The 288,358-nt window shown below is 40.2% G+C and overlaps 1 protein-coding gene and 1 pseudogene across 2 annotated transcripts; one reads left to right on the top strand and one right to left on the bottom strand.

Annotated features, from left to right (window-relative positions):
* Window positions 1-31,204: 31,204 nt before the first annotated feature.
* LOC118714587 lies at window positions 31,205-221,831 on the top strand (annotated as a pseudogene).
* Window positions 221,832-268,769: 46,938 nt separating this feature from the next.
* Window positions 268,770-271,498, bottom strand: FZD1 (frizzled class receptor 1). 2 transcript variants are annotated; one of them, XM_036429492.2, is made up of 2 exons: window positions 270,608-271,497; window positions 268,770-270,577 (listed from the first exon to the last, which is right to left on the bottom strand). In XM_036429492.2, exons 1-2 carry the CDS (start codon window positions 270,886-270,888, stop codon window positions 268,891-268,893), a joined length of 1,968 nt encoding a protein of 655 aa, XP_036285385.1. In that variant the 5' UTR covers window positions 270,889-271,497; the 3' UTR covers window positions 268,770-268,890. The 2 variants fall into 2 exon arrangements, with proteins under 2 accessions (XP_036285385.1, XP_036285384.1); XM_036429491.2 differs by having other exon boundaries at window positions 268,770-271,498.
* Between the last annotated feature and the right edge of the window lie 16,860 nt (window positions 271,499-288,358).

The raw sequence follows: 288,358 nt of genomic DNA on the forward strand, positions 1-288,358 counted from the left end.
ACGACATTATTTTTAAATTTTTATTCCTTATTTGGAAGCTATACTGGTCAGCATAAGAAAATACTTAAAAGATCTTCAAAGGAATGCTGTGGAGGTTTGGAAAGCATTTGGTTTGGCTTGAAGCAAGTTTGGCTAGTGAAGTGACAGGCACACAAGAAAGAACAACAGGTGAAAAAATGTAGATTTTCTTTCATCTTTCAAAGGATTTTTTTTTTTTTTTTTTTAATGAATTGAAACAGCCATGAAAATAAGCACTGGCCTTCGTGCCCAGTGGCCTATGAGTACTCAGAGTGGGCCAAATCAGAATCAGGCAGGCGCCTAATGAAAATCAGGCAGCAAGCCTAGGTCTAATTAAATATGTGCTGCCTCCTCCCTACTTAAAAAAACAAAACAAAAACAAAAACTCCCTTTGGCTCATTTTTTAACAAAAAAATCTGGTTTTGTGGTAGAGAGCTATTTGCCTTCTATGACTCAGATAAAGATTCGATAATGACTAGCAAAGGCAAACAGTGGCATTAGTTATTGAGTAGAACCAATGAAAATTTTGGTTGGCTAAATAGATTTTCTTGCTAGCCTATTTCTTTTCAATACTGCATATGAAAATTATACTATTTTTTATAATTATGTTTCCAGACTAAATATCTCTTGAAGTGGTTGAATGTAAGTCAGGGACAAAAATGTTCATTTTGTCAGGGGCAAATTTTGCATTTGATTATAACGATGTTTTAGAATAGCTTTTAAAGATGTTGAATGAGCTTCAGCAGTTTCCCAGACTGGTTTAAAGGAGTCTTTGGGATCTGAGTCATGAGCAGTCTCCTGATTAAGATCACAAGATAGATGTCTCCATAGAGTTCTGCAAAACTTTCAAACATACTTGAGTAATGTGAAACGGACATAGGACTAGAACGTTTTCTCCAGTGTCCTGGTTTATCGAGTGGGTACAGAGGTCCTGGGACTGGATCACAGACTCTTGGTCCCTTAATTGGGGGACTTCTTTCTTGCCAGTACCTCCCATGAAGAAGTGACTGCTTAGTTATCATTTGAATACAAATAAAAGTTTCATGTAACGCAGGGAGATAACATAATTTACGACGGCACATTTATGAAGTCCTAGGAGATGTCTGCATTATAATAATCGGGGAGCCTGTTTTGTGTCTTTCTCCAAAGCCTCAGCTTAGGGAGCAACTTCTGAAGTCCACGGCCATGCCAGATTTGGAACAATTCTAGAGGCATGTGTTTGGGGAGCCGCGTGGGTGAGAATCAGAGCTGCAGATGGTAGAACATTACATATATGTATGTAAAACGACAGCAAGGCAGTTGAATCCCGTGACGGTTCACTTGTTCTCAAGAGAAATACAAATGGCAGGTTTGTGCTCGTGGGTCAGCCACCATCAAAAGGATAGTCATCAACAACAATAACAACAAACCCTACAGATCCGAAGAAGGCTGGTACCCTGTTTTCCCTTTGAAATGCTTGATGCAAAGCTGCACAAACCATTTCCGTGGATTTGAGGATTTTGGAATAAGCAAGAGGCAGGAACAGAAGCCCATGTGCTCTGCCTTTACTGGCTTTAATTGTTTTGGTTTCAAGCTTAGCAGCAAAATGTTCCTGCCAAATGAACGTCCCAGTGCATGAGATGTTTTCTGCTTTGCTTCACTCAGGCGTTTGAAGAAAGGCCCTGGTTTGTATCAGTCAGGCATCATTTTAGGGTAAGAGAAAACATGCCCCTTGAAACAATTAAGGGATTGCAACGTGTCATCAGAGTGAAGAATAGGTTGCAAAGTGTATTTAGAAATCTTTTTTTTTTTTAAATTAATTACCGGGATTGGTTACGAAATGCTTCACAGTTTTCTGATGATTAGAAACTACAATTGAACAATTAGACGGTGAAAAATGTGCCAGTGCAATATGTTTATCATTTTAGGAAGGGGTTGGCAAACTTTTTTGTAAAGAACCAGATAGTGGATATTTTAGACATTGTGCCTTTGTAGTGTGAAATCGGCCACAGGCAATAAGTAAATGAATGAACATGGCTGTGTCCCAATAAAACTTGTGTATTATGTATTATATTTGGTAATTTGATTTTTTTGTAACCATTGAAAAATGAAAGAAAAATTTTTTTTTAAAGCTCTGGATTGTATAAGAAACAGGCAACAAGTCCAATTTGGTCTAGGAGCTGTAGTTTGTAGTTTGAGGACAAGACCCTGTTGTGATTCACACTCAGATGTCGGAGCATTATTTTAAAGAGTAATGCATTTTTTTTCAACCCATTTTATTTTATAATTTTGTTCCAATGATTATTATTTGTAAAACACACTGAGCTGTTTGGGGACTGAAGTATAAGGGCTAGCTGAGTGGCACCAGGCTTGATAAATTAAATTCTGACTGTGTTCTTCTTGCTACTTTCCAGTCCCATTCACCAGGCAAAGGCACTGTGTCATTGCCTCGCTGCAGCAGTGAATAAATCTGTATAATTTTACAAAAAGACCAACTGCGTGGATGCTTTTGCTGTCCAAAGACTCGAGTGTTGAGCTCCTCTTTATAAAAGTTTCCATGACAATCTGGCCCGAGAGAATGACAGGTTTGCCCTCATGGGGAATTTCTCATTAAGGAAGCTTTTCTTTTACCAGGAAGCTTTATGGGGGCTTAATAGTGGGTCAAACAGAAAGGACCCAATAGGACCCTTTCATAAACCATACCTTACGTCCACCCTGGCCTGAAAGAGAGCTTGTTTCCTCCTGTGTGTGGTGATGGGGTGATGTTCAGATGTTGGGAGGTTAGGGAGGACCACCGTGCTACCCTGGGGTGCTTGCTTCCTAGTAGTAACCAAGAGACCCAGACACAAGCATGTGCTATTAGTATACAGGCCAGGCCCCTTGCTTTCTCTATTGAAATGCAGGGTGTGGAGTGGAGAAGCAAGTGGGTTCTGAGCCTGACTATCTGAGTCTTCATCCTGGCGCTGCCACTTGCTAGCTGTGTGACTTTCTCTGTGTCTCAGTTTCCTCCAGTGAAGAAGGGGCATGATAATAGCCTTTAACCTCTTACATTCCTCTCTCCTCCCCCCCATTCATTACCTCTCCTTCATTCTACTGATCTACACCTTTCAGCCACCTTCCCCTAATGCCCATTTTGGATCTTGGCCTTTATTCTCTTCCCACCCACTGCATTTGGCTATGCGCTCAGTGATCTTCTGGGCCTAAAGTGAGAAGTACTTGGCTCATATATAAGAGGGAAGCACAGTTCAGCAGTTGTAACCTAGTATATTGGATTTGGTTGGACATCTACAGGTTTTTAGAGCAGGTTTATAGTAAGCTGCTCACTGTGTGCCTCCAGGTGAGAAGTTGAAGGGGTAGAGCCAAACTGGGGGAAACTGGAAGCCTTCTGAACATGGGCATTCTGTCTCATCATTCTTTAATAGGATACCCAGAGACCTAGTTGACAGTCTGTGTTCTAAAGACCTTCAGTAAATACTTTGTGCTTTACTGCATATAGGGTGTCTCCCCAAAAATGTATATACACATTTTGAGTAATTATAAAGTCAGTGCTTATTAAAATGCATTTCCTTTTCAAAATTGAACTATGTGTGTGCATTTTTTTTGAGACATCCTGAATACTGGGCTTGGGTTTCCTTTTCTGCCAATTGCTTTCTGGGTTGGAGAGAGAAGAAGCCTTAACTGTAGCAGTGACCTACTTATTATTATATTTAAATTTTCACTTGAGGAAATATATATATATATATATGTGTGTGTGTGTGTGTGTGTGTGTGTGTGTGTGTATTATATATATCTCCCCCATTGATTTTTAGAAAGTGGAAGAGGAGGGGGAGAGAGAGAAACATCAATGTGAGAGAGCCAAAACTGGTTGCTTTCTGCGCGAGCCCTGAGCTGGAATCAAACCTGCAATTCTGATACATGCCCTTGACTGGAAATCAAACCCATGACCCTTTGGTCCATGGGCTGATGCTGTAATCTCACTGAGAAAAATTGGCTGGGGTGCAGTGCTCTATTTTAAGTATGGCTTAAGCTCTGTTATCTTTCTTCCTGGGCCTGCTGTGCCTGTGCTCTGGAGCAGGGTGAGTATGGACAGTTGTTGAAAGAAGCTCTTATTTTGGTTAATTACTATCCTGAATTTTCTCCTGTTTTCTCGAAATAAAAGTGACATGTCAATTTTTTGGACTACTCAATATGCAGAAGGTATAATTTCTTTTTCTAAAGATGATGCATTATATAAATTATGGACAAAAGCAATTCTGAAACGTTTTGATGTGTTTGCATAGGAAAGGCCATGTTGCATATGGGTTACATGGGCTTGTTTGCTCTTTTGGTTGACTCTGAGAAAGTATTTCTTAGTTCTATAAGAAAAACTATCCACATTAAAATACCTGCTTATTCCTTAAAAACATACAACATAGGCCTAGTCTCCTCCCCGCCCCCCATATTTCTTTCCTCCCTAGGTATCTAGCTCATCCACATGAGACACTCTCCTTGACTTCAAAAGGAACCTTATATATTCAAGATATACCCAGAGAGTAGTAGGGAATGAGACTGTGCCCTAAATATAGTTTTATTTGATTGAAGCCATTCATTCATCTGAATGACATTTGCTATTGTGTTCATCGCATATGCTTTAGGATCACGTAGCATTTACGTTCATTTATTGATGCATCTTTCTCTAGCATACCAGGTTCCTACTGTGTGCAAAAGGTGAAATCAGACCACATATTTGGACAACAAGGCACGCAAATGCCTGTTTCTGTTGTTTATTTCAAAGGTGAAATATTCCCTGCAACATTTTTAGTGTAGATTTTCTGGAGTACCATAGTGGTGTCTTCATGATTTTTTTTTTTTAAAGGAGAAAGAAGAAAGAGTAGCATTTTTAGTGCTTACTACATGGTAGGCATTGTACATACATGAATTCACTGAATCTTTGCACAAACCCTTCAGCATAAGTACTCTTATTCCCTTATTATTATTGAGAAAACAGGTTTGGGGATTAAGTCACTTGCCTAAAGCCACAATAGCCATTAGGTTGCAGGAAACTCAGATTCATAACCAGGCCTGTCTCTGTTCACTGGCCCAGACTGCCTCCCTTTAAGTAAAGATGGTTTTTGTTAACTGCCTAGTAAAAAACGCTCACTTGGGATGTAGAAAAATGTCCTCCAAATATATTTAACTTCAAAATGTTTCAAAAGTAGGTGGAAAAGTATGCTGCCTTCCCAGAAAAAAAAAAGTAAATGACATAATTAAAGTATAATCACATGACTAAAATAAACTGCATATACGGTAGGTCCATACTCAGAGAATGACATTTAAAATGATAATTCCACAAAATGAATCAAATCCACAATCTTTGTCAGTGTATGATATAATTTAAAAGTACAATGCAGACTGAAAAAATGAATAGCTGCCTGTTTGGTTTTCAGTATATTTTAGAATATTTTTTTAATTATAGAAAAATTGCCAACAAAGGAATAAGAAGTCAGTGGTTCTTGCAAATGCTTAAGAGCAACCATAAGTTCTTGCTGCAAAGCAGATACAAAACAGTCCTCATATTTGTGCCAGAATTTCCTTTTGGCTCAGATGACCAGATTGGCAAAAGAGAAAACAGGGAGATTTGCTATTCTAAAAAGGTTTCCTGATATACTTAGGGAAAAAGTTGTAAAAGACATATGGATTCTTCTAAAACAGGTTATCTGTGGGTTATCTATCTTATTACTGCACAAAATTCTTTCACTTTTCTTAGTCTTGGTTTCTATTTTTGTCTGCAAGTGGTAACAACTTCTCTAGGTTTTTGAGAAGGTCAAATGATATGTAAAAGCACTTGGAATGGTTCAAGTGTTATTCATATGGAATAAAAAATGCATGCAGACAATATTTCCCCCCCCCAAAATTCTCCAATATATTTTCTCTGCTGAAGTAATACTGCATTGCCTTCTCTCCATTACCACCCCAGGGAGGAACAGGAGCATGCCACTTGGGGGACAGAGAGAATAAGAAAGCAATCTTGTTGCATCCTGTCAGGAAAAAGGACATTGAAAATAGTTCACATCTAGGAGGCAGAGAGAGATGAGAAGAAGGAAGGAACAAAGAAAGGAAAGACAGAGAAATAGGGAGAAGGGGAAGAACTCAGTGCTGTGAATGGACTTCATGCATGGAAACTCCCGTAGGGTGAGTAGAAATATCCAGAAAGGTTTTAAGAGAACCTGGGATTCCCCTCTCGCTTGAGACAATGAAAGCCTATGAGAGAGCTTTTGAGATATGCATGACCCTCCATGATATACAAAGAGTAGAGCAGGATTGTGAGGAGAGAGTCTAAAAAATGGTCCTGAGATGGTAGTTCTAGTTTTCCAGGGCCTGTGAAAGGTAAATACAGGATCCAGAAGTCCTCATGAACCAAAGGGAGAAGTTTCAAACATTTGAGAGCACTGGCATAGGCCAAAAATACTTGGCCACTCATTAGATAGGTGACCATAGAAAGCTAGATAACACCAACTATTGGTGAGGGAGTTGGAAAACCCTCTTGGATTGTTAGTGGAAGGCTAACCTGATACACCTATTCTGGGGAGTTATCGGGCGGTGCTTACAGAAATCTAGTCACATACACTAAGACTCCTGCTCCTGCAAATATCCTATAGAGCCACCCTGACACAGGACTGTAAGGGAACATGTATCAGTATGTTTTTTGATGCTCTATTTGGAAGGCAGAAAGTTGGAAGCAATTGAGATGTGCATTGCTAGGAGGATAAATTAGTCAATTGTGGAATATCCATACATAGCAGAATTCTATGCACCACGTAGAATTAATTATCTAGATATACATAAAGCAACATGGATAGAACTTAAAAACATATGTTGAAAGAAAAGAAAAAAATGTTTTATAGCACAATTACATGCAAATAAATTAAACACATACAACAACATACTTCTCAAAGATACAAACATACCTAAATACATTTATGTTTGATAAACATTAGTGTGGATGCCTTTAGCAAAGAGGGGAATGAAAGTTAGGATGAGAAGATAATGGGAAACAATAAAATTAATAAAATATGATATAGGCCTTGTGAGGTTGGATGGTTGTGTGACATGAATAAAAGGTAGGAGTAACTCAACTCTGAACCGTAGGTTAAAAAGAAAAAGCTGAATCCCTAACCAGTTTGGCTCAGTGGATAGAGCGTCAGCCTGTGGACTGAAGGGTCCTGGGTTTGATTCTGGTCAAGGGATTTGGTTGCGGGCACATCCCCAGTGGGGAGTGTGCAGGAGGCAGCTGATCGATGTTTCTCTCTCATCAATGTTTCTAACTCTCTATCCCTCTCCCTTCCTCTCTGTAAAAAATCAATAAAGTATATTTTAAAAGGAAGAAGAAGCTGCAGTTTGTATTTCTGAATTGTGCTGAATACAAATGGTGGTGGTATATTGTGATGATCATATTCAGGAGAAGTGGTCCTTCAGGAAGTGACCACCATCTATAAGTAAGCATCTCATCCACATCACATAAACAGACGATTTTAGGACGAGGATGGAATTTAGAATATTGCTTCTTATTTAGTTCTCTGATGCCCTGGAAGATGAAACATTCACCCCTTGAGATTAATTTTTCACTGACTGATCAAACTCAATGTACTGTTTATGTTCTCTGTAACAGGAATTTTAAAGTACATAAATTTTTAAGCAAGAGTCTGATATCCAAAAAGATACATTACTTTCATCTGAAGTAATTTGAAGTTCAACTGGGTGAAATGCCGCTACTATTTAAGCTCCTTATTTATAAAATAAGGACCCAGTTAATCTGATTTATAGTGTGAAGTCAGAACTCTCTGATGACTGGAGAAGGTAGTCTAATGTTCTTAAAATATTATCCTCTATGGTCTGCATTATTCATAGCTGCATGTTGGCTAGCACTTGACCTTTCTAGATCTGGGTTTCCTCATCTGGAAAATGATTGGACTAGTTTATTGCTACCTAAAAGTGCTATGATTTCACAATAAGAAAACCAAAAAAGATAATTAAAATTCTACTGAATAGGAAGTCATCCCTGCTGTGTTATTAATAGCCTACCTTAGGCCATGAGAAATTGATAAGCACTAATTTTAAAGGTCCCTGTAAGTAAAACTTTAAAACCACACTGTTATCTTTGAGTCATCCACTGTTTTTCAGAATCAGGTATTTCTAAAATTCCAGTGAGTTATTAAGAATAGAATTATATGCTGCTGCCTTAGTATAATCCTGTTATCAGAGTCCATGATTCTAGATGATTTTAGAAGTAAAATTATTACTACAAGTTTCTTAGGATGCTTTTAGTATAAAGATAATTTGGATGGTATGCAAGATGGTCATGCAATATAATAATGAATAATAATACAATGATAATAATAGTAATAAATACTTTTTAACCTTTCCACAGACACTCTGCTAAGTACTTTTCAAATGTTAATTCAGTTCATTTTCACAAATCTGTGACATAGGTACTATTATTATATCCTTTTATGTAGGGGGAAAATGAGTCACAGAGAATTTAAATAAATTGCTTAGTTTCACAGCTAGAAAGTTGGAGAGATGAAATTTGAACCCAAGAGACCATGCTTTTAACCAGTAGGTTTACTATCTCTCCAATATATAATATAGTGAACTTCCAATTTACACTACATTTTGTTACTATACTAAAGATTTTTCTGAACTGTATGTTTTGAATAATGTTTCCACAATTCTACCAATAGTCAATTTCTGGAGAAAAATAATCAGAAAAAACACAGTTGGCTTGGCTCCCTTACTCAGATTTTTTCTTCAATCCTGCCTCTTACAACAATAATGTATGTAATATTTATTCAATTCTTCCTCTATACCACACTAAGTGCTTTGTGTTTATTAACTTGTTTATTCCTCATGTCCCATGTGAGGTTTGTATGATTATTATCCCCATCTGACTGATGAGCAAGCTGAAGCTTACAGGGATATGTAGTTTGCATGTGGTCATACATACATCCAGTGAGCATCCAAGGAGTAGCCTCCAGCATCAGTGCTCAGCCCTTGTAGGATTTTTTTTTAATTGATTTTAGAGAGAGAAATAGAGAAATGGAAACATTGATCAGCTGTGCACACCCCCATTAGGAACTGACTAGGAATTGAACCATGATCTCCTGGTTCATGGTCCTATGCTCATTCTCTGGGTTGCACCAGCTGGGTCTTGCAGCATTGCTTTTAAGGATGCTTAACATTCATGGGCTTGGGTTTTTCCATTTCTAAAGTAAGATAGGTGCTCAGATGTCTTCTAATATAATAGCCAACATTACTTCCTTATGATGAGTTTATTATTCCTAATGGTCATGGTTTCCCACTTAGTACTGGCTAAAGTAGAATTTCATAGAGTCAAGACAGTCTCTTCGATAAATGGTGTTGGGAAAATTGGACAGATACATGCAAAAAAATGAAACTAGACCACCAACTTACACCATACACAAAAATAAACTCAAAATGTATAAAGGACTTAAGTGTAAGATGGGCAACAATAAAAATACTAGAAGAATTCACAGGGAGCAAATTCTCAGACATATGCCAAAGCAATTTCTTCACCGCTACTGCTTCTAGGGCAATGGAAAGTAAAGAGAAAATAAACAAATGGGACTAAATTAAAATAAAAAGCTTTTTACTGCAAAAGAACCATCAACAAAGCAACAAGAAAGCCCACTGCATGGGAGAACTTATTTGCCAATGTTATATCCGATAAGGGTTTAATCTCCAACATTTAAAGGGAACTCATACAATTTAACAAAAGGAAGATAAACAACCCAAGCAAAAAATGAGTAATGGATATAAATAGAATACTTTTCGAAAGAAGACATTAGGAAGGCCAAGAGACATATGAAAACATGCTCAAAATCATTAATCACTGAGAGAGGCAAATCAAAATGATAATGCAGTACCATCTCACACCTGTCAGAATGGCTATCATCATCAAATCAACAAACAATGGGTGCTGGCAAGGATGTGGAATTCCTACTGCTGGTGGGAATGCAGACTGGTGCAGCCACTGTGGAGAACCGTATGGAGTTTCCTCAAAAAACTAAAAATGGCATTCCTATTTGACCCAGTGATCCCATTTCTGGGAATATATCCCAAGAAACTAGAAACACCAATCAGAAAGGACATATGCACCCCTACGTTCATAGCAGCACAATTTACCATAGCTAAGATTTGGGAATAGCCTAAGTGGCCATCAGCAGAGGAGTGGATTAAAAAACTGTGGCACATCTACATAATGTAATACTAAGCTGCGGTGAAAAAAAAAAAGAAAAAAAAGAAATTCTTATCATTTGCAACAGCATAGAAGAAACTGGAGAGTATTATGCTAAGCGAAATAAGCCAGTCAGAGAAAGATAAATATCAGATGATCTCACTCATTTATGGAATATAAGGAACAACATAAACAGATGAACAAAAACAGATCCAGAGTCAGAGAAGCATCAATCAGACCATTAAACCTCAGAGGGAAGGTAGGGGAGGGTGGGGGTAAGGGGAAGAGATCAACCAAAGGACTTCTGTGCGTGCATATAAGCCTAACCAATAGACACAGACAACAGGGGGGTGAGGGCATGAGTAGGGGTAGGGGTGGGGAAGCAATGGTGTGATAAGGATTCGTATGCTATATCTTAATCAATAAAGAAAAAAAAAAAAGTAGAATTTCAAACCAGGCTTAAAAATTTTGTCTCTCATTGGCTTTGGTAAATCACAAACCTTGAATATATCAAGCAACAAAACAAACTAACACACAGAAAACTGCATTCTTATTCATTTCCCAGAAACCACTTAAAATAAAGCATTGTTATCATCCTATATAATAAAACCCTAATATGCAAATTGACCACATGGTGGAGCAATGCAGGAGCTGCCCCTGGTGGTCAGTGCACTCCCACAGGGGGAGTGCCGCTCAACCAGAAGCTGGGCTGACGGCTGGCGGAGCTGGTGAGCATAGAGGCAGTGGTGAGAGCCTCTCCCGCCTTCATGGCAGTGCTAGGGACCCCTTTGGGGATGTCTGACTGCTGGCTTAGGCCATTCCCCTAACCTGGCAGTTGGACATCCCCAGAGGGGTCCCAGACTGCGAAAGGGTGCAGGCCTGACTGAGGGACCTCCCTTTCCACGGCCCCCACCTCCCCGCTCCAGTGCATGAATGTCATGCTCTGGGCCTCTAGTTTATATTATGAAGGCTTTCCTTTCATTAATAAAGCAATTTTTAAAATAGTAAATTTTTCTTTAAAAATGATAGTATTTTATATTAGGGGAGGAACTGTTGTGTTAGGCCAGATGAAGTTTTGCTGGTAGTCACATATTAAAAAAAAAAAAAAAAAATCTTTCAAAAGTTGGTCTTGAATTTCTAAAATTCTTGAAGCAAACTTTCTTAGCAAAAACTAGTAGGAGAGAGACTGAGGTAGAAAAGAGGTCATGACTAATTGCCTGGGAGCATTTCCTCACCCTTGAAAAGAGGTGGAAGAGTGGGGTGAGGAAGTGGGTGGCGTGACCTTGTGATCCTAGATGTCTTGTTTATGTTTTCTTATCACGAGTCTTCTTGCTAAAAGTGAAGTGTGGCTAAAGTGGCTTTAGTCTGCCGGAGAGACGCTTGGCCTTGGCCCAAACCTCACGGAAATATTATCAGATGTACGTTCTTACCATGGCTAGCACTTGCACGTCCTCCTAACCAGGTCCACACATGGTAGCCAATTAGACAGGATAATCCAGAGCCTGGGGCAGGGAAGAGAGCACCCTCTCACTATCCATCATGTAGGGGTTATCCACCAAATGTGCATGTCCAGGGGCCTGTTGCCAAAGTGTTGTCCTGTGCGACAGAAATAAGTAGCATTATGCATTTGTGAACCTTAAAAAGACCACATAGCTTTTGGATTCTTATTGGAGAAAAAGGAAAGAGGATTTTAAAAAAAACCCCACATATGTTTTTATTGATTTCTGAGAGGAAGAGCAAGGGAGAGAGAGATAGAAACATCAGCCATGAGAGAGAATCATTGATTGGCTGCCTCCTGCATATCCCCAACTGGGGATCGAGCCTGCAACCCGGGCATGTGCTTTGACTGGAATTGAACCAGGGACCTTTCAGTCCGTAGGTTAATACTCTATCCACTGAGCCAAACCAGCTAGGGCAAGAAAGTGGATTTAAAGCTCATTTTATTCTTGGACAAAGCTATAATCTGTTTTAAGTTAAGAACCTAAGTTACTTAAAAACATCCTCCCTAGCACACGACACTTCATGGTAAGGTACTTCAAGTCACTTTCACCCGAGTTCCTTCCTTCTGGGGGGGGGGTGTGTGTGTGCGGGGGGCGGGCAGACCTTCCACCAGGGCAGAGTGCCCAAGGAATATGGTTTGCATTTTACTCCTGTCATCCAGACCCTAGCACAGGTGGAGGGAGGAGTGAGGCCCGTCACTAAATTCCTTCTGATTCACAGAGTTTGACGGGATTGGCATCAGAGGCGCTCCCAGAAGCAACACAGGTTTGTTGGCTATTCTCTGAAAGTGAGAATGACTCCATTGTCCTATCTCACTTTTGGTTTGATTGAGAAGAAGCATGGAGTTCAGCCACTAGGGGTTAATTTATAGTCTTTCTTCTTGGTTACAACTTAGCACTTCCCTTAAATTTCCCTCCATCGTTTTCTTTACTCTTATCTGTAAATTGTTTCCATTTTTGGTAAAAAAAAAAGGACAAGTTATCAACCAAAAGCTGAGGTCCACTCCCTGTTTCTCCCACTTTGATTTTAGGTTGAGTGTTTCCCTTTCCTCTCTAGCTGAATAAAAATTGTGTTTACTTTTGCCCTCTTTCTAAAGTCTCGAGAAAAACCATTAAACAAAACCAGTTTCCCTTCTCTGGCCTGCAGGTAAATATGCTATATGCCACTATAGTTAGGGCTTCCTCCTTAGTTATATCCAGCAGGGCCAACCCTGGGCTTACACCCTGGGCAGGATCATTAGGCCAGCTTTCCGGTGTTTGAAGTCGGCTGGGCCTGGTCAGTGGGTGAACCTAGAGATTAGAAGGCAGGGTTTTCAGTGGGCTTAATTGACTCACTTAATTGTGTGTGTGTTAGAAAGCTTTGCTCATTTTTCCTACTGCAATCCCCATTATTTCAATTTGAAGACCTGCTTTAGTAGAATTCATTTTGTTGCCAGTATCAAAAGTTTTCTGCATAAAAAAATTCGAATGGTGGCCAGTATCAGTTTAGTAAAATTTAGATGGCATACGAGCCATCTGAAAGAGGTAAAATTCTTACATCTGCAATAAACAGCTCCCAATCCTGGCACAAAATATCAGTAGACTCCAGATTCACTTTTTGCTTCCAGGAGATGCTTTTGACTCACAGGTACATTAAAATTACATAGGAAATATAAATATACAAAGTCAAAGGCTGGTGAGAGAGACTATTTTACCTGTCCGGGAATATTTTATATTTTGATGAGAAGATGTGTCAGCCTAGTGCAGTGGTCAGCAAACTCATTAGTCAACCGAGCCAAATATCAATAGTACAACGATTGAAATTTCTTTTGAGAGCCAAATTTTTTAAACTTAAACTTCTTCTAACGCCACTTCTTCAAAATTGACTCACCCAGGCCGAGGTATTTAGTGGAAGAGCCACACCCAAGGGGCCAAATCGCTGCACGTGGCTCATGAGCTGCAGTTTGCCGACCATGGGCCTCGTGCATTTGAAATTGCAGCAGGGAAAGAGAGCCAGGCAGCCTTTAAGGAAAGATATATCGAAAAGATTCATCACCAATGACTAATGAATATAGTTAGTATATCAGGAAACAGAATGCTCTCATTTTCTTTTTCTGGGAGTACAAAGTATATTGGAATCTAAGGTTCTTTGTAAAAATATTTCTTTATTGCTTATTCTGCCTAATGGCTGCTTTCTCGAATGGAAAATGTAGTGAGTCCCAGAATTTGGATTTAGCTTAGAGTTTCTCTAAATACCACTTGTCTGATGTTTCTTTAATATGGAGATTAAGCGCAAACATGAAATTAGCTTCCTTGAAACATTCCCTTTGAACTTTGCTTTTCTGCTACCAAGGAGATGATCTTTTGAACGAATGCCCTGCCACACTGACAGTGCATCCAGAGCTTGGGTATGGGCCAGCCTGCTTAGCCGCTTTTCCTTATTTAGCTCACTCAATATTATTGGCAGGTTGCTTCCTCCAAAACCCCTATTTTCTAAAGGATTTTTGACAACTTCAAGTAAGTTCAATATCTTCTGTGGGAAGTTGTGCTAACCAAGCAGAAAGACTGAAGTGCCAATTAGAGCAGCAGCTGAAGCAGAGTTGCTTTTGTTTTATTGGGAATGTATGGGAATCCTATGCAGGACATTACATACAGACTATAATGCAGCGCTCACAGTAAAACACAACGGAGAAATGGTTGAAATTACAGTGTTCCTTTCCTGAATGGTCTTAGAGGACCTTCTTAGATAATTCAAGATTCTCTAAATTACTTTTATAACTTGGTGATTATCATCATCAGCCTCCCTTTAAAAGGGAGAATTTTATTTTATCATGAACGTGGCTCTTTCCTCTGTGTTGGCAATATATTAAGGTGATTGAATCTGCACTTTTTTTTTTTTTTTTTTTTAACTTTGGGGAACTCAGGCTACTTGGTATGCTAGCCCTTTAAGTTAAACTAGTTACTCGATGCATTTGCTAAAATGGAAAGTCTGAAAAAAATTCACAGGCCTTTGTCATTTTGGTAGCATGATTCACTGATGAACAAAGAATTATTTGCTAATGAGGAACATTGATTCTTGTGTGTGTGTTTAATACAGAGATTAAAAAAAAAATTTAAAAAGCCTGGCAGAGATTGGGAACACTATTGACTAGACACAGTAAATGTTCTTCCATTCACACTTCACAATACATTTTATGATAATCTGGTGGTATAAGAAAAGCATTATAAATTTAATAAGGGCTGTTATACAGCATTTTTGGGTGCTACATATTGCAGGAGTAGTCCTTTTTAAAAGTAAACACACAATGCCATACTCAGCCTAACAAAGCAGGGAAATGACTTATGTATGTATTCTGCATCCTCAAAATTAAAGCCCCATGTATTAAATAGTGAGGAGTAAAAGTGTTGCCCAGCTTTATTAAATAATGAAGGAGGGCAAAGCCACAAAGATAGAAGTAGTGGATGATGAAAATTCTATGATTTAGGAAGGAAAATAGGGTAGTCAGTAGTAGACAAAAGATGCTCAGTTTGCTGATAGGACGTAATGAAGTATGAAGAATCATCATTTAGTATTCAATGATCAGCATTTTGGTGGCCTTAGACAAAAAAACTTCAAGCTGGCATGTTATTTCTTTTACACTTCGTCGTTTGCAACAGAGAACAATGGGCAATTAGAAAATAATTTTAAAAATAACTTTATTAATAAATTACTTTTTCCCATAAAGTAAGATACACATGCACAATCCTTGGGAATACCCACTTAAATATTAGATTTTATTTGAATTTATGTACTATGTTCTGTGGTTAGGATTTTTTTTTTCTTTCTTTCTGCAAAGAGCTTTATTGTTTCCACTTGGTACAATGCCTGGGAGAGGACTCCAGGTTGATTAAAAGAATGGCTAGTGGTTTCAGGGAAAGGACTCAGGCAAAGAGCCAGACCCCAGGGGAATGCAGAGGGCCCTTCATAGACCTCTGGGCTCCAAAGAATTCTAGTTGTGCTTGAGGATAAGCCTTTGGAAGAAATATTTGCTCAGCTCAGCCTGGGGGCCAGCCAGCCTATGGATGTTAGTCAGGTGTTGCCCATTTTCTTGATGAGTTTCACCTCACCCCGGAAGAGGTTCTCCAGGAAGCCACAGCGATAAAGGGTCTGTGTGGGTAGAACGCAGTGCCTGTGGTTCAGGTTCTTCTCCAAGGCCAGGGCGGCTTCTCTCGCGTCCTGAGTTTCCCCCACTCACCTTGGGAAGGCTTTGGCACCTCCTGGAAGAGAACATGGCTTAGCGACCTCGCGCTTTTCTCGTCAACTTGTGGAAGAAGGGCCCCCCACTGTCCAGAACCACATCATCAAGGTGGAATAGAAGCTTAGAGAGAGGTAGGTGTAGGACGCCTGAGATGCAGGCTGGCCAGGCGGCTGACAGCACACTCCACCTCTGTGGAATAATTCTCACGAATTTGGGAGCTCATGCTTTTTCAGCAATAAGAAGTTATGATCAAAACATGGTGTTGGCTGGTCTTGGAGGCTGAGGGTGGCTGAGGTGTTCCCAGAGGAGGTGACTGGAAAAAAGGTTGGGAGCTGGTCAGAGGCTGGAAGAAGGGGTGTTCCTGGGTCTGTTCTGTCCAAACACTGTTGAAGCAAGGAACAGATCCAGGACTGCTGAACACACTGCCTGGAAATCTTTAGTGTTATATTAATTCACATGATTGAATGCTTGATTAGTGTCAAAATATCCTACTTAAAAATTGGGCAAAATGGGTAGCAATAATGATGATAGCAAGTCCTCATGGGCAAAGACACAATTTCATGATTTGTGGATAGCTATCTTGCAAGGATCATTATTTTACATTGATCTTCTCATTTGTCGCTATCATTTGTTAAGTTTTACTACGTGCCAGGTATACTGTAACCATTATTTTATTAAAGCATTATAATTGGCAGAGGCTCACAGAGCTTCGCCCCAATGACAGAGTTGTATAGTGAAAAAGAGAAGGAGCTGAGTTTGTGTCCAGGTCAGCCTGGCTTCATAGTCTATGCATGTTACCATTATAGTATTCCCTGTCTAGTAATTTTCATTATAGACTTTTTTTTTTTTTTTTAATTTGGCTATAGGTCAGGTACTAATGCTGAAACAAGCAACCCATTTCCTTCTTGCTTTCCTTGGACATCCTCTTGGCTAAGTCAGAGAGAAACAACTGTTCTTGGAGTCCCCGAGGGGGCGGTGATAGAAGCTCTACCTAGAAGCTCTTGAGTATATCCTTAGCCTCTGCCTTCTGACTCACTGATAGTGACCAGGGCTATCCATGCCTGCCCGTGGGATTCCGGGCAGAGTAGGCATCTGGAGCCTTCCCTTCCATGCTCTTTTCCATGCTGGCTGGCACCCTCTCACTGAGACCTGGAGACTCCAGAACACATGTGTCAAACACAAGGCCCGCGGGCCAAATCCGTCCCGCCAGGCCTTGCAATGTGGCCGGCACCGCGCTGTCATCACTGCACTCCGCTGCGTTTCCATCACAATGACAGTTTATGACTGTTCAGTAAACCATTCGGCCCGCGATTTAGGCTGGATTTTAGATTTTGGCCCCTTCTCTGACTGAGTTCGACACCCCTACTCCAGAACAACATTGTTTACCTGATGTCCAGAAGCATTCCAGAGGAAGGAGTGAGCAGGTGCTTGAATTTCACAGTAGGATGAGGGTAAGGCAGAAATCCCTGCTCTCACCTTGAACCATGGGATCAGCACAAACTGTAAGGATTTTTCAGAGGGAAAAGGACAGATAAAACGCTGATAGTTCTGCTGCTTGGTGGAAATGTACACCCCCTTTTTATCCCTCTGTCCATCCTTTCTTCCCTCCCTCAGTTCCTTTCTTTCCCTCCTTTTTATAGGGAGACATTAAATAGGGATAGAAAAGTTTGTAAAAAACATCCTTGACAATGTGGCTAGGAAAAGCTTTTAGAATCTGGAGAAATCTTGCATAACAAAATTAATTTTATGGCATAGTGAATTTTCTATTGTTGTAGACAGAAGCATTCTGACAGTAAGAGACAGCAGAAGAGAAACTCTTCATGCAATACATGAGCACTAGTGTTTGACTTATTCCCTCTGTCCATCCTTTCTTCCCTCCCTCAGTTCCTTTCTTTCCCTCCTTTTAAAACAATAAGCACCTAGCATTACACGAGTCTATATCAATCTCTGGGGCTATAGAGGCAAATCAGGTATAGATCTTACCCCAAGTAATATAGTTATTAATATTACATACATAAATAAAGTGCCATAATCTTATATAATAAAAGGCTAATATACAAAGTGTCCCCATGGGTGGAAGTTTGACTGACCAGGAGTTAGACGTGTGCTGACTACCAGGGAGCGGTGTGGAACATGGCGGGTGTCAGCTATGCGATGTTGGCAGAGGGCGGCAATGGAGGTGCCAGAAGAGTCCAACTTTTATTTATGTATTTATACAATGGATATTTGTTAAGGACATGGGGACCAGGCATTGGGCCAGTGTTGGGGTTATGGCTGTAGTTGCCCTCAGAGTTTAAGGATCAGTGGAGGACACAAACCTGTAATCAGGCATTTACAATGGGAATGATCAGTGCTAAATCTCATTCAAAAAATAATTTTCATTGTCTATTAAATGCTGAGATGAATTTGTGGACAAGGTCTCCTTTGAGCTGGATCTAGAAGGATGGGTTTAAACACAGAGGTCTGGAAGGGGAGAAAATAATTTACATTTGAAAAAAAGGAAGAGTGACGGTAAACATTAGATTTTAGGATAAAAATATTAATAGTACTAATAACAATAATTAACCTATTTAATGTTTAATCTGTGCTAGGTTCTGTTCTATAGGCTTGGCATATCTTTTTTCACTCAAGCATTCCTTATAACATCCCTGTAACTAGGATACTGCTGCCATTTTACATATGAGGAGATTGAGGCACAGAGAGGTCAAATGACTTGCCCAAAGCCACACAGTCAGTAAGAGGTCAATTTGGAATCCAAAATCAGGCGGTCCAGCTTGCTACAACCTTGCCGTCAGCAAAGTCAAGGAAGGGAAACGTTTTGAAGTGGAAAATTGCAAGGAGTTCAGTTTGACCCGAGATGAAGGTTGGTGTGGAGGAAAGTGTGGAAAATAAATTGGCAAGGTAATTGGGGGCATATTATAAAAGACCCCGAGAGTCAGATTGTGAGTATGAATTTCCTTTTGCAGATAAAGGGGAGCCACCGAGGGTTTTTGAGCAGGGAGTACTGTGATCTGAGCTGAGCTTCAGAAGATTCAGCCTGAACCACTGTGTAAAATGAGGGGCAACAGGCAGGAAGAGAAGTCAGGGACTGATTGTGACAATAGGTGGGAAGAAGGCTCAGTAATAGTAATGAGAAAGTTATTAAAAGGGGGGTGGCTTACGGGTCCTGGGAACTTATTAGAACTCTGAGGTGTTGTTAACCTTTGGCCCAGGGCTGGCAGTGTTCATAAAGGGTTAAATGAATATGCCTGCTATGGAAATTTCTTGGCCATTAACATTTTCCACTTTCCTTCAGTTGTATCAAATGCCCTTGTGATGGGAGAAAAAGAACAAACATCAAAAGTACCTTTTAACTTCACAATTCTTTCTAAATTTCTTTAAACTTATAGGCTATACTGCTGATTTGCAGACTTCAAAGTACACAGAAGGATCAGGGTCAGATTGAAAAATTATTTCTTACAGTTTGATAAAATATGCATGCAAATCCTATGACCTGCCAAGGAAATTATTTATGTGTTAATGTAACTTTGTTACACTAATTGCACTGTTTAATGGTCCCCTTTTTCTCCCCCTCATAGCTTTTTCGCTGTAAGAAATTTTTGCTTATTATTTGTGCTGTACTGTACAGATTTCATGTGTTGTTTGTGGATTCAAAGATGTCAAGTTTTTTTTATTTTTAATTTTTTTGAGGAATTATTGCAAGAAGACTAGAGTGTGTTCCTATGGGCAATGATGGAACTTTTGTAGTCAACTTGCTGTCAGTTTTTAAACGTTTTACTTTTATTATCTAATGAGAGCATCATCTCAATGTAGTTGTGATAATTTTTCTCAGAGGTAACACTTTATGATTTTTCAATTCTTTTTCAAATGTGAATTGCTCTTCTCCCTACAGTGTGGAGGGAGTAAAAACAAGATAGGAAATTAAGATTTGAGGCTTTCCCCCATAGACCCACCATGTTTTCCCATATTTGTGGGACTCCCACTAATAAAAGCATCAGAATATCTATGCTTTTGGAGATTACAGTTTTGTTTCTTTTGTTTCATGGATTACATTTTTGTCAGAATTAATGGACATATACCATTTGGTGGCACTGAATGTTGTCTGTGCTGCAGTTTTTGCAGTTTTCCTGTTGGATTTGAATGCTGATATTTGAAAGTTCTTAAAGCTGTAGGTTGTCTTTAATTCTTGGTTATGTGACGTCTATACAATTATTTATCACTAGAGGCCCAGTTCATGAAAATTCATGCACTGGACAGGGGTTTCCTCAGCCTAGCCAGCCCCCTCTAACAGTCTGGGAGCCCTCAGGGGTGGGAGGCAACCTGAAGATTAGGGGAATGTGACACCTCATCATACCTCTGCTGCTGCCACTGCTGGCAGCACAAGCCTCTGCTGGCCCTAGTTACCTGAGCCTTAGGCGGCTCTGGGCTGCTGGGCAGCTGCCATTTGAGGATTGCCTGCACCTCAGGCCGGCCCTGGGGGGCTGGAGGGCTGAGGTGACTGGGGGACTCTGGAGGTAGGCATGTGGAAAGGGGGCTGAGGGGACTGAGCGCTGCCATCTTGTGGCTGTGGGCACAGCCATCTTTGAGGGCGGGGCAGTCAATTAGCATATTCTCTACTTATTGACTGTGGGCACTGCCATCTTTGCGACAATGTGAGGGTCAGTTAGCATATTCCCTCTTTATTAGCTAGGATGGTCTCCTTGACTTTTTCAGACCTCTGAGGCAGTTTTGTGAAGTGGCTAAGAAAATAGGCTTTGAATTTTACCATTGCCTCTCGAACTTCTATGTGAATATGAATCACGGGAAGATATTTTAAAATGGCAGATTTTAATCCATGGCAGTATGAGCAGTAAGTCCAAGTGGGGCCTGAAATTCTGCATTTTTAAAGGTCAGTCTGGGGGCTACACTTTGAGTAGATTAGAGTCCTTATGTATATTAGTTCCTAACTGTGTGATTCTGAGCAAGTCATTTAATTGCTTTTTAGTTCAATTTCCTCATTTGCCACAGACCAGCAGGAGGCTGAGAGGACTAAGTGAGGAAATGGATGCCGAGAGCCTGGCACACTGAATGTATTTTCTAAAGTAAATGGTAGCCATTGTTATTTACTATTACCATTACAGGTAGAATATCATTTTAAGAGCCTTCTCAGAAGCCAAAATTTGTCTGTAACTAAGTCCTTGGTTGAAGTTCTGTCTCTTCCATATATTGCTGTGGGATCCGCTTTTCATCTCGTTTTTATGGGTTTTATTTATAAAATAAGAGATTTTTTGGGCTAGAGACTTATGAGCTTTCTTTCAACTTGAACATCAGGCCGTGCCCCCCTCCCCGGTGCCAGGCCAAGGGACCTGAGGTCATGCCCCCTGCCCAGCGGGGCTTGACAGGGAACCTCAGGCTGCACCGGGTTTGGATCTTGCTCAGTGGGGGTGGGTCTGGCTGGGTCTGGGTCTTGTGAAATTTTGAGACGCTGTGGGAGGATGGGGACTTGACTCTGGGTCCTGTGGCACTCCCTGGACTCTGACAGGAGGAAGATTTTCATGTAGTGGAATGGTGGTTGATTTGCATATTACTCTTTGATTAGGTAGGATTATTTAACATGCCAAAGGTATCAAATGTAAGTAGTATCACCAAACGTAAAGGATCTTTATTAAGAAAGTAAATTGTTACATTGATAGGAAAACATCTATTATACAAGAATTTTTAGTCATCAAAATTTTCTTTAGTTGCATTATTAGCTTTAGAATATGAATGTGATTTTGTAGTAATGAATATATAGAAATTTGAAAATAGAAGTTAAGAGAGTTGATCTTTATTAACATGGACACATTTCTATCCATTTAGAAAAAGATTTCAAAGTAGCTGGGAGCTTTGTTAAAAATTCAGTGTTGACACAGAAATGGTGATATGGCTACTCATACACACTGCCGATAGGAGTGCAAATTTGTATGACCTTTCTGGAAAGCGACTTATCAGTATTTCTTAAGTCTTAAAGATATTAATATTCTTTAAACCACTTATTCTACAATACTTTTAAGGTTCTGTTATAAGGAATTAATATAAATGAGAGCACAGATTTTTTCTTATCACAGTGATATGTTAGACGGCAAATTCAATGAGGGTAGTGATTATGCTTGTTTGTGCTCATTGTCACATCACTACTGACTAGTACAATTCCTGGTAGATGCTAGACCCTTAGTAAATATTTACTGAATAAATGAACCTAAATGTTCAGCAGTAGGAAAATGGTTCAATAAAAGGTGGTGAATCACACATGATGGAATATATGCAGCAATTAAAAATGTGTTTATGAGGAGTTTTAATCACATATAAAATTCTTATTTAAAAAATATGAAACACTGTATATACACTATGATATAAACTCTGTAAAAATATATGTATAAAATTAAGATTGGATGAAAAGTCATAAAATGTCAAGAGTGATCATGTCTGAATAGTGGTTTAATAGATGCTATATTACTTTATTTCCCAAAATTTCTCCATTGTGCATCTTATTTTATATTAAAAATTGATCTTTCCACTAAAGTTCAGCTTTTTCCTCAATTTATTGAGAAGACTGAAAATTTTTTCCAAGTCTAAACAGCAAGGTTCTTTCTCTTGACTATATGTTGAGTTCTTTGTTTACTCTGCTTTAAAATGAGTTGAAGAGAACTAAAAACATATGTCCATCAATAGTATTTTGAACATGTCTGTATACATTTAAAATGGTATTACTTATAGAGTTGCACACAAATATTCATAGCGGTACTGTTACCTAAAAAAGACTTATATTCGAATGTTCATAGTGGTTATTTTTCTTAGCCCCAAAGTGGAAACAATCCAAATACTTATTAATTGGTGAGTTTATAAAACAAAGTGTGGTATATCTGTACAATGGAATATTACTCAGAAATAAAAATAAATGAAGTGCTGATACAGGCTTGCAACATGGATGAACCTCAAAAACATTATGCTGAGTGAAAGAAAGTCAAAAGCAAAAGACCACTTATTACAGGATACTCTTTACATAAAATATCCAGGAAAGGCAAGTCTTTGGAGGCAGAAAGCAGATTAGTGGTTGCTAGAACCCGGGGGTGGGAATGGGAAGTAACTGGAAACGGGAATGAGGGATTTCACCGGAGCGATGGAAATGTTCTAAAACTGGGTTATTGTGATGGTCGCACAACTTGGCATTGCTTACTAAACAAATCATTTGAATGCACACTTAAATAGGTCAATTTTATGGTATGCAGTTTAATACAGTTTTGAAAAACCAGGATGGCATTGGATCAGTAAAAATCCACATAGTGCGATAATGTAAAAGTAACATATAAAAAAAGAATATATACAAAAAGCAGGTGCTGGGCGTGTGACAGCAAAACCATATGTTTTCTTGTTTTATAACATAGAAAGCTTGCTTTTTCATTTAGATGCATTAAATAATTCTTTAAGGAAAAAAATGGGTCTACAATAGCTAAAAAATATAACTTCTGTGATAGAACAATTATTTGAGGTTTCATTTAATGTGGAATTCCTGTGAGGCCCCCGCTGTTCTGTGAATTTCAGCACCTATTACGACCCTATTGTCGGTGTTCGGCTCTGGTTCAGACCACGGCCCTGGCTGTGTGCTGGGGCAGAGCATCCTTTGATTCGGGTTGCATGTCCCCAGCACTTCCCAGCCTGTGAGACTTCCAGTGGTGATTTCCTCTGGGAAATGGTTTTCTTCAAGTGTGAAAAACTCTCTTTGCTTGATAATTTTTAGTTCTATTAAAAGTGAAGTTAGTAGTTTAGGGGGAAAAAACAACCTTTTGAGTTGTTAGGTTGTTCATCGATGGGACACGTGGTCCTGGCCTCTGTTGGTGAAACAGAGAAGGAACAACCTTCGAGGGTCCAGGCAGGGCAGAAGGCACGCGAAACCCAGCCCAGGCTCTCTTCTTCTGAGGCACTGTGGGAGGCTCGAGTTACCCAAGGTGGGGCTGCCTCCACAGGCTCCCACCCCCCCACCTCATGACTTCCCAGTTACCATTTGCCCCGCTATAGGATTTCCTTTGCTCTGCAAACATTGGTTTCCCCCACTGTGACTTTGAATGCTGCACTCCACTGTAATAGGAGATCCCAAGGTGAACAGCAGAGATTGATTTTACTGATGTTGCGAAAGGACGGGAGGGTAAGTGATCCCCTAATTCCTGGGCCCCTTAATGAACTGGCATCTCGGCTTTCTAGAGGTGTCAACTGCCACCTGGAAAGCACAGAAACGGAACCCCTTTGACAAAGGAAAAGGGAGGAACTTGCCTTTCATTGCCCAGGGAGCTGTTATTTTACACCCAAGTTTGCTCTTACTGTAGGCTGGTGTTCCTAATTACAACAGCCAGCTCCCTCACTGCAACCTCACTTGAGAGCAATGCAGGCCAGGAGAGGCCTAGACTCAGAGGTGGAGCAAATGTCAAGCTGGCTGGGGGCTCAGCCTGGAGACAGACCTTCAGATTTCTTGGCTCAGTTTTGAGAGGTTTTTGTTTTGTTTTGGAATGGTTGGGCAGAGTCACTTGTTCACTTGTCTTTGTCTTCGATGTCATAACTGTACGATAGGGACCGTCTCCTTTCCTTTGCTCCACTGTGTTTGACATTCTCTTCAGACCTTTATGTATGTGTCCAGTGATTTCGACGGGTGGGTAACTCTATTTCTGTCCTGCGGACTTTATTTTTTCAGGAACAGAGGATGAAAAATTAGGAAATCAGCATGTGTCCCCACCCCACCGCACCAGCCCTCTAATAATGGCTCTCAGGCGTAAACACCCTAGTTTCTTTGCCCTTGGGGTGGACTATTCAGAAACTCCGTTTCCAGAGTTTCCCTGTAGGATGAAACTTCAGGTAGTTGCTCTCCAACGTAACTGATGTTGGCTATTTTTCTTCCCTGTATTTCTTTCCACTTCTCTTCCTATGTTCTCTGCACCTTCTCCATACACTACTAGTACTAAATTCTTTTTATCAGGGCCTGTTTCTGGGAGAACGCAAGTTAATATGCTCCTAAACTTACTTTGAAAGGTAAAGTTGGGTGGGGGCCAAAATTGGAGCTCTAAGTTCTTCAGAGAACTGCCTTCATTCTACATCAGGTAGGACCTTTGGTATTGTAAGAATCTGAGTTTAGTTATATTATGAATTATCATTGTTTTCTGGCCTGGTTGAATACCTAACTACAATATATAAAACATTTTTATGGAAAATCTGTTCCAAATTCCAAATAATCCACTTCCAGATTAATCTAATGCATATACTTAGCTCCCCTGTATTGTTTAAATAATGTTTTTTGAAAAAAAAATCTTTACTTTTTCAAAGCACCAGAATTAATATAGAATATAGACAAGACTAGAGAGCACAGTCATATTGAGACAGGTAAAAAAATTAAAATGGGTACTTTTGAGAAAATGCAAAAAAAAAGACAAAAAAAATTTATGATGACAAGTTCCAGATTAACTGGAACAGAACTCTGATTAGAATTTCCAGATAATTTCTGCTCTTCTCTGATGTTACTTCCACAATCAGTTACTGGGGCCCCCCATGAACCATGCACTGGCCTGAGTTCTGTGAGTGTAAAAATCAAAGACGTAGTCTCTGATATTGTGAACCAATGGTCTGGCAGGAAAGCCGACAAGGAGGCAGTTATAATGGGGGAGGGGGGTAAGTGCTGGGGCAAAGAAACACAGATGTTCTGAGAATGCAGTTATGGGCCCCAGAGAAGGCGATGTTGGAGCTAAGTCCTAAGGATGAGGGGAATTACCCAGGCAAGGGGCATTCTGACTAAGGAAAGCAAGTGTGCAGACACAGAAGTGGGAGACAATGCAGACTATCTCCCAACATCTGTACTCCCTTCGTTTTAAATCTTAACCTTCCCAGTGTTAGTTGAGCACATGGATACCCAGCTAGAGACTGCATTTCCCAGCCTATTGTTAGGACAACTTCTGGTTTAAGAGATCCGAGCAGCAAAAGGGGTGTGTGCTGCCAGGCTCCTTCTGGAATTGAGATAAGAAAGCAACATCTGTCTTCTATGAATCACAATATTTTTGTTTGTGTTTTAGTGGCTTAACTGTAACTAATGTGGTAGGTTCAAGGAAGTATGGCTGGAGTTCAGGGTGAGAGAGGAGTGGTGAAACATGTATGGCTAGGAAAAGGAAACGGGGGCCAGATCACGGAAGGTCCCGTGTGTCATGCTAGTTGGCTGGATGGTCATCCAGAAGCCAGTGGAAACCCTTGGAAAGATCCTGGGTCTTGCTGGAGGTCACAGCTGACTATGATTTTCTTTTCCTTTTTCTTTTTCTTTTTTTTTTTTTTTCCTGAGATAAGAATTGCAAAGAATTGAAGAATCTTGGATGTAGGTTTTTAGTGTGGCTTGTTTTGCTGTTTCAAGTTTGGTCTCCCTTAGAACCCTTACTCTAGCTGTTTATTGGCCTATGAGGAGCACACAGTGTCCTGGAGTGAGTGTGTGGGAAGAGGTAAGGAAGGAGGGGCTAGGGAGAGACCAGCTGTAATGGCTCTTAGGGAACACTTCCCTTCTGCTGCTAACATTTTCCTCGGAGGGTTTCCAGCTTAAGTTCCAATGCCGGCAATTCTGCCCGGTGTTATGGGAAAAGGGGAACATGCTTGAAGTACTAGACTAGTATAACTTAACCCCGTGTGGGAAAGGGCCAGCAACCACATTAGGCCCAGCTCACCCTCCTCACTGTTTCAGCTCTGCCAGGGTTTCCGAGGCCTCCAGGCGAGTTTCAGTGGCTGCTGTCACTACAAATGGACCATATGGTATTCCCCTTGTTAATCCAAACTGAGGTGCTCAGAAGGAACTTTATTTTTTAAAAACCCAAGGAAAAAACAAATATATAACTCACCTTCCCTACCCTGAATATTAAGAATGGGTGAGCTTACAAGACATGGCTTTCTTTCTTTCTTTTTAATATTTTTATTGATTTTTAGAGAGTCAGGAAGGAAGAGGGGAAGAGAGAAATGTTGATTGACTGCTCCTACATGCCCTCAACTGGGGATTGAGCCCACAACCTTGGCATGTGCCCTGACTGGGAATCAAACTGTGACCTCTTGGTGCTTGGGATGATGTTCAACCAACTGAACCACACTGGCCAAGGCAAGGCCTGGACTTCTTATCTTAAAATAATTTAAAAATGGTTTACACAGATGTTTTGGTTGTCACAATTAAAAATAAATACTTTTTATTGATTTTTTACAGAGAGGGAGAGGGATACACAGAGTTAGAAATATCGATGAGAGAGAATCATCGATCGGCTGCCTCCTGCACCCCTCCACTGGGGATGTGCCTGCAACCAAGGTACATGCCCTTGACCAGAATCGAACCTGGGACCTTTCAGTCTGCAGGCCTATGCTCTATCCACCAAGCCAAACCGGTTTTGGCATTGGCTGTCACAATTTTAATTGACCATGCCTGGATCCTCTTCCTTGCCTCAGCATGGCCTCAGCTGGGGAAAGTTTCATTGTTTGCACTTTGGCATATTGATCTAGTCAGATCTGGAGTACTTGGGGCTGTGAGTGGGTGAACCCTCCAGGAGGCTGAAGATGGAGGAGGTCACAATACTCCTTTGACTTAGGGTTGTCCCTTATCAGAGTTGACCAACAGAAGGACTGAAATGTCCCACCAGGAAATAATGTAAAATCAGTAAAAGCTGATTCCAGATGCCACATTTCAGTGCTCAAAGGTTCAGGAATGGTGGACTTTAACATGCTGAAAAAAAAAAGAAAAAAAAAAGAAACAAAAAAAAACCCAACCCCTAAATATTTAATTTTTAGTTTTTGTAAAATACACATGACATAAAATTTACCATCCTAATTATTTTTAAATATATTTTTTAATTGATTTCAGAGAGGAAGGAAGAGGGAGAGAGTGATAGAAATATCAATTATGAAAGAACCATGGGTTGACTGCCTCCTGCATGTCCACTGCTGGGGATTGAGCCCACAACCCATGCCCTTGACTGGAATTGAACCCAGGACCCTTTAGTCAGCAGCCAATGCTCTATCCACTGAGCAAAACTGGCTAGGGCCCTTATTATTTTTAAGAGTATAGTTGAATATATTAAGTATATTCACATGGTCATGTAATCAACCTCATCTTGCAAAACTAAAACTCTATGTCCATTGAACAACAATGCCCCCCCTCCCCCAAATTATAATAATATGAGTGTGTGTATGTAAACTTTTTAACGCAAAATATTTTTTTCCACCTCTTCATAGCTAACTCATTTTCAAGTTTAATTTAGATGTCCCTTTTTCCAGAAAGCCTTTCATTACCATTGTAATACTGTTAAAATGTATACTATTAAATGTATACTATTAAAAGGGTAATATGTTAATTAGACCAGATAGATTGGATGTCTTTCAGACATCCTTCGGACGTCATTCTGGACAATGACGCAGCAGCGGGGTGATGGGGGCGGTGTCTTCCCCTGATTGGCCCAGTCGCGTCTTACAGGGGGGCCAGACTGTGGCTTAGGCCTGCTCCCTGTCAGTCAGACATCCCCTGAGAGGGGGCAAGCTGGGCTGAGGGACCCCCTCCAGTGAACTAATTTTCATGCTCCGGGCCTCTAGTAAGACTGTAATTGTCTGTTTAATTTAGGCTATAAGTGCCTCAATGGCTGGCTAGGGGTTAATCTTATTTATTGTTGTCTCCTCAGAGCTCAGTACAGTGCCTGGATACTTAGGTGCTCCCAAGTATTCATAGAATTGAAGACCATCTTTAACATGACTAAGACTGACATAGATCAAAGTGAAGTGAGTTGGGGTGAAGTCTAGATGGGCCACCTCGGCACATAAGTTGTGGGACCAGGGCCTGAATGAATTCTCCAAATATTTTCTGGTCTGCTTAACCTGGAGCACCAGTAAAATAAAAACTTCTGGGCATGACCTTGCTTTTGGGACTGGGAATTATAGAAACACCCATCATTGTGAGGGGAGAAAAATAGGATTGGGACTTAGGAGGCCTGGGCTGGAGCCCTGGCTTCTCTCCTAATTATCCTTATGATCTTAGACAATTCACACAGTTTCTCTGAATGAAAGCTTCCACGATTATAAGACGGAGATAAAACAAAACCTGCCCACCCTCTGTTATAGTGCTCTTCTGAGGATGAGAACAGATTTTATGAACTGCAATATACTATAAAGGCATTAATTATTAGAACCATAATATTTCAGTGAGAGTTGTTACTTAGGGAGGGGCAAGCAAGTTCCCCGAGGCAGACTCAGGGTCCCCAAGTTCAGTTTCTCAGAGGATTTTTCTTGGGGGCTGAGCTGGGGCTTTCGAACCCGATTCCCTCAAAGAGAAGGGCCAACTTCATTTCCTAGCCCATGCTGCTTCGCCTTCAGGGAGGGAGCAATAAAGGCCTAGTATTGGGCACAATAAAAAAGGTTCATATGTAGAATCAAATTTGGGGAAAGCAGGATTGGTGGTAAAGAGAAAAGTCCCGGAGTGAGGGCTCGGATGTGGCTGAGACTATTTTCCGGGTAAAGGGAACCCAGCCAAATTTGCTTCTTAGAGAGATGTCCCCGGATTCGTGCTCCAAAGAAGCCCTATTTAAAGGCTAGTTGTAACTTGAAACAGTTTCCAAAAGACTGAAAAGAGGAGTAAAAATTAAAAAAAAACAACAAACCCACAAAAGAGTCTGGCTTCTCTGCAGTTTCTGACAGGTTCTCCCTTGCATACGAGCTATCCACTTACGGGGGACCAGGCAGCTGCTCTAACTTTAAATTTAGACTTGCAAAAGTTAAAAACTGTGCAACCTGATCTGAATAGAAATGCGGTCACAAAGCGTACAGAAAGTCAATGAAAACAGGATTTTAATATTTTAGAAGCCATTTCCTCCGCGGCATTGGAAATTCAAATAGAACAGCACGGGGCATGGGAATTGGAAGCAGAAGGTGAAACCTACCAGGACAGAAAAGCGAAACAAGATACCCCTCGTTTCACTGTCCATCATAAACGAGGAATCAACAGCTCGACTCTGGCAAACCCTTCTTTTCTGTTAATCTCAAGGAGTAACAAGCAAACTTTCTTGAGAACGCAGGTGAAGCAAACAAGGGGGACATCTGTAACACTTTCAACAATAACGATAAATTAACCAAGAAAAGAAGCTGGGCAATTTTGGCCTAGCTTTTGTGCTGTTACGTGTCGATGTATTCAAACGTGTTCTTGGAAGATGTCTGGAACCCTTTGGTAATTTCAAATCACCTTCCCGTCCACATCTGCTTCCCATTATAAATGTCCTTAGGTTTAATTACTTTTTTCCTATTGTTCACTTTCTCACTGCAAAAACAGTTAATATATTTATTTAACTTTACTTCCTCTGGCCTTCCCCCCAACCCCCTTTTAAATGTGTATAAAATGTGGCTACTCACCCAGAAACACCCAAACGGAGAGGAGTGATTCTTAATGCTGAAAGATCAGTAAAATCACTTTCCCTTTGATTCAGAAAATAGGACTGTCAGCTTGGTAGGTGAAAATGTATATTTTGAAATCTGACAAAATGCCAACCTATGACATCAAATTGCGGGCCAGGAACACTCCTGCCGCGTGGATCCTCCGGTGACATGCTCGGAATGCGTTTGCTGGGAAAGCATTCCACCGACACAGATCCCTCAAGGTGATTAATTGCCTGATGTGTCTGCCTTGTGCTTTGAACTTGAAAAGCCTAATGTAAATACAAAGTATATCATGATGGAGATGGTGCTGAGGATGCTAATGACAGGATGATAGATCAGAACCTTAGCGAAATGTGACTTTAAGCACTTTAACAGAATTCGGTATTTTTTTTTTCCCCTTCTTCCTTTGACATAAGGAAATAGTGTTTCAATCCACGCAGGAATTCACTGGGTTTACTTCCAATAGGGCATATTGCTCTACTCCCATTCCTAATGATTTTCAGCTTTTCACACACGGTGCACATTGTTTACCAGTTCTACATCTGCTTCTCCGTCTCTTCGGCTGCCATCATCAACAAGAGAAGGGAATCTATAAAATGATGTAACAGCCTACAGTTATCTCTAAACATAGTTAATTGGCCACACCTTAAAAGGAGCTCCTTCGGTGGAATATATTGTGCAACCAGATGCTTTGTACACTCCCCTCGCCTTCCAATCAATTTGGGGCCTAAGGCTGCAGTAATCCATTGCTGACAGATACGTTTAATGAGCCTGGTTTTGAGCATTCATAGCTGAGGGACTGCGGGTTAGGTTTTATCTTATTTCACATCTCGATGAATAATCTGGGAGGAGGCGTCAACAGGCTAATGGAACGAAAAATTCGAGAGTGGAAGAACCTGGGAGACATTGCAAAGAGAGAGGGCGCCTTAGAAAGACCAGCAGGGGCCGAGCAGGTGGGAAGGCCTTGTGTGAGCTGGCCCGCTGTCACTGCTCTGCGGAGAGGCTGTGGGGAGGGTGGGGGCCTGGGACCCGGGCGGCCAAACCCTTTCCTGGGGTTGCCACGCTGGATCTGAAGGGCCGCAGCTGCGTGGCTGCCCAACACAGAGCTCTTTTGCAATGTGTTACTCACACTTAGTTCATGCCAAATTTGGGGAAATAATCAGAAACATAGGTTTTCCACACTGAGGAGGAAACCAGAATGGAGCACTGCTCAAACAAAGCTGCAGGCAGCCCCTCCTTATGGGGTGGGCTGTTGAGAAGTGTTTCATGAACAGGCTTCGCTGCGCACACAGATGGAAACCCCTTGCTCTGGCCACCTGAATGAATTCCCCTAACCCAGTGGTCGGCAAACTCATTCGTCAACAGAGCCAAATATCAACAGTATAACAATTGGAATTTCTTTTGAGAGCCAAGTTTTTTAAACTTAAACTTCTTCTAATGCCACTTTTTCAAAATTGACTCACCCAGGCCATGGTATTTTGTGGAAGAGCCACACTCAAGGAGCCAAAGAGCCACATGTGGCTCGTGAGCCGCAGTTTGCCAACCACGGTCCTAGCCCATCAAAGGGCTGCTAGCGCTGTTCCTCTACTGAAAGAGAAACAGCTTACATCTTCCTCCAGTGGGAAGCATTCTCCAGTGGTCTGAAAAGCTTGATCTCCGTATTAGGAACATCTTAACCTGGTCTCTCTGGTTCATGAACCCATTTTTATGGAATTAGTAGAGGTTGTGTACTGACTTCCTTTCCTTTGGTGATAAAAATGCTTTGGCCATGTTAAATTAATTAAACAAGAAGCCCATTGGACTGAGTCGATTTTCATCCTATATTGGCCTGTAAACACAACCCAAACTGTAAGCCTGTAAATGCCTCAAAGTTATGACATCAAAATGCTATGGACAACCAATTACAGACAGCCAATTAGGCTTTAAGCTCTAGCCAATCAAATAATTTCCTTTATCGGCTTTTGCACTTTCTGATGCATCTTTTTCCTGGCTCCTGTTGGTAGAATGCTCCTAACCGCTTCAGGTTTAGCACTGCTCAACTCCAACTGATTTCCCCCCTCAAATGCCTCAGTTTATCTTTTAACACCCACCAGATGTGAATTTCCCTATTGTCTTGATTTGTCTGAGTAGGACTGGTTGGCCCGTCTGAAGTGAAAATGGGACTGGATCACCCATGGGATGGCCAATTTATCCTCTGTCATTTCACCTGTTGCTTTCCAGTGGTGATTTATATAAGAAATGAGCATAGTCTTAGAGCAGAAGAAGAAGTTAGATATGGGGTCAAAAGTTTTTTTCTTTTTACAAATAGGGAATGAGAGGAGATTTAATTTTGACCCAAGTGACTAGGATCCACATGAGTGGAGCTAGAGTGTGAATGGGCCTATGAAGCTCAGTCCAGCCTACCTCCCCATATGGAATATCTGAGCTGCCCAATATTTAGATTTTAGAGCAAATGGAAGTCTAATTGAGGTGTCCTATGGAGAGTCACTAAGTAGCATCTACCTTCTGATTTGTTGGTCATAAGAGTAGGGCTTTTGAAGATTTAGGAATAGTCTTATTGTGCTCTTTGGGATAAAGAAATGCTCCAGAGCTGAACAAGTTGCCTTTGGAGAACTTTGCTCAGAGGAAATTCTCCTGAATTCTCAGAGATTTGGAAGATATGAACAAAAACAATGAACACGGGGAAAGATTCAGAGAAAGAAAATTTTCACTGTTATCCTATGATTTTATTCTTATAAAGTATTTCTTAATTACCTGCCAATTTCAAAGCCAGTTCTTTGGCTGGGTGAATAAAGGAAATGTCCGTAACATCTGGAAAGATGAAAATGACAAGCAAATTATACTCCCAATGAAATAATTTTGTTGTAGGCTTTTAACACATTGGTTAACAATCTCAGTGCATTGTCACAGAAATGATTTGAAGAGCCTTTCACATTCCAATTAGCCACTTCAGAGCAAATTGGAAGATGGCATGGGGGCTGTTAGAAGCAATAGAGGGGAAAGCATAATAGAAGTAGATGTTTTCCTTTTTATTTTTTTAAAAATTTTATTTCAGTTTTAGCACGACGTTTACAGCATATCTGGCAGATTAACATACCCCTGCTGAAACTTATTCATCATAATATTTATCTGTGAGAAAAAGTGGTTGTAGAGTTTAATTTGTTTGAAAGTTGTTTTTTATGTCTCAGAATGAAGGGCATTGGACAAGTCTAAATATAAGCATAATTATTTTTTGTTATCCTTTGTTTAAATTCCTAACTTCAAAGGGCATTGGTGAAGGAGAAGTTCCTAACACCTAGGAGTTTATGACAGGCCTCTGAAGTACAACTTTTGATAGACCCTAAATAGAAAAAACATGTCTTGCCAAGGAAAATAGAGTTGACCTTTTAAAATTTTTATTTTCTATTAAAATAATGCGAGGACATAGCCTTTTAGTTTAAAAAAAAATGGCATAAATTCTGTGAGTTTTATAAGTTTGGAAGCACATGGCCCAGGCTGTGTGGCATGCATAGGTGAAAGGAAAAAGGAAGTGAAGTAGTGGAAAGGGAAGCAGAGGGAAAATAAAAGCAAGTTGAAATCAAAGGGGTGGGGGGTGTAAAAATGTCAATGGAAAAATAGGAGAGTCCCAATCTTCTTGAATATTTTATAGTGAGCTTTAGAGTAAGCTTGATCACCCAAAGGACACACCACAGGGATTAGTGTTCAAAAATGAACAACAGATGTTGGATGTCAACAGATAATGCCCCAGGGATAAAGAGCGTTTAGGGCGAAAGAAAGTAAACCACCCTGTCAGGTGGTCGTTGGTACTTTGGGTAAATCTTTAATGAGGAATAAGTTTCTTGTGCAGCTCGCAGAGATTCATTGGAGCAACCCAATGGTTTTTCTAGTTAATAGGCTTCTAAGTGAACATAAGAGGAAAATTAATTTGGCAATGGTCACTCACATAGCATCTTCTACATATGTTACTGTGCTTTGACAAGCCCTTCCCTGCATGGGATTATAACACTTATTTGATTAACACTTGTCTTTGAGCAAGTTAGCTCAGGTGGGGAGGAATCATCAGAGCTTCCTCAAAAACATCATCCCAGGTCATCATATTTATAAGGTGGTTGAAGTCTACTTTCTTGGTGACTCTTTAGGCCATACAGTGTTTTACTAAAGATGAATACTTTATAGTGTTCATCTGAAGTTTTGTGCATGTAATTGATTTCTTGCTCATCATCTGTCTTGCCCACCAAAGATAAATGCCATGAAATTAGGGATGACTTTTGCTTTTCTTCATCATAGTGTATTCAGTGCTGAGACTAGTGCCTGGCACAAGTTTGGAACTTCAAAATGCATCCAGTGGTATTTCAGACACAATTTAATTTTAGAACTTGAATGAAGAATAAATATGTTAAATCACTATGATAAACAGAGAAGATAGAAGTCAAGAAGAAGAGAAGATGGAAAAGTGAGACAATTCATAATTTGCATCATCCTTCATGTTTCTTGACTTACAGCTTGAGAAAGTACAACTCTGGGCAGCTGAGTGCTAACTGCCTCTGGTCAATCTGGATGTCTTGGAGAAACTTGCATGAAGGGATAAGACAAGCTGGAAGTGCTAGTTTTATTTCAGCGAGGACAGAAAGTTATCCGTAGAGAGGATATTACCTTCAGAGATCAAGTAATTCAAAATGGAGGATAGATATGGGGAAATGGCAGACAATGTGACTAGGCAGGGGCTAGGTCTCAAGTGGATTGCCTCAAAACAAATTTGGGTTTATCCTATATTGGGGGAGGCAGTTTAACCAGATGGTGTTTTACAAAGATACTCTAACCCTATGGTCAGCAAACTGCGGCTTGCAAGCCACATGCAGCTCTTTGGCCCCTTGAGTGTGGTTCTTCCATAAAATACCACGGTCTGGGCAAGTCTATTTTGAAGAAGTGGCTTTAGAAGAAGTTTAAGTTTAAAAAATTTGGCTTTCAAAAGAAATTTCAATCGTCGTACTGTTGCTATTTGGCTCTGTTGACCAATGAGTTTGCCGACCACTGCCCTAGCCTAACACTAATGTAGAGACCAGCTTGAAGGGTGTTTAGGCTGAAGATGGCGACTCAAGATAGGAGGCTACTTCATTGTGTTGGTAGGAAGTCATAGACCCTAAGCTGAGGCAGTGGCAGTGGGAATGGAGAGGAGGGGGCGGGATAGGGCTTGGGCTGTGTGTGGTGGGTGATGATGGGTGATGGGGACAGGAAAGGGAATCTTAGGTTATGTTTGGAATTCTTTTCGGCACGAGGTGGATGGGAATACCTATCGCCAATTTAGAGAATACAGGCAGGTAAGAGTGAGGGGTCTTCTTAAATATACTCTGTTCTCTGAATAAAGATCAATAAGAGGATTTTTGGATGAAATGCTTGCTCTGTGCTTCACCATTTCCCATTTCCCAGACTTCTTTTTTTTCTTTCTGTTTCCTTCACTGAGAATTTCTCCATTCCTCCGATGCTCCTGTAAATTCAGAGCCATCCGTGTAGGTCTAACACAAATTCCAACTTTTTTAGAAAGCCTTCTCAGATTCTCCATCAGCCAAAAGTGATCTGTTCAGTGATTGATTCATGTAGTTCTTTTCGTTTAAGACATAGTAGAGGATCATTTTAAGAATGTGGGTTCTGGAGCCAGACTATGTAAGATTAACTTTGCTTCTACCACATGTGAGGTGTGCGATTTAACCGCTCTCTGTTTCCCTTTTTTCATCTAGAAAGAGAAACTAATATCAGCACCTATCTTGCAAATTTATTTGAGTATCAAGTGAGGTCACTCAGATAAAGCAATTTGAATAGTGCTTGGCACATAGTAAGTATTCAATAAGTGCTGGCTGCTACTGTCATCTTTCTTCTGGTACTAAATCCTTTCTATATTGTATGCATTATATGCAAATATGTAAATGTCCCCAATGAGATAGCTGTCTCCTTGAGGGTATGAATCATTTTTTTAAATTCTTTTCAGCCAATCATATTTAATTTCTTAATTCCAATCATAATGCCTCACACAACAAATATTTATTGATCCATTGACCTATTCTGTACTGTTGTTTTTGAATACAGAGTTTTCTTGTTTAGAACAAACCATACATTCCCTCCCACCCTCTTCCCCCGATTGAAGCATTAGCCTAGTGTTTGAAAGAATTTGAGAGTTTATAGTTGGTAAGTCATATTGTCATTCATCTTTATGGTTTCCTGCTTCTGAATATTTGGTCAGCAATGTAACTATCAATTATCTAATTTTTCTAGTGGGAATCATGATCTTCTATATGACTTGGTTTCCAAGAATGATGAAAATTGAGGAATAGTTGTGCTTTTCCAAAGAACATTAATATACATTAGAGACCTGGTGCACAAATTTGTGTATGGGGTGGGAGTGTCCCTCAGCCCAGCCTGCACCCTCTTCAATCTGGGACTCCTTGAGGGATGTCCGACTGCCTGTTTAGGCCCGATCCTACCAGGGCAGTTGGACATCCTTTTCACAATCCAGGATGGCTGACTCCCAACTGCTTGCCTACCTGCTTTCCTGATTGCCCTAACCGCTTCTGCCTGCCAGCCTGATCACCCCCTAACCACTCTCCTGCCAGCCTGATTGATGTCTAATTGCTCCCCTGCCAGCCTGTTTGCCCCCAACTTCCCTCCTCTGCCAGCCTGGTCACCCCTAACTGCCCTCCCCTGCTGGCCATCTTGTGGTGGCCATCTTGTGTCTACATGGGGGCAGGATCTTTGACCACATGGGAGCAGCCATCTTGTCTGTTGGAGTGATGGTCTATCTGCATATTACTCTTTTATTAGATAGGATAGAGGCCTGGTGCATAGGTGGGGGCCAGCAGTTAGTTTGCCCTGAAGGGTGTCCCAGATCAGGGTGGGGGTTCCCTTGGAGTGTGGGGTGGCCTACGTGAGGGGCCTGTGTTGGTTTGCAAGCTGGCTATACCCCCCAGAGACCCAAGCAGAGGCCCTAGTACCTGGGATTTATTTATCTTCTACAATTGAAACTTTGTAGCCTGGAGTGGAGCCAAGCCTTCTGCTTACTATGTGGTGGTAGGGGATTTATTTATCTTCTATAACGTAAACTTTGTAGCCATAAGCAGAAGCATGGGCTGGCCAGGGTGTGCAGAAAGCTTGGCTTCCTCCATCTCTGGGGAAACCCAAGCCTCCCTCCTGCTCTCTCAGTGGCCGTAGCAATCCTGGTTGGGTTAATTTGCATACTCATGCCTCATTGGCTGGTGGGCGTGGCTGATGGGTGTAGCAGAGTGATGGTTAATTTGCATATCTTTTATTAGGTAGGATTATTTCAGATCTCATAGTTTTTTAGTTTTTCTAATTATCTCATTGACATGGGAGGGACTTGCTATATAATTGCCCACCTATATAATAATTGTGTGGCCTAATAATTCCAGGTCATATTTTATCAATTTAATTATGGATGTACATATATACACATATTTATACTACTGTGTTTCCCTGAAACTAAGACATCCTCCGAAAATAAGACCTACTTACAGGTTTCCTTCTGAGTGAAATATAAGGCATCCCCCTGAAAATAAGACCCCTCTAGGCTAAACATGAGAGATTTGGTCCACTGATTCTGAAAGAAATGGGAGTCACAAGAAATTCACCAGGAAATTCAGGAATTGGATTGTTATGATGATGTTCCAGAAGATGATGACATGATTGTCATTGAATAAATGAGTAAATTCTTGATGCTGTAGGATTCACAGTTTGTCTGGTTTGTGTTGACAACTACTGTACTACCGTACCGTATACAGGTAATAAATTTCCTTTATTTTCATTTAACAATAAATGTGTACTGTGTTCTTCTTCATGGAAAAATAAGACATCCCCTGAAAATAAGACCTAGCTCATCTTTGGGAGCAAAAATTAATATAAGACACTGTCTTATTTTCGGGAAAACAGGGTAATAAAAGTCTATGTGGTCATCACACCCTCTCGCTGTGATGACTTCATGCTGCAAAGAGTGATGACCAGGAGGTTGTGTGCACAGTGGGTGTGCGCAGGTAGGCAGGGCTGCGTGTGCACACTGGTGGGCAGGGGCTTGACACCCCTGTGGCTCTGTGTGGTGCGGAGGTGGGGCCCCTGGCTCTGGCTTACCTCTTGAGGGCGATCCATTGAGGAGCCCCGAGTGGGTGGGTGGGGCCTACCTCTTTGGGGTGATCCATCATGGGGCTTTCACATTGTGAGAGGGCACAGATTAGGCAAGGAGGAATCCCCCCAGTGCATGAACTTTGTGCACTGGGCCTCTAGTACATATATAAAGATATATCTACATATATACGTCTATACATGTGTATACATGTACACACACACACATATTTTATATATATATATATATATATATATATATATATATATCTCATACATATTACATCTATCTATCTATCTATATAAATATAAATATAAATATAGCTGGGTCTATATATCTGGCCTGTAGTTTTTTTTTTGTAGTGTTCTTAGAAGTGGATGATAGCCTATCTTTTTTAAAAAAAAATATATATGTATATTTTATTGATTTTTTGCAGAGAAGAAGAGAGAGGGATAGAGAGTCAGAAACATTGATGAGAATCATTGATCAGCTGTCTCTTACACACCCCCTACTGGGGATGTGCCCGCAACCAAGGTACATGCCCTTGACCAGAATCGAACCCAGGACATTTGGCATTATCTGGAGGACATTTTTGGTTGTTACAATTGAGTAGGGGGAGGTATATTGGCATCAAATGGATGGAGGTCAAGTATTCTGTAAAACATCCTGTAATGCACAGGACAATCTCCCCTATCTCTCCCCCTTAAAAAATTATTTGGTCAATATGTAAAAAATTACTGAGATTGAAAACCCTGATTCAAAGTATCCATATAGAGCTTACAACTAGCGTGAATATGTAGATAATAACAAGATTAATAAAAACCAAAGTAAATTGCAGTCAATTAGGAAAAACAGTTGGGAGCATCTTGAGATGGCAAATAGTAAATGTGCTGCTTTCATAACATCATAATTAATTCTTTGTGCTCTACCTGCCTGCTGATTTTTATTTATAAAAATTATATGCATTAGCTCCCCCCACTTGTCCCCAAAATTCTGTGAATTTGGTATGGGAACTATTTTGAATATAAAAGAACTGAGACAAAGAAAATAAGATGACTCTCCTTAGGATCCAAGCAAAACACAGGTTTATGGATTTTTATCCAAGGCAAAAAAAACACAGGGCTGCTCATACAGTTTAACTGGAGCTATCATGGCAGAAAGTAAGGGCAGGAGCCAAAGCTGCTGTCACAAAGAAAGGACTCTCCAGGTTCTCTACTTGGTATTTAAAAATAGGAGAGAAAAACGACATAGCTCGAATCTGAGCTAATGCTTGCTGCTTTGTGAATGCTCTTACAGTCATCGCCTTCAAAACAAATTGGCCCTCATCTACAAAGGTTTCTTTTTTTCACTTCCACAAACTCATTTTTAATGGCTTGTGTGGCATCAGTTGTGCCCCTGAGCTGTAATGAAGCACTCTGCAAGTCACCACACGCGAGTCAGCAATGAATCTCACGGAGAGGAAAGTGCTGGAACGTTAATAGGTTTTAATCCAAGGTAAGCAAACCTATTGAGCCACTACCATTGCTTTGAAAATCTGAATGCTATAAAATTTTCAGCAGTGTTCTCTTGCCTGCAAATAAGTTTTGGTCCAGAGACAACCAAGCAGGGATCAGAAGGGAAAATTCTCAAGTGCACGTAGCTGCCCAGGAGCACACCTCGCGGAGTTTACAAGCGCCGTCCAGGCAAAACAAAGAAATAATTGATGGAGCGCAAGGGAAACTGGCTTCAGCGGGCAGGCATCTGAAAAGCCTGGAAGTGCAGCACACATCTTGCAATATATTTGATCCTATCTTCACCGTCTTGGGTGGAGAAAGGGTGTTGAAATCTGAGTCTCTGTTGCATGGGTTTTCCCCTTAGGTTTTATTTAAGTGGAAAAGCAGTATTTGTATATTGCCCTTTATTTCACTAATACTAGCCAATTTACAGAGTGAGATTTAATTGCTAAACATCTGACTTGAAACTTCATTTTGCACAGTGCCTTGGCAGCTTTTGATAGATGTTTAGCCATTCAGAAAATAGCAATCTCTGAGTAGGAAAGTAAAACAAATTGGTTTCACGCTGATGAGAATTTTCTGCATACGTGGGAGTCTGGAGATGTATTTTGAATTTTCTTTCTCTAGCTGGTGTGACCATGAAATATACAGACAGACTCAGGACCTCACCTTCAGCACCTTTGGGGGACATGGCTGCTGACCTTACTGTCATCATGTTTCTCAATGCTGTAGTAACTATGGGGATGTTCCTCTTCTCTCTAATGGAAGGAAAACACAGTCATAGCACAACATATGCAATTAAGGTAAATTATAGAATTTCAGGCTTTGCAAAAGACATCTAAACATTTAGCCATATTTTTAAGTTTGCATTAGGATGTCTTTTTAAAGCTTACTCTGCACAAAGCGTGGCTCAAAAGGTTTTGCAACTCTATTTAATACTTATAAAAACTTCACGTAAGTACTGCTGTCATACCCATTTTAAATGAAGAAACTGGGGCAGAGAGATTAAGTAATTTGCTCAAGGTCACACAGCTTACAGGAGGCATAAGTAGAATTTGAATCAGGCTGTCTCTGAGCCTTAGTGTGCTCCTAACCATTCACTTCTCAGAGCAATTAGCATGAATGTTTAATAGTGGTCCTTAGTAATTTTAGGGTTCTTCTGCTGTATTTTCTTATTATTTAAGGCTATTAATAATCTGTAGCTAATTACAGCAAAAGCCCAATGAGTCAGAAAAGTTTTGGTCCCACTTAAGTGTATTCCATGACTCCCTACAGATGTCCCCTTCTTCAGATTTAGCAGGCTTTATATAATGAAAATGATAGTCCTACCAATATTTTATAGAACCCAAAGGTACTAATGAGTCTTAGACCATGGCCAGAAGTTCTACTATCTTTAGACATAGTTGGGAGAGTCAGGATAGAGAATACAACAAAGTTCAATGTGTTCTTCTTAAAACCTACCAAATCATACAAACTTGGGACAGTCACCAGAAGTCCCAATGACTGATTCCCATCTTGTAGCTTTGGAAGGTAGAAGAAATAGGAAGAAAGTAAAAACATGAAAGGTTGAGGATAATACTTTCTCACACTAATGTGCCTACAAATATCCCAGAGGTCTTGTTCATATGCAAATTCTTTTTTGTAGGTCTAGCTGTGTCTAGAAATTCTGAATTTCTATTAAACATCGAGGGATTGCTGATGCTACTGGTCCATGGAACATATTTTGAGGCAAGAATCTAGAAACCAGCAACTTCACCATCACTTAGAAGCCTCTCATTAGAAGTTCGGTTCAAGTCTTTGAAATGTCTGTTTTCTTTGTAATCATGTCAATAGCCATAAAAGCCCCTGGAATGCCACATTTAAACCTCATTTGCAAAAGTTTGTAAAATCTTTCATTTAACAGGAATTATTCAACTCAAGTTGTTTCTCTTTTAGGATCAAGCTATAACTCAAACACTTGAGTCCTAAGTTCTGATTTTCCTGCAGAACGTAGTTTGGTGCTGTCATCCCAAATTGGGATGGTCACCATCTTGCCTCATCCAGAGATGTCAGTGAGCTTGCCCCTAGCATCAACCCTTCTAGTCCCAATGCCCAGGTCCCTATGACAGCCAAAGATGCTGATCTCACTTTCTCCCTCAACATGACTGGGAGCTGCCCCAGGTGGCAGCTGTGTTGGAGCAGGTTTAGGAAGGACAACCCTAGGTTAGCAGGGGGATAGGAAACAGGGGGGACTGAGAACCCATCCTAGGGAGGAAAGAGGTAGTGGGAGGTAGGACCATGCCAAGGCTTCAGATCCCCAAAACATGCTTCATTGTCTCATGAAACTTCACTTATAAAACATAAACTTCAAAGATAAAATTATTATAAGCATTTTAAGACAATGACTGCAGAGCATTAAACCCCAAGTACAAGACCCTTCTCAGCATGGATGGGGTCTTGTGGAACTGCACTGGCTGATACCCATGAAACAGGCCCTGACTCTGGAAATGGCCTGGTATTTTGTGTTGGGGGAATTTATTCAGACTTGTTTATATTGGGTCTACTTAAAAGTCTAAAAGTTTATGCTAATCAGATAGTCTCAAGCAGTGGTTCTCCAAGTAGACGCCTGGCCCAGCAGCATCAGCATCATCCAAGAACATGTTAGAAATGCACATTTTTGTGCTTTACTTCAAATTATGGGAGCAGAATTTCAGGAGTGGGAGGAACAGCATCCTGTGGGTTTAACAAGTCCTCCTGGCTTAACAAATTTGATATAGTGGTTCTGATCTGATAGTTCTAAAGCTTTTTGCTGAGGAAGAATTTTTTTAAAATTATAAAGTATTGTTGCAGAATTCTCAACAGTTATTTGGAGGAGGTAGAAATGAATTGTGGGTCACATGGGTATTCACTACTCTTGCAAACCAGTAGGAAAGGTTTGTCATGGTGACTGAGAGTTGCAGGGCTCTTGATATTTGTTTGGAGATGCATTTGAGTTGCCAGGTTCCTAATAGCCATTAAAGACCTATGTATTGAAGTAAATCAGAGTATGGGTAGAGTGACTGAGAACCTTTATCATAGTGGCTTTGTGTTTGGTTCAGCTCGAGAGAGACATCAGTTTGAATCCAAGCTCTCCCTCTAAACAGCTGTTAAGACCTCAGAGCAATTATCTAATTTCTCTGAGCCCAGGTGTCTTCAGCTATAGAATGGAGATAATAATAGTGATACCTACTGGATTGACTGAGCTAATGAGTAGAAGAATTTAGAGTACCTAACACATAGTTAGCACTCAATAAATGGTCAACAGATTGGGAGCTATTATGCAGGGAATAAAGCCATTGTGTGCTGATCTACTCATAAAATATAGTGACATAATTATTAGTTTGTTTGGTAGTGATGATTATTTGATATATAAAAGGCTAATATGCAAAGTATCCCCCTGAGAGTTCGACCAGAAGACCAGGAGTTCGATCACTTGCTATGAGTGCGCTAACAACCAGGGGGTGGCCCCTGCTGGTAGGCCAACTGGTAGCCGGCAGCTGGTAGCCAGGGAAGAGAGGCCTGACTGGCAGCCAGAATACCCTGATCAACCCTGTTCACTGGCCAGGCCAAGGGAGTCTACCCATGCATGAATTTTGTGCACTGGGCCTCTAGTTTGATATAAAAGGAAACATCCTATTTCCATAGGTCTATGGAGTATATATTCCCAGATCTGATCCATGACAATTCTGTTTTCAGATGCTCTTTTCCTTTGTAGAGGGATTCCAGAATTCCACCTGGCCCATTGGAGAATTAAGTTTTCTTTTCTCCTTAAGGAGCAGCAGCTCAGTTTTTTCCTAGCAGTAGCTTACTTTTGTGCTGAGCATACGTGATTGGAATTTCATAGGCTTTCTTCTTCTTAGCACCCATATATTTTCTAAATCAATGATTTACAAAGTAAAAAGGATTCCCTTAGGTAAATATTTGCTAGGCAGGTCCATCTTGCCCTGCTTTCTGAGTAGGGGCAAAGACTCCCTTTTAAGCCTGCTGTTGAGGAGGATGATGGTGTATCGATTTGCTGCCTGCTACTTGCTCCAGCATCACATCAGTTAGAAGGAGAGTGGAATTATCCCTGCTCAGATATATGTGGGCCTTTCTTTGTGTTTGGGTCTGAAAACCAACTCCAGGCTAATTGTAGTCTTCTTATTGAATAATAAATGAAGATCAAGCTCAGCTCTGACTACCGGCCAACTGGAGTGTGAGTTAAATTTCAAGGCCAACAGTCTTTTTCTGCAAATAAACACTGCTTTTAGATTAGTTAAAAATCAAACCAAAAATGCAACAAAAAATAACCCAGAGCCCGAATGATTCAACAGCAGAAGCTTTCTCTCTTTAGGGACTTTGGGTCCCAGGTGGCGTGCATCTGGAGGCCTTTACTGTTGCAGGACTTCTTATGCTAAGGGCTGAAAGCTGCACACCCTTGCTATCGATTTTCCTCACACTGATTTACTGTGGGGCCTCTTGGCATCTCTCTACCACTTCTAGCAGCTGAGCTGCTTTGGCCCCAGAGGGCTTTATTTAATGAAAACGTGGGGCTCAGACTGTGAGAAAGCTGCCCCAGGAATTGAAGTTGTAGGTACCCCGATGGAGAAAACATGAAGACAAGAGCCATGTGCTGGGCCCGACCAGGGGATGGGATGATGATATGAAGCCTCCACTGAAGTATTTGTTTTAAAGAGAAGAGAAAGCAGCCAGCCCTCAAATGACTGTTGAAAGTTAACAGAAGCTCTTGTTACTGAAAGATAAAGTGCTTACATGAAATATGTATAAAAGTTGCACTGGGAGAGGAAATAAAAGGGGAGGAGAGCCACACACTCAAATTTTGGAGAAGACGCTCTGGCTATGTATCAGAGTCTGGTTACAGACAGACAGTGATGGCCTTTGGGGAGAGGTAAATAGAAACAGTTAAAAAAAATAAACTTCTAATTTTAGAACAATTTTTTTTTACAGAAAAATTGTGTTTATATTGCAGAGAATTCCTCTATGTCCTACACCCAGTTTTCTGTACTAGTAACATCTTACATTTCTATGGTACATTTATTATAATTAATAAACTAATATTGAAAAATAATATTAACTGAAGTCCATACTGTATACAGATTTACTTCATTTTTTTTTTAACCTAATGTCCTTTTTCTGATCTAAGAGCTCATCCATGTTACACTTAGTTGTCTTGTCTCCTAAGATTCCTCTGGGTTATGATCAGTGCCCCAGACTTTCCTTGTTTTGAATGACCTTGGCAATTTTGAGACATATTGACCAGGTATGCAATCTAATGCTCCTCAGTGGGGGAGATGGGGTTTGCCTCATGCTTTTCTCATGACTAGACTGAGGTTATATATTTTGGGGAGAAGGCCACAGAGGGGAAGTGCTATTTTCATCGCATCATTTCAAGTGTAAATGCTATCCACATGTCTTGTCACTGTTGATGTGACAGGAGCATTTTTTAAATTGAAGATTGATTGAAATGGAGCAGGTCTCCAGTGTTGGAAGATTTTACCCCCCAAATGTGGGGTTCAGTGGAAAGTAAGAGACACATTAACAAATCATCAAATAGATTTTCTAATCCTTGCTGCTCTTCTTGTCCTTCTTGCCGCTCTATTATACATATGTTCATTTCATGTTGTCCCAAAGCTCCCTTAAACTTTCCTCCTGCTTTTTAATTTTTTTCTCCAGTTGCTGTTCAGATAGAACTTGTTTCTCTACATTATCTTCTAACTCACTAATTTGGTCCTCTGCTTCTTCTACTCTACTGTTGAAACCTTCCATGGTGTTTTTGATTGTAGTTATATCACTTTTCAATTCTTCCTGATTCTTTCATAGGTTGTTGATTTTCTCATCCATCTGAATTGCACGACCTTTACTCTGAATTACTTTTTCGGGCATATTGCATGCTTCAATTTCACTAATTTCCTTTCTTGGCGACTCCTCATTTTCTTTCCTCTGGGGATGGTGTCATCTCCCCATTCTGACTATCACCAGAAGGTTCAGACTTCCAATTGCGTGTACCTGGGCTGTGTGCTGTGGGAGCTTCGCACCACCCAAGTGTCACTGGAGTGCTCCACACTAAGACGTGTGGCTACCCTGAGTTGGTGGGAACCAGGCTCGCTCAGGGTCAGTGTTACCAGTGTTCACTGGGGTCTCCTGTGCACACCTGCGCTGTTGGTGTGTGCTGAAAATCAGAGTCCCCTAGCGCATGCCAGGACTCAGAGTTTCCGTGTCTGCACCAAGAATCGAATATTAGAGTCTCTGATGCCTCGTGTAGCTTTTCGCTGAGAATCAGGGTCCCTGTGTGTGCAGGAACCAAGAATTGGAGTCACTGGCTCTTAGTGTGAATGCACTGTGAGCAGGGATCCCAGGCGCATACAGTAAGAAACAGAGTCAAGTGAGTGGTGCTCAGTGCTGCCTCTTGCAGAGAGAATCTGGGTCCCCGTCACCATGGGGGATCGGGTTGTACAGTAGCACTGTGGCATGCCTGTGCTGTGGAAAACAGACTTTTGTGTGTGCTTGCCCAGAATTGAAGTCAGGTGGTACTGCCGCCCTGTGTGGGCTTTGGGTTTGGTGACATAATTGCGATGCGGGGAGCAAATTCCCAGTCTCTGTGCGTGCGCAGGATAAAATTCCTGTAGTGGCACTGAGGCCTGTGCACAAGCTCCTAAGTTCAAATTCCTGTAGGTAGGGGCACTGTGGTCTTGAGCGAGGGGCGGGTCTATCAGTTACTATGGAGCTATCTGCAAACCTGCCGGGAGTGGGTTAGGCTCTTGGACTCACAGAAATTTGTGAAGGGGATGTCTGGATTCTTATTGTCTGTTGGTCTGAAGTTGTGGTCGCAGGTCTCTGTCCCCACTGGCTGCAAGGTCCTGGTTTGCGTTTGAGATATGACTGAGTGGTGCTGAGGCCAGGACCCTAATCTCAAGTAGCTTTGTTTCTCAAGATGGCATGGTCTCTGTGCCCACACTGGCCACCCAAAGTGTCTGCGTTGTGTGCGGGGCTCCGCCGTCTAAGACTGCCTGGTTTGATAGCCCCTTGGAAGACCTGCAGAATCTAACTGTCCCTAGCTCATAGACACACACATCACACATGTCTACACACTTCTCTATCGCTCCCTCACTCTCTCCCTACCCTCCTGCCGGTCGCCATCTTCTCTCCTCTGAGATCCTGGTTTCATCATGGTCATTTCTTCTAAGGTCATTTCTCCTTGGCTGGCAGATGGCCGTCTTCTCCCTCTGTCTTTACATGGGCTTTTAAAAAATCCTCACCTGAGGATATGCTTATTGATATTAGAAAGAGGGGAATGGAGAGTGAGAGAGAAAGAAACATTGATGTGAGAGGTAAACATAGATCAGTTCCTCTAATACAAACCCCAACCGGGGATTGAAACTCCAGCTTAAGTATGTGCCCTGAGTGGGAATCGAACCCAAAATCTTTTAGTATATGGGACGTTGCTCCAACCAACTGAGCCACACTGTCCAGGGCTTCACATGGTCCTTCTCTGTGCCTGTCTGCACTCTAATCACCTCTTCTTGCAAGGAGACCAGCCATATTGGATCAGGGCCCACCCTCAATCAGCTTTAATTATCTTTTAAAATAAAGCCCTATTTCCAAATACAGTCATATTCTGAGGTACTGGGGTTAGGGCTGCAGCAGCCAAATTTTAGAAGGACACAATTCATCTCATAAAGAGTAGGGGGCTTGATAAAGTACATGCATCTACCCTCTGGTCTGGGTTTCAAGAAGTTGGGGATGACTGACATTTGATGCTGGGCTTTACGAGGGGATTATAACAATGCAGAAAAATGTGAGAGGGAGCACTTCATGTGGAGAAAAACGTGCTGTGTAATAAGGCTTTGTCGGCAGCCCATTTCCGGAAGTTACCTGTGGTGCTTGCACAGCTGTTCTGTCATTGTCCACACGGTCAGCCTGAAGGCTGATTTCCTGGTGGATTTTCACCTAATTTCCTTTGCATCTGCTTTACAAGTGATAGTTTCATTCCTGCACTTAAAAAAAAAAATGCATCAGCCGGAATACTGACTTATTAATTTACAATGAGGAATAGAACCATCTAGTGGACTGGATACTCCAGCTCCTTGGCCAACATGTGCTTTCCCTGCAGGCAAATCTAAGCAGGAAGCCAAATTATCTTCAGAGGGCAGCTCGGTGAGCATGGAATCGGGCCAGGGGAGTTAGTTATGAGATTTGGCATTGCTATTTTTAGGCCAAGCAGCTCAGAGCTGCACAGCCTCGCTGCATGGGGCTGGCTGCCTCTGCCCTTGCTATTCCCTCTGACTTTCCGTTGTCCCCTCTTGTGAACAGCTCATCAAGCAGGACCCAGCTCAGCCCTCTCCTCCTCTGAAAAGCCTTCATTCCCCAGGCAGAGGAGGGTCCTCTTCTTCTTCAGCCCTGGAGCATTTTATGCCAAGTGTGTATTTTGCATTCTATACTGTGGTTGTTTATTTACTCACCTGTCTCCTCACTGAGCTCTGAGAAACTTGAGTAGAGGGACTTTTTATTGTGTCCAGCGCATGGTAAATTGTCAGTGTTCAGTAAACACTTGACTAATTAATAGAATTAATAATTATGGTTATTTACATTATGCAAGGGATTTTTATTTTTTGGTTTAAAATTTTAAAACACTTTCCAATAAGTTGTTCATAAAGGATGATCTTTACACTAATGGCTGATTACAGATTAAATGATTTATCAAACTCACAATAAATGCATTTTCCACCAAGCCTATTTGTCTTTGGGACTGAATCTTGTCTTTCTCCTGCCCTCCCAGGCCTTCCACCTACTTCCTTAGTTTGCTTCTACTCCAGCCCTTAGGATCTCAGGGTCCTCTGAGAATGCATGGTGTTCTCCTTCCGAAGGCACCTTCCCAGCCTGTCTTACTGGGGAGAGTTCGGTACTCCAGAATCCTTCTCATCTCCCTTCCAATTTCCAGGTCAAACTCCCTTCCCTCAGAAATTCAGTCTTAAGAAGAAAGCAATACCCTTGTCAGTTTGGCTCAGTGGGTAGAGTGTTGGCCTGCAGACTGAGGGGTCCCAGGTTTGATTCTGGTCAAGGGCATGTACCTTGGTTGCAGGCACATCCCCAGGAGGAGGTGTGCAGGAGGCAGCTGATTAATGTTTTCCTCTCATAGATGATTCTAACTCTCTGTTCCTCTCCCTTATTCTCTGTAAAAAAAAGCAATAAAATATAATTTTTAAAGAAGAAGAAAGCAATGTGACTAAATTTAATTTACACTAACATGTTAATAACTTCCTAGGGGTGTTTGCATTTTAAGACTTTAAGAGTAGCACAGTTCTGGTAGCTGGCTATATCTTACCACCTCTCTCTCTCTCTCTCTCTCTCTCTCTCTCTCTCTCTCTCTCTCTCTCTCTCTCTCTCTCTCCCTCTCCCTCTCCCTCTCCCTCTCCCTCTCCCTCTCCCTCTCCCTCTCTCCTTCTCCTTTTCCCTTTATAAATCTGTTTATATAGTTGTCCTGTGTGTTTAATTATGTTAACTACACTTGGCAAAATTTCCTGGGCCTTTAGAAGCTATTTCTTTCTTTATTTTAAAATAAATTTCTATACCTTGCTGCCCAGATGCTACCATTGAATGAGTTCGTCAGATGATCAGCAACTAGTCATTATAACCTTTGTGGAGACACAGCGCTTCATGGATGAATCATTAGTTCTGGGCCCAGAGAAGAAATCTGAAGCACCTTTTTCTATCTTATAATTAAATACATTCTGCAGCTTGAAGATAAACATGCTGATCTGACAGTGAGTTAAGGAGGTTTATCAGCATCTGTGCACCTGCAGCGTTACACTAAAAGACATGACTTCATTAAAACTCACTGTGCTTGTGAGAACAATGAGGAATGGTCGTAGGTGTGGAAAAGAAAGGCACTACTAGACGGCAGTTTTTAAGCTCATCTTTGAAGGGATGAACTCATTCTATCCGACATGTCCAGCTGTGCAAACAGCAGCACCGAGTGAGCTGCAGTTAGCTGTACTAATACACAGGATTAGAACAGAGGCTGAGCCACATATAAATGATGTGAATGCTTAATATACTTGAATGCTATGAATGCTGCACAGAGGGGGAATGAGAGCCCCAGAAGTGACAGAAGCTATTTTGCTCACTGTCATGAAAGGAGATTGTATTCTCAGGGCCTTCTAGGAACATTTCTCTTGCCAGAGACTTTGCCTTTTGAGGCCAATGTTTCCTAGGGTGAAAAAACAATACAAAACATCAATCCCCCCCCCCCCCCCCAAAAAAAAAACTCCACTGGGAGATAACAAGGGTTGCCTCAGTTACTGTTGTTCTCTTATGAAATCTCAGAATGAGGAAACGTGTGTGTGTGTGTGTGTGTGTGTGTGTGTGTGTGTGAATTCACCTGCAGTACCATCTCAGGCCACAGAAAAGGTAGGTGGTGGGGTCCAGGGGAGCATAAGTGGGGAGAGGCTAAGAGTTGAGGGCCTGGGCTAGAGGACCCAGTCACAAAAGGCACTACTAGAAAGTGGACTGAAGGAAGCAGAATTCAGATTCTAGAAGTCTTGGCAATAGATAGCAGGGTCCAAGAGCAAGACAGACCTTAACATTGTGCCTTTCTCATTTGAGGATGTGTTTGTAGGTGGGAAGGGATCCTTTACATACTGCTTACCCTTGGTGGGAGCTGTGGATGGTCTGAGCTGAGCCCTTTCCTGGAGCAGACGGAAGGGAGAGTGGTAGTGGATGGAATCCAGCAAGTCCCAAACATCTTCAGATTCATCCCCCACCTTCCTGGGAGTTCCATAGAAAGGAGAATCAAGGATTCTCTCTTATTTCCCCCCAAACCTCAAAATATGAGTTACCTTTGACATTTTTCTGAGTAGCGTAGACTATGTATAGGTTGATTTCTCTATTAGTCCTAGGAGCTGAATGTTGTTCTTAACTGACTGAGTCTCTTGGAGAGGTGTTCTGAATCAACACTCTTCCACATTTGATTTACTCAGCAGAAGGTACACAGCCAGCATCTCTAATATAATATGCCAGTACATGAGCGATCCGAGGAGACCAGGAATGCCTCTAAAATTTCACTACTGCCTATAATTACACTTTTCCTTATTTCAGTCATGTGTTACTAAACTTACAGCACCTTTTTGTCCTCGGCAGAATGTATGGTGAGAGCTAAAGCAGTTTGTTTTTAAAGAACGTTTACGTACATAAAATGTGAGTGTGAGAGGGAGTCCGAGATAAGACAGAAGATACATTTTCATGTTGCAAATGATCACAGTAGTCTTTTTTTTTTTCTTTATTGATTAAGGTATTACATATTTGTCCTTATCCCCCATTCCCCCACATCCCCCTCTCCACTCATGCCCTCACCCCCTGGTGTCTGTGTTAGGCATATATGCATGCATACAAGTTTTTTGGTTGATCTCTCACAGCGGTCTTTTGAGAAATCTGGGTAAATTCTCTTGAGTAACATCATATATGCATAGTTGATGTCTCTAGATAAATGATAACCTCCTTTAAGAATATCATTTGCTTCTTTTCTATCACCTATCAACCTAACACAATGCTCAGCACGGTATATAAATGTGAAACACATATAACTAGCACAATACTTAAATATGTTCATGAATTTCTCTGAATCACATCACACTTAGTCAACTCCCTTGGCAATTTATTTAGGCTTATCCACTGCACGCATCGCAGGCCATGTAGCTCAAGATTTATTGGCATGTTGGTCAATAAGTTGTTGAAGTTTATCTTTATTTAATGAATTATCAGCAAGGGAGCCACAGATGACAAGTGTTCAATTTTCAGAAACCTCTTGCCCGATTCGCCTCTCTTCCTTTTGCTTTCCTAATTATTGATTTAACTGATGAGCCCCTCCTCCCAATTCTTCAGCCAGCACCCGTGGGAGTTCATTCTTTTAAGAATGTTCTCATTAGAGTCAATAATTCACCATGGCATATTATATAGTGCCCTGAATATCTATAAAGCTGTTCTTTCATGTTGTACATCATGGGGTGCTCAAGTAATTAATTTGGCCAGTTATAAAGAACAATACCTTCCTTTGTGAGTGCGATTAATGTACTCTCCACAGAGGCACATGTATAGACGTGGCTGGGAGACAAACTCTGCAGGGGAGTTTTTGGAGAGGATGTCCATGTTGGAGTCAGGTAGCTCTGTTCTTGGACCTATTTGGGAACAAAAAATAAAGAATGACTGTAACTTGGTATTAGTCAAATTGACCGAAATCCTTTCTTTGGGAGTTTCTTCTTTTCTTATTCAAATTTTGTGGAGTAAAAGAACTCTTGAAATAGTTTAGTCCGTGTCATTAAAAATGCTTGCTTGAAACACAGCATTCCAAGGACATAATACTGAGGCCCAAGAGACACCCCATTGATCCAGTTTTAAAAAATAGATATTTGTGTGACAATTACAATATTTTTAATTAATTTATATTAATGAAGACTATTTGCCACAGACACCAGAGGTGCCAAAGTACCTTACATCTTACCAATTTTGCTACCTAAGAAAGGTAATAACAATTTGCACATAAGCAGTTTCACTATTGCTAAGTGAAAAATCCAGACTCCAATTTAGTTTGTAGCAAATCAGTAATAATTTAGATTAGATAAATAAAAAAGTATCTTTCTTAAAAAATATATTTTTATTGATTTCAGAGAGAGGAAAGGAGGGGGAGAGAGATAAAACGTCAGTGATGAGAGAGAGAATCATTAATTGGCCGCCTCATGCCTACCTCACTCTGGGGATGCAGCCGCAGCCCAGGCATGTGCCCAGACTGGGATGGAATGATGACCAGGATCCTTGTTCGGAGGTTGATGCTCAGCCACTGAGCACACAGGCCAGACTAAAAAATGTATCTTTTAAAGTTCTGTGGTATAATTAAGAGTCAGAACTTATAGATCCAAATTCTAGTTCTGCCAATAACTAATAAGTGGATTTGTGAAAGTCACTTAAGTTAACCTATCCTTCGTTTAAGTTAACCTATCCTTCGTTTAAGTTAACCTATCCTTCGTTTCCGCAAGCCTGTAAAATAGAGATCAGTTCCTTCCACTGTTAATATTTTATGTTTCCATTTATGATCAGCACTTAGGCCTCCAATGAATGAATCGCTTACTCAATTGGCATAGAAAAATTCAATGGCCATAATTTTCTTTCTTGAATAAATCCTTTGGGTAGGAAATATTTATGGAACCAAGCGATGAATGAATTATTGTCAAAATATGTGTATTCCTTTGCATAAGATAGTTTCATATTCAGCATGAGGCTGAAAATTTTGGTTTATTGGAAACTGGCTTAGGAAACCCAAGCCAGAATATAGAGCTATTCATTTCCAGGTCACAGTGTAAAAAATTCTATTGGAGAGCTGGGAGCAATTCTTTTATATATATTTTTCAGCTTTATTGAGATATAATTGACATGTAACATTGGGTAAATTTATAGTATGTAAACTGCTGATTTGATGCACTTATATATTGCAAAATAATTATCACCATAGCATTAACTAATACCTCTATCACCTCACAAAATTACCTTTTTTTTTTTTTTTTTGTGGTGAGAACATTTAAGATCTACTCTAGCAACTTTCAAGAATATTAACTAGAGTCACTGTGCTGTATGTCAGATCCCTAGAACTGATTCATTTTTATAAGTGGAAGTTGTATCTTTAGCCAACATATCCCCATTTCCGCTACCCCCAGCTCCTGGTAACCACCATTCACTCTCATGAATTGACCTTTTTAGATTTCACATCAAATGATATCATAAATATTTGTTTTTGTTTGATTTCACTTGGTATAATGCCCTCAAGTTTCATACATGTTGTCACAAATGACACTCATGACTGAATAATATAATATTCCATCATATACATATATATCACATCCTTATCCACTCATCCACTGACTGACATGCAGGCTTTTCTATGCTTTGGCTATTGTGCATAATTTTGCCATGAAAATGGGAGCAAAGGTCTTTTAGAGATCCCTTTTTCATTTCTTTTGGAAATATACTCAGGAGGAGGACTGATGGATCCGATGGTAGATCCATTTTTAATTTTTTGATAAGGATCTCAGTAGTGGCTGTGCCAATTTACATTCTCACCAACAGTGCTCAAGTGTTTGTGGGAGCAGTACTTAAGTCACAAGAACAGACCTGGCATCACAGTAGCCACAGATGTGAACAACACATCGCAGCAAGGCAGGCAGTAGGCTGGTGGACAAAAAAATGCCACAGAAACCAGAGGTGCAAAGTACCCTATGTCTTACCAGCTGAGGGCACCGCTACCAGGTAATGCAAGCCACATCCATTTGCTCCCTCCCTGGACACCATCTTGATGGAAAGTAAAGGCCTGAAAAATTGAAAAATCTGAGACTGAGCTTCTTTCTCTGGAGAAACCACACACGACTTCCATCAGATTGGGCACCTATTTATTTTTCTTTTCTGTCACGTAGCAGGTGGCAAAGACACATTTAGTTATAGACACAGTAAAAGAAGTTGCCTTTCTAAATTTTGTGCACATCCAAGTGCATTACATTTTTATCCCTGGCATACACAGTTCCCTCTGTGGCACAATAGATAATGTAACAACTGTATTTTATAGACTGAAATGTAACACTGTAATCTTTTTTATTAAACATTTTTAATTTTATTCTATTAATATGCTGAATTACATTGATTCATCTCACATGCTACGACTACTGTTTACATTAAATCAATCTTTTATTACTGGAATCAATTATTTTTTTAAATTTTAAAATTTTATTTATTGATCAAGGGATTACATATGTGTCCTTATCCCTCCCTCGCCCACCCTCAACCTCCCTCCCCACTCATGCCCTCAACCCCTGGTGTCTGTGTCCATTGGTTATGCTTATATGCATGCATTCGGTTGATCTCTCTCCCTTATCCCCACCCTCCCCTACCTTCCCTCTGAGTTTATAATCTTAAGCGAAGAAAGACAGTATTTCTCACAGATTTTATCAGATTTGTCACAAAAAAAGTCCTTTGTCTCCAGGCATATCTACCTGGGGACTATTCCTAAGAACCCAATTGGCACAACTTTTTGGGATTAATAAAATTCTGTTCCTACTGGTTTCCATTGCTATTTTGTGCACAATTCCCCACTGAGCCTTTGATGAATTTCTGCTCCTTGGGGGCCCCAATTGTTTTGTGAGTATGCTGAGGATCCGCATGTCTTGTCACAGGAAGATGATTTCTTCTGATAACATTCTCCTGGCACCGGAGGAGCTTATCACAGTCCTTTATTTGGCTGTTTCTGTTGTGTTGGCATGGGTCCACAGTACTGGGAGAGAAAAGATTGTGATTTACAGGGAACATTTTATTCCCTCTTGGGAAAAGTGAACATGATTCAATGTCAGGAAGGGAAATTCCTCAGATAAAGAGAATGAACATCCCCTACCTCTTTTAATAGTTAAAACACATTTAAGGGTCCTTCTGTATTTTGTTTTCTTGAGGAGATCAAATTATTTTAGAAATGTTGATTTTTTTGAAACCAGATTTGCCCAATTTCCCTACCTCCTACCACCCAGTATTATTTTGTACTGGAGGCCTGGTGCATGAAATTCATCAGGGGTAGGGTCTCTAGGCCTGGCTGGTTATCAGGGCTGATGAGGGCCTGCTGGCCAGAGCCTTCCTTTGTTTCACATGCTCCTTGGTGGTCAGTGCACATCATAGTGAGCAGTCAAACTCCCAGTTGGTCAAATTCCCAAGGGGACAATTTGCATATAGCCCTTTTTAATATAGGATTGGTTTCAGGAATATAGCATGGTGATGATAGCCTTTTTGTTCAGAGATGCTATTCTCCACCCCCAGAAGACCTATGTGGTGGGAAGGGCCAAAATGGTGAGGTCTGGCTGTGTGTTGGTTAATGGGAGGATTTATGAAATAAAGGTTTTTACCTGAAGTGCAAGCTTAACTTTCTCCCTGTTTAGAAGCTTAAAGGGAGATGACACAATGTTAAAGATGTTATAGTAAGGCACCTGGATTTATTAATAGGTCTCAACTTATTGAATGAGAACCTTATTACTAAATAGGCACAAAAAACATATCCTGATCTGGAAGGTGATGGTATAGTACTGGGAGGGATTGCGACAAATCCAATACTCTGTTTATCTTTGTCTTATGTTGTCATTGCTCATCTGAAAATCTTGATTCTTGAATAGAATTATAAATTTAGAGTTAGGGGCCGTGCTGTACTTTTTAAAACAAAATTTAATAATTTTGTTTTTTAATCTTAAAAGTACCTAGCTTAGCTCCAGGTATGTACTCAATAACATTGTAGACACCTCATAAATATATTTTTTTAATTGACTGGCCTGCTGCTTAAAGGTAGAAACTCATTGGCTCCAATTCAGCAGTTTATATGCTCTCTAAGGTTACTCATACCCACCAGAGGAGGGGCAGTAGCATATTTTGCCTTCACTTCTCTTCTGTAAGGAAAGTACCTGTTTGCTAATGACCAAAGCAGAGAAAACTTTTTTTGCTCCCTGTTTTCTCTAGACTCTAATTTACATTTAACTCCAGAATAAAGGGTGCTTCTTGTTACAGACTACTATTTGTCCTCCAAATCTTTCTCCACATCTACCTTCCTTAGTAATTGAACTCCTAATATTTTTTTTGCAGGGTCCATACCAGCCCAGAATACATATGACAACCCCCTAGCCTTTCTTACGGTTATTTGTGGCCACATGACTCAGCTCTGGCCAATGGACTGTAAGTGGAAGGTGCAACTTTTGGATGTTGTCCTTAACGGGAGCGGGGAGACCTTTCTTTCTTCCTTTTGCTGTGTGGAATGTGGATGTAATGGTTGGAGCTATAGCAGTGATCATGGACCATGATCTTGGGACTGGAAGCCATGCATAAAGAACAACAAGGTAGAAGGGGCTGGACATCCTGGCACCATGGAGCCTCCATATCATGTCTTGACTCATGAACTTCTATATCACAGAGAAAAATACAACTGTATCATTTAATACAGTTTTAATTTTGATTTAAACCCTAGTTATAACCTAATTATAACTGATATGGAGCCTTGTGCCAGTTGCTTTATTCAGTTATTAACTACAATTCTGTTGTATAAAATAAGACATACTTGCTTATACAACAAATAAGTTCTCAAACCTTGTTTTGGTATATTGAATATATTTAAAATATAACAATAGGGATTTTAGTTTTTAAGGAACCAAATAGCAAACTCTTTTATAAAGTATTTGTGTGTGTGTGTGTGTGTGTGTGTGTGTGTGTGTGTGTCTGTGTGTGTGTTTTGTTTTGTTACAAAAAGGTAGTATGTTCTAAAACCTGGAACAAAAAGAGAGGACATTAATGGAACTACTGGTCCAATGTTATTTTCTTAGTTTTGATAATAAGATCCTACTATTATGTAGGATGTTAATGGTCAGGAAAATGAGTTAAAGGGCATATGGAAACACAGTACTACCTCTTTTTTTTTGTGGTAAAATATAATCAATTTACAATTTAAAAATAATAGAAGTACATTCATACTATTCTGCAGTCATCACCATCATTCATCTCCAGAACTTTTTATCTTCCCAAACTGGACCTTTGTACCTGTTAAACACTAACTCCCCATCCCCTGCCTTCTCTCAGCCCCTGCCAACCACAATTCTACTTCCTAATATGTATCTATGAATTTAACTAATCTAGATACCTCAGATAAGTAGAATCATAGTATTTCGACTAGCTTATTTTATTTAGTATAATGCCTTTAAGAGTCATCTATGTTGTAGCATGTGTTAGAATTTCCTTTCTTTAAGGCAGAATAATAATCCATTGTTTTCATGTTTTTAAGAAAGTTGTGAACACATTGTATATGATTATATAGAAATACATACTATTTTTTCACATAGCAGAATCCTTTCCCAGATTATTATAATTTCCCTTAAACACAGTTTAAATGGCTATAATATTCCATTCTATATCAGCTATTTCCCATATTTTACTTTTTAAATGTAGATCCTTTCCCATTTTTTATTTTATAACTAACATTTATGTAGAGCATTTTTGCACTAAATAACTTGGGGTCTAATCTGAATTTTCTGTGAACTCTTTGTTTCATGTCCTTTTTCCATTCATCTCTTGAGGGTCCTAGTGTTTTTCTTACTAATTTATATAATATAGGTATAAACACTTCAATATAAAAAACAGGTTTTTATCATTTGTGCTTACATAATTATAGATATACTTGCATTCAGAATCAAAATGACATTTTAAAAATAAGTCTTATCCTCTAGTCACATCAATGGAAAATTATTTTGGCCTTATGCATGCAGGATAAACCCTATTAGTAAGTGGATTAAATTTTTTACTTATGAAAAAACAAGTAGTTGATAATATTGAGTATCACAACTTTAGTGTTATAGAAAAATTTATATACTTCCTCTGACCATATTACCCATTACAATCACCCTTCTTAGCCAAGACCGATTTCTTTTATCAAGGTGACAACTTAGGGAAAGTTAGAAATGGAAGCTCCTTCTCCCTGAAGGCAGTCATTCTGAAATCTTAAATATTAGCCTGCTTCAAAATTTTCCTATTTTCAGTTGAAAAGAGCGATCTAAAGGAAGAGGGGGGGGGAAGCATAAAATTTTTACTCTTGAGCCTTTGAAACTAACAATTTCTATTGCAAAAATGTTTTGTAAAGATGTGTGCACCACAAATAAAACAAGAAATTTTTTGAGTGGAATTGGATTTTTCAAAGGCAATGAAATGTTCAAGAGTTAAGGCAACTGTTAGACATTTCTCCCAGTGGAGACCAAGGAGAGTAATTATGGAACTAATAATCTGCATGTGAGGGCAGAAGGAACAGAGACTAATTGGATGCTTCATGGGAAAGCAGATTGAAACTGCAGGTCCAGATGAGTGTATCCAGAGGGGACTCGAACTCCAGCTGCTTCAAGACACTTAATTCGATGAGACACCTCATTTCATCATAGTGATTTTTAATTTTATTTGTATATTCAGGATTTAATTATGTGTACTGCTTTAAGAATCTTTTGTTGATATAATATGTGTATTATTTTCTTCTCTCCTTTTCAAAGTAAAAATTTCTAGGGAGAATTTCTATTCCCCCCCCCCCCCAAATCTTAAAATTTTAATCCTAGATCAGCCCTGGAATAGTTTCTGGATTTAAATATGCCATTTTGGAGATTAAAAAATGTGTTATAAGCAATCTTTAAATATAGTAATAAAGTTGAAGAATGTATAATGAACAATTTTGTAAACTTAGGAAACTAGAGGTAGTTCTGAAGAGAAACACAAAGAAAAATTTATTTAATGCAATAGACTTTTCAACAGAAGACTTTTAGAGTAGAAGAGGTGGCTATCCACCTAAATTGAATGAACTAAATATTTCAGCAAATCCTTTATATAACATACTTAGAAATGTCTAAAATATATTGAGATGATTTCCCCAGAAATATGTATGTGCTCTTCTCTCTCTTAAAATAATGCATAGCCCTATCTAGTGTTGATTAGAGTGTCAGCCCATGCACCAAAGGATCATGGGTTCAAATCCTGGTCAGGGCATATACTGGGTTGTGAGTTCAATTCTGGGCCTCGTGGGGGCACAGGCAGGAGGTAACCAATTAATGTCTCTCTCACATTAATGTTTCTCTCTCTCTTCTTTTCCTTTCTCCATTTCTTCTTTCTGCCTCTCCCCACTCCCTTCTTTTTACTTTCTAAAAACTAATGGAAAAAAAATCCTTGGGTGAGGATTAAAAAATTTTAAACAAAAGAATGCATAAAATCATCATTTAAGGCTAATTTCAGAAATATGGAATAAAATTACCTAAAATGATAATATATTTTTACAACTTAGAATTTATGTAATTCATAATAAATAAGTTCTTTTTAAAAAAATATTTTTTAATTGATTTCAGAGAGGAAGGGAGAGGCAGAGAGAAAGAAACATGAATGATGAGAATCATTGATTGGCTGCCTTCTGCATGCCCTTTACTGGGGATCAAGCCTGCAACCTAGGTACATCCCCTTACTGGAATCAAATCCATGACCTTTCAGTCCACAGTTTGATGCTCTATCTATTGAGCCAAACTTGCTAGGGCAATAAATCAATTCTTAATTAATTAACACACTTGTTGGGCATTTATTTCAGTAAAATTTATTAAACATCTCTATGTGACATTTAATTCTGTGTATAGAGAACACTAGTGGGGGAAACAGGCACTAAATAGAGATATTTAAAAATAATATGGTAAATGCAATTCACTCGTTCATTCATTCCCTACTGCCTGTGGTGGGTGTCAGGTATACAGAGGTTAGAAAATAAACCAAACCAAACCCATTCCTGAATCTGCTCCTCATAGAGCTTAGAGTGTGATAAGAGAGACATTAAACAAATAAATATATTTAAGGACTGTGATCACGTTTATGACGGACACATCTGGTACTATGAGTGAGATTAGGAGAATCTAAGTGATGTTGGGGACATGAAAAGCCTTTTTGAGAAAATGATATTTTGAGTGATACCTGACAGATGAATTGGAATTTGCACATAAAAAATCAGAGGACAAATTATCTAGGCAAAGGTAGCATCCTGTCCTTTAGGCCCTGAGCAGGAATGAGCTTGTCTGATTTGAGAATCCTAAGGCTGGAATTTGGTGTGTGAGGGTGAGAATAATGGGAACCGAGACTGGAAAGGGGCCAGAGCATTCTGAACCTGGGAAACCACATTATTGTCAATATAGGAAAGTTAATGAAGTAGTCTCTACAGAGGACTTACATGATCTATAAATATGACTTTAAAAAATCCTTCTGGCTGATACTCAGCAGAAGGAGGGCCAATGGAATTGGGAATATCAGTGAAGAGGCTACCACAGGGATCAGGTGAGGGATGATACTCAATTAGGTATGAGCAGAGGGGAGAGAAAGACAAGGATGAATTAGGGATGTGTTTTGGAGGTAGAATTGACAGCACTAGGTGATGGGGTTAGAAATAAGGGCAAGGGATGTCAGGAGTCAGGAATAACACAACAATAGATACATGAGTAGGGCATTACTGGATCACAGAGGAGGTACACTTAAGCCATTCTGATTTGGAGCAGAGAGAAGCTCGGAAAAAACTTGCCTGAACTAAGACGTAGGAAACCAATTAGCGTTAGGCAGGCCAGGAGTGAAGGTGTGAGTGAGGTAGTAAAGATTCCAGGAAGAGGGGGAACCTGGGTGAAGGTAGGGAGCAAGAAAGTGCATGTCAGGGTGGGGTGCAGCGTGTGAGTGTATCATAATGGTGTGGGTTTTGTTGAATTATAAACTGTGAAACAGGGAGAGGAGTGAAATGAGTCAAGAGAGTGGGCCAAAGACAGACCTTGTAGGGCCTTGTAGGCTATGTCAGGAGCTTGCATGCCATGGGAAGGCACAGAATAGTTTTAAGTAGGAGATGGGTGGTGAAGACACCCAAGAGCATAAGAATTTGGGAATCCCTATGGGAAGAATGGTTGCATTGCTTTAGCACCATTGCATATAACAAAGGTGGAGTTTCTGGCTTAGGTGTCAGGGCTGTATAGGGTTTTAACTCCCTTCAGATGTGTGTTATCCATTAAGAGTAGTAAACAAAATTGGGGTGGTGGTGGTCATTTCTAGTCCTTTTTATTTGTCTATGTTCCTGGCAGATAGTTCGTTGTGCATTTTCATTTGAGAGAAAATCCCATTCCTTTAGTCTGCCTAGTCTGATTCCTTCAACAGTTTCCTCCATTCTTAGGACTCAAACTTTTTTTTTTTTTTTTTAAGAAAAACTTATCTGAGCATGGCTACATAGGAGAAATCAACAGAATTGAACAACATGAGGGAAAGAGCTGAACTCTTGGACAAGATTTTACCAAATCTCATCAGCAGTGTCATTGTGGTTGACAGTGGCTTGAAGACCTTAACTACTAAAGATCTCATTGAGATTCCATATATTGGTACTATAAGGACACTTAGCATCCAAAATATAGATTTTAACATTTCTTTTAAAACTTACTTTATGAGTTCTGGAATGATTGGTTATACAAATAAGAATACATACTGGTGCCCAGGCAGCACAGCTGAGTAGTTGAACATTGACCTATGTACCAGGAGGTCATGGTTCCATTCCCAGTCAGGGCATATGTCTGGATTGTGGGCTCAGTCCCCAGTGTGGGGCATGCAGGAGGCAGCCAATCAATGATTTTCTCTCATTATTGATGTTTCTATCTATACATATCTTTTTCCTTCTCCCTTCCTCTTTGAAATCAATAAAAATATATTTAAAAAGAATACATACTGATAAGCATGGATTTAAAGTGTTAAACGTTTAATTTAGGCAAGGATATTTTGTAAGCTTTAAGTCCTGACCTTCTTAAATAAGTCTGTTTCCATCATATACATTTCATAGAGGTAGAGGAAAAGAAAAGGCTAAAATGAGAACAAAATGTCCTCTAGAACTAAGCCTACCTACTTACTCCCATGTATTAAGTTGATCTAAATGAATTTGCTATTTTAAAAAATATATATTTTATTGATTTTTTTATAGAGAGGAAGGGAGAAGTATAGAGAGTTAGAAACATTGATGCAAGAGAAACATCAATCAGCTGTCTCTTGCACACTCCCTCCTGGGGATGTGCCCACAACCAAGGTACATGCTTGACCAGAATTGAACCTGGGATCCTTCAGTCTTCAGGCCGAACCAGTTGGGGCAAATTTGCTATTTTTTATAGGTAAAAACAGTTTGAATATCAGCAATTTTATCTGGTTCAGACTAATAGTACTGAAGTCATTCCAGAAAACCAGCAGCCTGCACTTTTCTTAAGAGCTTCACAAAAAGCTCTTCCTCAGCTTCCTTTGGCAGCCCCTTCTATTGTCTTGGAATTTGTTCATTCAGGAAATTCTTACTATTGACCTAAATCCCTCTTGAATTAATTAAAGCCATTTTACTTCTCCTGTCCAGAAAGAGAATTGAAAAGGACAGCTTGTCATTGCTTATTTGAAACCCCTTCATCATTTTGCAGACTGTAATGAAGTGTCCAGTCAGTCTTCTTTCTCCAGCTTAAATAAAGCTTCAAGAGCTTTCCCTCAAGGACCTATTCCCTTTCAATTTTTGCATACTATTAACTAGGAGAGACCAGGTACATGAACTTGAACAAGCACTTAATCTTTTTAGAACTCCAGCTTCTTTGTTTGCAAAATGAGAATTTGGCAAAAATAAAATGTTTTCCAACTCCTCTGAAGATCTTTCCAAGAGGATTCTTAGAAGGGCATGAATTCGTGTGTGTGTGTGTGTGTGTGTGTGTGTATGTGTGTATGTATGTATGAGAGAGAGGAGGTAGAGAGAGAAAGCTAAGTGAGCTCAATCTACTCTATTTGTACTTAAAATACTTAAATTTTTAAATTTTAATTAAATTTATTGGGGTAAAATTGGTTAATAATATACATATTTCAGGTGTACAACTTAATAATACAATATTTGTATATTCCATTGTGTGTGTACCACCCAATTTCTTTAACTTACATGCTAGGGTCTCCTTTTACTTCCTATCCCTCTCTTTTATCACTCACCTCCACTTGAATACCCCCCCCCCCCACATTCACAAAAAAGACAAATACAGATCAATCTGTTTAAATTGCATTATGAGTATTAAGTAAATTAATAAGCAGAATCCAAGAGCATAAAGAATAATATACTTGATTAACCCTACATAATAAAAGGCTAATATGCAAATCAACCAAACCGCTGAGTGACTGGTTGCCATGATGCACACTGACCACCAGGGGGCAGACACTCAATGTAGGATCTGACGCCTGGCGGTCAGTGTGCTCCCATCGGTGGAGTGCTGCTCAGCCAGAAGCCAGGCTCACATAAGTGAGAGCTAAGAAAGAGTACACAAGATGGAAGCACCAGTATTTTATAATATCAGAAGAATTTATATTGTATCATTTTAGCTGTATTCCATTGGTTAGAAGTAAGTCACTTTAGTCCCACTGACATTTAAGGGAGAGATATTGATATTTGGGCATGGTAGAGGCTGCCTAATACAGATGTTAAGTATCCAGGTGAACTGGTGAGACAGCATAATTTGGAGTCCAAGTAGATGGACTGGACTGGACAATACAAGTTTCTGAGGCATAGGTTAGAACAAGTTCAGAAATAGCTCATGGTCAAGTGAAGCAGAAGTTAAAATTTAGGGTTTGGAGCAGTTATGTGACAATAGTTGGGTATCAAGTCCATACCACCATCCTAAGAATCATGGATCAAGCAAGCAAAATCATAGCACAGCACAGCTGGGGTTTGACTTTGATTCCAGAACAGGTAGGATAAGATTGTGGGAAGCCATTGGAAGCTGTGGCTAAAGAGATACAAGCAGTTCTGATAGCAAACTCTACAGGTACTAGTGATGACCACAGAGAGCTTCTATATTCATCATCTTCCCTCTTGAACCAAGTCTTCCTTCTTAGCATCCCCAGTTCAGTCAGTGGGACCCTAATTCTCCCTATAGCTCCCTCCCAAACTCTTTGGTTCCCCTCTCTTTTTCTCTCTCCAGTATCTAGTTAGCTTTAAATAATTGTTCAGTGAAAAAAATATGAAAGTAGCATCCAGTAGTCTGTGGAACTCAGGTAGGTTATACAATCATTTGTTCAATTTACATCAATTGTGCACCTGTGTTAAATGTCAACTTGGACATGTGCTTGTCTAACAGGGTAGCTATTGAGATTTGAAATGTGACGAATGTGATTGAGGCACTAAAATTGTAATTACTTAACATTCTAGTTCCCCAATCAATTAAGTATTTTAAGATTTTTAAATGTAAAAACAGGAATAGTGTAATACATTTTTTAACACAATTTATTATTTTGGTAGGATCGCATTTCACTTTAACCATTGAAATTTCAACATCCATATTGAGATATAATGAAAGTGTAAAACACACACTGGATTTTGAAGACTTGGTATGAGAAAAAGAATGTAGAGTACCTCATTAATTTTTCATACTGGTTATGTGTTGAAATGGTCCATATTTTGGATAGGTTGGGTTAAATAAATATATTATTAAGATTAATTTCACCTGTTTCTTTTTGCTTATTAAATGTAGTCACTGGAAAATTATAAATTGCATATGTGGCTCATATTATATTTCTGTTGGACAGTGCTGGGTTGGACTACATGACTTCTTTAGTTATCATTTTTAATTAAAATTCTTGGGTAGTAATCAGTCCTTACAGTTTTTCTTCTAAAAATATTTACTAACCTTTCTAACCCCTATATATGTTGTGTTTTCTTGACCATTGACCAACCTAAATGACCCCTAAGGAACTCATAGAACACTGAAAATAATTCGTAAATAAAAATCTTTGTTTTAGGTTTCTGTACACTTCTCTAGAAACTTTCAATTCCCAGCTGAACACCAACAGGAATTTGGAGTAATATTGAGAAATTGGATGTTCTTTGTCACAATGTATAAATTGCTTTTGACACTTTCTTCTTAAATTATTAGCAAATTCAAGAACCATGTGCTTGAAATTTGAGCAAAGTACCCATAGACGGGGGCCTTGCCCTTCTGCAGCAGCTAGCACTGTTAGCCTACTTTCACATTCTTAGGATCATAAACTTCATGCTACCAAATACAGAATCACTGTATGTTGAACAGTTACCGAATTAAACTCCCTCTGCTCTCAGATGTGAATATTGTGAGTGCCCTTTAGGTAGCCACCATGAAATCTGTGGCTTATGAATACCTACATGGCATGCCTCTCTTCTTATTTCATAGTGTGGGCAGGGCTAGTGGCTCTTCTCTGGTGCCTTGGCCCCACATAGGTTCCTCATGAGAAGATTATTACCGCTTAGATTCTTGCTGAGCATCTTCATATCCTCTGTCTAGTTCCAGGGCCTGAATAGTTGACTCTGTAAGATCTGTATAGGGTTCCTTCATCTCTTATGGGAGGCACCATGGCAGGCATCTGTATTTCAACTCATCATCCGTTTATCATCTATGCGTTGTCCACTTGAGAGAAGGGGAGGTAGTTCTTTCCTTTAGCCATTCTTTTTCCCTCTCTTTAAAGACACTACTAGGCCAGAGCCATGTTGGCATAGAACATCCTGCTCAGGGAACCAAATAGGAAGCAGGGCAGGCACATCTCTGCTTTTATTCTCCCCTTCCCCCTCCCCTCCACCTTCCTTCTACATCAGTCTCCAGGCCAAACACTGCCCACCTCCTCTCACCTCTCCTGATTTACTCCCTGTAACTCTCAGTCCTAATCCCAAATCACTCTTCCTGCTCGAATCCTCTGACTGCATGGAAGGGGGCCTTTGTTTTATACCTTCATTCACCCTAGATTTTATTTCCTTTATATCATATCATTCTCCTTCACAACCCTACCATCACATCTGAGCCTTAAGGCAAGATGGGAGGAAGATCAACTCACACCTAAAAGTAGCTAATTCAATAAACATTTAAAAAACAATTGTACATGAAACAAATGTATTTTTTAATTTGTAAAATGTCACTGAACATTTTTTGGGGGGGAAGGAAAGTTAAGAATTTATGTCCCAAATAGGATTAAATAGACTTTTAAACATCTTTTTAGTATCCTCAGACATGTGATGGCTTATATAAAAATTGCTTCTCTTGGCCAGTAGTATTCTGTAGCCTCTCCACAGGTCACAGTTTGCCCAAAGTATCAAAACTGTTCTGCTCAGTTTACAAAACTAGACATTCAGCTTATCTGAATGGGCTGTCTCTATCCCCTACAGATATAATTATAAGGCCTCATTCTCTGCTTTTTCTAAGTTAAAACTAAAAATCACAGGCCTAGTATATGTCTACATCTCCCTTATTCTTTGCTTCCAGAACTATCCATTTTTATGAAAAGGACCATGGGCAGCGATGAGATGTACGCGATGGCTCATGACCTAGGTCATGATCTCCCCTGTTATATCCTATTTTCTCTGATTCCAGTTTATGAACACATACAAACATGTCTTTCTGAGTTTGACAAAAATCTTCCATCCAAAAAGGAACTTAATATTTTCCCTCAGCATCTATTAAAGATGTTATGGAATGTTTTTGAAAACCATTCTTGTCTCTTCTAACATTTAATATTTATTTTAAGTGAACAATTGTTTTCTATGGTTAAAATCAGCCCAGCACCACTGTCACAGATTGAAATGAGGCAATAGCTGCCCAGCTGGCATGGCTCAGTGGTTGAGCATTGATTTTGGAACCAGGAGGTCACGATTTGAGGTCATAATTCAATTCCTTGGTTGGGGCACATGCCTGGGTTGTGGGCATGATCCCCAGTGTGGGGTGTTCAGGCGGCAGCCAATTAATGACTCTCTCTCATCACTGATGTTTCTATTTCTCTCTCTCCTATTCCATTCCTCTCTAAAATCAATAAAATTATTTTTTTAAAGAAAAGAAATGAGGAAATATTCAGTTAGTATGTAGGATCTGGTATAACAATAAGTGCTCCTGATTGGGAATCAGGAACAAAAGAGTTCAAGTACACTCTGCCATCACTACATATCTGACTTTGAGTAGTCTTTTTCATTTTGCCTCACTCCAAATTCCTCCTGCTATAAAAGAGTGAGCTATAGTAATTTTTCTTCTAAGGTCTTTGCTTTGATAAAAATTTGTGATTCTAATATCTAGAGGAGGAAATTGGCCACATATACTGAAAAAACAGACAAGAAATATTTTTAAGAGCTTCCCCCACTTCTAACTATGCCCTTATATGTTTCCTGCCAAACCAACAAGGGATATGGACTGTCTGGCAAAGATACCAGGATAAAGGATTAAAGGAATAAAAAAAGGATCCAGATGTTTCCATTTGGGGTAATTGAATTTTCAGACACATCTAATTCAGATGAGCTATATCCATGGACAGTTGAGCCAAAGACATAAAAATGAATCTTATAATTCAACTGGATTTTTGTGATACCATTTCCCATTCAGCACTCTAATCAATATTATCCCTTCCCATGTTTGTGATGACATGATAGGAGTCAAGAGAAAGAGCACTCTTAATCAAAAAGCAATTTAAAACATTCAGGCTCCCAGTGGTCTCACAGAAGAATTTATTGCTTGCCCATTGAATACAGAGAACTGGTTTAAGTGCTATAATGAAGGCATACAAAAAGTAAGAATAATGTTATTCCAGAAAGTTCTCAATTTAGTTGAAGAAAACATGAACACAATAAAAAAAAACTTTATGACCTTTTAAAAACCTCATATAAATGGTAAATGTTTTATTTGCACATTGAATGATGTTTTCTTTAATCCTCCAAAGTTGGGCTCTCATATAAACTTAATTAAGCCAAGAAGAAGAGTGGCAAAATTTGCTTCCTACTTAGAAAAATTGATCTTCATCTACTAAATCTTTTAGTTTTGTGGTAGACTATCAGCTTAGGAGATAAATTAGAAACAGAGCCATAAATAGATAGAGTGAAAAGTTTAATTTATTCCCTAAAACTTTTGGAAGTGAAAAGGGGGAGCTTTTAAGAACTATACAAGTGGAGCAGGCATAAACTGGGAATGTTTGGAGTAAATGTGGATAAAGATGCTCCTTAGCTTACAATGGGGTTATATCCCAACAAACCCATCCTAAGTTGAAAAATATTATAAATCAACATGCATGTAGTGCACCTAACCTACCAAATATCTCAGCTTAGGCTAGCCTACCTTAAAGGTGCTCAGAACACTTACTTTAACCAGTAGTGGGCAATTATCTTGAGTTTCATTTTAAGAGTCATTGCCTTCCTCTTCTCACCAGAAGAAGGAGACACAGATGGGCATTTTGTAGATATTATGAGATACGAAAACAAAACAGAACATCCAAAAAATGCTGGCAACACCATGCACTGTAGAGTATTGGCTGTTTATCCCCATGATTGTGTGCCTGGCAGGGAACTGCCACTACCCAGCAGGATACCATGTAGCGCTAGTGGGGTTGGGGGTTGGCGGGTGAGGGGAAGATCAAAACTCAAAATTTAAAGTATGGTTTCTACTGGGTGCATATCCCTTTTATACCATTGTAAAATTGAAAAATTTTTAGGTTGAACCTGTGTAACTCAGGGACCATCTGTGTATGGTTGCCCTTGTGATAAAGGAAACAGGTATGTTTCAGGGGTTGACATGATGGCATTGAGCTTTATCTTGGGTCATAATGCTGAGGTAAGAAGTACAATGGAGTTTCATAATCCACCTAGCTGAAGGCTTCAGCCAAGCCTCTCCTCAAATCTGAAAAATTCAAGGTGACCCTTGTCACCAATTTTCTCCCCTAGTCATTGCTTAAAAAAGCTTTTATTGTTTATTGGGCACCTGCTTTGAGGGCATGGAGTGAATACGTAATTCCTGTTACGGAGTTGGTTGAGGTATACATGTAAAATGAGTGCCACCAAATGCACAATGCTAATTCTTTACTTATCCTCTCAAAACACACTGGATGGCAATGTAGCTAAATGAGGAAATGTTTTGTATGGTATAGTTATTTATAAACAGAAGAAGAAAAAAATCTTTCCAAAATAACTGTATTTTAGAATAATCAATTTATCTGTAGTCCTGTTTTCTGGTAATAAATACCTACAGGAAAAGTTACCTGCTAAATGAATTCTTACTCTAAGATAATAAAATACATTGGTTGCATAAAAAAGTCTTGTCTGCTGTAGCTGGAGTTACAATCTAGTTGGAACAAAGAAAGTCATAGACACAGTAAGTCAAGTCAAACAAAATAGGGATGTTAAAAAATCAAGACCTAAGTCATGTAGTACATTATAACTGTAGAAAAATCACAAATGACAATGAGTTTTAGATAAAAATCACATAACACACACACACACACACACACACACACACACACACACACACACACATATTCCAGAGTCCTAAGCTCTTTATACTCAAAATCTATAGGAAAAGAATCTGGATGGTGAAGGCTGAGCATGTGTATGTTTAAAGCACTACAGGCAACTGTGGTGGGCAGCCAGGCTGAGAACCATTCCTCTGACTGGCAAGCCATTTGGCCTTACTTAGTGCTGCTGGCAAATAAAAGATGGGCCTTTCATTGCAGGACTTTCAAACTAATAAGCAGTTAAAATAGTGTTGGGTTTGGAACAAACTAACTCTTAGAGCAAATGGTTCAAAAGACCTCCAAGGTTGTGGCCAGTCATTTTTGTTGAAAAATTTTTCCCTGGAAAATTTCTTGCTGTGTTTTTTCTTCTTATTACAAAAGTAGCAGGGTTATTATAGAATTTTTGAAAATAAATGATAAAAGAACATACAGGACATAATAAAATCACTTGTAATTTTATCAATCAGATATAATCACAAGATTTTCTCTATCCTTTAAGGTTCTTTTTATATATAAGTGGAAATATATTGTTTATACAGTTTGTAACATCCTTTTAAAAATTACCAATATAACAGGAATATTTTGTCAGTATTTTCCTATGAAATGACACTCAATCGCTACAGAAAATTTTATCTCATAATTATTTCTTTTCTACTTTGGGGAAATTTTAGTTTTTCAGTCATGATTCATAAATAATCTTAAAATGGTCCTCCTTAAATATAAATCTTTATGCACACTTTGAATACTTCCTTAAGAATCCTATATATAGGGTTACTGGGTTAAAAATGACTATGCATAAGGCATTCCATACATATTGTTGACTATTCTTATGTGAGGATATACTAAATTTTACATATTGAGCATAATTTGCAATCCTTGAATCTTTAACAATACTAAATATTTTACTTTTTTGCCTGATCATGTTTTAAATTTATTTTTTAATTAAAGGGCTTGCCTTTTCCTGTTGATGTTAACTCTGTGTTTCACATGTGTAGTTGTTTAGAGAATATTTTTCCTATTTCATGTATTTAAAACTTTTCTCTTTCATTATTTTCTTTCTGTTCAGAAAAGATTATTTTAGCAAAGGCATGTTGGTGACAAATTCTCTTAGCTTTCCTTTTTATGAATGTGTCTTAATTTTCTCTTTATTCATGAAGTTTGTTTCCACCCAGTATATAATCCTAAGTAGACCTTTATTTAAATTTTATCATTAAAAAACAATCTGTGTAATTTCCTTCTTCTGGGTTTCAGATGAGAAATCCATTGTCATTCACATGGTTTTTCACTTTTAACTAAGTCATTATTTTCTATGATCATTTTTATGGTTTCATCTTTTCTTTTAGTTTTTAGTTATTTGACAATGATGTGTCTTGGCATGGATTTCTTTGTTTTTGCAATACTTATGGTTTGTTCATTTTGAATCTATAAGTTTAGCTTTTTGACAAATTTAGAAAAATACTAAACATTATTTCTTGAAATAGTTTTCTACCCCACCCACTGTCTCCTCTCCTGGGATTTTGAAGGAACAAGTGTTAGATATTTTATTGTAATCTCACAATTCTTTGAGGATCTGCTCTTGCTCCTTTTTGTTTTGTTTTCTTCAGTCTATTTTGTCTGTGTTGTTCTGTTTGAGTCATTTATTTTATTTTGTCTTCAAGTTTAGTGATTGTTTTCTTTCTTATTGAATTTATTGGAGTAACATTGGTTAATAAAATTATATAGGTTCCAGATGTTAAAGTTTTTCTTAATGGTGTTTTTAGATGTACAATAGCTGATAACTACTTTTTGAGAATAATTCTCAATTCAAATGTGCATCTACAAAGCAGAGTCAGCCATGGAAGGATTATCAATATGGCAAGAAAGGGGTAGTCTCATCTTATATCAAATTACTGCAATCTCAAAATTTAGTAATCTCTCTTTCCTAATAACATTTAATCATGCTATGAATTTAAGTCAATGTTTTATATTTCAAGAGTTACTCAGATTTTAAGCCTTGCCTCCAGTTAACCACTGTATTTTGTTAAAGAAATTTTAGGCATTGTGAGGAAAAGGGTGAAAGAGGTAAAATCAGTTCTGCAACTATTTATTGAATACACTGGAGGCCTGATGCACAAAATTCATGCAAGAGCCTTGGCCCCTGCCCCTGCCCACTGCCACAGCTGAGGACCTCTGCCACTTCTGCCTTGTTCCCCCCCCCCCCCCCCCCCCTTGTCCAGGAGGAAGGGCATCTGGTCTAATTAGCATATTATACTTTTATTATTATAGATAATGTGAGTCATTAAATTAACCAAGTGTCAGTTGTTTTTATGAAGGGACATCCATGTAAACATGCAACACTAGAAATAATATTTTTAAAAAGTATTGATGAAAATATATGCCTTATTTTACTTATTTAATAATTTTAAAATAAGACTCTGTGCTTAGAGCTGAGAGTTGGGGATCAAATGACTGGCTCAGATTCTTCAAGTAGGTGTTTACTAGTAGTGTGACTGATATTAAAATGTAGACTAACCCACAAATTCAGTGTTTAGTGAAGGAATTGGTATTTTAAAAAAGCTTCTGAACATTAAGAAAAGACATAGAGGCCAAATACAGTTAAAAGAAATAAGCCGGAAAATTTTCCAAAGTCTGATTGAAGTGTGGGTATGGTTGAGTATGAAAGGAGCTGCAGATTTAATGGAAATCTTATGTTTTTTATTTTCTGTATTTCAGAGCCTGCATATTTGTTTGCACTATTTTATTACAGCATGACATTTTATTTCATATATATATATATATATATATATATATATATTCATTCTTTATTTTAGTTAGGCCCTTTAGTCAATGTGGCTTGATTTATAGTTGGATTCTGTAGTTAATGTTTCCTGCATGCTAAGCAATTTTGAAACACAGAAGTCTGAAGTTACAGATTTGCTTTCCTCCACTCCACTGAGGGCATCATGGAATGTATATGTTTATGTCACTGCTTGTCTCTTTCCTCAAACTATTGGCTTTTATTTGAAGTCTCCTGTATTTGTCAGAGAACTCAAAGATCTGATAAAGAAGTTGGTACCTTAAATACCCTATTTCCCCGAAAATAAGACAGTGTCTTATATTAATTTTTGCTCCCAAAGATGCGCTAGGTCTTATTTTCAGGGGATGTCTTATTTTTCCATGAAGAAGAATACGGAACACATTTATTGTTAAATGAAAATAAAGGAAATTTATTACCTGTATATGGTATGGTAGTACGGTAGTTGTCAACACAAACCAGACAAACTGTGAATCCTACAGTATCAAGAATTTACTCATTTATTCAATGACAGTCATGTCATCATCTTCTGGAACATCATCATAACAATCCAATTCCTGAATTTCCTGGTGAATTTCTTGTGACTCCATTTCTTTCAGAATCAGTGGACCAAATCTCTCATGTTTAGCCTGTGTGTGTGTGTGTGTGTGGGGGGGTTATTTTCGGGGGATGCCTTATATTTCACTCAGAAGGAAACCTGTAAGTAGGTCTTATTTTTGAAGGATGTATTATTTTCAGGGAAACACAGTATATAGAAACTGAAATGGGAATTTGAAGAAGGAAAAAAAATAAACAAGATAAAATCTTTGTCTCAGGAGAACAATGGAGGATGAGGGCCCATGTAATGCTGAGGAATAACCAGAAGATTAAGGCATCAAGCTCAGTATTCACCTACCCACCAGGTGGCCACAGAGTATGACTACTGGAGAGCGTGACTTTGACATTTAAGCACAGAGACCTAGATGGCTTCTTGGAGGGGTCAATAGGCTTGGATAGGAATCACGCCTGACATGCCAGTGAAAGGGTACCCTCTGTTAAAAAGAACCAGATATGATTCAGCATCGGGAAAGACACTCTGTGGTTGGAAGATATTACATTTATAGAAATCCTACTTGAGAGTGGAACAAGGTAAAGAATTAAAGGTGAGAGAGAAAAAAGTTATTGTTGGAGATGCTATTATTGAGTAATATGGTTGATTTGTTTTTCTGATATAGACTCCCCAAACCTCCCCCCCCCCCAAAAAAAAAAAAAAAAAGCTTAAGGACAAGATTTAGTAGAGAAAGAAAACTTGGAGTCAAATATTTACCTGTGGACTACTTGCTAATCATATTAATTGTTTTTATTTTTGTTTTTTGTTCTCCAACTCCCCCAACTACCCTTAACACTTCCTTATAAACACTGTTCATTTCATCACCCTTCTTGCCTGGATGTGTCATTGACTGGAACCACTTGAAGTTTCAAACAGAAACTTCAGAGCCAATGGTTGGACACAGCACCATTAAGGAATCAATTTACATTCTCAGGCTTTAGCCACAAGAGTACGGGCTACAGTAGGCACTAGATTGTTATAAACTGTTCATGAGAGGCTGGATAGTGTCTCTAGATCATTTGAACCAGTGCTCAAAACTTTATTTTCACTGATTTTATCAATTTTCAGTACTTTCATTAATGAAGACCCATTTATAACATCTATTTATCAAATAGCTAAAGATATGGGGTTGGATAGAGATAATGATAGCTGAAGCACTTGTAGCAGTGACATCTGGAGAGTAGATTTTCTGATATAATGTTGTCCAAACACCCTGGAAGGTACATTCTCAAATATGACAACTAATTGTCCCTAGAATGTAGCTTAAATTAATGTACATGTGGATATGCATGCCAAATAGGCATTATTTAGTATGGCTGTCATAGAACTCATGATTCCTTAATAAAGAGGCTTCTCCATGGAATTTCTCATCTCATTAAGTTATGCCATTCATGCATGTGCTTAAGCCAAAACTCTAGGTGCTAGCCTTGATTTATTGACTTCTCATCTTTTATAATACATGCTTTAGCAAGTCATTTTGATTCTACTTCTAATTTATATCCTAGGCTCATCTTCTCTTTTCCACTGTTACCACCTTATCATAAACCACCAGATTTATGTCTATTAGAAAATTAAGTGATGTGGCAAGGAGTCTAATGCTGGTTCCTAGTGGTCACTGCTCTTACTTTTCTGGATGTCAGAGGTAGCTTCCTAACAAGTGTTCTGGCTCCTCCTCCCACCCCAATCATCCTTTCTTCCCACCGCACCTGACTCCACTCTTAGACAAGTAGCAGAGGGATTTTCTAAAATTATATATTAGATTATGTTACTCCCCTTATTACTAATAAAACCATCCAATGGCCCTAGCTGGTTTGGCTCAATGGATAGAGTGTCAGCCTGCAGATTCCAGTCAAGGGCACATCCTTGGCTTGTGGGCTTGATCCCCAGTAGGGGCTGTGCAAGGGGTAGCTGATCAATGATCCTCTCTCATCGCTGATGTTTTTTCCTCTTCCTCTTATTTCCTCTCTGAAATCAATAAACACACACACACACACACACACACACACACACACACACACACAAACACACACACAAAACCAACATCCAATGGCTTCTAATTATAGTTGAAATGAATTTTAGACTCCTTAATCTGGACATGAAGTCTCCATGGTTGGGTTCCTGATTAATTTCAAACAATCACTACCCTGCTTACTATGCTCCAGCCACACTAGCCAACCTTTTGGTTTCTGAAAATGACAAACTCGTTCTTGCCTTGGGGCCTCTAGACTGACTGTCTGGCTGTCTTCTCTGGCCAGACAACTCTTCCCCTGATCTTAGCACAGCTGTTCCTGTCATTTAGATATCAGCCTAAATGTCAGCTTCTTAGATAAGCCTCCCAGACCATGCATTTGAATTTGGATCCATCCTGTCATGCTCTACTGCATCTGCCTATTTATTGTCTGCACTATACATGTTTAGGGGAATGTGTCATCTCCTCCTATCGAGGATGTAAGCCCCTTTGACAACAGAAATCTTGTTTATGTTGTTCACCTTTGTGTCTTGATCATGGGGAACAGTGCCCAGTGTCTAGAGGTGCTCAGCAAATGTTTTTGAATAAATGAAGAAGAGGAAATTTCAGAACAGAGTGTGATATTTTGACAAAAGGGCCATCAAAAGTATTCTGCTTGACTGGAAATTTTGGTATCAAATACTGTCTAAATAAATGAGTCTAATCCCCGGGCTCAACACTTTAGGGATAAGAATTAATTGTATGATATTTGTTGTAATAAAATGTAATCAGGATCCACTTTAAAAGCATTGTGTGCATTATTTGTTTAATTTCTGCATCACTAAATGATTTATGTCCTAATTGCATGGAGTGGTCTTGGAACTTATCTATTTAACTTTCCTTCAGTGTCTGATCCATCAATTAACCACCCTCAGCACATCAAGCCTTTGGCCAGGATTATAGCAGAATTGGAATCCCCTGTGTCACTCTGTTAAAGAAGCTCATCAGTATTCCTGATTTAAAAAAAAAAAAAATCACATTGTCTTAAATAAGAAGTCTCAGGTGCTAGATTCCTTAATGCTTAATATTTTATTTGTATTAATTTCTCTTCTAAAAAGGAAACTGTGCCTCAGGTTGCAATTAGAGGAGGTGGGAGACTGAGTGACAGAGACAGGGAACAGAGGCCGGCCGTGCCTGTGTGGAGTGCCCATTGCATCACACCTTGAGGTATTAACCGGTTGGTTCTATGTTTCTTTCTTTTTCTTCTTCACTCCTTCTATGCACAGCGCCTCTGTCTTGAACCCCAGGTCCCTTTTAGAAAGGACTAAGTAACTGGAATAACTAGACCACTAGGCCCTCAAATAACTTTGGTGGACCTTTTAGAACAACTCAGAGAGAAAACAAGTGTGCACACTGTGCGAGGTGGAAGAGGAGAGCCTGCATTTCCTGGGCTTCCATGTTTTACCCAAAGGAGGGAGGTGGGACGCTTGCCAAGAGCCTGGGGGCTACCCCTATCCTCTGTGATGCTGAGCTGGTAGGGGGCAGCCCTCTGTCATCACCTGTGCAGTTGCCCCATTTCCCTGGGTGCCATCCATCTCTGAAGGAGGCTGAGTTTGGGGGTCTTTTCTAGTTTAATGGTGAGGGGGAGTCTGGAGGTTAGTAAGAGGAAAGCTTCAGGATAGATAGTGAGTTAAGAAACCTCTGGAATAGAGGGCTGGGGCTAGAGGGAGGCGGAAGCTAAGGGAACATCAGTCTGGGGCAGTGGTGGGCAAACTCATTAGTCAACAGAGCCAAATATTAATAGTACAACGATTGAAATTTCTTTTGAGAGCCAATTTTCTTAAACTTAAACTTCATGCCCAGGCCATGGTATTTTGTGGAAGAGCCACACTCAAGGGGCCAAAGAGCCTTATGTGGCTTGAGAGCCGCAGTTTGCCAACCACGGGTCTGGGGGGATCTGATGCTTAGGGCAATGCGGCTCTGTTTCCATGCAGACCCTCTGCAGCACGTCAGACTCTGCCCCTGCTGTGAGGACCTGCCAAGGCCAGCTCTTGCCCTGTACAAACCTCCTTTATCTTTCTTTCTTTCAAAATGGCCTTGACCTGGATTAATGAAGATATGCTGGACAGCTTTCTAACTCTGCCTGGCATTATGCTTTAATAAGAACACTACCGTAGATTTTAATCTAAGAAGTGGAGAGTAAATAAAAATAAATTCACGAGGAAAAAGCAAACCACCTTAATCAACAGAGACAGAATTAGGGGCAGAACAAGGAGACACCTGGCAGAAAATGGTGAGTTTTTAAATCAGGGGTTAGGCAGGAAGCAGGTGAGGCAATTCCAGAATGACAAGAACCAACCTGAGCCCTCCAATGGAACCTTTGTCAAGGTTTTCAAATACTCCAGTGGCCTTTGAAAACCACTCCCCCCTCTGTCCTTAGGTTTTTGTCCAGGCCTGGAGGTGAAAGTGAAATAATCGAAAGAGAAACGCAGGCTCTATTGACTATTTTTTCAAAGGGAAAACAGCTACAAGTTTCATAGGAAATTCTCTTGCTGAGTGTTTGGTCCTTGAAAACAGGATGGGCTACACTATTTGCAGGGGTCACTGCAAAATGAAAATGTGGGTCCCCGTCTTCAAGTTATTAAAAAGTTCAAGATGACAGGAGAGCATGACACGAAATGTGGGGACTCTGAGCTCAGGGTTCCTGTGTGGACTGCTCAGGTCACGCACCCCCTTGAAGCTGTGTCTGCTGAGGACTCTGAAGGATTGCACCGTTCTCATTTTATTACTTAATAATGCTTTTTCTTCCACTTTAAAGGCACCAGGAATAAGATGTGTGTGTGTGTGTGTGTACTACTTACACATTTTGACAGAGTTTCTATTTTGATTAGTGGAATACAGGAGCTTTTTGGGAGGCAATTATTAATTCTATATGTACATTTCTGCTCTAAAGTTTTCTTAATTTAGTAGGAATATTAGTTTTTACACACTGTACTTCACTAACATTTGTATTTATATACTAAAAAAGACCCACCTGTTTTATCTTTAATGTTGAACTTTTACCCAAGCCTATAATAACATTAACAATAATGTCAGATATTTCTCTTTGACAGAATGACTGTCCAAAAGATGGATTTTAATTCCCAGAATTGAATAAAGAAAAACAACCACTAATGGAAATAATTGGTTTTCTCTCTGACATGTCTAGGACACTGGTCTCAAACTGGCCTCCTTCAACTGTTTGTGCTGTTCTTCTGCTAATGGAGCCAACACATGAACAGTTATTGCTTCACTTTCATATGTCCAAAGGAAACTCGGATTCCAGGTAGGTGACATTAATGAGGAAGAACAATCGTTTGAGGTAAGTGAAAAGTCACTCTTCACTGAGTGACATGGAAACACACTTTCTGCAGGTGAACATGCTCCGTAATCATTTTTGGGTATCGTCTTAAAGTAACTTCTGATTTTGGGAATAGATGCTGGTGCCTCGTCTTCAGATGTGTGTCTTCTGGTTTACATATTGTTAGTAGTATCGCTTAGCCCTCATGGTCGATGGCAAACTATGTTGATAAACATTCTTTGCAAGTTCCTCATTCATCAACAACTTAGTTGTGAAATAAAAATTCAGAATTTGCTTTTTTGCTGAACATGTGCTTTTGGGGTTTTTGAGCTCCTTGCTGCTGAACCAGTTTTTGGCAAAACAGCATCACCCAGTAACCATTGGTGTTGATATACGTATATAAACCATACAAGAAATAGTGAAACCATGTAATGAGGGTATTCAGGCTGCTCTCTATCAGCTTTAGGACAAGATGACCCATTGTAGCTCCCATTCATGTTTCCTACCTAACCAATGTTTCTACTGAGCCTGCCAGCTGATGGCTGATGGAGTCATACATTTTGAAGGGTGTGGGTTTGGTGTAGACCACACAATTGGCTGTCCCGACAATGGCCAGTAGGGGCAGTGGTATTGAGTCTTTCTCTTACTTAAGGTCACCCAAATTGTAAGAAATTAGCTTCCTGAGCTTTCTCTTGCCTGAGGGCACTGCCTGCTGTCTTTGAAAAGAAGGAGCTTGTTATATTAAGTCTAGGGAAAATAGGGGAAAGAGAAATGGATTATTGCTGGGCATCTTTTAGATTTAATTACATGTTACAGTAAAGTAAAAAAAAGTCTGTTCATTTCGCATACAACTGCCACACTGCTAGGCAAGACCATATCAGAAGCTGAAAATACAAAGCAAAGGTATACCAATGTAGCCATTAACAATTCTTCATTAAAAGTTAAAAATCGGAGGGAAATGTTAGGTCAGTTGGGACACTGAGGCAACAGGTGTAAACTAGGAGTGCGTACCCCTTTTTGTTGCCATAGTTACAGGAAAACAAAGAAGCTTTTTCTTTGCCTTTTTGGGAATGGTGTGTGTCATTTTGCTACCTGGTATATGGGTACACCTGAGTTTTACAAAGATGTGGTTTCCTAGGTGTGAGTTCATTTAGCCAATGGCAATACATGAGTTCAGGAAGCCTGTTTGATACCTGCTGGCTTTGTGACCATGTGTCTATTCCTTTTACCATTGAAAGTAATTTAAAAGCTGCCTGATTGACTAGGCTGTCCTGGTCATTAGTTATCAAGACAGAGCTGAGCAGGCCTGGGGACAAAAGACCCAGCACATGGTATGTACTTAATAAATATTTCAATAAGGGGAACTATTGTTGGAGATGTTACTGAAAACCACCAGCTTCCTTGGGGCTGTTTTCCTTGTAACATCAGTGATTTCAAAAGTAGCCTCCATGGCCATGTTTTATGACTCATATGAACGTATAGATATTTAATGGACATATAAATAAAGAATCAAAAAGTAATGTCCCTCTGATACCTCCAGTATTCTAACCAATACACTGTACACCTGAAACTAATACAAAATACTATGGAATATAAACTGTAATTGAAAATATATTTTAATAAAAAATAAAACAAAATAGGTTATGTCAGTAGTTTCCTGAAAGTCATCATAAAATGACCTTATATTATTCATAATGTCAATAAACAACAGCCCCATTAGGGCATCAGAATCACAATATTATGAAAGGAAGTTTATATAAAGACAGAGAGAGAGAGAGAGAGAGAGAGGCTACTTATCTCAGAATCACTACGCAAATTGCTGGGTGGAGACCTCCCCATCCCATTCTATTGTTTCTGGAATGCTGACTACAGTTTTTGCCTCTGCTTGACACATCAAGTTAACTAGCTAAATGCTGATATTCAATGCTAGAGGTTTGGTGCATGAAAATTATGCACTAAAGGGGGAGTCCCTCAGCCTGGCCTGCCCCTCACAATCTGGGAGCCCTCAGAAGCAGGAGGCAACCTGGCAATCAGGGAAGATGATGCCCCATCACACCTTTGCTGCTGCCACTGCCAGCAGCACAAGCCTCAGCCATCCCTGGTTACCTGAGCCGCAGGTGGCCCTGGGCAGCTGGAAAGCTGACATCTGAGGCTTGCCTGTGCCTCAGGCCAGCCTTAGGAAGCTGGGCAGCCACCACCCGAGGCTTGCTTGCACCTTGGGCCAGCCCTGGGTGGTGGGGGCTGAGGGGTCTGGGAACTGCTACCTTGTGGTTGTGGGTGCTACCATCTTTGAGGGTATGGCAGTCAATTAGCATATTCCCTCTTTATTGGCTGTGGGCCTGGCCATCTTTGTGAAGGTGTGACAATTAATTAGCATATTCCCTTTTTATTAGATAGGATCATTTGGTCTCCTAATCAGATAGATGCTCATTCAATAGCAGTCACTGTTGAATTGTGCAGACTTGCAGAAATTGAATTCTATTTGCTTATGTTATTCTTAGCTTGCTGCTTTGGTTTCAGGTTTTAAGTTGATTTTTTTCTAAGCTTTTAATAAGGAGATGAACAAGAATGTGGTGGGGCAGTGGTTAACATGAGGATCAGTGTAATGTTCTCACCCACCACATCCTATCTCAAATCTTCACTTATTTGTATTTTCTCCTATATATGTAGTCTATCCCAAGAATGTCACAGGGGGACTGGAAGTATTTTCTCAAAGGGCAAAGATACCTATATTAGACACAAGGAGATTTTTCTAGATTGTCCTTGAGAGCTAGGGATGGTGTTATGTGTTCTGGAATTTAATTGCTTAAATTCTCTGACAGAAAATAACTGTGTTGTTACAAAATAACACAGGTGGAAAAAAATCATGTTAGCATAGGCTTTGTCAAATAATGTTCTATGGAACATGAGTTGTTCCATGAAAGTAGGGGTCTATGGCCAAGACCTTCCTGCTATGCTTTCTTTTTAGAGGTTCCCAACCCATATTAACATAATGAAGATTAGTTGTGTGATGAAGAAACCATTTAAATTTTTTAACCTGGAGTTTTCTAGAGCTTATCATGAAGCCCTCATTCTGTTTTGCTTACTATAGAAACACTGTAATGGGGTAATATAATTTTTTAAGTCTGTTTTCTTGCATTCATTAGGTTAATGATTTACAATCTCAAGACATTATTTCCTATTTATTTTATCTACACTAAATCTAGATGTATTTTCTTTCAGTTCTTTTTCTGCCAACAGACTGATAACTCCTCCAAATGCTCTTCCTATCATGTGATCTTATAAAATCAGTGACTCTTTCTCCACAGCTCATGGGCGCCTGTTACCCGATCTCATTTCTTACCTTTCCTTGCTTCTTGATTTTCAAAGCTTTGTTATCTTCTATCCCACAGTAGAACCACTGCAATTTAGCTGGCATTTGGTCAGTTTCTTTTTTCTCATTCCCATTTCTTTTATTGCCAAATGTCACTCTGCAGTAAGATTTGATCACTTCAATAAACACTGGTCTATTTTATTTGTGTCTGTCATTCTGATAAAACAAAAACATTCTTGATTATGAATATAATCTCTTGACAGATCAATAATGACCTTGTTCACCTCCCTTCTGTCCGTGTTCCCCCCCCCCCCCCCCCCCCCCCCCCCGGTATAGTAGCTATACTACACTCTCCTCCCTGCCCCCTGAAGTGCAAGTCTCAGTGCCTACCAAATGTGCCAAATCCAGGCCCACATTCTCAGGGGCCACCTCTCTGCCCTGTAGTAGGAATGAAAGTCTGGATTAATTTAATTTACTCAAGAAAATGTGAGTGCCTTCCACCTGCCAGGCATTGGGTTACAGCTGGGCATTGGGGTACAGTGACAAGGAGAATGGTACAGGCAGTTCTGCTTTCATGAAACATAGATGAGGGTGTCATGAATGACTTCTATTATAGCATGTAACATAGTTATTTTTTAAATGGTGTCTTGATCTAAGGCTCTGACTAGAGGTTGGTTAGTTCCCCCTTTGAGCAGCTGATGAAGTTCACATGCCCAAGGACTCCTCTTACAGAACTCTCAAGTTCTGGTGTCTATGCACAGTCCTAATCACCCAAGGGCCAGAGAACTAGAAATGGCCCTAAATCCTAGAGCCAGTGAAATTACTTAAACCTGCCAATTCACAGGGAGCCTGCTAAACCTGGTTAACCCCACCCTGCTAGCCATCATTACACTGCCCAGCCCTGGGTGTAACCCTCTGTAGCCATGCCTAGAAGCCTTCTCCTGTTGGCAAGTAACAAGAAGTGATGCTTTTCATCTAAGTGTCATGTGTTGTGTCACCATCAAAGAGCCTTTAAATCCAATAAGACATAGCTGCAAGCAAAACTTTGGTATTTTTTTTTTCTTATTGTTATGAAAAATTTCAAAGGACTTAGAGGTACTAATTGGTGGTGAAAAGGAGTTGGGATGAGGATTTTAAGAGAGCGGAATTCTTTTTTAAAATATTAACTTTAGCAACTTAATTTCCCCACCAAGGACTTTAGCAGATTAATTTGCCCCATATAATCATTGATTTATTGCATGCTTACTAAGCATTTTTGTGGCCTTGGTGTGATAATGCTCTAGGACAGTGGTTCTCAATCTTTCTAATGCCTCGACCCTTTAATACAGTTCCTCAGATTGTGGTGACCCCCAACCATCAAATTATTTTTGTTGCTACTTCACAACTGTAATTTTGCTACTATTAATGAATCATAATGTAAATATCTGTGTTTTCTAATGTTCTTAGGCTACCCTGCTAGCAGTTTTCAACCTGTGGGTTGTAACCCACAGGTTGAGAACTGCTGCAGTAGAGCCTTTTAGATGAAAACTTTAGATGCTTTGGAGTCATGTGATTTTGAGCTGAAGCAGGTAACAAGTTTCCTTGAGGAATGGATTTTGGAGCAATATCTTGGCAGTTCAGATCAGATGAAGCTATTTATTTTAAAACTTGGTTGTGTTAGTGGGGGTGGGAACAGCACCAGGTACTAGGAAAGAATTCAGAAACAAGGTTCAAACTGTAAGAGAACATTTATTTGAAAAATCACAGAGGTAGAAGAAGTAATCTGTAGAAAAAATGGGCTTAGAAAACATCTTATAAAGGTAAAGGAAGAGCCCTTGGAGGTTGGAAGTGAGGAAGGTCTAAGTGACACACTTGGGGAGAGCTGGAGGGGAAGGGATAAAGGTGGGGGGGGGTGTCCCATAAGAGACAGTGAGCTGGTCCTCTGTCCTAAGGACTTTTAAGAGTGGAGATATTAGGGAAGGTCCAAGAAGAAGATCTCAATAGAATATTCAGCAGCTTTCCAGGGATGTTATTTAAGAATTGGAGTCTCCTCTGATTGATTGGTTAGCACCAGGGCAGGGGGTCATTATCCAATGTAGCTGGTCCTGAGGCCAGCCTTGGTCTTGGTCTTGGTACTGCTTGTTTGGTTTTGCTGCTTTTCTGGGTTGGAACTGAAATACAACTGAGGCCTAGATGTTATCTCTAAGGAGGAAAGATCAGGGGGTCCAAACTGCTGACCAGTGATAAGCTAGGGGATGAGGTCCCACCCTACCATTGTCCTTGGCTTTCCATCCTGGTGACCTTCTGTACCTGGCCCATCGTCCTTGGTCTGTTCATGTCTAAGTGCCTAACATAGGTGTGTTTCAAAAAGGAAAATGGTTTTATCCTAAATTCATTTGCAATACCCACCTTCCTGGTTGGGGGATTGAATGCTTAGCTAATTTATTTATTGATTAACAGGCTTCTCTGAATTTTAAATGATGGCTGACAAGCCTGGAAGTTGCACTTCTAAGAAGACACTTGGTGTTGGTCCATGATCTTCAAGAGAACTCACACTTTTCCTGGAGGAGAAACAGGAAGTTGTTGTTCAAGCCTCTGCCCCTTTTCTAGACTCACTCTCCAGGGACTTTCAGTTACTTTTCCCATTAATATTTTCTTATTGAACATCTACACCGAGTAAAGGACTGTAGTGACTTCTGCAGAGGGTGCCCAGCATGCCAGCAGAGATATGAGGCATGAACTCTGAACAAGGCAGTGTGTGGGCAAGGCCATAAAAGAAACATAAAGTGTTATGTGCATGGAGTGAAGAAGTCACTTCAAATTGAGATGGATCAAGGAGAGCTTTGCAGAGAGAGCAACACATGAGCTGGGACTTGGGGAACAGGTTTGATTCGGCAGCAAGAGAAGGGATTGGCAAACTATAGCGTGTAGGCCAAATCCTTTTCCTCTACCTGTTTTTAGAAATAGAATTGTATTGGTGCTCAGCCATGCTCATTCATTGATATGTCCTCTATGGCTGCTTTCATGCAACAATGGTAGAGTTCTGTATAGCCCTCAAAGCTTAAAAAATTACTATCTGGATCTTTACAGAAAATGTTTATGATCTTGGTTTAAAGTCAGTAGATTCAGGGACTTAATAGATGGCCTTGATGTTTGGATTTCATGTAAGCCAAAATATATGACTTCATTTGACAGGCATTCTGGAAAACAAAATGCTTCTGAGCCTTGGGAATATTGGAGTGTTCAGGATGGTACTGAACTTCAGGACAGGGGGTGTGGTAGGTGGGCTGCAGAAGAGAGATGCTACTGGTAGGAAGAAAAATTCAGAAATTCCCTCTGTCACCTAAGTGAAAAATGATGGATCTGGATTTGGAGGGCAGCTGTGATGAAAGGGAGAGGATGCAAAAGAATGAAGCTTTGGTAAGGGAAAGAGAACTGCGGATGGCTCTAGGTCTTGAGTGTGGATGACTGGGCATGTCAACGATCATTTCTCTGAAAATATATTCACCTGAACAGGATAAATCAAACACCTCTACCACCCAACCCATAACAGGAAGAGGAATGAAACTGAAGTGTAGCTGGCATTGGGAGGAGAGGGTAGTCATACATGATTGCTATAGAGAAAATAAAACCCACAGCCTTGCTTAAGGAAAAATACCTGTCACAAGATAGGAAATCAACCCATGTTGTCTCTGAGAAAAAAATATTGCATGATTTGGAGGGGTATTTTGTATTTTAGGTCACTTTGCAGGATTGTCAGATGAAATGCAAAATGCCTGGTTAAATTTGAACCTCCGACCCACAAGGCATGATGATATGTCCCAAATATTATATAGGACACATTTTTACTAAAAGCATTTGTGGTTGATCTGAAATTCAAATTTAACTGGGCACCAGTTTCAGATCAACAGTGTTTTAGAATATGTTTTAGTATATGTCCCAAATATGGGATAGAGTTCTACTAAAAAATCATCTGCTGGTTATCTAAAATTCATATATACTTGGGCTTTTTTCACTTTCTAAATCTGACAACCCTAGTTGTAAGGTAAGCAGAGGAAGCTCTCACTTTGTGGGGCACCAAACAGGAATCGGGGCCCCTGTATTTGCTTTCCTAGGCTAGAGTTGACTCCTTCTGGAGCCCACACTGAGCAGAGGACAGATCCTCGAACACCAGGCCTGAGTAGGAGGCTCTGTTTCAGAGTGAAGACCGAGGATGGACCGAGAAGAGTGGTGGGGTGGAGTTCTCAGTGGTGCTGGTTTGGGCATCTAACTGAGGGAATTGAATGAAGAAGGGATGAATGGAGCAAGTGGGTCTGGATTAGAGAGGGGGTGCGAATTCAGGATGGGATAGGTTCCTTTGAGGAGCCTCCTTTCACAGACTCAACTTTGGAGGGAATTTTCTTGGGGCAGAACACGTCTATAACATTGGCTCCATGTGCAGATCTGCCTACCTTATTCTATTGCTAAATCTTGGATAGGTTGGCTTAGTGAAGGGATGGGCACGATTCACCCCCGTTATCTTATCCAGCTGTGTAACGGTTCATTTTATGTGTCAACCTGGCTAGGATGGCACCCAGTTATTTGGTCAAACACCAGGCTAGTTGTCGTAGACTGTGGACTTGCCAGCCCCCACAATACCATCAGCCAATTCCTCAAAATAAAATCAGTCTATCCCTCTCTCTCCTCTCTCTTTCTCTCCCTTCCTAACCCACCCTCTCTATGTCTGTCTGTCTGCAGGTTTATTTTCTCTCTGGTGTGATTTCCCACGTTAGCCACTTCCCAATTGTTTGATTCCTCTTGGCAACAAGAGTCACACCACTATTATGCAGCGTGCAGTCCTGACTCCTAGCTACCTCAAAATAATATTGTTTCACTGTGACACGTAGATACAGTTGACAATGGAGGCAAAATGCCTAGAGGGCAGGAGTGCCACAGGGTCAGATTTCTCTGCCCAGCAACAACAGAATGGCCTGAGACTCTCTCAAGGAAGGGCTTTGCATCTGGCCATAAAACAGCTGGTGATGTTCGCCAGGTGGATACCTCCATCGCTCTATCCTTAGTTTAGTTTCTGTGAATCTTAGGAGCAAATTCTTAAAGGAAAAATAATAGTTATCCTTAATTTACAAAGGTTTTGTCATTGTCCTAAGAAACTTAAAAAAAAAATGTTAGCAGATTTTAAAATCTGCTTTTACTTTGGCTGTTTTTCTTTGATATAAATTTTGAGACAAAAATAAGACATTTTGAATTAACGAAGGCATCTAATTCTTTTGGTGCCTTAATGGCTGACATTTCAACATTGTGCCAGAAAAGGCCCAGTTAGAGTTAAAAGAAACAAAGAAAAAAAAGAAAGAAATGACTTTTCTAGAATTCCTTTCCCTCCCTTCCAGTAAGAAGTGAAAAAAAAACCAATGAAACTAATATTCAAGAAATCTTCCATCCGAATGCTGTTTGCACAGACAGACATATGTGCATGCCCGTTTTGCACATGCACGTGTGCCTGCCCCTGGGTGCAGACGGCTACTCCAGGAGCCGCACCTGTGGGATGTGTATGTCTGAAAGCGGGCTTGGCTGTGCGCATGGAAAGAAGAAAACAAGAGGGAGGTAAAAACCGCACAGGCCGAAATCAAAAGCAACTGTCCTTACCAGGAGGAAGGCAGGCAGACCTCTCTTTGTGCACATGCCACCCTTTCTTTGCCGCCCAGACTGATCTTTGAAATAAAATAAAGAAGCGTGGCAAACTAACTGAAACATAGGTAGAAATAATATATCTGGGTTTCAGGAAAGGGGGAAAAATAACTTGGCATGGCTTGAAAGGCACCCATTTCATAACAACACATGTGCAAAGAATTACAATAATTGCAGTGCACACATCGGTAACAGACAGAGTGAACAATGAATATTAAAAACACATTCCTAGAGCGGCCCCGTGGCTTGGCAGCAGCACCCAGCGCAGGGACCTGCGCAGGAGTCAGAGGAAGGCTCTGGGCGTCCAGGGCTGTCAGGACTTGGCAGGAGGAGGGAAGGAGGAGGGAGGGAGGTGGCGGGGACTGTCCCCGGCTCCGTGACTCCTGTCTCCCACTGGCAGGGCCCGAGGATGGCTTCAGGAGCGTTTCATAGAGGAAGTCTGCCTCCAGCCCTTTGAGGCTCCGGTTTAGAGCTGAACTGGAGCCAGGCTGAGAAGGAGGAGGGATGGGGATAGAAAAACAAACACTGGAGAACAAACAGACAGAGGTAGCGCTGGGAACACCCAGCATCCCAGGCTTCTCTCTGTGGCTCGCCTGCAGCACGATCCAGCAGGATTGACTTCCCTGCTGCAGAGACATCTCCTGGGAAGGACTGGGTATATTGATCTGCCTCCTCCCCCGCCCCCCCCGCCCCGCCCCCTCCCCTGTTTGCTATGCGGTGGCATTCAAGTCTGTACGGGGGGTGAATTCTCCTGGTGGTGTGTTCCAGAGCCTTCAAAGGCACCGCAATCAAACGTCCAAGGTACACAGTGATTTCCCCCCCCAAGGTGAATCCCTCCCATTGTCAGCAGAGACAAAGGCCCTTCTCTTAAGCATGGCTTTGGTTTTGAATGCTCCGATTCTTGCCACTGGCAAGAAACTGACTCCCAAATCCTTGCAACTTTGGCAACAAGAGAGGCCAGAGGGTGAGAGTTTCTGACCAGAGGAGTTTGGTTCCCACAATGGGAGTTGAGGCCTGAGGATTCTTAAGCGGTGGGCCAGGAACCTCCAAGGGCTTGCTGAGGTAAAATTCAGGGAGATCTGTTGGGGATGGCAGGAACCGCAGCAGGTGTTAGAGAGGTGGGGTCCTGGATTCAGCAACCTGGGTACTTGGGTTGTGGGTAGGAAAGCATTCAGAGCCAAGACTCAAACTGTAAGAGAACGTTTATTTGGAAAATCACAGAGGCAGGGGAAGTGATTTGTAAGAGAAATGGGCTTAGGAAACATGTTTTTTTAAAAAAATATATTTTATTGATTTTTTACAGAGAGGAAGGGAGAGAGCTAGAGAGCTAGAAACGTCAATGAGAGAGAAACATCGACCAGTTGCCTCCTGCACACCCTCCACCGGGGATGTGTCCGCAACCAATGTCCATGCCCTTGACCGGAATCGAACCCGGGACCTTTCAGTCCGCAGACCGATGCTCTACCACTGAGCCAAACCGGTTTTGGCAGGAAACATGTTATAGAGGGAAAGGAAGGGCCTTTGAAGATTCAAAGTGAAAAAGGTCAAGGTGATGCATGCCTGGGTGGATGAAAGGGAAAGATGTGGGGGTGCTCTCATGAAGGAGAGTGAGCTGGGCCCTCTGTTCTCAGAGATTTTAAGGCTGGAGGTTTTAGGAGAGGTCCTAGGGGAAGATCTCAGAATATTCAGCAGCTTTCCAGGGGTGTCCTTTCAAGGTTGGGGACTCTACTGATTGGTCAGGGCCAGGGCAGGGGGTCATTATCAATGCAGCTGGTCTTGAGGCCAGCCTTGGTCTTGGCATTGCTTGTCTGGTTTTGCTGCTTTGCTGGGGTTGGAGCTGAAATATAACTGAGGCCTAGATGTTATCTCTAGGGAGGAAAGGTCAGGGGGTCCAAACCGCTGACCAGTGATAAGCTAGGGGATGAGGTCCCACCCTACCATTGTCCTTTGCCAGGCACCCAGGGCTTTCCTCTCTGATGACCTTCTGTACCTGGCCCATCATCCTTGCTCTGCTCATGTCTGTCTAACCTGCCTGCCATAGATCCATAAACTTGGATGGGGGAAAAAAATGACACCTTTATTTTTGCTAATCTCTGAAATATAGCATTCTTTTAATTACACAGGTAGGAAACCAACCACAATAGCATTAATAATACTTATGACTGTTACCAGTAAAACTCTAAATATTTTCATGTCACTTCACATATCCCCAATTTTATAATTTATATTTTATAATATTTATGTTCATCACTACTTGGAATTAGAGGGATTATTAGAGGTTCAACAGACCATTTGGCCACACTGCCGAGGGTCCCACAGCACACACAGCATTCTCCAGCCTCTGAGCAGCCAGTAGAGCTGATCCCTCCACAGAGTGAATCCCACTGTGCTTCTCTATACCTGGGGAGAGAAAGGAAAGGCAAACACATGTCTCCAGACACAACACTGAGGATTTAACAAAGGAACTTTTTACTTGTCCACTCTTGAGATATGGTCAACAAATGTTAGCATTTGAAAAGGAAAATTTTGCATTTTCCCTTCAATGATTTGTGGTAAAGCTCCAAAATAATTTCATTAAGAAGAAAATAAATAAACCCCTCCAATAACTTCTCCAGTTGCACCAGATGCTGGCCAAGAGTATTTGCCACTGAATCACACGTGAAAAGGTAGAGAAAGGCTGATGATGAACTCACCGTGTTTGCCAGTTTCTACTCCAAGGATGGAAGGGCAGAGAGCAGCTCTGAATGGTGGCGAAGACAGCATAGTGGGGACAATTCTTAAATCAAGGTGTCAGCTAAGAGAACCGACACCCATACATGTCAAAAAGGCATCTTAGCAAGTCCTTTTGCTTCTACTTGTCTTCATGCTAAAGGAGAGGAATGGTTCAGATTTGGAAGCGGTGGTTCATCTGGTTTATCAACATCAGAAATCCCGTTGGACTCTTTTCCCAATGCAGAATCCAGCACCAGGAAGGATACTTGAAAAAACAGGCCTAAACACATTTTTCAAAAATAGGAACCTTAACTTTTGGCTTACAAGGGACAAAAATCCTGTCCCAAAAGAAAAAAAAAATTAGCAATCTTCACAGATATATATATATTTTTAACTAGAAAAGAAATATTGAGTATTTCACTGGAGTTCTTGGTATAGTCATAAGAGAAAATCTAGAAATATAGAGATAGATAAAATAGATAAATTTGGTAAGTTATAGATCTATTATATACCAGACACTAGTTTTTAAAATACATTGATCTATTTCATTTAATCATTTCAGCATTTCTATGAACTATTATTGGCCCACGTTTTTCAGATGGGGGCAAGCTTAGAGAATGAATTTAACTTAACTGAGATCACAGAGCTAGTCAGTGGGATTTAAACTCAGGTTTGTCTGATCCCTAAAGCCACTATTCCATTATTTCAAGTGGTTCCAATTATTTTTTAAAAATCGCTGTGATGGAATCCTTAAAGCCTAAGAAGTTGTTATAGGAGTTGAAGGATCAAATTTCAAGTGAGGAACATAAATGGCAATGTGATAACAGGTTACATATTGATAAGAGAAACTTTACGATATCAAACAAAATGGTGTCTCATACACAGGATGTCACATGGGTTTGTCCACCTATTTTTACCCATTAAGTTAAATAAATGTAAAAAGCAGTCATCTGGAAACAAGAGCTCCTCGGTGATTTCACTTGCCAGCAGAGTAGTTCCCTGTAGCTACTGTCAGAATGTGAAACTGTCATCTTCGTTCCCTGTTTATAGGACATAGGAGAGCTTGCCTGGTGCATGAGACCAAATGTCACTGTGTTAAAATATGCTTCTGTGCCAACTGCTATCTCTTACCTACTGTATTTGCAGAGCACCCAGATTAGACGAAGGCCATGATCATCATAGCTATCAAACATTAGGAATAAAACCTCAAGGTCAAGCCAGAATACCCATCAGGGAGGTCCTGCTCTTCACCATCCATGTGCCTCTCCCATTTTAAGTAAAGCCATCCTGAGAAAGTGCATTGCACTTTAGCCTTCCTTAAAATAATTTCTCTCCATCATATTACTGCAAGATATGGTAGTCTGCGAGCTGCAGACATTGAATGCCACCTTGGGATGATCTCCAAGGCCTTGTCAAGCACCAACTTTCTCTGGTTTCAGGAAGCTAATGACTGCTGAGATAGAAAAGCCTGCAAAGAAGTCTTCATAAGGTCTTGTAGCCCTCAGAACTTATCGGGTCCTCGTCTTGAGCTCGGTTATATGAGACTACCCCTGCACCCTTCTATGCTGCAGGAGTTACTCAGTCAGCATGAGTAAGTGGGACAAGTTATAGGGTTTCAAAGACTCAGTAAATAACCTAAGAGCAGAAAACTCAATTTGTTCGTGAGGTGGAGAAGGGCATCTTGCCATTAAGAAGTCAGATGGAAAACATGCAAACCACAGTTTGTGGAGGAGAAAAGAACATGAAAAACCCTTGCCCAGAATTGCAGGCAAGTTCAGGAAACATACTCAGCAAAGTCAACATGTCTATTGTAAATGTGGGAAGTGGGAGTCAAAGCGCTGATTGAAATTGCAAACTGTGAACTAACCAGAGACGTTAGACCACTCCCTGAACGGCGACCCCTGGGGAATCTATGAGAGTCATTCATGAGATGGGCTAGGAAAGAAGACTCGGCTCAGATGAAGACATTCTATGGGACAGGTACAGCTATGTGGCCAATTCCAGCGACATGTAAAGGTGGCACAAGGCCCAATTAGACAAAGTCCCCCTTCTCTGTTCAGCAAAAAGTGAAAATCTCTTTTGGGGAATAAAAAAAATGCTCATGATAAATCACGCAATTATTGCTGCAAAGAATCTCAGAGAATTGCAGTGAATGGGATGGTAGCAAATATTATATTTGCATTAAGAGTCACCTGAATATCCAAAAATAAATATTACCTAGTGCTAAATCTGGCTGTTTTTTACTGCCCTATTATTCTGGTGTGCCCTCTTTTCCACATCAAAGAAACTGTGGTGTATAAAACCAGACCCCATAATGCTGATATTGTTATAGAGTTGGCATCCATTGTAATATTAAGGCAGTATTTGTTATCAAGGCCACTGCTGGTCCATTTGGCACTTTTATGCAAATTTGAAAAAGAACTTTCCTTCTTCCATGGATGCAGCCTTATGCCAGAGCACACAGTTTGGTAAACAGTGTGGGCTGGATTTCAGGCGCACTCTCATTCTCACTCTCACTCTCAACTGGATTCCCTTGTGCAATACCAGGTGCTGCGTCCTCAGGCTCCAGAGGGTGGGTCCAGCTAGGTATTAGGTTTCATTAGACATCTGCGGGTGCAGCAGATGCTGTTGGTGCCTGGCTGTATTCTCTCAGCCACTGAGGGTTTCCTGAGGTTTCAGGGTCAGATTTCCATATCAGTGAAGACTTCTTACCTCAAGCTCCTGTTTCTCTCTGCCTGAGGGCATTTCCTAGCTTTCTGAGTGTGCAGGATAAGACGGGAATTAGTGCCCAAGCAGTCTTCAGTTAAAGGGGGTGGAATGGAGTTGGTGGGAACAATCCCAGCCCCTTTGCCTCAGGTGGTCTGTGCAGCCATCTTGTGGGGTCCTCAGCAAGATGGAGCTCTAATGGCCCAGAGCAGTCATCTGCTCATTAGCACACTCTTTGTGACTTTCTTACCTTCTTTGTTTCATTTCCTCTGCTCTCTTTCCCTGTTTCCTGGGATCACCAAATCTTTGTCTCTGAGTCTGCTTTGGGGGAAACCCAAATGAAGATCTGGGCTTCTTCACTATAATTCTTAACGTGGCTCGATGCACCTGCCAATGTTTGGAGCTTTAACTCTGATTTGACCGGTATGTGAAATTCTTTATGAATGAGGGTACTCTTTCACAGATCAGAAAATATTAAGAAAGGAACAAATCACTCCACAAAGACAGAAGAAGCAAAATGCTCACCATAGAACTTACAGAGAGGAAAGATTCCCTTAACTACCTTAAAGAAAATGTGCTTACATGAAAAGCAACCACATGTCTCAGGGGTCAGCAGGAGAAGGGGAGAGGAGAAGAAATTTGAATGACTGTGCTTAGGAATATCTATGCAGGAGAGCACAGGCTTCAGGTTTAATGTGACGGTCTTCCTTGTGAGCTTAGGAGGACTGAGTGAGTAAAGGGGCAAGACTCTCCCTGAAGAAGCTTGCAGAGGTTGGGCAGAAAGAGAGGCAGATGGGTGTGGGCTGCTCATCCACCTGTCAAGTTGTGACATTAGTTTGGGGACTCAATGCTAGCATTTATGGAGCCCTTACTATAGTGATATATTGGTACATGCTGGATGCTGCATCATGAGGGACTAAGAGAAAATGGGACACAATCTTTGTCCATAGGATCTTGCAGTCTTGTTGAGGTTATAAGACATGTCAATCCAATTGGTACAGGACAAAATAACTGTTCGCAAAAATAACTGCCTGCTTGACTGTAAGAATTGTAAAGATAGGACTATATTTTCTACATCTTTATATAGCCTGCAACACAGTGCCTTGATTATAGTAGGCGCTCATAGATGGATGGTGTTTGACTAACTCAGTGAAGAATCTCATTCTATAACACAAAATTTCATGAAAAAGCACAGAAGGCAGAAACCCTTTTTGCCTGCGGAATGTGGGAATGTGGGAAGGCTTGGGAACATGTTGACAATTCCAAAGTAAAGCATACCCAAGTAGAATGGACTCCATGAAATTTTCCTTTTCTTGTCAGCAGAAATCTGAACTTACGTGAGGAGATATGTCTATTCTTCCATTATTTCTTGGTATCTAATGGATGCCTATTCAACTTGGGCTTTAATATCTTTTAAATGCTTGGCTGTTAAAACATCCTAAATCAGAGGATTCCTTCTTTTGACATCAATGGAAGGATATTATTTCACTGCTTTTACTGCAGCTAAGGGGCTGTTGTTAGTTTACTCTTCATTGCTCAGAGATATACTTAGAGACATGAGGGTGCATTTGAAGATGGGGAACAAAAAGATGAGAAGATGCAGAAAAGCCAAGCCTCCCAATGAGAAGACCAGAGGCTGCCAAGCAGGTTTGTGTTTTAACTTGTTTGTGATCCTGCCTGCTCCCAGCTCATAGCACCCAACCCTCTCTTCCTTTACCTCGGACAGGAATGACAACAGTGCCCTCAGTAGGTGCTTTGTGGATGGCAGGGGAGCAGTATGGGCTGATGTGGAGGATCTTCACTTAGGGAAACCCTTTGACAGGCAGAGGTCCCTGCTGATCCAGCAGGCTCAGCACCTGCCAGGTGGATAGACTGCCTTTTCATTCATTGGTGAGCAAGCCAACAATGTCATTTCTGTGGCTCAACAAATGGTTGAATAGCAGCATTTGTACATAGTCCTAACGAATAGTTTTGCAGGACAACTATCCCATTTACTAGGAAATGGAAGATAAATAAATCTTGAGGTTATTTTTCTCTCTGATTTCAATTCTGGCATTGAAATCTGTCCACGTGGCAGGGATATGCAGCATGAGAATTCTCTGTAAGTCTAACGAGGTCACCACAGGAAGAGGAGATGTGATTTCATGAACAGAGATGGGCAGGCAACATCAGAGAATGTGCCTGTTCTTAGATCAATCTAATGGCCAGGCCTTTCTGGGCGCTTCCTGGTGGTGCTGCCCAAAAGCTGATCCAAGTTCCTGCCCCTCTGGGATCAGCCTCCATCTCTTTTCCTGCTCTCTTATTTCTAGGCGTGGAGAAATCCACGTGGAGAATTCCTTTTATTTTGTTCTCTTCCCGGTCTTCACTAAAAAGAATTCCCTTCTACCCACAACTCCCTTCTCTTCCCTTTACCTCTCACAGTTCTAAATAGTTGGGCTTTTGGAAAGCAAAAGCCAGAAAGTCTTGGAGACTTTCTGCTTTAAAAGGAACTCCCTCCCCACCACACTCCCTCTTCCCCCCCCAAAAAAAGGAACTTCCCCTGGGGCAAGGTAAAGCAGAGTCTACTTTTATGGGGAAGGGGTATTGGGAAGAAAAAGTGGAGGAAAAACATAATCACAAAATATTTAGCCACAAAGTGAAGATATGACAGAGCAGTGGGGAGTAGAAATGTAAAAGAACTTCATCTCCTTAGTAACTGTGCGCAGGTCAGCTTGATCCTCTTGATGCCTTGTGGTGCTTGAAGACCAATGGAAGAAGGTCCTGGACTCCTTTGTGCAGGCCCTCTGCCTCGGGGCAAGTAACTCAACTCAGGCTACAATTCATGAAGGATGCAAGGCCGCTGTGGGGTTGAGACATGGATTTGGGTTGGCTCTTACCTTGTCTGAATTGGCTCATGACAAATGATCCTGATAAAAGCACAGGAATCACTAGCAGACATTCAGGATCAGAGTAGGACAGGCCAAAGGAGCTTCATCTCTGAGCCCGAAGGCATGGCTCCCTCTTTGCCTTTCTTTCGGCTCTTAGAGCCACTCAACATTTTTCTCTCTAGGTTGTTCCAGGCTCTTTGAGGCCCCACTGACTTATGCTTACATATGTACATATATATTTTTTACTTGATTTTCTGTTTGCCCGGTTTCCCAGGTAATTGATTCCGCTCTTTTAAAAGCCGCTTTCAGAAGCCTTACCTTCTCCATGCACCATTGACGGCACATATTTCAAGCCTGACTCAGAGAGCTGCTGTCTTTGTGGAGGTCGCCGTGACGCAGACTTGTCTTCACTGGTGTTCTCTCTGGTGTGAGAAGCTGCCAAGGAAGCTCTAAGTGATGCATTTAGAAGGTGGGGCCTTCTGACAGTCCATGCAAAGGTGCACTTGGGATGCTATGGAGAAGCCAGGGAGCAACAGAAACTGAAGGCTTCACTGACATACACTGCTTGCAGTTTCGGTTAGACGATCTTTTTAAAAGATATATATATATATATATATATATATATATATATATATATATATATATATTATTGATTTCGGAGAAGGAGAGGGAGAGATAGAAGCATCAATGATGAAAGAGAATCATTGATCATCTGCCTCCTGCACACCCCCTACTGGGGATCGAGCCCACAACTCGGGCATGTGGCCTTGACTGGAATTGAACCCAGGACCCTTCAGTCTGCAGGCTGATGCTCTATCCGCTGAGCCAAGCCAGCTAAAGCAACAATGTTGTTTTCTGACAACTTTAAAAAATAGACAAAGGGCCACAACCAGAGGCATGTGTATCAATGAGAAAACCGTTGTGACAGATAAGGAATGAGATGCAGTCAAAACAGACTAAAGTATCCTGTGGAGTTAGGAACCAATAAAATGTTTATGGATAAATCTTCATTTGGGGCCGAGAGTCTGAATGCCAAGAAAGAACAAACCAAACCCGTGGCTCGCTGAGTTGGGACATGTTCTTTCCCTGGCTTCTCGGTGTGTGAGAGGAGGCGAGGAGTTTCCTGGCTCTTTGTGAGGAAAAAGCTTCAGAGGGAAAGAAAGGGGGCAGGCCTCGGCTTGTTGGGGCTGAGCTGTGAGCAGAGGAGAAACCAAAACAACAGTTGCAATGATGAAATGCTTCTAAATGGCCTCAGAAGGACTTGGAATGCTGCCTGAATGCACTATCTGACCATTTAATCTCTGAGTGAAAGAAGAACCCAATGCAAATTTCTGTCTTCCTCTCTGTGCAAAAGGTGGTAGAGGTTGAAAGACTGCAGAAACCGGGGACTGGCACCTTCACCTTGTGAGTATGGGACTGAGAGTTGTTGAAAAGCCAGAGGAAAAAATATATACTTTTTGTCATCTGTTCAGTACCATAATTAGGCAATTGTCAACCTTGAGGTAATCAATTTAGCAAGCTTTTCTAGGTACAGAGAAAAAAAGCGTTATTTGGGGGGAATATAATCTTTTATTTTACCAAGAACTCGTAAGCAAATAATTTATCATGGCCCTGGGAATTCTGGGGCATATTTGAAACCCTGTGCTCACTTGATGACCAAACATGCCATGGCATCTTTGTTCTCCTCTCAGGCTACTTCAGCAGGATGTCCTTCTTAGCACTACTTCATAGCAAAAGGTTTGAGGGGCCTGTCTCTTGGCTTGGGAGGGCTGATGAGACCAGAGACCTACAGCCCAGAGCAGAACACAGATCTCTGCTTCAGGCCTTGCCCCTCTCCTTCACCATTCGAGTTTGGACAGTCTGACAGATACTGGCATTTTCCTGGGGAGGATCAGCCTCAGATACTGACAAGACATCAAGGGAATGAAGTTGCTTATTGTGAAAAGAGCGTGACCCTATGAAGAAAGGAAATGAAGAACTGTAAAAGGGATATTTTTATAAGTGATATAAAACGAGATAATTGGGGAGGGGTTATTTCCTCTTGTGTAAAAATGACAACTAAGGAAATGAATCAAAGTTCTGGCTGCACTATAAGTGTGTGCCTCAAAAAGGCCACTGATGGGTCAGTCCACCCCTTTTGTTCATGGCTAACCCCTCCCCCACCCTTCACCTGCAGACCTAGGTGACTGTGCCAAAGTAGGGAATGCTGGAATTTTGTAACACGGGCATATAACCAAAATACATGCTTCATCATTGAGTCATTTCATTCCCTTGGATAAACTGCTTAATCTTGCCTGAACCTCACTTATCAGTGAAATGGGTTACTTACTCTGACCTTATAGCAAAGGTCGCCATGTCAACTACAACACAAAGGGAAGACCTTTGGCAACCGATGAGTACCGTGAGCAAGTGTGACTTGTACAAAAATCAAGCGTGGTGGTGCTTCCTGCATAGAGAATCCGATGAACCATAACATGTAGAAAGATAAGTGATGATACTTTTAAGAGCTGATGGAAGTGTCTGTGGACTTCTTTTTGAGAGACATTCTTATGAGCATGGATACTTTTAGCTTTCTGGAGGAGGTGCCATGCTGCCTGACAAGCTGCCATTTTTCCTTATAAGAGTTTCCAGACCCTCTTCTTCTTTTTTAATGTGCTTATATTTAAAAAAATGAGGTATAATTGACATATAAATTATTAATTTCATGTGTACAGTATAATGATTTAATAAAGGTATATATTGCAAAATGATTGCCACAATAAATCTAGTTAACATCTATCACCATACAGTTACAATTTTTTTCTTGTGATGAGAACTTTTAAGATCTACTCTCTTAGGAACTTTCAAATATATAGGATAGTATTATTAACATCACATTCTCTTCTTTATGAATCATATATGCCCATTTCTTAGAGAGTAAGGAATTTTTTACTTACCAGCTCCCCTTAATCTTTCTAACAATCAAGATTCTATAATTACTTTAATCAAAAGTATGTTTTTAGGAGTATGCAGGAAAAGTGGTTGTTTTCTATGGAGAACTGGAAACTTTTCTTAAATCTTAATTCCTGTGTTATTCAGATTTCAGACTTCGTTTCATGAAAACAAAACAAAAGGCTGCCTTAGTCAGTTTGGTTCAGTTGATAGAGCATTGGCCTGTGGATTCTGGTCAAGGGCATGAACCTCAAGGGCAAGTAACTTGGTTGCATCTGGGAGACAACCAATCCATGTGTGGGCAACCAATCAACATCGATGTTTTTCTCTCTGTGTCTCTCCCCTTGTGCTCTCTGAAAATCAATGGGAAAATATCCTCTGGTGAGGATTAACCAACCAACCAACCACACAAAAACACACCAAAACCAAAGAGTCAGAAGAAAAAAATACCACATCACCTTCTTATCATTTTGTCATACATTGAGGACAGTGAGGTGTGTTTCTCTCCTCACTCAGCCCCGTTTCAGATTCATGTGCATTTACTTTGGGGCCAAATTTGGGGCAGGATTGGGGAAAGGGAGTAGATGCCAGAGAAAACATACAATTTATTTTATATTCACACATATCTCTTCAACTTTTACTATAGGCCTGCAACCTCCCTAGGCAGGAGGAAATTTTGAATGAACTCAGCTTTTAGTGACCAGGGGTGGAGACATAAAAAGAGCTATTCAGCCTCTCTGGCTATAGAGATAAGTACAAAGGTTGCCTTGCATTAAGTCTGTAGTAATAGCAGCTCTAAGTACTGGCCATGATTTGAATCTTTCGATACTTGATTCGGGGAAGGCTGGAATATTTATCAGCCATTAGGAGAGGCTGTTTCTTGCTGATAAGATGCCTACAACTGATGGGATGCACCTGAAGATGGGGATGAGCCTGGGCTGGATGTATAGTCATTTGCAGCAAGAGCAAAAAAGTATTCTCCCTAAGAACAGCGTGAGACATTCATCAGCAAAATTATCCATTTGTCCCCTGGGGCCAGCCTATGAAATCTTCACAAAACAGAGTTGGTGAACACCCTGACATATAAAGTGATTGGATGCTACCTTCAGACCTGGCCAGCAAGTCACAATTTCATTGATTTGGAGACCGAGGAAGTATGGGGTAGGATAAATGAGATGAAGGAGTGATTAATCTGTAGATCTCAGTTTTCAGAAAAATCCCACACTGAAATGTAAGGAGCCAGACATGTGATGATCCTCAGCTTTAGAAAAATGAAATCACCCATTTTACACAACGCCAGGGCCGCCTTTTGGTTTATTGCTACATTAGGGGAAGTTAAAAAAACAAACAAACCACAGCAATAAAGCAGTCACCTGCATTTTATTTTTGCTTCTGTGATGCTTTACAGTCATGGGTAACCTCAGTGCCAACTTTTACATTAAAGAAAAATTGCTTATCTTAAGCTTAAAATATATGACTTTAGTGACTTTTGAAATTTAAACTTGTGTTTCCAGATTGGTTATACCTTTAAAGATAAAGTCTAGCATGAGAAGCAGATATGCTGACCACATATGGCAGTTGGGTGGCTTCTTCAGCAAACCGTTAAGCCATAACTCTTAATATCATCTAATGAAACACCCTATTTCTCTTTAGTGGATTTTTCAAAACCATCTAGATTTGCTTTCAGCCAACAACACAAGATTTCCCTATTTCTAAATTCAAACTATCTGCTGCTCCACATATGCCTGGAATTTGCTTAAGAAATTATATTTATGAAGAACTAGAATCCCAATGCATGAAATTTATGCAAGAGTAGGCCTTCCTTCCCCCAGCTGCCAGTACTGATTTCCCTCCAGCATCTGGGACCCGGGCTTCCCTCTGACTGCCAGCACCCAGGTTTCCCTTGCAGAAGGAGGTCTCACCCTTCCACCACAGCCTGCCAGTCAGTGGCCTGGGCCTCCTTCTTTGGGGAGGTGGTAGAGGCCCCCCTATGGATCGCCCTGCCAGCTGGTGGCCTGGGCCTCTCTCTTCAGGACCATTATGGGGTAATGGCTGGGCCTCTGACCAATCGCATTGCACCCGCCTTGGCTGGCCTAGCACCAGTGGGTGTCATAGCGTGGTCCTGAATGGGTGTCCAGATGGTTGTTCCGCTGTTCAGCTGTTTGGTAGATTTTCATATTATGTCTTTATTATATAGAACTAGAGGCCCTTTGCAGAAAGATTCCTGCAATAGGGCTTCCTGCTGCAGTCTCTGCTGTCCCACCTGCTTCTCTCCCTTCTCCATGCTCTGCCTGCTTCCCTTCCTTCTCCACTGCCCCACTTACTTGCTTCTCTGCAGCCTCGCTCCCTTCTGCAGCACTTGGCTTCCTTCTGCGCTGTCTTCAGTCTTAACTGCCATCTTGGGTGGGTTAATTTGCATATTCACCCCGATTGGCTGGTGGGCGTGGCTTGTGGGTGTAGTGAAGGTACAGTCAATTTGCACGTTTCTCTTTTATTAGAGAGGATTGCCTGGAAGATATATAGTTATTTTATTCTACTTGATATCCTAGATTTTTATCTCTGGATCAAAATGGGTCGCCAGAGAAATGGCTATTTCCATCTCTCCTGCCCTTGAAGAACTATTTTGAAAACGTGCATTGGTGTTATTGCTTTGGCCTGCTCTGAAGAATTCTTTAACGAAGAGCCCTGTTGTGGTAGAAAGCATCAATTCCCTCCCACCCTCCCTTCTGTCCCACCCAAACCTCTATACAAGAGAAAAAAGAATGCAACCCCCCCGGGTGGACAAAGTGTGTGCGTGTGCATGTGTGTGTGCATGTATGTAAGTGTGTGTCCTGAGCATCTGAAATGCATTCCTTTCATGAGCACTTGTGGCTTATCTGGCTTCCTTTTTTGGCTTTGGTTACGAAGACCAAGAGCCACCCTATCCATGGCCTTCCTTCAGCAACTGTTGTGACTGTCACTGGTGTCTCTTCCATTCTGTTTCATATTGCTCTTCTCAAGGGCAGTATACTAATGTGGCTATTAGGAGCATAAACTCTGAAACCATACAGTCTGGGTTTGAATTCTGCTCCACCAATTGCAGATTAACTACGCATTAGGCTATTAGGAATATCAGGAATAACCCAATACTCAGTTGCCACGCCCAGAGCCCTTTCCCCTCCTCTCCTATTGTGAATGTTGCTCGAGTGCCTCTCATGTCCTCAGAGTGTTGGAGGGATTCATGACAAAAGTACAATACTTGGAGTTCAAACCCTAATACTTGCTCTTCTTGCCCCTGTCCTGGCAGCCTATGAGTGAAGAACCACGGGATGGGATGGGGAACCTGCCTGTGACAAGTAGCTGCTGCATGGACAGCCTGAACCCCCTCTTTAAGGCCCATTCCCCATCTTCACAGGGTGGCTGGGCCCAGTAACCCAAGAGAAAGAAGAATCTTCTTTTGCAAAGTGCCTTACTCCTGACAGGTTCAGTGCCTTCTAGAGCAGATATTTCAGATGCTAGCTTCTCACTTTGGAGCTTGCTTGAGAGCAGAGCCCTTACCATGGTGCTAAACAGATAAAATATTAAGCAGCAATGTGCTCCCCAAATCATTAGCAGCAAGTGCACAGGTAATTAATTCAGCCCGAGGCTATTTGGGGGCCTGTTGTTTTTATTTCCCACCCACAGCACACACTTTTCAGTAATGAACTCTCTCTGTACTAGATGAGAGACACACACCGTGTCCCCAGAAGGCTTGGAATGCCTCATTGCTGCCAGAAACGCTGGCCCTGAGGGCTCCAAGCTCTCTGTCAGCAGCAGAGAGGAAGGAAAGACAATCCCATAGCTGTCTGTCTGGATGAGAAAACTTGATTTCTTACATCAAATTACTGATCTGAAACAATTTTGAGGATTTGCAAAAATGGTAAAAATAACCCCAAACTAAAGGGCATACCTTTTTCCTTTTCCTTAATTATTTTAAACTGCTTCATTAGTTGACCATCATACACTAGCCCCAGGAGGCTGGTGGATTTGACCCCTACTAGTTCTGAGCTCCTGACGGAGAAACCAAGGCTCAGGAGAAGTTAAGTGGGTTTCCAGAAGTCTCCTGATAAGTGAGTGGAGATAGAGTTTTAAGGTGGTTTCAGCTGCCAATCTGGCCTTTAAACTTCTGAGATCCTGGTAGTCTAACCTTAATAGTCCCCTGAGAAAAGATTAAGTGGGGGACGGGAATTCACTTTACTCAGGGCAATCCAAATATTTTTAGCAAAAGGGAGAAGCACATTTCCAATTTAGACAAGGTATCAGCTAGATGGATAGATAAGCTATGTAGCCGGAAGTGGGTTGCTGAGTCGCAAGACTTTGGAATGAAGTAACTTCCATTCATTAAACTGCCAAAGAAACTGTTTCATATGCATTTATAATTATAGTGTGTGTGTGTGTGTGTGTGTGTGTGTGTGTTGGGGGGTAATATCAGAATTTTGCTGATTGCCCTTTGGAATATAAATATCATACAGTTTAAATTGAAGGTATTATTGGAAGCTTTTTTCTCTGTATTAGAATTATGAAGTCAGCTGCTAGTTATTTCCGGCTGGGCCTTTACAAAGGCTTTATTGATATTTTAGTTCAATGCTCTGAATCATAGTGAGGGCTGTAGTGATTATGCTTAAGAAATTATCTTCATATATACAAAACGGTAAGTTAGTGTGGAGTGAACTTGTCTATTTGATCTTTAAGTCCAAAAGAATACAAAAAAAAAAAAAAATGAGGAATGAGAATGGGGAGAGGAAACAATGCTATCTACTGTAATATATTGATAAATACATTTGAGAATGAATAAATTATGGCTAAAGGCTGAGCAGTGACTAATGTAGGGACTTTTTCTTTCATGACAGAAAAGCCAAGCCAAACTGCTTTATATCAAGAGGGAATTTATTCATGGATGTAACCATTCCAAGCAAGGTTTTTACTTAGTATGGACACCAGCACCCAATCTCTCTGTTTCTGGGCTTGGCTCTGCTCTCTCTCATTCCTGGGTTTCATGGGGTTTTGAAGTGGTTACCATAAGTCTTTACTCTTAATATGCTCAAGTTAAGGCCCAGAAGTTTCACTAAGTTTCATGACATCTCACCATCTCTGATGCCTTTCCTTGAACCAATCAGGGAGACCAGCAGAACATGCAGCTCTCTGATTGGCTGGGCCTAAGTCACATGACATCTATGGAATTGGGTGTGGAGTCTGTTCTGCAGTTACCACTGTGGATTGAGAGGAGAGGAAAGTCATGCTCAAAACAGAATGAGAGAGTGACAAAGTGAGGAGGGCAAATGGATGCCAGAGGGCCTCCAAAGCACAGTCACTAGTGTTAGCAATAAAGGAAAAAAGTACATTACTACAAAAAAATTTAAAATAGCATTAAAAATAAAATAGCGCCCTAATGAATATTAGTCTTCTGTGGTTAGAGACATCCACCTATGTGTTTCGTATCATACATATGCCTCAGAGAAGATCTATTAACTAAAGACCATGCCATTTAATTGTGGCGGAAGGCCTCACATGTTTATAAAAGTTGTTGCCAACTGGGTGCAGAGGCTATTACACTGAAAGTATAGTGATGGGCTCCTTCACTCACTCTTAACCTTCCTGTCTTGAGCTGGGATACTTGTAGTGAGAATAATAATGGGAGCAGGATCAGGGGAGCCTTCAGATAGTACTTAGGTTGCATGATCATCTTCCCACTTCTGCCTTTCACGGGCATTGTGGGAGCTGCATAAGGAGCCACCCATCCCAGTTGCTGTCTTAGTTGGATGCGTGCCAGAGCAATGGAAAAGGAGGAAGAGCAGCATGAACGCAGTGGGCAAACTCTGCACACTGAGGCAGGAGTTGAGCACTTGGAACCAAGGGAGAAACAGCTTTCTGGACTCAGTTTATCAGCATTGTGACCGAAAGGCAGCCAGGCTATCATGGACCAAACATAGCATTTTGCAGCTTAGTGCATTTGCCTTTTCCTCTGCCTGGAATATATTTCCCACACCATTTCCCTTGTTTGATACAGGCCCATCTTTCCTACCTCAACTTTTCAGAGAGAGTTTGCTGAAGCTCTATCCTATGTCCCATTTACTTAATATTCTGTGTATTTCCTTGACAGAACCTTTATCCACTAGAAACTACTGGGTTTATTATCAATTGCCTGCATCTTCCCATAAGAATGATGCTCATCCAAGGCAAAGGCCTTTTATGTCACTCAACTAGGAATTCCCAGCGTCTAGAACAGTGCCTGGCACACAGAGAGGATCTATCTACACATGCTTGTGGAGTAGATGTTTGAGACACAGAAAGAACAAACTGTGCTGGCGGTAAAACAGCCCACTTTGCAAAAAAAAAACAAAAAACCCCTCAACAATGTGAATTATTCTCACCCCTCCTCCCCTTCCTCTTCTTCCTTTATTAAGTTGTAGTTTGTCATCCAGTTTTCTATTTTCCTACACACACATTCTTTTTGATTTTTCTCTTGAGTAGGCTCCTTTTTAAATTCGTTGGCTACTTTGGACTCAGATCCAGTACACTTAAGTGCAGCAGTTCCTAAAGCAGAGAAAGCAGATGAAACGGTTTCTCCCTACTGGGTCAATGGTGAAGAAGCCAGCAGACTGCAAGGATCCCTATGGTCCAACGGAGGAAGCCTCCTGCTTCCTGGCCTCCTGACCCTCTTGCTAGCTCAGGCTTTGGAAAACCACAGCCTGCCCATTCAGTCAGCTCCCCTCGGCCTCTTGGAGAGGGGAAGAGCCACACATTTACAGGAGACCACCCTTGATCTTCCTTGCTGGGGTCCAGATATGTTTCTGAGCCAAGCTCTTCCAGAATCCACTACTTTGTGGTAAGCAGGAGAGTGTCTGATTATCCTCAATCATTCATGCTGCCTGCAAGCAAAAATTCTCTCCGAGAAGATTCCCACAAAGCCCAAAGCTCTCTTGCCCACAGACTATAGCAGGCTTTCCCCTGAGGAGAAGGAGGAAGGAATGAGGTGGGTATAGGTTTCCATCAACCCCCAAATAATCCTGATGTATTTCAGGAAAGAACCTGAAATGGCAAAATATAATTTCGGTGATGGTTGTGTTTGTGGTGATGAAAAATCAATGTCTCCTGACCACCATCACATTTTAAAACAATGAATACAAAACAGCATCTGTGTTTTGTACTATCTTGCTCTGAAACTTTTTATAAAGATTTCTCTTTGTCCAGAGTTAAGCAGTAATATAAATTCCTGGCTTTATAACACCTCTTTACCATATTATTAATTCTGAAATGATAATTCAGCAGGTTGTTGCTGAACATACAGAAAGCAGGTAGATAGCCATGATTGAATAGTCAGATTAAAGCTTTTACACTCACTGTATTAGAGGTTATTAAACTGCTCTTAAGCCCTAGAATGAGTGACCTGTCTTTGAATTCAGATATCAATACAATATTTTTTAATTTAAAATATGCACTAAAAACAGAGGCAGTTGAAAACAGCAGAGTATATTCAATGCAATTCAGTTTATGATGTATGCAAGCAGAATGTCAGAGCATTGTATATTAACAACCTCAAAAATGACAGATAATGCAAATGCATTTAGTAAACAATTCGATCTTTAAAATTTTTTGAAATAAATTTTAAGTATATACAGTATCTTGGCTCTTCAAAAAATAGTTCCTAGTTAGAAAGCACTGGAAAGAACCTTTTTAAAAAAATCTTAATTTTAATTCGTAGATAGTAGAATCTATTTTTAAACAATAGGTTCAAACCCTCCAAAGTTTCTTTATAACAATATAACAGTACAACAATGTTGGTTGGCTTATGAGCTAAATTTATAAACACATTAAAAAAAATCATAGGTTGTTGCTGTGTTGTCAACAAGGCTGTCTTTAATTGTTGCAAAACCCAACTTTATCTTATAACCTCTGCACAGTGCCTCCAGAGGAACTGTATAGGACCTACAATAATGAGTCTAAGGCACAGTTCTCCAGGAGTATAAAATACTTGCTCAGCTGTCTACTCCTTTAGGTAACCTAATATGTGATTGTGCAGGGGCATTTTTTTTTTTTTGTGAGATTTCGTTTTCAGATTTATAGGAACACAATCTAGGTCATCAGGTGTTATGGCCAGAAAAAAGTATGTTTCTTTTCTATGTATCTTTTTCTTCTTTGTCGTCTTTTTTTCTTTCTTTCTTTTCTTTTTTTTTTTTAAATAGTCAAGTCACAAACTTTTTTTTTTAAATATATTTTATTGATTTTTTTTTTCAGAGAGGAAGGGAGAGAGATAGAGAGCTAGAAACATCAATGAGAGAGAGACATTGACCAGCTGCCTCCTGCACACCCCCTACTGGGGATGTGCCCGCAACCAACATACATGCCCTTGACAGAAATCGACCCTGGGACCCTTCAATCCACAGACTGATGCTCTATCCACTGAGCCAAACTGGTTTTGGCTCTTTTTCTTCTTTTTTAAAAAATTGAATTTATTGGGGGTGACTTTGCTTAATAATATTATACAGGTTTCAGGAATACAGTTCTATAATACATTATCTGTATTTGTATTGTGTGTTCACCACCCCAAGTCAAATCTTCTTTTATCACCACTTGTACCCATTTCTACATCCACTCAAGTATGCTATTGTCTGAATCTATGAGTTTTTTGTTTTTGCTTAATCCCTTCACCCTTTTCACCCAGTCCCTCTACCCCCCTCCAACCCCTGCCACCCTACAGCTGTCAGTCTGTTCTTTACCTATGAGTCTGTTCTCTGTTTATGAACCTGTTTCTATTTCATTTGTTGGTTTACTTTGTTCATTAGATTTCACATGTGAGTGAAATAGTATGGTACTTGTCTTTCTCTGACTGGCTTATTTCACTTAGTATAATGCTCTCCATGTTCATCCATGCTGTCACAAAGAGTAAGATTTCTCTCTCTCTCTCTCTCTCCCCCCCCCTCTCCCCCCTTCCCCTCTCTCTCCTTCTTTCTCTCTGCCGAGTAATATTCCATTTTATATACTCAGTATCACTAATCACCAGATAAATGCAAGTTAAAACCACAATGAGATATCACCTCACACCTGTCAGAATAGCTATGATTAATAAATCAACAAACAAATGCTGGTGAGGATGTAGAGAAAAGGAAACCCTCCTGCACTCTTGGTGGGAATGCAGAGGGTGTAGCTACTGTGAGAAACAGTATGGAGTTACCTCAAAAAGTTAAAAATGGACCCAAGGATTCTGCTCCTGGGAATTCATCTGAAGAAACCTGAAAAACTAATTCAAAGAATATATTAATTTCTAGAAAGAAATTGTGAATTGTCATAATATGTTTTCTCTCAGTAATTTTCATAAAAATGCAGTTAATAATAAAATAGCAATGTATAGAGATATACAATAAGTGCTAACTTGCTAGGTTTCTCTAGAGGAGATGTTTCTACATTTTTCCATTGTTCAGTCACCTCTGACTGATTAATTGATTGACTTGGCAATATCACTTTTGATTCTCTGCATGCTTATGCTTTAGGACACAAGGCCAGAGTAACAACTGCTGACTTGGTAGTCTCGTTTCTGTTTCTTCCTTTTTTCTGCTTCTAACAAGAACAGACAGAACAGAGTCAGTGCATTCATGTCAAACACTCCCTAAGCACCTTTTATATGCTGGACTTCATACTTGTTACTTTGTATAAGAGAAGGATAAAGCATGGTCCTTGTGCCCAAAGAGTTGCAGCCAAGTGAAGGGATCAATACTTAAACTGTGATCATTTGTACTTCTGATAAACTTTAGAGTTGAATGTAGTTCATACCAAAATTTAATAATCCTAACTTTAGGATGAGTTTAAAAACTTCACAAAGTTTTACCCTACCAATAACATTTCTGGTATGCGGTAATTACTTTAGATTAGATGGTAATTAGATGGTAATTTCTTTAGATTAGATGCTCAAACGTTCTTCCACACTCTTCCCATTGAAGAAAATACAAATTTCAGCTTTAAAGGGATGATATAATCTCTCCCCTTTGTAAACTTGTAATTCCTCATTGTATACAATAAGCAATTTGAGGATTTTTACTAAGTCAAATGGGAAGCTCAATGAGTATGAAATTTATTCCTACAATTTAGGTCCTAGGGATTTATCTCAGAAAGAATACACCATGGCCTCAACAACTTGGCCAATGTTCCTTTGAGAAAAATTGCTACAGATGCTTCCTCTTGAATGAATTATCCACATACTACAAAGAGAGTACAAATTCCATTTTTCACTCATAGCCATCGATGGGCTACATTGAAAATACTGAAATATTCAGACTATTCCTGCCCTAGCACCCAGGTTTAGATCAGTGTGTCTCATCCCTGGATTAAATCAGTGTCTGGGGCAGGCAGAGGGGCAAGACATCAGTATTTAATTCTGATATGCAGCCAGGTTGAGACCCATAGTCTTAAGCCACTTGAATGTAGTATTGTTTTGTGAGTGCCACTGACTATAATCAAAGTGTGAAGCCAGGTGATTCTATGGAATTTCTTGATCTTCTTTACAGTGTTACTGTATTTAGCAGAGGGCTTTGTCTTCCTGAATATGTAAGCTGAGCGGGATAATCCTCTCCATCTTGAGCTGTGGTGAGCATATAAACTGATCTGCAGGGCTGTGAAGCAGAAACTCCCTAGAGTTGTTGACTGTTAGGTCGACAGAGCCTTCTGCCCACATTTTATGACTGGTTTTGGTGGTAAAAGGGCCTTTCCTTTGGCCCAAATAATAATCAAAGTTTCATTATTCATCAGCTTTTATTATGGGTTTAATTATGTTTGTAAAAAAAAAAATATGTTTATCTTGACCGGGGTGCTCAGTTGGTTGAGCATTGTCCCATGTACCTAAAAGTAGCTGGTTCCATTCCTGGTAAGGGCATATGACTGGGTTCGGGGCTCAATTCCCACTAGGGGGCATTGAGGCAGCCAATAGATACTCTGCTCTCACATCGATGTTTCTCTTTCTCCCTCCCAACTCTCCCCCCCCCTTCTCTCTCTAAAAATCAATAAGAAATTCTTCTTCTTATTTTTTTTAAAGATATGCTGCAATCTTAACCCACAGTACCTTAGAATGAATTTATTTGGATATAGGGTCTTTTGAGAGGTAATCAAATTAAAATGAGGTGTAGAATGTAGCCCAGGAACAGAATAATAATGTTTATTTGAACTGTACATGTAAGTGAAAGGGAGCAATGAGAGAAAATACTGTCCAATTAGATATTGTCACAAGGACAAGAGCCTTGAATACCAGTCAGGGAATTTTGTGCACAAATTGGCATTATGGTGGCCACAGGGAAATAGATGATGGTTCTTAAGCAAGAGCATTTGAAGTGGTGTCTCTAACTGCATTTATGGGATGGATTGGCTTTGGGAAAGACTGGAAACAGAGACTTAGTTGAGAAGCGATTACAATATCGTAGGCAAGTGGTAGTGGGGATGATGACAGAGGGGATGGAGGAAAGGATAGGGTAGGTTAAAGAAGCATTACCACAAAGGAAGAAAGAGAAGCAGGAACTTCAGGCAAGTGGCAGAATGATGTGGACACTTTTTTAAGGCATGTGCCTGGGCATAAAGCTGGCCTGCAGAGGTTCTGCAGTTAGAAATAGAATCAGGATTCTAACCCACCAGGATCCCAGAGGGAAACCCCCTAAGGGTACCTGTAACCTGTGACATTCAGGATTTGTGACAAAAGACATGGCCCTCTGTGACATCAGTCAAGCAGTTGTGCTTAACCGATCTTCATCTCGGGGTATGTAGCGCCATGAGCAAGAACTTTCTAGAATATTTCAGTTCTACCCAAAGGCATCTGCTACATTGACCAACTTCTAGTACATCATGTAGTCAAGAGTCGGCTGGCACATGCCTAAAGTGTAACACAAATTATTTCCCTCTGCACCAAGCAGCGGTTTGTTAGGTTTCGCACTTCAATCATCTTTTTGCCACCTTCTCCCGTAGCCAAAACAAACCCCCCAGCATAGCAAGGCAGCTCCCTTTGGAAGCAGGGAAAAGTCATGGGTCTCACAGATGACTGGAGTTTCCCTCTGCCACAGTGCATGACGGCTGCCTAATCTGCTTACAGCTCCCAGGTAAGTGAGATATGACAGTGCCAACTGGATGGATTATAGTGTTCAGCATCGGGTCACTCTTTCACTTGCAATTCTTTGTGAATACGGACAAGTCTGGAGCCACAGAAGCCGTGTAATCCTCCGCCCCAGGCTCTTCAGGCTGAGCCAGCTCTGCAGCTGCCTAGCTCCCTCCTCCAGGCGTTAGACACCATTCACGTGGCTTCTTAGTCCTGTCCTAAGGACATATAGATTTTTGCCTGTTGCTAGGACAATCCAAGTGTGGGAGCCTGCATTAGGGGATGCTGGGGGCTATGTATTTATCATCACGGAGGGGAGGGCAGTGACTCCTTTCAGAGAGGGGGAGGAGGAAAATGGGGGCGGGGGGGAGAGAATCAGACAAACAGGAAAATAGAGCTAACAGATAGAGAAAGATTCTTCTGGCTTCGTAGTTTTTGGTTCCAGCAATTTGTGCATTTTTTTTTTTTTATCCCTGCCCTTGTATTCTAAAATATACTCTTATGTCCTTACAGTAATTCCCTCTGTTTTTGTTCAGGCTAGTTTAGGTAGTTTTCAGTTGTTTACTGTCCAAGGGTCTCAAAAAATTATGGGTGTTTCTTATGATTCAAGCTAATTTTCACTAAAATACAATTATACCAGTCTTTTTCCAAATCTCAGAAAAATGTATGTTAATGAATTATCTCCTTGATTTCATGTTTTGCTCTCATAAATTATTTCCCAAATCTTTGGCATTTGTGACATCTTGCCTTGCCATGAAAACTAGCAGATGACAAAATGAATAAGCTGAGGAATATTAATAGGAAAATGGAGAAAAAGTAGCCTTTCCTTTAGTGCACAGTTGTTGTTTTTTTAAATCCTCATTAGAGGATTTTAGTGACTTTAATTTAATTTAATTTTATTTTTTATAGAGAGGAAGGGAGAGATAGATAGGCAGAGAGAGAGAGAGAGAGAGAGAGAGAGAGAGAGACAGACAGACAGACATGGGTGCTTCTTGTATGTGCTCCAACTGGCCATCAAACTTGTGACCTAGGTAGGTATGTGCCCTGATTGGGAGTCAAACCTGCAACTTTTGGTTTACAGGATAATGCTTCAACCAATGAGCAACTCGGCCAGGACTAGTGCCCAGCTTGTTTTTCAGACACCTTACATTACATATATGCATTTACACACATGTATATTTATATCTACAAATAAAATGTATATCTGTAATATAGTCATCTTTTCTGCAAGTAAAACAGATCCTTGCTTATATGTTAGAATGAAACAGACCAGTAGGGGTTTTGGCACCTGAAGAAGTTTGGGAACCACTGCCTTGGATTAACCTAAATCTCCCCTGTTTTCTTCATTCTTACCTCTCCCAGGCCCTACCGAGGCATATGGGGCCCAATCCATCTCTCCCACCACTGTTACCCCCCTGCAGCCCATTTTCTAGCCTTTCATGATAGGAGCCTCCTTATCAGCCGCGTGGCACTGCACGTGCAGGGGCTTCTGCTGTGTGCAGCAAGGGGGCGGAGCCTCGATGCATGTTTAATTGGAAGAGGAGCCGTTCCTCAGGACAACCTTGTGGGTGGGAGGGCAGACCATGAGAGCTGTAGTGTGGATTTCTTAGTGGTTTGCTCAACCCTGGGTCAGTCCCTATGGGGAGCACCTACTCATTAGATTGCTTCTTTGTTTGGCTTAGCGATTTCCAGTATTTTTTTTTTTTTAAGTTGGGCCCATGAATGGGGCTGGAGGTGTGTTATTATGTATGATGAAACTTTTCACATCAACTAAACATTGTTAGATGCTTTCATAAAATGTTTATTGAACTTCCCATAAATGGTGTTTTGATAATGAGGTAATTTTTATGTTTGTGGACTTCAGAACTAACTTTTTTTCCTTGCTATTCATCTGTTTTAATGAAGAGCTACATGCTAATTATTGAATCTGCCTTTTCATGGAAGATCTCTGTTACTCATATAGATAACTGTCAAGTTCAATATTAATGGAGCTTAGTTTTCCATAAATAAGGAAATCTGGCACTTGTTACTCTGCTAAAATTTCAAAGGAATCAGTTTTCCCTTGGGAAGGTCACTTACTTATTCATTCTAATTTAGCATTTAAAACACTGTTTATTGGATCTTCCTCCTAGTTCTTCTGGTTTAAAAAAACACATCACTCCAAATGGAGTCTCTCTCTTTTATTGGGTATTTTAGATAGCATTCAGAGACAAATCTTTGTCTTTAAAACTATTTTCCCCTTTGACTTTAAAACTACTATTAATGTAGATCTCTACTACATTAATATATTTTAGAGGTTTACATTTTTAGAGCTAATATGTTAGATACACAAAGCATTTTGATAAGATCTTTCTATTAAATGTTAATTTCTAGACATAACTTACAGTGTATGTTATTTTTCAGTATTTGATAGTATATAGTTTTGCTTTTTCACCTATGACATACTACATGTCTATCTCTAGTTCTTCTGGGCCTTTCTCCTAGTGAGCCTGCTCTTCTCTCTAGTGGCTTTCTCCTGTCTAAAGTTTCTCAATGGTTATGGGAGGATGAGAGGTAAAAATGGAGTTCATGGGCACCATTCAGGAAGTGATTTTAAAATAGTCATGCCTGGACCCAACCTCAGATTTGATGTAAGATTGGATATTTCAAAGTTGGCTCTGTGATTACATGGGTACTACATTAACAATTGGTCTTGGACTTTGAGTTAATGCTTTGTAAAACCAAATTTCTAGACCCTCCAAACTATGATGTTTTCCAAATGTTGTAATTTTTCTCATCTTCTTAAATATGTACCATGAATCTGTACCATATATCATGTTTTGTTCATGGTATCTTCTCTCTCAAAAAGGCCTCGTTGACCCTTCCTCATTTATCTTACATTTTCTTTTAGATTCATTTAAAATACTGTCTTCCACACAAAGTCTTTTCTAATAACTAGAGCTCTTGGTGAATGGTTCTTTTACAGAACTGTATTTATTTTTGATCTCACTCATTTGGCATATTATAAAAATTATTTTACCATATTATTTGGGTTTTTAGTTATCTGTTCTTTTTCTTTAACAAGATTTTAATGCCCTTGAAGTCAAGGAATATCCATGTAGCCTTTTGTGTCCTCAGAACATAGTTCAGTGCCCATAACACAGTGGATATTCAATATGTTTACATTGTGGTTGATACTCCTGTTTTCACTGAAAGCTGTGTTCAGAAAAAATTTTGGAACTATTTTCTTTTCAAGTATATAAAGATGGATATTGTATGTCTTTCAATCAAATTTGAATACAGAAACAGCCATACAGAAATTATAAACTTAAATCAATTCTGGGAAGTTATGTTAATACAGATGACATCAACATAATCAAAGCTATGACCCAGCCTCTCCTAAATTTGACTCTAGGAGAAATCTATACTATTAATACTTTACCTTGCTGTAACTACCAATACAACTACTCTATAGAGGAAAGAAAAATAAAATAATGTTTTCCAAATCTTTTTTACCTGATGTTCAGAATACAATAAAAAAACTTATACATTTAATAAAGGAGTAAAGTATAATTTATAATCAAGATAAGATATAGCAAATCAAAGCAAACACACAGATGACTTGGTTACATATATATATATATATATATATATATATATATATATATACATTTTATTGAGTATGCTAATAGCAGTTTGGACACTACATAAGAAAGAATTAGTAAACTTTAAGATAGGTCCGTAGAAATTATGCAAACTGAAACTGAGAGAATAACAAGATATAATAATATTAGTGATTTGTGAGAAAATATCAAGAGGTGTAACATAAATACAATTGGCATCCTGAAAGGTGAGGAAAGAATAGGACAGAGATATATTTAAATAAATACTCGATGAGAAATTTTCAAATAAGAAAATATCATAACCTGTATGGCTTAAAACAGCAGAAAATTATTTCTTACTGTTCTGGAGGCTGGGAAGCCCAAGTTCAAGGTGCCAACCAACTCAGTTTCTGGCTAGAGTGCTCTTTCTGGCGTGCAGACAGCTGCCTTCTCACTTTATGCTCTCATGGCCTTTCCTCAGTTAGTGGACTCAGAGAAAGAGCTCTTTCTTCCTCTTCTCATAATGCCCCCCCTGATGACCTTGTTTAACCTTAATTACCTCCTACAAGCTCTATCTCCAAATATTATCATATGTGGGTGCTAGGGATACAACATATGAATTTGGGGGGGGACACACAATTTAGTCCATAGCAGGTATATTCATCCAAGGAATACTAACATAAAAAGGAAAGAATTACTGACTTTCATAGACATTTTATGAGTGAAAAAAGCCAGAAGATAAAGGAATAAATACTTTTGATTCCATTTAGATATTTATAGGAATCAAAGAATGGTTGACTGAGGAGGGGGCCAGTTAACTGGGGAGGGATTCCAGGGAAACCTCTAGGATGATGGCAATGTTATGTCTTGATTGGGGTGATATTTACATGGGGTTGTATTTGTTAAAATACATTGACTGTATACTTAAGGTCTGTGTATTTTACTACATGTAAGTTATATCTTAAAGACAGGATCAGTAAAGCAGATAACTGTTGTTTTATCTTAACAAAGAAAGGCAATTTTCCCTGGTGATTTTGATGTACTCCTAAGTTAGGGAGGACACTATTCTATAGAATTTTTTTATTTTTATTTTTTAGTATTTCTTACAAATGATGAAGGAGTTAGGGATTTCAGATCAGCACCTGTTTACTGTGTGCCTTCATAAAGTGACTCTCCAATTCACAGGTGCAAATAAGAAGAAGGGACTTGTTCCAGGTCACGTTACTAACCAATTAATTATGGAATATGAACCATTTTCCAAGCTTTCAAGTTTTGGTATTAAAGAAAAATATTAGTACAGCACACCAAGTAGGTATAAAGAGATTCAGGGTGTTAGAGCTTTCGGTCTCCCAGGATGTAACCCTAAACCTGCGTCTGTGTTGAGAGGAGCCATGTGGGAGGAGGCAGATTTTGTGTGGTGCTGAAAAAGACCTGCGCTGACCATACAGAGGCAGGGAATGTGATCTCAGCAGGAAGTGCCTCCAATCTCCAGCACACCTCTCACTCCTGTAACTCTACCCACAGTTCCCTGAGACTTTCAAGTCTTTCCTTCCAGGGATGGGCTTTGCAAGCTTAACCTCTGCAGTACTGGTCCCACCATTAGTATTTCCCTTTCCCAGGCATTTACAGTGGATGTTTTACCACACATCTTTGAATTCTCTGGGGGCAGGAATCATGGCTCATCCATCTAACACATAGTGGAGGCTGAATGTTTGTGGAATCACTGTAAGCATTTAACAACAAAGAAGAAACCATCCTCATTTCCATCCGCACCAGCTTGCAGTGTTACTTACGCAAGCACTTTGACGCAGCTTCATGAACTGCAGAATTAAATCTGCAACCACAAAAGAAAGAAGCTGGTTTCTTATGGCCCTTTAGTAACTTCAGAAAGGGTTTTGGGAAGTCTCTAAATTGAATTTAACTGTTGAGCACAGGCTGAACTTAAAACCCTCATCTGTTTTAAGTCATCTCCTCCCTCCCATACGCCATAGACTCATACAAGGGTCTGATTCCTAAGTGTTTTGGCTAAGGACATGTGCCCTGTGTAAAAGGCCAGGAACCCAAGGGGCTGAGATTACTTTACTGCCTGCATCACCACATTCCTTTTGTTTGAATTCACTCAGACAAAAACCACTGAGTGGTTGTAGAATGTCTTGCACAGAGCAATTGGGTCCCATCAGGCCACAAAGGTGGGCAGAGAGATCACAGCCTCACAAAGGATGTTGGTGGGATTCAGGAAGCAAAACAGGAAGATGGTAAGAAAAACAGATACTTTGTAACAGCAATACGCCAAAAATTTCCTGCTTGAAAATAAGGGTGTAATTGACACCCACCTTGAAGCCAAACCCCATGTAATTAATTTTTTTGTGTGTTCTGGCACTGGCCATGTCAATTATCTCATTGGTACTCAGGGAACCTTTTTCAATGCAAGGGGAGTACATTTATTAATCAGGATAACTGCTGCCATATGCCATTGAAATAATATTTTGGGGGGTATTTGAGACAAGGAGAATTCATTTCTTGTTCACATCACTGTCCAATGAGGATAAGGGGTGGTGGATACAGGAGGCTTAGGGGCTAAGTCTAGCACATCACTTCTGCCCACACACATTCCACTGGCCATAACTTAGTTATGTGGCTTCTACCCATTTCAGTGGGAGCTGGAAAATGTGGTCTAGTTTTAGGCCTAGAAAAAAAAAGAAAAGGGGTTTTATGAATACATAGCATTGTCTCTTCTAAAGTGTATAAATGTAGGTGGCAATAATATAAATTCTATCCTTACTAAGATACTGAAATATCTTCTGAAAAGTGGGAAAAAGAGTGTTTCATTCTAATCATTCCAGGTGGTGTTGGTGTTTTTCTGGGGATGTTAATTGTAGACAGTGGCCTGTCACTTTTGTATCATCTTCATAACCAATGACTATTCCTGAACTTACAATTTGATGGTAAGCATTGATTATAAAATGGTTGCACAGAGCAGTTTTTTCTGTGGTATTAAAATCATACCTATTTTGAGAGCATTCAAAGCTTTTAATTGATTGGGAGACAGGACATGTTTTATCACACATCTATTAAAGAACTTTTAAATTATTGTTTTATGCCTTTACTTTATAATATTATACCACTAAGCAACATTATTAACCAATATCCCATTGTAATTAAAATATCCTATATAATAAAGAGGTAACATGCAAATTGATCCTCACTCCTTCACAAGATGGCCACCCCCATGTTGTCACAAGATGGCCTGCAGAGGAGGGCAGTTGGGGGCAATTGGGCCGGCAGGGGAGTGGTTAGGGAGTGATTAGGTTGGTAGGCAGAAGTGCTTAGGGGCAACCAGGCAGGGAGGCAGGCGAGTGGTTAAGAGCCAGCAGTCCAGGATTGTGAAAGGGATGTCCAACTGCCAGTTTATTTTTTTTAATTTAATAAATCTTTATTGTTCAGATTATTACATTTGTTTCTCCTTCTTCCCCCCCCTCCCCAATAGCTCCCCTCCACCCAGTTCCCACCCCACCCTCTACCCTTACTTCCCCACACTGTCCTCATCCATAGGTGTACAATTTTTGTCTGGTGTCTTCCCGCATCCCCAACACCCATTTCCCTCTGAGAATTATCAATCCACTCTCTTTCTATGCCCCTGATTCTATTATATTCACCAGTTTATACTGTTTCTCAGATTTTTAATTCACTTGATTTTTAGATTAACTTGTTGATAGATATGTATTTGTTCATAATTTTTATCTTTACTTTTTTCTTCTTCTTCCTCTTCTTAAAGAATACCTTTCAGCATTTTATATCTTAATGGTCCGGTGTTGATGAACTCCTTTAGCTTTTTCTTATCTGTGAAGCTCTTTATTTGACCTTCAATTTTAAATGATAACTTTGCTAGGTAGAGTAATCTTGGTTATAGGTTCTTGCTAGTCATCACTTTGAATATTTCTTGCCTCTCCCTTCTGGCCTGCATAGTTTTTATTGAGAAATCAGCTGACAATCATATGGGTGCTCCCTTGTAGGTAATTAATTATTTTTCTCTTGCTGCTTTTAATATTCTCTCTTTGTCTTTTGCTCTTGGCATTTTAATTATGATGTGTTTTGGTGTGGTCCTCTTTGGATTCCTTTTGTTTGGGGTTCTGTGTGCTTCTTGGACTTGTAAGTCTATTTCTTTCATCAGGTGGGGGAAGTTTTCAGTCATTATTTCTTCAAATAGATTTTCAGTATCTTGCTGTCTCTCTTCTTCTGATACCCCCGTAATTCAGATGTTGGTACACTTGAAGTTGTCCCCAAAGCTTCTTACACTATCTTTAAATTTTTGGATTCTTTTTTCTTTTTGCTTTTCCGGTTGAGTGTTTTTTGCTTCTTTGTATTTCAAATCTTTGACTTGATTCTTATGATCCTCTAGTCTGCTGTTGGATCTCTGTAAAATATTTTTTATTTCAGTCAGTGTATGTTTAATTTCTAGTTGGTCCTTTTTCATATCCTCGAGGGTCTCATTAAATTTATTGGCCTTTTCTATGAAATTCTTGAAAAACTTTATAACCATGGTTTTAAACTCTATATCTAGTCATTTGTTTTCCTCCATTTATTTTGTTTGTGATCTGTTTCTTTGTCTCCACATTTTTGCTGCTTTCCTGAGTTGGTAGGGTGGCTTTGTGTGCTAGGTGTCCTATATGGTCCAGTAGGTTGGCCTCCCAATTACCTGAGGACACTCTTGGTGCACCCCTTTGAGGACTGTGTGTATAGCCTTGTAGTTAAGTTTTGATTGTTGTTGGTATTACTGGGAGGAATTGACCTGTAGGCCAATTGGCTGTGAGGACCTACTGTGTCTATAATGGAAGAACTGCTGTGCTGGAGACACACTTATGGGGCAGGACTTGTTTCAGAGGGGCTTTGGTGCTCACTGAGTTTGAATCCCCAGTGTCTCCTCAGAAACTGGAGTTCAGAGTAATCAGGAGCTTGTCTCCCTTTGGGTTGAAAAAAGCAGCGCTCCCAGTTGTTCATCACCAGCCAAATTCATGCACCTCTATACATCAGCTTTCATCATTTATGCACATCTCAATGCTCTTTTCTTGTTCCTTCTAATTGTAGAACTTCCACTCAGCCAGCTGTCCTGTGTTTCTGGGAGATAGATGTTTTATCTTTTAGTTGTAGTTTTGAAATAGTGCAAGGCAGCAGTTTAGGTGTTTACTTATGCCACCATCTTGGTTGCCTCTGCTTTATCAACACCAACTGCCAGTTTAGTCAGGAATCCAGCAGTTGGATATCCCCTGAGAGGTCCCAGATTGGAGAGGGTGAAGGCTGGGCTGAGGGACACCCCTTCAGTGCACGAATTTTGTGTACTGGGCCTCTAATAAGATATAAAAGTTCAGTCAGAAGAGAATGCCTTTAAATTTCTAGTTTCACTAGTTAGATGGTGACAGTTTCAAATCCAGAGTCAGAAGCACATGTTAGCAATGATACCCTCAAACAGGTGATAGGAGTAGGAGAGGAGAGTAAGTCCAGATCTGAAACTCTGGGAAGGGAAGAAAGTTATGGCTGGGAACCCCTAGCAGTTTGGGAGAAAATTGAGTGTTCCCTACAAAAGTTGGAAGTAGGGAGGGAATTCCAGAAGCAGAGTTGATAGGTGCTGTTTTAGTTGTCTCAGGCCATGTACCATAGGTATTTCCAACTGGACTCATTTCCCTTGTTCGAAACTCAATGTCAGGATGAAGGATTAGTGAATCCCTCAACTGGGTTCTCCTGGATGATCAGGCATCTGGAATCCATAGGCACTGTTTTAGGCCATGCCTCAATAAAACCATCTTCAAGTGTGTTTGTTTGTCTTAAGTTGTCTTTTAAGTCAAAGATCTGTCATGGAGCTTGTGAATTAGAATAGTTACATTGGTGATAACTAGAAATGCAAGCCATAATCTTTTCCTGCCAGGGCTGTCACTCCCAGAAAAGTCACAATTTCATTTTCTAATGCAATACAGCATTCTCTTCTGAGGGCATTTTAAGTTCTTACTGCTCTGCCTGTTGTAGTATGAAAATGATTGAATTATGCCGGGTCCTGGCCTGCACATTCCCATGTGGTTAATTGCAACAGCATGTGGCAAAAGTCCTTACAGCATATGTAATCCGATGCTACTAACTGGTGATGGTGTCAGGTGCATAAAATGCTCCAAATATGTGGACATTTTCCCCCCCCTATTTTATTGGGAGTTTGGAAATTTGCCCAATAGTTTTTGAGAACAGGGAAAAGTTTGCCATTCATGGTGGTGGGAGGAGGAGGAGGATGGAAGGAAGGGTGTCTAAAATAGAAGCATGACTGAGAGGAGGGAGCAAGGAGATAGCAAATCTCAGGGGCAAGGGGGGAGAGAGTAGCCTAGAGAGAGACTTTGTGAGCAAAGGGATGAGTGTTTCATTCACTTGAAATGAGAGCAAGGAATGTGAAAATCACCCCATTAATATGAGGCCCCAAGTTAGAGAAGTGATTCCTTATCAGATAACTTAGGTTAAACAAACAAACAAACAAAAAAAAATCACCAGTACCAGTGGGCAACTCATATAACCTCTCCCAGTCTTAGTTTCTCATATGCAAATTGGGGGCACTAATAGTACTAAGTAAGGAAGTGTGAGACTTCTAAGAGATGATATATATAAAGCACCTTTGCACAGAACCTGCCATGAAATGAGAACTCAATATAGTTTAGTGATGAAGATGATGGTGATGAAGACGATGGAAGACATTCTATCTCAAACCAATGCATGCATTTAAATAAACATGTAATCAGATTTAAAAATTACTGGGACATTTCCAGCCCCACCGAAGCGCTAGATGGTAGCTCCAATTTTATTTGCAGATTTTCCACCTCCTTTCATTCCCACAATCCCCAAACACATGGACAAAGGAGGAAGTAAAGCCTCGAAGAAATGCCAATGCATGCATATTTGGGATATACATTTATAGTGTTGGAGGCAACATCAAGAAATCATCTTTTATGGAAAATTGTTTTTAAATATTCAAGACAGCTGAGTGTCTATCATGTTCTTAAAGACTTCTAAAGGTGTGGCTTTTCTTAATAGTTGGGCTTAGGCTCTAATTATCTAGATGTTTAATTTAAACAGCATTTCAATCTGGTTCTGATCTCCCTGGCAATGCACAACAGCTGGAGCTCTATAAAATAGTCCATGACCCATAAGGTCAGAAGATAGGAATAACATCCATACTATAACCTAGCTGTGCTAAACCAGGCTTAGCACAGATTCCTAAAGGTAAGCATAAGGTCAGGTGTCATCTGCCTTCAATCAGGGCTGTTTGTGGGGAAAATGAGAAGCATATCATGCCACAATGCAGTCCAGATGTCTGAAGAACCTCCAGGGAAGAGAATCAAGAGGCAATAATGCAAAGCAGGTGGAGTTCAAGGTGACTCATGTGGGCAGCTCTGGATTGGCCCATTCTGACATCAGAATAGCCAGGAAAGGGCAGAAGTTCCATAGTGGAAGTTCAGTTTGGACAGTCTCTTTGGGACTCTTTTGGGGAACATGCTTTGGTTCACGGTACAGCTGAATGTGAGTCCAGCTATGATGTGGGCCTGCTGCTGTTTCCATCATTTCTTTCAGAGCCCCTTTTGCAGGCCTTCTTGACCTCTATGGATCTCCACTAGACTCTCCCTAGTATCCTCCTTATCTTTCAAATGAAGGAGAACAAATCTGAACTCTGGGCTCTGATTAGCATCTGACTCATGATTCATGTAGCCTAAGGATGTCTTTTTAGGTGTTGCATGCCTCAAACCATATAACATGTGAGTGCTTGCTAATTCATCCGAGGGCAGTCCTCCCACAAACAAACAAAAAAAAAACCAGACAGACAAAACAAGAGCATACTTTTTCTCACTCATATGCATCATATGTTCCAACATGTGGGTCATTCCCATTTAATTAGTTGAATCTCTCATGCTTTATGTTTTAGTTGTACAGTTTGTACAGTATGTACAAGCATATAACTTGTGCCTGGCTAGGGAAAGAGGCTTCATATGTTTTGTTTTTGTTCCTCCAATGTTTTAAACAGTGTGAACACCATAGGTGAATGGCAAATGCGTTTTGAGCACCTGAATGAATAAGGCATGAAAAAGAAAAAGAAAAAAGCATCCATCATTTGGCTTACCCTGATTTTTATTTCAGATCCTAGACCAGGGGCTTGAATGCATCAATATGCTTACACACAGCTGTATGCAATACCTTCAGTTTTCTTGGTACCATCTGCCAGCTAAGTCATTCCCAGAAGGCCAAGAGACCCAGAACAAAAGGAGCATTGGAAAAGGGAGGAAGGAGGTGTGGAAACTGGAAGGAAGAGGTGTTTGAGGGAAACGGTGTACATTAGCAGATGTCACAGAGATTTATTTCTTTTTCTATGGGGATTTACTCTAGTGACCAAATTCTGCTTTCGGGAGTTTTTCCAAAAAGCACTTGATGCATTTATCATTTGCTGTGGGGACGGCTCTGTTGGCAAAGCTTTCCTTCTCCTCACATTTTGGATCCAGGTTTTAGACGTGAAATATTAAGAGGAGCCACCCCTTGACATTGCCGGGAGAAAGGAAGTAGAAAGCTCGGGTGGGGGAGGGAGTTACCCAGATGATTTCTCTAGGTCCCTTTCTCAAAAGCATCTTGCCTCCCACCCCTCACTCGTGGAGTGACCACATCAAGGACATTGGAGGAGTGAGGGCCTCAGACCTCTGTGTGGTGGGGAAGTGGGAGGACTTTGAATCCTTGGCATGGGTTTCAGCTGCATTTTGAAACCAGTGGCCAGGCAACAGGTTCTGTGTGTCCCTGAGGGAGCATCCTCGGTGCTCAGGCTCTGAAGGCTGCCAACCAGCAGGGAATCCCTGGTATGAGCTCTCCTCTTAAGAGATAATAAATCCTCACTGATTCATTCCAGGCCACCACCCTCCCCCAGAGATGTAAATTTTGCTCAAAAATGTTTTTGAAGATGCAAAGGATTTCAAAGAGCAGCCTTAAAAAACCTTTTTTTGGTCAGGTATCTGTTTAGTTTTATAAAGATAAATATGATAAAGATACTTTTGTGTGGGTGCCTAAAGAGAAATATAGGAAAGCCATTTTCATGGACCTTAAACTAGTGATAATAAAGGAACAGAAGGGGGAGATCATTGGTAAATGAACCTCCAGAGCCATTCCCATTTAGCAAAATTAAAGCCAGTGAGTCAGTGAATAAGACTCTATGGAGATTTGACAGAAATAACAGCAATCTGAATTCCATTTAATAAAAAGTATATTTATTTTAGTTAGGGTATTGCTAGCCTGTATAATAGACAAGCATCACAATTGCATTGGCTTTCACAAGAAACAAAGGTTTTCCCTCATGTAATAGTCCATTGTGGATACTACTGGTTAAGAAAGCAGAGGGATGGGAGGCACAGTTGTTTTACTGTTGTTATTCAGGAACCCAGGCTTGGCAGCTCTGCCATCTCCATCATGTACCTTCCAAGACACTCAGTCCAACACAAGCCAATAGATGGGAAAGAGCAGAGAAGGCATAGCTGCCTCTGACACATAACACTTCTGCTCACATTCCACTGGTGAGTGCTTGTCACAGGCCCCCACCCAGACGGGGGCAGGCTGAGAGTGTAGTTTCCGGCCAGGCAGCCACCTTTTGGCCAAACACCCTGCTCTGGAAGGAGGGAATTTGCACCCACTGGGAGACAGTTAAGCAACTCTTTCGTGAGAAGAATTAGGAAATGGAGGAAGCGATGAAGTCAAGTTTACAAAGCCATTTCAGAGTTCTGGCTCTGCCACCCACCAGCCGGATTATTTAGTCTCTTAGATTCACACCTACCTTCTCTTACAAAGTCAAGAACACAATCGCAGCTCCGGGATTGCAGTGAGATCTAAACGTAACCTTAAAGGGAGGGTCTTTGTAAACAAGAAAGGGCTACCTGGTGCCCCTGCCACTATGGAAAAGCAGAGTTGATTTTTAAAAATTAGATTTACTACATATTTTTGAAGGCTTACTATTCAAGTAACTTGCTAATTAATGACTAAGCTTGTGTTATCTTTTTACTTATTAAAAAAACATTAGTGCATTTTAAAAGTATAATTTAGAAATTTGGGGCTAGAGTTCTGGAAAGGAAGCCTGGCTTCGACTTGCAGCTGTGACAGTGGCCAGCTGACTGACGACTGACCACAATCTGTTGCTTCTCAATTGACGCCAAGGCAAAAACACAGTCCTTTCCTATGGTGAATGAGATATTCTGAGGACAAAACTCATCTAAATGACTCATCCATCCACGTTATCAGACTAAGATCATGAGGAGATCAGTGAAGAAATAACACTCACTTTGTATAAATTTAGGGGTAACGTTTTTACAACTTGAAAAAAACTATTTTCTAGCCTCTTAATGTAATGTCTTTATTACTACAGTACCTTAATCAGGTTGAGTATTTCAAAATTTTATTGGATCATTCACCCCCACATTCTCTCTCTGATCTTGCCTTTGTATTTTTCTTCTTGAGCTATTATGGGGGCAACTAATATGTAAAATATAGATATGATTTGGTAAGACATGATTTCATTAGCAAGTGAGCATGAAATTTTGATAAAAAAGTTCCCCCTTCTTAAGTTAGATATAATGATTTAAAAAGAAAGATTGAGACCAGACAGATGTCTTATGTGGTTGAACTGATTTATGATGATTACCTGAGGGAAAGGAGGTTGAGGATAGAAAAAGGTAACGGGGGAGGGGGAGGATAAATGATGACAGGAAGAGATCTGACTTTGGGTTCTGAACACACAATATAATATACAGATGACATACTACAGAATTGTACACCTGAAGCCTATATAATTTTATTAACTAACTAGAGGCCCGGTACATGAAATTTGTGCACTGGAGGGGGTTGTCCATCAGACCAGCCTTCACCCTCTCCAATCTGGGACCCCTTCTGGGATGTCCAACTGCCAGTTTAGGCCCGATCTCACAATCCAGGACTGCTGGCTCCCAACCACTCACCGGCCTACCTGCCTGCCTGCCTGATTGCCCCTAACTGTTTCTGCCTACCAGCCTGATCACCCCCTAACCACTCCCCTGCCAGACTGATTAGTGCCTAACTGCTCCCCTGCTGGCCCAATTATCCCACCCCGATCACCCCTAACTGCTCTCCCCTGCTGGCCTGGTCACCCCTAACTGCCCTCCCTTGAAGGCATGATCATCCACAACTGCCCTCCCCTGCTGGCCATCTTGTGACCACATGAAGGCAGCCATCTTGTGTGAGGGCATGATTGTCAATTTGCATATAACCTTTTTATTATATAGGATGTTACCCCAATAAATTCAATAAAATTTTTTAAAAAAAGAAATGAATATTCACACGTTTATTTTTTGGTAGACATTGATGCAAAGCTTTGGGTTCTAAGGTTAAATAACACCCAAGGCAGCTCCCTGATCCTAGCAGACACTGAATATGTAGTTGATGAGGATTGTGAATATGTCAGCAATGAACAATTATTAGTGATACTTTAATTTAGTTCATGCTTTTTTAAACTGTTAATTGTGGCCATCTAATACTTGAATCAAACATTTTTGATTCATTATATGCACAATAATTTTTATTAAATTAGCTAAATAGTCTCATAGTCTCTCTGAATCTCAGTTTCTTAATCTGTAAAATGGGAATAATTTTTCTTTTGAAGTCATTGTTCAAGTGTGCAAATTAGAGATAGCATTTGTAAAATGTTTGGCTCAGAGTCTGACACATGGGAGGGGATCAATAAATGGCAGCGATTAGTTACTTTTATGATACAATCAGTGGTCACCTACCTTGTACTTTCCATACTGTGCTAAGTAATGAAGATAAATGAGAGTTAAGAAATGGCTCTTATTTGTAAAGATGCACAGACTAGCTGGAGAGACAGGGCAAGCTAATAAAAATATAAGCTGGCATTTGCCAAGTGCCAAACCACTGTTAATAATGATACCTCAGTATAGAGATAGCCAGTGTGACTGGCAGGTGTTTCATAATATATACAACATATTTAAGTAACAGCCATTATCCAAATTTGTATTTCTGAATGGTTCTTGTATTTGCAAAAAGTTTTGTTGGTGCTTTGTAATATATACTCTGGTGATAACGGGGGAGCAGTCAATTACCACCCATTTTACAGAGTGAGAATTGAAATGAAAAAAGTTAAATTTTTGTAAGGTTGTATGTGAGGGGCTTTGCAGAGAGGAAGAACAGAAATGAGACGTGCTGATATCCATGTTTGTGTTCATCTCTCTATGTCCCATTAGAATTCAGAGGAATAAGATTAAGAATTGAGTCTTATTTTAGTCTTTTAAAATTAATCACATTTATTCTAAAAAGATTGATGGCTCAGACAAACACTGGAAACTGCCTCCACCTTTTATCTCCTTGAAATCACGCCAGAAATAGCCTCCAGCACGCGTAACTCTAGCTTACCTCTTCTAAAGTTCCTTCCTCCCTGGATGACGGCAGTGAGAATCATCACTTGTTAACGCACGGATGACTCCAGAAATGTCTGCACTTCAAAGTGAATCCTTTATTCACCTGGGTGTTTAACTGTGTCAACGTGCTCTCGTTATCAGACTTAATTGAATAATTCAACAAGGAAATGTGCCCAGTGCACACATTATACAGATGTGTTTGCCAGAGTTATCTTGGCTTGGGAGAGAAAAACCCTCTGATGCCCTGAGTTATTTAGAAGGCCATCACAGATGTCAACAGAAGATGGAGAAGATGGATACCCATGGTAATATGTAAATACCAACAGTCATCCCTACTTTATTCTCTGATCACGTTTAAGATGTTACCCTAGTGCTGGAGGTATAGAAGTGAACAACTGGTCACAAGAGAGTTGTACTTATCTTCCTACTGGATGGTGTGTACTTATAAAATCTGTCAAGAGTGGCTGTACTCTAAGGTGAATCAGGAGCCCTGCATGATAGAAAGCCTTGCTAGTTTCCTGACCTAATGTTATAAACCGGACAGGGTTCCACTGCAATCACCCTAGCATGGTCAAAAAAACCACACAGTACAAACTACTCTCATTTGCCAATTCATATGAATGGAGTCTTGGTTAAACTGGACAATCAAATATATAATTTGAATTAAACCTACTATGTACCATATAAAATTTGAAGCATGGAAGAATAATTCACTACAAGACTGCTGTATTAGTCAGCTTTTTGCTACAATGATGGTATATAACAAACAACCCCACCAAATCTCAGTTGACTTATAACAACATACATTAGTTTCTTGCTTACAGGTCTATGGTCAGGGTGTGACTCAGCTGGACTTGGTTGGACTAGGTTTGTCTGGGTGCGGCACCAGGGTGTAGGTTGGGATTCACATATGTTTCCTATGTCTCCTCAGAATGAAGGAACTGTGGCTCTGTGGGACAATGTCTGTTCATGGTGGATTGCAAGAATGCAAGAGGGCAAACCAAACCATATGTACACAGTTAAAGTCTGGTTGAATGTAGTACACATTATGTCTGCTCACATTTCGTTGGCCATAGAAGTCATTACCTGGCCAAATTCTAAGCTAGTGACATTGAGAAGTGTCTCTGTTAAAAATATATCTGGGCTGAGGGGGGAAGAAATAATGGCAATGAAACAATATCATTTACCACAGAGATTTCTGTAAGCTACTAAAGGAAGTATTTTTTATATTCCAATTCTTTTCCATTGGTTTGTGTTACTAAAAAATGAAAGACCAAAAAAAAATCATCACATGATTTCTAAGAAAGATAATAAAAGTCAATTTTATATAAAAACTATCTTTGTGGTAGAAACCCGGAAGAGCAAATACTAATGGGTTGAGTATTAAAGAGCTGTGGGTCCTTAGGGGATGAAACACCAGCATCAGCTCAAGGAGGGGCCCTCTGATTGTGCTACTGGCTTTGTCATCTGCCACCACACTGGCAATCAGAGAAGGCCTTCGCTGGCCTCCTGGCTGGATCCTGCCCCCACTGCCTATTTGGATCCCCAACTCTGCGGGGAATCATTAGAAACAAGAATTCACAAAATGCATTGAGCCTGATTCCTGTAGAGCACTGGCATATGTTTGAGGACAGGTTTCTAACTATGAAAGTCCACAGTATAATGAAAGGGATAAAGACAAGCGACACATTGCAGATGGGTAGCTCTTCTTCCAGCAGTAAGTCAGAAGTCTCCTCTGGAATCTGGAGAAAGCCAGATCGTTCTTGTCTGGATTATCAGGAACCGTCTCTGAAGGAAGTCAGCATTGTCTCTCTAGGTCACATGTGTCAAACACAAGGCCCGCGGGCCAAATCCGTCCCGCCAGGCCTTGCAATGTGGCCCGCACCGCACTGTCATCACTGCACTCCACTGCGTTTCCATCACAATGACAGTTTATGACTGTTCAGTAAACCATTCGGCCCGCGATTTAGGCTGGATTTTAGATTTTGGCCCCTTCTCTGATTGAGTTCGACACCCCTACTCTAGGTAGTTCTGAGACAGTTCAAATTGTCACTTTCCCCCCCTGTGAATTTAATAGTCAATGTCATGTTACTGTCACAAAGTGTATCTCAATGACAGTTAAGACATAAGACATTCCTGCTTGTGGCCAAAGAGGAAGATATTATACTTCACATACAAAAATAGGGAAGGCCCATTGCTTAGCTAAGTGCGGTAGAAAAGGCTGCATAGTGGGTAAGGGTCTTGGAGAAAGATGAGTTCCATTTCTCTGAGAGCAAATCTAGAGAGAAACAGGGTGCAGGGCTTAGAAATGACAGGAGTCATGTGAAACTGAATTTCTGCTAAGAAACTAAAGGTGTTTACAAAGATAGATTAATTCTTATATTATCCGTTTATTTTTTAAATTAGGATTTTTTAAAAATTTGCCCACCAAGTAATCCTATATACTAAAGAGCTATCGTAATATGCAAATTGTTGTCACACCCTCATGCTCTTGTGCTGGGGCCAGGGAACCTGAGGCCATGCCCCCTGCCCTGGCACCAGGGCCCGGGGACCTGAGGCTACACCTCCTGCCCTGTGGGGCTTGATGGGAGACCTGAGGCTGCACCCCTCACCTGGCAGGGCTTGACAGGGGACCTACGGCTGTGCCTCCCACCTTGTTGGGGGCTTGATGGGGGACTTGATGGGGGACTTGAGGCTGCACCCTCCACTGAGCGGGTCTTGACGAGAGACCTGAGGGTGTGCACCACACCCAGCGTCAGGCCAGAGGACCTGAGGCTGTGCCCCTCCCCCCTGTGGGACTTGACAAGGGTGGAGCCAGCCGGATCTGGGTCTCGTGCGATTTCAAGGCACATGTGGGTGGGAGCTTGACTCTGGGTCCTGCAGTATGTTCCTGACTCTGATAGGAGGGAGATTTTCATATACATTTTACTAATTTTCTTTCATCTTTGACACTTCTGTTATAGAGAAAGGGAAAATAGCAATACTAAAATATTTCCTCTAATTAATTCCCTTTTAATGTGCACAAATTTCGTGCACTGGGTCACTAGTATCCTATATTACAGAAGATAATGGAAAGTGCTATCACCCCATTCTCTGATCTTTGCTGGGGCACGACATTTCTCAAGCTTAATTCTTTCAAAAAGAAGATGCATATTTGGTACTAAGCTCAGAAATAAAGGGACAAAAGAAGCCTGTCCTTCCTTTGTTTTGCCAGTTAAGTCCCACTCTTTATGATATGATTTGCATCTTCTGACTTGACTTTTTCTTTATCAAATGTATGGTGACTTTGAGATGATAAAAGTTTTATTATATTAAAGACAAAGCTCCAGAGAGAAAATGCATTTGTATGTTTTAGTCTCATAAATTTTTTATCCTTGAAATGAACCTAATGCAAAACTGGATTTCCAACAATGGGAAAGCAAGCAAGCCCTGCTGACAGTCCTGCAGAGGCCCAGATTGTCAGAGAGGAAATTCCTTTCTTTTCGCTGGAGGATCAATCACCCTGAAATGTCTCTTACAAATACTGGTAGCAGTGAAATAATCATTTAGCTGAAATAGTGCTTCTTAATGCTGGGGCTTACTTTCTCCTTGAAGCTTAAGTTATCCAACTATAAATCATTTCAAGGAGAAATCAGGGCAGTAACTAAATGTTCTGTTTGAAAATTTCTTCAAAAGTCTGTTTTATACGAGAATTTTGTTGAAATTTGCCTATTATATGCATGTAATATTTTGCTAGTGTTAAATAATGTTTCATTTTCTTTGTCTTCTTGTTTCAGTGATTCTATGATTTTAAAACTAGTAACCGAAGAAATAATTCTGTATAAAATTACATGTCCAATTATTTTAGAAAATATAGATAAATAGAAAGAAAAAACAAATATAATACCAAAAGTGACTGACTAAAGATAACCATAATGGACATTTTGTCTGATCTGTTAGATGTCTTTCTCTTTCTTTAAATGCGCCTGTATGGGGTATTTTAATGGGATCCTCCTATACACAAAAGGCTAGGCTTTTTTTTTTTTTTTTTTTTTTTTTTTTTTAACAGTTGAGATAATATGAACATCTTCCCATTAAAGCTGAATACATATATTTCAGTTTTAATGATTTTATTTAGTCCTTCAGAGTCCTTGGATTCATTTCCACTCAACTAAGTATTTACTTATTTGTCACATAATTTTTTTCTTTGACTCATTTGTTACTTGAGTGTATTATTTAATTTCCACATATTTGTGAGTTACAATTTTCCTTCTGTTATTCATTTTTAGTTTCATTTCAAAGAAGATGCTTCATATCATTTCAACCTTAAACTTTGTTGAGACTCCTTTTATGGCCTAATATGTATATGATCTAACCTGGAAAATTTTTAAGTGCAATTAAGAAGAATATGTGTTCTACTGTTGTTGGGTGGAATGTTCTGTATATGTCTGTTAGATCTAGTTAACTTAAGGTATTATTCTAGTCCTCTATTTTCTTATTAATCTTCTGTCTGGTTGATGTATCTATTATTGAAAGTGGGGTATGTAAGTTTTCAACTATTAGTATAAAACTGCTTATTTCTCCCACCAATTTTACTTCATGTATCTTGGGGCTCTGTTGTTAGGTATGCATGTGTCTTTGTTATATCTTTTTGATGCATTGCCACTTTTGTCAACATAGGCTGTCCTTCTTTGTCTCTCCTAATAATTTTTGACCTATAATGTATTTAATTGGATATTAGTATAGCAACCCCAGTTCTCTATTGGTTACTATTTGCAGGTATTTTTCCCCACCCCCATCCTTTTACTTTCAACCTATTTGTGCCTTTGGATCTACAATGAGTATCTTGTAGTCGGCATATGGTTGGATAATTTTAAGGAAAGTCTTCCTACCAATCTTTTGATTGAACATTTTTAATTGGAGCATTTAATCCACTTACATGTAGGGTCATTGATTCCTTGGAAATAAGGTCCTCTTTGTTCTCACCGATAAGGCTGCTTTTCTCAAGATTGCATCTGTCCCAGAGGGGATGGGGTGGGGTAAGGTAAGTTGAAACATCACAAAGCTCTCTTACTGGGTTTCAGTTACCCCTTTCTTGATGAGCATTTATTTGGCTGTTGTAAATGTTTGATTATCTTCCATAGTTCCATAGTTCCAAAAAGGTTGATTCTGACAGCTTTAGTTAGCCTTTCGGGGTTTCTGTTTAGGGATAGGCTCTTAGAGTTTCCTACTGACATCTTTTAATTCTCTCAAAATAGCAATTTCCATTATATCTTGTTTTAACCTTAATTTAGTCAATAATTATCACATTTATGGATATTTATGGTGCTTTCAAACTGGGGCTTTTATAAATAACACTGTAGTGAACATTTTTAAGGTCAGAATTTTTACAGGTAATTTTCTTAGGTTAATTCCGAAATAAGAGATTCTGAATTTTAAGAATAAAAGGATATAAATTTAGACTTTCATTAGATAGATGACAACATTAACAGAGAGGGAAAAAATTCCAGAGCCTTGATGTTATTATATCAGAAGTCAAATCTTACACCTGTTAGGGTTTTTATTATGAATATTTGCATGAATTAATATTTATTCAATCACAACTTAATTGACTCTTCCACTAAAATAGCCATTTTTCCAATGTGACATGAGCCAGGGAAGAATTCAAACAGAAGTCAGGCCTCCAGGGCTATAGTGCAGGTGAAGTTACACTAACCACCGAAGACCTTGCAGAGCCTTAAAGACAAGTCAGGGAATAAAATCCAATTTCTTTTAGCTGGGAGCTATTTTCATTAATTCAAGATAGTTTGTAACCTAAAGGAGATCCCCAGCCACACAGAGGCAAGCAACCTGAAGCACCAACAGGATGAGCCATTCAAAAAACTAAAACTTTATAAAGCTTAGGCTAAACTGTGTCTATAAGCAATGTACCCCCGAATAACTTATGCAAAAAAGTAGTAATATAGTACTTGTAGTAGGCCTGAAGTAGATATTCAATAAATCCCTCTTTCTCTCCTCCCTGAGTTTCTCCATCTTCTTCCTACTAGCAATGATAAACTGTATGTGTAATTCTATCTATAAAGCATAAACATTTTGTCACTCACACATTATTTTATAATCAGTAATCCTAGTCATAGAGTAGTCTCTCTCTTTTTATTATATTGCAGCCATTTGTATTTTATTTGTCTCCCTTGGTTTTTATCTGACAAAACCCAACACATAGTTTTGATTGGGAGACTCATTCCTCTGACTGACTATGCTTGAATTTTGACTATCAAGATCCATTAGATTCATTCACTCTCTTCTTTTAACACTAGAGGCCAAGTGCACAGAATTTGTGTGCATGGGAGTGGCAGTCCCTCAGCCCAGATTATGAGAGGGCACAGGCCAGGCTGAGGGACCCCACTGGTGCACAGTTGGAGCCAGGGAGGGATGCAGGAGGTTGGCCAGCTGGGGAGGGACCTCAGGATGGCTCCAGGGTGTGTTTGGCCCATCTTGTTCAGTCCCGATTGGCTGAACCCCAACAGCAAGCTAACCTACCAGTCAAAGCATCTACCCCTTGGTGGTCAGTGCATATCATAGCGACCAGAAAGACCAGTTGGCTGTCTGCCCCTTGGTGGTCAGTGGATATCATAGTGAGCTGTTGGGTGGCTTTAGCATATTATTAGCATATTATGCTTTGATTGGTTGAACAGACTATTGGACAACCAAACACTTAGCATATTAGGCTTTTATTATATAGGATGATATAATTTATCTTTTAATTTATTTCAACAAGATAGAGAATATTTGTGAACAGAAAGCCAAAGTGGAAAAAGGTATATTTCTTTTTTTTGTAAGTGGGATTTGGGATTTCACATCCTACTTCTAGTCAAAATTCTTTTGAAACCAATGGAATCCTGCATATGAGTCAAGTATGCTGGGAAAATATTATTGAAGAGAGACTTTCAGCTGTTGATGATATAGAAACATTTTGCAAATTTGCACAAGTCCTTCTACTCCAGGATATGTTATGATCCTGCTTCAACTTCATAATGCTATAGACCAAAGTATTACACGACCAATTTTAAAATTTCAGAGAAGGGTTATGGTCTCAGTTTTTGTTTTTTGTTTTCAATTTGGAGCTTAAAGCAGTTGTCTGTCCATTAATTTCTGTTTTCCTTGACTATATTATATAGAGACAAAGTCTGAAGTAGGCATAGGAAACAACTACCAGTTTAGTCAAATTCTGAGTAGCAATTGTTTGAATTCTTCCCTCTACTTCTTCTTACTTGTATGTTGACCCTTATATCGACTCAAGATCATTTCTTTTTTTCAAGGGCACTCTGTAGAGAATGAATGGCTATGTTTCTCAAGAGAGGGAAGGCATCATTTACCTTACATCCAACACTTTATTTTTTATTTATTCACTAGAGGCCTGGTGCATGAAATTCATGCACTCAGGGTTGGGGGGGAGGGGAGTTTCCTCAGCCTGAATTACAAGAGGGTGCAGGACAAGACATGGGATTCCACTGGTGTAGGTGCATGATCAGGGCCGAGGAGTGACCTCAGGAGGTCTCCAGGGTGTGTCTGGCCCATCTCGCTCAATCCCAATTGTCCAGACCCCAGCAGCAAGCTAACCTACCAGTCAGAGCTTCTGCCCCCTGGTGGTCAGTGCACATCATAGCAAACAGTTGAGCAGCCTTAGCATATCATTAGAATATTATGCTTTTGTTGGTTGAATGGCCGACTGGACGACCAGACACTTAGCATATTCCGCTTTTATTATATAGGATTCATTCATTATATATGAATTGTCCTGTATATATCAGGAAGTAGGCTGCATGGTTTTGGAAGAGGTATGTGTTCTTTTAAATGAATGAATGTCATATCAGAATTTCAGGGTTAGCATGCTGTTTCTGCCAGATACCCTGGAAATATCCAAGGCTAGGCCTAACTTTCCAAACTGTTACAAGTGAATTGAATAAAAATAAAAATGCCCAAATCACTTAGATTGTGCACTGCACGACGGTTGAAACTTGTTTTAATTTTCACTTTTCATCCAGCTATTTGGAAAATAGTTTTACTTCAGCTTCAGTCTAAAATGTGGAAGCAGAGTAGCTTAGATGTGCTGACTCAGAGTGAAAGCACCTTATTCATGTATAAAAATCTCTCTTCTGTTGGCTTCTGAGTTCCAGCACATAATTACTGAATGAAGTAGGTACTTACTGGTAATTTTTTGGATAATAATTAAAGAAAGGTTTACTGTTTCTTCCCTCTATTCTTCAACTTCTGGCAAGGGTACCAAAATTTTTGAGGAGGATTTGTGGAATCCCACCTCAACTAGTAAAAGGAAGCATTAAAAGTCCTCTCAGGAAAGGGTATTCTTACTGATCCAGGAAACTTCAAAATTTGGCTCTCTGCATTTGTACCAACACATTACAGAGATTTTGGAATCAAGTTGCTAAAACCTTGGGTGGCTCATTCATCTTCAATAATAAAGTTAAGAGTTACTGAATCGGCTGAGCCAGAAGTGGCAGGAAGAAGCTGCCCACAATTCTGCTCAGCATGTTTGGAATGGACAAAGTGTCAAGTTAGAAAAATGGCCAGTTATGAAGTTACAGTGTGCTTTTCCCCCACAAATATAGCTCAGTGTGACATTTGATATAAGTCACATTTCAGAAAATAAGGAAATGGCATCTTTTATCTCTAACCAGGTTCTGGAATTAATTTGCTCCTTTTTGCGTGCATCAATATATTTGCCCACCAATGGCACATGTTTCGTCAGGGCAACCACGTGGAAAACTCAGACACAAAGAAGTATTTGTTTTGTGCAAGAGCAGTGTGAATAGGGCATTAATGTAATTTTGATGCCAGATAAAGTACTTTATTATAGCAGAGAGCATAATAATGAAGAGACCTATAGAGGACCTGGGTTTGCTGAATTTTTTCCATGGTAAAGTTGGTTTAACCATATCAAACAGTGAAGTGAGACTATTTCTTGTTATTCTCCTCCCCTCTGAATGGGGTAGCTTATATCAATTTCAGAAAGTTTTAAAGATTTCATAGAGGATTTTGTCATGCAGGCTTGGTGCAATAGGGTAACAATAATAGTATGTAGTTTTTTGTTTTGTTTTGTTTTGTTTTTTATCTTGAATGGCTTTTAAGTGCAGGAGAAATACTTCACAAGGAAGTTCATCAGCCTTTGAGAAACAGTATAATTCTACTGCGTAATTTATGGTAACACTAGAGAGAAATTACACCTAGAAATGGGGATTTATTGGGTGATTTGGTTTTTATGGAGATAGCATAGGGAAATAAAGATAAAGATTGTAACAATATTTAAATAGAAATTAATTAGGTTGTAAGGGCTAATCCACACACATTTCAGGGTTGTAAGAAAATAACAAATGGTGGAGAAGAAAGATAAATGAATGAAAAATCAGGAGACTGGATTCTAAGGCCAATTTAACAGATGAGCCATCTAGAACAAGTAACAATGGTGGGGATAAAAATGCTTGTCCAAATTATTTGATATGGCAGTTGTGAGATGAGCAGCCAATATACTAAGTAATAATAAAGTAATAAAGTTCTTTGAAAATTAGAAATTACCCATCAGTTGTTATTTCAGGCAAGATTAACAACCAGAGATGGACAGATGTTGCCTAATATAAAAAAAGAAAGAAAGAAAGAAAAAATATACCTCCACGAATTACAGTAATCACACAATTTGGCATTCCATTAAATGTAAGTGGTCTACTCAATCTAAACCTGTTTCCTGTGGTATCTTGGGTTTCCATAATATGCTTCAGCTTTAATATATCCTGTTAAGTAGTTTATGATATAACTTCAGGGTAGGTCTCTGGCAAAGATTATTGAAAGTTATTGATGGGAGGCTCAAAATGTAAACTAGATGGAAATCCACACATTCCTTTGTACTCTCTTTGTGAATTCAACCTCAGGCATATGTGGATGTTTTTGTAAGATTTTCTCTCAAGCTACTTTCTGAGAGTTGACTGGATGTGTGCTGGACAGAACCAGACCCCTGGCTAAGATAGACTAAAGTACAGAGATACACAAAAACAATGAGTTAAATAGAATTATTTTAAAACTAGAGGCCTGGTGCACAAAATTTGTGCACTTTTGGGGGTCCCTCAGCCTGGTCTGTGCCCTCTTGCAGTCTAGGAGCCCTTAGGGGATGTCCGATTGATGGCTTAGACCCACTTCCTGTGGGAGTCTGGCTTCTGGCTGAGTGGTGCTCTCCCTATGGGAGCGCACTGACTACCACAGAGCAGCTCCTGTATTGAGTATCTGCCCACTGGTGGACAGTGCATGTTTTAGCGACTGGTCATTCCACTGTTTGATCAATTTTTCATATTAGCCTTTTATTATATAGGATAAAATATTACTTTCCAAGAAGATACTTTAAAGCCTTTATGGGTCAAGATAGAGTAATTACCAATCAACCAATAATGAATTAATCAAAATGTTGCCAATTTAAGATCCTGGTGGGAATGATTAATTTACAATTAGCTTATTAATTTTTTATTTGTTTTCAAAAGAGATTGTTGTATGTTAAATATAATGACATGAAATCTTAGTTTCACTATGAATTTTCTTAAGCTTTTACCTAGCTTCTGATGATATATCCTAAGTCCTAAATAATGGAATTTGAGGTTCTCTTCATAATCTGCTAAACATCAGAATAATAACATTTAACTCATCACCATTTTTTATTCCTCCAAAATTTGATTCCATTATTTTCTCTTCTCTTTCAATTTAGAAAGAGAATTACTTAACAACAAAGGCAAAGTTTGTTTTGACAATACTGTAGTCCAACAGGAAGCTTTAAATATTCAAAGAAACCTCACTCCTCACATATTGCCAAATTTTTTGGCAAACCCAAGATATTGAGATAGTCATAATCAGATGAATTTCTCCATCCTTTGACATTCAATACTGCCACTGTCAAAAAGAAAATGTAACACACATTTAAAAATTAAAAATAATTTTACAAGGCAGGAAAACAGAAGTAATGAATCACCAGGGTTGGAAAAGCTTTGTTGTTTGTCCTGCTGAAACCTCTGTAAATTGTTATTTTTCATGACTGGTTAGGTGGAAACAATATATTGAAAGACCAGTGTGAGTCAAGAGTCTTGGTTCTATTTTTATTTCCGTGTTCTTGCATTAGTTGAATTTCTCCATCAACCAAATACTGAAATGTTGCATGTATTGTTGGGCAAATGTTTATATAGGCTTAAGATTCTTGGATTAAAGGTGCTATAAAGGAAAAGAATATTATTGTTATTACTCATAAGAAATAGTTTTAGTGCTGACTTTGGCAGGGTCTGGCAATCTTCATGTTGGCTGGCAAAGAAAAGTCAACACAAATTCATCAAGCACTAGATTCTAATAGTGTAAGACCTATAAGATTGGAAATTAAGAAAACTTTTTTTGCCCTTAGATGGTTTGGCTCAGTGGATAGAGTGATGGCCTGTGGACTGAAGGGTCCCAGGCTTGATTCTGGTCAAGGGCATGTATCTTGGTTGCAGGCTCCTCCCTGGCCCAAGGCTTGTGCAGGAGATAACCAATGGATGTGTTTCTCTTACATTGATATTTCTCTGTTTTCCCCTCTTTTTTCTTCTCTCTTTAAAAATCAATGGAAAAATGTCCTTGGGTGAGGATTAAAAAAAAAGTGATTAAAAAAGAAAAAGAAAACTTCCTCTAGAAATGCATAATTAAATATAAACAATCTTTTTCATGAAAATTATATAAATAATTTGGCTACTCTTGATTAAATCTCTGGTAGAATTCCGGCACCAGCAGACATTCAGTAAGGATATTGATTGATCCCTACTTCCCCACTCTTTTATATTTGGTTAATTGTATGTTCTATGCAACCTATCTGAAGCAAGCAGAGCAGAGTATTCAGGAAGAACCTTCATAAAGAACTATTATTTCTCTTTTCTGAGATTCACATTTGATTCCAGATAAATTTATAGGGAATGGCCCTGTATAACAAGCTACTTGTTTTGAAGCATTTTCACAGCGATGAGGTGTGAGGGTGGTTTATGGATTATTAAGTTATAATTTTATCACCTAAATTTTCAGTGATGATGTCTTATAGCTATGGGTCAACAGGAACCTCTATTAAAAAGGTTAAAATAATTTACTATTTTCCAGAGTCACAGTTTCTCAGAGCTTTGCCTGCACCTCTCTGACATCTTCCTTAAGCTCTGCAATGCTTACCTGTTGGATTCATTCTCAGACAGGCATCAAGGTGGCTGCAGTAGTTCTGGGCATCACATGCAAGCATAACCATGTCCACAGAAAGAAAAGAGGCCATACCTTCCTTGTGAATTTTTTTAGGAGCAAAGAAATATTTCCCAGAAACCACAGTTCCTCTTAGCAGACCTTCCCTCATAGAATCATCTCACATACCTTTCCTAAACCAGCCACACACTGGTCACGTGAATGGGATTGGCATGACTGGTAGACTAATTGGACAGGGAAGAATTTATGTTGGGCAGTGGTCGACAAACTCATTAGTCAACAGAGCCAAATATCAACAGTACAACGATTGAAATTTCTTTTGAGAGCCAAATTTTTTAAACTTAAACTTCTAATGCCACTTCTTCAAAATAGACTTGCCCAAGCCGTGGTGTTTTGTGGAAGAGCCACACTCAAGGGGACAAATAGCCACATGTGGCTATCGAGCCACAGTTTGCCGACCACAGATGTTGGGAGACTGCCACTATGATATCTTTACCTGAGGAATAATTTAGTTCAAATGTCAATAACACAAATCTCTTTAAGTACATATTTCATAATTTATCAATCCAGAATATACTCTAATTTGAGTAGAGTTGAGTATATTGAAGTTGCTATCTTTTTTTAAATAACCAAGACATGAAAAGCATTTAGTATTAAGAGATTTCTCTTCATAGAATTTTTGTTTTGTAGATTCTGTAAAATGGAACTGAAGGACAGAACAACAACTTGCAAAGGGTCCATAGCTTTAAATCTCTTCACTGCAGGCTTTGGGACTCCTCAACCAATGCCACTTTTCAAATGCCAAGACAAAGAAGAGGGTAGCAAGGGCCAGGGAAGTGATTATCCCAGTTTTAATTAAGGCCTTTCACCTTTCTGTGCCAAAGGCATTTTTATCAGTCAAATTAATTATGCCACAGTAATGAAAACAGCACACTGTACAGGGACCTGGAGAACACCCAGCTTTGCTATAGGCAGATGGGTCTTTCATGACCTTATGCTTTGGTAGCAGGAAGGTCTGGGCTGGGGTCTCTAATGCCTTTTTAACTCTAAAATATATGATGGTATCCTGTCCTTTGATTTCCTTTATGGAAGAATTTGCTAATAAGGAACTAATTTGCTTCAAAGCATATAAATAAGGGAGTACAAATCCAACTGAACAGGACTGGGTCGGATCGTCTCTGGACTAATTTGTTATCAGTGGGGTGCCCTCTGCATCCCCACTTATTACTACTAGAAGTAGAGCCTTTGGGATGCCATCGGAACAAGAATTTCCTGACATCTCTTCCCCCCACAGGAGGTTGAGGTTTAGTGGAAAGCTTTATTGATGAGGTAACATTCCCCTCCAGGCCCCATCTCCCTCAGTTCCACCATGGAAAAAGCCCCTCTTGTCTTTATCAGAGCTAGAATTAAAGTCACTACCCAATGTCTTTGCTGCATATTAAAGCTCAGTCAGTCTAGCATCTGGCTAGCTTAACTTGTATTCCCAGGAGCAGTCCACGGGATATGGGGTCTGTATAGCGATGGGCCACACAGCTTCTAGGACCACAAGGCAGGCAAGTGTGGATCACAGAGCAAGTGAGTACAAGGAAGCAGGAGAGAAGCAAGAGGAACAAGAGGGCGAGAACTCTTTCTCTTCGGGTTATAACTAGGAGCTTAACCAATTAAGTCTTCAGGATTTCCCATGCTTGAGGTGGCTCTGCCCCTCTAGCCAATTGTTTCTGTTTCTGTTTTTTTGTGTGTTTTTTTCCCCCTGAGGTTAGACTGACAGGCAAGCACCTTCCCTACATCATCCTGACTTTACTGCACCTGAGGCCATCTTCCCCTTTGCTGAAGCCCTTCCCCCGTGATTTGCAGGAAATGGACGGGTGGTTCCCTGGGGCTTGTAAACCTGCAGCTTCCAGGCGAAGCTGCCCAGATGACCATGCTGGTAATGTCTGGCATCCCCTCTGCTCCCTCACTATTATTAATATTAACTAACTAGTTGCAGTGGTAACCTATTGAGTGCAGCCTCTTTGAATGAACCCATGACAGAAAGCATTGTTATTTATAAAGTCCAGAAGAAATGCAGTGTCTGAATCTCAAATACCTTTATCAATATGTATGTGGGAGAGAAACAAAGTAAAAAAGCTTTTTTAATGGGAAAACATAAATAGGATTATATATTTTTTTAAAAAAAAAACACTGCATTTTTTTCAATACTGTTCAGTCTGTTTTGTTCATTTGATCTTCACTACAACCTGGTAATGAAATATATATATATATATATACCCTCATATATATACCCTCATATACCTCAAATGAAAATGGAGACTCAGGGAGCCCAGAGCCAAAAGTAACTTTGGCAGAGCCAGCAACAGAGTTGGGTCTTTTCAATAGCAAGTGTTTTTATGTGATTCTACCTATTTCTTTTTAACAATTGAAGTGCTCATATTTATAACATACCTTTAAACTTTGGGGACTGTTAAACAGCTTCTATTAAAGATTTGATTGGCTGGGATTTTATTCATTCAGTAAATATTTATTGAGACATTAATTATGTCTTCATATTGAATTATGTTTATTCGTATCTCCTGGATCTTCCTTCTATTTTGAAAGGCCTTCTGGTTGTCTGAGATATTTTGATCATGAGTTTAACTCTTTTCTTGGGATTTAGAGGTAAATGATTACTTCTACCTTTCTACCTTATATCTTTAAAACAGGAAACGGAGTGACTGAAGAGCTCAGAGTAAGGCATTTGCCCTTTTGCAAACTTAATGCCTGCTTGGCAGGTTACCCAGTGTAGCATTTTGCAAAACTACCTATGTAGTCAGAGACAGAAACAGTTTATGTTACTCCAAGGTCTTTTAGGTTGCTGCACCTATTTAGCTATAAATTTCCAGGGCAGATGTACACTGCTTTTTTTCAGTTACCTTAAATACCACTGTTATTAAGTTTTTTAATGTGTTAGTTTGGCTAAGCAAACTTACCAATTTGTTCCATTGTTATAAGTCCATGCTCATGCCAGGTTCCTCGGTAGCAAAGGACCTTTTAAGAACAGTGATTTTACCCTAAGAGGTCCAAGAAAATAAAAGCCCCGGTGGAGGAGGGAAACAAGTCCTGGCAGGTAACAGTAAAACCAATGTTTTCTCTACAGACCATGATGATACTTGTAATTAGCGTCACCTAAATCAAAACGATTAAAGAAAAAATCATGTCATTCCAGATGCTCAGCATACACTTCCTCACAGTAAATTAAAGTGACCATTAAGCATCCGAAATGCCTATAATTTGAACCACAGCTGCAAGAAAAGTCAATTGTGAATTTGTTAGACCATATGTTATTGTACTAGTGTGGGTTTTCTTTCTCAAGATCCCTATTGCTCCCATCGGAATAATTTTTAAACGAATGACGTTGACTTGTGCTCATAGCTGGCTACTCCATGGCTAAGAGATAGCAAGTTAAATAGAAAAAAAAATTGGCAAATAACAGCTTTTAAAAATAGAGTCAGCCCATGTTCCAGGCTTGAGTTGTTGAAAGAGTCTACTGTTTATCATAACTATGTCTCCTACCACCCACCCCAATAAACACACACACACACACACACACACACACACACACACACACACCCCACGTCAATAGCATCAAATGTGGAGAGCTTGTAATAAATAATTTTAGGATAATTCTAAAACCACTTCTTACAAAACAGTTTCCATTTCCTCCCACAAAAGGAGCTATTTCCCAAGTAAACAAATATATTTAACTATGACCTGGTTTCCTTTAAGTGCCCAAGCCTCTCTTCTGATAGAGAAATAGACAAATGGTAGTCAAACGACCAAAGAAACAAGGGAGACAGGGCATCTGGATAACACACAAAGAGAATAATTACTCTTTGGATTAGCACTTTGGATTGCACTCTGACTAGTTTCAAAATGTGAAAGGAATTCATGGGTCTTACCTGCCATTCACCGAGAAGGTGCTTCTTCAGGTGCCCTGATCATTTTAAGAGCCTAGAAATGAAATGGCAGCTAGGATATTCCACCAGGAAGGAAATAGTCAGCTTCCTAACCAGGTAGGCCTATTATATAAAAAAGGAAATTCGAACTACAACAAATTCAAAACGAATTAAAAATTCATAAATGCAAGATTATTCTTATTATTTTTCTCTTGGAAGGTAGTTCCTGTAAATCTGATAATATATCTTTTATATCCATTTAGTCTGGGGTAATGATGGAGGAAGTTGATACTGGTTATTGAATCTTCTTTCTTCATAGAAAATAACTCCATTTGATATTTTGGAGAAATGTTGGCATCTCTTCCAACATTTTTCATGATTTCTAAGCCATAGTCCAATATTCAATGATGCTATTCTTGGAGACCAGAGGCCAATTTCCAAGGAAACAAACCTGCACACTTCTTTTTGAATAAATTTTAAAGCTCTGATTCTCTCACCAATACATATTATTATCAGTTAAGAAGTTTCTGGGAAAAATAATAGTGCTTGAGCCCAATGTCAGAGACTTAAAATGACAACTTCCCAATCTCTGTGGCTCAGAGGTTGAGCATCAGCCAACCCATGAATCAAGAGGTCACCCATTTGATTTCTCGTCAGTGCACATGTCCCGTTGTGGGCTTGATCCACAGTAGGGGGCATGCAAAAGGCAGCCTATCGATGTTTCTATCTCTCTCCCTACCTCTCTCTCTAAATTCAATAAAAACATATATATATATATATATATATATATATATATATATATATATATATATATGGTTTTTTTGTTTGTTTGTTTGTTTTTAAAAGACAATCTTTGAGCATGAAACTTGAACAGAACAGTAGTACTTTTAAAAAGTTCCCCAAGTGATTGTAATATGCAGACAGTATTTGGTCTGATTTGGTCTAACCCCATAGTTGGCAAACTGCAGCTTGTGAGCCACATGTGGCTCTTTGGCCTCTTGAGTGTGGCTCTTCCACAAAATACCACGACCTGTGAGAGTCTATTTTGAAGAAGTGGCCTTAGAAGAAGTTTAAGTTAAAAAAAAACTTGGCTCTCAAAAGAAATTCAGTCATTGTACTGTTGATATTTGGCTCTGTTGACTAATGAGTTTGCCAACCACTGGTCTAACCCATTACTTGACAAGTAAGAATAAGATTGGAGTTCAGATAAATTAAGTGTTTTCTTCCGGGTAACATAGCCTAGTTAATGTCAGAGTTAGGATTAGCATGTCTATGTCTATTTGCCTACATGCAGCCAAGTTTTTATGTCATGTACAATGTCACCTAGCATAGTTAACTTTATTATCAACTCTTTCAGGAACAATTTACATATAATTTTAATATGCAATTTGATGAGTTTTGTTTGATAGTACATAGTTATGTAACCACCTCTCTAATCAATACAAACAACCCTACAAAGTTTCCTCATCTCCCTTTGTAGTCAAACCCACTCCACCTCCTGCCCCAAACACTACTCTGATTCCTATTGCTACTGATTAGTTTCACTTATTCTATATTTTCATATAAATGGGGGGAAATAGTGCAATATGCAATCTTTTGTCTAGCTTCTTTTGCTCAGCTAAATGTTTCTGAGATATGCCCATGTTGTTGCTTGTAAGAGTAATTCTTCCTTTTCCTTCTTAAGTAATAGTCTATTGTATGAATATAGCAAAATGTATACATAACCATTTATATATTGATGGATATTTAAGTTGCTTTAGTTTGGGGCTATTATGAATAAGATTGCTATGAACATTCATGTAAAAATCTCTCTGTGGACATATGTTCTCTTTTCTTGGTAAATGCCCACCAGTCAATTTGCTGAGTCACATGGTAACTCTCTATTTAACTATAGAAAAATTTGTCACAGTTTTCTAAAGTGGTTGTACCATTTTATACTCCCCCCAAAATCTATCAGACTTCCAGTGGCTACACATTCTATTTAGATAATTAGTTTTCTACTGCTGCCATAACAAAATACCACAGACTTAGAGGCTAAACCAATGCAAATTATTATCTTCTAGTGATGTAAGCTAGAATTCTGGTATGGATCTCACTTTAGCACTCTCTGCTGCTCCTCATTGGAGTTTCCTCATCTGTGCTCCTCCTGATGTCATGGACTCATGCTTCTCAGGCTTTACAGACTCCAAAGGGCAAGGGATTTGTTCTGGATTTATGTGCTAAAGAGGTAGAAAGTGCCTTGTCAGTTTCCCTACCAGCAGGAATTCCTCTGGCCCTAAGAAGTACACTTATTCATCAAAGTAGCATTCAGTTTCACTCACCACCGCGCCCCACCCCCTCCCCTTCCCTCCCGTGCCCCCTGCCCAATCCCCAAACATCACAGTTTATTATAGTATCTTAGAAAGAATATTGCACGGGAAACCATAATGTTGATATCATCATAAGGAGCATTTGGTCCTCTCCACTATGAGAGTCACAACTTGAGTGTGACTGACTCCGCTTATTGTGAATGACTCCATCTACAATAGGTGACTCTTACTTCAATTAGATTTTTTCCCCCTTTAATTGAAGGGAATAGACAGACATATGTATGTCAAGTCTTAGTCTGTTTAACTATAGCTGCCATATATTGATATATAATTGACTTTGCACACATAATCCTATGTAATTCTTACAGTGACCCAGCAAGGTTCATATTATTAAACATTTCACAAAGAATCTGAGACTGAGAGAGTTAGGAAATTGCCCAAGCTCTCACAGATAGTGAACAATGGAGCTGGTATTTGAACCCAGATCTGTCTGTCTTTAAAGTTTATGATCTTATCATTGTATTGTGCTACCTCTTAGCATGAGGTGAGCAGAGATGGAACCAAAGGAAATATCACAGGGTTCTGGATTTTTAAACTAGATGCTCATATGCTTGTTAGCTTGTTAAAGCAAAAACTAAAACAGATTAAAAAAATCTTTCCTCCCTCCCCCCATCCCTCTCTCCCTTTCTTCCTCCCTCCTGCCCTCCCTCCCTCTTTTCCCTCCTTTTTTTCCTCTCTCTTTCCTTCCTCCTTTGCTTCCTTCCTTCCTCCCATCCTGCCTTCCTCTCTTTCTTTCTTTCATTATGAAACTCCAATAGTAATCACAGAAGAATCAGAAATAATAGACAATAAAACTGCCTCAACCCAATGTCTGGGTAAAGAGCCATGAAAATATTCTATTGTTTTATGATGCCATTTAGAATGAACATTATATTTATAGCTTTTCCCCTGAATACACATTAAGGCAATATTGAACTTTTGGTAAAAATTATACCACACATCTGTGCTGACAGCTTGTTTCCTGAACACAAATCTTTATCTACTACTTTCAGCTTTCAATATTTTCTCCAAACTAGTAAGTTAGGACACTAAAAGGTCCAGGAAAGAAACGTAAAACAGATGGGACTAGATTTTTGTGGGAGTTACAGCCATATTGAATTTAATAGAATCCTAGCTAGAGGGAGCCCCAAGAGGAAAACCCATTAAGCATGCATACAGAATCTCAAGAGTGTACAACATCTGGCTTACAACTGTGGGTTGTCCTTGAAGTTGGATGTTCTCTAAGATAGAGTAAGAGATTGGTCATAGGCCCTTCCTATGATATAGGGCAAATATTTTCAGCCATTGAACAGTATTGCTATTTTGTGAGTCTAGTATTCCTTGCACTTTCCATTTTAGGCAAATGAAAAGCCTAGGGATCTGACCTAAGATGAGGTTGGAAGATCTGTAACTAAAGCACTCATTTTGCTGTGGCTATAGTCTTAAGCAAAAGAGAAGTAAATTTGGAGGGCTGGGAACAAGAGCCCACTAAATTTTAAAGGTTCAACAATAGACTTGGCCTAAGTGGAGGTTGCTCATTCAGGAAGCTGAACATGGAGACAATGTTTGGATGATAGAGGGACTCTTTTTTTTTTTTTTTTAAATAGTGTCTGCTGATAGACAAAAAGATACTGGCAATCTGCAATTTAGCACAGATGATACCAGCATCAGCACACACACATCCTTAGACAATATAACCAATGAACCCTTTTCTTTCCTGTTTATTAAATCACTCTCCTCCCTCTTAACTGGATTATTATCTAACTCCACTAAAGACCCATTTCCTTTTGGTCTTTGTTCTTTCATTCTGACAAAAATGGCCTTTTCTAAAATTACCTGTGACCATCATATTGCTAAATCCAGTAAACTATTTCCAATTCTCATATTATTTGAAGCTCAGCAACATTATCCTTGCCCCACCATTGATCACTCCCTCCATCTTGAAACACCCTCTTCTCTGGCTTCCATTCCTCCTCTCCTCTTCCCCACTCTTCATGTTTTTTTTTGTTTTTTGTTTTTCCTAACTCTCTTGACTACCTTTAGGCTCTTTGTCGTTCTTCCCCTCCAACTACTAAATGCTGGAATTTGTTAGAGCTCCGATTCAGAGCCTTTTTTTTTTTCTTCCCCCCCCCCCCCCCCCCATTTTGTACCCTTTGGTCAGGCAATCTCACCTGTTGCCATGACCTGAATTACCAGTGCTGGTGACGGGTCTCTTCTCTGAGCCCTAGACCTGAATCAAACTGCTTTTGCAACACCATCTCTTGGATATATAAGGACCTCAGACTCAATATGTGTAAGCCTGAAGTCATTATCTTTTTTTTCATATGTGGTTTTCTCCAGTGTCATCTCTTAGTGAATGGCATTACTGTTCACCCAGTTGCTGAGAAGCTATATAGAAGTTATTCTGGACCCTTCGTCCTTCCTCACACTACATACCCAATTCATCAGCAACTAATACTGATTTTTATGCCTTCAATGTGGCCTAAATCCTTTCATTTCCTTTCTTGGGGCCATTTTTATACCTTAGATAAGTTACCAAACCAAATGTTAAAAAAATAAAATTAAAAGCAACACAAAACAATTAAACTTCCTAGGATTTTTATTAATGTCTCTTTATTCACAGACTATTGCAGATTAATATTTAAACTGTCATTCTTCACTAGACAATAGGAAATTTCACATAAAGACTAGTTGCTCCGCTATATGAACCAATTCCATATTTCATAGCAACATTTGCAATAAACATTATTGCTATTGCTTTTCCTTAGCATGCACTTCAAAATGATACTGACCAGAAGTGGGTGAAACAAAACTCCCAGCCTCTGGCCCTGGTGATACCAGACAAGTTGAAATAATAGGTCTTGGTCCTAACAAAAGGCTGGAAGCAGGCGAGGGGAGTGAGTTAATGAGGTCCTGTAATCTGATCCGCAGCAGTCATGGACAGCTGTTCTCAGAGCCCTAAGGAGCCCTCCACCTTTACAGATCACGAACTGGCAGAATCTGACCTGGTGGGTGCAGGCAAGTCCTGACACTGTGGAACTGGCTTTGCTGGTATAAATAACAGGCATCTGTTATCATGAGATTACCTGTCTGTAAAATGCCTATTTATCTTCATTACTTTGCTTTGGGTGAGGGGGGCGGAGAAGGGCGAGGAAGGGGGTGAGTGTTAGTATGTAAGACCATGGCGTTAGGAGAGGAGAAAGGCATCTCTGACAGAAGGTGAAACCTGCTTTAACTCAGTGGGCTGGTTTGACTGCCAAATGGAGTCCATAATGCTGATTCCTAGTGTTGCGCTCCCTTTAGAATTATGAATAAGTGTCTAGCGAAATAATGCGAAGAAGAATTCAAACCTGGAATTACAACCTCACAGTTTGTACGAAAGGATAAGGTGGCAGTTTTCATCTGATAATTTCAATCTGGTAATTTTCTTTCACCCATCCATCTCATCCAAATATTTGAGTGAGTGCACTCTGTACTGTGCTAGGCACGGCCTGTAAAGAGCTGAACCAACCAGACGCAGTAGTCAATGGGGCTGACTGATGACAAAATAAACAATAAAAGAAACATGTGATTAAAAGTGTGATAAATACTACAAAGGGGAAGAAAAAGTTGCCATGAGGGAGACTAACAGAAAGAACCTGCTTCAGAGAGAGAGGTGGTTTTTAAACTGTCACATAGAAGAATCAAACGGAGCCAGCCAAGAACTGAGCCAGAGATGCAACAAAGATAAGCTGATCAATTTCAATTTTAAATCTTGATTTTAATATGAAATTTTAATATAAAGTGACATACAATTACAAAACACTCTTTTAATCAGAGCCAAACAATTCCAAAATATGTATTTTAAAAAGTGACTGCTTTTTACCTCTCTCCCAACAAAAATTCCATTCTCTGGAAGGAAGGGTGGTTAACTGGTTGGATGCGGTTGAATAAAATGCTTACCTGATAATTTTCCATGTGTGGAAGAATACAAACTTTTAAGCTGTCTCTTTAGAAAGAATGAGCAGACTGACCCTAATGTAACAAAGGCAGCATGATATTAATGTCAGAACATCTTTGCAATATCTTAATATGCTGCCAATTGCATGATAATTTGCATCTGTGAATAATCAAGGGACATAAAGTTCTGTACAATCTGCATTCCGATAATCACATTTCCAGATCTTTCAGAAACTTACTTGAAATAAAGTTTATAACTTTTATCTTCCTGACAATCACTAGACCAGTAAAATTGTTTTACTGCTTGTTTTGGCAGCTCAAACCTCAGTTCTGGGTCATTCAAGTTGCCTGTGCTTTTGCTCACATTTGATTGATTTTGCAATAGTGGTGAATACAGAAATAAATTTTTAAAAGCCCCCAAAGTGGACATACAAGGTATATCACATTTCTAAATGATAACAAACAGATGACATTCAGAATATCTAATAGACAGCACTCTGTATTTCACTAGATCAAAAAATACACTTCAAAACAGCCTGGATTCATTTAAAGAGTATAGTTAGAAAAAAAAAAAAAAGTCAATTAGAGGCTCATGATATATCCCATAAGGAGAAATAAATCCAAATTTCTAAAATAGAGAATGCTGAACGAGCTCAATTTCATGTGAAATGTGAAGTATTTCAGGACCAAGAGTTATTTATTCCCCAATGAGGAGGCTACATGCAGTAAACCTGAGCTGGGAGGGTCTCGGCCGCATGAGGAGCCCAACTGCAGGGCAAGGGAAGTCAGCCCCCCAAGAAAAAGTACCTCAAATGTTTGGCTTATTTTAACTAAAGGATTGGGAAATAAAGCACATATGTAGAAAAGTAGTAAAGTCTAAAGACGTTTAGGTGATGAGTAAAGCGTCACCTGTGACTATGAACCAGATCAAGAAGCCAACCCCCACTGGTCCCCTATACACTCCCACGTGTTCCTTCTCAGTCCCAGTCCCTTCATGCCGTCAGAGGTTACCCCTCTCCTGACTTTTCTGGTTGTCACCTCTTCCCTTTTGTTAACGCTTTTGCCACCCCATTACATATCTCTAAACACAGTGGTTCTCAACCTTTCTAATGCCACGACCCTTTAATACAGTTCCTCATGTTGTGGTGACCCCCAATTATAACCTGTGGGTAGCATAAGACTATCGGAAAACACAGATATTTACAATTTGATTCATTAACAGTAGTAAAATTATATGAAGTAGCAACAAAAATAATTTTATGGTTGGGAGTCACCACAACATGAGGAACTGTATTAAAGGGTCACAGCATTAGAAAGGTTGAGAACCACTGCAAGGGTAATAACACCTGTTTCTGAGTTCTACGTAAATGGACTCATATTGTACAGGTTCTTTTGTGTCTGGCTTCTATTACTCGGCATCATGGAGTTGTATGTGGCTGAGATTCAATTATCCTCATGGCTGAATGATATTCTACTACTGTGTTTTTCCGAAAATAAGACATCCTCCGAAAATAAGACTTAGCGCATGGAAAGATAAGACATCCCTTGAAAATAAGACTTAGTGCAACTTTGGGAGAAAAAATTAATATAAGACACTGTCTTATTTTCGGGGAAACAGAGTATATGCTACACTGCAGTTTATGTAGCCTTTTTGCTGTTGATGGGGATGTAGGTTTTGTTTCTATATTTTACAAATAATATTGCTGTGGACATTCTTATACATGTTTCCTGGTGTACCTGTGCAAAAGAGCATATATATATATATATATATATATATATATATATATATATATATATTGTGAGATTGCTGGATCACGGGCTAGCCATCCATTTAATACCCAAGTATTTGCATCAATTTATACTCCCACAGGGAGTTGCAATAGCTTCATATCATCACCTATATCTGTTATTATCAGACTTTTAGTTTTTGCCAATTTGATGGGAGTATAGTGTTACAACTTTTCTTAGGGATCATATGTAATATTAGTTAAATCTAATTTTTATGAATAAAACAAAGAAATAAAAATGCAGAAGATAAAAATATAGATATTTTATTGACACTGGAGTAAATATTAGATTAAATAAGGTGGTGTTGCAATCAGGGTATTTCTCTTTCAACTGAACCCATTATTCCAAACCTATAATTTGGGGATAAAGCAAGAATAGATGTAGTATGCCTGACACCTTATAATTTGTGCCTATCTTAGAAAACGTAGTTAAATTGATGATAAAAATAAATAAATGAATAGTTTCTGCCAAGACAAGTGTTAGATGCAATCTCCTCATTTATGTGGATTAGTTTCTTAACTCTTCATTGTTTTCTACTGATCTGTCTATTCCTGTGATGATTCCACACTGTTTTAACCACTAGTGTTTTATGACTGTCTTGCTATCTGGAAGGGCAGGATGTTTATCTTAGGGTCTGCTAAAATGGAGTCATTTTCCCTTTCTGGACACTATTGCACTTGGATTCTTTTTAAAAACATAATGAGGTAGAAATTATGCGACATTAAGATGCAGACACTGATCAGAAAATTTCCACTTTCCCTTTATCTCTTAGCAAGTAGAATGCCAGGTAATTCCCATATTTCACCAGTTCTGCCTCCAGCTCTTGCTGAGTGTGAGATTCGTCTATCATCTGGGTCTGACCCACTCTGACCCCTCGAACTGGCAGTGCTCTCACATGCTGGGTAGACTACAGAAGGACAGTTCGCACTAGTAGCCAAGTTTCTGCAGGTATGACCTTGTTATTGAACCACAGAGAGTTTTCTCATCTATGAACATTGCATATATCTTCATTTTCTCAAAAATTCTTGTTTCTAGAGATGTCTTCAAAAATATATTGTGGAATATTCTTAGGTATTTTGTATCTTTGTGTGATATGTGAACAAGGTCTTTTGTTCAGTTACATATTTTTTATTTCTACTATATAAGAAAGTTGTTTTTTATTGCATCCAGCTTTGGGGAGTTCATTGAGGAAAAGCATACTGCTAATAGACTGAATGCTTGTGCCCTCCCTCAACTTTATATGTTGAAATCTACTGCCTGGTATGATGGTATTTGGAGTTGGGACCTTTGGGAGGTGATTAGGTCGCCTGTGGGAATGGAATTAGTGACCCTATAAAGGAGATCCCAGAGAGTCACCTTATCCCTTCTGCCATGTGAGCACACAGTGGCAAGATGGCTGTTAGGAACCAGGAAGCAGGCTCTGTCCAGACACGAAGAGTGCCTTTGCCTTGATCTTGGACTTCCCATCCTCCTGACTGGGAGACATAAATGTTGTTTACAAACCCCCTAGTCTATGGTATTTTGTTATAGAAGCCAAAAGTTGCTTCAAATGCATGTGAATAGCTCAGTAAATATTCACAAACTCAGTATACCGCTTTAATCAACACCTAGATCAGAGACAGAATCCTCTCTTTTGTCACTGACACCCCTATGGGTAACCACTGTTCTGACTTCTGACATCATAAGATAACATATCCTGTTTAGAACTTAAATAAATGGACGTATTCAGTATTTTGTATTTGTTTTTGACTTTTTGCATTCAAAATGGTGTTGATAAGATTCATTGTTGCAAGTATTTGTTGAGTTGGTTGCCATATAGTATTCTCTCTTGTAAATTTACTATAGTTTTTCCATTTCACTGTTGAGTAGTCTACAATTTAAGGCTATTTCAAACAATGCTACTATGAACATTTTCTGTACATGTTAGCTAATATATGTATGCATTTATGTTGGGTATGTTCCTAGGCATGAAATGCCTTGGTGTTATGTTATATACATATATTCAGTATCTTATTAGTAGCTACTGCCAAACAGATTTCCAAAAATGGTTGAACCATTTGACATTCCCACCAGCAATGTATGTGTATTGACTTTTAATTCAAATGATAGAACATGGCCCACATTACAAACACTTGCTCTTATTAGTCTCATTAGAGCACTGCTGGCAGCACTAATGGATGGCTGCTGGGTTTCAGTGGTACTTCTCTTCTCTTATATCCCAGCAAGTCGGGCAGCCCTCTGCTCTCTTTCCAAGAATCCAGCATTTCTCCCATTGATATATGTGGGGAAAATGGAGTCAGTGACTCCCTGGGGAATCATTCTGCTCTCAAAGTAAAATACTACTGTCCTAATCATGTCCTTCTCCTGCACTCCCCTCCTCCCCCCATGCTGCTTCAGTACTTTGAACAAAAGCTAGTCTGAATCCAAACACTATTATGAAAATCTTTACAAATCTAGCACAATTTGGGCAAAATTCTTCCAAATGTCTAGCATCACAGTAAAGCAAGATGCCTATGGTTCTTCGATTGATTTTCAATAGCTTTTCTGTATCTTTCAGTCTAGTCTTAACAAGTTTTCTTTTTAAAGTAACAATATCTTTGTTAAGGAAAGCTTTTCATTAGATGTACCACAGAGTTATTAAAGACTTCTGAAGGAATAATGGCTGATAGAATGAAGCTACCCATAAAAACCCTATACATTTTTTTTTCTAAAGAATTTCTCTCCTCAGTTTGCAAGCTATGAGTTTACATAGCCTCTATGAACAAGTGCCATTAAGTTGGTCTCTACCTGTAGCACCATTAAAATAAACCATTGTAGTGTTCCTATGGTGAAATCATTAGAATCCTATTCATTTTTAAGCCTTACATTACTTGCCACCTTTCCAAGCTACCAGACAGAGATACTCAAAACCTATTTTTATGTCAGCATACTCTATTACTCTCCCCTTGTCATGGATTTTTATTCCTTACTGTGATGATTCTGTTTCTTTTAAGGGAAACTCAATACAAGGAGCCCAAATGTGTGGCCCTTATTATAGACTACATTACCCAGTTGCAACCATGCCTTCTTTTTATTTCTGTAAAATAAAGGAAAACAAAGCTAACTTCTTGTACTAAGAGATTTAAGTATCTGTTCCATCATCTTGTGATCTTGGATTTCCTCTCAACTAAGTTTCCAGGCAAGAGGCAGATAAGCCAATCAAACACATGGTGACTATTAGAACCACAAGCTGAATGATGATAAAGAGATGAGTCAGCCCTATTGGGCTCAAATAGGGATGTCTCATGAAGCAAGCAGATCCCAGAATAATCATCAGAAGTAACCACAGGGAGAGAAAATGGAATTGGACATTGTCCTGACATCATATATTCTGCTCAAGGATTATACATAACATCTCCTATAAGCAGTTTGTCATTGAGACCTTTCGAGCAACATATTGTTAACATCTGGGCCATGGCAATAGTCAGGCACTTTGATTGTTGGTTGGCCAAATAAAATTGCAACACTCTGCAGTGATTTTATTCTAAGCCTGTTCATATGGGATAAGCGTTAGCCTTATCTTCCTGAGCAGCACAAACATGGGGGAACTAGCAGCATCTTAAATCTAGCACAATGCTTGGCATATAGTGGAAACTTAACAAATATTTGTTGAATGAATGAATGAATGAGTAAATGACCAGTGAGTTTGTTCTCAAAATATTTTCTAGTCCTCTGTTTGCTCTTAAAGGATTGACCTCTTGCATGAGGATGGGAAGCTAAATTTAGAGTTCTCTGAGAGCTTTTCATACTAACCCTCTAAGTGTTTAGTGCAAGACAAACCCCCCAAACTCCATTTCTGTCCAAATGGATCTGAGACAACAGGATCCCACAGGGCTGGTCTGACTGATGGAGCTCTGTTCAGAATTGCGAGATTTCCAAAGTCAGGGGAGTGGATCAACCTCAGAATTCGAGTAGGGGGAATCTGTGGATTACTTTAAAGTAATCTAGAAAGAGGAATCAGAATATAGGCTCCAATCCTAAAGCCAGGAGGGGATGTGAAAAATCAGGAAAGAGATTAAAAAAAAAAAAAAAAAAAAGACAGGGATCAAGAAACCAGAGTTAAGAAAGGAGCAGAACTTGGTAAGTGGAGGTCATGGACTATTACCTAGGCTCTTGTGTGTTTGTGCAATGTGGTGTAGGAGGCCTGGAAGCTAAGGACAGGGCAGACAGGTGACATGTCCTGGGGACCCTGTATACTCAGTGCTTAGTTTTTGGTAACTTGAACAGTGATCCTGGACTCTGTTTATAGCTTCACAGACATGGGTTTGGCTCCTAGGTCTAGAACCAAGATATGAAAAACAGCCTGCCCCTAATTTCTTCATGAAGGCTTAGGGTAAAAGACATGGGTGAGTGTAAGTAGAGAGAAGAATGAAATGAACTATTGTTACCCAAGATGACTAAGTTTAATAACAAAGAATATCTTTTTCACTAAGCTTCAAAAATCAACATTTTTTTAAAATTTTATTTCTCAAGAGGAAAAGACAATGAAAAAACATATCCAGTGGTTTTCCTAAATTAGTTCACTACTTGGAAACTAGTGACTCTGTCTCTGATGAATTCTTCTGACTAATTCGCAATGCCTCAATTTCTTCCATGCAAATCTGCCCATTAAGCTACTATGAAGTCCAATCAAAATATAACATAACATAACATAACATAACATAACATAACATAACAGAATTGGGGGGAAATTTCAGTGACTATTTAGTAGGAGAGCTAATTTGAAAATAGTCATGAATGTTCACAAGGAATAATCTTGTGGAAAAGAGAAAATCCCTCAAGAATTAGCAAGAAATAAGCTGCCTTTTTATCTTTTCCTGGCAGAGAAGAATCCTGGCATGGAACATTAAAGGATTCGAGTGAAGACATTCTTCCTTCTTGTGTGCTTTGGGTCTTCTCTCTTCAGTTCCTGTGGTCAGCACACCCAGCACTGACAATTTCTCTAGCACCTTCAGCTGGCATCCTCTTCTGGGGCACTGAGATTTTGTGAGCCATGTTGTAGGACTAAGTATCTGTTTACCAGATCTCTTCTAAGAGAAAAATAGCTTCCAATCTCCATCTTCTGCCTTGCTCCTCGTGGCACCGGAACCAAGCAAGAAAATGAAACTGCCTAACCATGTTTGACTCTGAAATTCTGTAAATTTCACATGTGTGAACAGGATGAGAAACTCCATTTGTTTAATTGATTACTATCCTCTACTACATTGTGCCTTGTTAATTTTCCAGTTAATAATGCTACACTTGGCAGATACTCTCCCCGCGACCCCCAGACCTGTTCTTTTTCTTCTTTTCTTTGTGTAAAGACTATGTACTGGCTTTGTGAAATCCCCATGGCAAGTGGTGAATGATGTATGAAGTGAAAAGTCTTTACTCAGGGCACAGTAGGAAGACAGAAAGTGCTGCGCAGTCACTGCTGGGCTGAATTTTTTACTGTGTGCTGGCATCAGACATCCTGCAGTCATCTTGTACTGCTCCAAAATCCCAGGAGCTCTTGACCAAATGGCAAGAGGTACAGTCCTACAGAAAGACAGAGAGATGAATTTATTGACCTCCAAAAGTCCTTCTTGGCACTGTGTTTCTGCTTTCACTACTGGTAGGGTTCTTTCCCCTCCCCACCTTTGCATAATTTTAATGAAGGAACAAGAGTAGGAATCCAAAGTGTGAGTTCAGAGTATAAAAATTAACCCATTGGCCTGTGATATGGGGAGATGGAGAAGGAAGTTGGAGATTGTCAATGCTCTCCAGCGACCCGAGAGAATATTGTTATGCCCTGAGGAGCCAGGAAGAGAGCTAGTCTGTGATTTATGCAATATTTTCTTTTCAAGCAATGGAGGTTTTTGAGAATTGTCACAGTTTTCCTGTGTGCTAAGTGTCACATCGGTGCATGATCTAAATTTCTTCCATGTTTTAAAACTAGATGCTTTACATTCAACAAATATCTTTTGTAATTAATTTTATATTATTCAGTGTCAATTTGTGGATCTGTGGTTTAATTCTGGTTTAGGTGCAGCAGAGATGTGGGGCACATACCCAGAGGAGAGGGGAGTTGAATAATTCGGTACCGGCTAGTTATTGCTAATTGTCATTTCCTTGGAGATGAACAGAATGAGTGAGCAGAACAGTTCTGGTTGCCAGGAATGGAAGCAAAAGGGATAGTCCTCCCACTCAGCCTATTACTCATTTATTTCTTTACCAGGAAGCCCAGAAACTCCAAGCCTTGAATCTTCTCTTTTGGGGAGAGAATAACTAAGAACTATTCCTTATGTGTTAAGCAACCTTCAGGGGTGAACAAGTTGTAGATCATGCTACTCCTTAATAACACGTATGGCAATGCTGAATATAATAATTGAGCAATAACTAGCTTCGTTTTTATGCTTGATATTTTGTTTTCCATGACTACTCTCTCACTCCTACCCCAACCTCATGTATCCAGGCCAATGAGAGTTGCTTACTTACCTCTCTCATCTTACAGGATGAGCAATTATTATCCAAGCTGGTAGACCAACATTCCAATAAATCCACGGACTTTCCAAGTTTTTCAGACTCCTCAGTCATTTATGATTAGGTTTTAGACATTCCATTTAAAGTCAGACTATCTTTAGGTTCATGACTGAAGAAAGAAAAAACCCATGGCCTACCATAGTTCCAGACTTGTACTTGAATTACCACATTCTGTACTTTCATTCACAACATGGTAACTTGTGAGGAAGCAAGAGGCCTTAAATAAAGCTAGATCAAGGAACAATGGGGCCTGCCCAGCCAGCATGGCTCAGTGGTTGAACATCGACCTATGAACCAGAAGGTTCAATTCCTGGTGAGGGCACATGCCCAGATTGTGGGCTCTATCCCAGTGTGGGACTGGCAGGAGGCAGCCAATCAATGATTCTCTCTCATCATTGATGTTTCTATCTCTCTCACCCTCTCCCTTCTTCTCTGAAATCAATAGAAATATATTTTAAAAAAATCATTCTGGAAAGATTTCTGTAAGAGTCAGTATAAATCATTTATTCTTACCAATGCTTGCTTTTGATATGGAGAGGTTTCATTTTCTCTCGTGGATCAGTTATTTTGAGTTACTATAAATAACAGAAAATTCTCAAAAGGAAAATACCTTGTAAAATAATTGGGGTCGAACTTTTGAGGACTGTGAGGAATAATATTGCTCGTCATTGGCTGTGGGTGAGGACTGAGAGCAGATATTATTTATAGTTCCAAATGTTAGTCTACTTTGGGAAAGTAGGTAGTATCCATTCATGTGTGATTTTCTGTGTTGAGTATAATTGTGACATTTCAGGTTCCAAACTCATGATTTTTCTTGTCCCCAGCCATTTGCCCACACCTCCTTTCCAAATGAAACCTATAGGCTTCTTGCATATGCCTCAGAATTTCTATTTCAATTTTCTCTATCTCTCTTGATGACTATAAGATCCTCATTTATTCATCCACTTTCTGTCAACATTCCATCCATCAAACTCATAAACCAAAATGGTGAAAGGAGGAGTGGGGATAGTAGAGGGACTTGTCATTAAAACAATCCATTTTGACACCTAGGGGAAGATCCAACCCTACGTCTCCTGTATGTCTAGGAATATATTTTCCTATTGAGACTTTTATTTTAAGTAGCCTGAAAATAACCAGTCTAAGAAATAAAAGGAAACCTCTCTTTATCAAAAGCAAGAGCCTTAAGCAAAGGTGCTAAAAATACCCTGAGATACGTAGGCTTGTCTGAACTCAGAATTCATCAGGGTTCTAGCATTCAGCATGTCATGAAGATTCAAATTAAATTTAACAACAGCAACAAGAAAACACTCTGGGCTCTGGGTCCATCAGGAGTATTTTAGACTGTTGAGATACAAAACATTTTTCTTTTTTTGTGGTAAAGATCAAACAGAATCCCAAATGCAAACGTACGCCATCTCTTCACCAATGGATCGTTTCCGACAATGAGACCAATGCACGAGGAAGCAGTTAAAAGCATCCCAGCTGGAGGTGGAGTCCCGTCTTGATAGTGGGGATAGGCCTGTCATAAAGGCCACTGCCTGGGCTCATCAATGACAGTACCTTCTAGCATCATTCTCAAAACATTCAACTCGGGAACCACATCCCCCAATAACGCTACCTGATGGAAGCACAACCTGTTCCTACCCTCAGCAGTGAGAGATTGCTCCAGCCCATGACCTGGGAGATGGCATAGTGCTCCTCCAAGCTGCATGCCAGCCCTCCGTGATTTCTAACAGATATTTACTTTCGCGCGTGGCATATAGAACATTAAAAGGGTTTTGAAAAATCCCTCAGTTTTTTAACTTCTGAAGGATTATTAACTTCAAAGTCTGAAGAAATGTCGTCCTTCTATCTTTGGAAATGCCAGGAGCCTTTGCATATCCCTACCACAGTCCCGAGCAACCCCCAGCAGAGAAGAACGATTACTGCCTCGGTGGCGAGCGGATGGCTTTTGATCTCTTAACATATTGGAAATTACTTAAAGGTAAGCCATCTGCTAGCTGAGGAACAAAAACAGATTACATCACACCCTGCTAGAAAAATGGTGTTAAATCCTGGATATCAAGGCTTTTTAATAATTCTATATTAAGGCAGCTAATAGGATTAGGTACACATTTTCTTTAGGCTTATTTCCTCAACTATTTAAAAAAAACTTTTTTGTGTCTGCTTGACGATCTGCAAAATTCAAGAGTATTCCACTGTGAATAAAAAAGGTTCTTTCAAGAGGAAGTGTTTCTTCAGATCATCACTGCTCTCCAAAGAGATGTGCAGCAGAAGTGGCTTGCCAGAGCAGTTGGCAGGAGGAGGGGACACCAGTGCACTTCTATTATCGCTAATATGATTTACTGCCTGTGCATCACACACCTGTCCACAACAGCTTCATCCTTTCATTGTTCTTCTTCAATGGGTCAAAGGAGGGATCCAGGCAGGTAGGGGAAGTGAGGATGCCCCATCCCCTCAAAAACTGCAATTAATGGTAACCATGGTGAACAGTTCACCCTGAGGTAGATGCGGTACAAGTATTGGGGAATGATAAAGGAAAAAGCCTGGTTAACAAGAGCTGAAAGCATTTGCAAGTCTGGAGAGTCCCAGCCTTGAGAAAGCTTGCATCCTAAAATTACACCATGGCCAAATTAAACATATCTCCCTTGATGACATACAGGCAAGAAAATGAAAGGGCCTTCCTTATTCTTTGCCTCTTCTTTCACTAATTTCTTTAGTGTTATTCTATAACTACAGAGCATTAAATACACACAATATAAATTAACTTCCACTCATTGCATCTCAGTCTTTTATAAGAGGTTCATCTATTCAGTCTGAGATACTGACTGTTGAATAAAGTTTGAGCAGTAATAGCAATAAACACTTTTATGTCTCAATGGTCCTGAGATAAAATAATGCATATCTTGGTGACAAGAGAGGGTTACAATAATCATTGTGAGCCAAATAAAGTGCAGGATGCAACATATTTAGAAACCAGTACAGTACTATGTGTTGCATATTAAAGGCACTTGAGAAATTTTGTTTAATTGTATTTCCAATAGATTACTAGAATTGATTGTCATGATTTGGACTTAATTACTGAATAATATAGAACAAAATGAATTTAATTTTTCTATTGCGCAAATGAGAAAGGAAACCATGAAATCAGTAGCCCAAACAGTTAGTTGTTGCATATTATATGTTGATGCAAACTAAAACTCCTTTTAGCGATAGCATTTATCGATATTTTTGTTTTTTCTTCTTATTTTTCTCAGCTTTCACATCGAGTACAACTCCAGCACCTAGACCTCACTCAACACATGTGGTTCAATGAATGAATGGCCTTCTAGGGTTGACTGTGTGTCCTTTGCATCACTTGATAGAGATTGTGCCCCAAATATAATGAATCAACTCTGTTTTTGTTATTATTATTATTTCAACCACAATCTCTGGCAGTGGTCTTAATCATATTCACTCACCACTCCAAAAATGTGCATTAATTCTTCTCTATAATACACCTTCTGGTAACATGGAAGATTTTATTAAAATCTGCTTTTGCTTATTTAGATTCATAGTGAATGAGTGGGAAGAACAAAGAGGAGTCTAGATTGATTTACTATTTCAGTGTTTGCTTTAGGCTAGATTCTTATTCCATCTAAGCCTCCGTTTTCCCATGTACAAAGTGTGAATAATAACACCTATGTTTCACAGTTGTAGGTACAGCAATTTATATATCCAAGAGCCATAATATAGTAGGCACTGGATAAATGGCAGACACTGTCATCATCATTAATAATGATGATTGATTATTTATGTTAGCATTAAATATTATAAACATCACATAGTTTTGTTTCCCATTAGATGTGTTACTTGAGAAAGCCTGCCATGCAGAGGCAACACCATAACAGAATCCTGTGTACAGCACGGGTTTTTCCAGACTCCTGCTGTCATCAGAATCCTTAGTGAGCAGATATAACCCTGGGGACAAATGACCGTCTAGCAGAGATCTTATCAGCTAAAAAGATCAGGCTGCCGAGTTCACCTCTAATTTGCATTAGATTAAGTCCATCTGCTTTCAGCTTCTACAAGGGTAAACAGCCAGTAAACCAAAGAAGCTCCTATGACTCAGTTCACCCGGCCTTATTAAATTAGGATCTTATCTGTTTCAATGCCTGCCAGTAGGTGTGGAATATTAGAATGTGAACTGGGAATCCACTGCTGTCTTGTATTAGAAACCTTGGCTCAGAAATGACATATCTTCCTATCAAAATAGGAGAAATCTTTCTTTTCTCTCTTTACTGGGGTAAACATTCTGAAAGACAGGAATGGCCTTCAGCTATTACAGATCAATTTCCATTCAGTGTTAGTCATTTAATTACTGTTGACTTCTTTAAACTTTCTCACTTCCTTTATGGATTATATTTCTTTCCACTCGACTGCCATCTAGGTTATTTGGTGACATAATCAAACTAAAATTATATGATAAGGTCTCACATATTTTTCCTTCTCTCATGTTTTTTATTGTGCTGCATGTATTTAGAAACACATTATTTCCTGAAGGTAATCATTTGAATGAGCTGACTTTTTATTTTATTTTATTTTTTTACTTTATCTCTATATGTACTTTTTAGATCTTGATTTGTTAAAAGAGCGTTTTCTGATTTCCTCCATAACATGTTTCAGATGGAACCCTACCATGTCCTTTAACATTCCTACAATATTTACCTGTATAAAAGTGCACTGTATCCTAAATTACATTTAAAAAGAAAACTAAACCTTAAAGTGAAAACCAACTATTACTTATACAAAGGGGGTTATCAGAGTAACGTGAGAAGAAATTGCCTTCTTTGAGGGTGTATATTTTTATTATCACTGATCTAGGCCTTAAAATACAGAGGAAAGAGCTTGAGTTTTAGAGTGAGTGTGTTTCATAACATCTCAAGTCTCTTTCTAAAATATTGAGTACACATAGGAAAGTTAAGGAAAAGGAAAGACTCAACTGTCTTTTTTCTAACAGCCTAGTAGTTTTCTGGCAGCACTTAAATTGTCCTCTGAAGGGAACATAGAGTTTACTTTTGAGCTTGGGAATGTGAGGCCAGTATTACTACTTAGTTCTTTCCTGGGTGACTAGTACCTTTTCTGTGACATCCATCTCCTTAGTGGCTAAGGAACCCAGTGTTGGGGGTTGCTAAACACACCAACAGTTAACCCTCCCTTGCCTCCTGCCTCTACCGCAGCAATCAGTGCCAAGCAGGGGAGAGCAGGAGTCTGGGCTTGTTCCTCAGGGTTGAGTCACTGAGACACTGGTTTCACCAGAACTTCTGCCGTTGTTGTTCTCATTTTTTTGGTAGGTATTTTCCAAGACTTCCCATTAGCAGAGGAGAACACTCAAAATTGGTGGGAACCAGTCTATTTTTCCTAAGTGTTCCTGAGTTTTTGAAACCTTCAGCACCAGTCGCAAAACAAAGCAACGTGTATTGGGTTCAAATTCTGTTTCTGCCACTTACCGGTTGCATGATGCTGGGCTCGTCACTGAACCTCTCGAAGCCTAATGTCCTTGTCTATAAAATGCACAGAGAAGTAAAATGTAAAAATAAATAAATAAATAAATAAATAAATAAATAAATAAATAGATTATTACAGATAAAAATGTTGACCTCTTGTGAAAAGAAAGGTCTACATTTCTTTTTGACCCTTAGCACAAACCTCAGAGGGCTTTAACTGAATATTCCTTTCTTCATATTTTCCCAAAGAATCAGTTCTTCTGTTGGGTAAATATCAGACTTCAAGACAGAAACCTTATTCAGATCAGCTCACCCTCTGCGCATCTTGAATTGGCACTGTGTGCAATCCAACCCTTGTAAGCTCCCACGGTAATGTGGATTATTTTCAAAGAAGAGAGCAGCAAGAAGACCAGGTCACCGTGGCTAAGAAGCTGGTCATTAGTAACACTGTTTCTGAAGCAGCCTGTGTACAGGACATCACCTTTTGAGCCAACCAAACCATTTTCTTCTTTGAGTTTCATCTCTCCTGCAGTCAACATGTATGACCACTGAATCAGATCCATGACAATCAGGTATGCCAAAAATATATACAAGTATATATTTATACATACTAGTAAACACTAAAATAACTAAAATAAAACACGTCTAAATGTATATGTACATGTATGGCACATATGCATATATAATACATATACCTTTTTAGAGAGAGAGAGCGTTTTGGTCTTATAGTTTGCTTACCGCCAGTTCTTATCTGCCTTTTGGTCTTGCAATTAAATAATTAAGTGTCATTTCTGATAATTACACATTACAACAAAGAGGTAAGGTAGGCATTAACTCACTTGAGAAATATGTTCTATTTTAGAGCCAGCACAACATAGTAGCCAAAGTCTGGAGAGCATCAATGCTTGGTGCACGGCTCTCTGTTAGCATCCTTGCAGAGAGACGACAGATTACTCCACTTACTGCACCAGAAATGGGAAAGCCCCACAATCAACCTAAACCACCAGGGCACAAGGGCTCCCTCTGGAATGTTATCACCACTCTGCTAGTTTCACTTATAAGTAGTTCAGGAGATGCCAATTCCTGTGCCACTTTTGAGGATTTGTGGAAGGGTGTACATTTGCCCAGTCTTCTATACACATTAAAAAGGATTCTCCATCTGCCTTAAACCCCATCATGTAGAATATTAGAATGGTCAGGCTTAAATTAGAGGAAGGGAAATTCTTGTCTGCTCATTCTGCACTGAGCTTAATGATACTTCATGAATCTCAGGTTTGGAAATTGTGAAGTTCAGGGCTGCACTCCCCATCTGGCTCCTAAGAGGAGAGGAAGTGAGGGGACTTGAAATGGCAATTCTCTACCCCAACCTACCTGGCCAGTTCTTTCTCTCCCATGTGCTGTCCCAGCCATGACTGAGCAGGCCTGGATGCCTTCAGTGCAGGACAGGAGAAGGATTAGAGGGACTGAAAACATCTCAGCAAGACCATGCCCCCAATTGGCCAGCTAGAAGACATAGGAACTTCCACATTCCTTATTTTAATGTGTGGGTCATAGAAAGCCTGTGGAAAATTGTAATAGTTGCTGCTGCTATTGGTCAATAACAATACAATAATAATAGCTCTTCCTGTTTAGGCCATTATTTCTAGTACAATACTTTAGACATGGTGATTTGACTTTAAGTCACATTCACTTAAGGGCTACATTATATTGCCCATGTAACCTAATCATGTACTGGCATATTAAATCTCTTACTGGTTATCTACAAGATCTTGAAGAAAAGGAACATGGGATACTAGTTTTGCTAAGGTTTTAGTAAAGGGAGTGGGGTGACATTATTGAGAGGAACTGTTTAGAGAGGTCTGGCACTGATCAGATGTTAACATAGAGTTACTATTGGTATTCAGGGACAAATGACAGGTATCCAAGCAATAAGATGAAAAGTCTCCACAGACAAATATCCGCTGGGTTGCAACTTTGCCTTGTACAAGTATTGAGGTTCAATTTGAAGTCTTAGCCTGCACCTGGCTGGGAAGGAGAAGGGCACTCAAATAATAACTCTTCCTATTAATTCTAGTAGTTTGGTAATAATAGATAAGATTGTTTTGTAAAAATTTTTTATAAATTAGGGAAGATATTCTAAGAGTATAAAGAACCCCTTAAGGGGATCTGTAAAGTCAACATCACCAAGAGCCACAGTTTTTGGAGAAGCTATGTGACATCTCTGTGGTAGTTAGGCTGGGAGCAGAGCCTGAAGAAAGCTTGAGAGAAAATTTAAAGTTGCAGAATTCTTAAACCCAGCTTCTGGTCTCTAAAAACCATCATGTTTTCTACATCTTTGTTTCTACTCAAAATCAAAAGGGTTGTGGGTGCCATGCTTCCATAATCCTGCAAACTAGTCTATGACCACCATCAACACCAGCTGGCAGAAATTGTAGATAGTCAAATAAGGGTGGTCATAGGCTGGTTGCCAACTAAATTTTTTAAAACTTGTGCTCTTTGTCCTTCCCTGACAACAATAATAGAACCCAGAGCAAGAAGATGTCTGTCTTTCTCTAGTGTGAAACTGGAACTCCGGAGGAAGGATCTCTCTTATCTGCCTCTCTAGAAAGATCTCAGAAACAGGGCCGGGGGAAACAGGTAGGAAGCAGAGCAGAGGTATTGGGGTCTTCAGAGTGCATGGACATTTCTACTTGACCCTTTGTCTACAGACAAAAGCAAGTTGATTGGTGACAATCAGGTTTTTAAAAATATACTTCTGGAGCCAAAGCATGCAACATATCAAATATGAAATCATAAGACTGAATCTTTCTTTCTCTTTCTTGTACTTTTGTTATTTAAATGGCTATAGCTGGAGGTTTTGTTTTTCAACAAACAATTCCCATCAACATTCAGAAAAAAATTATAGTTCGCCAGTTGCACGAGGAAAAAAGAGAAGGGGAAATTGATGATGGTATAGATAAATGTGGAGGGGACACCCCCTGCTAAAAGTTCACAGTCTGGAACCTCCAGTTAATAGACCCATTAGTGCTAACAAAGGTCCAACCTTTTTAAAAATCAAGTCAGACCAAGAGACTGCTCAGTTGCTTCATTCTCCTTTTAAATCCAAAGCAATTAAGCCAGGCATTTGAAAATCCTTTTTGTAAGCACTGATTTTTAATGTCAAACTGATATTTTTATTGTGATAAAATATTCCATGCTTCAAAATGGCTTCAGAAAATTGTTTTGTCTATTGGATAGATTGCCAATTTGGAACAGGGTGAAAGAATGGTGGACACTGTATTTCCCTTTAATTTTATCTAGTACCAAAGATATCATGTTAATTACCATAAATCAATTATTTAATGATTCTAGTCCCAACCATGGTGCAAGAATTTCTTCAACAGATTCAAGTGGGGAGGCTCTGGGGTAGTTCACCAGGAGTCGTGGGCTCATTACTTTTTCCAGATGGGCCTTAGCTTCCATAAAATGAGACAGGATTTGCTTCACTGCATTCCCTTTTCAACTCTGATTTTCAACCCAGTTGATATTTTTTAAAACATGAAGTGCTTAAAAATCATTGTAGTATATTCCTTTAAAACTATTACACCACTTCTTGAGACATTCATAAGTTTCTCATTCGTTTCTGCCAGGTAAAAAGACAGGTAAGGCTAACCACATAACCCCATTTCAAAGAGTAAAAATGAGAGCCAGAAATTCTTTCCATGTGACAGAGAAATAAGAGAAGGAGGCAACATCAAAATGCTGAGTAACTCAGTGTTAGTCCTGGGCAAATGTGAACTCAGGAAAGTCCATCCTTGGCCTCTACTCAAAGACCACTTCTTGATTGTTCTTTGTTTCTACAAAAAGGTTATTGTTCCCTGTTATAAAACACACAAATCAAATAAAACCTCCCAGGTACGTTGTTTTCAAATAGAGTCTAGAAAGTGGAAAATCTTCATGCTCCAAAGGTGGAATCTGAGGAGAGAAAGGTACTTCGAGCAGAGGCTGGCCCACTAACACTGCATAGACTACCACACTCTGCCTTCATGTCTCAATTTCTCTTCATGAAAGAAATTTAAAGACAATGATTGGGAATAAACAAAATATAAATCTCTTCCCTTTCCAGACTTAACAGTCTCCTGGGTTGGCAACTCCCTTTTCTCAAAAACCACCATGATAATGAAATGGATGCTACACTCAGGCTTTTCTCTCTCCTCACGCTTTCTGCCCCACCCCTAAAAATTCTTGCAAGAATCCTAAAACCTCAAGTTGGTTCTCTTCAACTCTATGCTTTTCCAAGGAGAAGCTGTGCCAAATGTTATCTTGTGACACATCTGACCAGTGTAAAAAATTTTTAAATTTCATTAATCTACTTATTTATTTATTTATTTATTTATTTATTTATTTTAATATATTTTATTGATTTTTTTAGAGAGGAAGGGAGAGAGATAGAGAGCTAGAAACGTCAATGAGAGAGAAACATCGACCAGCTGCCTCTTGCACATCTCCTACTGGGGGATGTGCCGGCAACCAACATACATGCCCCTGACTGGAATCGAACCTGGGACCTTTCAGTCCACAGACTGACCCTCTACCACTGAGCCAAACCGGTTTCTGCTACTTTTTATTTATTGATTTATAGAGAGAGGAAGGGAGAGAGAAATATCAATTTGTTGTTCCACTTATTTAAGCACTCATTGGTTGATTCTTTTATTTATTTATTAATTTCTTTATTGATTAAGGTATCACATATTTGTCCTCAATCCCCCATTCCAATCCCTCACTTCTCCCCTCCCCCCACTCATGCCCTCACCCCCCTATTGTTCTTGACCACTGGTTAGGCTCATATGTGTGCATATAAGTCCTTTGGTTGATATCTCCCTTTTATCTCCACCCTCCCTTTGATTCTTGTTTGCACCCTGACCAGGAATCAAACTCCCAAAGTTCGTGTATTGGGACTATACTCTAACCAACTGAGCTACTCGGCTTGAGCTTCATTAATCTACTTCTAACTGCCTTTTCTGTTTATAGGGAGCATCAAAGCTCTGGGAAATAAACTACAAATAGCACCACAATAGTAATAGAATGGCACTTCAAAAGAAGGCATTAAAGAAAGCTCACTAGCAGTGATAATTTTTCCTAATGGTTCTGGGAGGATAATTAAGTTGTTTATCACCTTTGATGCTTATAACCCTAACACAGGTGTTCCCTGGAAACCAATTAAAAATACTTACAGCTGATAAAGAGTATCTCTTAGCTAAAAAAAAAATCTACCAATAATTCCAATCCCATTTAGAAAAGAATCTTGTCAGGTCTTTTGACACCAAAAGGCAAGTTTTACTTTCATTTACATTTCAGTGCACGTAGTGATACGTATACACAGAGTATTTACTCAACTTCCCTTGATCTCAATAGTAGTGTCCTCTGGAAAGCTTTCCTTGGCTATTGGATGACAGATTTAGTTTCAAAGTATGAATTGTGCTTAGAAGGTTTGAATTTCATTTGAAAGGAAATGGGTGAGGAGCTCTCAGCTGGTACCTTTGCCTAATTGTCAGGAAATAATAGTACCTTGCATCTATTTATTACCCTCAGTTTGTAACTTGCAGTGAACACCAAATAGATTGTTTTTAGTTGCTTCAAGGACTCATGGAAGAGGGAAAGGGTTCCTTGTGAAAATTCCGGGTGGTAACAGGCGGCTTGTATGGCAGACTCATAGAAGGTGGGCTCTCAATGAATAGTTTGGTCAAGACCTACTTGTTTCCTTATATACTGAGCAGTTGATACATCAAAGCCCAACCCTGGCCCCATCCACATCCATTGACTATTATGATGGAATCTGTCTACATCAGACCTATTCAACCTGGCTGAGAGTTCTTCGACAAAGTTCCTGATTCTTGGGTCTAAAGCCTCACTAGTTCTTTTGTGGGAATGTTTACTGGTTGATTGGTGGATCAGTGTTCACTCCTTTCATCTGCCTCAGCTTCATCCTGACCCACTCCTTCATGCCGAGGTGGCAACTCTCAGGGCACTTTATTTCTCAATAGTTGTTCCATCTTTAGTTGGGGCAGGAAGTGTGACTTTGGATTCAGGAGCTCCTAGCTCGACCTTTAAATGGCTGTGCAGCTTTGGTCAGTTCCTAAACCCTTATTTCCTCATTTTCTTATTTGGAAGGAGAGAATTAGACCAGATGATATGTGAAGGACTATTCAGCCCTAAATTTTATATGATGTTTTTGGCAGATCGCTGGTTTTCACATGAAATATTATTCCTTACTACCCTCTTTTAAGCTAGTTGTTTTAATTCAGTATTTCATTCAGCCCGTTTGAATGTATAGTTGCATTTAAGAAATTGATTTCTGGCCAGTGTTGCTGAAGTTTAGAGAACAAAGAACAGAGTGGCATGAGATAAGACTGGAAAAAGAACTTGGGGATGCCTAAGAAACCCAAAAGGATTTTCTACAGGTGAAAGAATCACTTTAGCTGTAAATGTGGAAAACAAATTAGAAGGAGTTCTGAGTAGATGAATGTAGCTCTTTTGGTTAAGAAGCTCTTGCAGTGATCTAGTAAGGGGTAATAATACTCCTTTGTACTAGGTGACTATGGAGATAAAGAAATGAATTTTTTCAAGAGCTGTTTGGGAGGTCAGATTTATAGGAGTCAAGGACCACTGTGTAGTTTTCTGGCTTGTGCTATTAGATGAATGGAGATGTCATTCACCAGACGTGGAACAATAAAAAAGGATCATGCTTAGGATTAGCAAAAGATATCTTAAATTCAGTCTTGGACAATTGAAGTTTAGATAACTTTGACGCATACAGTGGAAATGCCAAATAGGCAGTTGGATAGATAGGTCTGGAACTAAGAGGGCAGTTTTGGCCTGGATGTACAAGTTTGGGATTCATCAGAAAATAAATGGTCATTGAAGCCATAAACATAGATGATGTTACTTGGGGGAGAGAACATAGAGTTAAAAAAAAAAAGAGGGCCTGGGACTAACTCCAAGTTTTAATGGCCAGGTAGAGAAAGATAAACTGGCAACAAATACTAAGAAAAGTTATTATGCAGGTAGAAAGAAGTGCAGTGGGGTGAAACAAAGGGCTTATTTCATGAAGCAGGGAATGATTAATAGCATTGAATCTTGAGAGATTAGATGGGGGTAAGGAAAATCTATGTGATTTAACAACATAGAAGCAATTGGTGCCCTTAGCAAGAGCTGCTTTGTTGGAATGGGAAGAGTGAAGCAGTGAAAAAGAGGAGGAACTGAGAGATGAAGTCACATGGACAATAGTGTTAAGACTTCTTATAAAATATGGTTCTGAAGTGGGAAAGAGCGAGATGGAGGAGTAGATCTAGGGAGATTATGGAATTGCATGGCAATTTTTTAAAAGGAGAGAGACTCGAGCATGTGTTTATTCAACAAATATTTATTGGGCACTTACCTTGTGCTAGGCCTATTTTAGGTGTTAGGGATGCAGTAGAGAATGTTAAAGTCCTTATTCCTATGGGATATATATCCCAATGAGGAGGTGGAGGGACCAAGACAGTAAATAAGCATATAAATATATAATATGACTAGTAGTGATAGTGTGTGAAGACTGATAAAGGAAGGTGAGTGAGACGAGTAATAAGTGTTGGAGAGGTTGTGATGAAAAAAGAACCCTCATTCACTGTTGGTGGGAAAGTAGACTGGTACAACCACTATGGAAAACAGCATGAAGGTGCCTCAAAAAATTAAGAATAGAATTACCATATAGCTCAGCAATTGCTCCTGGGGGTATTTACCCCAAAATTTGAAAACATTTATTCCAAAAGATATATGTACCCCTATGTTGATTGCAGCACTATTCACGGTTACCAAGACATGAAAACAATTGAAATGTCCTTCCATAGATGATTGGATAAAGAAGATGTGGTACATATATACTATGGACTACTACTCAGCCACAAGAAACACTGTGGTACCGCCATTTGTGCAAACATGGATGGATTTTAAGAATGTCATGCTAAGTGAAATATGTCATAAGGAAAAAGTCAAGAACCATATGATTTCACTCATATATGGTATATACTAAAAACAACAAATGAACAAACAAGACAAACAAAAACTCATAGACACAGACAATAGTATGGTAGTTACCAGAGGGAAGGGAGTAAAGGTTGTAAAATATAATGTGACAAAAGGAGACTTGACTTTGGGTAGTGACTACACAGTGCAATATACAGTATTATATGTATTATAGAATTGTACCATCAAAACATATATAATTTTATTAACTAATGTCACCCCAATAAATTTAATACAAATTATTTTAAAATAAACTAAAAGAAGGTAATAGAAGTATCTGAAGGGGGAGTGCTATTTTATACAGTGGGTGGACTAGAATGACCTCTGGTATAAGGTTGCCAGATTTAGCAAATAAAGATATGGGATGTCTAGTTAAATTAGCATTTTAGTTAAAGAACAAATACTTTCCCATATAAGTATTTATCCCATGCAATATTTGGGACATATTTATACTAAAACACTACTTGTTGTTTATCCTGTAGTTAATCTGGCATACCCACTCTGGTGAGATGACATTTTTGGTGTTTAATGTCAGTGGGAAGTCTCTGATTAAAAAGGATTAGTTGAATAGAAAGGAGAGAAGGGAGGCTGAGTTTCAGAGTGGTATAAAGCACCCGAGAAATATGAAGAATGGGATCCAGAGCCCAGGTGGAGGGGGTTACCCTACATAAGAGAAGGAAGAAGAGATGCATGTGGATGGGAAATGGTTTGTAAGTGGAGGAAGGGGAAAGGGAAGGATATCTGTGTGATATCTTTGATTTTTTTCTTTGTGAATAGGTTGGAAAGACAGGCTGAAAAGGGAGAGGTGTGTGGACAGGGGGGTGGACTGAAGGTTGAAGAAACTGGAGATATGAAAAGAAGAGGAACGTGAGTTGGCCTGACAGGTTGAGAACTCTTAGGTTATAAATGAAGCTGATTATAACTCTTAGGTTATAAATGAAGCTGACCATTACTGAGGGCACAGAAGGTGCTTCCCCACTGACCCACCCAACCCATGGCTCTTGTATTGGCAGAGCTTGCTAAATACTTACTCCTACCATCTTTGCCTTGGGGGCCCATTAAGCATTTCAGCTATGTTCCTTTCATTGGAAAGATTGCTGCCACTGTAGAAGCTACTTTAATAGCCCTACTTAGGAAAGGAGATGCATCTGAAGATAACATCAAAAGATCCATTTATGAAACATCTAATTTTGACACTAACACCATCTACACAACCTGAAGTACACTGGGGATTTGGCAATGAACTTGCTAATTTGAACAGTATTGACAGCCAGTCCATATAGATAACACAGTGAACTTAACTTTTTGGTTTTGGGTTTTCGTGTCTGTGGTGTTTTAAGTTTTTGCCTTTTCTACATTCTTTCAATGTGGCTTCTTCCTTTGTCTGAATTGCACATACATGTCACATTTAAGAAAGAAGAAAATAATTTTAAACAAGTTAAAACTTATTTTATTCATTATTAACACTTTATATTTCATAATCATAGTATTACATCCTTAACAAGCATAATAATTGCTTTGCATTATTTCATTTATATGCAGAACAGTTTTATGGCATGTGCCTTCATGTTTCATAAACATGGAGGTGTATACAGAGCTCCTTCCCAGAGTGAGAGTAATGTGGGTATAACCTTCTTTCGTGGGAAGATTAGCTCAGTAGGCCATTAACTGGGCTCCTGTCCATGCAAATCAAGAGCTCAGCAGGCAGCCGCGTTTAGTGACATTTCCCTTGCACTTGAACACATGCAATCACTGTTCAACAGGAGAGATGCAAATGTTCACCATGAAAAGGTGTATTTGGGGTGGGAGGAGCACATTGCTAAGAGCTCCTCGCTTCCTGTCTCGCAGGGTGAGGGAAGCACTGAGAACTTGGAGAGGCATTTTGTTAGCACTGTCTGGGTGAATTCAAATAGAGAGAAGAGGTGATCTGAGAAAAACCTTTAATCAGTGACCTAAAGGGGAAGAGGAGGTGATCAGGATGGCAAAGGTTGATATTCAAATATTTGCTATTTGGCCTTATTGGCTTCCTTGGGTCCAGTTTTCTGTGGACCTTCTCTGGATTACATGATGTAGAGCAGGGTTTTCATCCATGGTCTGCAGCCATCTCATAACACATGTAGCTTTAGGCAAAAAAGTCTTTTGGAGTTTGTTGAGGGGGTGAGGGAGAATGTGTCTCTTACATGTGAGAGAGAAAGCCTGGTTCTGAACCAGACTTCTGGATGTTTCTATGCAAAATCGCTGCGGGTGATCAAAATCCTATGGGGAACTGCTGCTGGTTGGGATTGGGATTGGTGTATCTTTTATAGAGTCAGAGAATTCAGATATGAAAGAGACTAAATTGTTAACCTTGTCCAGTGATCTTGAGACATGGCACTGGCCACTGCACTTGAGACATTGTGTTCCCATCACAATCACTTGGGAACAAAAGTGTCAACATTCTACATGTCAGAAGGGATTCATGATTATCCCCATGTTAATGTCACATTCTCTCACTTGCATCCTGATGTATTTTCCTGACTGGGAGACAAAGGGAATGTGGCACCCTTATAGCCAGTGTGTGTCTGCAAACAATACTCACCATTGATGATATGGAGAATAAAGTTTGAGAATGACAGTCACCATGAGCAGATGGCTGTCGCAGTGTCCATAGGCCAGCTAGCTGGACCTGGACTTTGCTGTAGTGTCAGCAGCACTCCTTCTACAAGGGGCCATGACCTCAGAAATCTAACAGGCAGCCCGTGGTTTTACCAGAGTGGTGGGGAGTAGCAGAGCCCACCTACCCTTGAGCCTCTGACTTCCAGTCCTTGGACAAGAAAAAGGATTACACTGGTTTTGGGGGGAATTGCAAACCAATATCCTAATCCTGTCTTCAGGAGAGGGTCCCATCAGTTGTCACCACTTTCCATAAATCACAAGAGGTAGACAAATTATGTTACGTGCCAATTCTTATGTTTGCACAACCAAAATGACGTGGAGAATGGTCTAATTAAGCAATGTTCATTAATGCGTATGAGGAATTTGGAAAAATAAGGCCAAGACCCACATATTCCCTTTATAAACAGGCTTGCTGACCCTAACACACAGGTGAGAACTTTATTGTTTCATTTTATTTTACATCTGTAAACAGCATATCAGAGACAGAAAATTCAGCCTTCATTCTCTTAGTAAAAATTCCAATTTCTGTATCTTGACAAAAAGGCCTGCTAGTACTCCACTTCTAGTTCAGGGGCAATTTAAAATAAAATGAATATAACATGAAAAAAACAAAAAGCCCATCTTTATTCTACATATTAGATGAAGTCAATATACCTGTCTTTTATACACATCACTGTAGGAGCAATTCTGTTTTACTTACAAGAGCAAGGTGTGAGATTTTTTAAAAAATTACCTTAGAATATAAGTTATCAGCTAAATAAATAGAGGCTAATCATTTAAAATAAAAAGATTTTTCCCTTTGAGAAAACCCAGTAGACATTGCCTTGTACATTCAATTATTAACAGTTCTAACTCTATGCAGTAAATCAGTTTCCAAATGCTGGTGGTGATCCTACATCATAGACAGACATTACTTCTCTCTCCCCAACAGGGTGTTGAATACATTTAGAGCACATGTGTCAAACACAAGGCCCGCGGGCCAAATCCGTCCCGCCAGGCCTTGCAATGTGGCCCGCACCGCGCTGTCATCACTGCACTCCGCTGCGTTTCCATCACAATGACAGTTTATGACTGTTCAGTAAACCATTCGGCCTGCGATTTAGGCTGGATTTTAGATTTTGGCCCCTTCTCTGATTGAGTTCGACACCCCTAATTTAGAGCTTAGGAGGTAAAAACAATAGAGTATGTCCTATATACTTGGGAAAATAGACAAAATAATGCACTATATTTACACCATGCCTTAAAGTTTACAAGGAACTTTATCATGTATTATCTTCTTTGGACCTTACAAAAGACCACCAAAAAAGAAGTTGCTAAACAAATTATGTAAGATCCATGCAATGGAGTATTTTGTAGCTTTTAAAGCAGGATCAATGTGAAGTAGAATGATGCCATATTGTCAGTAAAAAGAAGTTGCAGAATAACATGTACAGATGATTCCATGTTTATTAAAAATTATAAAATATGAATTTTGCATATACATATAAATATATATTTTTTCTAGGTTCATACAAATATGTAGAAAAAAATATATATTTACATGTATATGCATATATATATATATATATATATATATATATATATATATATATATAATATATATATATTACATATTTGTATGAACCTAGAAAAATATGCTTTATGCTGTGATGGTATTGGAGGAGCAGAGAAGGGATACTATCACTTCTTTCCACATATATACTTTAAAAAGTACAGTTGAATTATGGATAATTCAACAATTTCATTTTTCTGCATTTAATCAAATAAAACTTTCAAAACTTTTGTTTTCATTTTGAGGATAAAAAAGCAAGGCTCAGAGACTTCCACTGATTTTTGCAAAGGCATGCAGCTCACTCCCTGAATCCAGGTCCTTTCTCCAGCAACTACTCAGCTACCTTATTCCCAGAGCAGAGCATCTGAACTATAGGCAAGGCTGGGGAACACTCACCAGCGCCAAGCTCTGCCCTTAAGGAGTGCTATCACCTTAAGACTTCTTGGTCCACAGCAGCGGTGTTTCAGTTTAGTTAGCATATAAAAATATAAAAGTAGCTAAATGCCTGTATTTTCTCATTCTGGGAAGAAGGCCGCCTGGTTAACTGTGTCTGGATGGAATTCTGGACGTCTGTGTTCCTACCCGAGTTGTGCATATTGGGTAAGCCACTGAACACTGAATCTCAGTTTCCTCACCTGTGAAAATATTGTGCTGACCTACTTTCTTGGGATAGGTGGGTGGGCTACTTCATGATTTAAAACTGCTTTGAAAATACAAAGCTCCATTGAAATTGTTTGTGGACAGTTCCTCCTGGCTTACACCTTCCTTCCCTCTCATGCCCTTCTCTGGCGTATGAGCCCTATAGACTTGGTATTTTTCTATGTCTGATCTAAAAATTTACAAAATTAAGTGGTCATTTTTAAATTGGAAATGTGTCTTCTGGTATTTGGTTCAAATGAGAATGGAGTCGTCATTTCTTCCAAATCTGAATGCAAAGTGTGTGTGTGTGTGTGTGTGTGTGTAAGACAATCAGGAGGCCTGAAGGTAGCTTGGGGTGCTAGCACCAGGTGGGCACTTTCCCAGCTTAATTTGGCATTGTGAGGCTCAACATTGTGTGAACTGTAAGAATCTGATACAGCCCTAGCTGGTTTGGCTCAGTGGATAGAGCATCAACCTGTGGACTGAAGGGTCCCAAGTTTCTGGCTCAATCTCCAGTAGGGGGCATGCAGGAGGCAGCCAATCAATCATACTCTCTCATCATTGATGCTTCCATATCTCTCTCCCTCTCCCTTCTTCTCTGAAATCAATAAAAATATATTACAAAAAAAAGAAAAAAAGAATTAGTGGTACAGTCTTTAGGAGGAAGGAAGAAATTGTTTTCTATTTTTCTGTCTCCCATTATTCACTTTCTCTGCCTGACCCATGGTTACCTTCTCTGTTGGTGTTGGGGGAACTAGAGACAAGGTACCAATAAAGTACCATGTGAGTAAAGAAGAAAAAGTGATCAGGAAAGGAAAACAAAGCGTTTGCATGAGCTGTTTTTTACCAAGTAGAATTCTGTTGAGTGAAAGAAGAAGTCTGTACCAAGAGCAGAGTCCGCCCCCCCTCCCCCCTTCTTCCTCACCTCAGATCATGCCAGGGCCGAGGGATGATGAGAAGGGAGTGTGGGTGGTCACATTATAGGCCCACACCCATGGAACATTCAAACACGGGTCTGACATGGTTTGGGGAAATCTTGGCCTTCTGAGTTATAGCTGGAATCCTCTTCAATTTCCCTCTTCTTTCATATTTGAAATATTTTCAAAAATTTCTCGATATTTATCTTGAGTTTTTGGTTAGTAAAAATGTCTTTCTCCATATATATTACACTTTTCTTGTGCCATAAATATATTGTAATTCTCCCAATACCTACACCAGAGCTTTGTGCATAGCAGGCAATTCAGAATGACTAGTAAAAATAATTCTACAATAGATGTTGTCCAATGTGTGTCAACTGCTCTGGGATTCTGGGATCATATCTCCAGACTCCTGCCTGCTTACTTTGGTAATGTGAATTTTTTTTGTTCAGGGGGCTTTCCCTGGTTAGTGATCATCCATCCCTTAGCATACTCATGAAAACCCCACAAAATCCATTTTGAGCAAGAGAATTAATGTCTTCCTTTATGATAAGCTCTTATATTGTTTTAACTTGTGTTTTTTTTTTTTTTTTTTTTTTTAGATTTTTGAGAGAGAAAGGAATCTTCCTGGTCCTCTAGCCCAGTTACCAGGCTGATTTCCAAAGTCTCTTCCCAATTTCTTCATGAGGTGGGCTACAGGTGTGTGGTTAAAGTCCTCCTGGGACATGGAGCACAGTCCCTCCTTTTTGAACAGCCCATTCCCTTTTTGAACAGCCCTGTCTGATGAAAAAGTCTCTACCATATTGAGTAGAATCTACCCTGGGATTCTGGCTTTTGTAACCATGGAGAATAAGCCAAATCTTATTGAAAACAATTCTGAAGTGTCTCTCTATCTCACAAGTCATCCCTACATCTCTCCTCCTAGCTGAACAGTCTTGCTTCCTCCCAGCAAATAGCTGCTTGGCTGCTGCAGATTCTATGCCTTGTGGGACAGAGATGAATCTGTATGACTCCTAGAACCATAGAGCAGGCTTGTTTATGGAAAAAATGTGAGCATTCTACACCTTCTCTCCTTTGCACTTAAGGAGTCCATGCCCAGTATTCCTGCTGAGGGCAGGCACTCAGGGCCTAGGCATGGAGACCTTCCATCCCACCATCCAAATATGCCCTGGGAAGCAGTCAGTGCACACTCCATGCCTGCTCCCGTTCTAAGGCAGGATCAAGAGTAAGGCTTGGCCTGATCACTGACAATAATATCACTAATGCACTGACTTCTTCTTACACCACAGCTCCCACCTTAGGAGCTCATAATTCAAAGTATAAAGAGAAGTATGTTTTTCTCTAATACAAGATCTAATTTTGATTTAGTCAATAAGGATAATTACAAGTCACCTAAATGTTTCTTGGTAAGGTGCACATCATGGTGCGGGATCATCATGTTCTTCATCATGAGATGCTCATAAATTTAGCCGGAGGAAACAAAACAGGATTGAGTAAAGCCAGGCTAATGGAGGTTTTGGTTCTCATTTTTGTTTTAAAGTTATTCATAGAATTATGGCCTATGGAGATTAAAGCACCTAACGCATCACCTACTCCGTTCCTTAACTAATGAAGGATAAATAATTAGGTAGTATATTCTCTTTGGGCTCATGCAGTAAATATTTTGATTCAGGATGGTTTGTGTGGGACTACACTCGGCATATTCAAGTATACTTTGTGTAAAGTACCCTATGTTCTTTGATACTAGAGGAAACATGTTGAGAATTATCTAGGGTTAGAGCTACCTAGAGCAGGAAATTAAAGTGCTGGCTTGTAACATGTAGTCGATATGATTCCCCCAATGTCTTCTCATCAGCCTTTCCGGTTGAGTTACTCTCTGTGTCCTAGCTGTGCTCCTTGGCAGCAAAGCCATGGAAATGGATAGTGAAAAAGTTTTCACTTGTCCCATTTTGACATATTTGCATAAATTGGTTCTTCAACTGAAACAACTAATGCCAACAGATGACCTCCAACATACACATACACAACAAATAAAACTCAAATGTGCAGTATAGGGTCTTTTTCCTTTAATGTATCTTCCTCTCTCCTTCCTACTTTTCTTTCACCCCTCCCTCCCTTTCTTCTTCCTTCCTCAAATGCTTTATGAATGCCTACTTTGTGCTATACATTGTGCTGGGCACTGGAGATACCTAGTGAACAAGGTCTGGCCTCTGCCTTGACCTCACAGTTGAGATAGAGTGAAGAATCAGTTTTGAAAACCCAGTGTATTGACTGCTGGGAATAGAGAGTGCTCAGGCACACTGGGGAGAGATCTCTAGGTGATGAAGGTGGGATGGAAGGCATTGTAGTAAACCTGACCCTTCAACTGAATCTTGAAAGATGAAGAGGAGTCAGCCTGATGGTTGAAGTAAAGAAGGGCATTAAAGGCAAAGGGACCAGCAAGTGCCAGAGAGATAGGAGGAAAATCAGGAAAGAGGGCAGGGTACAGGAAAACTAGGAAGAAGACATGCGTAACAATATAAATGGCACAGGGTCAGGTAAGAGCAGGACTGAAGTGTTTATTTATAAAACTTACTTTTCAATTAGAGTTGATGAAATCCAATCATTTTCCATACTGGGGTCAGTGTACTCAGGATTGCACACCAAGGAGGTAAAGTTTGACTCTCCAGAGGTTGGCAGGCCACCTTGATTGACATCAGGATGCTACTTTGCCTGGGGAAGTCAAGATGCATTTACTAAAAGCAGCGAGAGCTAATGCTGGGTGGACCCAGCAACAGTTGTCCATTAGCACAGGTGATGCTATCCCCATTGTACAGATCAGGAAGCTGTAACTCAGCAAAGCTAAGCAACTCCCCAAAAGTTGTACAGACAATACATGACAGGGCCAAGGTTTCAACCTAGACCTTCCTGCTTCAGTGTCTGGTGCTTTCCATTTATTCTCATTGCCTTTTTGTCTGAACAGTGAGTGGATATTGCATGTGGAGTCAAGCCATATCTGGCAGCTGAAAATTGCTGTTGGTCCCAGAGCTGGGTCAGTCTCCTCAGTTCCCATCCCAGTTCCTAAGGAATATTGCCAGAAATAGCTTCCTGTCCCCTTACATGAGCCTATCTTGCTTTGCTGCCCTAGTGGGAGACAAGAGAATATTAAACCACAGCCTGTCTCTCCAATGTCTACCTGTTAACTCTATTTTGCCCTTGAGAGCAACACACATACTCCCTTCTCCACATGCTGACCTTCCAAATGTTTTTAAAGAGCTATCTGTCCCACACAGGTCTTCTCTTTACAAAGCTAAGCATTCTCATTCCCTTAAAGATTCCTCACACTGCTGTCCCATATGACCACATGGAGATAATGTCCATATGTCAGCTAATTCTCCAAGACTTACATCAGATGAGAAACTGGCCCTGTATGAAAAGAAACCATTTCCCCTAGCTTTCTTTTTCTGATCCATTAGATTTTATATAAACCCTTCTGATGACTACCTACTGTTTTCAAATTCAGCTGCAACCCAATATGACTCACTAGGTAAAATTCTCATTCTTCAGTCTTTGTTTATCATTTCCCACAACCCAAAGGCCCTGAAAAAACACCCTTCCGAAGCCATTGCCAATGGGCAATATATGTCTACAAAAAATGCCACGGTTTGGTTCCTTGCCATGTTTTAGTTTATATATAATCATATGATTTTTTTTAACTCCAGATTTTTTTGTTTGATGTAAATAATTTTAAATTTAAACAGCTGTAATCACATCCTCCAAAGAAAGGTGGTTGAAAGTGTTGTATGCCAGACCCTCCCCTTGAAATCTCCTTCAATGTTTTTTTTTTTTTTTTTATTAAAAAAGAAAGGAGAGGTTTAAAAATCAAGGTGTTGAGCATTTTCAGGGCATTTCCTCACAAAAACACTAGTTGTGCTGTGTCTGAAACAAAGTGTGGGATTATATAAGCAGCCATGGAACCTCAAAGTTTGATTTGGAAGAAACAGTAAAGGAGAATTGAAAATGTAGGGAAAAAAGTTTAGGATTTTTTTCTGGTCAGAATCTTATAGCTCGGCAACTCTGAAGACTGGAGCTGGTACATTATAAAGTTAAAAAAATACTGGAAGAGTTGGACTGAAGGTGCCTATGTCCTAAGCTCAGCATGTGATCAGCCGCAATCAAATGTCCCCATCCTCCTGCTTTGCAGAACATGAATCAAAATCAACCACTTACAACCTGCATGTCATGGAAAACGAACTGAACTCAAACTGTGGAGCTTATTGTCTGGGCTCTGCCATCAAATGTGAACAAATAACTTCATGATGTTGCATGCCCCTACCATAAAACAGTTGGTCAGTGACCATCTCGCCACAGAGATGATCTTCAATGAGTAGTTTACAGAAAAAGAAAAGAGCAGTTTCTATTACTATACTGTATTGTTTCTCCTGGAATAAAGGTAGAGTCTCTCCCAGTCTGCTTAACTAGACTTAGAATTAGAAGGCTCACTAGGAGTCATTTGCCTGATGCAGAGATGCCTCCACAAGACCACTGAGCAGTGGTGTCTAGGAGAGTGGCTGCTTCAATATACAAGGGTTGGGCTCCTGCCACTTTCCAAAGCAGCTGATTCTATTCTGAGATGGTTCTAAATGCTATGCCCTTCCTATGTGGAACTGAAATCCACTTCCTGTTGGTCTAGGGCAGTGGTTAGCAAACTCATTAGTCAACAGAGCCAAATATCAAAAGTACAACGATTGAAATTTCTTTGGAGAGCCAAATTTTTAAAACTTAAACTATATAGGTAGGTATATTGTCATTAACTGACTTCTGCACATGGGCCACGAAGTTTCAATCGCACTGCATGTGTACGCCCGCATGTGGTATTTTGTGGAACAGCCACACTAAAGCCAAAGAGCCGATGTGGCTCATGAGCTACAGTTTGCCAACCACTGGCTAGGGTATGACGTTTGGAACTACGGAGTATAATATTTAAAACACCCCCAAACTTTCCAATTTCTTTCAACTACTCTTCGTATCACATAATTCCCAGGCCCTTTACCTACTTGGTCACCATTCTAGTGCACACTTCACTTTGTTACAATCTTGTGCATAATTTGAAACTAATCCTTCTATTGGGTAGGCATCACAAATGCGTGGAAGTCTAGACTATAAGCTTTATGAGGACAAGAGCAGTCTTTGTTTCACCAGCAACTAATAATGCCTGAAATGTTGTAGGTACTCAAAAAAATATTTTTTTTTTAAATGAATGAGTCTTTGGCTTTCTCTTTAGTTGCCTTGGGTAGAAGTCCAAGGAATGGCAAAAGTTTAGCTTTTCCTAATGGATGGGAAATGTAAACTTGAATAAAGGGAGTAGCTCTTTCTCTTATAGGAAGAGTCATGTTAGACTTAATGGAAGGCTGGTAACTTATGCTTTAAAATGTTAAACTATGTGGAAACATAATTGCCAGAGAATGACTTAGACATTGGGCAATTCTGGCTCAACATATGTTGTATTGATGTTTTTTAAGTGCCTTTGTGATTCATACAACTTTCTAAGATTTCTTGATTAATAAAAGAAAAAATCCAGTCAGCAAAAGAGGAGCTGTGGAATTTTTCCTGACTCCATGTGTAAAGTAATCACATTTGGAACCACTTCGGCACCTGACTTCACAGCTGAAGTGGGTAATGCACTAATTACTTCGTTGTGTACCTCTCTAAATAGCTTTTGGAGTTGGTGTATGTTTGGGGAACTCCAGTGGAGTAAAACAGCTGTTGAATTATTTGTGATCACTTGAAAAGCACAGAAAGCAACATATGATTTTTGCCTCAACACTTAGAACCTCCATGAACAGATATTGGCTTGACCAACAGGGGATCCAGATCTTGTCCCTGCCACACCCAAATACAATATCTGACTTCACTCTCTGGGAAGGGCTGTTGATTAGTAGGCACTTCACTCTGAGGACAAGAAAACAATCTACTAATGAGACTTATTGTCCCTCCTACCATTTCTAGTTTTAATGAAATTCAGTTAATGTCAACCTATTTTTCTGTGGTGCTGTCTTGAACTGGGCTATGTGTGCATGTAGACATGTGCACTTTTGTTATATTATATACTTTCACAAATAGCCAGAAGACTGTAGACGTCATGGCCAATCAAGTCCTCCAGTTCCTGGCAAGAAACAAAGTGAAGGAAATCAGCTTTAAAAGCTTTTTTGGCCCCTCACATTATTATTAAGCTAAACTTAGTAAGTATATGAGGGGTAAAAGGAGGCAGTATACTTTCCAAAGAAACTAGCCTGAAACTATTTAGAGACTTGGTATCTACAATTTTTTTAAAAGAGTTCTCAATACCAATATAATTACAGCATTTATTTCCAGTCAACATCTCTTTTGTTAGCCTTCTCCAACCTCAATCTTATGTATCCCCACTAGTAGAAAAGACCTCATTTAAACTAAAACCAAAACCAAAACAAACAAAAAAACCCTTTAAAATAGAAAAGCAAAGACTCTCAGTCATATATGGTTCTAATTCTTAACAAAGACCGAAAGTCTGGTTGTTACAGAAAAACATAAATTAAAAGGCTAATAACAAAATCTGTTCTTAGTAATCCAGAGCTGACCTTCTAAGATGACTTCTATTCTTGACATCGGGAAACAATTCCTATTGAAGGGCAGTATTCTGACTGTAAAGAAATGATTATAATTCACAGAGAAGATTAAAAGTTCACCAACAAGCTTTCTATCTTCCCTAAACTTTCTAGACCAAAACCTCACTAGAGTAAAACTCTACATTGGCAACTCCTACAGAGGATTTCACTGAGGGCTTGAGCTGTCTTCCCTCCAATTCCCACGATTCCTACTGCTTTTGGTTGGAATTCTCCCCTGCTAAGTGTCGTTAGTCTGGCTCACTCCAGGGACTGAGAATAGGGGCCTCCACATGGTGAAGTTCAAGGCTTCTGTACAAGAAGGTCAGACAGCATAACCACGACTGGTTAAGTAAGGCCCAGGGGAAAGGGCAAAACCATTCTGGGGAAAATTCCCAGGTTTTCCCAAGGACTTGTTGATTTTAGTTTTTATTTTTGCCCTCATTTAGATCAATAGATTAGTGTAATGTAAGGTGTTTATATATCACTCTTGACCTTCCAAGTGGTTATTGAAAAGTGTGCAGTGGAAAGACTTTAATCTCAAACGATAACTCTACAGCATCAGGCCATTACAATGTTGGGTGCACAGAAGACAAGCAGAGAGCAAAACACTCCTTTGTAATATCATTTACTTGTTTATAGGTCTGTCTCTTCTACTCAGCTAGAAGCATTATCACAGACAAGTACTGTGCCTTTTGCATTTTTTTTTCCCCCCAAAGCCTTGTGTAATGCCTTGGTACATAGCCAATAAATATTTGTTGAATTAATCTATGAAGGTAAATTGAAAGTAGACCATTAATGTTTAATTGTTATTACTGGCAAGACCTTCTGTAGGCAAGTAATGGGCCCACTATGGCTCTGGTAACCACAGTGTCTTTTGAGGCCCAAGTTAAGCCCCTTTTCATTCTTCTTGCCAAGCCTGGAGCCTAAGAAGGTCTCAGTTTGATTTCCATATTTGGATCATGCTGAGTGCAGACCCCAGTTCTATATCCATTTCTTTGTGAGACTGTTGGCATCTCTGGAGTCAGGAAGTAACATCTGCTTCAGTGAGCTGATTACCAATGAGAAGAAAGAGGTAAAGGCCAGCATTAGGTGGGGTCTGGCTTAGCTTCAAAGGAGGCATATGGCTTGTATCTTAATGAGGGAGTTTACATATTCAGGGAAAATATATCTGAAGGGCAAATTAACTGGTTCAAGACCAAGTGCATAAATAAAATGTTACTGGTTAGGTTGCTTTAAGTCAATGGCACATTGTCTTGTAAAATCCCTAAGACCCATGCTTCCCTCTATGTTCCCACTGCATCACTCTAGTTGGAGGGCTTGGTTGCTCAATTCTGGATTATTATAGTGGTTTCTCTGGGAATGTCTTTCTGTACCAAATCTTGCTGCACAAAGTAGCATGTTAATCTCTTTAAAACACCATTTTCATATGCTCAAACACCTTCAAGCTTTTCCTTCTGTTTCTGGCATTGAAGCACTTTTGTGAGGGTCTGGTCAAAAATCCACATTTTCATTTTCACCTCACATCAGAGTTCCAATCCAAATCTCCATCCTACCAGCCTGGTGCACTGACCCATACACCATCTCCTGATTCTTTTCTGCTATGTTTGTCATATTTGCCTACACATTTCTATTGACATTGCTTCACTTCTCTAAAGTTTGCCTATCCTTCCAGGTTCAGGTCAAGCCTCATTGCATACCACGTCTTCTGTCATCATTCTAGTTCTCAACAACTTCCTTCTCTGAGCAATTGTAGAACTATAGGACACTGGGAAGGGACTAATATGTATTTATATTTTACATATCCTTTGATTCAAACACTATTCAGTGGGACAAGAGCATAGGTCCTTTAGAAATCTCTATGTCAGCCCACATACTGTCTAACGTGGAGACCTCCTGTGAGGCAGGGAACGGCAACTACATCTAATCAGATGAAACCAGGATGGCAGGATGGGTTACTCTGTCTACTCCATCCTATTTGTCCCTTCCCATCATTGTTCCTTTAAACCATAATATTACAGTTATGTTGTGGGGAATGAGTGATATCAGGAAGAGAGAGGTTTTAGTATTAAAAAAAACCCTCTATTCTCAAGAATGGGAAGATCCAGGCAAAAAGAATCTATTAACTTGGATCTGAGTAGTGACAGCTTGAAGTGGGGCTAGCTGGTTTGAGTATAGGGAGTAGTGTTAGAACAAAGCTGAGTTTTCCAAGAAGAAATGGGTAGAAAACGATGGAGGAAGGAATTCCAAGGGAGAGGGTATTCCCAAGCATCCAGGCAAGGCAGGACAACACAGAAGAATGGGACTAGAGGAGGAGAACAAAGATGTTGGACTATATAGATTTCTGAGCAGCTATGAGTAAGATTGGGTTATTACTGGTGGTGGATTGATCATGTACCTGTTTTCAGGAGATGCCAAGAATAGCAGCAGGAATACTCCCCCCTGAAAGGAACTAGATCTGGGGCCCTGCTTTTCCTGTGTTGATATGAGGATGAGGAGGTGGTGGTGGTGGTAGGGATAAGTATGACATCAGGGGGGAATCTAATTGATTGGTTCATGCAGCTATAACAGAAGGGAAGACTACTTATCTAACGGCAACTATGTATATTTTCATGGAAATGCCTGAAAGAAAATAACATCTGAAGTATCAGACTTAAATATAAAGTCTAGCCTTTGCCACTTGTTCCATGACTATTCTTGGCACTTATAATGTCAGACATTGTTTTTATAGAACATGTTTTAAAAACATTTTTGATGGCCACCCACACTAAAAAATATCTTAGTATTTTTCCCCCCACAAAACATTAGCCTGTCTAAGTATGATGCATTTTGACATTTCTAATCTGGTATTGTCTTTTTAATTTAAAAATGCTGGTCAAGACCTACTAAGCTGACGTTATGACCTATTAATGAGAAAACTATGTTAGAGTAATTAAGCATGGCTGATTTCCAAGACAATAAGACAAATGCTGAGAAAACCCAGCAAACCTAGTTCAAATAATTTCCTGAGGCATTACCAGGGATACTATTGGTGGGAGATTTTAAAGACTTCTTATGAGTTTTAAACTGTATCCTTATTGTTTTAACCCTGTATGTGCAGGCAAATTCCTTAAGAAAACAAACAAATAAGGATAGAAGGACTACTTAGGGACATGGGCATGATCTAGAATCCGAGAATCTGCATCTCATTCCACAGTAGTCCTTAGAAGAAGAATAGACATTCAACACAGACCAAAGCTCACTCTCTGAAGCCATGTTTTCCTGGAAGATACCCCATTTGGTGCCTTCCATGAAGGAAAAGCACAAAATAATTTTTATCACACTTTTGAGATTAATAAATTCTACAATAATGGCTTTCAATTTTCAAAGGGTATTTCTCCTTTTGATAAACATGTGCTCACATTTTTTATTAGATTCCCAGATTCTGATCCTAGATCTTTCTCTCACCTACTACTCCTGCTTTAGAAGATGAAGAAATGAGCATTTATTAAAAAAAAAACAAACAAAAAAAAACCCCTTTAAGCTTTAAGCACATAATATTTCACTTCTGTGGCAATTTTGTGAGACAGGTGCCATTTTTTTCCCCATTTTATCTGAATAAACTAGAGTTGCATGAGGCTAGGAGATTTATCAAAGACCCACTGCTAGCATGTTCCAGAGACAGGATTTGATCTTGCATCTATATGATTCTGAAGACTACTTTTTTTCTGTGTCTTCAGAGCAGGTCATAAATGGAAGCTAGGCCTCTCAGGACTTTGTGAGATGAATACTAATCTGAGTATAAATAAGTGTTTGCTCTTCTGAAACTCTCCTGATGATATTGGTCAACCTTTTAGAGTCTCAGCTTTTCTATTTTTAAAATGGGGATCATGCCCTCCTCACAACAGGATCATTATGAAGATGAAATGAGATAATTTATATAAATTATAAACTATGGACTATTTTATTAATATACACTTAATGCTTGGCTTCCTGTAGAGATTATGACTTTTATAAATTATCTGGCTTCCCACCAGAAAATGAAAATATGCTAAATAAATTTCCCTTTCCTTTCTGCTTCCTTGAAGTGTTGTGTGAGAAATCTGCACTGTGACAATGCAATAAGACCATGAAGGTAAAGGCTAGACTGGCAAGACCCAGGTATACCTACCAGGAGGGCAGGGTTCATGTTCACTGATGTACTTCTATGCTAGAATTTGTCTATAGATCACATGAATGGCACCCAAAGGTGAGGGTTTAAATTCAGTTTGCCAACACGGAACCTTTCTAATACTCTCCTGAATACAGGTTATAGGATTTATCTGACTGATTCAGTCTGCAGAGCAGGCTGCTCCCAAATCCACTTTTCCAAGCAGATGTGGGAGCAGAAAATAGCTCTTGAGCTGCAGTGTGGAGAGACTCTGACCACTGCTAAAATCATGGCTTCTGTATAACATAGGCCCTGACTGGTTGGCTTACTCTTCTTCCTATGTAGAGGAGAATATTAGGTAAGCAAAGAAAGGTACCCCAACAATCTTCAAGGAATTAGAGGTCAGAATTTCATTGGAAATATAGTTCTCCCTTTTTCAACATTTCCTATAGGAACCAAAGACATAATAATTCAAATTCCCACCTATAAAGCAGAGAGACTTATCACTAACTTCAGTAACTGAGTTTTCTATTGCATCCTGGTCTTTCAATTACCCTTCCTGAATTTGGTTCATTGTGATTAGTTGGGAACTGTACTGTATGTGAAAGCACAGTTCAGGACCTAGAGTGATAAAGATCAAGAAGCTCCAAATGAATGAGTTAAGGAGAAATGAAGAGGATTAGGTCATTTCAGTGAGTTACACTTACCCAATATATCATATCCTCTCACAGTTAAGAAAATACTCCTAAAGATATTAAAAAGCCTATTCTAAAAATTTATATAGGAAAAATAATTTTATGACCTTAAATTTAGTAGTTAAAAGCCCCATTTCCATTGAAACAATTTTTTTTTGTAACATGGGCTTTCTCAGGGAAATAATCATGGTATAGAAGATAGACCATATTTTATTCATCACATATCTGCTATGTATTTGGAATATGATAGACATTATGAGGGATTCAGAATTGAACAAAATATGGTTTATGCTCTAGTCAATATGGGAGAGAATGGAAAGCTAATAATAAAATAACATGAGCTAAATGTATGGAGCTGTAACTCAAGTTGGAATTGGGTAAGTGCTCAGAGTGGGGTGCATGGATGCATTAAGTAATAAAGTAATTACTAGTTTGGGGGTGGGGAGGATTTTGGGAAGGTCAGAGAGATTCATGAAGGACTTCGAGGAGGAGGAGGCATTTGATATCAGTCTTTAAAGGTGGATATTATTTAGACATATAAAGAGAATAAATAAGAGATATAGGCAAAGGGAAAATGAGAGAGAGGCACTGGGTAGGGTACAAATCAGAAAGAGAAAGTAGTTTCTATGACTAGATCCTTGGGCTCACCAAGGAGAGCATGAGAAATAGAAAATTCAGTAGACCACTCAGAGGAGAACTTTTCATGCTAGGCAAGGGACCTTGGGCTCTTCTCTCCATGGCTTAGTACAGAAGCCTGGAACAAACTGCAGGCTCTCTTGCCTATTTGGTACGTATAAACCTTGGCTTTCTGCCCCAAGGACTGGAGGTGAAATAAGGCTCTTTGGGAGGCTGCCCTACGGAGCTGTGTTTGCCTGGTGGTGGCTATGTGAACAAGGAGAGAATGAATGGAAAATGTAGGTATTGCTCAGAAAGCACTTGATGGGATTTGATGCACTTGTCAATCCATGTAAGTTGCCGTGACCCATTTACTTAAACAGAGAGTTCTCTCAGCTATTTAAGTTGTAAATCTTTTTTTAAATCAAGAATAAATACAAAATTATTTAGGCAAATGCAAGTTGGCTTTAACCCATTGGTTTTCAAGCACGGCTTGTTGTGCTGCCCCATCCATAGAGCTAGGCAACACTTTAGGAGCTACTTGTCCAGGAGTTTCCAGCCTGTCCCTCACTTTGGCTTGTGCTCAAGCTGTCCCTTTCTATCTCTTTCACATAGAGGGCTGCCTGTACCATTTCCTGGGCACAAAGGGTTCCACAGCTACAAAATAGCTTGAAAATCACTAACTAATCCAAACTTTATAGATGAAGGAACTGGAAGGAAACCACAATTTCTGGACTCCAAGTCAGATCACAAAAAAGTAGATAATAGAACCTTTCTTCAATATGCTGAATTTTCCATTTCTCTTTCAATGCTGGGACCCCTGCTGTGTCATTCTTATTCTGTTTTTCATCCTGGTGCAATATTAACATCAGAGCTGGTTATAGATTGATCAGTATTCAGATGAGAAAAAAATCAATCATTTACAAAAAGAATGCCAGCGTCTTGATGGGAGCCGCAGAGCCACCACTGTGAAGAAGCAGGTTCCCGCCTGGGTGTTCGCTACCTTGTTCAATTATTTGTGTGCAATACCTTTGTACTCAAATAGCTAATATTTCATTTACAGCTCACATTGTAGAGTCAGGTAATTAAGAGTTTCTCTTTGTATCTAGAAAATTTGTTTATTTTTTAAAATCCTCACCTGAGGATATTTTTACTGATGAGAGAGAGAGAGAGAGAGAGAGAGAGAGAGAGAGAGAGAGAGAGAGAGAGAGGGGGGGGGGGAAGGGACATATATTGATGGGGTTGTCTTCCATACACATGGGCCAAGGATTGGACCTACAACCTGGGTATGTGTCCTGATTGGGAATCAAACCCACAACCTTTTGGTCTGCAGAATGACACCCCAACTGTCTGAGCCACCAGGGTTGGAAAATTTAAAAAAAAATAATAATTAGAATCCTTTAATCCTCAGGGAAAGTTGTGAGCATAATCAAAAGATAATTTAGAAATCAAAAAACAGATCTGAAGGGTCAAAGAGAAAAGATAAGTAAAATGTATTATCCTTTCAATAAACTCATAGTCCTTAAAGAAAGGTGAAAAAAATGCTAATAATGCTACACAAATTACTAAATTTCTAAAGAGTATAAATGGGATGCAGGTTTAGTAAAATTTAGTTGAGTTCTTTTGGTGTGCCTCATATTTTGGGATGACTCTTGCATGCTTTCTTCTCATCTCCAAACACAATACTAGGGTTTTTCAAACTCTAAAGGGCACACGAATCATATCTAAATGCAGATTCTGACTCAGTAGGTCTGCATGGGGTCTGGGATTCAGGTGATGCTGCTGGCCAGAGACTATACTTTGAATAGCAAGGTTGTACACACATCTCTGCTCTGCCCCCATGGAGTCTGGCCACCTTCACAGGATTCCTACACTCCTGCTGCAGTCAATTTTTTCTCCAAAAGCATATCCTGAAATTCTAGGGAATAGTGAGTCCTGCTGAGAGGATAGGGTAGGATCCAGAAATAGACTCAACAGATAGGGCTGGACACTGAGCCACTCTGCTACAGCCATTCAATTTTCTGTGTTTAACACATAAGCTGTTGTTTGAAGAAAGAGTTTCAATGCTTAAAAAGAAAAAGAAAAATCAGGAACTGATGGCTATAGACTTCCCATCTTCTCTCTCAGGAAACATAATACTGCTGATTGCTTACAGTGGAACAGGCTCATGCAAAGGGATTGCTCAAGGTCACACATTTGAGAAGCCGTGGAAAAGAGAGGATGAGAGATTCCCAGAGCGGACTAACATTACCTAAGTCTGGGTTACTTCACAGCACCATGCTTTCCTGCTGTCCCAAGTCTTAGCCTCAAAGGGTCTAGTTCTGCCTTCTCTGGTGAGAGCTAAATATTATGAGAAACTACTCAGTATTTGCTAATGAATTCTGTAAACAGTAGGGATGAAATTTCAACACATAAATATCAATTGCCAAATATATACAAACAATGAAAAATTAAAAATTATATATATATATGTATACACATATATATATATATATCCTTTACAATAGCTCTAAAAATCAAAATAATTATAAATCTAACAATTATAACTACATAACAACTGTAACTAACATGATGGCCATGGCACAGACTACCTTGGGCTGTTGACCTAGCTTATTTTCAAAGTCACAACTCTTGGCTAAGTAAGTCTTAGGACATGCCTAAATATATTTCATGAACGTGGGTTACATCCATAAAAAGAGTAACATTTTTTACTTTCAAGGTAAAAAGGAAACAAAGAATTACCACCTGAAATCTAAATATAGTTTCATGGCAGATAGAAACGTAACATTCAGTTGCCTTGCATATAAAATTACACTTCCCGTAAACATTATTTAAACCATCTCTAGCCTCACATCATTCCTAGCTGTACAAAAGCCACAGAAAGAATACAAGCTCTCAGAAAGAAAGAAAGAAAGAAAGAAAGAAAGAAAGAGAGAGAGAGAGAGAGAGAGAGAGAGAGAGAGAGAGAGAGAGAGAGAAAGAAAGAAAGAAAGAAAGAAAGAAAGAAAGAAAGAAAGAAAGAAAGAAAGAAAGAAAGAAAGAAAGAAAGAAAGAGAGGAAGGAAGAAAGAAAGAGAGGAAGGAAGAAAGAAAGAGAGGAAGGAAGGATAGGGAACAATTTTGTCTACTCAACTTAATTTTATATGCAGTTTAATTAATAGATGCATGTACATTTGCCATTGTTGGGTCTTTGCATGAATTGATTCTTCTCATCACCATCAAATAACCTTTATTTCTTGTAATATTCTTCCTTGGAGTCAACTTTGTCAGGTATTGATATGGCTATATCACTTTTCTCATAGTTAGTGTGCACATGACGTATTTTTCCCCATCTCTTAACTTACAACATGTATATTTATATTTAAAGTAGCTCTCCTGCAAACAGCATATAAGAGATTGCCCCCCCCCCCCAATCTCACAATCTCTGCCTCTTAATTGGAGTATTTAATCAATTCACATTTCATTTAATTAATCACATAATTGGGTTTAAGTCTACCAACTTTCTATTTATTTTTATTTGCCCCATCTGTTTTTATGTTTCTCCTTTCCTGTGTTTGTGTGTGTGAATGTGTGGTAATCAAGTAATTTTTAGTATTTTAATGTAAGTACTTGCAAAAGTACAATTCCATTTATATTCTGAAGGGATTTCTTTTTGCTATTTTTGTCATATATTTTACGGCTACATATGTTATAACCCTTCACAATAAATTGTGTGTTGTAACTATCAGTTGACTTACAAAGATGTTTTTCAAAGGAAAAGTGGTATTTTATAATTATCCACATACTTACCATTACATACTAGTGCCATTCCTTTTTTCCCTTGGACCTGAATTTCCAACTATAATATTTCCCCTTTGAAGAACTTTTAGCATTTTTAGATTTTACAAATTAAAAAAATATTTAGGCATATAGTTTAACATTGTTTGAAGTCAGTTCTGCTCGTGCAAATGTTTTCATCTTTTATCTGACTAAAAATGTCTATTTCACTTCAATTTTTAAAGATATTTCACTAGGTATAAAATTCTAGATGGTGAGTTTTAAAAGATGTCAGCAGTTATTATAATCATTGTCCCCTATATAAAGTGTATTTTTTTTTCTGACTTTCTTAATATGTTTTCCTTTATCTTTGGTTTCCAACTGTCTGTCTAAATGGGGTTATCTTAATCTTTATCTACTGAGGTTCCTTCAACATCCTTGATATATGGGATGCTGGGTTTTACTTTTCAATTAACTCTGTGATTTATTCTTCCTCATTGGATTATGACCTTCTTTATTCCAAATAATGCTTTTTTGCCTGGATATTGATTCTCCAGCCATGTTGGTATTTTCTTGTTTTATCGTTGCCCATGTCTTTTAATCTTGAAGTATCATCACATTTTAGGTATATCTCTTGTAAACAGCACATACATGGATTATGTTTCTTGAAAATAATCTGATCTCTACCTTTGAACAAATGAGTTTAATTTGTCTACATCTACTGAGATTACTAATATATCTAGACTTTTTCTGCAGTATTGCATTTTGTCTGCTTATGTTTTTTCTTAGCTTTCTTTCTCCTTTCATCTTCTTATTAGATCATTCTAGTGCTCTTTGATCCTTTCTTTTATATGTACTTGTTTGGAAATTATACTTTTTTTTTCTATTCTTTGAATGTTAGTCTTAAATTTAAAAGTCTAAAGTCATGCTTAGACTAAAATGTACCTATTTATCTTACTCTGAATAATACAATGAACTTGGAGTTATAATAGCATCTTTTTCTGCTTTCTTTGTCCATTTCTTGTCATCTAGCATTTTAGTTTCACACAATTAATCTTTTGGTAAAAGAAAAAACAGTGCTTCTTTAGATTTACAAATATGTTTACTTTTTTTTTTTTTCCTCATCATTTTTTCTTGCTTTCTTACTTTGGGCTTAAAGTTCCTATTTCCTGAAGTAGAGTCATTAAAAGTTCTTGTGGCAAGGGCCCAAAGTTGTGAACGCTCTCAATCTTTGCTTCCTTGAAAATGTAAATCCTCTGGGTTTCTTGCTTTGGGTGTTGGTTATCTGAGAGCGTTCATTTGTAAATTGCTCAATCATGATATATAATTTACATATATAAAAGTACACATATCTAATAAAATTAAAATATTTCTCTTTACCCACACTGGACAATTTAAACTTACATATGCAAGACTTAGATATACCATACAAATGTGCATACTAGTTATGTGCTTATTATCCATATGTTATGGATGAATTCGCAGGCCCTAATTCATTACCTTAAAAAAACAACAATCAAAGTGCATAATCAGAGCTATGACTTCTACTTGTTCATTACATGAGATATTATATCAATGCTCTCCCACCATACCACACTGAGATCAGTAAAGGAATTATGTAAACACAATAGCCAGCCTTGGTGAAACAGCAATTATATATCTTAGCAGCTGTGTGCTTCTGTTCATGTCAGATAATTAGCCAGAAAAATTGTTTGCATAATTACTTTATGGAACATTTGGTGATTTAACCATTTAACTCTGAAGGCTTATCCAAAAGTCATTAAACCGTTTAAAGTGGTAGAGATCACAGTTGGTGCTGCTTCAGCACACATAACAAAACCCAAATGGCCTCCGAATTCCACGGATTTCTTCCGTGTAACCAATCATTGCAGCTGGCAGGTCTGAGCTGGCTTTTGCCTTTTAAATTTTATTATTTTCTCTCTAAACGACATGTGCGTCGACTCTTTTAAAATGATATACAACCAAAATGATTTCTTGGGTCTGCTGCTGCTATTTCTGATTAGATGAAAGTGTACATGAATCATAGCCCTGGTTATTAAATCCATGTGCTTCATTCCCTGTTTGTGAATAGGACACAATGCGAAAGGGAAATCAAGAGAGGTTGCAGAGAAGCAAAAATAAAGAAGGGAAAACTGACCTTGGAGATTGGGTTGAAAAGTACTCTGGTTCACCAAAAGTATAGCCAATCTTGTAACATTTTGGTAGCTTTTCTGTACACTATTAATGCCATCATAACAATCTATTTGATAACATGAAACTTCAATAGGAAATATTTTCCGTTCCCATTCTGGGGGAGGGAAAATTAGTTGAATAACTCAATTCTGTGTACCTGGCAAGATAGTGAACTAAGTGTAAGTCATTGATGGATGCCTGTTGCTTTGTTATAGCATTGTGGACTTGGGGTCCAAACACTTGTATTCCAGTCCTAACCAGTTCCTTTCATAATGTGTGACTTCTCAAAGCCTCAGTCCTGGCTTCTAAAATGGGAACACTGGAGAAAATTAGAGTGGTGCTTACAGTTCAGATTGGAATCAAACTACAAATGTTCACTTCTCAGCTCTGCCCTTACTAGCTCCATGACCTTGGGCTTGTCACCATTTAACCTTCTGCACTTCTGACTAATTTGAAGAGCCCCGTCTCATCTGATGCTTGAGGATTAGATGGGTTAGTGCATGTATGGGAACGACTTAGAACCGCCAGGCATGGAATAAACACTTCGTAAGTGAATTCTATTGTTATTTTTACTTCGAACTGCTATTAGGGAGAACGAAATAATATCGTGCACACGAAAGTGCTACTAAAGCTGTAAATCCTAGAAAAGACGATTGCCATAATCCTGTCATTTCCTAAGAATAACCCATTCATAATTCCCCAGGGAACATGTCAGAAGAAAATCTAAGTCAAAATTTACTAAGCACAAGTTCAGGTTAGTGCTCCCTAGGGAAGGAAACCCAACTGAATAGCTGCCATCAATTAAATCAGTCTTCCCGGAGAGCCTGCTGCAGGCACAGCTCGTCTGGATGACGGTGACTGAATCCTTAAGTCGAGGAAAAGAACAAAAGATGGACTGCTGTTGCTCAAGAGACAGTGTCTGCCATTTCTAACGCTTCTCCTTGGGAGTCACTGCTAATGGATATGGGGCTTCTCTGGGAGGTGGTGTATATGTTCTAAAGCTGATTGTGGGGATGGTTGCGTAACTCTGAGAAAATACTAATACCATCAAATTGTACACTTCAAATGGGCAAATAGTATAGTTAGTTGTGAGAACTGAATCTCAGTAAAATTATTTAAAAAAACAAACAACTTCTTGTATTTTGATTTGTGTGTGTGTGAGAGAGAGAGAGAGAGAGAGAGAGAGAGAGAGAGAGAGAGAGAGAGAGAGAGAGAGAGAGAGAGGAAGAGAGAGAGGGGGGGGGAGAATTGGGGAGGAGAAAGAAAGTGTACTAGTATTTGCCTCTCTTGAAGTGGACTGTGTCTTCAGGCACCAAGACCAGTTCAGCAGCTCCAGCACTGGCCAGCTAAGCGACTGTGGCAGGTATTGCAGACAGTGGCAGCCTAAAATCCCCAATGGAGCCCAGGCAGACAGGAAAGGATGCCAATCTCTTTCTTTTTAAACACCCCCATTTGTTTCCCAATGAGAAAGCAGCATTTGGAAGAAAGAGGCAAACCCCAGGAGTGTGTTCTGTCAGATACAATGGTGGGCTCTCCCAGTGGGCGGGAACAGGAGGGGAAGGAAGTGGGGTGAGCACCCGCAGGGCCCGGGTGGAAAGATGCCCAAAAGCGCAGGATTCCTCCTGAGGAGAGGTGTCTACAGTGCTTAGGGTGCAGCTGCCAAGCTGTTGGCACTTTTACAGTGTCTTTTGAGGAATAAAGAGACTGAACTCTCACACAGCAGTGGGGGGCTTCCTCCTTGCCCTTCTCAGACTCCATTCCCCAAACTGGTCATCAGTTTAGCCTACCAGTTCAGACAGGGGGCTCAGAGCTTAAGGCTCTGCCAGAGGCGAGGGTTAATTTCCAATGTAAACAATAAGAAGCCATCATAAAGAGATCCACAGACAGGAAAACACAAAAGCTCTACAAAATCCCTCCAAAATAAAACACCAGACTGCAATCTCAGGGATGGGAGACTCTCTGGAGACCAGCAGGGAGCCAGTTTGTCCTAATGCCAGCTGGGATGACCCATTGAAAGATTCTCTCCCAGTGGGAGTGGAAGGAAGCGTGAAAGACATGGGGAGCTATGGAGACGCCCAGAGGAAACAAGTCTGGGCTTTGGGCCTTGTCCTGGGGCCTTCTCGTGTACACCCTTCTTGTGTATGGCTTTCTGGGGAGATGAGCTTTAATGAATAGTAGACCTTTGTTAGTTTTAGCCAAAAGTGACAAAGAGGGGCAATATTTTAAAAGATAAAACTAGTGGGTAAAAGTTTGAAGAGAAGCATAATATTTAAATAGTCTCAAAGCATCTCCCTGTCAGATGTTTATTAATTAATCAATTAATTCATTAATAGGACAAATTAAAATCATGTGTTTTCTGGTATAATCATCGAGAAAGAATCCACCTATCTCCCATTATATTTCTGCCAAATTTGCATGACTTAAAAATATCAGACAGTCCTAATTGGTTTGGGTCAGTGGATAGAGCGTCGGCCTGTGAACTGGAGGGTCCCAGGTTCGATTCCGGTCTAGGACATGTATCTTGGTTGTGGGCACATCCCCATTAGGGGGTGTGCAGGAGGCAGCTGATCTATGTTTATCTCTCATCGATGTTTCTAACTCTCTATCCCTCTCCCTTCCTCTCTGTAAAAATAATAATAAATAAAAAATAAAGTATATTTTATTTTATTTTATTTATTTTTTAAAATATATTTTATTGATTTTTTACAAAGAGGAAGAGAGAGGGATAGTTAGAAACACTTATGAGAGAGAGTCATCGATCAGCTGCCTCCTGCACAGCCCCCCCGCCCCCCCCCGGGGATGTGCCCACAATCAAGGTACATGCCCTTGACTGGAATCAAACCCGGGACCTTTCAGTCCGCAGGCCGATGCTCTATCCACTGAGCCAAACTGGTTTCGGCCCAATAAAGTATATTTTTTTAAAAAAGGAAACATCAGACAAATCCAAATTAAGGGGAATTCTTAAAAAATCAATGACCTATACTCCTCAAAAATGTCAAGGTCCTAAGTGACCAAGAAAGACAGAGGAAGAGTTCAAGATTAAAGAAGACTGAAGAGAACAAGGCAATGCCGGTCCTGGATTGGATCCTTTTGTCATACGGTCTATTATCAAAACAATGGTGAAATCTGAATGAATACTGAGGATTAATAATAATGCCATAGCCATGTTAATGCTATGATTATAATAATTTTACTGTGTTTATGTGAGAAAAAATACACTTGTTTTTAGGCAATATTCTAAAGTAGTTCAGGGCAAAGAGACATCTTATCTGCAACTTGTTCTCAAGTGGTTTTAGAAAATAGTAATGATAATAATTATATCTAATTAGAGAGAATAATTAAAGCAACTGTGCTATAATGTTAACATTTGAGGAATTTACATAAAGAGAATATAAGATCCTTCGTACTATTATTGAAACTCCTTTGAAAGTTTGAAATATATATAAAAAAAACACACCAGTTTTAATAAAACAAAGCCATTAAATTTCTCAGGGGTAAGTGTGAAATAAAATCTCCAAACAGAGGGTGCAGATGTGGGTGAAGGGCTTCTGAGGAAGGTTCCACACGCTGCCCCATGTTCCTGATGGAGCTTTGGGATTCCAGAGGGCTCCTTTGGGAGTCTTCTCTGGGGGGCGCTAAGCCTTATCTCTTCCCCAAAGGGAACCAAAGTGTTTCATGGTTAGGAGAGTGTGAGACACTCCCTTGACACTTGACATTTGGAAATAATATCTAATGAGAGGCCAGGGACCCTGTCCAAGGAAATTGTTTCCCATCCTCCTCCTGTGTGAGGCATCGAAGGGCTGTTGCTTTGGATTATTAAGGTAATGAGATGCAGATGAAAACTTAAGTTACAATATATAGGCTCTTGAAATGTTTCCTTACTCTACCTCAGCTACCTCCTCCTCCTTCTTGTCCAATTTTCTTTTTATCTGTTTTATGGTCACGAGTTCATTAGCTGCTATCCCCAAGACACTGTAGGAAGAACCTCAGGACTTTTGCAATTCATCATTTGCCAAGTGCTTTTAGGAACTTCAGGATCACATTGTGTCCCCCAACAACCCCCCCCCCCCCCCCGCAAGTTGTATTTTTAACTGATGAAAGGAATAAAAGTGGAAGGAAGGGACGAGATTTAATAAGTGATTTGCAGCAATATTTCATTTAATCCACACACAAACTTGGAAAGTGTGTGGAATATCTATTGACAGATGGAGTCTGAGGTTCAGAGAGGTTAAGAGGCTAAAACCGCACAAATTGTAAGGAATAGAGAGCAGAGATTCAATAGCCAAATTTGTTTAACTTTGGGGCCTATGCTACTTGCGCTTTGTGGTTAATATTAATGAAATATGGTTTGTTCATTTCTTTTTAAAAATAGCACCTTTTCAAGGTAGGGCGTTTGTATTTAAAAACAATAACATCAACACACACCTTAGAAAACAGAAAACCATAGTAAAAAACAGCAACAACAAACCATTCATTCTACCACCTCCAATTAACCTGCATGGTTTAGAAGTCAAGGCTAATTAAAAATAACACCACATTTACCATTATTAATAACCAAAATATAATATTGGGTATCTTTGCTCTCTTAAGTAAATCAAATTTCAGCAAAATAAATAAATAAATGCATTTTTGGTGATCCAGGCTGGGACTCTCCTTTTTAGGGATGAGATCTCCTCCACCTGGCAGGGATGTGGAAACACCAACTTTCTGAACTAAAAGGGAAGTTGGAACAGATGATCTGAACGTTTCCTTTGAACTCACAGGTTTAATGGTTTGAGGGCCTGTGTCTGGGTGTATTTGTTTTGTCTGTGCTGCTAACCTGGGTTTCTAAACTGGACACTCACATTTTTTCTATATCCAAGAAAGTGGAAACTCCTACACAGTGATAAAAGGGAATTTTGACTATGATGCCAATCCATCAGTTCTTTCCACCTCTCTTGTCTAAACAGCATACATAGTGGTTAAGAAAATGGGCTTCCAATTTGGGGATGTAGTTTGAATTCTACTTTCTAGCAGTGAAATGCTGGGCAAATGGTTAAATCTCTCCAGGACTCCGTCCTTCTTCCATAAAACGGAGGTAAATATAATGAATAACTGAAGGTAACTTCAATGAGATGATGCATGTATAGGGCTTTATACACAGGAAATGCCTAACAGACTGTTCCTATTGTCAATAAATGCTAGGATTAATGAGGGTAGGTAGCATCCCATAGTGAAACTAATGTAGGTACAGGAGTAAGAGAGGACCAGGTCAAATCTTGGCATGATTTTTCTAGTTACAAGCTATGTGATCTTTGATCAAGTAACAAACCCTATGAGCTTCAATTTCCTCATTTGTAAAGTATGAGAATAGTGATTCAATTCAGGTCTGTTTGACTCACAAGCTTATGCTCTCAACTACTACACTGCAGTGTAAAAATGTCACTTGCAGGGTTGACATTATAGTGCTCTGTAGGGAGAGTGATGCCTAGATGAATTCAATATCAGCAGACATGGTGATAGGAATAGTAAAAGTAGAAACTGTTATTGCTGTAGTCACACTTTTAATCACCTTCACCATCACTCAGTGGCCTAGAATGGTATTGGAAGACAGAGCTTGGCCTGACAAGGTGATGGATGGCACTGGTGGTAGGGTATGCTCCAGGCCAGCCATCCACTCCATCTCAGATACTCCATCCATTTGATGTAGACAATGGCCGAGGAGCATAGTTTCCATATTTTGTATCACCTCCCTTGAAGGAAAAATAACTGAAGGACTCTTCTGCCCTTCAAATTATCAAATTGAATATCTAATGAAGCTAATGAAATCCTTTAGGATACCCTGGTTCTGAGCCACTTAATCTTTCGGTCTATACTTTTTCATCTGCCAAATGATGATATTACTTACCTCCCCATTCCTGGCAGGGACTCCTGTGTATCCTGAATGCCTAGAGCAGTGCCTGACCCTAGGATTACATTGTAAGCCTATGCTAGGTGAATGCTGAAGAAAGGCAGGTGGGGAGGAGATAGGTCCCTGATAAGACATCTGCCCTCTTACTGTTAACAAACAACCCTTTCAGTTAAATTAAAAACACAGAATAGAGGCCATTCACCTGCTCTTTTCCTGTGAAATCTGTGCAACTCTCCATAGAGTAAGCCTCTTCAAGAATGGTAAATGCCTACGGTGTTCCACACTCTCTTAAGTATAGAGGAAATTGGCCTGCAAACTTTGCAAATAATTAAAGATCTGACTTCTCCATGAGATGCCAGCTCAGTTTCCCTCAAGTGCACATCAGATTGGGATGTGATACCCAGGAGGGGGTGTTTGGGTTGACCAGGATGGAAAAAAACAGTCTCCTTAAGTGTTTCTTTATGCTGGTTACCAGCCACCCACTGAGGTTATTTTGTTTTAGCATCAATGAAACTATAGCCTTAGTTTTGTGCTTTCACCTCACATTCCCCCTTCATCCCCAGGCCACATCATCATCATCATTCATTGCCTCTATTGAGGGCCCATCTGCAGGCATTTATCTGTGTACAAAGTGGATTGTACACTCCTGCTCTAGTGTCATAGGAACCGAACCCCACTCATCTAGGCCCCCAAGTGTCTTCACCACACTTTTCACCTAGTTACACACACAAACACACCACACTTACAATTCACTATTTTCAGCCCAGAAATAGAAAATAGTAAATGGGCAAATGCTACTAGAGATTGGGAGCACATTAAAGCCATTTCAATCCAGATTCTCTTGCCAATTCTTTAGGGTTTGGGAATTCAGAAGCAGGTGCTTTGGAATATGTGTATGCCTGGGGAGGGGCGGCTTTGGAAGGGGGAAGACTGTGACAAAGATCTGCAGCCAGGAGCTGGTCTGGATGACACCACTGTGAGAGGACTGGGATGCAGGGGAGCTTCTTTAAGGTCATGCTTCTTTTACCCAGCTCCAGCCTGCCACTGCCTTCCAGATCTGTGGAGGAGGATGCAGATAATCATCCCTCTCATGGAGCTCAAATAGAAAGGGCATTGAAAGTAAAGTTAATGTGAGTGACAGTATTCCTTGAGGCAAAATCTCCCACAAAAGATGGAAGAATATGTGTCCCCATTAGCCAAGTCCAAACTGTTCCCAGGGCTGCATGGAAATAAGGCTTGGGTGCAACTGTGGAGGGTCAGTTCTCAAGGGGTTGGTACACACCCCCGATTTACTTGGAGATAGCCAGGAAGGAAGCACAGTCCAACAGGTCACCTGCTGCTGACTGGACTTCACACTCCCAACATCACACAGTAGAACTTTTCCAAGACTAGAAAAACCAAGACTAATGAAGACAAAATACCTTTCTCCTAGTAATAAAAAAATATTTTCTGTTGAATGGCTCTTAGGTTATTAGCAATCTCATTATTACTTCCTATGGCAAAGCCTTGAGTCAGAATGCTTTAATTTCTAATGAAACCACCATCATCTGGATGGATAGCAGTGCCATCATCACCCCGATCTCCTAATGGCATATTTTCTGTTCTTGCTGTTGAGTGAAATGGCGGTATCCTTTTGGGCCGGGTTTCCAAAGAGCCGGAAATACTACTATCTGACTTATTGAACTCACAAGTTCACTATCAGGACAGCACAAATAAAGACTGGTGCTTGGGACATCTTGGCTCATGTTCGAAGGGTGTTGTTTATGAGAGCGCCTTAAGCAGTGATCAGAGCAAGACAGCAGAGAGTTATAAAAAGAACTGTGTATAGTCATTTGGGGTGAAGGGATAGGATAATCTTTCTGAGAGGTCCCTAAACAACATTATTAAAGCTTCAAATATACAAAGGCACTTAAATGAGTTCATGTTTTAAAGTCCAGGGAAATCCAAACAGAAACTGTTTGAATGAGGAGGTCCTGTACCTGACTGGCAGAAATGACTTTCAAGATCCCAAACATGGGAAGAGTGGGAATTAATTGCTCATTTTAAGACTTTATAGAAAATTTCATCTTGTGTTCTTGTAAAAGAAAAGCAAATCTGTTCTTAGAAGAACTTGTAAGACAGCTTTTTCTTAAAAAAAAAAAATCTCAGAAAACAAGATAAGTGCCACAAACTTTGAAAGAACTAAGATCAGCTTGGTGTTTGACAAAGCTAATATAAGAATGGTAATCAATCCCTTGACAATGAAAATTTTAAATTTAAAATAAGCCTCAACAAAGCCTTTGAACCTTCAAACACTTTATCCTTAAGAAATTAATGGGTCCCAGAAGAAGTCACATTTCCTTTTCTGTTTCTCTAATATATACTTCAATTGCATTAATCAACAACGCGGCAAAATAACTGACACCAACCAACTTCCAAGTTGCATCTCCAAATGCTCCTTTTCTTCAGCAGACTTAGCATTGGAAGACAGCTAATTGAGGTTTACATAAGCATGAATAAATATTTGGGAAAGCTGGATTTTCCCATCCTGTTGTCACCCTTTGCTCACCCCAGAATGGTTTTCCATCCTTTTCTTCCTTCTACTGTCAATGTGAATGTGATAAACTGTCCTGCAGTGTCTGCGAAGATGCTGAAACACCCATCAGATGGGTCTCCTTTAAAAGCACACAGGATTTGTGAAACATTTTGTTTTCTCCATTGAAAAATAAGCAGAGGTTTCTGCAGTTCCCTGTGCTCTTCTCTGCTCTGAACAAAACCAAAAATCAAGTTTCATGACAGTCATCATTTTCTTTGCAAACTGGATTTTGCTTTTATTGCATGTACTCTCAAATCTATCCCCTAGAAGAGTTTTGGTTTCACTTAACTTTTCTCAGAGAAAGTAACTCCAAGGGCCCTGTTTTTCCATCTTGGTTCTCTCTCTCTCTTTCTCTCAAAAAATAAAAAACCTTAAAAATAAAAGTCTTCAAATATTAATTTAACTAATGTAGTATCACACACACACACACACACAAATATACACGCGCCCACAGAACTTGAATTTTCCATTTGTGTGTTCCTTGTCTATTTGGAGTGATCAATGAATGTCCAGTGGGAGGCCACTTCTTTTTGCTAAGGACCTATAACTGCTCCTGACACTTCGGATGTCACAAAGATGGCCAGTCTTGCCATGGGGCTCTTTCAGGCGCCCTCGTTAACATTTCCATTTTACCATCTACTCTTTCTGCAAGACATAGCTAGCTACCTAGTCCATTTCACTAAGACCCTTGACTTACCCATCATCTTAGAAAGCAATCTGATAAATTTACCCTTCCTAAGATGAATTACCTCTTCCAGGGACTTTTGGATTTTCATGAGGAACTTCCTAGAGAAAAAAATTAATTATTTTCTAAGATGGACTTACCTGCACAGGGCAGAGTAAAACATTTTTCATAGGTTGTGGAATCAGGTAAACCTTTGAGTCTTATCAACCCAGCAGCTTAAACCCAGACATTTACAAGTTTTCTCCTTTGTAAAAATAATTATGGATTATCAACTACTTCAGAAGTTCCATTACTGATAGTTTGATACATTGCATGGTTGCTACTTCTGTGCTACCTCATTTGCAAATCTACTAGTTGCCAAAGTGGAAATCAGGACATTTGGTACCACACAATTCATCTGGACTTGGGGTGGGGTTTTCACATGGGCATTTCAATCAAACATCTAAAGGCATGGACATTCATGGTTCAATTGGCGAGGCTGACAGAGCCCTCCAGTCTTAGCTAACTGGAATCAAGAGATTCCAGTTAAAAATTTTCCCTCTAGTTCCTGGGAGAAGAACCTTTCATATGCTCTTTTCTTCCATGCCTTGAATATCACTTTTGTTATTATCACATACATGTGTTTTGGTTACTTTCTTCTATAGACATACTTTGTTATATTGTGCTTCGCTTTATTGCACTTCATAGATGTTGCATTTATTTTATTTTATTTATATTTTACAAATTGAAGGCAAGACCCTCCACCAGCTAAAAGATTATGACTCACTTTATTGTGATACTTGCTTTAGCACGATGGTCTGGAACCAAATCAACAATATCTTCAAGGTATGCCTGCATTGAATAAGAGTGGCAATAACACTAATGTAATACCTTAATCAATAAAGAAAAAAAAAGAGTGGCGATATATGTAAGTAGAGGAAGTTGGATGAGACTAACTGCCCACATAAGCGCACTCAAAGAGAAACTATTTGGGTCCAGAACTTCACTAGAATTTTTAAAGCTGAAATTCCATAAAAGGACTCTGCACCGACCTAAGTTCAGACCATCCCCAGAATGTGCACATCAAGGAAGGCAACGCTACACATGAAGCTCCCAACTCGGCCACAAGCAAAGCTCAAACTTCCACAATCTCTGGGAAAATGAGATGTTACATGTTCTTAGCAGGAGGTGACAATTAAGCCAAGCGAACATTCATGCGGAGCAGGGGAGTGGGAGTTCACGCTGCTTCGCCACATGCCTCAGGTGCTCCGTGAGCGTGAGGCCCAGGGCCAGATGCTTTCAACCACCCAAGAAGCCGGGGCTCCTGAAATGTACGGCCCAATGGCATGTTTATTATTGCGGAGGCTTCCCTGTTCCTTCCAACTATTTCCTTTGGCGTGACAAGGATTTTGTGAGGTGCCAGGGGAGATATAATTCATTAGAATCAAGTAATGATTTGTAATATTTAAATTATTCCATTAAACCAGGAAGCAGGTCAGAAGCTAACCTTTAAATACAGCCAAGGGAGAAAGTCAGCCCCAGCAGCTTAAAAAATATATATCTTTTGCAGGAAACATGGAGCATATAATTAGCTGTAATTTCTGCAACTGTCAGGAAGCTCTAGGCGGATAGGCAGTGTTATCTCCTGATGGCCTGGGAAATCAGATCCCAGGGTTACATTCCTGGATCCCACATGGACCCTCGTGGGTGGCTTTGGGGGTGGGGGCGGGGGGGATGTGCAAAGGAGAGTAATGGGCAGGGTGGGGCTGGGAGCGGGAAAGGTTACAGGGAAGAAAGATCCATCAGGGTGTAGCCTCTTGGATTCTTGTGTAAGGAGACTCTGCATGTTGTGAATTGCATTTCAACACATTCTGATTTCCAGTGTGATCACTTCCCTAAGACATCGTCAAGGGTTACTATATTGGGCAAAAGCTGTACTCCTTGGCTCCTGCTGGTAGTTGAGGAGGAAGTTAAATGTGCTACCTAAAGGATCACTTTTATTTTTGGCTGTTTCAACCAGCAGAGATTTTTTTTTTTTTTCCAGTGGGCAAGTCTCAGTCTGGTAGACGCATTAAAAATTAGTAAAGGTGGAAATGCTTTGAAACATTTGATCTCTTCTCAAAGAAGCCTAGCCAAGGGGAGGAAGTCCCTCAGGAAGCCTCCCTGTGTGGAAGCATATACACCAACAATGAGATTCCCTTCAGAACCTCCTGGGGCCTTGAATTCTCCCCTCTAGTTAGGCACCAAAGGGACAGAAACCCAGCTCTCCTTTCTGACATCTGATCTAAACTCCCCAAATCTCAGGGGAGGCCAGGCAGGCTCAGATGGGAGCAATAGAGCAAAAAAAAAAAAAAAAAAGCAACATGGCCGTAAATAAGCCTGATTTCTGCCCATCCCAACAAGGGCTGGTTTGGTTTGCTGGGAAATGAGTGCTCTCACGTTTATTTTTCTGCGGATTGTCAAATCCTGCCTCACTTTGCCCTCTGGACCACACCAACCAGCTAATTATCCAACAAACAGTTGCACTACAGAAATGTACCCTGTCCTTAACAAGAGTGACAGTAATTGGCATTTAAAAAAAAAACAACACAAAAAACGATCTCTCTGAGTTATTTGTCAGGGTTCTGCAGCGCCTTAACCTCTTTCCTAATTATTTATTAAAAAAATAAATTGTGTAGTCTATTGGGGAAAGAAGAGATATGGTTTGAAAGGATTTAATCTGTAAAAAAATAGTGTCATCTTAGCCTAGCGCCAGAAAAGCCCAAATACCATTTCTCTCTCCTGCTTCCCAGAATGAGTGCTCTTTGATGGCGATCACGTCCACGTGTGTATTATACCGATATCCCCTAGATAACACATCTCGAATTACAAACTCAGGCATCTCCCAGGTGCCGAGGAGAAGAGGATAAAGCACGAAGGTGAACAAACACTCATTAGATGAGAAACAGGAAAGCAAGGGGGCATCTTTCCAGCGACCTCTATCGCCAGTATTTATCCGACAACATCCACTGTATACAAATAATTGCCTCCGAGCCCTGGCTTGGTCAGATACACCCGCCCCCTGCCTCGTAGACGCAGCCCAGAGACCATGTCTGCCTGTGAGGGCTCCCATCTCTTCCACAGCAGCTGCTCATCTCTAATGGAGCGGGTCTGTGCTGTCCTCCAGTGCAGAGCCGCATTGTCCCGGCTATGAATAAATCATTGACCCTATTTTATTAATAAGGCAAAGATAACAATACTCCCAACCTGGCCCTGCTCTTCCTTCCAGCAGGGCCTTAGAAACAAGTGCCAGGGCGCTCTGCTGGGCGGAGGAAGGCTCTGAGTCTCAAGGCTGTGGCTCGCAGGACCTGAGGTGTGAGGCCCCGGCCAGCAGTTGGCAGATGAGACAGACTAGAAGCTTCAGAGGCTTGCAGCTCATGAGAGAGCCTGCTTTGCAGAGAGGCAGACTCCCTGGGATGGCCATGGCTTCCAGTGGGGATGGGGGAAGAGAGAGCACTGGGCACTGTCTTAGGGGGAGAGGTCAGGGAAGGAGGAGGAGCAGAGAAACAGCTCACCTTGGTCTCATTTTAAAAATTAAAAAGTGTCTTTTAAAAAAATCCCTTCAATAAAAGTAATATTTATATGTTGTCTTACCCTTTATATGATGTTAAATTGTACCCCTCTCCCCCATTCCTCTGGGATCAGGTAGAAACAGATTATAAATTTTTATTTTAAGAAATATTAATGCATACAGTACCTAACTACAATATGTTATCAGTTCTATTATACTATTTGCTGAGTATATTTCTCATTGTACTCAGGCTTTTTTTTTTTTTTTTTTTTTTTTTTTTTTTTTTTTTTTTTTTGTAGGCAAATGAGAGAAATAGAACTTAAATGAATTTAAGCAATATATATATTGGAGGGTCATGAATGGTGATGTCTGCAATATCCTCAAGCTATCTTTACAGAGTCTTCCCTGAAGAAAGAAAAGAAAAAGATACCTTCAATACTCACAACTCATTCCTTTATGAAGACCTAACTGGTACCCTTCCAGCGCGCTACAGAAGAAAACCATACAGCTCTGCCAATGGGCCATGCTACACGTTTATGAGTCCAACATTAGCTGGGCCCAGTGCTTTTCAGCATGCCGTGTCCCTTTATTTGGAACCATTTCCCATTTTCCATAGCATATTGAGTCTGGGCTGGCCCTGTAACTCGCTTTACTCAATAGAATATAATGACAGTGACACTGTACACATAGGCAGTCCACCTATTGAATAAAGAAATTCCCAGTGGATGGGATGGTAAGATGTATCTTTGCTTACACTGTTTGGATTTCTTTGGGAAGTTCCTTCCCAACCTTTTAAGGCCTAGCCCTGGGCTGCCATTCAAACATTTCCCAAATGATCTTATAATTTTCGCAATTGTATTTTGCCTGACATTTTTGAAGACCTCATTTATTTTTAAACTACTTCAACATGGATATAATAGTTATGGTCTAAAATACTGAATGTCTTTTAAAATTAATGTGTTTTGATTGCTGTGAGTGCCCTGTCTGATACTAGGGTAATTCATAAATGATATGATGAGACCATTCTTCCAAGGTTTCAGGCTGTTCTGTAAGTCTATTATTTCTAGCAATATTTTGCAGGCTTTTGAAAGTGGTAGTCTGCAACGCAGGCCAGGGGGAAATGCCAATTTGAAGAATTGAAAGAAAAGTATAGCAGACCACTATATTTGTTAGCATTTTGAGGTACCGAACTATTTGTGACATTTCAAACACCATCCATTTCCTCAGGCCTGTGTGTTCCCAAATGGTAACATTACAAGTCCAAATTCGTAGGCCTGCAGAAATATTTCCAAAGACCCAGGGAGGGTCGCATGTCCACTCTATAGGTGCTCCCTCTTCTCTGCTGTCTTTCCCCAGGTATCCGGCGGTACTGCTTAGCCTCCCAGAACAGATGTTTGCCCCTCAGCCGAGGCACCAGAACCCTCCACATGCCAAACTATCCAGTGTTCTGTTCCAGTTCACATCCTGTTAGGTAAACGGAGCTGTGCTACTTGGACAAAATTTCTGTCAAGTTTTCCTAAAACAAATCTTTCAGATTTGCTCACTGCTCTATGGCTTAGCACAGGGCTCACATATAAATCCACTGGGCTCAGAGAAGACTCACCTTCATGGACACTAAATGACAGACACTGTTCTATGCTCAGGGCTACTCCCTATCCCGTAACCCCCAGGTTTTAGTATCAGATCACACCCTTTGAGCTTTCTCTCCCCTTCAGAAGAGGCTTTCCCTCTTCTTGTAGAATCTTCTAGCAGGCCTGCTCCAGCAGCTCAGAAATACCCAGTCTGAATTGCAATCAAGCACCAACTTAGTGGGACTCCCAACACAGAAACATAGTGTAGTTGCATGAGATTCTGGAGACTTGAAGTGTAGGAATGGTTCACTCAATATACCCTAACTCACTCACTCATTTGTTGGACAGCACAGTAAGTCAGTGAACCTTTCCCAGCCTCAGTTCCTAGATGATTCCAGTGATATCAACCCATAATTCTGCCCCATGACTAAGTAGACATAGTTTTTCTTCTCTACATGCTGAGAACACACATCAGAAAGAGAAATGTAGATGGGTTAAGTCCTAGCAGGCTCCCTCCTCACTAAACATAACACATGGTGTGATGATTCAGGGGGAACAGGTGAAAAGCCTAGTCCTCAGAAGGCAGGCATGGAAACTTTGAAGCAATAAGACACAAGTGTAGGACAGAAAGCCTTAATTTCCTTTTATAAAACAAGATGCAAGAGAAAAGGTGAGAAAGAGACATTACATTGACACCAAGATAACTTCTCCTGAATTTCCTAGTGGACTAAGATAGGACATTCTTTTTAGGATTAAGGTGGAGAAAAACTATTCCCTTGGATGGAATGAACTAAGGGTATCATCTCAAGACTACAGATTAGCCCAGCTTGTCTCCCTATGGCTAGAAGGGCCCAATATGATAAAAATAACAACTAACAAATGGAGCACTTAATACATGCCAGACACTGCACTAAGCATTTATATGTATTAAGACATTGAATCATGACATCAACCCCATAGCATATTACTATTGTCATGCCATTTTAGTGATAAGAAAACTGAGGCATACATAGGTTAAGCAAGTTACCCAAGACCCACAGCTAATAAATTGCAGAAGTAGGATTGGAATTTAGCCAATCAGGGCAAGAGCACTTAAGTCACATGGCACCAGGGTTTCTCAAGTTTCATACTAGTGACACTGTGGCTGGAAAAGTCTTTGTTGTAGAGAATTGACCTGTACATTGTAGGATATTTAGCAGTATCCCTTACCTCTACCCACTAGATACCAGTAGCATCCTCCCCAGCTGAGACAATAAAAAAATGTTTCTAGGAATTTTCAAAATACCACTCCCTTGTTGAGAACCATCATTTGGTATTTAAAGTCCCCACTTTAGTGACTCTGTCACAGCTCCAACTGAAGTTCCTGTCCCTAGATGCCTTGAGATTATAAAGCAGTTTGATGCAGACATTAAACATATTAACATAGTTATAACTAGACACCCGGTGCATGAAATTCGTGCACTGCAGGGGGAGAGGGCAGTCTCTCAGCCCAGCCTGCCCCCTCTCACAGTCCGGGTGCCCTCAGGGGATGTCCTACTGACAGCTTAGGCCCGCTCAGCTGTACTCTGGCCTCTCTCTTCAAAAGGCAACTGAGCTGATCAGGGGAAGGCGCCACCCCCATCGCCCCACTGCTGCTGCCACTGCTGAATGCCACATAAGCCAAGGTGTTTTCATCAACATGGACTCCAGTTCCTTCACCACAAAAAAAATGACAACTTTCTTTAGTCATTTTCAAGATGTGTCTTTCATAGGGTATGACATTTCTTTTTCTTTTTCTTACTTCCTTCTTCCCTTCCTTCCTTCCTTCCTTCCCTTCCTTTCTTTTCTTTTCTTTTCTTTTCTTTTCTTTTCTTTTCTTTCTTTCTTTCTTTCTTTCTTTCTTTCTTTCTTTCTTTCTTTCTTTCTTTCTTTCTTTCTTTCTTTCCTCACCTGAGAATATTTTTCTATTGATTTTTAGAGAGCGTGGAAGAGAGGGAAAGACAGAGAGAAACATCAATGAGAGAGGGACACTTCGATTGGTTGCCTCCTGCGTGAGCCCTGACCTGGTCCCCAGCAAGGGAGGAACCTGCAACCTAGGTGCATGCCCTTGATCAGAATCGAACCCGGACCCTGAAGTCCTCAGGCCCAGGCATTATCCACTGAGCCAAACCAGCTGGGGCAGGATATAACACTTCTTAGCCCTCCAGCAGCGGACCTCCTTTTTTTTCCTCCAGGAGTGTGGTGGAAAAACCTTAGATCACATTCTTGGATTCTCATTACCCAAGTTACCAAGAACACTGACAGTGACATACAGGGACCTTACCCAACGAGTGGTCAGAAAATGTGTTTCCTTTGCAACTCATGCGCAGAGGTGGGTCTGCTAGCACATCACAGCTGGCAGCACCCTCTCCCCTCTCCCCATCTCTGGGCCTGCTCAAGCCTCTGCCACGGCTTGGGCAGGGCCCCCTGGCTCTGCTCTAGGCTTTAAAGCGAGCGTTCCACCTGGCTGCTCATATTGCCCAGTCTCAGCAGCCACCCCCCTGAGGCTGGGGGACTCCAACGGGTCTGAGAGGACTGGGCACTGCCATCTTGTGGCTATGGGTGCCGCCATCTTTGTGACAGAGTGGTGGTTAATTTGCATATTACCCTGTTATTAGATAGGATGCTTAGGAAAGCTCCATGAACAGCACTGGGTATTATTACTGCTGCTTTTGTTATTGTCCTCATGACAGGAAAAATAGCAGAGCAGAGTGGAAGGGAAGCTGCTGTGGGTAACCAGAAATTTGGGGAGTGATTCTCCCAACTCTTGGATAATCAACACCAGGGCTGCATGGAAGGTCCAGCCATTGGCCATAGCCACCAGAAGGAGCTTAGGAAACACAGTCAAAACATGAGTCTTGTCCAGGCAGAAAAGCAACTCATCAAGGAAAAATTTCATTTCTTTCAGTGAGTTTTCACTAAAAAGCTATTCTGAGTATGTGACAAGTTTCCTATTCTTGCAATTAATGCTTTCTATTGGAGTCTTGAGTAATCAGGCCCCTGGGCTTATTGAGGAACTCCGCTCGTGTCAATCGGACAGTGGCTTGAGAAAGGGAAAAGGTAGGTCTGCACAGGAGCAAGAAAAGGAGACCCATTAGGTGTGTGCAGGGGCAGAACAGTAAAGGGGGGTATCATATTCAAGAGCTGACTCTGTGCTCCTAACGTGTCTACAAGTAGGCATCCATCTTCACCTGGTGACCGAAGTGCAAGCCATACTTCAGGGCAGCTGGAGAATTCCCACACCCGTGTGAAGTTCTGGGAGGCGCTGGACTCAATCCAGAAACAGCCGCAGAGGGAGGGCTTTCAAGAGCCACAGAGTCTCTGAGATGCTAAGGCGTCCCTGCATAGCTTGTGAGCTGCTTGGTGAAAACCACCCTAAACCTTCACCACTAAAGCTAAGACAGGCATCAGCTTCTTGAAAGCAAGATGTTTTAAAAATTCAGGGGACACGAGACAGAACACATGAAAAGATTTTGCCATTTTCCTGGAAAGCACTGTGTCCACTTGGTAATGTTTACAGGCACAGAACAGCCACAGTTTTGTGAGGAGGGCTACTCACCCAGTGAAACAGCCACCTTTCTACACGCCCATGCAACATCCCTGGGTCTCTGTTTCTTTATCTGAAACCACAGCCATGTTGTACCTGGTTTTACCTTTCTCACATATGATATTTAATTTGGTTCTCTTAACACCCTGAGAGGTGGGTGTTATTGTCCTCACTGGGGAGGTAAAATTGAGGCGCTGAGAGGTTAAGGTACTGATTTCAAGTCCCCTAAACTGTCCCAGGTACACCGGGCTCTCGTTTTCTTCTGCATGTGACAAGACAGAATGAGAGGTGGGAAAATGATTCCTCTGGGCTGCAGCTCAGAAAGGACCAAAATTGTGTGCAGGGTTATTTTAGAACAGGACACAAGTCCTCAATTTTTTTTGGGGGGGGGTGTGGAGGGTGAGAATTTTTTAAAGCCATGCAGCCTATCTTGTGGCACATTTTAGGGGGTTTGCAAACATTTAAAAAATTTGCTTTTACATGCAAAGCCAAGACTAAACTATTTCCAGAGCCCAGTGTTGGTTCTCTGAGTTATGGAGGGGTCTATGTGTAGTCTATGGGCCCCATAAATATTAATGAAGGCCCAGATAACAGATGATAACAGCTGTAGTTCTGGGCTAGTTCTCATGCCTTGTATTTGCACCCAGCGGGGTTGGTTATGATTTCATGTTTAAAGAACTGAGCTTCATGATACAACATATAAGGATCAGTGATGTATGTCTTCCTGCTACTGAACAATGAATTCTGTGCAAACTCACAGCTACACACACACACACACACACACACACACACACACACACACTGAAATCAGTAAAAACCAAATTTGTTGAATTTATACAACTGTTTTTGTTTGTTTTTGTCTGAGCTTTGTTTTTTACCACTGGGACTCCATTTTTTTTTTCCTTAATCTGATTATTTTGTTGATGTCTAAAAGCCTAGATATGGTGCTACTGGAAAAAGCAGCTACTGTCCCTAATTTTCCCCACCCTACCCCAAAGTGTCTGTATTTTCTGTCACAATGTCTCCTTCACCTCTCCTTCCATCCACACCTGACACTCTTAGTTCATCTGTCTTGTTTTTTTCACAAGGCTATGAACGTGCTTCTTTAGCAATGAGCCTCTATGTCACATGTTCTTCACGGCCTACATCTTCACGCAGACACCGGTCTGAATATATGCACTGCCTGCCGCTAGTCAAGGGGGTGGGGAAGATTCCATTTCAGACTGAATGGGAAGGAGCCACCCCAGGCCTCTGTCTTGCGTTCACATTACACTGTCCATAGGAATCATCTATAATAGTTTTGTAATTTAAACTTCAAAGCAAATCCAACACTTATGCCTGCCTACGAACTACCCAAAAGTCACCAAGCCCACAAAATTTTGAAGTCACAAAATTATACTACAAATCACGAAGACACTAGAAAAAATGACCATTCCCTGTTTTACTTTTTAACAGAAAATTATAACCAAGTACCAGAAGCTATAATTTGACAAATCTGTCTATAGCATGCCTTTTCCTTCTAGAAGCATCTTACATGATATTTAGATATTTTTTCTCTGTACCTTGAAAAGGCAAGAAGTAAATATCTAAATATCCTTTTATTTTTTCTAAAAATGATATATCCATGATACGTATCATTAATGGCTTTCTAGAAGACAATATGAAAACACATCCATATTTCAAACATGCATAATCTTCAAATCAAAGAGTCCACTTCTTGAAATTTACTCTTAAGACATTGTAAAAGTGTGTACAGATGTATCCAAAAGTGCTTTATAATAATGCAGAAAGAAGCCACTTGAGAGAATGATGTAAAACATGGTTATGGGCAGAGAATTTGGGCATATGTTTCTAAATGAAAAATAATAGGTTTTTGAAAAAACTTATGTATGTCTGTTTATGTTTGTGTGTGTACCTACATAGAAAAAAATACCTAGAAAGATATTTATCGAAGTATTCAATGGATTATCACTGGGTGATAAGATTAAAGATTATTTTTACTTCTTTAAACTTCTTTTTACTGAATAACTGCTTTGCAAGAGAATAAAAGTAAAAGTATTTAAATTTTTGGGGAAACACATAACAAATATTAATACCAAATTGAAATATGTTAAAATAAACCATTAGAATCTAAACCACAGAATCTCAGGGGCCAGTGTAGTGGTCACAAAGCCCCTCTGTGCTTTCCCACTCCCACTGACTTGGTGAGGGTTAAGGAAAATCAGGACTACAGGAAAGCCCTGGAGCCCTAGCCAGTTTTGCTCAGTGGATAGAACATCAGCCTGCAGATTGAAGGTACTGGATTTGATTCCAATCAAGGGCACATCCCTAGGTAGCAGGCTTGATCCCTGGCCCTGGTCAGGGCACATGCAGGAGGCAACCAATTGATGTGTTTCTCTTACATCCATGTTTCTCTTTCTGTGTCTCTCCCCCTCCCTTCCACTCTCTCTAAAATCAATGGAAATATCCTCAGATGAGGATTAACAAAAAAAGAAAAAAGAAAAAAGAAAATAAAAGGGGGGACAGGGAGAAAGAAAAGACGTGGAGCTTTTCCAATGCTGTCACTCCACACACAGCCTTGTCTCATTAGTAATTTAATATTTGACACCTCCCCCACCTTCCCAGTACTCCTGGGCAGACTGCTGGTGACTGACTGATGGTGTCTCTGTTGCCAGAAAGAAGAGCTGAGGTGTCAGGGGAGTAGAGGTGAACGTGAAGAGGGGCAATGGACTCCAAGAAAGCATGCCTACAAATCACATGCTATCACATCCGAAAATGCGTTTGCTTATTAGGACACAACCAGGGGAAACATTCACTGTAGCCATTTAGCATTCCATTGCAAAAATGAAACAGGCACAAAGACTAAATCCAACTTCACTTTTTTCTCTCTCTGTTTTTCTTCTCTCTGGCAAATTTTGAACATCCCTTATTACCTGCCACATGGGCCATACCACACCTGGAGAGAGATGCTGTGTCTTCCTGAGTGGCATGTGGTCATATTGATACTTAAAAAGCTCCCTTTCCCCTGCATGCTGGTCCCAGAAATGGAGTCCACTTTGCTCATCTTGGCCCAGACGTGACCAGCATCCAGTTCCTGACCCCCAGCACTCTGCAGTCATCTCCAACCTGATTGCTGCCTCATTTCTAACCTGTCTTGAGCTCAGACACACTACCAAGCATGTGATGGGCCAGTTAAAGCTGCAGGTCAAGCAGAGACAGAGCGTGTAGATTCTATTGAAAGGACACACGACTATCCATACAAGAGCAAATGTTGTCATCCTGGTCAGACCTGGATCCAATCGGCGCTGGAGAAGATGAAAGGACCCTGGCTACAACGAGGAATCGCCGCATACTAATATAACCTAGTCAGATACATTGCAATTTCTTGTCATTTCTTTTTTTTTTTTTCTTGTATGAAGGTTGCCATTATTTCACACACATTTGGCATCGATAAAAGTAATTGTTCCGTTACTACCTGTCTCATAGGGTTGAAGGAACAAGCATTTTATAACTGGGTTTCGACCACTTTTAAGTGGTCTCTTTCCTCCCCTCCTCTTCTACCCTCTTTACGTGACATTATTTTCTTTAAATATAAAGATTAAGTTTTTGCCCTAGCCAGTTTGGCTCAGTGGATAGAACATCGGTCCTGGGTTCAATTCGGGTCCAGGGCATGTACCTTGGTTGCAGGCTCTTCCCTAGCCCAGGCTCTGGCTTTGCTCGAGGATCTGCAGGAGGTAACTAATCGATGTTCCTCTCTGTCTTTCCCTCTCTCTCCCACTCTCCCTAAAATCAATGAAAAATACCTTTCAGTGAGGATTAACAGCAACAGCAAAATATTATGTATTTTCTATGAACACAAACATACCAAGTCTGGATGAATAGCCAAGGAGCTGAGGGCCTGCTCCACTTTTGAGTGCTGACAATGGAATTAGGAGCTCATACTATGATTCTTTCAAAGCAATTTGGAGATGAGCCATCGCCAGATTAATGAGACGTAGGTGGAGCAATGACCCACTCAAAGTGCTTAAAACCAGACGCTGTGGCCCCAAGTCTCTGGAATATTGCTGCTTGCTGCTCCTAAGTCCACCCACTTGCCTTCCCACCTGGAGCAAGTCAGCCTGGCAGGGAGAGGACATGGCTCTCTGTGCCGCTGCATATTGTTGCTGTGCTTTATGTGTTTTTAACAACATGCTACAAGTGAGGTTATGTTATGTTCATTTCCCTCCATGTTACCTGTTAGGACACTCAGTGGCAAAAGGGAAATCATCGGATAGGCAGTCACTACATATGCTGTTGGATTTTACACTGTCTCTCTGCTTCTGCAAGAAAAAGTCCATGACTTTGCCCTTGCAGGTTTGATACAGTGTGTTTAAGAAATACAGAGGGAATAGAACAGTGTTTACCATCCAACTGATTGACTAACAGAGCAATAGTAGTAGTTGGCAATGACATCCACAGATATAAACCTGCAGTGCTGAGCCACACAGAAATGAGTGAGATTAGTTCCATTTCAGTTACAATAACAATAGGAAACAGGCCCACGGGTCTCTGCCTTAGTGGCAGCAGGGGACAGATTGCAAAGCAGGTCTACATTCAATGATCAGACAAGGGAAGCCCTCCTCCCAAAAAGCAAAATGAGATAATTGCCAGAGGCGGCTTGCCCTGAGTTCTAAGACTTAGGAGGTGATTTTTATTTATTTTTTTGACAAAGAGAACCGTGGAGAAGAGAAGTGAAAATAAACTGCTCCGGTTCTAGGCATTGTTGGAACCTGGGCACTGGCTCTCCTTACACAGTCCTCAGAAGAGTGGATGGCTTCAAAAGAAAACAAAACAGAGCATGATACAGAACCATATTTTCACCCTCAATAAAACAATTCAGGTCTCCCAAATAGGTGTCTAGGGTTTCATAAAGGCTTAAGAATCTACCTTATAGTATTTGAGATTACTTCCTCTCTACAGTTGAATTAAAACACGAAGAACCCAAGTTGTAATAGAATTTTTTTAAATTAACACTACGCTGAAAATAGAAATCAATATTGGAAACTTAAAAAAAAAAAAAAAAGTGACTCAGTTGTTGAGCGTTGATCTTTGAATCAGGAGGCCAGGTTTCAATTCCTGGTCAGGGCACGTGCCTGGTTGCATGCTCGACCCTCAGTAGGGGGAGTGGAGGAAGCAGCAGATTACAGATTCTCTCTCATCATTGATGTTTCTCTCTCCCTCTCCTTTCATCTCTGAAATCAATAAAAACATTTTCAAAACAAATAAATTAATTTTTAAAGTGTACTTAGCTTTTATGCCAGCCTGAAAACAAGCAACCCTGAAGAGGTCTGTTCACTTGGATTGGATTTGACAATGTGGCATCTACCTTTTCCTACTTCTGTCATGTTAATCCCACCTGTCCCTTCCACTCCCACTCATTAGTCCTTTATAATTTCTTTCCTCCTCTACACCAAAATGCAGAAGTGAAGTGTGAAAAACAGTGTGAGTGCACTTAACTCCCTGGGAAAGGAAACTATCTGGCCATGTTTATATTCTATGATATTAAAGTAATTCGTCTGAGTTTGTGTTAATGACAGTAAATCTCTCGTACTGACAAGCTGTGGTCAATTATCCTTTCTACAGCCTTTTAAAGCCGAAGCACTAGGAAGTGCGTCAGTGCTGGAAACTGTGGCTCCCTAATTCAAACAAAAGAGCCAACCAGTTTGAGAAGCTCTTTGAATGGTACCCCACCAGCCTCCTCACCCCCAAACAGCTCCCCTAGGGGCCTGCCCTTGCTGGGACACTTCCGCTGGGATTTACATGAACTACACGAATGGAGGAAATGGTTTAAATAAAGTGGTGTGTTATTTATCCCTGTAATGAGTAGTTTAACGGCGACAATTAGGAAGGAAATTCTACAAGCCTGAACTCCAGTTACTTATTACTGCCACTGAAAGTCAATTAAAGTATCTAAGTAATTACAGGGATTGGGATCATCTGTCATCTTGCAAATCACAGGAGAGGGAAGAGGCACTGGGTCTGTTTTGAAAGCGCGTGATCTAGTCTTCCGCATGTTGGTTAATTTTTGGACAAGGGAGCATGTGCGCAGGCTTGCCCCACACATCTGAAGATCTGTTGATCTGGAAGTTCAACAGAAATGTTCGCTGGATTTCCATCCAACTTCAGAGGCTGTGCAAGAAGCAAGAGTCGAGGAGCAGGGAGGTGAAGAAGGGCCCATTCTGCCAGATCAGTCACCCCACTCTCTTCAACTCAAGAACAAAGGTGCCTTGTTCCTCCTTGTGCTGCTACTATGCCAAGTCCTGCTCTCTTACCTACTTCAAGGCCAGCCTGCTCTCTACCAAACTCCAATACCTCCCACAATCATCTTAGCTCACTGTCTCACAAATATTCTCATTATGATGTAAACCACTTCTTTGCTTTTTTCCCAACTTGTTACTTATACTTAAGATGCATTCTCCCCCCCCTCCCCCCCTGTCTAGACAAATCCTCTGATCCTGCAAGTCCTGGCTCCTCCTTCATGTGGCATCCAATACCAGACATCTCCTTCTATGATTGGCTTATGGAGTTCTATGTTTTTGGCTCAGTGGTTCTCATAACACTTGCAGGGGCTACATCTTACATCTCCACTTCTTGCTCCACATCTGGGATACATTTACACTCCCGAAGTGGTACCTCCTGAGTTTTGGTTTCTGTGGCTGCTGTAGTTTAGTCTCAGGTTTGGTTAAATGTTTTAATCAGGTATAGCTGGCATCCCTTCATTGGTCCACCCCATCATTCATTCCACAGCATGTTGAATAGCTACTTAGAGCAGGACATCAGAACTATGGCTTCTAAGTTTGAATCCGGTGCTTCCTCCCCTACCCCATTGCCTGAATAGGAAACTACATTTGCTCACACTGCCCTGCACAAACGGGGGAGTTTCTCAATGCTCATCATTCTTTCCTTGGCTAATGCTTGCAGGGAAATGGTCATAAAAACACAAAAGAAAAAAAAATAGCTCTCTCTCCTGTGGTTCCACGTGGCTCTCCTCAGAGCACTCTCAGTCCAAACCAGAGGACAAAGAGAGGAAAATATTTTCAAGTGATCTCCAAATGACCTCAGTTTTACATAAAGTTCAAGTTTGGTTCAAGGGATGGGCAGAACTTAGGTCAGCCAGCTATGTTAGGGTCAGCCAGACAGTGGGGTCAGCCAGCCTTGTTTGGGTTGAATTAAGAACACTTGCTGTTCTTCACATCCCAAGACAGATATTGGAATTTTAACTTTCCTCCTTGGGGCCTCTTTCTGTTTTAAAAGTTCATTTCACCTTCAAATGAGACTTCCCTGAGGATCTATTTTCTCATTCTCCCTTTTCATGGTGTGTCCTTTGGTAGCTCCTATTCCACACCTGTGGTGTTTAGACTTCATACTTCCACTTGCATTTGCCACCAATATGTTGTTTGTGTAAAAACGAACATACTGATGTGTCCAAGGAAACTGATCAGGAGGAAACAGGAAGTCTGACTGATGAGAAAACCCACAAATATTTTCGTTAATATTTCTCACTGTTTTGTGCAGGAAATAGTGCCTACAGGAATGCATTGGACATAGGATGTTCCTGTTCTAAGACATCAAACATAAAGGCAAGACTGACAATTTCAGCAGCATTAGATCAGGTCAAAGGATGCTTAAACTCTTCAGTGGCTCGAGCTCTCTTACAACAGTCAGTACATTGCACTGGAACCATTGTATCTGTGTTGTAACACCCACATCCCCAATAAGTACAGGTGAATTTTGCGATGGTTCTTTGCTATCTCCTGGGTTGGTATTTTCTGGCATACTAAAATCAGTATGGGCCGATTGCAGTATATACCAACATATACAAATTCAGACCACCTTTGAAGTAATCAGTTTTCCAGGCTACATGCTTGAGGAGACCCTTCTTTTTAATTGAGTTTCACAGTCAATGATACGTTCATTCCAACCATAAAATACGTATTTACTGACATCCACTATTACATTACAGGTGCCATTAGAGCACAATCTCATCCTCTATTGGCAGCAAAGATGTCCAGGGATCATCCTGGGGAGGTACAGCTTGGCACTTCCCCGCGGAGGGGACCCAGCTGCAGCCCGGCCATGCCTGCTTCCCACTGGACATAAATGAAGATGGGGACGTGAGGGGACTGTGGTAGCCCCGAGGTCTGTATGGGGATGTGAAGTTCTGGGGTTTGAAGACTGAATCATACTCTCTCCAATACCAAGTTTCTCTTCTGTTAACTGGGTGATTTCACAGGAGCTTTTTCAGAAGCAAATGCTATCATCAGAAGCCTGGGTTATATAACTTTTATGTTGGTCTGCAATTATTTATGAGCTCCAGTATTTTATTTGGGGGGAACTACCTTTTGAAATAAAACCAATAAAAACAAGGTTTCCTATTCTGACACCAGAACAGAATCCACGAGAGCAGGTCGAAGTGGTCACGCAATTCTTAAAGAACCATTATGATGGGCCGATTGCTCTCCATGGGTGCTGGCAAGGTTGCCAGCTTTGCAACTTATGCATTTGGACCGGTCATCCTAGGCCTCCATTCAGAGCCCTCGTTGTCCTTGTTAACATTTACAGTTACAGTCATTCATGCTCCCAAACAAGAGGACCCAGAGACATCATGTAAAATGTCTTGCGAGGTGATCCACATTTTGTGATTGCTGCAATACTTGTGGTCATTGTAGTCCCGATATTAATCTCTTTGTTGGGACCTCACCATGAAAACAAACATTCTTGTTACATAACCATCTGCTCTGTACATGCAGTGCTTTTAGTTGGCTATGTTAAAGGCCCGGGCATTACTTTAAAGAACTTTCTGCTGCAAAGCCTCAGCTGAGACATCTTTTGGCTTGGATTCCGCTGCTAATCCTCATAGCCTGTGTAAGCACACATTAATTAGCTAAACAGGGCCCTGGACATGTTGAACTCGTATATGGAAACTCCGATGGATTATACATTCTTTATAGTGTCAGGTTTAATTTGCTCATCTCATCTTCTTAAGGAGGGGCAAGATACGCCTTTTGATGACATCATTGGTACTCTGATTGGCTTCCTTAAAATCATGTGGGGATGATGATTCCATGCCTTTAAAGATATCTGATTAGTCTGGCAAGACAACCTGTCATTTTGATAAGTTGAAAAAACAATGGATGTATTCTAACATTTTTAATATTGCTAATATTCTTAAAAGCAATGAATGAAGTTTCACCCAAGAAATTGAATAGCTCACTAATGAAAGTACTCCCCCCAAAGAAATACAGTTCTGACAGGTTTTTGAGAAACAAATTCAATTAAAACATTCTGTCATTCTGCTATAAAATGGGTTTGAATTGCAAAATGTGTCTAAAAATGACATGTCCTCTTAAATGATTTTTATCTGGAGACAATCTATTTAAGATTTAACTAATTTGAATCAAGAAAAATTAATTTTCTCATGTTTAAATTATAGACGTTAACTAAAAAGACTTCAGTATGTGGCTGCTTTCTATTTTTAGTAGCATTGTATTATTGCTTATGTATTTTAAGTCTTGATTCCTCCATGAAGAACTAATGCATTGATGCTAATTTTTACATGTAAAAATTAAATGCCCAATTTCTTTATTGCCAAAAATAAAAAAGATATGTCTCTGCACAATGGTGTTGGTCAAGCAAACTATTAGCCAAATAAGAGTAGAATTTTTTTCAAAATATTGTTGCAAACTTTTGTTTGTTTGGGATGATTTTTGAAAGTACTCTGAAATGATGTGGAACCAGGTCTGGTGGGTTGAGTGGGTTACCAAACTTGGTAATAATATTTTGGGAGATTTGTAACTATAATGAAGAGCTCATTGTCCTTTTGACTTAGAGATGAATCTACCAAAGAGAACTTCTGAAAATGTTTAGAGAAGGAGCAGCACCAGCAGAAGACACAATACACATGGCCTCATGTGTGTCTGCCTTGAGGTGCTCCCCTTTGAAGTTAAAGATTATGAGATGTTTACTTACAGCAGTTCAAGAACAGGATGGGAGAGCTATGAGACGTTGTATTTTTTAAGAAAATTCCACCCCCCCTTTTTTTTATTTTGCAAACAATACCAGAGTGAAATTATTCTAAGATCACATCTTAGAGAATCTTAAGTGCTTTTTATTGCCTAGGTTTAAAAAAGAAAAAAAATCCTACACACCCAACATTCCTCCCTATGCCTAAAAGATTAATTTCTCACCACGTTGGGTGATATCAGCGAAGTCATCCTGGGGTTAATAAAAAATTTTAATGCAAGGGATAAACGATATGGGAACACTGTATATACATGTCACAATTAACTACGAAGTGTTTTCTTTATGCATAAATAACATGAGTAACTGAGCTGTCCATTAAAAATATAAGAAAAAAATAGCCTGGAAACTTGGCAAGTCTGACTTACAAAGAGTTGATGTTAGTTATTTCATTATTAGTACATTTATCTGTTAAGGAAATCAGAAGGCATTCTGTCTGAATATATCTATTTTTTATGTTTATTGGTGGTAAAAATGGACCTAAATGGGCTTCCATTTTTCATCTCAAAAGTTTGTTGTAGAAACTAAATAAAATAATACATGTATAGTGCCTGGTAAGCCATTCCTATATCCCCCCAAAAATTCCTTTTAAAACTATGTAATATTATTAACTGTGTATAAGCTCTGAGTAAATAAAAATATGAGCAAAGAATTCATAGACTCTTTAAATTTGGGGCTAGAAAGGTTTTCAGAGCTTATGTCATGCACCTCTCTTTTTAAGATGGAGGAAGTGAAACCCAGGGCACTTACATGAGTCACCCAATATCCTTCACCAAGAGTGGCAGAGATGGGCTAGAACCTAACCTGACCCACTCCTTCCCCTGCCCAAACTCTTGCTAATCATTACTTAGTTGAAGGGTGGGCTACAAACAACTTTTCCAGAGTCAAAATCACCATGTCCGCTAATAAAGAACTGTTTTAAAGGACACATACAGCAATTTCCTCGCAAAATTCTTATGAATGACATCTTGTAGCCTAGAAGTATGAGCACACAATCTTTCTTGCCACCAAAATTAAATTATTTGTTTTCTTATGGGTGGCTATTAAATATTTGAAATCAATGTTAGGAGTAGATTTATAACATTATTGAGTATATCTAAAAAGAAGGTATTTCTATGTTGGGCTATGTCAAACATAAAATTTCAGACTAGCAGAAGAAGATAGCACAAATAAGAATTACTTTAAAATGAGACAATGTAGAAAAAAGGGATAGGCTACATAACAAGCAGTGGATTGATATGTAACTTAACATATAACAGGCTGTTACAAATCACCAGCAGAAAACAAGCGAGGTATGTACACACATGTCTCAGTTAAGAAAACACACATAACCAAGAAGCAGAAAAAAAGAGTTTCAACCCCTCATATTTAAAGAACCACATTTTAAAACAATGAGATATATAGTGACCTCAGAGATTACTGAAGATTGAAAAGAGTAAAAATATCCCACTTTGGATACAGTGTGGGAAAAGGGACCCTTTCATATATGCTGCTGCTGAGCCTGGTATTGACATAACTTTCCTGGAGGGCAATTTGACAATGTCAATGACATTTCTATGAAAAGTGCTATGAAACTGTTGACCCAGAAATGCCATTGTCATGAAATTTTCTTATAAAAATACTCAAGTGCCTGAAGATATTTTTATAAAGATGTATATTGCAGGCTGATTTATAATACCCAAAACTGGGGAACCAACAAAATGTCTACTCATCGATGAATAGTCTAAAAATAGAGGAACAATGCGTTCCTATGATACACTCTGCTGTTTTTTTTGTTTGTTTGTTTTTTTTTTTAAATGAGGTTGCTCTAAATGTACTACCTGGAAAATTGCCAATGGCACATTAAGTGAAAAAGCAAGTTATAAAGCAATATGTGTGGAGTGACCCTATTTTGTAGAAGCATGGGAGGATCAAGTTTGAATATGCATGGAAGAAATTCTTACTCAGAATCCTGAGTTTCAAGTGACAGAACTGAGTAAAAACTAGCATATGCCAAAAGGGATGGGATGGTTTGGCTCACGTCACTGGGAACCCATAGGTGGAGTTGGCCCAAGAGGCAGCTAGATCAGAGGCTCAGGCAGTGTCCTCAAAGTGTCTCTCCACTGACTGCCTCCCTCCGTGTTTTGTCCTCATTGAGAGCCATCTCCTTCATGTAGCTAAAAAAAATAGAGTTACTGGTAAGCTAAGTTCACACCTTCCCAAAGAAATGACCTGCAAGAACAAGACACAGCATTCCCTGATAGTGCTGGCAGAAACCCCAGGTTCCAAGTTAATTAGGGATCCAGCCCTTCCATGAAGCAGTGGCTGGGGCCAGGGCCAGGGCTCATTCTCAAAGGCAGGCCAGGCTCCTGATTCCATTGCTGGGAGTGGAACAGGCACAGAGCGGGGGCTGGTGGTTCCCCAGAGGAAGGGATTCTGGTAAACAACCTGTCTACCACACCCTGGCCACCTCTAAGAACAACTTTAGGGAGTGGGCTACTATTGTAATGGAAAAATGCAAAGGTTGGAACTGCAGAAAATGGGATGAAAACCAACCAACCAACCAACAAATGAACAAATAAAAACATCAAACCAGGATCCTACCTCACCTCTGATCTTATTTTACAAGATATTTTATTTTTAAAGATTTTTAATTGATTTTTAGAGAGAGGAAGGGAGAGGGAAAAAGAGAGAGAAACATACATGTGAGAGTGGAACATCAATTGGCTGTCTCCTACACACCTCTTACTGGGGATGGACCCTGAAACCTGAGCATCTGCCTTGACCAGGAATTGAACTGGCAACCCTTCAGTGCACAGGATGCACAACAGCTGAGCCACACCGGCCAGGATATTTAACAAGGTATTTTAAAAGATAAAGTCTTGACAATGGCATTCCTGGGGCTCAGAGGATGCAACTTTCTAGATTGAAAAGAACAAAGAACACACACACACACACACACACACACACACACACACACACACACACACATTTCATTATTTGGCCAAATTGTGGCCAGTGTCTTTCTTGGTAACAAACTGATTAATTTCTTCTGGAAAGATACTGAGAGAGGAATTTTTATTGAAGAAACTGATTCAGTGTGTGTGTGTGTGTGTGTGTGTGTGTGTGTGTGTGTGCAGAGACTCTTAGACTGGGTGAGATAAGTGGAGGGAGTGCACAGGCCTGGGTGTAGTGCTCTGTGTGAGCTTGTCCTGGAGCCCCCCTCCAGGAAGAAGGACTGGGGGGCAGGGCCAGTCCTGGCTCTGCTGCAGCCCCCAGGCCTTCTAGTAGCTTCTAAACAGGCTGTGAACATCCCCAGGATAGATCTTTCCCTCCAGAGAGCAGTTAGTGCACTCTCTGTCACACTGGCGGCTGACTACCTCCGCCCCCCACCATATAGGCATGTCAAAGAGGAACAGGGATGCAAGACCTAACAGTCAAACTCATTAGTTTGGACTCCACAAATCCAGCATTTGAGATCATCAGGTAGGAACGGTAATGAAGTTCCTGTGTTTTTTACCGCTCAATAAAAGATTTATTTTGCAAATTACAGGGTAAATAAGATTGCAGGGGAATGGGGAAAGCTGCTTTTCAAGAACGCTTCACTATTTCAGAAGCATCAATCAACAGGGAGTCAGCTGATAAACCAATGACTAATTATAAGTCACTGCTGTCTACTTAATTAGGTTTTTTAAAAATTCTTTTCTACTGGACACATTATAGCCTGGTTTGTAGTTATTTTATACTGACTCAAAAGTAATTAGACAAGAAATAATTCAGAATATTTTGCTAGCCCTGCTCTGGCAGTTAGAGTGTCATCCCAATACGCCAACATTTTGAGTTTGATCTCCAGTTGGGACACATACATGAATCAACCAATGAGCACATAATTAAGTGGAACAACAAATTGATATTTTTCTCTTTCTCTCCCCATTTCCTCTCTCTCTCTTTCTCTCTCAAATCAATAAATAAAATGTATGTGTGTGTGTGTGTGTGTGTGTGTGTGTGTGTATATATATATATATATATATATATATATATATATATATATATATATATATATATCTTACCAGTTCAGATTATTGGAGAGTATTTTGTTTGTTTGGTTGGTTAATCCTCACTTGAAGCTATTTTTTTTCCCCATTGATTTTTTTAGAAAGAGTGGAAGGAAAGAAGGAGAGAGAGAAAACAAAGACAGAGAGAAAGTGAGAAACATCAATGTGAGAGACATTTCCATTGTTTGCCTCCCATGGCTAGGAATAGAACCTGCAACCCAGGCACATGCCCTTGACCCAGAATCAAACCCAAGACCCTCTGGTTTGAAGGCCAACACTCTAAACATGTAACCACACAAGCCAGGGCAAAAAGGGATTTTATTATAGTGTGGCAAAGACTCGTTTTCAAATGTGATATCTGGCATAGTTATAGTGGTTAAGACTCTTGAGTCAGACAGGTTTAGTACAAGTTCAGGTTCTATCATTTAAGGCTGCCTCAGGCAAGTTGCTTGACCTTCTGAGCTTCAGTTTTTCTCATCTGTGTAATGGGTTAATAACACTCATCTTATGGAATTGCTTTGAGAATTCAGTGAGAAGATTGGCACATAGTAATCCATCAACAAACATTAGCTTTTAATCTTTCTAGTCACATACTGTGTTTTAAATGTGCCTGGCTCCCTTAGGTCCCCAGGACATTTTCTGTTTAAAATTTTTGTCTAATGAGAACAGAATAGGGCTGGTCCTAAATTCACATCAGCCCAGTGTTCAACTGAACACTCCTGTGTTCAGTACAAGAGATCAAGTAATATCTGAAGGGGGAATCTATCATTCTGAATCAGTCAGCTTCTCAGTTCATTGTTTTTGCAGGATCTATGGATTCTTTTATTAAGAAACCAACCTTGCCTACTATCTAACTTTCCATTAACAAACAAATAAACAAAACTTTTTTCATTGAAAGAGTTAGGGGGTATTTGGACCTAGTCAACCTTGGAAGAGTCCACCAGCATAGGTCGTTCTCATTTTAACAATATCCCAATGTATGGCACACACAGGCAGTGTTTACCCACAGGCAACACCGAGTGATGAGCTAGGAATTCATGAAGCAAATTAAGCAACTCTGATAAAATAGAATGAGTGAAGAGAAAGTAAAATGTCAAGTGACAAATTGGGGGGGAAACATTTGCACATATGTAACAAGCAAAGGAAGGCTACAGAGCACTAATAGCAGAATGCAAAAATATAAAAAAGATGCTACAAATCAGTCTGAGATGTCAAACAATTCAATGGAAAAATGAACCTAGATAATTCACTGCCAAGTCACAAAAGCAATTCAAAGGGTCTGGAACATATGAAAAGACTCTGAGCCTCATCAGGGATCAGGGAAATGCAAATGAAAGCAATAGTGGCTCATCATTTCTTTACTATCACATTTTCAAAAGTTTAGAAGACTGGTAAATATCTAATGTTAATAATTTCAAGAAATGGGTATTCTCTTAAGTGAATTATATTTATGTTTTATTCCTCCATAACAAATGACCCCAAATTTAGTTGCTTAAAACAACACTAATTTATTTTCTTACAGTTCAGTAGTTCAGAAGTCCAACATGAGTCTCACTTGGCCAAGATCAAGTGAGAGACTGGGCTGCTTTCCTTTTTGGGGGTTCCCTAGAGCAGAGATGGAACCCTGGCCCCTGGGATGTAGAAGGCCCAGGAAATCATTTGGCCTGGCCCTGCCAAGGCATGGGGGGTGAGTTAATTAAATGTTTGACCAATTATAGCAGCTAATTTTTAAGCTGATAATTTTGCATGGGCCATGAATAATGTTATAAATATCCAAATGGCACCTGCCCTCTTGCCTTTTTCATCTTCTATAGGACACAAGCATACTTGGCATCCTTTATCCATCTTTAAAGTCAGCAATGTGGCATCTCTTTGACCATTCAGTAGCCACAGCTCCCTCTCTGACCACAGCTAGGAAAGATTCTTTGTTTTTAAGGGTTCATGTACTTAGATGGGGCCCAATCGGATAATCCAGGACAATCTCCCCATCTCAAGGTTCTTAGCCTTAATCACATTTACAAAGTCTCTTTTACCAGAGAAGGTGACATATTCACAGGTTCTCAGCATTAGGACATGGGCATCTCAGGAGGGGGTATATTCTGCCTCACACAGACGGCGGTAGGGAGCCTATTTAGAGGACAGTTCGGTGTCATATGCATATTCACTGGCATTTGGGTATCTATTCTAGAGAAACATTTGCATAAAAACGTATGTCCAAAGATGTTCATTACAGCAACATTTGTGAAAGCAAAAGATTAAAACAAATAATTGCAGAAAGGTTGTTTAGGTAAATTACGTATGTCCATATTGTGTAGGTAGTGGAATAAAATATAGGTAGATCTCCGTGTGCTGATATAAAAAGATCTCCAGAACATATGGTCACATAGTTAAGTGAAATCAAAGAGGAAAAGTTGAATAAAAATGTATACTTATAATTTAAAAAGTTGGAAAACATTTGGAGGAATCCCTACCAAACCTCTGAGAAGTAGAATGGAATCGAGAGTGATAGATAGAGAGGGGATATTCACTTTTTTTCTCTAGATCGATTACTATAAAAGAGAAATCCATGGATATCTATGTCTACTATATGTCTCTGTACATCTGTAATGTTTGAATTTTCACAGGACTATATTCACGTAATACTTTTTAAATATTACATTGCTTAAAAAATGCACTGATCTCTAAGTCATGAGCACAGCTATGTGAGTTGGGCTACTCTATCTCTCTGGTCTGTAAATTTAATTAGTTAGCTGGTCTGTAAATTTAAGGGAATGGACACAAGGACTCTAAATTCCAACTCTATATTTTATGAGTGGGTGTAGCAGAAAATTTTCTTAACTCAATCTAGTAATATTTTGGTCATTTGTGAAAACTAGCAATTTTCTTTAGATATTTTAAATACGTCCTAATTTTCTGAAATGATCTTGTGTTTAAATAAATTTTTTGATCCTGTAAATATATTAGAACTTATCAAATTATATGACTCAATTTAGATTCAGAGCATATTATCTTCACAGGCATCTAATACATTGCTGGGTGGTAATGTAAATTGGTGTGTCCTTTCTGAAAAGCAAATCTCAATAGGCCAAAGTGTTAAAACAATTTAATCTTTAACTGTTTAACCTAGTAATCCCAAGCAGTTTACTAGTAACCTAATAATCCCACACCTATAACATTATTCTAAAAAAAAAAAAAAAATAGAAACAATCTAAATGTTTAAAAAAATAGAGAAACGGTCCAATTAATTAAGCTATATGTGCAGGGAATATTAGGAATATTATTATACAGCCATGGAAAATATTTCAAAGAAATGTTAATAATACATGAAAATTTACAATCAAATATCAAGTGGAAAAAAAACCTAGAGAGATATGTATATATTTTCTGTCCACTAAACATCATGCATATGAGCCTAAAATAAAAATTAGAAGGGAAGTTACCAAAATGTTAATAATGGTTAACTCTAGATTGTGATATTTACTTGTGAAATATTTTTAGACAATTTCAAATGTTTCTAAGTGAGAAAAGCAGATCACATTCTAAATAAATATTTACACACATGAATTTATATAATGATATTTGGCCATGGACTGAAATAGAACACATGGTTGACACAGAGTAGTTTCTGTATTGTCTTCTAAGCCACGTGTGTCACCTTGTTGGTGTTAGGCAGATCTGAACTCGTGTCATGGTGCTGCCACTTACTTCCAATGTAATTTGGTGCTTCATCTCTTAATCATTTAATCTCTCTATGACTCAATTTCCTCAACTGAAAAATAGGTTTAATTTGGTATTATTTCAAAGAGCAATTAAGATGAGGAATCAATGTGATTAGCTATTGCTAATAATATAGACATTACTAAAAATAATAACAGCAACTATTTCCCATACCTGCGACATGCAAGCTAATGCACTGTTTTAAAGACAAATGGCAGATGGGATATATTGAACCCATTCAAGTCAAATATGCTTCAAGAGAAATGAGGAATAATGACATACAGTATGCTGTTGCAGATCAAAGCAACCCTCAGTGGAATTTTTAGGGGAGTTTGGGGCAGTAGGATTATAGTGGAAATAGTATGGAGTTGGAAAGTCTACTAACCAGTTTTCAACATACTAATGAAAAGAAAATAACTTCACTGTACTTCTATTTTCTTTAATACCCTAAAGAAATTCTGTTAGTATTAGTCTTTGAGGTCAATGATAGATTACCTTCATTTTTTTTACAACAAAAGTAAAATATTTGCAAAGTAAATTGTTTTAAATAGTTCTGAACGAGTTCTGTGCTTTCTAGTCATCATATGCTGTACATTTCACTACCTACTTAAAATATTTTTCCATTTCTTCTCTGTCAGTTCAGGTCCTATCCAATCTTTCAAGCTCACCACCAACCCCACTTCACTGACCTTTCTCGAAGGTCAACCCAGTCCTCAGCTTTTTCCACTCATGTGAACTACTATAGGATCTGCATTTAATTATTAAAAAAAAAATTTCAACAAGCAACTGTTGACCAAATGTAATGATCCAGGCACTGGAATTGGTGCTGGAGACAGAGAAATGAACAAGACATTCCTTAGGGAATGTAGAGTCCAGGGGCAGGAAACAGATGTACTAAAAAACCATTACTTTAAAAAATACTTTTATAAAATGAAGGGCACTTTTATAGAGAAATACTTCCTCAGAAGAAAAACAAACTAACCATCAATTTGTCTCTTTGGTAAATCTTGGTTTTCATCTATCGCATAGTGCTCAGCCAAACTTTTCTTTTTCCAGAAATGGAAACGTGGTCATTTAAAAGTAGTTTTTGATCTCTGTAGTTAGAGGACAATTCAACTTTATAGGAAAGCTTCTCTTTTTACTGTGAAAAAGCACAAAGGTAAAGCCAAAATGCTACTCCGGAGACACTCAGAATAGTAAGTCACCAAATGACTTACTATGTAAATATCTGACTCTATCATAGGAAGAGCTGTATCTTGTATAAATTAGTTTTTGCCACAATAATGGTGTATAACAAGCAACCTGAAAACACAGTGACTGAAGAAAGTTATGTTTTCACAGGTATGTGGGTCAGCTGGACTGGTTTTGCCTCATATTGCAAGTCTACAGATCTGGGTCTTCTCAACATGGCTTTCATCTCCCTGGTCCCAGGGGGCTGACTATTCAGGACATTTTCTTCTCAGTGATGGCACAGGCATATCCAGGGGCAAGTCCAACGACATAAGCCTGTTTCAAGTTGATTTTTGCACCATAGCTGCTAACATCTTACTAGCCGAAGCATGGCCAAACACAAAGTCAAGAGGCAGGGAAGTATACTCTGCCTTTAACAGGGGAAAAGGCAAAACTATAAGGCAAAGTGTGGGGATATAGGAAATGATGAAGACATACTGATTGAAATGTGTTTGAAACTTGAGAGAAAGACTTGGGGTTTGGAGTTCCTCTGGTAGGTCAGAGAAGGAAGTGATTTGGGAGATGTAGAAAGACATGCCTACAGCAGAACATAAACACTCCTCACAATGTAGGACCAGGTGGGCACCAAAGAGAACTTAAGACAGGCCCAGGAGCAAAGAAAAGTCAGGAATGTCGAGGAGACAAGCTAGTTTTGTAACGATTGTAGAATTCATCTACAATAAGATGCCTGGTCACTACTAGGGCTCATTGTCTTATCTTTGAGATATGACAGTTGAATAACAACTGTGATGCAGGATACAATTAGGATTTGCCTAATTCAAGCAGCTTCACCAGTAATATTATTCATTATAATTCATGTGCTTTAGATTGGACTAAATTTTAGTCACTTCCTGGACCTCTGAGCCCAAACTCATCTATTTGGATAGAAGAGTAACATTTCCTCAGAGGCTTAAATCACATATCTCATAATCGCCTGTATCTCTTATCATCTACTCATTTCATAAATATGAATCCCAAGCTATACACAAGAAAAACAACTATGAAAGACAAAGTTTCTAATTTTGAATTACCAGTCCAAATAAGTTGAGAACATTATAGACAGAAGATGAAAAGTCTATAAATGTTTTTGAAGAGACAGAGGTATAGTCAATGAAAATCTTGACTTATAAAAGTCTAAAACAAACCTGATCATAGTAACAAATCCCTTAATGTTTTTAAATGGCCTGAGACTGATAATCAGTAAGTAGCTGGCTCAGTATTCAGAATGTTACAGTACATAAACTAAATATATATCATCTAAGAAGTGCTGGGATTCATCAGAGGACTCCAAATGAAGAATATACCATCGAAACCCAAGATAATTAGATATACACATATTTGTATATATGTGTGTAAATACATGTATACCAAGTATATTTTAAACTTAACCGTAAGGTACACAAAAGCACCTTTCTTTCAGTTGGTTGAGGGAGGAAGCATACAAATTACTGAGCAAACACCTAAAATGAACAAATACATTTAGAGAACCCTAATTGCTACAAAGGAATTAAAGGACGCTATGATGAGCATGATGCAGAGAGCTCCTTTCTGTTGGGTTGTCAGGGGAGACCTCTCTGAAGAGGCGCCTTTGAATTGTGACCTAATTGGAGCTAATTGTGCAAAGACGTTCTGGGGCGAGAGCCCTACACGCAGAGGGGATAGCGACGGCAGAGGCACTTAAGTGGGAATGACAGCAAGAAGAAATATTGGTTTTAAGCATTTCTTTCTTTTATTTCTTGCTTTGTTGAATAGGATCAGTTTTTAATCACTCATAATAATGGAGACAGTCAATGAATCTTTTAGCACAAGACTCATTCAATGGATAAGTATTTTTAGATTGGCAGTTGATTTTGTAGACACTAGAAAAAGACTATGTCTAACAGGACAGGACATTTAATATCATTAAAAAAAAAAAAAAAGAAAGAAAAGAAAAAGAAAGAAACTATAGCGTAAGGCGTCAATCCTAAAAAAAAAATGAAGAAGCTGTCCAGCTATCCCATGCTGTTTACCCTCCTCCTTCACAGGTTTTATTTCAGACCTGGGCTGGGCAAAATCACCTCTTCACCCAGGAATAACAGCCCCGGCAGCAACCTTGCCTCCTTCGCTTTTTTCCCTCTAAAATTGCTGCTCAGAGCACCTTCCTGTAGATTCCCCAGTGCTGGGAGGAAGAAAAAAAATAAAAATACAGGAAGGTAAGAAAAAAATAAAAATAAAAATCTATGGGAATGTGAAGGTGTCCATAGTGAAGGTGAATGCCAAATCTTTTGGTCCAGCTCCTGTGGGATTGCAGGCTATCAGAGGAGCTTCAGTCAAGGGTGGAAGCATTCATCCTTTTTTTTATTTTTTTTATTTTTTTTTAAATTCCATGTTTAAGTAGAAAATGGCCCACAACTTGAGGCGATTTTTGTCCTTGCCTAGTTGGTGAGGGCTCAAAGATCTGCATGATGGAGCCACAAAACAGACACGACATTGTTTCTAGTGTGAAAGGATTTCCATCTCAAACTGAAGTGGAGAATCTCAGGCATGCAACCCTCAGAAAAATGCAACTTAACCCAGAGACTCATTTCCTGTAACCCGTGACTTAGAGAAAACTGGAACTTGTCTCCTGACCAATGAACATCCGCCAAGTATCTCTTCCCCATTCTCCAGCCAGTGAACTGGGACTCTGGCTACCTTGTCCCCCTCTTTGCTCTCCTTGCTCACAGATACAACCCACCCCAAACCTTCTTGCCTGTAACTTGCTACAATTTTGAGTTTCCAGAATTGCAATTCCTCTGCTATTTCTAAATAAACTCAATTTCTGGTAACTCGAGCTTGCCTCAGCTTACCTCTTTGTTTAGGTTGACACTAGGCGATTTATTTTAACTGTTTTTGTATCTATAGCACAGTACCTTGTACAACTTAGGCACAAATATTTGTTGGCAAAATGAATAAAGTTAATTCTAAAGGCCAGTGAAGAAACGCTCAAATAAAACATCCAAATATATAAAAGCCTAAGCTACGGTTACAACCATAAGACCAGAAAACCAGTCTACCAGTTGACAGGTAGCTACGACATGCACTGATCACTAGGGGGCAGATGATCAATGAAGGAGTTCCCCCCTGGTGGTCAGTGCACTCCCACAGCGGAAGTGCCACTCAGCCAGAACCTGGGCTCACAGCTGGTGAGTGCAGCTGTGGCAGCATGATACTCTCCCACCTCCATGACAGTGCTGTGGCAGGCACAGCAGGGTTGGGCAGGATGAGCAGGAGCAGCACAGTGCCTGGTCCCAGCTCAGGCTCCTCCTCGCCTGAGGCTTTGCACACTGCTACATCCCTTGGGGGATATTGGACTGCTGGTCTTGGCCGATCCCTGGGTATCAGGCCTGGGCATCGGGCCTAAATTGGCAGTCTGACATGCCCCAAGATGTCATGGATTGCAAGAGGGTGCTGGCCAGGCTGAGGGAGCCCACCAGTGCACGAATCTGGGCATCGGGCCTCTAGTAGGACAAAAAATAACCCCAATGTTTTCACTGTTTGTGATTTATTTTTGCCATCCTAATTTCTATTTTATACCAAATTTCCTGGTTCCATTCCTCTCTGTTTAGGGCCAATTCCACTAAGATAAAACAGGAATTTTAAATTAAAACATGATAAAAGGAAAGCCATAGCATTTTATTTTTCCATCACTGTTAGAAAATTTGTAGCACTTTAAAGAAAAGAAAAAAGTTCTTCCTACAGCAAGCAAACTTTTTAAGAATGTTAACTGGAACAATTTTATATTATAAACTTTAGTCAGATTGTGAAATAATCACTGACCAACTACAGGAGTTCTGTTGCTGAGAAAATATTGTTGTTGGCAAAATTCAGGTCAAAGGAAAATAATGGTTGTGTTCTTTTATTTATGGGAATTGAACTGACTCTTGCAGATATAAAAAGATGACAGTTTCTGAAAAATGTTATGCACACCTTAAAACTCAATTATTTTCAAATTAAACTTGGCAAAATGGTAGTCTAAGGGATTACTCAATTTATAATTTACCATTCTCATTGATAGATTCATTGACTATGTAAAGAAAATGCATAATCTTCATGTGTTAGATTTTAGTATATTTTGAAGACTTAAATTTACACCAGATCCTCTGATTGCAATTCAATCACATTAGAGTTTTATAGCCAGTTTGATCCTGATCTTAAGAAAATTTTTTAATTTTCAGGAATTTTGTGAACCTGTTGTAAAAATACCCATTATTATAAATAAAATTATGTAAACTTATAAATTCTATAAAAAATTAAACACATAATAAATACTTAGTTAAACTCATCATTTCCTAGTGATTTTACTACATCTTCCTAGTATGTGTGTTCTCCAGGTTATTTATGTCTTTCTATGTGTATGGAGGACATATATAAATATATATAATGAGGTGTTATTGAGCAGCCTTTCCCAACTTCATGTTCAGTGATGTCACATTGAAATTGACCATGGTAGGCATAATTATGCCATAAAAATTAAAAAACACTAAATACCAGGGATTGATTTATTGTTTTCTTGATTATCCACACAAAGAAAGTGAATGGAGAAAATAATAATAATAATAATAATAATAATAATAATAATGTGAAATAAACTTAAAAGTGTGTCCAGTACTTCCATTGGAGAGCAAGCTGTTAGATATTTATCAGAACACCACTGTAGCTAAGGATTTGAGACTTTTCAGGTGCATTAACCTGGAAGTCCTGTTCCATGTGTTATGGTTCCTTGGGGAAAAGAAACAACAGAAAAAAATATAAACAAATTGGGATTATATCAAACTAAAAAGCTTTTGCATGGTAAAGGAAACCACCAACAAAATGAAAAGAGAACCCACTGAATGGGAGAACATGGTTGCCAATGATACATCTTATAAGGGTGAAACTTCAAAAATATATAAAGAACTTAAACAACTCAACTTATACATAGAAGACAAACAACTGAATTTACAAAATGGGCAAAGGACCTGAATAGACACTTCTCCAAAGAGAACATACAGATGACCAATAGACTTTTGTATTTTAAATGCTCAATGTCACTAATCATCAGAGGGATACAGTTAAAATTACAATGGATACCACCTCAGACCTGACAGTATGGCTACCATCAACAAATCAACAAACATCAAGTGCTGGTGGGGATGTGGAGAAAAGGGAATCCTAGTACACTGCTGGTGGGAATGCAGACTGCTGCAGCCACTGTGGAAAGCAGTATGGAGTTTCCTTAAAAAATTAAAAATGAAATGGCCTTTTGATCCAGTTATCCCACTTCTAGGAATACATCCTAAGAAACCTGAAACACGAATTTGAAAGAATATATATACCTCTAGGTTCATTGCAGCATTATTTACAACAGCTAAGATCTGGAAACGGTCAAAGTATCCATCAGTAGATAAATAAATGGATAAAAACCATGTGGTATGTTTACAAAATGGAATACTACTCAGCCATAAAAAGAAAGGAAATTTTACCTTTTGTGACAACATGGATGGGCCTGGAGAATATTATGCTAAGTGAAATAAGCCAGTCAGAGAAAGACAAATACCATATTATCTCTCCTACATGTGGACTCTAATGAGAAAATAAACTGACAAATAAAATAGAAACAGAGGCATGGATACATGGAGGATACATGGAACAGATGGACAGCTGTCAGAGGGGATGGATTTGGGGTACTGGATGAAAGAAAATGACAGGATTAAGCAACACACACACACACACACACACACACTACACAGACACAGACAATAATGTGGTGATATGATAGCCGCATTACAGAATGGGAGACGTTACTTTTCTTCGTTTCCCCACCCACCACTCCTGCCCCGTCCTACTTGCACCCTCGCCATTAACTGATACATTTTCCTCAGCACAGGGAAAGAAACTGATAGGAAACTGGTTAAAGCAGATCAGAACATGACCTTACATGGCTGCAGAGCTGTATGCGCACATCTGGCAGGTTTCCTGTGAGGCAGCGTTGCTTCCCTCTTGTGCAGGAACCCACTTTCCTCAGCAGACTCCTTCCCGGCTGGGGCCAACCCCATTCCTGGACTGTGCAGGTGTTTGCTTAGTGCTTGCCCTTCCTGTCGCTCTGGCGGGATTCAAATGCCTTCCCATGGGAAAAGGCTCTCTTTAAACCCTTTTCGATCTGTTTTTCCCAACCCATTCACAGTAGTGTGCGCTCAGCCACTGGAACATGGGGTGGGGGAGAAGTTTAGGCACACTCTTAAATTTGATGCTCAGTGTAAATGAAAAACAAACAAAATAGTTCAGAGCCAAGGGAAAGAGGAATGCTACCCTTTCTTGGTTGTGCAGTAAGTGCACATGTCAGTTTTCTCAGTCCGAAAAACACAGGCATTTCCAACATGTAAGGCCAGGTCACGTACGAAGGTTAGGTGGTCGATGCTCTGTCTAGCACATCTATTTTCCTTCCATTTCACTTCCCACTTCCTCTTCACGGCCAGCCCCCTACCATGCCCAACCCAACCCACCCCCCTCCACGCTCCAATTCACAAATTAAAGCCTTTCTGCCGGGAGCTATACATCCAGTGGATGACAGGGGATCACCGCAGGAGCTCATGTAGCTGGGATAGCCAGGTGGTTGTCATAATTCTTCATTTTACTTTGCAGCGAGTCTGCCTGTCCTTTCTCATTCTACCATCATCAAAACACTTGGGGCCATCCCCTCCAAAGAATGGAGAGGCAAAGCTTCGAGGAAGGTGTTTCAAACCAAAGTTCGGAGTTACGCTGGAGTTCAGAAAGCAAGCTATCAAAACAAATACTGACTGACATAAGAAGATTAACATCCCTTTAAAATGTTTCCTTTTTCTACGTGAATAAACTTATTTATTAAAGTTTTTGAGCACATATTTCTTGAACACCTATTATGTGCCAGACATTTTTTTGAGCTCTTGGTATATCTCAGTAACCACAAGGAAGACCTCAGCACTATAAGAGCTTACATTGTAGAGAAGAATGTTGACAACAAACACAAATGTTACAAATAACTAAATTACATGGCTTGTGAGAAGCTTTCCAAGTAATCCAGGAAGCTCTCCCATGTGATAAAAAGAAGAATGAGAAAATGCAGTTGGTAAGCCAGTGTTTACCAACAGAGTCATGGATACAATCACAGATTGAGGGGAGTGATTTGGGGGACTGGAAGAAAGAAGGTGAAGGGATTAAGCAACACTGGAAGAAAGAAGGTGAAGGGAGGTGTTGGGGTATAATGCAAAGCAAGGCGAATAGGGCAGGCTTTATGGCACATGTGTCAAACATAAGGCCCGCGGGCCAAATCCATCCCGCGGGCCAAATCCGTCCCGCCAGGCCTTGCAATGTGGCCCGCACCGCGCTGTCATCACTGTACTCCGCTGCGTTTCCATCACAATGACAGTTTATGACTGTACAGTAAACCATTCGGCCCGCGATTTAGGCTGGATTTTAGATTTTGGACCCTTCTCTGATTGAGTTCGACACCCCTACTTATGGAGAAGGTAGCATTCACATAAAGCCTAGAAGAGCTCTTCAGGCTAAAGTAACAGCTAGTGTAAAGGCCCTGAGCTGAGAGTGTGAGGAACAGCAAGGAGACCAATGTGGCTGGAGTGGCGTTTATTCCAGGGGACGAGATGGAGAAGCATCAGATGAAGAACTGAGGTTATTTACTTTGGCTTTCACGATGAGTAAACGGTGAAACTGTTTGAAAATTCTAAGCAGAGATGTAATCTAATCAGAAGTAGATTTAAAGGGGTCACTCTGGCTGCTGAGCTGAGTAGAGATACTGGCAGGGACAAGGATGGAAACAGGGATGAAGTTAGGAAGCTGGTCATGGTGCTGCAGATCAAGGTGGTAGCAGAGGTGGTAGTGAGAAATGGTCAAGTTCTGGATATAAAATGAAAGTAGAGTAATAAACATCCTCATGGGTTGAATATAAGGTGTGAGGAAAAGCTGAGAGTCAGGGATTATGCTAAACCTGTGGCCCGAGCCCCTGGATGGTAATGTTTCCATCAACTGAGATGGGAACAGCTGCGGGAGGCACGGGTGCGAGGCCATCTCAGAAGTTCATTGAAAGTGATGTTCAATTTGAGACAACCACATGAAGATGTGGTAGGTTACTATATGGGAGGTAAGAATTGAATTGGAAAGAATTCAGGAGAGAATGGATAAAGAATCAGAAATGGTAAGTAGAGGTATTCCTTTCAATAAATTTTGCTGCAAAGAACCTAAAGAATCATAATGAAAGCTGGTAGGGAAAGTTGGGAGAATAACAGTATGTTTAAATGCTGCTGGAAATGATCCAGTAGAGTTGACAATAAGTGCCTTGATAATACAGAACAGTGAAAGGATAATCACTAAAGGGTTTAGGTGAGAAGGAATGGGCTCTAGTGCACAGGTGAGGGACCAGCTTAGTTAGGAGCATGGAGACCTCATCTGTGTGAGCAGGTGGGACAACAGCATGTGAGGGGGCAGATCTGAGTGTGGAGATGTGATTGTAAGAGTCAATGGAAGTTTTCTTCTAATTGCTTCAGTTTTCTCCGTAAAGTAGGATGTAATATCATCAGCTAAGATGATAAATGGGAAGAAGAGCTATCGGAGATTTGAGGAAAAAGAAGGTATGAAATAGTCGGCAATTAGGCAAATGAATGGACCAGAAAGGTCTAGAATGCTTTCTGTGACCACTAAGGGTTCATAGAGTGTGTGCTTATGAATTTAAAATGAGATCAATCAGCACAGGTACGTTGTTCTCAGACCGTAATAAGTTACCCAGGTGTAAGTATAGAGTAGAGTTGGATTTAAACAGCATGGTGGTTTTGCCAAGCAAGCATACAAAGCAGAAAGGCCAGGAAGTTGAAGGTGCGAACTATAGAGAGTGATGGTTGAGAATAGAATTCAGCTGGGCAAAGGGGGACCAAAGCATGAAGGAAGGGATAACAGGTGGTAGAACTGGAGTTCCCAATGGGGTCAAAGAATTGTAATCAGAATTCTAGAGGAATGGTCCAGAAAGTCAAGGGATGTTGGCCAGAGTGGGACACATGACATGTAGAGAGTGGAAATGACTGTCTATCAGGTCTGACCTTGGGAGTGGGTGACTGTAGAGGGGGAGGACTACACCACCAGGGGTCTAAGAATCCTAGTCATTGGAAGGTCATCAATTACATACTAAAGTCATCAAGAAACTTAAAAGTCCCAAATGGCAAATTAAGGTGAACTAAGTTATGTTACATTGAAATATTATGCAGTTGTTAAAAACAGAATTTAGGAAAAATATTGTAAGACATGAGGAAATGATGAAAGAATGTTAAGGGAAGGGAAAGCCAAGATATAGAATTTACATGTAGTTCATTCTCATTACTCTAAAATATATCTTTATGCAGAGAAAAGACTAGAAGGAGAGAAAACAAAATGTCAATGGGATTTATCTCTATGTGAGATTTATATTTTTCTTTGTATATGTTGTAATTTTTCTAAATCTCCTTAAAAAGAACCCCCAAAAATATTAACAAAAAAGTCACAAAAGAGATCACACATTATATTCTAATGCATTAAATTTCCTAAGGGAAACTTTTCAAAATAAAAAACAAATTATTCACGGCACTCAGATTTCCCACTGTCTTCCAGATGACAGGTTACATAGGTTATGTGAAATATAACACAATTTTGTGACTAAAGTTTCAATTTGTTTTCATTTTTCAGGGGATTTTTTTTATACAATAGATTTGTTTTCAGTCAATTGGGACTCTAGGAATTTGCTTTTCTGTCCAAAAGTTTTATAAATGGATGTTCAAATTTGAAATGATCTTTCCTTCTGGATAGGACAAATGTCTTTTACAGAAGACATGGGAGCACAGTAGCTATATTTCTAAAGCCTTAAGCATGTAGCTCTGGCATGAAGAACCACAATGGATATTACTTCTGTAGAGCTGCTGACATTCAAGGCTAAGTTAGGAAACAAGGCTTCTACTGGGGGGGGGGGGGGGGGGGTCTTTGTTCCCTAGTAAGGCACGTTGTGGCTGGGCATTCTTAAATAAATGCAGTTAATTTTAAATTTGTTATTAAGTCTGGCTTGAAGTAAAAGTGAACACACACACTTTTCTGTCCCCAGTAACAAATAAATGTCTGCATTTGTAAACCTAGTGACTGTCTTAGGTTTTGTCCCTGACCTAGTAAGAGAAACCACAGGGGAAAAGAAAAAGACCTTTCAGTTCTCAGTAGAATGCATTTCTACCAGTCCTTATCACCCTCTGTAGTCTCATATTGAGAACAGTGGAATAGGTTAGGGAAGATATAAGAAAAAGATTTAGTGTCGAATCATATGACATTTTAGAAAACATTAATCTCATATTGACCTAGCCTGAGAAAGAAATCCCATTTACCATTTTAAAGATTTATTTTTATCTTTAATATGTAAGGTTAAAGAGGAAGACTTTTATTTTACTTAAAGCCATTTATAATACAGATGACAAAAGGAAACTAAAAATAAAAAAAAATAAAAAAGATTGGATTTTAACCATCATGTTTGGGTATCAACCTAGCTGGTTTGGCTCAGTGGATAGAAGATGAGCCAGGAGACTGAAGAGTCCCAGGTTCGATTCCAGTAAAGGGCATGTAAATCGTTTGCAGACTCCATCCCCAGTCCTGATTAGGGTGCAAGTGGGAGGCAACCAATTAGTGTGGTTCTCTCACATTGATGTTTCTCTCTGTTTCTCTTCCTCTCCCTCTCCCTTCCACTCTCTCTAAAACCTTTGGAAAAATTACCTCCAGTGAGGATTTAAGAAAAAACAAAACAGTTTGGATGTCTGGTCTTCTCTGCAGAAAAGCCTCTGGGGATAATTTTGAGAAAAAAAAACAACACACCATTTTTTTAAAAGCTGAAAAATATCAGTTTTAAACATGAAATTTCATAAGTCTTGATGGTCTAGAATCATATTGCTGTTTCCTTGTAAAATCTTTCCCGCCCTTATTCAAAAACCTAGTGCCGACAGCCTGGCCAGGGAGGGTGACAGAATGGTCACCTGTAAGACTGACCATATCTCATCTCATCATTGCCTCCATCCTAAGAGCAAAGCCAAGGCAAGTGAAAAAGAAAACTCTTATTTCCACATAAATTTTTATTTACAGTAGATATTCCTTTCAAAAATTTAAGTTTGAAGTATTTTGGCAAATTACAGCCCTTCTCATAATAATTTCACTTTCTTCATTCTACTTGTATGGTAGTATAAGCAGCCTGAAAGAAGAAGATAACATATAGTCCAATTTTGTAGACTAAAAAGGTGCATGAGTTACCCAGATATGAGGGCTAAAAAGGAACCCCTAAAGGAAGACCCCAAATTGGGTTATCATGGGTACATGTGAAAGAATTGATTCTCTCCTACAAATACACATACACACAGAACTTTCAAATCTTCAAATAGCTCTATATTAAGATTAAAAGAAGCAAAAACTAAAAACCTGGTTAAAGTTACTGGGTCGGTCATTTATCTATCATAAATTGGGTTTCCTTCCTATTTAAATGTAACGTTTCAATTGCACGAGTACAGACACTTTGTATTCTGAACAATCCTAAATGTGCAAATGCTTCAAAATCATGTGTTAAGTAGAAAAACTTGTCTTTGGTATATTATCATTAAATATTTCAATTTCTCCCTATGCCAGTTCATGAAATGCTATTGGTTCTAAATGGAGTAAGAACTTGGTTGTACAACAGAAAATTGCCAAGAAATTCTGGCCCACCTGTTCTAAGATAGATGGAAATTTGAACAATCAATGTGATTTTGGCAAAAACATAATTTTTAAATTAACAGAAATATATATGCCTAAGCAACCATTGCAACTGAACTGACGACCGAACAGGCTGGGTGGGGTGACTAGGCAGTCAGGGGGGTTAGTGAGGGGCAACCAAACAACTGAGCAGCAGGCTGCATGGGGCAACCAGGCCCACAGGGAGGGCAGTGAGGGGTGACCAGACTGGTGGGGGGATAGTGAGTGGCAACCAGGGGGGCAGTGAGGAGTGATCAGCCAGTGACAGGCTGGGTGTGGGGGGGAGTAAGGGGCGACCAGGCTGGCAGGGTGGGGGGTGTAGTTGGGGGTGACTAGGTCAGTAAGGGGAGACCAGGCTGGTGGGAGGGGAGACAGTTAGGGGTGATGAGGCTGGGGGGGAGCAGTTGAGGGTGACTAGGCCAGTAAGGGGTGTAGTTGGGGGTGACCAGGCCAGCAGAGGGGGCAGTTAGGGGCAATCAGGCAGGCAGGCAGGTGAGCAGTTAGGAGCCAGTGGTCCCTGATTGTGAGAGGGATGTCCAACTTCTGGGCCTAAATTGGCAGTTGGACATGCCCCAAGGGGTCCTAGATTGGAGAGGGTGCAGGCTAAGGGCTCCCCCCTCCCCCCATGCACAAATTTCATGTTCTGGGTCTTTAGTAAGTCATATAAAGAAGCTATTTATTTTTAAACTAAAACCAATAACAATAATAAGTATTCACTACGTAATTATTATGTGCCAGACATTATACCTAGTATTTTACATACACTGTCTCCTTTAATATAATACTTCCAAGAATCTAGGTATGGTCATTTTATAGATGGAAGAACTGGAAAAAAGTATGGAATTGCCACGATAACAACCTACCAAGTAGCAGACTTGAGATTGGAACCAGGCAGTCTTAACCACTCCTCCAACCAGATAGCATGGAATGGTTATGAATAAATCAGAAAAGTATTCTTTTGTGTGAATTCAGTTCTCAGTTAAATTGACCATATTTAACAGACGGCTGATACTGTGATTAGTGCCGTACACACTTTTGGAAATGTTGCTTGCCAAACATGGAAAAGTAAAATATCTGTGCTTGTTCTTCTGCTCCTGAGACTAATTTTCAAAAATTCCACCAACATGCTAAGATAGTAATAATGAAAAAATTAATTGCATAATCAAACCATTAGGTTAAGAGTCTACACAGCCATGACCTACCAATTTTCCAAACTAATGGTAGGAATTAATGGGTTGATGGACTTTAACCATTGCATAAAAACAACCCAACATGCCCTTGTAAATCATTGTTGAACTCATTACTCATTACAGATTGTACTTCTCATTATCATGCCACATGCAAAATCTTGACAAGCTTTGGCTGACATGCAAACCAACTCTTACAACTCAAACAGCATGTTTCTCTGGTGTGTCAGCCGCTGCAGGTGTTTTTCTATCACAATGAATAATTACATCAAACAAAGACAAGAAATAGTCTAACAATGACAAAATCACACATCTGAAATCTGTATTTTCTACCTCTTGGGAAATTAAAATCTACAAGTATAGGGACTTCAGTGCCCATGTCTTGGGGCCATTCCAGGTTTATAAAGAAAGATCTTTTCTTTGCAAGCCCAAAGATTGCACTAATACAGGAAATTAAACTATATTTATAGACTGGACACAAGCACACCAGCATGCTTTCTTAGCTCTCTGAATCTTGCAACGAAAACAAAAACACTAGCAATCAAACGTGTGAGCAAGAAATGACAAGTGTTTTGACAGCCCTCGAATACTTTGAGGTATTTTTAGCATGTTTCTGAGTTGTATTAGCTTAACCTGTAATAGAATATAAATGAGGCCATATGGCACAGATGTAATTATGTTCCATGGGAGAAATCCCTGTGGTAGGGTGAGGAGGAGGGACGGGGAGAAGGATACACAGACCCCATCCCCCCTTCCGCCCTCTCCCCCTCACCACATGTGCCTTCTGGAGGGCATGATTTACACATCATTTGCATCGAGGAGAATACGAAGAAGCACAATGCTAGCAACACAGCGCTGCAAAGGGCAATGGAAAGATTGGGGATCCCTAGGGGTGCTGCTCTCTGTGACTGACATCCAGTTAGGAGCAGAGGCAGCTTCCCCCCGGGATCCTGGGTGATGAAGCGATCTTTGATTATGTGGGCACAGCAATCATAAGGCGTAATGATGATTACTGCCAGAGAATGGGCAACACATCTCTGGGGAGAGCCTCTGTCACAGACACTTTGCTGGCGCGCTAGCTGGAAGCAAATGTTCTCCCAAGGATCATTTTCATTCCAACCTGGTATTTAGCTGGAGCTTCTCTGACTACCAGTCATGAAACATTAAATATAGATTAGAGCCAGGGAGATGTTGAAAGTTGAAATTCACCGGAGGTGCATGCCTGTGTCCTTGAGAAACAACCCCGGATGCTGTCCAGATGTTATGGCAGCGAGGCAGAAGGGTCCCAGGCTGCAAGGAGGCCACCACAGAGCAGGGTGGGGGGTGCTCAGCATTCTGCCGGCCTTCTGTTTGGTTTGTTGGCACCACATTCACTTAGCGGAGAATCCTAGCAGGCTGTTGGTGGTAGATCTCCCAAAAGAATGAAGAACTGCTTTTGTGCCAAGGAAGGGAGTCATTCAGAGCACGTCATCGATTTTCTACAGTTTCAAGTTGTGATAAGACTGAAGGATCTCGCAGCAGAAACATATGTTAGCAGTTTTGTCTGTGTCTCTCCATGAATCCACAGTAAAGAACACCCCCATAACTCGTAGATGGTTAACTCGCTTTGAACATCTCAGTGGATATTAACTGGCGCTGGAATTTGGAGTAGATCGGCCTGCTCTGGATCAGCCTGCCGGAGGGCAGCTGTGCTGGGCAAGCTCACCCTCCAGGTGTGTGATGGGGACACCTCTTCCGTTTCCTCAATGAATTTCCAGTGCTGTGTTTTCTTGTGAGGCTCCCCCTGCCCCCAAACCCCATCTCACCCACGTTTGCAGAACATGCACAGAGGTAGGCTCTTCTGTTGTAAGTTAGAAGCATGTAACTGGCGTTATTCAGGGAAGACACTTGCTCCCTAGAAATCCCAGCTAATTAACCAGCCACATTATACTAGTTGCCCTGTACGTAGGAAATAGAGTTAGAGCAGATAAGATGGGTGGCAGGCAGAATAGGAAGTGAGACCCAGGAATTCCTCCCAGGCACTGGCTTGGATGAACAAAATATTTTTCATTCCCACAGACCTTTAGAAACAGGAGGTACTGGTTAGTTCCTTGGGTCTTTCTGGAAGCAAAGAGTTGAATTAGATAATATGCCGATTCCCCATTTCAACTCTAAGATTTTTACCATTCTATCAAACTAGCTACCAGGATTTCTAAATCTCTCCCTACTGGAAAAAGGGGAGGGTGTGGGGGAAGACTAGAAGCTTTGTCTGAAGTTGCAAGAGTCACTGTGGGTCTCTCATGCTTGTGCCCCAGGTCCCAAGGTGATCGATGATTCCTTTCCTAGCTCATGATTTAGGCCCCTTCTGCAATGCTAATTCTTACATTTATACTGACGATGGAAATAGGTTTGTATTGAATAACTTTGAAGTCATGTTAAACAAATATAATTCACCAAAAAGATGGGGAAAGCTAGTCCCTGCCAATGCTCATCATTCTTTGTTCCACTTAAATAAAATCCCTGGTAACTGGGTACAAACCTAACTTTAAGAATATTGCCAGCCAAAACCGGTTTGGCTCAGTGGATAGAGCATTGGCCTTCGGACGAGCATCGGACTGAAGGGTCCTAGGTTTGATTCCGGTTAAGGGCATGTACATTGGTTGCGGGCACATCCCTAGTAGGGGATGTGCATGAGGCAGCTGATCGATGATTCTCTCTCATCGTTGTTTCTAACTCTCTGTTCCTCTTTCTTCCTCTCCATAAAAAATCAATAAAAAAATATTTTTAAAAAAAGAATATTGCCATACTCCATCAATGGAGAGCCCTTCCTATAATAGTTCTAGGGCAAGGAGAAGGGATGGAATGAGAAATGTTTCCCAGTGGGAACCCCCTTTGAGTTGGATCATAAAACATAAAGAGGATTTTTCTGCATAAATAGGTTTGGTGGTGTGGGGTGCTAAGGAGGGCATTCCTGCAATTGGAATGGCACATGGAAAAGCATAGAAACTTGTATGCATATATGCATAACACACAGACACTGACAATGGGGTGGTGAGGGTGTGGGGGTGGGGATGGGAGCCGGCTGAGAGAGGTTAATGGGAGGAAAAGGAGGACCTAGGTAATACTTTCAATAGTAAATATTTTTTTTTAAAAGAAAGAAAAGCACGGACACTTGGAATTGTACATTGTAAGGGAGCTGAAAATAGTCTGGCTGGAGGGTAGATGTAAGTGAGAAAGGTGAGAAGCCGGACAGATAGAGGGTGACCGTCCGAAGTTTTCCTACCGTTGAAGGGTTTGATCAGGTGGAGAAAGACTTGGGCAGCGGTTGTACGTTACATGGTATTACCATGGCCCGTGTAGGGGAGGATGAGTTCTTGAACTAGAGCAGTAACTGTGGATGGAGAATAAAGAATGATAGGAGACAGGTTAAGGTGGTGGGATCTACTGGACTCAGTGGCTTTGAGGATGTGAAGAATGAGGGAAAGGAGAAGTCTAGAATGACTTGCAGGTAGAGTGACCAAACAATTTCCAATTCATTTAAATTTTATCTTCAAATGGATTAGCCATTTCCTTGTGTAGCAATTTTCTGTTCTTGTGTTGATTTGATTTGATTTTGGAGTTCCGTGGGTGCCTCCTCAGGGACCAGTATAAAGGAGGCACCCAGAGGAAGGGGTGGGAAGAGGGCATCTGGACTGGGAGACTCTAGATTGCAGACAGAAGAAGAAAGGTGATTGCAATCCCTGATAATGTCTTTTGGGAAAGTAATATGACAAAATGGATTAGAAGTCTTCATTGTACTCTTTTACCCAACAGATTACACCTATGGGAATACATCCTAAGGAAAAGATCCAAACTGCTCAAGCTCTGTGCAAATACTAACTGCAACATTATTATAATGGGAAAAGATTACAAAAGATCAATAACCAAGGCATGATTATATAATTGTTCTAGGAGTAGTAGTTGATATAGTTACATAAGAGAACAAAATTAGAAGTATAAAAATTGGAAAGGATGAAGCTAAATAATCATTTTTTTATAAATAAGATGAATGTCTTTGTGGAAAACTCCAAAAGAACCGATGAATAAAACTACTATAAATATTAAGAAAGTGCAATAAAATGACATATTTTAAGATCTGTAAAAAAAAAATGGTTCAAAGTATGAGTTAGAAAATGTAATAGAATAAAAAGATTCAATTTACCAAGGGAACATAAGATGATTGAATAAATAAAGAGATATATCCTAACTGAAAAAATTTAAATAACGTATTTGGGAAAGAAACGATGTATAAGAAATTCAATTCTCCCTAAGCCAACCTATATATTTTTGAGTTACTCAATAAAAATACGAGTAGGATTTTTGTTGCTGATAATGATTTGGGATGTTTCCTTTTTTCCCCCTGTTGAAGAGGCAAAATGACTGTCAAAGTTCATGGGGGATGGAATTCAATAATAGTCAGGATGTTTTTATAAAATTTAAAAGTAATAAAGGGGGAGGGGCTAGTCTTATCTGTCATAATGGTTCAGTAAGTAAAACCTTATGCCCTGGTAATTAAGTACATGACCAGATCAATGAAAGAGATTGAGGGTCTAGAAATAGAACCGAATACACTCTGGAAGTTAGCATATGATAATAGTCCAGCATTGGTCTGGTCTTAAATCCTAAGGAGATGATAGTCCCTTCAAAAGCAGACTTACAGTATTTCAAAGTTCAGTAGATTTCGAGCGAATAATTACTTGCCTGTTGGGGAATATTATAATTTGACTCCATTCTTTACAACAGTCGAGTGTGGGGAGTTGCAATACCGTTGTTTTTGACAGTTGAAGTATATAATTAAATAGCTGTCTATATTCCCCACATAACCTGACACCCAGTGAGCAGTATGTGTGTGACATTTTTGTGGAATGCAGGCATCCTTGGGTGCCCAGAGAAACAAAGCCATTGCATTATCATCTTTAGCAAAGGGTTTGATGGGTGAGGCATTTAAAACTTCTGGCTAAAATAAGGTTTGGGGATTATTAACGGATTTAATTTCTGCAAGCCAACCCCATGACACATTACTATGGCTAGCTAAGCATTAACTATTGTAGATTTTCCATCCGTTTCCCATATTGTTGGGCTCAACCTTAACTTGTCAGCCTGGGCAAATCCCTTAACCCCTGTAAGCCTCAGTTTCTTCCTCTGTCAAATGAAGGGGTTAGTCGAATTGATCCCTCCAGATTCTTCTTACTCAAAGCTTCTGTTATTCTGGGCATAGCAGCCGCTGAACTAAGCCTGGCGTGAAACGAAAGGAGAGGTGTGCTTAGCTAAAAACAGTGCAGACATTTTAGGGAAAGTGCTTACCAGTTAAGAACAATGGTTTCCAAGCTTTTTTGAGCCTGCAATTCTGTGTTTTAAAAAGTATGCATCCCAGTGTTTGTAAATTATACACACTTATTGCTATATACACTGAGTGGCCAGATTATTATGATCTCTGAATTCATAATAATCTGGCCACTCAGTATATATTAGAAGCTCGGTGCATGAATTCATGCATGAGTAGGGTCTGGCCAGCTTGGCCAGGGGGAGGAGACATGGGCGGTTGGCTGGCCTGCCTGCTGGTGGAACTCCTAGTCGAGGGGACAATTTGCATATTAGTGTTTTATCCTGGTGCGCTTTGCCGGTGCAGTGGCCAAGCAAACTACTACTGTCTTTTTACAGATTTTCATGAAAACAGCATTTTTAGTGTCCAGTCTCAGGCTGCCTTCCTGGTAAGCTTTAGGTACAATTTCATCCAAGGACAGTACTTGTAAAATCTCACTCTGGATGCTTTGTCACGAATCCTCCACCAGCCTGGGGGGATTTGATTAAATCTTAAGGTGAGTTGTTTTCCAGGAGGTCCCTTGGTTCTCATTAAAACAAATTTTGCCCATGCTCTAATTATTCAGGTAGAAAGTTTTTTAATCATAATGTGATCTTATTTGCCATACACAATCATTTCTTATTCTATTGATATCCTTAGTTCCAGTTTCGTGTATATGTATGTGTGTATATATATGTATACATACACACATGTATATACACATATATGTATATGTGTGTATATATATATATGTATTTATACACACACATATATATACACATATATATGTATGTTTTTATTGATTTAAGAGAGAAAAGGAGAGGGAGAGCGAGCTAGAAACATCAATGATGACAATCATTGATCTGCTGCCTCATGCATGCCCCCTACTGAAGATTGAGTCCCTAACTTGGGCACGTGCCCTGACCAGAATCAAACCGGTGACCTTCTGGTTTATGTGTCAACACTCAGCCACTGAGCCACACCAGTTGGGCAGTTTCTTTACTTTTTGCCTAATTTGTTTTCTTCCCTCTTCCAAATTTTCTTGACAGTTTTCCAAATCCCATGGGTTTTTAATTAGTGTAATGTTTGTCCATGCTCTTAATTTTTATTCCTCATTTTATCATTTTTTAGGGTGGAAGAAGGAAGTATGGGGGGGGGGGATATCTCTCTTGTCAAATGACATCTTTTCCACTGTAAATTTCTAGAGAACAGGACCATGTTGTAGGCTAGACTCAGTCAGGAGCATGTGAATCCATGATGACTCTTGTGTTCTGATTCAGAAAATAAAGCTCAGGGTTTATAGTAAATCCTTCATATCATGCACTTTGGGGCAGAGCATAAATATGGGTGTCAAGACATTAAAAATATTGGGTGGGTTTGGGAAATGTAGAAATGTTTTCTTTTTCATGGCAGCCAGTAGCTAGCTCAACAGGGAGAGAGCAGGCAGGAGCGGTATTTTCTATCTCTTCTGCATCTGCTAACAGAAAACCTACTTTTTATCAGGGCTGCTTATGTGAATGTATGTTCGGAAGAGAACCCTATTAGAAAAACTTTAGGCTTGGTAGTTTTCCACTTGGTGCACTTTTCTGCCTTGATGTCCCAGAATTTTCTCTTGTCAGTTAGCCAGAAGCTGGCTGTTGCATCCTGATGATATATTCAAACATAAGAATTCAGTGTAAGGTCATCAGAAAGGCTCTCTCAGATCTGGAGGGAGCTCCTGCAGCCCACCCGCATGCCTGCAGACTGAAGTTTTTCATTCTTCAACTCTGGCTGAGCTTGCCAAATGGGACAAGTTAAGATCATTTTAAGCAGCCTTAAATCGCACAGCAGTGTTTTGTATGAAGGCACCGAAATTCGGGGCTAATTAGGAATATTTAGATCCCGGGGATATCTTACAGAATGGAAATTTTAAAGACCACATTATACTCAGTTCTCATCACCACACTTTGCTTAGACTTCCCGCTGTGGGCCCTCCTATGGGGTGTGAATGGCTTCCTATAAGATTCGTTTACTGCTTCAGGAACAAAACCCCTTGAGTAGTGCCTGGTCCACTCAGGATTGCAGCCTAGAGTTACGTAGGGCAACAAAGAAAAACAAGTCTTGAAATAATTAAATTCCATTAAATTCATGTTTTGTGTATTGATAAAATGTTAGATTCCATATGTGAGGTTTTTTTTTTTTTTTTTTTTAATGTTTCTGAATATAAGTGTCTATTGGATTAGTTTATAGTAAACCTGAAATGGTGTATCATCCAATTTGCTGACTGCCTTAATGTCTTGCTGTTGTTTTTTTAAAAAATATATTTTTATTGATTTTCCACAGAGAGGAAAGGAGAGGGATAGAGAGCTAGAAACATTGATGAGAGAGAAACATTGACCAGCTGCCTCCTGTACCAATGTCAGAGGGGTGGGATTTGTACATGACCTTGACCAGAATCGAACCCAGGACCTTTCAGTCCACAGTCTGACGCTCTATTCACTGAGCCGAACGGGTCTTGGCAATGTCTTGCTGTTTTGAGACAAGCATAGGTCCTCTTTTTAGTCACTGACCCAGAGGTGGAACAACATGAAAGAATATAGTATTTATACATATTATGTATTTGACCTAAAGTAGATTTGACTCAAAATTTTAGTCAGGCAAAATTTTAGTCAGTTTGTTCTAAGCTTTTGAGATGTTGAGTAAAACAGAGATGGGAGACTAGTAAAGAAGAGGCAATTATACAAATGACTACTTGAAATATGGCAAGCTCTAGGATAATAAATGTGCAGAGTGCTATGAGAGTGCACAGTGGGGACACATACGTGGTCTATGGAGGTCAGGGAGACATATCAGCAGAGGACACATATATTAAATGATGACATCTTTTCCCACAACTATGTAAAACTTTAGTGGGAGGTAGAGGGGAAGAAAAATATGATGTTTTAGAGTCTTAAATCAGAAGAACAACCAAAATTTCCCAATACATAATTAAACGTACTGGATATTTCCTCCCCGTGGCACAAAGTACATAATTACAATAAAAAGGCAAGTGCACACATTTCACCTTATCCCTGGTACACAGATGACATCACATTGGTCCACAGAGCAGCTATGACCTGCGACAGAATGAAATCTTAAGTTGACCATTTGAGTCTGGCAAGATAAAATTATCTTTTTCTGCAGAAAACAAGATTACGTTGATCAGGGATGCAAATAAAGGCTTCCAGTTAGATCAGAAAGTGGAAGCTGAGGAAAACCTGGTTTCCAGAGCAGATGGTGGGTTAAAATCTGATAATTTTTTTTTTATTCTGAGAGTTACTTTTATTTTTTATTGAATTTATTGGGGTGACATAGGTTAATGAAATTATACAGGTTTCAGGTATACAGTTCTGTATCATCTGTATATTGTGTTTATCACCCCAAGTCAAGTCTCTTCCCACCATCATTTATCCCCCCTCTACTCTCTTCTACCTCCCCTTCACTCCCCACCTTCCTTCTGGCAATCATCATACTGTTGTCTGTGTCCATGAGTCTTCCTTTTTATTTTTTTTTTCCTTTCCTTAATCCTTTTACTCTTCTTACCCATCTCTCAAATCCCACCCCTCTGACAGGAGAGAGGAAGAAAGAGAGAGAAACACTGATGTGTGAGAAACACATCAATGAGTTGCCTCCAGTAGTTGACCCGACTTGGGCCTGGAATGGAACCTGTAACCCAGGTAAGTGACCTTGACCAGAATCAAACCTGAAACCCTTCAGTCTGTGGGACAATCCTCTAACCACTTAGCAACACCGACCAGGGCATGTCCTTCCTTTTGTCACCAATTTCAAAATCACATTAAGTTGCCATTTCACACTCATGAAAATGGCTATAAGAAAAAAAGAATAACAAGTGTTAAAGAGGATGTGGAGAAATCAGAACCTTCTTACATTGTTGGTAGGGGTGAAAAATGGTGAAACCACTTTGGAAAACAGCTTAGTAGCTCCTCAAAAAATTAAACATAGAGTTGCCATGTGACCTAGTATAACTCTTAAGTGAAAACATATTTTCACACAAACACTTGTACAGAAATGTACATAGCAGCATCAATCCTAATAGTACAAAGTGGAGACAACCCAAGCTGAGGAACAGATAAGCAAAATGTGGTAAATCCAGATAATGGAATATTATTCAGTCAGAAGAAGTGAAGTGATTGAATTTAGAAATCATGCTAGTTGGTAAAAGCCAGACACAAAAGCCACATGCATGATTTCATTTTTATGAAGTACCCAGAATGAGCAAGTCTATGTCGACAGAAAGTAGATTAGTATTTGCCAGGGACTAGGGGAAGGAAAGAATAAGGATTCTACTAATGGGTTGGGGTTGGTTTCTTTTCTGCATGATAAAATATTCTGGAATTAGGTAGTTGTGAGGTTGTATAACTTGGTGAAATTTCAAAAACCACTGAACTTTACACTATTAAAAGGATGACTTTTATGGTATGTGAATTATCTCTCTCTTTTTTTTTTTTTTTTTTTTAAGGAAGTTTAGTTGGGGCAAGTGGAATCTGTGGGAGATAGATCAATTTCATTTTCCTACACAGGACTTCATTGATTATCATTTCAACCATCTCAGTTAATTCAGGTATATTCTGTTGTAACTTTCTTTTAAAACCTTATCAAATTTGTTTTCCTTAGCCTTAAAATTTGTACAATTTGTTATTCGGAAGGAATAACTGCCAAATGACTACACATCCTTTTTCTTTTTTAGTCATGAACTGTATGTCCTTTGAATGAAGTATAAGACTATTTATCAGTAATTAATTAGATCTAATAAATGTTTTGTTTTGAAATTCAATATCTGTCTTTACTTAGATCATAAAAACATTCTAATAATAAAAACTTGTTTTCCAAATTTTCTAGCATGGTGTTCACTCTACCTGGAGGAGGTATTTCTTCCCAAGATGTTCCCAGCACCGAGGGAGAGGCTGCCTGAAAGTTTCCAAGCTCAAGTTTATGGAATAAAATTACTTCATTCAAAGAAAATGTGACAGTCCTCTCCTTTGTACTGTGATTATTCTTTCCTACGAAGCAAGCTCTTAACATGCTTAAGACAACATGAGTTTAGATATCTTAGGTTTGTTTTGTTTTGTTTTGTTTTGATCTTATAAAGTCAGCTGGGATCTGTGTTAGTCCTGTTTTACTCACATTTCCCGGAACCTGGATTAATTGATGTGAACAACAACAATGGTGCTTTGAAGCGCTCGGGTTCCACCGTGGAAACAACCACGTTTCTTAGTTCATGAATGAGCTGTTCTTTCATAGGCTTTGTTTATGGAAACAATTAGAGTATTGCCTTGATTAGTGGATTGGGAAGGACGGGCCTTCTAAGAAGTCAGCTGCATGAAAAACCTAAACACAGTCAGAAAAGATGGGAAGCTGAGCTGCCTGAGTGAGAAACCTCCGTGCTCAGCTTCAGCCAATGGCTGCCCCACTGAAAGCAAACAGACACACCTTGGGGAGAGGGGAGCCTTTTGAAGTCCCTCTTCTACCTGCCAATCAGGCCTCTGCTGGCTGCACTATCCCCCCTCTCTGTATTGCGGTCAGGAGTTGCATCTACGCAAGAGAGAATCATATCCTTCCCCTTCCTTACCCAGGGATTGGTGAACTGATTTTACTCTGAAAGTCTTCTAAGGGACAACTGCATTAACCTCTACTTATATGAAGTAGAAGTTAAAATGAAAAGAATTTTAGACCTGGGCAGACCACTCAATGGCCTTGGAGAGAGGCCTGTTGAGCACACCAGGCTGTTCCTGATTTAAATCTTTAGGGACAAAGACACCACAGGAAGGACAAGTCTGCTTTCTATAGAAATGAGTTCTAAAAAGCTAGTTTTTGTAGTTTTCAGGCCCCGAGTTCAGTGAAATTTGCACAAGCCTTTATAAGAGGAGGCTTGCAGGTGAGAGGAATGGCGAGGTTGTATTTGCTAAACTTCACATAAACTTGAGAAACATCAGTTGTCCCTATCAAAATCTAGAGGATAGGCTGGTGGAGCAGAGGGTCCTGCCCTGGTTGAGACTCTTGGGTATCTGGTTACCAGTTTCATCCAAGATCACCCTGCCCCTACTTGGGTCTGTTAGCATGTTCCTTCTCTAAGCCATTTCTCTTCTTATTTGTCCTGCCGCCATTTCCTTAACTTGACCTCACCCAGGGTTACAAAGACTATCTCAAGAACCTCAAGCATCAGATTCATCAGAATGGAAGTTCCTGAATTTTTCCCTGGCTCACAAAACCAGCATCTCTGGAAATGAGGTCAGAGATCCTCGTATTTAATAAGCTCCTTGAGTGATTCTTACGCATGATCAATTTTAAGAATTCCTAGGGAACCCTTTGCCACCTCGGACAAATAATGTATATTTTGAGACTCATCTGGTTTTATTTTAGTTAGCATTGAATTTCCTTCATTGGAGACCTTCAAACACTTCCTACACCTCATACATGAACTCACTGGGCTCTAATGAAACTCTATGTTATTAAAACGTAGCTTCTTATTTATAGAACCTTTAATGCATTCAGTGACCTCTGGTCTGTTACTGAGTTATCCCTACTTGGGGAAAAAAGCTATCCTACCTGATAAAAGAGTAATATGCAAATTAACCATCACTCTGCTACACTCACAAGCCATGCTCACCAGCCACACCCACCAGCCATCAGAGCAAGTAAGCAAATAAACCCAACCAAGATGGCTACAGACAGAGAGAGAAGGAAGGAGGCTTGGGTTTCCCAAGCAATGGCACAAGCCAAGCTTCCCACCTGCCCCCGGCCAGCCTAGGCCTCCACTCAAGGCTACAAAGTTTCAATTATGGAAGGTAAAGAAATCCAAACAGAAATGGCTGCCAGCCGTGGAGGGAGAAGGAGGCTTGGCTTTGCTCCAGGCTACAAAGTTTCAATTGTAGAAGATATATAAATCACAGATACCAAGGCCTCTGCTTGGGTCGCCAGGGGGTGTGGCTGGCCTGCAAACCACCACAGTCCCCTCAGGCCGCCCCACACCCCAAGGGATCCCCCACCCTGACCTGGGACACCCTTCAGGGCAAACCAGTTGGCCCCCACCTGTGCACCAGGCTTCTATTTATTTAATAGAATAATATGCAGATTGACCATCATTCCAACACACAATAGCTGCTCCCATATGATCAAAGATGGCTGCCCCCATGTGGACACAAGATGGCCACCACAAGATATATATTTTGGGCAGCTGGAAGGCACCAGACCTGCAAGGTAGGGCAGTTGAGAGGGACCAGGCCTGAAAGTAAGGGCAGTTGGAGGTAATCAACCCTTCAGGGGAGGGCAGTTATGGGTGACCAGGCTGGCAGAGGAGGGAAGTTAGGGGCAAACAAACTGGTAGGGGAGCAGTTAGACATAAATCAGGCTGGCATGGGAGTGGTTAGGGGGTGATCAGGCTGGCAGAGAGAAGCAGTTAGGGGCAATCAGGAAGGTAGGCAGGTGAGCAGTTGGGAGCCAGCAGTCCTGGATTATGAGAACTAAGTCCGACTACTGGTTTATAAATGGGCAGTCGGACATTCCTCAAGGGGGTCCCAGATTGGAGAGTGTGCGGTTGGGCTGGGGGACACCCCTTTACCTTTACTTCGAGCATGAATTTCATGTACCAGGCCTCTAGTAGGAAGTATAAATGATGTAAAATTTTAAAAGAAGATAAGTGATAGTAGTATTAAGTACTTTGTATATGTTAATGAATTACTGATCTCTAAAAATACTGCTAAATTTCTGTATAATCCCTCCAAATTCAGAAGCTTACAAATAATGCATATTTGGAAATAGCTTTGAAATTCTGAAATCCTTCTTGAATAGCTGCTGGAAAAGGAATACATTTTTTTCAGACAGATTTATACATATAGGGAAGGGAAAATATAATTTTAGCTCTAATGGTCTAGATAGAAAAAAAAATCTTGCTGTTGGTTTCTATGGTAGACTAAAAATTAAATTTTAGAGAACATTCTCAGGGATGAATTTGTAATTCTAGATAATTTTCTTCTCCAAAAATGTCAACATAACATTTTAAACTAGGGCACACATATTTGTTACCTGAATTTACATAAAACACAAACTTAGGCAATCAAAAAAAATTTTTTTGACAAAACATTGAAATTGAACATCATAAGAAAAAAGTTTTTCTCTATGACCATAATGGTAACTTCATGAAGAATTAAAATCTACACTCTTAGCCAGAAACACAGGTACAGTTGATAGAGATGAGACGAATTGTGCCCACTATCTCTCACACCCAGCCCATCACCAAAGGCAAAAAATACAGTAACTTGACAGATATGTTTCTGATGAAAATCGTGCAGTTATATCACCTGTAGAAAAATAAAAATAGTGGGATTATATGTGTTCACTTGGGAGAAGAGGGTTGACATTAGTCAATCCCCATCATTTCTGACCTATTTCTGAGATAGACACAAAACATGAATCTAGAGCAGTGTTTTTCAACCTTTTTTGGGCAAAGGCACACTTGTTTCATGATAAAAATCACGAGGCACACCACCATTAGAAAATGTTAAAAAATTTAACTCTGTGCCTATATTGACTATATATAAAGTAATTCTCTTGAATAGGAATCAAATAAACACAAAGAAAGTATTTTATAATTACTTTATTATGAAATATTAAGCAAACAAAATAGTGAAAAATTATAAAATTCTTGTCTTGTCTGCACCTACGGCACACCAGGCAACATCTCGAGGCACACTAGTGTGCCGCGGAACAGCGGTTGAAAAACGCTGATCTAGAGCAATATGGACTAAAATCACAAGGTAACAAAAAGGATAGCACACAAGAGGATATGTAGCAAGAAAGAGGAAGAAAGATAACATCTAGAATATACAGAATTCCAGTAGAGTTAGAGGACTAGAACTGATTCATAAACTGCTAAGCAGAAAAGTGGGGGTGGAAGCGGGAAAATCAACGAGGAACTGACCATTGATAGAAATATAATTTGAGATAATGAAATGGAGGCCAGAAGAAATTTAGCTGCCTAGAGGGCACCTTCCAGAAGCTGGGAAAGGCAGGGAAACGGACTCTCTCCCAGATCCTTCAGAAAGGAACACATCCATGCCTTGTAGTGCAATGAAACCAATGTCAGACTTCCTACTCTAGACCAGTAAGACAATAAATGTGTGCTTTTCGGGTTTGTGATTCCTGAATTTCCCCCCAGGCTCACAAAATCAGCAGAATTTATTACAACAGCAATAGAAAATCAATACATTAGACCATGGGGGTGACCAAGGCACCAAGCTACTCTTTCTATATAATAAAATAATAAGACGACCAATCAACTGCTTTGCTATAAGCCCTCAATCTTGCTTCACGCATTAAAATATATTCAGTAGGTTTCAGCAGAACCAGAGGAACATTTACATAATGCTACTGAATAAACTCCCTTTGGCAATATAGTCAACAAGGACAAACAAAGGACTCCTTCAATTCTTCCATTAGTTATCATTGCAGTGAGGAGCACGCTTCTGAAAAGAAATTATGATTCTCTTCCTGGTCATGATTTGGAGTGGCCTCAAAGGGCTGTTGCCATGTTACCCAAGTGTATAACTTACCAATTAGGTCAGAATTGTTAGCAGCTGGAAAGAAATTGAATTTGAAACGGTGTAGCCAAAATGGGCATGACTGCATAGAAACGCACTTACACTTTAAAAGCAATATCACTAGTTAGCATACAGAACATTATTTGTGTCATTTAACATTAAGGCTGCCCATTAACTTAATCTTTTATCTGAATACGTCTTGTAAAATATGCTTAGCCTGAGAAAAAAAAAACAAAAAAAAAAACAGACGCATGAAATATGGCATTGGTTTGCATGATACCTTTTCAATTTCCATCATTCATAATGGTGAGTAGAAGAAGGAAGAGAAGGGAGAGGAAATTGTGAGAGAGAAGGCAGGAGGGGTGGTAAAGAATTCGTAGAAGAGGAAGAGAGAAAAAAATATACAGAAAGGAGAGGAGCACTAAAATTTGTAGATAATTCTCTAGTGCTAAAAATACCATCATATACTTTATTTCTTTGATCCTCCCAACAGCCAATTTAGTAAAATATTGTTATTATTACTATTTTAAGTAAATGGATTTGAGGCTAAGAGCTAGTTGGGATTCAAGCCAGGTCATATAAGTCCAACATTCTTTCCAAGATGACATTCAACTTCTCTGTTGCCAGTTCCCTATTATCTTAAAATGATTAAAAAAAAAGGAGAATGAAGAAAGAAGGTGATATTTCCAGTCCAGGGTTATGGCCCTGTTCAAGAGATGTTTCCATTCACCTACTCTACTCACTTCCACAAGGACTAGCCCCAGGAAAGAATAGTTGACTTTGATTTTCATTATATTTCATTATAGCCCTTTCTTCTTTACCTCCCCTCCCTCACCCTCCATGCCAGTTTCAAATGATACATGCCCTGGCTCCTGGCGTCTTCTTTCATCCACCCCAACTCATCAATGAGCAAAATGGACAAGCACAGCTCCTGGGAAAGCTGTGCTTCTCTGTGAGGGCTTTCAATCCAGGGTCTTTGCCTGTGAATTTGCCACCTTTGGATCTAGAACATCTTCTTAGTCTGAACATCTTCCTACCCTCTCTGACCCTAAAACTCTCCTATAGCAGAATTCTTACCCCAAATCAGCCCTCTTTATCAAGGGCCTTCTTTCTTCTAACTAGGACCCGATCTCTCCTAAAGGGTGCAGTAGCTACAATGCAGAATGATTTATTATATTTAACAGGAGTCTCGTAAAAACTGGGAAAATCCTAGGTGTGTGCAAGACAACCCAAGTATATAGACAAAGTAGCAGCAAAGACAGAGGCGGGGGCCGGGAAAACTGCAGAAAAGCCCCCAGTCACCTTGGGTCCCTTTAGTGACTAGAACATCCTTTTCTAAAAGTTGAGGGAAGTGGGGTGGTTAGAGCTGAGAAGGAGACTTAAATGTTTGCAGTGATGCAGGGAAATGTGTAAAAGAACATGAAAATATGGAATATGAACTATCATAGCATTATACTAACAAACGCTTTAAGAAAATTTTCAATAAATTTGTTTCATGTTATTTACAGATTTATTTCCACTAAAATGATGATTTCATTTACATCCCTGTCTAGATGTAAATAATAAAATCAGATTTATATTACTGACAGTTATGGGCTGAATGTTTGCTTCCTATGTTGATGTCCTAACTGACAATGTGATGGAATTAGGAGGTGGGGCCTTGGGGAAATAACAAGGCTTGGGTTCAGTCGTAAATATTGGACTCTCCTGATGGAATTAGCATCTTTAATCTAAGAGAAATCTCCCTCTTTCTCCACCCTCATGGGAGCAAACCATAACAAGATGGCTGTCATAAGCCAAGAAGCAGGATTAGAAACCGTGTCTGCTGACAACTTGATCTTGGACTTCCCAGGTCTCCGAAATATGAGAAATACATGTCTGTTGTTTAAACTTCCCAGCCTATGATATATTGTTATATCACCCCAAGAAGACAAAGCTATTGACAGCTATGCAATATCATCAGGCTATTCATCAATTTAAGACATAATTTGCAGGTCAAAAATAAAGCTCATGCTGTAGGCAGAGTAAATCTCTGTTTCCTCAATTCTATTTTATAAAGTTAATATATTTCATGATTTTAAACATGTATTTTTCACAATTTAAAGTATTCCTCTAGAGCAGGGCTTTTCAACTTTGGCACTTTAGATCAGATCGCTCTTTATTTTCAGGGACTGTCCTGTGCATTGTAGCTTCCCTGGACTCTACCCACTAAATGGCCCTGGCAACCCCACTCCCGATGTCAATCAAAAATGTGTTTGGGTATTGCCAAATGAGAATCACAGCTCTGGAGTCCAATGTATAGTTACCTCCTGAAATAATTACATTACCTGCACATCTTTTTTATTCCTTTACCATTGATATAGTGTTTTGTTTCTACAACAAAGGCAGTGACATTTTACAATATATGCATTTCCAAGAAGGATGGCAGGAATGGATACATAAGAAAAATGACAGGAATGGACAGATAAGAAGAATGACAAAAAGGATGAACTTAGTATGGAAAGGGTGGAAAATTCTGACTGAAAAATTTCATACAAATAGAAATGTGAAGGCTATGGAGTGCTTGGTCCACCTCCCGTAGTCTACAGTTATCAATAATCATAGAATTCTAAATTTATCTACTTCTTTTTTCTTTCCCATAGATAGAACTTTTCATTTTGGGAAAAGTATGGGTGCCAAGCCCTCACCTCTGAGAAAAAGCACCTGCTGATAAGTAGCTGCTTGGAGTAATCCCTGCCTGAGTTTGTAATCTCATTCTAGTGGGTTGCATTATTATACAGGGAAATACAATATAAACATATGCAAAAACCTAACAGTTCCTCACAATTCGATAAACTGCAACATCAACTAAAAAAATAAAAACAAATAAGACCCCAGCTCTATGTACTACAAAGGAATACTTTTAAGTCTTGTACAAAAATACCTCCTTAACCTGACTTCATGAGTAATAAAATACAGATTCCTGTGTCTAGACCCTATTTCTTCAAAAGGCAGAAGGCTCAAGGCAGAATGGCCAAGATATCAACGTGGTTTGTTCCTGTGTAACCTCGTGTTCCACTCAGCTTCTGTTGCTTGGCTCTGACTGTGAAGATCAGTTACAAATGGTTGGTTTCATTGGCTTTTCATCTGGTCATAAAAAAAGACTAATACTACAGTGGAATATGTTTAATGCTAGACCAGTCACCAACCTAGAAGCTTTTACTCTATCTTGGAAGCACAATTCAATCCATGGAATAGGGATGACCCGCCATCCCAGTTTGCCCAGGATTTTCCTGGTTTCCCTACAGCAAGTCCCACAACCCGAGAAACCCCTAGGCCCTGAGCAAATGTGGAGAGTGGGTCCCCCTATCTGAGTTGAGTTTTTAACAGAGCACTTACTGACTTTAACTTTTGTAAAGTCTTTTCCAAGAGTCTGAAATACAAGATCAAGAATAGTCTCAAAAATCTACCTTTAAAGAAAAAATCCTTGTGACAATCAAGTGGCATTTGGAATATGCATTTCACTAGCCTGCATGACTTCCAGGGATTTGCTGCTACGTTTGTGAAGATGAGCATTTCCAAGGGCAAGAGAACAATCTGTCTCAGAGTGCTTCACTCACGCAAGGACACACTGCCAACTTGAAAGGAAATCAAGGCCACACTTTGTCTGTGGGGGGATTCTGCAGTTATTCCCCAGCAAATTTAATTCATATAGGTATTGAGATCTGAAACATGAATATACCCACAAATTAGAAGATACTTGGTTTTTTAAAAAGAAAATAAAAGATACCCAGGCCACAGAGAACTCCCCTGAAGCAGCAATAGTGCTTCTATTTCATGTTAATCACTACATTCCTATGAGCATGTTTTGAAAGTCAATACTACGAATGAGATTTCTTGAGATCTTCTTTATATGAAATATGCATATTATACATTTTAAAACTTAAAAATGATCTTTAAGGAAGTCAACTTTATTTAAAAAAATAGAGTGCATGTGTAAAATGTGCAAATCAATGCTTTCCAATTAGACTCAATGTAAAGGAATAATCAGGGTGTAACATTGCTTTTGGAATTATGAGTTATACAAATATGACATTCAACTAGTATGTTAATAATCTTTTTAGAGAATGCAATGCTACTTAAATTTATCACCTCCAACTATGGCTCTTTAAAATATCACCATCTTAACAGAAAATGATTTAGGGAAATCGCTATTGGAAAATGTTGTCTTATTTTTTCAAGCAATTTAAGAATCCACTTGACTTATAAAACTGATGATAACCTTCCGAATATTTATTGCATGTTCATTATAGGATATACTTACAGCTATACTTGAGCCTATCCACTACATGAGATTTCTGTGATTTAACCTGTTATTAGGGTCCCAAATCAACTTGTAACCAAATGAAGTGTTATTTTATTTGAACAGGAACTTGATTTTATAACAGAATGGAGACACTTATCACCACAAATCATAAAACTGAATAAAATTAGTCTAGACTCTATTTGCGTTTTAATCACCAGTTTCCAAACAAGCTCCTTTGTCACTATACTTAACATATCCATTGTCAGAAAGTATGACCAAGGTGAACAAAAATAGTTAAGTCCAAAAAGTTTAAGGGAATTCTGAGTCATGACTGACGCTCAAGTACTGTTTTTCAGATTATATTGGTATCTGCCAATAGTTCAAATATAGATGTAAATCTTAGAAGCCACCAACTTTTCCTTGTTTGGCACTTCTCTTGTAAGACCCCCATTTCAAATGTAAGGGCCTTAAGATAAAAGTCTTGAATACAGCCAAAACCATTTTGACTCAGTGGTAGAGCAACTGTCTGCGGAGTGAAAGGTCCCAGGTTCGATTCCGGTAAGGGCATGTACGTTGGTTGCGGGTTCATCCCCGGTAGGGGGTGTGCAAGAGGCAGCTGGTCGATGTTTCTCTCTCATCAATGTTTCTAGCTCTCTATCTCTCTCCCTTCCTCTCTGTAAAAAAAAAAAAAAAATCAATAAAATATATATATATAAAAAAAAGCCTTGAATACAAGTAGTACTGCCATTTCTTTCTAATAATGTAACTGCAGAGTTTTTATATAGTCCATATCTAATTTTGGCTCCTGCAGGTTAACCTTGCAAGGTTTTGAAATTAGTATATTCTGTGAAGTATTCAATAACTATATAACCAGTGTCCACCCTAATACATAGGTAATAAGCACATTTTGATTATCTCTCAGGCCCCAGTTTATAATCAGAAATGTTAGAGATACCCAGTGTCATACCACTGGTTTCAATTAACTGCATGTATATTACATGTAAAATGTGGTCTAGAGCCAATAGATGGACTAGAAAGCAATAAAAGCTAGAGGAGCTGAAGTTGAACCCAAATACACACACTGAAAATATGGCATTTAAAAAAACAAAAGTGTACCAAGATTGAAACATGATATCAGGGAAAGTGATTGGAAACTGTCCAGGTCCTGAAATGGTTTCTGGTTTAGGCATTTTTTTTTTTTTCTTAATTGGCCTCCAACTCTTCACTGTGGTCTCCTTTCCTAGTTAAATACCGGACTTCAGAAATGATGCAACTGCAGGAAGGTTTCAGTGGTCACTGGAGACAGAAGGACCAAATCTGCAAACTCAGGCAGACAAATGACTAACCCAGACAAACGGAAATATCTGATCCAGCTGTTTTGCATATGTTTGACACTTGCTGGCTTTGAGATTTAAAATATGACTTTCTGCCCCCACAAAGTTCAAGTTAAAAATGGCTTTAAAAAAAAATAGAGCACCAGAACCCTTTCATACTATGTATAAAAGCTGAATCAAGCACATGGGGGTGGGATGGGGTGGGGGGGGTTGACTCCCATTGATAGGCAAACCAAACCATCTGAAAATAGGGTTATCATGGAAACAGCAAGTGAATGGTACCAAATTCCCAGCAGCTTTACAAATTTGGAGGCAAGTCTTATTTTGCTTCCAGTATTGGAAGAAACAAAATAATATACTGGCTTTCTATATTCTACATAATTTAAAATAAGTTGTTTTCTACACACAAAGCTTGGTGCCATCTTAAAATGTCCTTAAAAGCTATTTAAATCCAGCATTGTAAAACCTTTCTGCATCAAATTTGTAGTTACATTATTTTAAGGACACCCACAATAAGAACGCTTCATATTTATTCCTTGGATAGAGAAAAAAAAAATTCCTCCCCAGAAATTATCTGATTGAATTATCTTGTGAAGAGATATGTTTTGATTTGGTATAAGAATTGCTATTGCTATTTTGTGTGTTTGTGTGTGTGTGTGTGTGTGTGTGTGTGTGTTTATACAATAAAACCTTTTCAGATATCTATTACATTAATGTAACAAAGAAAAAAAGAGCATAAAATAGCATCTTGGAACTTAGAATACTATATTTCCTATTAGATTGAACTTTTTCATTTACCTTGAAATAACGATGACATGAGACAATAGCTTTATAACCACGAAAGTAACTCTATTGTACCAATGGTCTTCATTTTAGCACTTTGTCATTTTATCACACCACTTGTTTTCATGGAAAATTTAATAAAGATATTTTTAATCTGTAAAGGAGTAAGTGACTGGTATTTCAAAGGTATTTAAGGTTTCCCATCTGGCATTTTCTGTTTCTCATAACCTTATTTCCACATTGTAAAATGTGTAAGTAAACTTTGAATCTCTATTTTATACAAATTAATGTGTATATATATGCTTATATGTATGTGTATAAATAGGTATGTACATATATATTTTTTCTACATATATGCATATATATAAATTCTGACTAAGAATAGACCAACTAGATAATGCCTCTGAAGAAGGTTCCTTAAACAATATAAAAATGGAGTCTTCAGAAGCAAACAACAAAACCTTATATAACCAACTGCTGTTTGAAATGCTTACAAACACTGTCAATTAATCATTTATTGAATACCTGTTTATGGTTTTGGAATATCCAAGATTATGGAAAATATAAGACAATACCTCATAAAAACTGTGACAAAGGTGATGGCTGATGATTTAAAAATAAATCTCTATATTATAAAAAGTCATGTAAATTTACCCCTTGAAACAAACAAAAAAGGCTTTAATATTAAAATTAGAGTTCTCTTTTTAATCATTTTCTTTGAGTAAAGAAATAATGTTCAAACTTCTCTTTTATATTGTTACTGCCTTGCAAGCAGATCTTTTTCTAGGGACTTCACAATGTCAATCACAATGCAAAGTACGCTAAGTCTTTGGAAGGATGGGTATGAAGGTTTAAAGATAGGCTTTTTCACTGAATTCCTGACTTTATATACTATGGAACTAGCCATGAGACACTATAAAATGTAAAGACAGTTTGTAGTTTAGACAGTTTCAACACTATTATTTTTCAGGCACAAAAACCATATGATTTTGTACAAAACTTTGATTTTTTTATTTGCGAAATTAAAAATATGGTATAATATATATATAAACTTCTATTCCTCTATAAATATAGATGATTTTGTGATAGTGAACAGAATAAATGCATACCAAATTCAAAGACCATTGTCATTTTAGGGTATGACAGACATAGAGAAATTTAGGTCCTAAGTACCGGCATTTTGATAAACTCTTAAAGTTTACAATACAATCAGGAAGATTGCCTTTCTCGTCTTTTTTCACAGAGAACTAAAGTGAGTATTTTAAATGGCTTTGAAAGATTTACATTTGATACATTTCTGTAAATCCAAACAGGAGCATACAGGATTTAATGCAGCAGACCTGCACACCGTTTCCCTTTAGCATGCATGCCCACATTGTGTTAATTTCAGGAGCTAATCCATCAATTAATCCACCTCCTTTACCGCTGGGACTCTTACCAGGTTTTATTAATGATGTGGATTGTTCCTCCCTCAGAACGTGTTGCTTAATAAGAATCATATGTCGCAAGCACAACTTTTACATTTTAAAGTTTCTGATATAGGTCTAATTCTTATTTGATTTTAAAAAAAATCAGAAAGTAGCACTTCATTCTGAGGAAGCCCCATTACACTGAAATCTCCTTCAAGTTTTCATAATTCAGTTTATGTCCTGCAGTCCTGGTTAAGGAAAGCAAAGCTCAATTCCTCGACAAAGCTTTCCAGGTGACCTCAACATTTCCATTTCACAGCACGCTGCTAAAATCTAAACCCGGACTGTCTCAGTCCTACAGGCAGGCTGCCAGGCATCAGTATACAATTAGAATGAGCATTTTTATAACCCCCATCTCCAGTCCCTCCCAGCCCACGCAGAGCGCCTCATGCCTCTTCCCAAAATCTCAGTAACCACATCTTTCCATGACGCGGGCCAAAACTCATACCAGGTTTGAGACACTCGAGAATGAAATGAGCTCATCCACCAAAAATGAGAGTTTTAAAAAGTTTGGCACTGGTTATCCCACTCACCCTCTGGCCGAGCTGGGTGGACGGAGGGAGGGAGGGTCTGGGCGGTGGAGGCCGGGCGCAGGAAGTCTGGGGCTGCCGGCGGGCACCGACGCGGGCCTCCTGGAAGCCCGGGGGAAGGGTCTTTAACAGGGGAAGACTGGGCTTCCGGAAGTTAAAGGGGCAGACCTGGGGAATCCGGCCCCCGACAGGGAAGACTTGAAAGCTTTAAGAAGTGCAGTACCTTAAGATCTCCAAACTCAACCCGGGAGAGGAAAGGGAGGGAGCAGAACAAGGGGGTGGAAAGGGACCCGGACCTGCAGCCCAGGATGCGCTCCGGGCTGCAGGGCGGCGGGAGGGGCGCGCTTGCGAACCAGCGGGACACCCCGCCGGTGCGCTTTTCTGTTTTTCTCTCTGCAGGACTCCAAAAAGGGCAAGAAGGAAAAAGCCTCACACGGTTAAACCGCCCTAAACCATCCAAACGGAAACAAAACAAACAAACAAAATAAAGAGAAAAAAAAAGGAAAAGAAATCGCGTGATCAGTCGTCACTTAAATACAAATATACTTACAAAAATCTTACACAGGCTATTTACAATCATAAAAGCGTACAGTCCTGGTTCCAGGGAGAGAGGTCTGTTCACCCCACCCCCCCCAACCCCCCCAGGCAGTTGGGCCCCGGGGTCCGTTCGCCCCCAGGGACGGGAGCTTTTGCAGGAGCCACGGTGTTCCAAAGAAGCTTGCGAAAGGGTCCGGTGAGGAGGCATGGAGCAGGATTCCGTGGGGAAAGAAGGTTTTGGAATGGGTGGCTGGGCCCCTTGCCCCGAGGGCTGGGAGGCTGGGAACAGGGCTGAGCCAGCCGGGCTGCGCGAGCCGCTCCCCCCAGGGCTCAGACGGTGGTCTCCCCCTGTTTGCTGTTGGTGAGTCTCGTGTAAAACTTCCTCCAGGAGTTCAGGGTCTTGCCCGACCAGATCCAGAAGCCGGACGTGATGCCCACGATGAGCGTCATCAGGTACTTGATCATGAAGACGGTGAAGTCGGGGCTCATGGGCGGGTGCGGCGGCGGGGGGCCCCCGCCGGCCTGCAGGTGGGGGCAGGGGATGGCGTAGCTCTTGCAGCTCTGGGCCACCCAGCTGCGCTCCCACTGGTCCCGGAAGGCCTGCTCGTAGAAGTAGCAGGCGATGACGATGGTGGCCGGCACCGTGTAGAGCACGGAGAACACGCCGATGCGCACCATGAGCTTCTCCAGCTTCTCCGTCTTGGTGCCGTCGTGCTTCATGATGGTGCGGATGCGGAAGAGCGACACGAAGCCGGCCAGCAGGAAGGACGTGCCGATGAACAGGTACACGAACAGCGGGGCCAGCACGAAGCCCCGCAGCGCGTCCACGTTGTTGAGCCCCACGAAGCACACGCCGCTCAGCACGTCGCCGTCCACCTGGCCCAGCGCCAGGATGGTGATGGTCTTGATGGCCGGCACGGCCCAGGCCGCCAGGTGGAAGTACTGCGAGTTGGCCTCGATGGCCTCGTGGCCCCACTTCATGCCCGCCGCCAGGAACCAGGTGAGCGACAGGATGACCCACCAGATGGAGCTGGCCATGCTGAAGAAGTAGAGCATCATGAAGAGGATGGTGCAGCCCTCCTTCTTGGTGCCCTGCGCCACGGTGCGCGCCCCGTCCTCGGAGAACTTGTCGTTGCACACCACCCGGTCCTCCAGCAGGAAGCCGGCGATGTAGGCCACGGCCACGGCCGTGTAGCAGCCCGACAGGAAGATGATGGGCCGCTCCGGGTAGCTGAAGCGCCGCATGTCCACCAGGTAGGTGAGCACCGTGAAGAGCGTGGACGCGCAGCACAGCACCGACCAGATGCCGATCCAGGTGCGCGAGAAGCGCAGCTCCTCCGGCCCGAAGTACATGAGCCCGTACACCTTGGTGGGCTCGCAGGGCGCGCCGCAGTCCTTCTCCCCCAGGAAGCGGTAGTTGAGGTAGGAGGGCACCTTGAGGGCGCGCGGACACGAGAACTTGCCCCGCTCCGACCCGCCGCCGGCGCCCCCGGGGAAGCCGCCGCCGCGGTACCCCCCGCCGCCGCCGCCGCCGTGCTGGGGGTTGCTGGTCCAGAACTCGGGCAGCAGGGAGGGCGTCGGCGTGCCCTTGTCCGAGGTGTTCTGGCCCACGCACAGCTCGCCCGCGCCGTGCACTGGGAACTTCTCGCACTTGAGCGTGTCCGGCCACTGGAAGCCGAACTTGTTCATGAGCGCCTCGCAGCCCTGGCGCGCGCGCTCGCACAGGGAGCGGCAGGGCGGCAGCGCCTGCTCCAGCACCGTGCACACGGGCGCGTACATGGAGCACAGGAAGAACTTGAGCTCGGCCGAGCACTGCACCTTCACGAGCGGGTAGAACTGGTGCACCTCGAGGCCCGCGTCCTCCTGGTTCGTGTGGCCCAGCAGGTTGGGCATGATGGTCTGGTTGTACGCGATGTCCGTGCACAGCGGGATGGAGATGGGCTGGCAGTAGCCGTGGTCCGGGATGGAGATGCCCCGCTCGCCGTTGTAAGGCTGCCCGCTCTGCTGCTGCTGAGGCTGAGGCTGCTGCTGCTGCTGCTGTAGCGGCGGCGGCGGCGGGGGCTGCTGCGGACCCGGCCCGGGCCCCTGGCCCGCCGCCTGCGCCCGCACCCCAAGCAGCAGCGGGGCTTCCAGCAGCCCAAGCAGCAGCAGCAGCAGCCAGCGCGCCCAGCGCCCGGAGCCGGCTGGGGGGCGGCGGCGGCGGCGGCGGCCAGAGTCCCCGCTCCCCTCGGCCGCCGGCCCCGCCGCCGGGAGCGCCCCGGCACAAAGTTCCCAGCTCCCGCCGCCGCCGGCGGCCCGGCACTTCTTAGGCGCCTCCTCCTCAGCCATACTTTTTCAGCTCCTTTCTCGGCGGCGGCGCCGCTCGGCTGGGGCTGGTGGTGGCGGCGCGGCGGGCGGCTCCCCCTGCGGCGGCCGGGGCGATCTTCTCGGCGGCGCCGGTGCCCTCCGTCGAGGCCGAGCCGCGCACGGCCCGCTGCCCCGTCTCCCGCTCTGCGCCCCGCAGCCGCCGCCGCCGCCGCCGCCGCTGCTGCTGCAGAAACTTGCGATTCATGAAGCGCGGGCGGCGGCGGGGAGAGCCCTGGTGGCTCGGGCGCGCCGGGGTCGCGTCCCGCCTTCCTGGCCCTCGGCTCCGCTGGCTCCCGGCTGGCGGCGCCGCGCTCAGTGGCCGCGGCCGGGGAGAGCGCGCAACTCTGGGCAGCGCAGCGGCCTCGGCTCCCCGCAGCGCCTCCGCCTCCGCCTCCGCCGCCGCCGCCGCCTGACCATTTGTGTCAATCCCTCAACTCGCGCGCTCGCCTCTCCCTCGCGCGCCCTCGGACCGGTTTCCAGGCGCCCCGCGGCCTGCCTTTCACCGGGAGGGAGGAGCCTTGAAACCGACGCGGATCCGGAGGCTCAGGGACCGTCGCCCAATCGCGGCCCCGGCTTCCCGGCGCAAAGGGCGCCCGCCCGCCGCCTCCTTCCCCCAGTGAAAGTCGGCGGCGCGGGGGGAGGAGGAGGAGGAGGAGGGAGGCGGGGGGCGGAGGAAGAAGTAGTCGCGGAGGCACCGCTCCGGCACAAAGAGTGGGTTTGCTAGGGAGCGGGACAGGCTTGGTTGCTTTTACTTTTAAGGAAGAAAGGGAGAGGACAAATAGGAGAATGGTCCCATATGCTGCTGGAGATAATGAATAGGAGTTGGCGGACCGCGGGACTTGGCTTTTTCTTTCCTTTTATCCGTTTTTTCATGTTTTAAAAAATCCTGCTCTGAACGCTGGGGGACAAACGGCAAGCCGAGCGAGGCGCTCCGAACAGATGCCTTTGACTTAAGGAGCGCGCGGCTTCCTTTGAGAGTGTCTGGCTGTTGGAGTTTTTGTTTAAAGAATTGCCCTAATAAACCCCGGAGCTTTCTAGGGCTGGGCGGGCTTGGGATGCGCCATTTCCCCCAAGGAGAAGTCCTCGGATCGCTGTAAAAATGAAAACAAACAAACAACACACACACATACACATAAAATAAAATAAAAAAAGAACAACAGAAAAAAAAAAAAACTTTGATGGCATTTTAAAATGCAAGCCAGATGCGCCGTCTGCTACTCCTCTTGTAGTCAAACTCCCTTTTCTTCTCTTTAATCAAGTGAGAAACAGAAGCAAGGGGAAACTACCCATTGAATATTGAGAGAGAGAGAGAGAGAGAGAGAGAGAGAGAGAGAGAGAGAGAGAGAGAGAGGGAGGGAGGGAGGGAGGGAGGGAGGGAGGGAGGGAGGGAGGGAGGGAGGGAGGAGGGAGGGAGGGAGGGAGAGAGAGAGAGAGAGAGAGTGTGAGTCAGAGAGAGAGAGGTTGAGAACCCCCGCCCCCTGGCCCCCAGCTTCCTCGCAGCCCAGGATCCCAGAGGTGGCTCCCAGCTGGGCTGGCGGCCAGCCTGGGCCCTGGAGAGCTGCTGGGAGCCGCCCAAAGCCCGGGAGGCCCGTGGCTCTTGAGGGAACTTCTGGGAGTGTCAGGCTCGGGCCAGTTCGGTGCCAGAGGCTGGGCTGCAAAGCTGGAGATGCCAGTTTAGAAAACAAAACAAGTCTGAAAGCTAAAAAGCATACTGCATATCCTTTCCTCATCTCAAACAACACAATCCATCTCAGCTGACTTACCTTGTTTTCTATGTAAGGTGTTTTCTTTTTTTCCCCCAAGCGGTTTAACCACATGACTCAGTTTTATCAATCAAGTGCCATTGTATTATTAATCCTACATAGGATGGTTGGCCTATGATTAGACTTTCTGGAGATACTTTTCTACCATTATTTTCTGTCTTTTGTTTATCCATTCATTTGCCTAAGTAGTTCTTACCAAGCATCTATTATGCTGTAAGCACTGTTAAGTAGAAGAGTACAGAGGTCAACAAGACATGGCCCAGCCAAGGGCAGAGTACTGTGGGGGCACAGACTTGTAGATGTTATTCAAGGGCCCATCTCAAGCTGAAGGAGCACCTGGGAAGCAGCCAGCCTGCGGAAAGGAAAGGATAGGGAGGGTTCTGATGAAGAGGTGAGTGGAAGGTGCAAAAGACAGGAGGAGCTCAGAATTGCTTAAGTTGCTCAAAGGGTGGTGTGTGTGTGTGTGTGTGTGTGTGTGTGTGTGTGTGCAGGGAGGGTAAGAGTGGCTGAGATATTTTGGGGAACTCAGGAGAACGTTTTAGTCCATGCTAAAAAAAAAAATTGGGGCTTAATTATATAGACAGACAATTAGGGAGCTACTAAAGGTCACTTCTCCCCCAGATCAGCAAGGGGCGGCTTGAAGATGACTGTGAAAGAGGGAACCACTGTCACCAAAAAGCATGAAGATTAGTCTAATCAGGAAGGTCACTACTTAAGATGGGTGTGCTTGTTAGAGAGGACAAGGGTTTCCAGGTCTGGGCGGTTCTTACTGGATGCTATTCTTGCTAAATGCTAAAATACAGCACAGTATTTTGCAGAGGCAGCTGTAACAGGATGAGCTCAAGCAGAACCCAATCAGGTAAGGGTAGCCAACTGCAAAGAAGGAATCAAAATGTAATTAACTAAATACTATATATTTAGAGAGAAAAACCTGAGAACACCCTTCAGAGAGACAGCTTTGGGTGTGAATTCCCTGTTTACTTGCTGCAAGTAAATAAAACTACCTAACTACAACCGCATCTCATTCTTTAATAGAACACCCCAGGGGGCAAACACCTTGAGTGTGGCAACATTACTTGAACTGCACATTAGCAGAACACTGTGAATTTCATCACCATGCATGTTAGTGTCTCTAAAGAATGTGTAGTCATATCTCTACCTGTTAAAACAAAATGACACTGTTCCAGCTAATATATATAATTGTTCTTCAAATTATAATTTGAAGATTATATATATATATATATATATATATATATATATATATATATATGTTTGTGTGTTTGTGTGTGTGTGTGTGTGTGTGTAATTGTTCTTCAAATATTAATAGGTTCAGTAAGGTTCAGTAAATGTATAAAATATATATTTGTTTTTAAGTGTTCCTGGCCCTGGCTGGGTAGCACAGTAGGTTGGAGCATCATCCCATACACCAAGGACCAAAGCAGTTAAGTCGTTCGTCCAAGGTCCTACAGCCAGTAAGTGCCAGAGTAGGGTTTGTGTCTGACCAAAACCCATGGACTTCCATTGGGTGAACATGTCCATTCCTGGAAATTATAGGAGAAATTTTGGTTTTTGGGTGCAGGTTGTGGCAGCTCCTCAGTGTTTAACATAGTTTCCTACACTTGGACAGAGGTGGTAGGAGTATCAATGCTTGGGACTGACAAGTTAGACTGGCATTTTCCAAATTGTATTTTGTGAAATGCAATAGGTTCCCTAAAGGTGCTCTGTGAAATAAATTTGTTCAAATAAGTTTGGAAAAAGGCCATACTCTTTGTCCTTATTGGAGACTCATGGGAGCTTAATAAAATCTCTGAGAAGTGGTTAGGTAAAGAACCCTTTTTAAACGTTATCTTACCTAGTATTCCCTACATTTGGAATATATCTATGCACTTGGAACACACACACACACACACACACACACACACACACTAAATATTTAGCTTGATACTCATGCACTAATACAATTTGAGAATTGCTGGATTAAACCTAACATCTTGAAACTAAACTTTATAAGGTTGGACTCTCACTTCTGTATCACTTTTGTGTGTTTGAAATGAAAAGTGAGAGCTTGGTCTACTCTGCTTTGAGTTTCTAACTCTTCTCTTTCCTAGTGAAGGGTATTGCTGGGTTAGGGAGCTGGTAGTGAGAGAGAAAGTTCAGACTATGCGACTCCCTCACCTAGGAGTCTATGATAGAGGTGCTTTAGGTGTCACTCTGCCTGAGCTTATCCAGTCTCATTTCTTCTTGAATTTCCAACCCAGGAATTTCTACATCAGCTAATTCTTGTCTTTGGTACAATTCCAAAACCTAATGTCTTCTTTCTTCATTGTTACACAAATCTGTCCTTGACATTGGTGAGAGAGTTCTTGGGTTCATTTACATACATCTTTTAAAAATATACATTGCTTTCCTTAAAACAACTTATCAAGAGAGATGGTACGTTTGATTATCTTGACTTTTATCTCACAGGCACTTCTGGCTGATTCATATCAAGATCCTAAGTTAACTTATCTTTTGAGAGTCAGCCATCATTTGTTAGAATTTACATATTAGACATGGAAAGACTGGAAGATTTAATATAGATGGTCAGTTCACTAGGTCATAATATATATCAGGATTACTTTTACACAGATCTCAGAAAACACATTTTAAAAAATAGAAATACAAAAGGAAAAAATATCACCATCATCACTAAATTATTCTCAACAAGGTAGGGTAATAATTATCCAAAATTTTCTTGTAATTCAAAGGTTAACTAAAGAAGATTTTTGCTAAAGCTACTACTTAACTCTCAGTGCCTCAGAAAGACTAGAGGTAAAGAACTAGCACATGACTCTGCTTTAATTACTGCTGTTGTTGTTATGCAATTGGAAATAGTATATACTATTATTATCTGGGAAACCTTTTGCAAAACATACAGGCACCTAATTGGATTTAAAATGTAGTCCTTCTGTGAGGCCCTGGGAAAGAAATATAGATGATCCCTTGTAAATTAAAACCTTATGTTTCTTGAGCTGAAAGAGGCCTCTTACATTGGCTGAGATATGAGGAACTGAGTTTGGAATCCTTTTGGTGCAGAAGTTTTTAAGAGAACAAGTAAAATTGGTGCTTCTATAAGCGAGCGTTTCTGCTCTACCATCTGCACGACTTGACATTTGAGTGTGTCTGTATGAAGGAAATAATGTTATACAGCTTTTAAAATCAGAGCCCAATTGTTTTCATTTTGTTTCTCTTGCTTTAATCTGAAATCCTCTGGCTGAAGGTAACATGGAAGTCAAACCACAGTTTCTAAAGTACAGTACAAGTTCTTCTTAGAGCAATATCTTTGGATTAAGAACAAATGAAACGTACAACCAGGCTTTGCCATTTCCCATCTGACATCATTTCTTGGGCCAGGGTAATGAAAACACCAGGTTATTTATACTTTATTAAACTTCTAAGGCTGGAGAGATCTTAATACTTAAAAGAAATTAAAAAAGAAAACAAGCCATTTTCCCCCTCTTAACATTGTCATCAGACCTTAGTGTGTGGCTACATGATGGTAGCAAGAATATGATGCTGAGTTTACACGCAGAAATGGAGGTTTACCAGTAAGAAGTTGACTTGCTCACACAGTTGGAGGAACCAGAATTCAAATGTCGTTACCACATGAATTAACACAGCAGCTCGCCAGAGAAAACAAGATAAATTACACAGCTTTTGTAACTTAAAGGAAGTTTTTTAGAAAATGCAAAATTCTGCCATGCTTTAAGACAATTATTTGGATGTTTTAGTATAAAGGAGATCAAACATCCAAGGACATGGACAGGTGGCCATTTCTTATCCCACCCAGGATATATTGATGCATCTTAGATGGAGGAAGGTGTTTCTGTTAAGTAGGCAAGGAAAGGGACTCAATGCATAGCTTTCCTGTGATGCAATTTGGTCCAGGATGATATTTTAGGGCAGTGGTTCTCAACCTTTCTAATGCCGGGACCCTTTAATTACAGTTCCTCATGTTGTGGTGACCCCCAGCCATAAAATTATTTTCATTGCTGCTTCATAACTATCATTTTGCTATTGTTAATGAATCATAATGTAAATATTTGTGTTTTTCGATGGTCTTAGGCTCTACAGCAGCAGTTCTCAACCTGTGGGTTACGTCCCAAAGGTTGAGAACAGCTAGCAGGGTCTCCTAAGACCATTGTTTTAGGGGATGTACTTGCCATTCTTACATTTATTCTGTATCAGAAGAAAGGCCTGGTCATTGCATGTTCTTTGGGGCTGGGTAAAAGGCACCATTTTTCTTTTATCATGATGAGTTTTCTTGCTTTACTAAGCGTGAATTTCCTCACTTATCAAATTAAAATGGTAATCTAATGGGCATTGTGTATCTTGCTGGCTTTAATACACTGTTATTCTGATCACAACAAAGAGTGCTTACATATAAACGTCAGAATATTAACTAAATTATACAGGTTTCAAATGTGCAATTCTACAACACATCATCTATACACTGCATTGTGTGTTCACCAGCCCAAGTCTCCATTTTCTCCCCATACCCTCATCCTCCTCTCCCTCCCATCCCTTCCCCTGGCAATCACCATTCTATTGTCTATGAGGTGTGGTGGTTGTTGTTGTTTTTTCTCTTTTTGCTCAATCCCTTCATTCCCTCCCAACCCCTAACTCCCCCCCAAAAAAGCTGTCAGTCTGCTTTCTCTCTTCCAGTCTGTCTCTATTTTGCTTGTTAGTTCATTTTGTTCATTAGATTTTGTCACCCCAACACATTCAATAAGAAGTAAAAATAAATAAAATAAAGTCAGAATCTAAATCAGTAGGCAAGTGCATTTGATAAGATCACCTCAACAAGTTGCTTTTAGGAATCTCTGCAATATTGATCTGTTAGGTTGGAGCGCAGTCAGGATCTGCTCCAGGGGTGGGGAACGTCCAGCCTGCGAAACCATTTGGTCTGGCCCTGCCAAGGCATTAGGGGTGAGTTAATGAAATGTTTGACCAAAGATAGCAGGCTGATTTTTAAGTTGATACTTTTGTATGGCCGGGGAATACTGTTATAAATATCCCAATGGCCTTTGGCAGAAAAATGGTTCCCCACTCCTGCAAACCGAGAGCTTTCCTATTTAGCTTTCATTTCCGCTCAGTTCTCTCAAGAACAGACTCTGTCTACACCACTAGTGTGTTTCCCTCGGGGCCTTGCTGTTGTTTATATGGCATCCTATTTGTGCAGATCCTTCAGGTTAACACTGGACTTTTAGTTTAGAAAGAAGAAAGTAAACATGTTGTCATCATTACAAATTGATATATATATATTTGAAAAATATGCACACAGATCAAGATTGGATCTGCTGATTCTGATATGGTTTATCCTCCGTTTCTCTCATTACTACTCCCAAACCCATGATTTTCTAAAGGTTCCATCTATCTATAGTTATGTATGCCAAAATTATGCCAAATTTAGTGTCATAAAATAATATTCTATTATGTTCATTGTTCATGGAGTCAGGAATATGGACAGGGACAGCAGGAATGCTTTGGAACTCAGCTGGGTGGACTCCAGCAGCAAGGGGGGTGACAGCGGCCGGCCGTTGAGAGCTAGAAAAGTTGGTGCTGGAGGATCCACTTCCAAAATGCCTCCTCCTAGGCTGGGCGGTCACCCAGAGTGCTTGCCAGTGGCCTCTCCAGGGAGACTGGTCCCTGGCAGCTCAGTGTTCCAGCAAGCAAGGCAGAAGCTGCATGCTCTCCCAGGACCTCGCTTTGGAAGTCACAGAGTGTCACTGCCCACACAGTCAGGGTCAAAAAAAAGTCACAGGCCTGATCAGATTCAAGTGATGGGGATATAGACACCACTTCCAATGGAGTAGTGTCAAGGAATTGGTAGCAGTTTTTTAAAAACCACCATACTAAATCATCTGAATTTATAAAATAATTTTATTTCTTATTACAGGGCTAAAAATAGCTATCATAGTAACATGTACCATGTGCTTGTAAATTCTCACATCCATTTCATGAGAAATGCTCTATTGTATCTCCAATTCACAGGAGAGTGAGGCTCAGAAAGAATAAGGAACTGGCCACACCCAAATGAACAGGACAATGGAGATTTGAACCAAGACTGTCCCATAGGAGCTTAACCACTGGATTATGTAATTTCTCCTTAGCCAACTACAGTAAAGCTGTTTAAGAATTGTTAAGCAAAAATTTAAAGTTACGGATCTTTACCAAATATTAAGAAATGTTTTAGATAAAACTGTTACTAAACAGATTTGACGGTCTCAGACCCACAGCAATTGAACAAAATGTCTCACTTCTACATAGACACCTGTGCGTTGAAAGAGCCTTTTCCTAGCAGGTTTGGACAGGCTTGGACTTGCAGAGCTGGAACCTTCCCCAAGAAGAATGAGGTGAGTCGCAAGGCTGGAGGGTTAGTTACAGTATTGTGAATGTTGGCAAATCAGGCTTTCGTCTTTGACTTTAGAAGTTGGATATCATTCCAAAGTTCAGAGATGTTTTGCATCCAGAATTGGGCCTGCTATCAATACATACACAGTCCATTGCAAAGTGGCTGTCTCACTTGTGAGGCAGTTGGAAAGGAGTTAGCTAATGCACAGAAATACGAAGCTCCTATTTCTATAACTCAGTTTTCATATGTCTGACCAAGTTGTCTGGTAGGTTCATTTCCTACAAAAAAGTACAAAATTGCAAAGCGACCCACCTCTGTAGTGAATTAAAAACCTGTGTCCTACAAGTTCCCTACTTTCTGCTAGAAAACCTCAGCATGCAGCTAAGATAGTGTCACCCTTGGAACGCCAGCCTGGATGTGCTAATAGATTGGGGGCCACCCCAGAACTCTGTGGCTGCAGAACCATTTGGATACTGAAATTTCAACCCTCTCTGCCCTGTTTCCAGAGAATTGGAGTGGACAGAAAATGGGGCCTCCTCTAGCCCCTCATTTCCATCCAGCCCTGGCTATTTCCTGCTGCAAATGGCTGTCATGGCTGCTCTGACTTCACACATCGACCACAGGAGACTGACAGCATTTTTCCTGTTACACAGCTGTCTTCTCGCCAATCAGTGATGGGCCACACAGCCCCGCAGGGCCCACTGCTGCCCGGAGCTACCATCCTCCGCTCCTGCCCAGCATGCATTTAGAGAGGTTTTTCTGTCTATGGTAAGAAAGTGATTTCAGCTGATCTTGGCATCCAAAGGTAAACAGGAAATTCATACTTTAATCTTTTTGCTATCAATAATATAGGATATTTTCCAAAGGTTGAGCCTTGTGGACCCCTCAGCGATTCAATCAAGGGTTTACATTCAAAGCATTTCTTATCGATTTGTAATCCAAAGGCATGATGGTCCCTTAATCCTCCTGCCCAGCCACAATGAAGTCTCATTATTTCCCGGGTACTTCGGAAAGAGCTACATCAGCCTTGTATTTCCATTTATTTATTCACTCAGCGAATACTTATGAAGCATCTATCACGTGCCCAATACTCTGCTTGGTGTTCAAGATATAATCCCAAGCAAGGTATAACATCTCCCCTGTCTTCACAGAGCCTTCATTCTAGCACTGAAAAGAGAAAGAGAGCGAATACTTACATCATTTATTATACATATATGCATGAGTTCGTTCTAGTTGGTATATATTATGTTGTCTTTTTTTTTTTAATCCTCACCCGAGGATATTCTTCCATTGATTTTTAGAGAGAGTGGAAGAGAGAGTGAAAGACAGAGAGAAACATCCATGTGAGAGAAACACATTGATTGGTTGCCTTCTGCACGTACCCTGCCAGGGCCCTGGCTGGGGAGGATCTGGCAACCAAGGTACATGCCCTTGACCAGAATTGAACCCAGGATCCCTTCAGTTTGCAAGCTGACGCTCTATCCACTGAGCTAAATGGGCTAGGGCTTGTGTTGTCTTTGATTGGGAATTATAGGCAAGTCTGTATAGCTTTATCAAACAAAGGATTGCATGGGAAAGTCATAGAGATGTCTAAGAAGATACAAGAAAGAGATAAATAGGTGCAAGACTCAAATTATCGCCACCTCTCTGGCAAAAGTTTATGGACCTTCTTTCTAATGTGCTTCATCAATGTGACTTAGTTATCAATACTCCAAATCTTTCAGCCCAACAGAGAATGCTTTTGGTCCATCTTGAGTGTAGTGTCTACCTCTGGACTAATTGATCAGAGTCAGGGAAGCTGGTTTTTGTGTACAGACATGGCTGTTGGGGGTCAAGACCCCAGAGAAGAAGTAAGGCAGCCTCTGGAAAATTAAACAGAAGTAGGAATTTCCCCAAGAGCACTTGCACTTGACCTAATTTGGGGAATGAAGCTATAATCCCATTACTTAAAGGATGAAGAGGAATTAGTTGAGTCAACAGGAAAAGTATGGGCAGGAGAGAGGAGAGCATTGTGATAAACAGGAATGATGTCTGCAAAACCTCAGAGGTAAGAAAGCGTAAGACCCAGTAGAGAACCGATGAGAAGTCTGGATTATGCCCAATAGCATCTCTTCCTTCCAATGGACTGGACGTCTTATCTCCAGTCCCAGGTCTCTTTCATCGGCCCTCCCAGGAAGCCACTGAAACTCCTGGAGGCCAATAAGGCATTGCCGTGTTCCTGGGCTCTTCTCTACTCTTAGTAATAGAGCTAGTTGACACCTCTAATTTATGGTTGTTTTTTTTTCCTTCCAGATATACTCATCTTCTTTACAGAAATATAATGGCTTTTCTTTTTTAAAAACAGGTTGATTAAAATTCACTTCGCCTACTTTCTCTAGTTTTATAAATATGCCACCTGATCTTTGTATCTACAAAACAGACCTATATAAATTCCAGCAGAATTTTAAATAGTTTTTTTAAAAAACAGCTCTTGAATTTTAAGAGTCTATCACATTAAATTTTCTAAGACCAGAACTTGAACTATTTTGTTTGGAGAAACAGCAGAAAACAGCAGCTATTAGAAGTTGCATACGATGCTCTGACCCAGATTTATTAGCACTTCAAGGAGTAATTCCTAAATACCTATTGCAATAACCGCAATGATCTGAGCTGAGCCAATATGGAGGTCTGCAGTGGATTACAGATGACCACAAATTCCTTGTCATTCCTGCCATTAAGAGATGGAGTCTATGCCCTAACCAGTTTGGCTCAGTGGATAGACCATCAGCATGTGGACTAAAGGGTCCCAGGTTCGATTCTGGTCAAGGGCATGTACCTTGGTTGCAGGCACATCCCCAGTAGGAGGTGTGCAGGAGGCAACTGATCAATGTTTCTAACTCTCCATCCCTCACCCTTCCTCTCTGTAAAAACTTAATAAAAAGTTTTTAAAGAGATGGAGTCTATTTCCCTTCCCCTGAGTCTATTTTGGTCTCGAGACTTGCTTTAACCAGTAGTATAATGTAGAGGAATTGACAGTATGCCAGTTGCAAGTCTAAGCCCTCAAATATAGGTGGTTTCTGCTTGTGTGCTCTTGGAAGCCAGCTGCCATGCTGTGAAGTAGCTATGGGACTCCTGAATGATGGGCAGGAAAGGTCCTGGAGGCAGAGGTGCTATCTTGTGTATTCCAGCAGCAGCCATGCTCTTGACTGAGTGCAGCTGCTAAGTGATCCAATTTATACCTTGTGAGCAGAAGAATTGCCCAGTGGGGCCCAGTTAACCCACCAAATTATGAGACATAATACATTTTTATTGTTTTAAGTCATTAAGCTTTGGATGGTTTTTTACACAGCCACCAAAGAATTTGTAAAAAATTATTGTCCATTTCTTTAGGAAGCAGTGAATTTTCTGTTATTATTTGTTGTTTCTAGCATTTTCATTTTGTGACTACTTTTCAATTGCTTTACTAACAATTAGTACCAAAAATCATATAGCAAAAGAAAAAACAATTTTTTCTTCTTACCCTTTTTCTTGAGTCGTCCAGTTCCACTTCCAGAGGTAACCATTTTTGGTAGCTACTTTGGTATTTAAATATAGGCCACAAAAGGAAAATTTTTTTCCCCCATTTTTCCCCCTACATATGGTTTTATATCTTCCTCTTGTTGCTTACTCCTATAGGTTGGAGGTAGTTCCATACTCAACATAAGAAAGCTTCCTTATTCTTTTTAATGACTATATAACATTCTGTTGAATGACATATCATATTTATTTAACCAGGCCTCTACTCACAGGTGCTTGCCTCTAATCATTATTACAAATAAAGCTACAATAAATATTCTGTATCTATGTCATTTGTTTTGTGTAAGTACAAGAATAAATCAAATTGTTGAGTCAAAGCTTATGCACATTTTAATTATGATAATTGTTACTAAGATATCCTCCTATAAGTTGTATCCAATTAAACTCTCACCAACAAAATGTGAGAATGACTGTATTCTACATATTATCTAACACATCTAGACCAAATTCATTTAAAATGTTATAATTTTATAGTTGATTCTCTAAGGTTTCTGATACCCATATTTTACCTCTTTTTCTTTGCTATTTTATATTTCATTTCTTTTTCTTATCTAATTGTGTTGGCAAGTGCTTTTAGAATAATCTAATATATAAAAGGCCAGGGTTTTAATGATGGATCATAATTGAATGCTGACCAACCCAGAAGTCCTTCAGTCAGTGCCTAGTTCAGTCAGTGCCCAGCTATAGCCTGGCAACCTAGCACTGACTACCCAGAGGGCTGAGACCCAGAGAGAGAGGCAGGGTCTGATCCACAGCCTCAGTGGCAGCTGTGGATCAGTACTTGCCTCTCTTTCTCCCTTTTTCTTTCTGAGCTTCCTCAGCCGCCTGGCTTTTCTTTCTCTCTGGGCCTCTCCCTGGGCTGCTGTTAAGTCCTGCTTCTCTGATCAGGCCCAGAGATAGGCCCTGAGATGCTGACGGGCATAGGAATTGACCAATCAGGACCAAATGTGGGTGCTGTGAAGAACCAATCGTTGCCTAGAAGGCAGAGCTTCTGACACTGACTGGCATAGGAACTGACCAATCAGAACCAAATGTGGGTGTTGTGGTGAGCCAATGGCTGCCTATGATTCAGAGCTCCTGACACTGACTAGTATTGAAACCGACCAATCAAAACCAAATTGGCCAGCAGAGGAGGGCCGTGGGGGGGCAAGATCAGGCCAGCAGGGGAGGACAGTTGGGGGCAACTATGCCAGAATGGGAGGGCAGATAAAGATGATCAGGCTGGCAGTCAGAGGCAGTTAGGGGCAATCAGGCAAGCAGGCAGGTGAGCAGTTAGGAGCCATCAGACCCAGATTGCAAGAGGGATGTCCAACTGCCGACATCCCCCAAATGGTCCCCAATTGAAGAATGCAGGCTGAGCTGAGGGAACCCCTGCCTCTGTGCACAAATTTCATGCACCGGGCCTCTAGTGTTAAATAATACTAGTGATAATGGTCCTATTCTTTATCTAATAAAAATGCCTCTAGTATTCTTCCAGTAATCATAAAGTTGACGTTTAATATGAGAGACATTTTATTGTTAAAGAAACAATATCCATCTTTTCCCAATATTGAGAGTTATTAGAAAAGATGTTAAATTTTATTACATTTCAACATCTGTGAAGTAATTATACGACTTCTGTCTCCTTCAATCTATGAATATGGTGGATTATATTAATAACTTTCCTAACACTGAGCTATCCTTCAATTCTTAGGGTAAGCCTCATACACTTGGTCATGGTATTTTTGATATTTTTGATATTTTGTTGCTTTCTTCTTGCTAAAAAATTTATTTAGGGAATTGCATTTTTATTTATAAACTAGAGGCCTGGTGCACAAAAATTCATGCACAGAGGTGGTGTCGCTCAGCCCAGCCTGCACCTTCTCCAATCTGGACCCCTTTAGGGATACTGGGATTGGGCCTAAACAGGCAGTTAGACATCCCTCTCATAATCCAGGACTGCTGGCTCCCAACTGCTCGCCTGCCTCTGCCTGATTGCCCCTAAGCGCTTCTGCTTGCCAGCCTGATCACCCCCTAACCATTCCCCTACAAGCTTGATTGATGCCTAACTGCTCCACGGCTGGCCCGATTGCCCCTAACTGCCATCCCCTGCAGGCCTGCTCCCCCCCCCCCCCATTGCCTTTCCCTGTAAGGCTGGGTTCCCCTCCCAACTATCTTCCCCAGCAGGCTTGTTTCCCCCCCTTCCCCACCACAACTGCCCTCTCCTACAGACCTGGTCCCCCTCAACTTCCCTCCCCTGCAGGCCTGGATCCCCCCCAATTGTCCTCTCTGCAGGCCTGGTCTCCACCCCCAACAGCCCTCCCCTTCTGTCCTGGTATCCCCCAACTGCCCTCTTCTACTGGTCTGGTCACCCCTAACTACCAACAACTGCCCTCCTCTGCAGGCCATATTGTGGTAGCCATCTTATGTCCACATGGGGGCAGTCATCTTTGGCTACATGAGGGTGGCCATCTTGTATCTTGGAGTGATGGTCAATTTGCACATTACTCTTTTATTAGATAGGATGAAATGAATCTGATGTTTCAAAGTAAACTTGACAAAGAAAATATTATATCAGATACAAGAGTAATAATAATGTGATGGATAAACCACCAAATGAGAAATTCTAAAAAATAGAGAAAATGATGAGGAACAAACTTTGGAGCATAACTATGTCAAACTATCCTTTGGGGGTTATAGGAAGAAATGTAAGTAAATGAAAAAGGAACTGCAAAAAGATGAAAGTCAGACTCTAATGACCTAAAAGCCAGCAAAAACAGGGCACCATGAAAAATGGAATTGAAAAGACTTAAATCTCTCCCAATAAAGAGAGAACAGCTGAGGCACACAGTGGGACTGAAGTGTCAGCAGGGGAGATGTTCATAAAGGGTGGAATGAATTTCTCAAAGAGGGGGTCTCGAGCAGACATATAAGTTGAGAGGATGCTTCCTCTCTCCATGAAAGAGGGACTGGGGGAGAAAACCAAGGAAACTCCAGTGGCAGGTAGAAAAACCAAAAAAGCTCACATCAGACAATTGGATTCCAGTCAAGCGGAGGTAACCTGTGCAGAGGAGGGAAGCCAATGCTCGCTTGCAATAACAACCTATTTGGAGAATCAGGTTGTTATTGAATCAATAATAATAAGAATAGTAAATAGATTAAATATAAAAAATCTTAAACTATAAGTGATAAGTTCACTGAATTGTTTCAGCAATTGGAAGAGAAAAATAATTTTCTATAGAAAACACTAGTAACAGAGAAAGTATAAATTGGCTGATTTGACCTCCAGGTCCCAATGCCTAGTCTATACCTTACTTATCCAAGTGACTTGCCTTTTCATCCCTTCCTTACTGGAATGAATTTCCCACCACTGTAACCAGGGGCAAAGAGACAGCCTGAAACAAGGGAGATGGTTCTTCTTCAAGACCTAGATGTTCCCTTCACTCGGTGATGGGCAGACTCTGGGCAAGCAGGCAGAGTACAAGTCCCGGGTTTGATAGATTTGGCCACATGGGAGCTCTTTTCTTTTCCATGACCCTGCAACGTCAATTTCATGTTCTCCCAAACAGGAGAAGGGAGCTGAACATGGAAATCATTAAATAGTCTCAAGTGTCCCAACTGTCTGCAGCTTTAAGGAGGATTCATTCTGACTTTTATTCCTTTAAATGTCTGGTTTTAGCAATGATATCACCAGAAGCTATTAAGCTTAATGTGAGGTGAGATCATTTATAGGGCTCATTCACATATGACACTGGACATGCCCTGTTTCTGCAGCTCATTAGCTGGTGATTTTGGGCAAGTGTATTTAACGATGCCAAGCCTCAGTTTTCTCATCTGCAAAATGGCTGTTATAAAAATAGCTTCCCTGATTATCTCACTGGGCAGTTGTGTGAGGATCTAAAGAGATAATGAACATGTATAACACTTTGAAAACACCCTCTAAACATAAGGTGCACTGTATAAATCACTTGTGAAGAATATCTTTGCTTACTATAATTATAAAACTTATCCCAATCCCGGACAAACTGGTGGGAGATTTTCCCTTTCTTTTCCAAACCAAAATGAAGAAAGGATTTCCTTTCTCCTATGCTTTTGGGAAGTGTCATGTTGAACTCTGAATGGGATAGATTGATGATCTGCTGAGCTTCTTTTGCCATCAGTGCTAAAATACCAGCAGTCATCCATCGAGACTATCAGCACAGTCTGGGGTGCAGGATCATTGGTTAAAAGGGAAGCTTCTGCCTGGAAAAAGATTAAGAGGATAACCACTGACAGGGAAAAAACTTTAACTGGCATGAGAGAGAAATAGTACATTGTCAAACAAACAGCTCTTAAAAGCTTGATGGATGCAGAATGTACTGGTTTAAAGATAAGAACCCAGGAAACAGATTGTATGGATTTGAATCCTGGCTCAGCCTCTTTCCAGCTGTGGGAACTTGGGCGAGTTGTCTTTAGTTTCCTTCCCTAAACAATGAGTAATGCAGTGGTACCTCCTCCATAGGGTCATTATGAGTTTCAATGAGTTGATATTTATGAAGCACTTGGAACAGTGCCTGGCGCATGCAAAGGCTACGTAAGTTACCTGGAAGGTGGTGTTTACCAGTAGAACACCAGACTCCAGCATTAGACCTCTACGCTTGTTTGCTAATTGGAGAAGGCATTGATTGCACACTGCAGGGTTTAAAAGAGCCTATGAATTTTCAGTCCTAAATGTAAACATTCTCAAAGCCATTCCCCACGTTTACTGTGAAATGAAGACACATCACAGATACTGTTTAGACGACATCAAACCAGGTTGCAGATCTGGGATCTCCGATCTGGCAGCAGATTGGGCAATGCGTATAACCTCGCGACGCCTCAGCCACTCTCTCTGCAGCAAGGCAATAAAAAATGCTGGCTTCCCAGGGCTGTCATGAAGATGAACATGAGATAATGTTTGTAAAACTCTCAGTACTTAACCGGAGAGGCGCCACTGAAACACAGATTGAAATTATTAACATCACCTCATATCCTAATGGAGACTGGCTTAAATGCCATTATCTCATGAAATGACCAAAGCCAATCTTAGAAGTTATAATGCGGGGCTTGGGTAGTTAGGAACATGGCACCAGACAGCAAGCTGTGGCGAAGGCGCCACCAGACTTGCCTGTGTGAAAACTCACTAGTAGCACTGGCCCGTTTTCCCCGGGGCAAATCTAGTTGCAGGATTCCAGCACTTTGCACACACTGTACTGCTCTCTTGGGTTTCCCCTTCCGTGACTCCTGAGCCTGACCCTGGGAGTCCGGAGCTGGGAGATTTGGAGCGAGAGTTTCCTGCCTGAAATTCATTAGCCACATGGGCTCACAAAGCTTTCTACAGTGGCAGAAGATTTCTGTGGAAAACCATGATGTTAAACTCCTGCCTGTTCCATTTTCATTTGTCACCTCCATGAGAAAGACAGTCGGTGACAAATGCTCCGTGAGTAAATGAATAAACTGAGAGAGACAGAAAATCTTCCTATGACATTCTACCACTCCTGGGGAAAAGAATATTCCAAAATGATGGGAGACATATAACTGGTGATAAGCAAGGTGATTTCAGGTGATACATAGATGAATATTATATGTAAATGTGTGTGTGTGTGTGTGTGTGTGTATAAAAGTTAAATATTAGGAAATAAAACATGTGCATTCATTAATATTATTGCGTAGGACAAAGATAAAGTTGGTAATTGAAAAAGATAGTTGACAGTAAGAAAAAAAAATGTCACTGGACTTAAAG

This window comes from Pipistrellus kuhlii, unplaced genomic scaffold, assembly GCF_014108245.1.
Source record: "Pipistrellus kuhlii isolate mPipKuh1 unplaced genomic scaffold, mPipKuh1.p scaffold_m20_p_10, whole genome shotgun sequence".
Classification (NCBI taxonomy): Eukaryota; Metazoa; Chordata; class Mammalia; order Chiroptera; family Vespertilionidae; genus Pipistrellus; species Pipistrellus kuhlii.

Excerpts from the sequence above, each read along its gene's own strand:
- FZD1 (XM_036429491.2), bottom strand. The coding sequence starts at position 270,888 with ATGGCTGAGGAGGAGGCGCCTAAGAAGTGCCGGGCCGCCGGCGGCGGC.